At 45.8% G+C, this 243,793-nt stretch overlaps 3 protein-coding genes and 1 non-coding gene across 8 annotated transcripts; 2 read left to right on the forward strand and 2 right to left on the reverse strand.

The window, feature by feature from the left end:
* The first annotated feature begins 75,776 nt into the window (after positions 1-75,776).
* On the forward strand, positions 75,777-80,901 carry CIRBP (cold inducible RNA binding protein). Of its 4 annotated transcripts, none has more exons than XM_014061944.2 (8): positions 75,777-75,931; positions 76,889-76,998; positions 77,176-77,282; positions 77,558-77,696; positions 77,783-77,867; positions 77,964-78,031; positions 78,468-80,592; positions 80,775-80,901. In XM_014061944.2, exons 2-7 carry the CDS (start codon positions 76,896-76,898, stop codon positions 78,482-78,484), a joined length of 519 nt encoding a protein of 172 aa, XP_013917419.1. In that variant the 5' UTR covers positions 75,777-75,931; positions 76,889-76,895; the 3' UTR covers positions 78,485-80,592; positions 80,775-80,901. The 4 variants fall into 4 exon arrangements, with proteins under 4 accessions (XP_013917419.1, XP_013917420.1, XP_087559416.1 ...); XM_014061945.2 differs by having other exon boundaries at positions 80,506-80,592; XM_087703290.1 differs by having other exon boundaries at positions 77,967-78,031.
* A 16,140-nt stretch (positions 80,902-97,041) lies between these two features.
* On the forward strand, positions 97,042-123,694 carry CBARP (CACN subunit beta associated regulatory protein). Its single transcript, XM_014063345.2, has 9 exons — positions 97,042-97,469; positions 101,433-101,578; positions 103,916-103,977; positions 105,585-105,750; positions 107,271-107,448; positions 108,818-108,958; positions 111,328-111,529; positions 115,291-115,471; positions 121,624-123,694. Exons 1-9 carry the CDS (start codon positions 97,419-97,421, stop codon positions 122,747-122,749), a joined length of 2,253 nt encoding a protein of 750 aa, XP_013918820.2. The 5' UTR covers positions 97,042-97,418; the 3' UTR covers positions 122,750-123,694.
* Positions 123,695-131,800: 8,106 nt separating this feature from the next.
* Positions 131,801-243,365, reverse strand: STK11 (serine/threonine kinase 11). Of its 2 annotated transcripts, XM_087703293.1 has the most exons (12): positions 243,245-243,365; positions 242,285-242,357; positions 240,687-241,841; positions 193,182-193,265; positions 189,753-189,842; positions 188,103-188,235; positions 185,033-185,169; positions 183,538-183,665; positions 168,709-168,766; positions 162,084-162,283; positions 134,355-134,583; positions 131,801-132,858 (listed from the first exon to the last, which is right to left on the reverse strand). In XM_087703293.1, the coding sequence occupies exons 3-11, from the start codon at positions 240,974-240,976 to the stop codon at positions 134,378-134,380; spliced, it is 1,326 nt and encodes a 441-aa protein (XP_087559419.1). In that variant the 5' UTR covers positions 240,977-241,841; positions 242,285-242,357; positions 243,245-243,365; the 3' UTR covers positions 131,801-132,858; positions 134,355-134,377. The 2 variants fall into 2 exon arrangements, with proteins under 2 accessions (XP_087559419.1, XP_087559420.1); XM_087703294.1 differs by lacking the exon at positions 242,285-242,357 and having other exon boundaries at positions 243,245-243,350.
* LOC148049846 (U6 spliceosomal RNA) lies at positions 230,842-230,948 on the reverse strand. The gene has a single exon (XR_015695295.1). It is a non-coding gene; the product is annotated as a U6 spliceosomal RNA (small nuclear RNA).
* Positions 243,366-243,793: the final 428 nt, after the last annotated feature.

Consider the following 243,793-nt stretch of genomic DNA (forward strand, 5'->3'; position numbering starts at 1 on the left):
TTAGCTAGTTGGGTCAGGCACTTTCCGCATCTCATTCCAAGAACGTTTGGGTGTGTCCTTCCCATGCCGGTGGCTGAGCAGAAACCGAATTGTAGGTGGGGAGCCAATAGGAATGACCTCACCCTCGGCTCACACTCTGCATGTGCTCAGCAGCCCCCTTGACTCCCCCACCCCACCAAGAACAAGATGGGCGGTGGAGTCCTTGTCAGAATAGCCTTTGCATCCTTATTGGGAGCCGTGCAATCAGCTGCAGTTGCAACGCCTTAGGATTCCGAAGTTGGAAGCGACTGCGATCCACGTTGGGCACAGTACAGGTAGTCCTCGACTTGCGACCAGAATTGAGCCCAAAATTTCAGTCGCTAAGCAAGACTTTTGTTAAGGGAATTTTGACCCATTTTACCACCTTTCTTGCCACTGTTGTTAAATGAATTAACTGCCCAGCGTGCTGCAACCATCATAAATACATAGCCAAGGGCCTGGATTCTGATCACCTGTCTGTGGAAATGCTGCAATGGTCATTAAGTGCGAGGACTGATCATCAAGCGTATCCAGTTTGCCCCCTCGACTTTGTCAGAAGCTGGCTGAGAAAGGCTTCTCATCACACGACCATGGGGATGTCGCAACAGTTGTAGGTGCGAGGATTGGTTATAAATCACTTTTTTCAGTACAGGTAGTACTCAACATACGACAAGAGCCCCAAATTTCTACTGCTAAGCAAGACAGTTCTCAAGTGAGTTTTGCCCCATTTTACGATCTTTCTTGCCAGATTTGTTAAGTGAATCATTGTGGTTGTTAAAAGTTAGCTGACATGGCTGTTAAGTGTCGTTTCACTTGAGTTTGCTTGTAGGAAGGTTCCCTGAGACATTGCAACCGTCATAATATGAGTCAGATGCCAAGGGTGTGAATTTTGATCACTGACCCTGGGGATGCTGACAGTGTGACTCATTTTTTTCGGTGCCGTTGTAACTTTGAACGGTCACTAAATGAACTGTTGTAAGTCGAGAACTACCTATATTTCAGAGCTTCAACTCGTCTGTCTGGGACTCACACTTCCCAAGGTGGCGCAGTGGTTAAATGCAGCACTGCAGGCTACTGCTAGATCAGCAGTTCAGCGGTTCAAATCTCACCGGCTCAGGGTTGACTCAGCCTTCCATCCTTCCGAGGTGGGTAAAATGAGGACCCAGATTGTTGGGGGCGATATGCTGACTCTCTGTAAACCGCTTAGAGAGGGCTGAAAGCCCTATGAAGCGGTATATAAGTCTACTGCTATTGCTATTGCTATTTTTCTCAGAGGAAGGGAGCCTAAACTGAGCCTCTTGTCAGATCAGGCCAAAGGGCCTTCTCCATGCATAACTTCCCACGGTTTACCAAGGTAGACTGCCTCCAACCAAGGAGGTCCGCTGAATGATTCTAGTGCCCAAGGAATGCAGCCAGACACAATCAGAAGTCCACTATGAATTCCCTGCGGCCAACTGACCAGCCCGCCTCAGGTTCTTCCTCCATATGGACAATAGGTTGTCCTCAACTTACAAAAGTTCATTTAGTGACATTCAGACTCAAGGTTGACTCAGCTTTCCATCTTTTTGAGGTAAAATGAGGACCCAGATTGTTGCGGGCAAGACAGAGGCTGACTCTGTAAACCACTTAGAGAGGGCTGTAAAGCACTGTGAAGCGGTATATAAGTCTAAGTGCCATTACTATGGCTATTCAGTTACCACCATACTGAAAAAAAGTGATTTATGACCATTTTTCACATGTATGACCATTGCAGCATTCCCTAAGGAATTCCCCAGTCATGATCAAGATTTGGATGCTTGGCAACTGACTTGTATTTATGACAGTCGCAGTGTCCCAGGAATCCCGTGATCCCCCTTTTGCGACCTTCTGACGAGCAAGGGAAAGCCAGATTCACTTAACAACCGCCTTCCTAACCTAAGGATGGCAGTGATTCGCTTTAACAACCGTGTCACACCAAGTCGTAAAATGGGGAGAACAGGAAAACGTCGGGCTCCCTTGTGACGTAAGTCAAGGACTATCCCTGGTGGCATTTTCAGCCCCGCTCGGAACCGGCTGAAGCCAGCCACGCAGAGACTCCCCGGCGGCCAGAGGGAGGCTTTGGCACAACTCTGTGCATGCTCAGAGGCCCGCACACACACACACCCCCGGGCTGGCCCCGCGTTCTCTTCCCTCTGCCTGCCTCCCCTGCTCCCCCGCCCGTCACCCCGGTTGAGCAACGCGGCGGGGCCGGGAGAGGCGCTCCTCAGCAGGGCGCCTGGTGGTTCGGGCGGCGTCGAACGGGGTGAGTCAGCGGGCCCCGCGGGGAGCCGGGCAGAAGCGGCCAGGGGGCGAGGAGCCAGGCCCGGTTCCCAGCAGGCGCTCCCGCCCTTCCCCTCCGCCCCCGGCGACCCACGCGGCCCAGCCCAGCCGCCCTCCTCCTCCTCCTCCCCCCCCTCCCCCGGCGCATCACAAGGCAGTGGGGCGCTCGCGGGCACACGCCGGTTGGGACCCTCCAAAGTTCAAGCGGCGGGGGGGGCGGGACAGGGTGAATCCATCGCAAGGGGGGGGGATTACTTCTGTCTCAGCGTCCTTGACAGCCCCTCCCCTCCCTCCGGGCGTTGATTCCAGGTGGGTCTTCTTGGAGAGGGACGGCCAACACGCCCAATTAACCGTGGTCTGATTTAAGCCAAGGCTTGGTTGCTTGCACAAGGCAGTGGTAACTTCTCTAGAACAAATGGGCTAGTTTGCACGAATCTGTTTCCTCCCCTCTTTTCTTCCCTTTGTTTTTTTCCCTTTCTTCCTTGTTCCTCCTCTTTTATCTCCCCTTCCTCTTCCTTTTTTCCTCCCTCTGTCCCATCTCTTTCTCAGCCTCCCTTATCTTCTTTTTCTTTCCTTTATCCCCCATTATTTTGTCCTCCTTTCTCCCCTTCCTCCTTCCTCTTTCTCTTCTTCTCTATTCTCTCCCTCTTTTTTCTCCTTCCCCCTCCTCTTCCGCTCTGTCCTTCCTCTCTTTCTCTTCCTTTCCTTCCCTTCTCTTTTGTCCTCCTTCCTCTTCCTTCTTTCCCTTCCCTTTGTAGGAAGTTAGCAGCCAGCCCTCTCCTAGAAAAATAAAATATCCTAGGAAATATTGGAAAGGCAGAATAGTATATTTCCCTGGATGTGAAAAGAGGGGAACATGTTTTAAAGACAAAGTAACTCCCTGCCCATCCCCCTTTGTCAATGGACCATTAAGATGCCCAAGCCAGTCTATTCTACATAATAAAGAGTTTTCCCCCTTCAGCTCCAAGGTTATGGAATCAAGACAGGATAGTATTATATTTCCCTGGATGTGAAAGGGAGAAATATTTTAAAGAGAAACTTCCTGCAGCTTCCTGTCTCCCCCCACCACTTTTTTTTGTCAATGGTTCCTTTACATAATAAAGAGTTCTCCACTTCAGCTCCAGGGGGATGGGATTAAGGCATGATAATATTGGTCCTTTACCCAACTTGTCACATGGCATCTGAGAACTCAACCAAATCTGGATTCAAAACGCAGCCTAGAGAGTAGCCCTTGCATGGGCCCATGGGAGTCTAACAACCAATCAGAATACATTTCTTACACAGGAACAGGAAACGGAGAGATGGGGCCCGAAAAAGAGTATTAAAAACTCAGCAAGCCCCTCCTCTCGCTTTCTTCTTCTTCAAGCCAACACCTGGAAGCATGTGATCACCTTTTCCCCCAGGACCTGATTCTGTCCACCATTAAACCATCTTTCTAAGCAGCCTCCATGTTTACAGTGTCTTTTTCCCCACTTGGAACTGAACCCAGGAGGACATTTCTTCCAACATCTTCATCCCCCTCCTTTGCCTTTCTTCCTGTCTTCCTGTTCCCTCCCTCTTTCCCTTCCCTCCTTTTCCTCCCCTTTATCCCCTCTGTTTTCCTTTCCCCTTCCCTCTTTCCCTTCCCCTACATTCCCTGATTCTTTTGCCCTTCCTTCCTTCCTCTCTTTCTCTTCCTTGTTTCCCTTCCTTTTCTTTCTCGTCACCTTCATCATTTGCCCCCTCCCTTCCTGTTCCCTCCTTCTTTCCCTTCCCTCCTTTTCCTCCCTTTTATCCCCTTTTTTCCCTTTTCCTTCCTGTTTTCCTTCTTTCCCTTCCCTGATTCTTTTTCCCTTTCTTCCTCCTTTCCTTTGTCCCCTTTTGCTTTTCCCTTCTCCCTCCCCCCCTTCCTCCCTGCCATCTATTCAGCACAGGAAAAGGGGAGGGGAAAGGGATGGGAGGGTGTGGGTAACAATCCTATTGATTGCTGGCCCAGCACCTTTTCCCTGGGCGGGTGGAAAGTGAGCCGGTGCCCCCAGGCATGGAGTCTCTTCTAGGCTGTTGGTCTCCTGCTGGTAATCATAGCTGTGGGAAGCCATTAAGAGCCAGGGTGGTTAATGGGGGAGGGCTGGGCTGGGGGAGGGGAGACCCAAATTCTAGTCCCAATCCACCAAATAAATTCATTGGCTGAATTTGGACCTCTCTCTTAGCCCAATAGCCAATCAGGTGTTGAGAGGAAAGTGCTGGACTAAATAATGGAGAGACCCAGATTCTAATCCCACTCAGTGTCAGCTTCTGCTTTGCTGTTGCTTCAGCTGCCATGAAACGGGGAGGGAGGGAATGGTATTTTGGGTGGGGTTACTCGTTGTGCTGGAGGAATGTTCTGGAGGTCTTTGGATGGACAGACTACGCATGCGTGGGTGTTTCTCGCCTGGACTAACGGCATCGACATTCCATCTTCGTGATGCCTTTTGAAGTTATCTCACACCTGACACTTGAAGGACTTATGATTGGACTAGGCCTATGATGCCAGGGGGTGTGGAATGGGCTATTCTATATATCAACTGCTTTCGCGCCTAATTAACCAGACTTCGCTATGCAACTGCTCTAACCATTTTTAATTAGTAAAAGTACATTTGATTTTCCACAAATGGAGTCTCATGGTTTTCTTTCCTAATTATTAAATGGAGAGGTGCTGACACTCAGATTGGGGGGGGGGAACACCTGATTGGCTGATTTTGGGCCAGCCCCTCCCCTTATCCCAAAAGTCAAGGCAATTGGTTCTTGTACAGATGGGACTAGGAAGTGGAAGATCTGGGTTCAAGTTCTTGTTCACCCGTAGAAGCTTCGTTGTGGCCCCGTTACCCCAATTGTGGGATTAATGCGAAGTCCTAGTAGTTCTTCTCTTTCTGTTCAAACGACCTCGCTGCCTTGTTGAGGAAAAAAAAATCAAATAATCAAAAATCAAATACAGGTAATTGTAGACTTCTACGACTTTTCTTGCCACAGTTAATGTGAATCACTGCACTTGTTAAATTAGCAAAACTGTTGTTGAGTGAATCTGGCTTCCTCATTGACTTTGCTTAGCAGAAAGTCACAAAATAGCAATAGCAATAGCAGTTAGACTTATATACCGCTTCATAGGGCTTTCAGCCCTCTCTAAACGGTTTACAGAGTCAGCATATTGCCCCCAACAGCCTGGGTGCTCATTTTACCCACCTCGGAAGGATGGAAGGCTGAGTCAACCTTGAGCCTGGTGAGATTTGAACCGCCGAACTGCAAAAGGGGATCGATGCATGCCAGTGTCTGAATTTTGATCATGTGACCCACTGGGAAGCTGCAACGGGTCGTAAGTGTGAAAAATAGTTCTGTTACTTTTTTCCCAGTGGTTATAACCTTGAACGGTCACTAAACAAAGGGTCGTAAGTCAAGGACTACTTGTAAATGTGTAGAAGAACCACTAACATGATGGGAAATCCTTCATTTCCTTTTTCCGTTCATTTGGACACTCTTGAAAAATTGGCTGGCCATCAATTTCGCCTCCTTGAAGAAAAGTTGAAGATGTTCAGGAAGGAAGATCAATAAGTACAGTAGTCCTCAACTTACAACAGTTCATTTAGTGACTCTTCAAAGTTACCAAACGGCACTGAGAATAAAGTGACTTATGACCATTTTTCACCCTTATGACCGTTGCAACATCCCCACAGTCACATGATTTACTTTTGTATCAGGGGTGAAATCTAGCAGATACTGACTGGTTCTGGAGAACCGGTAGCAGAAATTTTGAGTAGTTTGGAGAACCAGTAGCAGAAATTTTGAGTAGTTTGGAGAACCAGTAGCGGAAATTTTGAGTAGTTCGGAGAACCAGTAGTGGAAATTTTGAGTAGTGCGGAGAACTGGTAAATGCCACCTCTGGCTGGCCTCAGAGTAGGGTGGGAATGGAGATTTTGCAGTATCCTTCCCCTGGAGTGGAGAATTCCCTTGGAATTCAAATTTTGAATTTCACCACTGGTTTGGATGCTTCACAGCTGACTCACATTTATGACGGTTGCAATGTCATGTGATCCCCTGTAATGACCTCTGGCAAGCAAAGTCAATGGGGAAGCCAGATCCACTTAAACCTCTGTGTGCCTAATTTAACAACTGCAGTGATTCACTTAACAACGGTGGCAAGAAAAGCCGCAGAATGGGGCAAAATGTCACAAATGTCTCACTTAGCAACATGAATCCTGGGCTCAACTGTGGTCGCAAGTCGAGGACTGCCTGTAATGGCAGCTCCCAAACTGGGCTGTGTCCATTAATTCCATGTCCATCTGCACATCTAAACAGGAACATGCGAAAGTTATACAGATCTACGCCCTTGGGGTTCACTCCAGGCGTTCCAAAAACTTCAAACAAGGCTTATTTGCATGGTTTTTAACTTTGCATGATTTTGCATGATTAAATCTGGTTCTTAATCCATGGGAAAAAGAACAAAACTATGCGGGCCACAGTTCTCAGATCTCTACAATTGTTTACACCGAGTGATACACCCGCACGAAAAATCCTTCCTACAAGTCACATTTAAGGAAGGGGGGGGGTTCGTTTTGAGGTCCGGAAGCCAGCATTTGGGAAAGGCAGAAAAAAGCCATCAAATGCAAGGGATTTTCTAACTTGAAATATGTCAGTTTTAGGGCTGAAGTTCAAAATGGAAAAGTGAACCTGACATGCTGTCCTTTTTTTAAAAAAGCAATTATGGAGGGGCTTCAGAGGGTAGTCTGGGTTTGCTCACATTTTGTCTGGAACAGTGATTTTCAAACTTGACCGCTTTCTGGCTGAGGAATTCTGGGAGTTGAAGTCCACCACCCCTCTTAAAAGTTGCCAAGATTGAAAAATACCGATCTAGAGAGTTGCTCCATGGAAAGAGAAAATAACGAGGACATGAAAAATAATCTTTAATGACTCTGTTCACACCACATGCTTAGTTAGCTTGGTTTCTAAACAAATTCATTTTCTGGGATTGCAAATCACACTAAGGGCAAGCAGAACAAATAGCCAAATTAAATTTCACCCAGGGTAACAGTTGTTGGGCAAATAGAGTTCTAATGTGTAACTGATCTTGCGTAACACTATTGGGTGGACACACTGCATGGCCATTCGTAATCTAAGGCTTTTCGGGAACTATTATACATCCCCATAATATTTCCCCTTAAGCAAAGGGAAGTATTAAAATCTAAGTATGCACTTAGATTTAAATTACCCAGTCTAGAGTAATTTTAAAGCCTAATCAGAAATATTTTATTACTTTTATTTCCTTTTTCAGACGTCGTAGAGATTGTGATGGAGTTCAGTACAGGTTGTCCACGACTTTCAAGAGTTCATTTAGTGACTATTTGAAGTTAGAACGGTGCTAAAAAAGAGAGACTTATGACAGTTTTTCATACGGAAGGCTACTGTAGCACCTCTGTGATTCAAATTCAGACGCTTGGCAACTGATTCATATTTGTGACGGTTGCAGTGTCCTGTTGTCATGGGACCCCCTTTTACGACTGTCTGACAAACAAAAGCAAGGGGAAGCCAGATTCACTTAACACTGGGTTTCTTAACTAGTGACTCACTTAACAACAGTGGCAAGAAAGCTCTAAAACGAGAACAAGATTCATTTGACAAGTGTCTCGCTTAGCAATAGAAATTTGGGACGCAATAGTGGTCGTACGTCGGGGATGATCTGTATATCAGTCATGTCATTGTTTCTTTTAAACATAGTCCTTGACTCATGACCATGATTGAGCCGAAAATTTCTGTCGCTAAGCGAAATATTTGTTAAGTGAGTTTCGCCCCACTTTGAGATTTTTTTGCCACAATTGTTAAGCGAATTGTGCAGTCATTAAGGCTTCCCCCATTGACTTTGCTTGTCAGAAGTCAGCGGAGTTGCTTACAAATGGTGATCACATCAGTGGTGGGTTGCAGGCGGTACGCCCCGGTACGGGCCTCCCGGAGCCTGCCTGGAGCGCCGGCTACCGTTCCAGTACGGTGCTCCGGAGGTCCCAATCACCTGCCCAAGCTCCTTGCTTGTCCTTTAAAGCCTTCGGCGCTTCCGTGCACGGTGTATACAGCGACGAATAGCTGGAGCGTTGCGGAGGCTTGCGGAAGCATCACTGGCAGCTACAACGCATGTGCGCACCACACGTGTCAATGTGGGCGACGCCGGGCCCGTTCCAACTCTACCAGTTGGAATGGGATCCGGAACCCACCACTGGATCACATGATCCCAGGACAGTGGAAGTGTCATAAATGCATGCCAGTTGCCAAGCGCCTGGATTTTGATCATTTGACCACGGGGAAAAGTGTGAAAAACGATCATACGCCACTTTTTTCAGTGCTGTTTTAACTTCAAACAGTCACTAAATGAATGGTTGTAAGTTGAGGACTACCTGTATTGTTAGAGCAGGGGTGTCAAACTCGATTTCATTGAGGGCCACATCAGGGTTGTGTTTGACCTCTGGAGGGACAAGGAGGGGCATGGCCAGCTCAATGTCACTCATCGAGGCTCGGTTTTGGGCCGTGATGGCCTCCTGCAGCCCTCTGCCAGCGGAAACAGAGTTCAGGAGGGCCGTCTGCAGCCTCCACAAGCTCCGTTTTCATCAGCAGATCGCTGCAAGAGGCCATTGCGGCCCAAAACAGAGCCAAGGAGGGCCACGCGCGACCCTCCCGAGCTCCCTTTCCACTAGCAGAGACACCGTGGGCCAGTCCTTCGCTGTTTCTAGCGGGCCAGATCTAAGCACCCTGCGGGTTGGATCCAACCCCTGGGCCTTGAGTTTGACACCCCTGTGTTAGAGGCAGGCTGCCGAAAGCCCAAACTTTCTAGACCAGGGGCCCCTAACCCTTTGGGCCGTTACTTTTAGGGCCCTACATGGTATCGGACCTGGGTACTTGAGAGACCGCCTCCTGCCAATTACCTCCCTTCAACCAATTAGATCCCACAGATTAGGCCTCCTCCGGATACCATCAGCCAGCCAATGTCGACTGGCGACTCCCCGGGGGATGGCCTTTTCTGTGGCTGCTCCGGCCCTTTGGAACGATCTCCCCGTGGAGATTCGGACCCTCGCCACCCTTCAGGCTTTTCGCAAAGCCGTTAAGACCTGGCTGTTCCAGCAGGCCTGGGGCTGATGAGTTCCCAGCCCCACTCGAATTGCTGATTGTTGTGTAGTTTTAATTTGTCTTTGTATTCTGTCTTGTTTCGTTCGTTTCTGTATTGCCCCTTCCCCATATGTTTGTTTGCGTCCCTCCTGGGAATAGGGCGGCATACAAGTCTAATAAATGGAATGGAATGGAATGGGCTCCAGTTCACATGGAGATAAATTTTTCCACGGACCGGAGGGGGCATTGTTCCGCATTCTGTCTGCATCCCACCGATGTGGCTTCGCTTGCTTGCGTGGCCCGGTTTCTGACATGCTACGGCCCCGGTGCCGATGGCGGTCATCAAACTGGGGGTTGGGGGGGGTCATTTTAGATAAGGTACTAATCAACTGAATACATTAAATGCGAGAGGACATTAGTTCCAGGTGACTTCTATCCACTTTCTCTCTCTTAGGCCAGAATGCAAGATTGAGGGGCTGGACTAGGAATGGGGAGACCCAGGCTAGTCTGCCCCCCCCCCGCTCCCTGGAAGTTAACCCAGTGTTTCTCAAGCTGAGGAACTTTTGAGTGGATTTCAACTCCTAGAATTTCCCAGCCAGCAGGAGAGGGTTCCTCCCCATTCAAACTTGTACAGTTTCCTGATACTGAGACAGAAACTAGATAGTCTCACTTGGGCAGCCCATTGTTGGAAGATACGACAGATATAATGAGGCAGATGACCTCACCCAGAAGTTTCATGTAGATGTTAAAAGGGAGGGAAGCGAGAGTGGGACCTTGTAGCATCCCATAAATGAGGGGCTTAGGGAATAATCTCTTCCCCACCCTTTTAACACCAACTGAAACCTGTTGTGGCCCGCCAGCAGATCTGGGAGCAGACTCAGACAGTGAGGAGGTTGGGGAGGAACACGGGCCGGTCCTGGAGTCTGGGGAAGGCACTGATGAGGGCTCTGTGTCGGAGGCAGAGAGGAAGCCAGGGCCATCCTGACAGTTATCAGCTGCCTTCGGAGTCGGATATCAGTGGGGCAGAAGAACAGCTGGAGCCTGTTGCTTATGTGTGCATGCGCAGAGCTGCCAAGAGAAGGGAACAGTTAAGGAACAAGGGCCAACTTGGGAGTAAAACCACAGGTGTACGGTGAATGGCCCCTCCCATAGTGAATAAAGAGGAGCGAAAGGGGAGGGGAGTTTGCAGGAGACAATTAGTTCATTTAATTCGGGTGAAGATCTGTTCCTGACTTCTTGCCAAGTATTGCCTGCTACAGAGTGGCGTTTGGAAGATATCGGCCTGGCAGCTCTCCAAGCCTGATAAAGGTCTCTAGTTGTGAAATCTCGTGAAGGACTGTTGGCCGGGACTTTGCTGGAGCGGAATTCACTTTAAACTAAATAAAAGGGGTTTTATCGGGGCGAGGAGTCGGCTTTGTGCTTTTGAGAAGCCTAAGTCAGAACAGAGCCATCCTGGAGAACCACCCTAAAACAGTGTCCCTAATCTACAAAGCCAACTCAGAAGGAAACCATGGTTGACGATGCCAAAAGCCACAAGGACATCAAGAAACACGAGTATGGATGTACCACCAGCAGCCTGGCTCCATCAAAGCACAACCAAGGCTCTCCCAATCCTAGAAGCCAGCTAGGAACCCAACTAAAGCTAGTCTAGAATGGTGGTCCGTATGCTTCAGAGTTCTCATCAGCTGCAGACTAACCATCTTCTCAACTGAGTTTGAGTTTGAGTTTGAGTTTATTGGGATTTATAGGCCGCCCTTTTCCCTGAGGGGACTCAGGGCGGCTTACAACCACAAGGGAGGGGGGTGCAGTGTCAAAAAAACAAAACAAAATGTGAACAAAGAAAAATAGTAAAAACACAACTTTCGTTCAGCAATCAAACACTCGGGCGGGTGAATTGGAAACCTATCCCCAGGCCTGCTGGGAGAGCCAGATCTTGAGGGCTGCGCGGAAGGTCTGGATGGTGGTGAGGGTACGGATCTCAACGGGGAGATCGTTCCACAGGGTCGGAGCTGCAACAGAAAAGGCTCTCCTCCGTGTGGTCGCCAGTCGGCATTGACTGGCAGATGGGATTCGGAGGAGGCCCAGTCTGTGCGATCTAATTGGTCGTAGGGAGGTGATCGGCAGAAGGCGGTCTCTCAAGTACCCAACTAATCAGTCATTGTCAAAACATTTGGATCCAATCATTCGTTGGTTCCCAAAATAGCCCCTTGAGTACACGGCTGTCTCTGGACCCGAGTATGGGTGAGCTCACTGGCCGTTTTCATTGACCCGGGAAGGAAGGACAGGTAGTCCTTGAGTTACAACTACAATGGAGCCCACACATTTTTTGTTGCCAAATGAGACATTTGTTAAATGAACTTTGCCCCCATTTTATGACCTCTCTTGACAGAGTTGCTAATTGAACCACTGCAGTTGTTAGGTTAGTGTTGTGACTCAGCAGAAGTTTGCTGTGAGTTGAGTCAGGATGCAGGAATAACAATGCAGCTGGGGCTCGTTAGTGTCGTCTTCTGGAGATAAAAGGACTGATGGTGCCACACCCTGGTTGCAGAAGTCAACGTTGTTCATTTATGGAGAATTTAGTTCCGTTCCTGTTTGAGTTTGTGAGACACTTGGATAAGTGATTTGCTTCTTGAAAACCTGGTGCTGTAAGAGTTTTGTTTCTGCATTCTGCTGCGTAACCCTTGTTGCCAGAGACTTTATCTATGTTTATTTGGGGCTTGCAGCCAGCGTGAGCCGAGACTGATAAAGGCTTTCTTTTGGCAAGCTTTGTGTGACTTTAATTTTGGAACAGGCTAAGTAGGGGCCAGAACAGGTTAGTAACACGGTCGTTAAGTGAATGCGTCTTCCCCGTTGTCTTTGCTTGTCAGAAGGCTGCCAGAAGGGATCACATGACACACACACCCCTGGGGACACTGCCGCTGTCATAAATGTGAAACAGTCTGGGGTCACTTTTTTCAGTGGCGTTGTAACTCCGAATGGTCACTAAACAAACAGTTGTAAGTCGAGGACTACCTGCAAACAGACCCTATCCACTTCCTCTGGAGTCACCAGTTCAAATTCAGTTCAGATTGCACCTCGAGGCCATGCCTAAGCATTTTTATCTATTCCCCTGAGTCTTGAGTTCAGGTTCCAGCAAATCTTAAGTGACTTCATCCATCGAGATAGCCTGAATCATTGTTCCAGCAGCCCAAGGGATGTCCCAAGTTGCCCTGCTACCCAACAATGCCCCATTTATCCTAAACAAAGCTATTGGACAGTTATCAGCAGGTCAGGGGCAGGATTCAGCCGGTTCAGCCCGATTCAGGCGAACCGGTAGCCCCAACGATCAGCTGGGGAACGAACTACCTTGCTCCAACGAACAGGTGTGCCTGCCTGCGCTCTTTACCTACCTATATCCTCTCAGCTGATTCGCGCGGCGGAGCGAATTGCCGCGCCGCTGCTGTGTTATTTTCCAGAAGTAACGTGGAAGGTAAGTTTTGTTAAAACTATGCATGCGCGCAAAACACGCGATCACCGAAACCGGTTGTTAAACCGGCAGGATCCCACCACTGCAACAGATGGATAAGGGTGGAAAAACATGACCAGGTTAAATGGCTTGCGTAAACACAGCAAGGATATGACAATCTGTTTGGGCTGTTTGAGGTGGCAGAGAAAACCCGGGGTGTTTCCCTTTCCTTGAAGGTTCGTATGCTTACTAGAACATTAGGGAGGGTGGACAGGAAGTCAAGACACTAAACTGGAAGCGTTAGGACTTTTAGAACAAATGCTGAATCAGGGACCAACCTTGATTCATCTTCCTGATTAAGAAGCAGCCGATCTGATGTGTACAAGGTTGAGGTATGGGGAGGGCTACTTCCCCTGCTTTGAAACACTCCCCCCCCCCCCGTCCACATACCCTGAAAATACTTAAGTAACATCCTCCTTTTATTTCTGGCCCAGCTGCCTGGAAGTTATGACTGATGGGTTCGTTTCGAGTGGCGGTTCCTAACTGCGGAAATCATGTGCGGCTGAGGTGGGGAGGAGCCGAGCCAAGAGAAAATTGAGGGAGGACAACGCCAGGATGTGATCCGGCTGTGCAGAAGGTCAGGTCGGCTCCACGGTTCATTAATGTCTCGGAGCTCGTCATTGTCCCCCGTGGAAAAAAAATAAATGTGCCCGCACTTAAGGTCAGGTGGTTGTAAAACATTCTGTGCCCAAATCCTGCACTTGCCCGCAGACTGATGAAACCGATGAAATCAAGCCGCTTAAAGATGTGTCACGTTTTGGACACCAAGTTCCCTGACGTTTGCGTTTTCTGCAGGAGGCGCCTCTGGGAATGAGTTAGTCACCCTTCCCATAGGGGGCCTCCCCCCCCACCCCAAGTCTTGCAGGGAAAGTCACAGGATGGTGGTTTGAGTTCTGCTGATTAAAAAACCTCTCTGCTTCCTCTGGACACACCCAAGATCCACGTATGGTATTTCCAGTCAGAGTGGACGGTGGGGGCTAGATTGGGTAAGCGAAAAAAGGTTTAGGAACAAACTTGTGACTTTCTGTACGTACGGAATTTACCTAAGAACTGAGCAACCATGGTTTCCCAAAATGAACCCTTATTGGTTTGGGGCGTGAGCCGGCTTCTTGAGTGGTTTTTTTTGGTTGCATTTCTACTCGAATGGATGTAATCTTGGCTGGTGCTCCTATGTGTCAATCCTTGGGGTAAAAGAATCTAATGTCAACGTTCCAAGTATCATGTAGAATTAAATCAGAGTCCAAGGCAAAAGGATCCTTAAAGTTCCAATTTAATAAAGCAGACAGCACATCTGTGTAAATCCCAATTCTGGAAATTACCTCAGAATCCCATCCAGTTAAAAGTTCATGATCTTGTCCCTACAACCCACAATCCATCACATGGTCCAATCTTCTTCTTCCACGCTGGCGTCTCCACCCAGCTGCTTCCGGTCAGGTGTAAAAGTGTGGAGACAAAATATGACCTTGGTCTTCTAGAAAAGAATGACCACAATACATTCCACAATCCTACTCCTGTCTATTCCCCCCTCCCATCAACTATACTAAAGAAACAGCATAATGAAATAAGAGAAAGTGTGAACAGTGGACTAAGCTTCACCAATCATCCATCGAGTATGCTTATGTTCATTATTGTCCTTTACTTTATTGTCATTGCAGATCGTACAGCGAAATTAAATGCCATCTTCAGTGTACGTTACAACTGTAAAAATAAAAACACAAACACACATCCTTCACGTGCTATATAATCGAAATTGAAAACCCGATATTGCATTCATATTGCACTATACCATAGCATTCCAATATAGTTACTGTCCTGGGATAGAAGCTGTTTTTCAGCATGTTTCTCCTTACTTTTACTGTACCGTCTGCCAGATGGTAATAGTTAAAAAAAAAGGATGCCCAGGATGAGATGGATCTTTAAGAATGTTCTGAAGTTTCTTAAGGCGGCGGGAGCAAAATTGCAGAATTCCCATGGTCATGTGATCAAAATTCGGGTGCTTGAGTACTAGCATGTATTTGGAGGCTCCATTATCGCCATTTGTGACTTCTCTGTCAGTTTCCACCAAGCAAAGTCAATGGGGAAATCTGGATTCACTTAATGACCATGTGATTCACTTATTATCTCCAGTGATACAGCAATTAATCAGTGGAACAGAAGTTGCCTCCAGAAGTTGTGAATGCGCCAACCCTGGAAGTCTTTAAGAAGATGTTGGATAGCCATTTGTCTGAAACAGTATAGGATTTCCTGCCTAGGCGGGGGGTTGGACTAGAAGACCTCCAAGGTCCCTTCCAACTCTGCTATTGTATTTATTTGTATTTGATTCACTTAAAAACTGGGTGAAAAAGGTTGTTAATCTGGGAGTGACTCACCTAACAAAATTCTGGTGCCAGTTGTGGTCAAGGACTACCTGTATATTAAATAAAATACAGGTAGATCTCCACTTACAACAGTTCATTTAATAACCATTCAAAGTTACAACAGCACTGAAAAAAGTGACTTTTGAGAGTTTTTCACACTGACGGCCATTGCAGCATCCCTATTGGTCACGTGATCAAAATTCAGACGCTTGTCAGCTGACTCATATTTATGACGTCTGCAGTGTCCTGGGGTCATGTAATCCCCTTTTGTGACCTTCTGACGATGGGGAAGCCAGATTCACTTAACAACCGTTAACTGCAGTGATTTCACTTGACAAATACAGCAAGAAAGGTTGTAAAACGGGGCAAAGCTCACTTAACAACCATCTCAGTAACCAAAGTTTGGGCTCAGTTGAAGTCGTAAATTGAGGACTATCTGTATTGTGTAAAAGATTTTACATAACAGCCAAGCAGCTGGTCAGGCGTTACTTCAAGCACCCCAATTCAATCCCAGTCGGGAGTAACTTTATTAGTAACTTTAGTTTGATTTTGTTTTATTTCTTCCTTTTTCCTCCTCATTAACCATTGTTTCCCCCCCCCCCCCGCCCTGCCTTCCTCAGCACCTGCAGTCCAGCAAGCAAAGCATGCAAATTCTCTGCCAGAAAAATCATCTTGCTTAGCCCGAGCCTTGGCGGTGTGGCTGCTTTGCAAAGCAAACCCTGAAATCTGTTTGCAAAGTGCCAAGAATTTTGCAAATCAAGACACACTCAAGTCGGGCTTCCTTCTTTTCCCCCCTTCCAGGATGCTTTAAAAAATAATAAAAAAAAAACAAGTTCGCCCTCCGTTCCCCTCCGGCTCACCTCATGTTTGGCAGCCTTCCTGCCCCCTTGGCGCATGTGCCCACGTGAGCATGCTTACGGAAAAAAAAACGCAGCCTAAATGGATCATTTTTGGAATTTCCTCCCCCTTCCTTCTCCACCCCCCCCTCCGTTGGCTGATGTGTGTGTGCCGTTTTGTGTAACCGTTTCCAGGGAGACGAACTAGAGGCCACATCCCGGGTGGAATTCAAGGCCTGACGTAACGCGCCGCACTTCCAGCAGCTGCGGCTTTGGCCTGGTTTCCCGCTTTCTCGTTCTTGGTGCTTCCTCTTTGGGCTCATGAGTCATGGAGTGTCTCCAGGCCAGAAAAAAAATAATAAGAAGGGGGGAGGGAGGGAAAGGAAAGGCTCGGCTGCATCAGGTTTGGGCCAGCTGGACAGATGTATTTACACTAAAGGGGGTGGGGGGAGGCTTTGAAATATATATTTCTTTTTGCTTTGATGGACCTTCACCCTTTGGTCAACCCAAGAGGAAGTGGAGCTGCTAAGAGGGCACTTTCAGAGGGGAAGACATGCGCCTCCATGGCTATGGGCCACTCCAGATATACGGATATAAGCAACGATGATTAGGGGACTGGAAGCTAAAACATATAAATAATGGTTGCTGGAATTGAGTATGTCTAATGTAAATGAAAAGAAGGACTAGGGGAGACATGATAGCAGTCTTCCAATATTTACAATACAATACAATACAATACAATACAATACAATACAATACAATACAATACAATACAATACAATACAATACAATACAATACAATACAATACAATAGCAGAGTTGGAAGGGACCTTGGAGGTCTTCTAGTCCAACCCTCTGCCTAGGCAGGAAACCCTAGACCGTTTCAGACAAATGGCTATCCAACATCTTCTTAAAGACTTCCAGGGTTGGGGCATTCACAACTTCTGGAGGCAACTTCTGTTCCACCGATTAATTGTTCTAACTGTCAGGAAATTTCTCCTCAGTCCTAAGTTGCTTCTCTCCTTGATTAGTTTCCACCCATTGCTTCTTGTTCTACCCTCAGGTGCCTTGGAGAATAGTTTGATTCCCTCTTCTTTGTGGCAACCCCTGAGATATTGGAAGACTGCGATCATGTCTCCCCTAGTCCTTCTTTCTATTAAACTAGACATACCCAGTTCCTGCAACCGTTCTTCATATTTAAGGGGCTGCCACAGAGAAGAAGGGGGGGGGGTCATCCTGTTCTCCAGAGCACCTGAAGGCAGGATGAGAAGCAACGGATGGAAGTGAATCAAGGACAGAAGCAACCTGGAATTAAGGAGAAACTTCCTGAGAGGGAGAATAATTAACCAGTGGGACAACTTGCCTCCAGAAGTTGTAATGTAGATGCTCCAACACTGGAGGTTTTTAAAAAGAGACTGGACAGCCATTCGTTCGGGATGGCAGAGGGCAGCGGTGTCAAACTCAAGGTGCTTAAATCTGACCCGTGGGGCTGGCCTGGAAATAGCAATAGATGGGACCACAGTGCCTCTGGCAGCCAAAATGGGACATGGGGGAGAATTAGTGGCTGCCCCACGCCCTGTTTTCAGCCTGGATGGCCTCCTGCAGCACTCTGCTGGCCAAAACAGTGTGTCCCCGTCTCCCCATGGCCCATTCTCAGCCTGGACAGCCTCCTGCGGTACTTTGCCATGGTCCCCCTACACTCCATTTTTGCCGGCAGTGTGTTGCAGGAGGCCATCCAGGCTGCGGTGGGGGGTGCATGCCCTCCTGTGCCCCACTTTGGCTGGCAGGGTGCTGCAAGAGGCATCTGTCCTGCCCGCCCCCCCCCCCCCCCGGCCCACAAAGGAGTACAATGCTGATCCGGCCCTCGAAGAAATCCAGTTTGACACCTCTGGTATAGGGTCTCCTGCTTTGAACAGGGGGTGGACTAGAAGACCTCCAAGGTCCCCTCCAACTCCAAAAGTTATTCTTCAAAGCAAAAGTTGAATGTAAAGTTATCACGGAGAGAACTAAAACTAAGGAGGAATTTCCTGACAGTGAGAACAATGAATCAGGGGAACGTTTTTGCCTTCAGAAGTTGAGGGTGCTCCGACAATTGGAAGTTTTTAAGATGAGATTGTACGGCCATTTGTGCAAAACAGTGTAGGGTTTCCTGCTTGAGCAAGGGGTTGGACTAGAAGGCCTTCAATTCTATTTCTCTTTAGGTTTTTTTCAGCACTGTTGTAACTTGAAACTGTCACTAAATGAATAGTTGTAAGTCGAAGCCTGCTTGTATCCAGCGAAAAGTGGATTTTTTTGAGAACCAGAAGGGGCACGCTCCCAAAATAGCTGGTGTGATTGGCATCCTCAATCACAAAACACCCATTTATCTCTGCTTCGTCGAGCTTATCTTTGTGTCTTTGGAGGCTCGATCTGCCAACTTCGCAAAAGTCACCCTGGCTTGTCGCTTCCCCTGATTAGATTTCTTTAGAATCTGTCTGGATTTGACGTGACGCCCTTACAGAGAATTGAGCTTGAAATTTGTAGCAGGCCAGCTTCCTCTTTTTTTTTTTAATTCAAGGAATTAAAATGATCAAATTGGACAAGCCAAGTCCACTGGGATAGTGCTTCTCAACCTTGGGCAACTTTAAGATGTGCGGACTTCAACTCCCAGAATTCCCCAGTCAGCACAGTGCTGCTGCATTAAGTGAGACCTTGGAAGTGGAAAGTTAAGTGAGATATCAAGTAAGACTGTGTTTCTCAACCTTGGCAACTTGAAGATGTCTGGACTTCAACTCCCAGAATTCCCCAGCCAGCATTCGCTGGCTGGGGAATTCTGGGAGTTGAAGTCCAGACATCTTCAAGTTGCCAAGGTTGAGAAACACTGAAGTAAGATAAACCAAGTAAATATAAGGGGTTGGAACCAATCAGGACTGCTGCCAATCAGTCAGTCAACCAATCAGCACTTGCGAGAGCCTCGTGATGTCACTTTGCACATCAAGGTGACCCTCTTACGACTTTTTGACAGCTGAGGCCAGGCAGTGCCAGCTCAAAACCTGAGCAAAGTTTCCACCCCAGTCCTGCATAGCTGGAATGCAAACACAACTGACTTGCACAACTGACGCCATCGCTGACAGATGAGGCACCCTCCACCCGGCAGAAGCGGTAACCATTGGGGAAAAGCACCTCCCTTCCTTTGCAAAGATGCGTCCCTTGCCGGGTGGGAGGGGAAAAGGCTGCACAATCCAGGGCCGAGCACAAAGTTTTGCAAGCAGGGAACTCTAGTTTCAAACCCTGATAACCGTTGGGGGCCAGGATTCAGGCTAGCTCACGTCGATAACGCTCAAACTTGGTTAATGGAAACCAGAGTTTGTGTCATGCGCTGTGTCCATGCTGTACAATTATCGCGGCTTGGTGTTAACAGGCTAAGGCCATGGGTAGAACTACTATTAACCACAGTAGTTAACTCTGTCAGCTGCTGTGTATTTACTTGGGATGGTTTTATTGTTTTAAAACTAGCCAGGTTAGTCTAGTGGTAAAGGCACCTGGCTAGAAAACAGGAGACTGGGAGTTCTAGTCCTGCCATAAACATGGAAGCTGTCTTGGTGACTTTGGGCCAATCAGCAGAAGACAGTGTGTTCTAGTCCCTCCTTAGACATGAAAGCCAGCTGGGTGACTTTGGGCCAATCAGCCCCAGTGAAAGCCAGCTGGGTGACTTTGGGCCAATCACCAAGAGACAGTGAATTCTAGTCCTGCTTTAGGCATGAAAGCCAGTTGGATGACTTTGGACCAATCAGCAGAAGATGGTGTGTTCTACTCCCTCCTTAAACATGAAAGACAGCTGGGTGACTTTGGGCCAATCAGCCCCAGTGAAAGCCAGCTGGGTGACTTTGGGCCAATCACCAGGAGACAGTGAGTTCTAGTCCTGCCTTAGGCATGAAAGACAGCTGGGTGACTTTGGACCAATCAGCCCCAGTGAAAGTTAGTTGGATGACTTTGGACCAATCAACAGAAGACGGTGTGTTCTATTCCCTCCTTAGACATGAAAGCCAGCTGGGTGACTTTGGGCCAATCAGCCCCAGTGAAAGCCAGCTGGGTGACTTTGGGCCAATCACCAGGAGACAGTGAATTCTAGTCCTGCTTTAGGCATGAAAGCCAGTTGGATGACTTTGGACCAATCAGCAGAAGATGGTGTGTTCTAGTCCCTCCTTAGACATGAAAGCCAGCTGTGTGACTTAGGGCCAATCACCAGGAGACAGTGAATTCTAGTCCTGTCAGGCATGAAAGCCAGCTGGGTGACTTTGGGCCAATCACCAGGAGACAGTGAATTCTAGTCCTGCTTTAGGCATGAAAGCCAACTGGGTGACTTTGGACCAATCAACAGAAGACGGTGTGTTCTATTCCCTCCTTAGACATGAAAGATAGCTGGGTGACCTTGGGCCATCCTCCTCTCTCAGCCCAACTCACTTGGCAGGGTTGTTGTGAGGAAAGCAGGAGGAGGAGGAAGGTGTGTTGGATATGTTCACTATCTTGCGTTATTTCTAAGAACAATAAAGGCGGGATACAAATCAATTACCAGCACTAATGAGGTTACCTAATTTGGGTAATGAAACATCTGCAAGGAAAAAAAAACAATCTCAAAGAGCGCCAAGGACCCCACGGAACAATCAATAAAAATGATTTTTATGGACTTCCTGTGGGCGTGGCCTGTTGCCGAGGAGGGCTCCACCGAGCTCCTCAGAGATCTGGTCTGTATATCTAAATAAGATCATAGATAGCACCCCTTTTTGGCTAAGAAAGGGGCAGGGAGGATAGCTCCGTAGGTTAGGGTCTATTCGTAAGCCACAGCCTTTTTCTTTTTTTGGCTGTGGAAGAGATTAGATCCAGCCGAAGCGGAGCCTTTATCTCCGGCCAGTTCTTCTCAGCTGCCTTTTTTTTTTTTTGGCAGCCCCAGACAGGCTAGCCCCCCCCCCAGGACAAAACAAAGTTTTTTCCAAGCTAGAGTCGATACGGGAGGGTACCACCCCTGTGAGATTTATGCTTTTATTACTATCTTAAATACCAGCACCATTTGTCTTAAAGACTTCTTTGTTTAAATAGACTTTAAAATGGCGATTTCTCTCCGTGGATGATTACTGGATGTACTTAGCCGGGCTTATCTTCCTGCAGACCGCTCCTTAACAAAATAAACTCTTTTTCTTTGGAAATAGAGGGGAGCGAAGCACTGCTTACTTGTTTATCTATTATGGCACCCAGATCAAAGAAACGTCTTGCTACAAATGTGTCTAAAGAATTTAAACAATCTTTTTTGGAAACACAGCCTTTGTCTCCTACGCCCTCTACTGGAGAAGTTTTAACACAGGAATATCTCTTTAAAATATTTAATGCCCTTAAGCAAGAACTTAAGGAATTTGTATTGCAACTTTATGAGGATCTAAAATCTAAAGTTAATCAAATGAAGGCGAATACGTTTGCAGCCGTGTCTGCCCTGTCAGATTACTCTGCTGAAATAGAGGACAGATTGGAAAGTCTGGAGAAGGCTAATTTTGATTTGACTACCAATATTCAAATTTTACAAGAAAAAATTAGAAATAACGAAGAACAGCTTATGACGCTAAATTTTGATAGGAAGGCATTTTCAATAAGAGTCAGAGGATTCCGTGAAAAGGAGCAAGAGAATTTGAAACAGACATTTGCTGAAGCCTTCAGCCATGCGCTGGGAAGCCCGGGACTTAACTTTGATTGGCAGATTCGGAAAATCTATCGCCAGAACTCATTGATAGTGGAACAGCGACAGCTCCCGAGGGACATAATTATACATTTCTCTACAAAAGAATCTAGAAACGCGATTGTGCAAAAGTTTCATAATAACAGTCTCCGAGTTGATGACCAGGACGTGATTGTCTTCAAAGATATACCTTTCCAAATGTTGAGAGCAAGAAGGGACTACGCCTTTTTAACTAAAGAGCTTAGGAGTCAACAGATTCGATACAGATGGGAGGCCCCTGCCGGCATCACGGTTACATTTGAGAATCAAAGATTTCGTCTTAACTCTGTTTCGGAGGCTCAAGATTTCTATTGTAGGATTCTGAAGGCGGGACTTCCTGACGCGCTTGGAAGAGAGGAGAGACAAGCGGAAGGAGAAAGCAAACGGCTGGCCATGCGGCTGCAAGATGGAGGGGGTAGCCCCTCCTCCCTCGGAGAAGCAGAAGAACGCAGATCGAGAATTTAGATACTTCAAAAGACTTCCTAAAGTTGAGGACTGAATGGGGGTTTGAGACCTCTCTCCGGTAGAAAAAGTGGACTAATTTTTATCAGAAGGGAAAGCTGGGTGAAACTACTTTGAGCTAGATTTTAAAGTAACGTTAGCATAAATCTGATAGTGGTTAAAAGAATGCGGAATGATTTATGTTGTTTAAACTTTGTTAGATGGGACTATTTTAAAATAGAAGGTTAACTGACTCTTGCTGAAAGCATTATTTGAATATGATCCATGCTATTTAACTTTTATTTGAAGGGAAAGTTGGTTGTAATAGTTCTGAGTTATTTTTCAAATAAACGCTAGTATAAATTTGATAGTGGTAAATATTAGACAAGCAAGAGATGAGGGTAAAATGCATGTGGAATGAACTACGTTATTTGTGGTAAATATCAGACAAGCAAGGGATGAGGGCAAAATTTACGTTGTTTAAAGCTTATTAGAACAGGAAGCCGCTTGGGATTATCTTAAGATAACTGTAAAAAGAATGTGGAATGATTTATGTTGTTTAAACTTTGTTAGAAGCGACTACCTTAAAATAGAAGGTTAACTGAATCTTGCTGAAAGTATTATTGGAATATGTGGAATGATTCATGCTACAAATCGCTCTGAGTTATATTTTAAACAAATGGTAGTACTACGTTATTTGTGATAAATATTAGACAAGCAAGGGATGAGGGCAAAATTTACGTTGTTTAAAGCTTATTAGAACAGGAAGCCGCTTGGGATTATCTTAAGATAACTGTAAAAAGAATGTGGAATGATTTATGTTGTTTAAATTTTGTTAGAAGCGACTACCTTAAAATAGAAGGTTAACTGAATTTTGCTGAAAGTATTATTGGAATATGTGGAAGGATTCATGCTACAAATCGCTCTGAGTTATATTTTAAACAAATGGTAGTATAAATTTGATAGTGGTAAATATCAGACAAGTGGGGGATGAGGGTAAAATACATGTGGAATGAACTAAGTTATTTAAATTCTATTAGAAGGGGAAGTCGGTTGGAATTACAGAAATTGATTCCTGTGTAAAGTAATATCTGATCTACGCTGCTTAACTTTACTAAGAAGGGGAAATCGGGTTAGATTATTTTGAATTACTGTTTGAAAAAGGGGTAAAGAAAGATCATTTACGTTGTTTAAATTTTACTAGATGGGAAAGTTTGATTACTTGTCTGTAAAGTTATATTTGAATATATGGCATAAACTACGCTGCTTAAATCTTACTGGAAGGGATCATGAGGTTTAGGAAGGGAACGGGAGAGTCTACAGAAGGTCGGGGTAAATAGCAAAGAAGTAAGAGATGAGAATAAAATATAGATAGAATGATTTATACTATTTAAGCATAGATAAAGATGGGGGGCTGAGATCAACACAAAGAGTGGTTTCTTTTTTTCTTTTTTCTCTTTTCTCTTTTCTTTTTTTCCTTTTTTTTTTCTTTCTCTGCTTTTCTTTTTTTTTTTTTTTTTTTTGATATATTACTTTTATTTTTTAATCCATATGTATACAAGATATCTTAGATAGAAGGTAGTGCCAGGTGTGGACCCTGGGAAGTCGGGAGGATTAGGGATGGGGATTGTGGGGGGTGGGGTGGGGGGGTGTTAATATAGTTTTAATAAGAACAAGAATGTATTTATATACGGTGGTTCCTTTTTTTATTATTATTATTATTATTATTATTATTATTATTTTCCTTGGTTTACTTTACTTTTATCAGATCAAACAACACTCGAATAAAGGCATACACCAAGGAGGGAGGTAGAGGGAAGGAAGAGGGAGGAGTAAGGAAGGAGTAAGGGGAATGTAAGGAGTAAGGGGAATGTAAGGAGGGTGTCTGGGGAGTAAGGGGAGAAGGAAGGCTTGAGGGGAAAGGGAAGTAGGAGGGGAGTGTTAGAGGGAGAAAGGAAAGTTGGAGGGGGTAGATGGGGTGTATGGAGGACGCAAGGGTTAGGTGGGGTTGTGAATGATGAGTTGTGTTTCCTTTTTACTTGTTCGTTTTATTCCCTTTTTCTTTTTTTTTTCTTTTCTTATAGTAAATACCCTGTATATAAATGATTGCAAATGGAATGTGAAAATTGAATAAAATATATTTCCTAAAAAAAAAAAAATGATTTTTATGGTTTTTAATTGTTCTTTTTTTGGTGGGGAATTGTAAGCAGCCCAGAGTCATTGATTGAGATGGGCAGCTATACAGTAGGAGCTGAATGAATAAATCAATAAATATGCTGCAGGATATGTTGCCCTGTGATTTCAGGAGTCCATCAACTTGTGTGGGAATGAAATTCGTTGGCCTCCACTTGAAATCAAACTTTTCATTCAAGAATGAATGTACTTCGTAATTGAAGGCCTCTAGATTCCAGAAAGGTTGACTCACATCAATACATTCAATAAAGTTATTAGACTGGCTTTAAAAAAAAAAGAGAGAGAACTGCATTTCAACGGAATTAGCTTCCTTCGTAGTACAGTATGTATCTCTGAGATTAATTTAGCCATTTCGATATATTTTTCTGAGAAGATCTTGAGACCTTTCATCCAACTCAAAAGGATCTATAGCAGGGTGAAATTCAGCAGGTTCTGACGCATTCTGGAGAACCAGCAGCGGAAATTTCGAGAACTGGGAAATACCACCTCTGGCTAGCCCGAGTGGGGTAGGCATAGAGATTTTGCAGTATCCTTCCCCTGGAGTGGGGAGGGAATGGAGATTTTGCAGTATCCTTCCCCTGGAGTGGGGAGGGAATGGAGATTTTGCAGTATCCTTCCCCTAGAGTGGGGTGGGAATGGGGATTTTGCAGTATCTTTCCCCCAAGAGTGGGGTGGGAATGTGGATTTTGCAGTATCCTTCCCCTGGAGTGGGGAGGGAATGGAGATTTTGCAGTATCCTTCCCCTGGAGTGGGGTGGGAATGGGGATTTTGCAGTATCCTTCCTCTGCCATGCCCAAGCCATGCCCACAGACCCAGTAGTAAAAAAAATTGAATTTCACCACTGATCCATAGCACAATAAGGTTAAAATGTGGGTCTACTCTTTTTGATGTGGCAGGGGAACATGGGTCTACACTTCAGGAGATGGGCTTCTTAGGGCAGGGAAAACAACCCAATGAAAAGACTAAATTTCATATATTCACTGGAACAGCCTGCCCCAAATAGTTCAGAGGGCAGAGAAGAGCAACAAAGATGATTAGAGGGCCTGGAGGCCAAAACATATGAAGAACGGTTGTAGGAATTGGGCCTGGCCTAGAAGACCTCCAAAGCCCCTTCCAACTTTGTTATTCTGTTGTTCCTGAATGGGATTCTGATTTTCTTTAATAGCATTTCCCTTTTTTGGGAATAAGCCCAGGTGGGATCCCAGTCAGCAGAGAAACATCCTTGCTGGCTAGGCAGTTTGTTTGGAAACCTGTCGCGACCTGTCAAGTTTCTCTCCCTGTGGCTGCAAAATGCCGCTTGCTGTGTCTGGCCAACTTTTCCAAAGCTGTTGAATCTCTTCCTCCTCCCCAATTCCCTTCCTTGGCTGTTGCTCATTTGTTGATCGGTGATGATGAGGTGTGAGAATGTGTGTGTATGTGCGCATCCAGGGAAGGAAGAATAAAACCCAGATTGCATTTTTACATCTGCGAAACCAGTTGAGATCTGGAAGAACGACCAGAACTGGAGACACCGCTTGCCATGGAAATGTTTTTGAATCAGTTAGGGATGGGGGAAGAGTTTGGATCAGTTCTGATTCCTTAACTGGATCATAGTCAATGGTAAGAGAAAGGCAGACAGTGGCTTGGCTTCCAGAAGGTCATGTAGGCCACACGGCTTTTGCACAAACATGTCATTGGTGTCCCTTTGCACAATAATCTCTACATACTGCAAAGTTTGGACATCATATAGGTCTGCGATGGCGAATCCATGGCATGCGTGACAGAGGTTGCACTCAGAGCCTGTTCTCTGTGGGCCCGCGCTCCATCGCCAGCTGTTTTTCGGGTTTCCAGCACTCTGGTGCACACGAAGGCCAGCTGGGGGTGTGTATCGGGGGGGGGGGTTTCCTGCCAGTTCTAACCTCTTTTATAGAAGAGGTTCCACAAATCTACTGTGCCGTTTAGAACCAGTTCCAGTCCCCCCACCTCCCATCATCAAGATGAAGAGCGAGAGGAGGAATTCTGGGAATTGAAGTCCACAAGTCTTAAAGCTGTCAAGTTTGAACACCCCTGGTTTTTTTTCTCTAAAGGGTTAGGGGTGCGAGGGTCTTGTAACTTGACAGCTTTAAGACTTGCACACTTCAATGCCAGAGTTCCTGAGCCAACATTTTGGTTGCTAAGCAAGAGCGTTGTTAAGTGAGTTTCACCACATTTTACAAGTTGGCCACACCCACCCAGTCAGGTGGCTGGCAAGCCACTCCCACCCGGTCACATGGCTGGCAAACCACTCCCACAAAGCAGGCCACACCTACAGAAGAGGTTCTAAAAGATTTTGAAACCCACCAATGCCAGAAAACCGAAGACCAGCTGACCAACACACACATGCTCACCGGCCAGCTGGGCTTTTAGGTTTCCCACACACGTGTTCCAGTTTGGGCACTCGGTGCCAAAACGTTAGCTACCAGTGGTATAGCTCTTTCTGGATAACAGTTCATTTAATGACCATTCAAAGTTACAGCGGCAGTGAAAAAAGTGACATGCCTCTTTTTTCCTAATTATGGCCATTGCAGGATTTATATTTGGATACTTGACAACCAACTCGTGCTTATGACGGTTGCAGTGTCCCGGGGTCATGGGATCCCCTTTTTGTGACTTTTGTGGTAAGCAAAGTCAGTGGGGAAGCCGGATTCACTTAACAACCCTGTTATTAAGTCTGGTGATTCGCTTAATGACTGTGGCAAGAAAGGTCATCAAATGGGGCAAAATTCACTTAGCAAATGTTTGACTTAGCAAATGTTGGCTTCACTTGTAAGTAGCTTATTTAGAACAAAAGTTGTTTTTTATTTAATATTGTTTGCTGCTCAAAGACGCTCATTGAGTTGGCAAGCTATATTAATGGATTAATTAATTTAAAAAAAATTGGTTTGCACAAGATTAGCAGAAAGGTGGCTGCGTCCTTTGCAAACCAGGCAGGGAGGGGTAGCCTTGTGCAGGGCCCAACCTTATTCCTGTGCAGTAAACATGCCCCCTTGTTATTGTGGGTCTGTGTGTGTGTGTGTGTGTTGGAGATAACTGGTTTTTCAGGATGAGTCAGGGATGCTGGCAAACACCCCTATCAGGTGGCGGGGGGAGAAGGGGCTTGGCATCCAGGAGATGCACACACTGCCTATCATTTTTCTGCCTTTTTGTGACAAATTGCCACCTTGTGCTGTTCCAGGCAAGGCTTGGGGGGAGGGGGAAAGATCAGGATTGCGTTAACTGTAAATTCTAAGTAATGGGCAATTTGAGAATTGGCTCTAAAGACACCATGTAAGCCTTATCTTAAATCAGTACTTTTCAAACTTAGCAACTTTTAAGTTGAGTGGACTTTAATGCCCAGGATTCCCCAGCCAGCATTGCTGGCTGGGGAATCCTGGGCATTAAAGTCCACTCAAAAGTTGCTAAATTTAAAAAAAACACGACACTGCCTTAAATTAATGGTTTATGAGATCTGTGGTACCCAAGTTTCCTGCATCGACAGCAGACTTCTTGGCTGGACCACACCCTGACTGTGGATGATGGGGATTGCAACTTCCAGCACCTTCCTTTTCGGATAAGCTTAGCAGAAGCAAAGTGGATCACATGACCCCGGTTTGATTTGCTGCATGCAAATTGTGATCCTGTGACTACAAGGATGCTGAGATGGTCATAAGGCTGAGCACTGATCATGGCTGGCTTGTTTTCAGCATCACTGTCAACTTCAAATGGTCACTAAACAAATGGACGTTAAGTTGATGATTACTTGCATGTCATTGTGGTAAAAGTTGTACCTTGGGGAAATCTCTCATAAGATGCAAAGAGTGGTTTATGGAGGGGAGTGAAAGGAATTGGGATTATAAGGAATCGCTGCTAATGAAGGCCTTCCTTGCAGGGTTGTTGTGAGGTCCTCACAACCACCTAGAGCATAAGATTTTTCACAGAATAGTCCAGGGGTGGGTTCCTGCCAGTTCTAACCTCTTCTATAGAAGAGGTTCCACAAATCTACAGTGCCGTTTAGAACCGGTTCCATTTCCCTCCCCCCCCCGCCCATCCGCACATCATCAAGATGAAGAGCGAGAGGAGGAATTCTGGGAGTTGAAGTCCACAAGTCTTAAAGCTGTCAAGTTTGAACACCCCTGGGGTTTTTTTCCCTAAAGAGTTAGGGGTGTGAGGAGCTTGTAACTTGACAGCTTTAAGACTTGCGCACTTCAATGCCAGAGTTCCTGAGCCAACATTTTGGTTGCTAAGCAAGAGCGTTGTTAAATGAGTTCCACCACATTTTACAAGATGGCCACGCCCACTCAGTCAGATGGCTGGCAAGCCACTCCCACCCGGTCACATGGCTGGCAAGCCACTCCCACAAAGCAGGCCACACCTACAGAAGAGGTTCTAAAAAAATTTGAATCCCACCACTGGAATAGTCAAGGTGCTAGAGCCAACCATTCACTTAGTGACCATTCGAAGTTACAACAGCACTGGAAAAAGTGACTTACAACCATTTTTCACACTTACGGCCCTTGCGTCATCCTCATGATCATGTGATCAGAATCCAGACATTTGGCAACTGGCTCATATTTATGACGGTTGCCACCGTCCCGAGATCCCCTTTTGCGACTTTCTGAGAAGCAACATCAATGGAGAGGCCGGATTCGCTTAATAACCGTGCCACTAACTTAACTGCAGCGATTCACTTAACAACCGTGGCAAGGAAAGCTGTACAAGGGGGCGAAACGCACATAACTCACGCTTAGCAACCACAAGGCTGGGCTTGATTGTGGTCGTTAAGGCGAGGACTACCTGTCCTGGAGTCTCCCATGCAGTGGGAGATGACGTTTCTCATCGGCTGCCCTAGTTTTGGTCCTGCGGGTGGTGTATTATCTTGGCATCTGCCAAGAAAGCAGTTTCAAAAAGATTTCTATCCCGAATTTCGCTCCCTTTGGCCAGGAGGCAAGAAGAGAGGATGGGTTTCAGTTGCTGCCTCTTGCGTTAACAAGGCGGGGAGGGCCACCATACATTTAATTTTGCATAATTGAGCTTGTGGGAGGGGGGGGGAGGACGGGGGGGGCTGTTAGAGCCAGGCAAAAGGCATCTTCAGTAAACAGAGCAGAGCATGGAGCATAAACAGGAAGAGAGCTTGATTGCGATGCCAGCGTAGGGAGCATGAATTTGCGAAGAGGGGCCGTTTCGTGTCTGGCGTTTCGGGATTGCCTCTCCCCCCTCCTCCCCCCCAGTCGGGAGAATCCAGCTCAAAGGGAAGAGGGAGCTTCCCGGAATCGGATCAGCCGAGGTGGGGTAGGGTGGGGGGTTTCTCGCCCGGCGGCGCTCTTTTGTCTTGAGATCCCACTTCTTGCATCACCGGCCTCTCCCCCACCCGCCTCCAGGACCCCCACCCCCGCTCTCTACCGCTCCGGCCTCCTCCGTGTCAGCCACACAAAGGCCGGCCGAGCGGAGGAGCTGGATGGAGAGCAGACGCCGTGGGAGGCGCCGAGCCAGGCTGGCGCTGGGCTCTGGCAACCCTCTCCCAGGACCTCACACAAAGAGAGGGCGAGCGAGCAGGCACCGGGCGGGCGCGGCGGTGGCGCAACTCGGCTCCTGCTCTGCGCCGGGAAGCGCATCGAAAGGCTGCCCCCTACAGGCCAAGGGGCCACGTGGCAGGATTTCTTTCTTTCTTTCTTTCTTTCTTTCTTTCTTTCTTTCTTTCTTTCTTTCTTTCTTTCTTTCTTTCTTTCTTTCTACTTCCTCTATCTTTCTTTCCTTTCTTTCTCCCTTTCCTTTGTTTCTCTCGCTCCCTCCTCTTTCTTTCTTTCTTTCTTTCTCTCTCCCTTTTTCTTTCTTTCTTCCCTTTCTCGCTTTTTCTTTCATTTTCTCTCTCTCTTCCTCCCTTTCTTTCTTTCTCCCTCTCTCTCTTTCCCATGTGGCAGGATTTCTTTCTTTCTTTCTTTCTTTCCTTTGTTTCTCTCCCTCCCTCCTCTTTCCTTCTTTCTTTCTTTCTTCCTTTCTTTCTCTCTCCTTACCTTTTCTTTCTTTCCTTCCCCCCTCTCTCTTTTTCTCTTCCCCTCCCTTTTCTTTCTTCCTTTTCTTTCTCGCTTTTCTTTCATTTTCGCCCTCCCTTTCTTTCATTCTCTCTCTCTCTTTCACTTTTTTCTTTCTTTCCTTCCTTCTCTCTCTCTCTTTCTTTCCCTCTCTCCCCCTCCCTTTTCTTTCTTTCTTTCTCTTTCCTTTCTCCCTTCCCTTTCTTTCTCCTTCCCCACAAAAACCCTCCGTCTTTCCTCTTTCTTCTATCCTTTCTTCCTTTCTTCCCCTACAAGGTGACCTTTATTTCCTTCCTTCCCTCCCTCCTTCCTTCTCCACTAAATCCTTTCTCCTGCCTTTCTTCTATCCTTCCTTCCCCCTTTTCTCCCTTCCCTTCCCCCCTTTTTCCTTTCTATGCCACTCCATCATACGCTTTCCCACCTCTTCTAAATCCAAGGGCATGCAGAGAAATCTTTTCCCCACAAGCCCCCCACCAGCCTCCCTTCCAAACCAGATAGAAAAATTAACTCTTTCTTGGCCTGCCTCCCGAATTGCCCACATCCTTTTCTGGCTACTGTTCTTCCGCCTTTAACAGGTATCTCAGCTGGCAGGGAGATTTTGCCAGGGAACACACTCAGTTTCCCCTGACCTCATATTCAGTTGTCTGCGGGTCAAACTGCTCTTAAAGAGCACAAGGCAGAACACACTGTTTTTTTTGATCTGAGCGTGGAACACCCTTATAATGAATAGCTGTGCATCAGCCTAGAAGAATTTCCCCCTTTTTTTTTTCAGCCACCAAACTCAACTATGTTTCCTTTAGTGTTCTGGGAGCATTCTGGTCTAAAGCCAGAAATTAGTTTTACATATTGCAGAAGAAGGAGGGTTGGGGGGGAGGGAAGAATTATACACCAGAGGAAGCTAAGAGGAGGTTTTGTGCAGTTTGCAATTCAGCATATTGTGGGGATCCAGAACTTGTCTTGGCATGTGATGGGAACCAGGTCATAATGTGAAGTTTTTATGTGAATTCTTCCAACAGGGCCTGTGATGTGAGTAAATATGTCTGGGTCTAGGGTTAAAGATTGGGTGTTTTCCTAGCTGACTTTAGGGTTTAATGATAGATATTTTGCTCAGTCGGGTCCAGAGTTTAACATTTGGGTCTTCTACTAAGCCAGTTCTAAGATTTAATGTTGAGTAAAACCAGTCATAAGGGCATTGATGCTTGATCTGGGATTTCCACACAACCCCCAAAGAGAGATGAAAAGGAATTCCTTACAGGTGATTCTCAAATTATGACCACAGTTGGCACCGAAACTTCTATAGCTAAGCAATGCAGTTATTAAGTGAAGTGCACCCAATTATACAACCTATTTTGCTATGGTCATTAAGCGAATCCAGCTTCCCCCATGGACTTTGCTTGTCAGAAGTCTTCTGGGAAGATCCTAATTGGAGATCATTAGATCTATCCTATTTATGATTATGCAACTATCATTAAAAAAAATGCTGGTTGCCAAGCCCTTAAATTTTAATAACGTGACCATGAGATGCTGTGCCTGTCATAAGTGCAAGGACTGGTCAGAAGTCACCTTCTTTAGCTTCAACAGTGGTTAAACCAATGGTCGTAAATTGAGGGCTATCTGCATTGACGCATCTCTAAGAAAGGGAGCTGGGGAATCCTGGGTTCAGATCTCCCGTTATAGATTTACAAAGGAACTGCTCATCCTTCCAACTGAGGTTTCTTAGCTCAGGTAGTCCTCAACTTATAACCATAATTGGGGACAGACTTGCTAAAACAAGGCGATTGTTTAAGTGAGCTGCACTCAATTTTATGACCTCTTTTGACCTGGTTGCTAAGCAAATCATTGCAGTTGCTAAGTGGATCATGTGGCCATTAAACAAATCTAGACCCCCCCCCCTTTATTGACTTTGCTTATGGAAAGCAAGCTGGGAAGGATGCAAAAGGTCATCGTATGACCTCAGAAGCTGCAACTGTCATAAATACATGCCAGTTTCCAAGCACCTGGATTTTGATCACATGACCATGGAGGATACTGCAATGGTTGTAAGCAGGGGATTCAGCCGGTTCGCACCGGTTTGGCTGAACCGGATGCTAATTTGCATCTGGTTCGCCGAACTGGTTGTTGCAAGGACCGGCTGGCCCCACCCACCCACCCTCTCCCAGGAGTCACCTGTTCATCATGCCAGGTAAGTACAGGGTCGAGCAGAGGCTGTGGAAGGGTGAAAAAACAGGCCTAGCAGAAGCAGGGCCGCCGGAACCCGGGGGAGGCCATTTTTGCCCTCTTGGAGGCTCAGAGAAAGCCTGCGGAGCCTGGAGAAGGTGAAAAATTGGCCTACCAGAAATGGCCCCGTTTCCAGCTTCTGGAGGGCGTTCAGAGCCCGTAGGGAAGCTGTTTTCACCCTCCGGGAGGCTCAGAGAAAGCCTTTGGAGCCTGGGAAGAGTGATTCCTCCGAATAAATTATGCCCCGCATGGCCACGCCCACCCAGAAATTGGGCAGAGAACCGGTTGTTAAACTTTTTCAATCCCACCCCTGGTTGTAAGTTCAAGGATTGGTCCCGTCCCTTTTTTCCAGTGTCGTTATAACACCCAGTGGTCACTAAATGTGTGGCCGTAAGTTGAGAACTACCTATAGAATGACACGTGTTGGATGAACCTAAGAAAGCAGTGAGGCTCGGGTCCGAATTCCATGCCTGCAAAGGATCGGGAAGATGGAAGGGGAAAAAATCCCCTCTCTGCCAAGGACTTTGGCCCCTCTTGCCTCTTTCTCCAATTTGGTGCCTTCCAGATGTTTTCCATTATTCCCAGGCAGCGGCAATACAAGTGGAAAGTAATGAAAGTCATCAGCCACCACATCTGGAGCGAACAAGGTTGGGATACACACAGCGCCTGCAGAGGTGAGAATTAAAACTCGGCGCCGCCGTTCCCAATTCAACCGATTTTCAGAAACTGAATTTCAATAAACAAGTTATGTGTTTGTGTGGGGGGGGGGGAGTCTTGATTACCAAAAGTCTACTTTAGAAACAAAAGTTTAAATTCTTGAGATCATTTTGGATTCCACCCCCACCCGCATTGCATTCATTCAGTGTACAGGTAGTCCTCGACTTACGGTTACAATGGAGCCCAAAATTTCTGTTGTTAAGTGAGACATTTGTGAAGGGAGTTTTGCCCCATTTTACGACTTTCTTGCCACATTTGTTAAATGAATCACTGGAGTTGTTAAGTTAGTAACATGGTTGTTAAACAAATCTGGCGTCCCCATTGACTTTGCTCGTCAGAGGGAGGATCTACATGATCCCAGGACACTGCAACTATCGTAAATAGGAGTCGGGTACAAAACACATGAATATTGACTATGTGACATGGGGATTCTACAGTGGTCATAATGTGAAAAACAGTCATATAACAGTCATGGTATAGGGTTTCCTGTAGGGATGGGATTGAAAAATTTTAGCAACTGGTTCTCTGCCCAGTTGCTGGGTGGGCGTGGCCGAGTTGGCCTCCTGCACCACGGAGCGGGGTTTTTTTTGCCCTCCACAGGCTCTGGAGACTTTCCTCGAGCCTCCGGGACAGCGAAAACGGCCTCCCCTGGGCTCCGGAGGGCGGAAATGAGTCCATTGGTACTTCCGATAGGCCCGTTTTTCACCCTCCCAGATCTTTCACGTGGCCGTGCACTTACCTGGCATCCAAAACGGCCTGTGTGGAGACTCCTGGGAGGTAAGGGGTGGGCGGGGCCAGCCAATTTCAGTACTGGTTCAGTGAAACAGATTAAAATTAACATCCAGTTTGCCCGAACCGGTCTAAACTGTCTGAATCCTACCCCTGGTTTCCTGCCTAAGCTGAGTTGGATTAGAAAACCTCCAAGGTCCCTTCCAACCTATTCTATTCTATTCTATTCTATTCTATTCTCTCTTTATTCATCACTTTTTTCAGTGCCGTTGTAACTTTGAATGGTCACTAAATGAACTGTTGTAAGTTGAAGGATACCTGTACTCTGCAGCTAAATGGAGCGCCAAATGAAATATTCAAGGAACGACTTACAATCCCTGATATGTAATGTTTGCTCTGGGGAAATCTTAATTGGTAATAGTATTATTGCTTTCCAGGTTGACTCAGAGCTTTCGGATTTAATGAGCAAAAATCAGCTGTATTCTTGAAACAAAAAATCCCCTCTATATTATTTTCCTCCTCCAGTATAATAAAAGAAATGTTACATAATGGAGGCTGTAAATACATGTATTTGTAAAGGCATAATACCGAAGAGATAGTGCTCAAAGCATAAATATTTAATTCAATTTAAAAATAGTCATTTAGGGAGAATCTGAATGATTTTCATGTTCTGTGATAAAATTGTGTTTTACGCTTTGGTTGGGTGTTCTCAATTTTTCCCGCTTTAAAAATAAGCTAAGTTGAACATGATTGAAACAATTACGAAACAATTAAGTGCAAAATACAGGTGGTCCTCAAGTTATCAATACAGTTGAGCCCAAAATGTTGCTAAGTGAGTTTTGACCCATTTAATGACTTTTCCTGCCGCAGCTGTTAAGTGAATCATTGCATTTGTTACATTAAGTAACATGGTTGTTAAGTGAAACTGGACTCCCCATTGACTTTGTCAGAAGGTCGCAAAAGAAGGTGTGGCCTGCTTTCTGGTGGAACCTCTTCTAACCGGTTCGGTAGATTTGACGAACCGGTTCTACCGAATAGGTGCGAACTGGTAGGAACCCACCTCTGGTCCCCATCCAAACCCTCCCACTTAGAAAAGGGGGCAGGGTTTAAATAAGAGAAAGAGCAGTGACATTAGCCTCCTTCTATCCCAGGCCTGCTCCAAATTTTTCCCCCCATGGTTAACTTTAAGCCAGGGATAGCAATAGCAATAGCAATAGCAGTTAGACTTATATACCGCTTCATAGGGCTTTCAGCCCTCTCTAAGCGGTTTACAGAGTCAGCATATCGCCCCCAACAATCCGGGTCCTCATTTTACCCACCTCGGAAGGATGGAAGGCTGAGTCAACCCTGAGCCGGTGAGATTTGAACAGCCGAACTGCAGAACTGCAGTCAGCTGAAGTAGCCTGCAGTGCTGCATTTAACCACTGTGCCACCTCGGTTCGGGATCCCCAAGCCCAATGCTGGGCTGTAGCCCATTTGGAACTGGGCCGCAGAAGTGATGAGCGAGTGTGTGAAAGCAGTGCCCACACGCAAAACCCTCCCCTCTCCCCCTCCCCGTCTCTGCCAGTCCGCCATGCCAAAGGTTGCAGCCCGCTGTTTTAAGCAATGAGAAAATCCAGTTGAGGTCTTCTCACACTGATTCTGGTGTGTGTAACCTTTTGATTCAGGAATGCATTTGTTCTCCCTGTACAGGTGAGACGTAGAAAAGAAAAGGGAAACAGGTGCGCCAGCAAGATTTGATCTGGAGGACATGTAATCAGAATGTAAGATCACTGCAAGGAACAGATTTCATTTGTTTAACCGATGCACAAAGGGAACCTGGGGAGCGACACAATGAGCGAGGTTGCCCTCTGTCAGCTTGGCAAGGTTAGAGGTACGCTCTGATTAGTTTTACATTCTTTAGATTCCTGCCATTTAATTTACACTAAATTTATTTACCGACAGCTACTTGGGTAGCAACTCCGCTCTTCTCTGCTCTTGGCTGCTATCGGCGGACCGGGTAAAACAATAAGAACTGTAATATGAAATAATAAATACTTCCCAAAATGTCATTGGTGACATCATATGCCGCTTGGCACAACAGCCGATGCCCAAGAGGTGTTATCAAAGCTCAACTCGTTTTTCAGAAGGTTGTAAGAGAAGGGTGAGCCGAGGTGGCGTAGTGGTTAGAGTGCAGTACTGCAGGCCACTTCAGCTGATTGCTATCTGCAGTTCGGCGGTTCAAATCTCACCGGCTCAGGGTTGACTCAGCCTTCCATCCTTCCAAGGTGGGTAAAATGAGGACCCGGATTGTTGGGGGCAATATGCTGACTCTGTAAACCACTTAGAGAGGGCCGAAAGCCCTATGAAGCGGTATATAAGTCTAACTGCTATTGCTATTACTATTGAATTGAATTGAATTTGAATTGAATTTATTATATTTCTATGCCGCCCTTTTCCCAGAAGGGACTCAGGGCGGCCAGAAGGGACTCAGGCCCCAGGGTTAGCCCCCCCCCCCCCCCCGGCCAAATGCCAGCTTTCATGCCCAATTCTGCCAAACACCCCCCAAAATAGAGACTTCATCAGCTTATCCTTATCAGGGTGCCCGCCCGGGACAGGCAGACTCTACCTGGGTTAATCAGTCTCAATGCTACAAGTCAGGAGGGCAAAAAAACGGCTTGGGGGGAGGCTAGAGAGGCCAAACCCCCATGGCCACGCCCACCCAGCAACTGGGCAGAGAACTGGTTGCTAAAAATTTTCAATCCCACCCCTGAATCTTACCCATAAGCATATGGGAAAATACATTTTCCCATAGCTGAAGTTGCTGGGTGATTTTTAACGGCTGCCCCGTAGAAAGTGAATTAGATTAACCAGCACTAGCAATAGCGCTAAGACTGACCGACCACTCCATAGTGCTTTACAGCACTCACGAAGCGGTTTACAGAGTCAGCATCTTGCCCCCAACCTTTCGGGTAATCCAACTGAGAGGGGGGGGTCAGCGCCCTCCTGTTCCAGGGAAACGCCATACCTGGCACACCACCAGCCACAGCTAGGTGAAGGCCCATGCTTCCCACCTGCTCTTCCAGGAAGAGCTGGAAGTCCAAGAGAACCCCCAGTTTACATTTACCGATTCAGACGTTGAATGTATTGGCTGCCCATCTTGTAGTGCAGCAATCCACAACCTTTTGACAGGGTAGGAAGGGCGGGGTACCAGGGGGGTGGATTCTACCAATTTGGACTGGTTCGGGCAAATTGGCAGCTCCGACTATCAGCTGGGAGTGAACTGGTTCGCTCTGACTTCCAGCTAGGCCAGGGGTGGGTTCCCGCCAGTTCTAACCTCTTCTATAGAAGCAGTTCCACAAATCTACAGTGCCGTTTAGAACCGGTTCCAGCTCCCTCCACCCGCCCGTCCGCACATCATCAAGATGAAGAGTGAGAGGAGGAATTCTGGGAGTTGAAGTCCACAAGTCTTAAAGCTGTCAAGTTTGAACACCCCTGGGTTTTTTTTTTCTCTAAAGGGTTAGGGGTGCAACGGATCTTGTAACTTGGCAGCTTTAAGACTTGCACACTTCAATGCCAGAGTTCCTGAGCCAACATTTTGGTTGCTAAGCAAGAGCGTTGTTAAGTGAGTTTCACCACATTTTACGTTGACCACTCCCACTCGGTCACATGGCTGGCAAGCCACTCCCACCCAGTCACATGGCCAGCAAGCCACTCCTACCTAGTCATGTGACCGGCAAGCCACTCCCACAAAGCAGGCCACACCTACAGAAGAGGTTCTTAAAAATTTTGAAACCCACCACTGAGTTAGGCCCATCCACCCCTGCGCTATACTCACCTATATTCCCTTTTCTGAAGCCCAGCTGATAGGCGCGGGAAAGTGGATTGCCGCGCCTCAGCTGTTTTCCTCCCTAGCAATATTGCAGAAAGTCATTTCTCTGTAAACTGCATCCGTGCTCAGCAAAGCGCGGGCTCAGCGAACCGGTCGTTACACTGGTAGGATCCTAGTTCGTTGGGAGTGGTAAGGGACGCAAAAAGGAAGCTTCGCACACCCGTGCAAGTCAGCCGCCACACATGCAAGGTAACCTTCGCGCATGTGCACCTGCTCACCCCCGCCGCCTGTGCGGCCCAGTTCTGAACAGACCGCAGCCCAGTTAGTGGATGGGCCACAGCCCAGGGATGCCGAGGTGGCGCAGTGGTTAGGGTGCAGTACTGCATCCACTTCAGCTGACTGCTAGTTCTGCAGCTCGGCGGTTCAAATCTCACTGGCTCAGGGTTGACTCAGCCTTCCATCCTTCCGAGGTGGGTGAAATGAGGACCCAGACTGTGGGGGCGATATGCTGACTCTGTAAACCACTTAGAGAGGGCTGAAAGCCCTATGAAGCGGTATATAAGTCTAACTGCTATTGCTATTGCTATTGGGGGGCCCTGTTGTAGTGAATGACCCTAAGTGGCTTCCAACATTAAAATCCTACCACATAAATAACTTTTAAAAATGAAAAAAATAGAAGTCCAGATCAAGATAAAATATAGTTAAAAGACGGGGAGGGAAGGAAGAGAGGGGAGCAAGGGGGATCACTTCTTGATTTGAACACTTTCTTTTAGGGGGTGAAGGTTCCCCTCGCACATATGTGCTAGTCGTTCCTGACTCTAGGGGGCGGTGCTCATCTCCGTTTCAAAGCCGAAGAGCCAGCGCTGTCCGAAGACGTCTCCGTGGTCATGTGGCCGGCATGACTCAATGCCAAAGGCGCACGGAACTCTGTTCCCTTCCCACCAAAGGTGGTTCCTATTTTTCTACTTGCATTTTTACCTGCTTTCGAACTGCTAGGTTGGCAGAAGCTGGGACAAGTCACAGAAGCTCATCCCATTACGCGTCGCCAGGGATTCGAACCACCGAACTGCCGACCTTTTGCCGAATTGTCAAACTGCCGAACTGTCCCCCTTTTAGGGGGAGTACAACCCCATTCAGAGCCATCCTAGAAAATCACCCCCTCTGGCATCGGTTGAGGCTGGGGCTGTTCCTCCCCCAACCCCCAGGCTCTGATAGCTTCCAGAAAAAAGGCTAAGATTTCCACTCCATCTCCTGTTTGATTCAGGGTGAAAATGTCCAGTTCGGCATCATCAGTAAATTGATGCTACCTCATCCTGAACTGATGGATGACTCGCCCTGCAGCTTCAGAGAGATATTAAATAGAATGGGGGTGGGGGGGGGAGTTAAGCCCTATTTGCACCCTGTAATGGAGAACTTAAGGGTTCAGCCCACTCTTTGCAAATGAGATGGTAGAAGAACAGAAATGTTTGCAGACAGAGATCTGTGCAGGATCTTATTCCAGCTGTCAAACAGGAAAGCACGGGGACAGATGAAAGAGTTATTTCTCCATTCAGAGCTGCAGGAGGGGAAAAGAGAGGAGGGGAGGGGAAGGTACGGGAGGAGAGGGAGAAGGGAAGGGAAGGAGAAGACTATATCAACAATTAGAGAAGGTTGGGCAGCCCAGAATTTGCAAGATCAAACCACAGACCTATACTTAATAAGGAAAATGTCATTTTTTTTGTATTTTATTTTTGTATTTAAGTTTATTTATATGCCGCCCTTTTCCCTGGGGGGACTCAGGGCGGCTTACAACTTAAAAAGGGGGGGGGGAAACAAACTTTTAACATATAGAACAATACATCATTAAAACACAACATTCATACCATTCGGGCGGGCAATCTTTAGCCCCAGGCCTGATGGGATAGCCAGTTTTTAAGGGCTGTGTGGAAGGTCTGGAGGGTGATGAGGGTACGAATCTCCACGGGGAGATCGTTCCATAGGGTCGGAGCTGCCACCAAGAAGGCTCTCCTCCGTGTGGTTGCCAGTTGACATTGACCTGCGGATGGAACTCGGAGGAGGCCTAATCGGTGAGATCTAATTGGTCGAATGGAGGTGATTGGCAGTAGGCGGTCTCTCAAGTACCCAGATCCACTACCATGAAGGGCTTTATGGGTGACGAGTAGCACCTTGAAGCGTACCCGGAGATTGACAGGTAGCCAGTGCAGCTCGCGGAGGATAGGTGTTATGTGGGTGAAGCGAGGTGCACCCACAATCGCTCGCGCGATTAAATTATCAAACTACTGAACTAAGGAGCCTCAAAATAGGCCTGTCATAATCTTGAATGCTCAACCAAGAACCAGTCATAAGTCAAGGACTGCAAGTAAGTCAAGAGCTATAAGGACACGTAGTCCACATGACTTACAACCATAACGGAGTCCAAAATGTCCATTGCTAAGCAATTGAGTTTTGTTCCATTGTATGACCTTTCTTTCCACGGTCGCTAAGTGAATCACTGCAGCTGTCAACTTAGTAACACTGTTGTTAAGTGAATCTGGCCTCCCCATTGACTTTGCTTGACAGAAGTTCGCAAAAGGGGATCACATGACCCCGGGACACTGCAATCGTCATAACTATGAGTCAGCTGTCCAGCGTCTGAATTTTGATCACATGACCATGGGAATGCCGCAATGGTCTTTAAAATGGTCATAAGGCATTTTTCTTTCTCACGTTGTTGTAGTTTTGAATGGACACTAAATGAATGGTTTGTAAGTTGAGGGCTCCTTGCGCAGAAGACATTAGTTAGCCCAAAGTCAGGAAGAGTTGGAAGAGCTCATTGGGAAAGTAAAAATGGAAAATGAAAAAAAGAACATATATTTGATGTTGAAATAGGAAGAAGACAAAATGGACTAGCCGGGTGTTTGGTGAACTCAATGTTGATAGTAAAGTTTTGTTTTCTTGTGCTCAAGAACAGATGAAGATAAAAACAGGAAGATAAAATCCATGTGCTGGAGAATTCAAGGAGAAATTAATCTTTGGGGGGAAGCCAAGGACAGAACAGACAAGATAATGAAGAGGGAAGATATTTCTGTGACGCCAAGGATCAGAATAATTAAATATGGTGTTCCCGGGGATAATTTACGGCTTTGAAAGTTGAACATTTGAGAAAGGGGATAAATGCCATCAAATTGAGCATTTAAAAAGAGGATTATTAAGGGAAAGTACAGGTAGTCCTTGATTTGCAACGTTTCCTTTAGTGGCCATTCAAAGTTACAACGGCATTGAAAAAAGTGACTCAGGATGGCTTTGCACACTTACGACTGTTGCAGCATCCCCATGGTCACGGGTTCAAAATTCAGGCGCTTGACAAGTGGTGGCTCCTGTTTATGACGGTTGCAATGTCATGGGATCCCCTTTTGCAAACTCCTGATAAGCAAAGTTAACGGGGAAGCCAGATTCACTTTTCGACCGTGTTACTAATAACAACTGCACCGATTCAATTCACAATTGTAGCAACAAAGGTTGTAAAATGGGGCAAAACTCACTCAACAGCTGTATCGCTTAGCAGCAAAAAATTTGGGCTCAATTGTGGTCGTTAAGTCGAGGACTACCTATATCAGTGATGGGCAACCTTTTTGGCGTGGTGTGTCAAAAATCGGCAAAAAATCGAGCATAACTCGTGTTGTGTGTCACTTCGACAAAAACATAATTTTGCGCAATTTATAGTTTAAACTACAAAAATGTATAATTGCAATATATAATTGTATTTAATAAATCAAAAACAAATTATTTAACATACCTGCTTAGTAACTTCTTTGTTCATCAGTCGATTTTGTATGTTGCCCTTAATATTATTGAACTTGTTTGGGGTGCCAACCAGGGATGTGGAGTCGGCTGCTTCCAGCTCCACGTCCTCATCAACATGCCGCTCCAGCCCGCCCCTGCTATGAATATTCCTAGTGACGCGAGGGCGAAGAATATGAATATTCATAGCGAGGGCGGGCCGGAGCGGCATGTTGATGAGGACGTGGAGCTGGAAGCAGCAGACTCCACAGCCCTGCCATGAACTGAGATAAGTGTGGTGCGGTCGTAACCGACAGTCCCAGGAATAGACTCTCTGTGCCGGCCTGACTGGAGAGAGGCGCGCACTGTTCCCGCGCTCCTCTCCTGCGGGTCCTCCCTCGCCGCGCTGATGACGTGTGTGCGCACGGCACGCACACCTTACCAGCAGCCCCTGCGCTCAGAAAGGGGCGGCGGCGATACAGTAAGTGAGTGTGGGCGGGGGAGATCACATGTCCCGCCCCCCTGTTCCTCCAGCACAGATTCTTTCATCCTCGGCGGCCGTGCAGGAGCCGAGGATGAATCGCATGAAATCCTGTGCATGTCACCCCAAATGGCTACGCGTGTCAGCACTGACACGCGTGTCATAGGTTCGCCATCACTGACCTATATCATGCCCCGTGAAAAGACCTCCTCAATGAGTCCCGGATCAATTAATAACTCTCCCAACAATTCTATAACCCAGCGTTTCACCAACTTGAAGATGGGTGGACTTCAACGCCCAGAATTCCCCAGCCATCCAGAAAGAGTCACTCTCCTGAGGCCATGATCAGCAAGGTTAAGTTTAAGTTTTAATAGATTTGTATGCCGCCCAATCCCGAAGGACTCCGGGCGGCTTACATAAAAACAGTTTAAAAACAAATACTAAAAAAATTAAAAAATACAAAACAGCGGATTAAAAAAGACGCAACATACACTCGATGTTAATGGGGCTGAAGCTCAATCAGAGATCAGCAGCCGCAGGCCTGCCGGAACAGCCAGGTCTTAACAGACTTTCAGAAGGCCGAGAGAGTAGGGAGGGTCCGGATCTCAGGGGGATAGATCGTTCCATAGGGCCGGGGCAGCTACAGAGAAGGCTCTCCCCCGAGGAGCCGCCAGATGACAGGAAGCAGAAAATGTCAATTTAATAAAGTTGACAGATTAGGAAACCGATGCCATGTAGGTCAGGATTACTTTTATTGTAGGGCCTTAGCAACTAGAATCTTGCAACTCTGGATGTATTTGCAGGGATCCAAACTGAGTTGGAAACCGGGACCAGAGGTTTTGTCTTTCAAACTTTCGGACTCGTGCCGGAGCCCATCTCCGAGGGCAATGATGGCAAACCTTTTAGACACCGAGTGCCCAAACTGAAAGGTGCGCGTGGACATGCGCGGACATGCATGAATGCACAGCAGAGACCCGACGACCAGGTGGCCGGCGGAAGGCAGGGCATCCCAACATCAGCAGCGCAGCAACGAGATAAGATCTTTTTCTTTCGTCGTTTGCTACGGAGATCTAAAGGTGGGGCGACGGTGCATGTGGTCAGCAGAGAGGGCTCTGCATGCCACCTCTCGCACACATGCCATAGGTTCGCCATCACGGTTCTGGAGAGTATTCCCTGAAGATAGGCTCCAGCACGAGTCCGAAATATCAGAAGACTAAATCTCTGGTCCCAGTGCCCAATCCAGATCGGATCCTGCGGTTCCACCACAAATCCGCGAAGCCCTTCTGCGCGGAGACATAAGCGCGAAGACTAACTCGCGCCGTTCTAAGTGCTAAGGAAAAACGCGACCTTACCGCGATGACATAATCGCGGAGGGCAAAATCGCGCATTCCCAAGCACTCAGTACCCTAAACCTAACCCTAAACCTAACCCTAAACCTAACCCTAACCCTAACCCTAACCCTAAACCTAACCCTAAACCTAACCCTAAAACAAACCCCTAAACCTAATCCTAACGCTTACCTTAAATGAAGTCGGCTTTCTGCCGCAGCGCCGTTTTAAAGCGCCCTTCTGTTGCCGCGCTGTTGTCGCGGCGGTGATGACACGTGGTGATGACGTCACGGCTTTAGCGCCGCGATTTTATCGCCGCGATTTTGACGTTCGCGCTTATGTCGTGCCACGGGATCCTGCAACATTATCCCACAACACGTATATTCACCTTCATTCTTCTGGGTGTATTTCCTCGCTTTTTCTTCATGAGAAGCAGGGGGGGGGGGTTGTTTGAAGATGTTTTCTCAAGTTTCTCTGTTGGCTGGGACTCAGGGCCCTCTTATCTGATCCTCGGCTTGGGAACAGCTTTTCCTTCTGTACTTCAAGGTCGTTCTCTGTGCCCTTTTCCAAAACTCACATATGTTGGGACTGTGACCCAAGCAGATGTTGCTAGGCTGGCAAGATTGAAGGAAGGAGCAAGAGAAAAACAGATCCGACATAAGAAAAAGGTTCAAGGCGATGACAGTCGTTTTTGTCAACCGTGGCAACTTTAAGATGGGTGGACTTCAACTCCCGGAGGCTGGGGAACTGGGGAGTTGAAGTCCACCTATTTTAAAGTTGCCAAAGTTGAGAAACACTGGAATTTTTGGAAGCTCTTCTCCAGGCACTCACCAAGGTTGAACCTGACTTGATGGCACCACGCTAACTCAATGTGTCCAGCAACTTTTGAACTTTGAATTTGAAATGTACTTCATATTCTGAACACCAGGTGGCGCCTTCAACCAGTCTTTAAATCTCTTCTTTTTGCATTCAGCAAGGTTCAGATTGGCCTTCCAGTCTGAGGCTTTACGGTCGCAATCCTTCAGACGGCCACTAGATGGCAGCAAAGAGAAACCTAAAAAAAAACCAGACGCAGTAGCCCTCCTTGAAAATATTGGTTACAGTTAGTCCTCAAGTTGTGACAATTTGTTTAGTGACCGTTTGATAACCCGGAAAATAACCCGGAAAAACAACTTGCAACCCGTCCTCACACACTTAATGACTGTCACGACATCCCCCGAGGTCACGTGATCAAAATTTGGGCGCTTGGCAACTGGCGTGTACCGTACTTATAGTTGCAGCATCTGGGGGTCACGTGATCACCATTCATGCCCTGCCCAACCGGCTTCCAACAAGCAGTCGACGGGGGAAGTCCGATTCAGTTAGTGACCACATGATTCATTTCACGACTGCAGTGATTCACTTAACAACCAGGGTGAAAAAAGGTGACAAAATCAGGTGCGACTCATTTAACGACCATTTGGCTTAACAGTGGAAATTCTGGTCTTAAGCTTTGGAAAATGTATGCTTTGTGTTGGTCCAAAGGAAATGTTTGTAAATCGTCCGTCCGTCCGTCTGTCCGTCTGTCTGACAATGGACATTAAGTTATGTATTTATGCAACTCTGAGGATGACCTTGAAACTAAATGTTGCTGAAGATCAAAGTTGGCATATTTCCCAGGGATCAGCAGGAATTTGGGAAGGAGGGGAACAGAGGGAAACCCAACCTCTTCTCAGGATTGTGCCTCAATCATCATCATCTCCATTTTAACAACCATATAATCCCTTGGGCGAGTGAATGGAGATGAGTGTTTACTGGCCCGTTGCCCTTCCTATCACCAAGGCGGAGTTATATTCAGCGGATATATTCTCAATATGCCCAGCAGGAGAAATATCTGCCTCTCCCTGGGATCGAACTCACAGCCTTCTGATTGTGAGGCAAGAGCTCCACCTCTACACCACTCCATTGTCCCTCAATATGGGTCAGAATTAATGAGTGCTGCCTAATACTAACCTGTAGTAGCTATTACTAGAGGTTAATATTAATTCTAGACTTACAACAGTCCTTGCCTACAACAGTTCATTTAGTGACCTGTTCGGCCCCCTCCTCCGACCGGTGAGTCATGCCAACACAAGCTTACTGTTAGCCACGCTTTATTCACAGTAATTACTCACAGACAAGACGTTGGCAGCAACCCAGACTCCCACAGATAAGAGATACACACAAGAGCTTCTCCAGCCTAGTATAACGGTTGTGTCCTGCAAAACGTCTCCTCCCAAAGTCTCTTCTTATATACTCTCTTGGGAGGAGCCAAATCACAACCACCTGGGCCTGATTATCTCCTATGAGTCTGTCTCTGTAATTGCTGCCTTCGCTTCTCCGCCCTTCTCTGCCGGGTATCAGGGATCAATTCCCTTTGCTCCTCCCCACTGCTCCAGTGCCTGACGTCAGGGACAAACTCCCTTTGATTTTCACCGCTGCTCCATGCCTCAGGTGCCTCCTGGTGGCCGACCAGCCTCTCTGGTCCCAGCTCGGAGTCTGAACCCTGCCCAGGGTCCTCCACATCTTCCAGAGCCGACTCATAGGGTCCCTCGCTATCGGAGTCTGTCGGCAGCTCCAACGGCTCCTGCTGGGCCACCATAGTGACCGTTACAACGGCTCTGAAAAAAGTGACTTAGGGCTGATTTTCACACTTACGACTGTTGCAGCATCCTCAAAATTTGGATGTTTGGCAACTGGCTCCTGTTTACGACGGTTGCAGTGTTCCGGGGTCCTGTGATCACCTTTTGCCACCCTCTGATAAGCCGAAGTCAATGGGGAAGATTCACTTAACAACCATGCTACTAACTCAACAACTGCAATGATTCACTTCACAATTGTGGCAAGAAAGGTCGTAAAATGGGACAAAACTCACTTAACAAAATGCCTTACTGAGCAACATAAATTTGGGGCTCAATTGTGGTCGTAAGTCGAGGACCACCTGTACTTCAATGTCTTTGTGTGGGTGGGTCATGAGATAATCAACTTTCTCATCTCTTTTAGAATAGGATGTACCGTAGAATACAGAATAACCAAGTTGGAAAGGGGCCTTTGAGATTTTCTAGTCCAACCCCCTGCACTGTCAGGAAATTTCTCCCTAGTTCCAGCTTGCTTCTCTCCTTGATTAGTTTCCACCCATTGCTTCTTGTTCTACCCTCAGGTGCCTTGGAGAATACAAAAAGGGGAAGCAGGCCAGTTGCCTTTTGAAAAGCACCTTTGGGACAATCCTGACCTGGATCTCTCCATAAACATTTAGTCTATCCACAAATCTTTCAGTCTACACACACACATGACTCACTTAACAACTGTTGAGATTCACTTAACAACCCTGGCTAAAAAAGGATCATAAATCCAGGCACGACTCCCTTAACAATCACCTTGTTGTATCAACAAAAATTCTGGCCACAAATGTGGTCGTAAATCAAGGACCACTTACACTTGTTAGTCCAGCAAGCCACCTATCCAGAGATATCTGTGTCACCTTAAGGATAGATAGTTCTTTAAGGAGATTGATGGATGGATCTTTTCCTCAACCGTAGGTGGTGTTTGGCGGACGGGAAAATGAAAAGGATCCGTCAGTCAGCTTCGCTTACTTGGTCCACATTAAGATGGTAAGAGGTTGCCAGGCTTGTTACGAGGTCAGAATAACGGATCAACGGATGGAGGCCATGCAATTCATGGATTTCTTTGAGCACTGCCATCTGGAAAAGCCTTTTCTGTGGATTGCAAAGCCAACCTTTTTAGCAATCTGTTAAGTTCTTGTCCCAAAGATACTTTTTTCCAAAAGGCAACTGGGTACTTGAGAGACCGCCTACTGCCAATTACCTCCACGCGACCTATTAGATCTCATCGATTAGGCCTCCTCCGAGTTCCATCTGCCGGTCAATGCCGACTGGCAACTACGCGGAGGAGAGCCTTCTCGGTGGTAGCTCCGGTGGTAGCTCCGACCCTATGGAACGATCTCCCCGTGGAGATTCGTACCCTCACCACCCTCCAGACCTTCCGCATAGCCCTCAGAATCTGGCTATCCCGTCAGGCCTGGGGCTAAGACTGTAACCCGCCCAAATGGTATGAATGTTGTGTTTTTTAATTATGTATTGTCTTATATGTTAAAAAGTTTGTCTCCCCCTCCCTCTTGGATTGTGAGCCGCCCTGAGTCCCCCCAGGGAAAAGGGTGGCATATAAATAAACTTCTATCTATCTATCTATCTATCTATCTATCTATCTATCTATCTATCTATCTATCTATCTATCTATCTATCTAACTGGACTTTCTTTCTTTTTCCTTGAAGACGTTTCACTTCTCATCCAAGAAGCTTCTTCAGTTCTGACGGAATGGTGGAGGATGGAAGGGTTTATATTCCTCGCAGTCCTCTGGTTGTTGGTTCTCTTTCTGAGAGTCACTGAAGCCACTTGGGAGGTGTAGGAAGTTAGCACCCAGCCCTCTCCTAGAAAAATGAAATATCCTAGGAAATATTAAAAAAGGCAGATTATTATATTTCCCCGGATGAGAAATGGAGAAACATGTTGTTTTTTTAGCCAGGAAACAGACTCACCCTTAATAGCCCCCACCCTCCTCAATAGCCCACAGCAGATGTCCCCACTTAAGAGAGAAAGAGATAGCTAGGTCTATTCATAGGCAAATGTCCTCACCCCAAATCCAACAGAGGTAGGATTAGCCCTCTTCCCATCTCACCACATGGCCCCCTGGGAAGATTACATCACCCTGCAAGGCTCAACCAAGCCCGGGACTCAGGACAGCCTACAGAGTTGCCCCTGCATGGCCCCATGGGAGTCTGACAACCAATCAGAGTACAAGCTCAAATTCAAAAGCCCAGAGAGGATATAAAACTCTCAAGCATCCCTTCCCTTTTTTCCTTCACCCAACATCTTCAGGGCATGTGATCCTGTCCACCATGAAAACCATCTTCCCAAACAGCCGCCACCTTTCCAGTGTCTTTCTCCCCACTTGGAACTGAATCCAGATGGGCATTTCTTCTAACAAGAGATTCATCGGCGCCCTCAGGGTCACCTGAATAATGCAGATGGGGGTTGGAACTGCTGAAAGGGCTGCGTGGTAAACAGGGGAGGGGTGGTGTCGTATCCCTCCCCCTCTGTAGAGAGAGGGATGTTCAATTTCGTGACCTGTCAAAACCGCGGAGGACAAAATCGCGCTCGACGAAAGCGCGCATGTGACGTCATCACAGCGCGACGAAAAAAATTAAAAATTGAAATAAAATTAAAATTAAAGCAAGCCGATTCACATAAAGGTAAGGGTTAGGGTTAGGGTTAGGTTAAGGGTTAGGTTAAGGGTTAGGGTTAGGTTTAGAGCGTTAGGGTTACGTTTAGCGTTAGGTTAAGGGTTAGCGTTAGGTTTAGCGTTACGTTAACGGTTAGGTTTAGGGTTAGATTTAGGGTTAGGTTAAGGGTTAGGTTTAGGGTTAGGTTTGGGGGGGTTAGGGTAAGGTTTTCGCTTTATTTTTACATTTTTCGATCACAGCGCGATGTTTTCGTCGCGCTGTGATGACGTCAAATGCGCGCTTTCGTCGAGCGCGATTTTCTCCTCCGCGGTTTTGTGGTGGAACCGTTCAATTTCTTTCAAAGGCATGGTGTCTTTCACCCTTCTTTCAAGCTTCCCTAAAAGAAAGTCCAAGTGGCCTTTTGATAAAAGGATCTTTGGGGGCAACCACGTCCTGGATGACTGAGAATCTCCATAGACCTCTTGAGGTCTTGGTTTTAAATATTCAGAAACTTGGAAAGCGAATTAATTCGGTAACCAAGGGTGTTAGGCAGAACGTAATAAGATCTTCCCTTGCAAACGTGCAGAAAATGTATGCAGACCCAAGTCTCTCTCTCTCTTTCTCTCTCTTTCTCTCTCTTTCTCTCTCTCTCTCTCTCTCTTTCTCCCTCTTTCTCTCTCTTTCTCTCTCTCTCTCTCTCTCTCTTTCTCTGTGCAGAAACCCTCAAGGAAACAAAGATATTCGCCAGCCCTGCTCACTGCAGTTGCCATGGCAACACTGAAGGCAGATTTGGTTATTATCATTCCAGAGACCGCAAGCTGAGCTGCGCTGATGAATGTAGCTGGACCAGCTAAAAGCAGAGTTTAATCGGCAGATCCCTCTTTGGGGGCGATCTATATTTTAACTGAGGCTGTAATAAGAGTAGCCGGTGGATTTAAACCCCACAGATTTATCCTTCCTGAGATGGGGCGTTATTTGGTACTGCATTGGGTTGCATTCTTTAAACCAATATTTCTCAGCTTCAGCCATTGAACGAGGTGTGGACTTCAACTCCCAGAATTCCCCCAGCTGGCAAGCTGGGGAATGCTGGGACTTGAAGTCCATATGTCTTAAAGTGGTTGAGGTTACTTTAAACCACTTCTCTGGACTTTGTCTTAGAATTCATCACAGCAAAATTTGCACTTAATTTTGATTCTTTACTATTTTTAGGGTTCAAAAGTTTTATTTCTTTTAAAACAAACATTGCATCATTCCTCAATCAGTAAGACATCGAAGTACAATTTTTTGTATGTCAAAATAGTTCTAGTTTACCACCAAATTCTTGTCTAGCCTAATGTATACCCCTCCCTCCCTCCACCCTCCCCCCAACCCCCCTCCTCTCCCCCCCCCCGACTTCCCAGAACCCGTACCCGGTATGGATTTTTAACTAACACAGTCTAAAATCTATTGAGAAAAAAGAAATAAAGAAATTAATGACATTCTACATTGACCTTCGCTTCTTCTTGCTGAACTAACTTTAAACAATTTAAATCATTTCTGATCTTAAGCATAGGCTAACTGGAATTTCTTGGTCCCGTATTTATTTTGTATATAGTCAATCCATTTTTTCCAGTCTCGTTTATATCTCTCATTTGAGTGATCTTTAAGATATGCCGATATTTTAGCCATCTTGGCTAAGTTTGTAACTTTCAATGTCCATTCTCTGGTTTCGATTCTTTACTATTAATGTCAGGATAGGGGCCATTCTTAAAAGACGCATTCTGTCTTATTTTTCAGTGGTACTTAAAATTACCATTTCTTACTTTCTTCTTTCTGAAGCTGCCCGAAACTCCATGGGAAAGGATTTTTATATTAAAAGAAAACCTTTATTCTTACTTTGCATCAGTTTTACTTAATCTAGGTACTTTCCAGATATGTGAACTTCCAGGCCTAAAATTGCCAGTTAGTCTGGCTATTGCTAAGAATTCTGGGGTTTGAAGTCCATTCCGTTGAAGAACGCACAAGTGAGGATTATATCCACACATCTTGCAATGCCATTTTTATGGTGTCTGCCAATGAATTGTAGACAGTGTGTCCATTCCAGATATACAAATATAATCAACCATGATGACTAGGGGATTGGAAGCTAAAACATATAATGCTGGAATTGAGTATGTTTAATGTTTAATGAAAAGAAGGACTAGGGGAGACATGATAGCAGTCTTCCAATATCTCAGGGGCAGCCACAAAGAAGAGTTGTGAGACAAACTATTCTCCAAAGGACCTTGTTGAAAGAAATGTCCTTTTGGGTTCAGTTCCAAGTGGGGAAGAAGACACTGGAGACATGGAGGCTGCTTGGAAAGATGGTTTATTGTTGGACAGGGCCACATGGCATGAGCCCTGAACAGAAAAGGTGATCACATGTTTCAATGTTGATGGAGAAGAAGAGAGAAGGGCTGAGGAAGGGGCTTGCTAGGCTTTTTATAACCTGTTTAGTCCCACCTCTCTGTTTCCTGTTCCTGTGTAAGAAATGTATTCTGACTGGTTGTCAGACTCCCATGGTGCCATGCAGGGGGCTACTCTCTAGGCTGTGATGAGTTCTCAGTTGCCTTGTGGTCAGTTGAGTAATATCCCTTCCCCCTACAGCTGCAGTGAGGAGAAGTCTTTATTATGTAAAGTGAGCTAGCCTGGCCATCTTAATGGCCCATTAGCTGGGGATGGGCAGAAAGCTATAGGCAACTATTCTCTCTTTTGAAACATGTTTCTTTTCACATCCAGAGAAATATTCTGCCTTTTCAATATTTCCTGGGATATTTCATTTTTCTGGGAGAGGGCTGGATGATAACTTCCCACAACCTAAAGGCAGGATAAGAAGCAATGGGTGGAAACTAATCAAGGGGAGAAGCAACATAGAACTAAGGAGGAATTTCCTGGCAGTTAGGACAATTAATCAGCAGAACAGCTTGCCTCCAAAAATTGTGGGTGCTCCATCACTGGAGGTTTTTAAGAAGAGATTGTTAAAATGGAGATGGTGATGATTGAGGCACAATCCTGAGAAAAGATCGGGTTTCACTCTGTCCCCCCCTCCCCAAATTCCTGCTGATCCTAGGCTCCCTGGGAAATGTGCCAACTTTAAAGATCTTCAGCAACATTTAGCTTCAAGGTCATCCTCAAAAGTCTCCTGCTTGAGCAGAGGGTTGGACTAGAAGACCTCCAAGGTCACTTCCAACTCTGCTATTCTGTTATTCTGCTATTCTGTTAAATCTCACATTCATTAGCACTGCTTCGGCTGCTGATTTCCTGTGCTTGACAATTATTAAGTGAATCCAGCTTCCCTCATTGACTTTGCTTGTCGGAAGCCAGCTTGGAAAGTCACAAATGGCGATCACCTTTTCCCAGGATACTGCAACAGTCATAAGTACATGCCAGTTGCCAAGCATCTGAATTTTAATCATGGCCATAGGGATGCTGCAACCGTGGTGTGAGGTTGGGCTGTAAGTCATTTTTTTTCCATTGCTATTGAAACTTCGGACAGTCACTAAAAGAATGGTTGTAAATTGAGGACTACCTGTATATTACAAACCAGATATTCAATACCCTTCCATGCCCCTTTTTTTCCCTTTTAACTGATTTCCATCAGACTAGCACATTCTTATGCACTATGCTTCGTTTCAATGAATAGCAATAGCAATAGCAGTTAGACTTATATACCGCTTCATAGGGCTTTCAGCCCTCTCTAAGCGGTTTACAGAGTCAACATATCACCCCCACAGTCTGGGTCTTCATTTCACCCACCTTGGAAGGATGGAAGGCTGAGTCAACCTTGAGCCGGTGAGATTAGAACCGCTGAACTGCAGATAACAGTCAGCTGAAGTGGCCTGCAGTACTGCACCCTAACCACTGCGCCACCTCGGCTCTGGGCAGACTGAGGTTATCTGTACCACAGGTAGTCCTTGTCTTATGACCATAATTGAGCTCAAAATTTCTTGTAGCTAAGTGAAACATTTATTAAGTCAATTTTGCTCCATTTTACAACTTTTCCTGCCACAGTTGTTAAGTGAATTGGTGCATTTTTTTTAAAGTTAGTAACACGGTCCTTAAGTGAAGCTGGCTTCCCCATTGACTTTGCTTTCAGAAGGTCGCAAAAGGGGATCACATGAGCTGGGGACACTGCGACCATCATCAATACGAACCAGTTGCCAAGCATCTGGATTTTAATCACATGATCTTGGGTTGCTATAACAGTCATGTGTGTGAAAAACAATCCCAGCTAGGTCACATTTTTTCAACTGTAAATTTGAACGGATTAAACAAACTGTTGTAAGTCGAGAACCACCTGCATTAGGTAAACTGAAGGTCTGCCCCTGTTGTGACAGCAGTCTTCTGTGAGTCTTTTCGGGATGCAAGTTTAACAATGCAGCTGGGGCTCGTTAGTGGGTCTTCGGGTGACGGATGGTGCCACGCCCTGGTTGCAGGAGTCAACCTTCTTCGTTTGTTCAACATTTATTGATCATTTATTTGAGAGCACTTGGAGAAGTGATTTGCTTTCTGTAACCCTGATTCAAGGAGGCACTTGGAGAAGTGCATTGCTTTGTAAGAGTTTTTGTTTGGTATTCTGTTATCTTGTCAGAGACTTTATGTATGTTTATTTTTGGGCTCGCAGCAAGTTTGAGCCGAGAACTGATAAAAAGGAACTGAGTTCCTTTTAAGTTTGTCTGCCTGTCATCTGTTAACGAGCGGAGAAGGGGGGACAGAACAGTCCCAGATATCCCAAAGGCGCTTTTTCCAAAAAGCAATTGAAAATGTTTCATTTATCATTCAAGAAGCTTCTTCGTTTCTTGGATGAAAAGCGAAACGTTTTCCAGGGGACAAAAATCAAGAAAGTCCAGTTGCCTTTTGAAAAGCCCCTTTGGGACAAGCATGACCTGGGTAAGTGGAGAATCTGCGTAAATATTTGTCCCGGGCAGCTTATTTGGTGTGTGGGTGTGTGTGTGATAAATGACAGCCAGTATCCATATTGTACTTTATTTTTCCTGTGCTGGAAAACTAGGGCAGGAGTGATGGTGGACGGATTGCTCTATTTCAGGAGCGAAAATAGTTGGAGAATTAATCTTGCTCATCGAGTTATCCTTCAGTGGTTTTGCACGCAATTTCCACATGGCTGCCCTAGTTTGGAAAGGCTGCTATATTCTACAGAATAAGCACACCTTTTCTGTCTTTCCCCAGACAAAGCCAGACCTCAGCATTCCTAAGTTTGGCTCAACCTATTTTAAAAAGCCTTATATGGTCAACAAGATAAAGCGAGCAGCTGACCTCAGCTGGAAGCGGGGGAGTGTTTTCCCCTGGGTTCAGTTTTTAAAAACTTTTGTCTTTTTTTCCCCCTTTCTGAGCTGACGTTTAAGTTTCCCCAAGCAATCGTGCAAAAGAGGGCCAGCTTTTCTGAGGGAGGCTGGCACTGCAAGGGAAGAGATCTCCGGATCTCCTAATGCTGGCAGTTCAAGGTGGCTGGGCAGCCCCTCTTGGGCAGGACGAGGGAGGTGGGGGAATGTATGAATGGCAGTGACCATCCAGACCAGCATTTTCCAAATTTGGCAACTTTATAAAATGTGCGCGGACTTCAACTTCTCTAGCATGCAGGCTGGAGAATTCTGGGAGCATCTTAAAAGTTGCCAAGTTTGAAAATCACAGATTTAAGTTATCCATTCGATTCTGCATATGGGGAAGGGACAGCCAGGGGTAAAGCCTTGCCTACGAACCTCAACAGGGTATCACCCCATTTCCACCGGGGCTCTGGAAAAAGACTTCCTGTTGGAGGTACAGAAAAATGCAGGAATCATCTGATTTTTTTCTTCTCCTTTCCCTTCCATCCTCTTCCTCCTCCCTCCCTCTCTCTCCCTCCCATTCCTTTTTGTGTGCTCTTCCCTTCTTCGTCTACATTTTTCTTCTCTTCCTCGACCTTTCCCTCCTATACTTCTCCTCTCCCCTTTCTTCCTAATTTCTCCTCCTCCTCCTCCTCCTTTCCCTCCCATTCTTCTTGTCTTCTTCCTTCTCTCCTTTTCCTCCTCCTTTCTCTCCCTCCCCTCCTTCTCTTCCTCAACTCTTTCTCTCCCCTCCTCCTCCTGCTCCTGCTCCTCCTCCACCTACTTCCCAGCCACTCCTTGGTCCTTGCCTTCAATATCCTTGTTTGCTTGACTTCGCCTTCCTTCCACTGTGGCTGACATATCATATCCAGCTTCTGCTCTCTGTTTCTACCTTCCTGCCTCTTATTCCTGGATTATTTCCTGGCTGCCCTTTGCATCTGGTTCTCTTCCTCTTCCAAGATCCTCATGCTGGAGCTCACCCAGGTTTGTTGAGGTCTAAACTCACCAGTTAGATGAGGAAGGCGAGATTTCTGCTTCCTAAATCTACCTCATTACCCAACCTTTTCTGTCCAGCTTCGGCACAACTTCCAAATTCTTGCCTTTTAGCCTTGCTAACTTTTAGCTTTTTAATTTTTTTTTCCACCTTTAACTTGTACAAGTTAATCTTGGTGTTTTGTTTTGTTTTTTGAACTATGCTCTTTTAGTCTTCAGGTTGCTGAGGTTGAGAAATGGTACCCAAATCCTTCTTAACAGGAGATGGGGCCATTACTAGTGTTGAAAGAAATGTCCTTCTGGGTTCAGCTCCAAGTGGGGAAGAAAACACTGGAGACATGGAGGCTGCTTGGAAAGATGCTTTATTGTTGGACAGGGCCACATGGCTTGAGCCCTGAACAGAAAAGGGGATCACATGCTTCAATGTTGGTGGAGAAGAAGAGAAGGGCTGAAGGAGGTGCTTGCTAGGCTTTTTATACCCTGTTTAGTCCCACCTCTCTGTTTCCTGTTCCTGTGTAAGAAATGTATTCTGATTGGTTGTCAGACTCCCATGGGGCCGTGCAGGGGTACTCTCTAGGTTGTGATGAGTTCTCAGATGCCATGTGGAGAGTTGAGCAACGTTCGAATATCCCTTCCCCCTGCAGCTGCAGTGGAGAAGTCTTTATTATGTAAAGTGGGCTAGCCTGGCTTTCTCAATGGCCTATTGACAAAATGGAGATGGGCAGGAAGCTACAGGCAACTATTCTGTCTTTTAAAGCATGTTTCTTTTCACATCCAGAGAAATATTCTGCCTTTTCAATATTTCCTAGGATATTTCATTTTTCTGGGAGAGGACTGGATGATAACTTCCCACACTAGGAATGGAGTTAATTTTGATGGCTGGCCAGAAGAATTTAGCCATCTGTCCAGACTTGTCAGGATTCCAAATAGCTTCCAAAATTAAATCAGAGTCCGAGGCAAAGGATTCCTCAAAGTTCCAATTTATTAAGAGAGCCATGTTGGCACATCTGGGAAAACCCGAATCTGAAAGCTTCCCGGTTTTCTCACCCAGTTGAAAGTTCAAGATCTTTCCCCCACACCCACAAGTCCATCACATAGTCCAATCTTCCACTGCCACGTGGGCAGCTTCCACCCACCCAGTTCCGGCCAGGTGCAGAGACAAAAGATGACCTTGGCTTTCTAGAAAGAATTTCGTTATGGCTACATATCACCCAATTCTGTATGAACCCGCCTCCCATTTTCCCACAATAGAAAATGCATAGTAGAATAATAGAAAGTGTGGCAGGCCTGAAGTCCAAAAAAGAAAAGTTGGCTTGCAGGCCTGACAACTTGCTTTGCTCAGGAATATTCAGAAGGACTCTACTCTCAGCTGAGAGTTGGGTTTTTCTGGTAGAAAATCTAGCCACCTAGAATTGTTTTATCAGGGAAATGGGCAGCACATAAATTTAATAAATATATTGTATTTTCCCCCACAACTCTCTAGTAGGGTGTATCGAATTTTTCATCTTTCAATTTCCAAACATTAGGGGTACTAAAAAGTTGGGACATGCATTGGGATTTGTAAAAATATTTTGATTAATATAATTTAGATGTGCTTGGTAAGTAACTATACATATATAACTTTTAAAGCATTTTGTTTGCTTCGTTACCAGGCAAAAACTTGCTGAATGCTCAGAAGACGATTAGCCTATTTAGTAATACAGATAGCTCTCAACTTATGACCCTAACTGAGCCTGAAATGATTGGTTGTAAGTCAAGGCATCACAGGACTGGGCCCATTTTTCAACATTTCTTGTGACATTAAACAGATGCAGCTTTTATGAAGCAAACATAATGGTCATAAAGCAAATGCTGGGGTTGTTAAGCAAATCCATTTTTTCCCAATGGGCATTTTTTGCCAGAAACCGGAAGTAAACACCAGAAACCAGGAAAAATAAAAGTGGCCAATTGTGGTACAGCTGTAAAGGTGACAGAATTGCCAAGCACTCAAACTGTGATCATATGTCCGGGATGGGGGTGGGTGGGGAGGGAGGGTATAGTCATTATAAGTTTAAAAACAGGTCAAAAGCAGATATAGGGAGGGAGGTTTGTTGTAACTTCAATCAATCAATAAATGATCAAGTCATTTATGGTAATGTCGAGGGCTAAATGTAAAGTATTTTTAATTATATGTACCTTAGCGGTTTTTTAGACATAAAACTATTGCACACTTAATAAACTAGATATAGTGTAAACATAACTGTACCTCGATACACCCACGTTACACCTATCCTCCGCGAGCTGCACTGGCTTCCAATCAGTCTCCGGATACGCTTCAAGGTGCTAATTATTACTTATAAAGCCCTTCATGGTATTGGACCTGGGTACTTAAGAGACCGCCTGCTGCCAATTACCTCCCAAAGACCCATTAGATCACACAGATTAGGCCTCCTCCGGGTTCTGTCTACTAGCCAATGCCACCTGGCTACTACCCGGGGGAGGGCCTTCTCTGTGGCAGCTCCGGCCCTTTGGAACGAACTCCCCGCGGAGATTCGGACCCTCACCTCTCTCCCGGCTTTCCGAAAAGCCGTTAAGACCTGGCTGTGTCGGCAGGCCTGGGGTTGATGAGCTCCCTTCCCCTCTCGACAGGTGTGGTTGTTGGTCATTTTAAACGTCTATTTTGTATTTGCATGTTCCCCTTCCCGTTGGAGTTGTTCGCCGCCCTGAGTCCCTTTCAGGGAATAGGGCGGCGTGTAAATAAAATAAAACTTCAAACTTCAATGTGGAACCAAACAAATTGTGTGACTCACTTTATTGGGATATTTGTTTTATTGTGGTGATGCCGGTAACTACACACCCTGATCTCCATGAGCTTTCCCTGCGCCAAATTAGAAATAGTAAGTCTCTTGGGTCAGAAAGCCCAATAATCAGATATTGACAGCTGTTAAGCAAGGAAACAATCCAAGCTAAAGAAGCTTGGGGAAGATTTAGGCTGAGGATCTCAAAACATTGGGCCTCTGTCAGTCTGATAAAAATAGAAAGTAGAGTATTAATGCTCCCAGACAGAATCTGCAAGATTTCAGGTTGCACAGAATGCTTTCTTGGAGATAAGATGAAACAGTTCATTTAGTGACCGTTCGAAGATACAACCGCACTGAAAAAAAGTGACAGGAACATTTTTTACCGTTGCCACCATCCTGGAATCCCCGTCATCATGTGATCAAGATTCAGATGCTTGGCAATTGGTTCATATTTATGACCTTTGCTGTGTCTCAAAGTTCAGGGATCCCCTTTTGTGCCTTTGTGACAAGCAAAATTAACGAGGAAGCCAGATTCACTTAACGACCAGGTTGCTAACTTATCAACTGCAGTGATACACTTAACAACTGTGGCAAGAAATGTCGTAAAAAGGGGCAAATATCACTTAGCAAATTCTCACTTAACAACTGAATTTCGGGGCTCAATTGTGGTCGTAAGTCAAGGACTACCTGTATATACACCTTTTAATGTCACCTACTTTAGATTTAGCATGTTGTGTTGCATGAACACAGCCAATTTGCAAACCAGGAGTTTAGGACTTGGTTTGGGTTACCTTAACCAGTTGTGATTTACCTACAGCTTATCCTCAGAACAATGTCAGTGTGGTCTCCTCCCATGTTTGAATCAGGAGGAAAGTATACCAAGGAGAAAGCCTACAGGTTGTTCTTGATTCACAACCACTATTGGGGCCAGAATTTCTGTCGCTAAGCAAGGCGGTTGTTAATAGCAATAGCAATAGCAGTTACACTTATATACCGCTTCATAGGGCTTTCAGTCCTCTCTAAGCGGTTTACAGAGTCAGCATATTGCCCCCAACAACAATCCGGGTCCTCATTTTACCCACTTCAGAAGGATGGAAGGCTGAGTCAACCCTGAGCCGGTGAGATTTGAACAGCTGAACTGCTGAACTGCAGTCAGCTGAAGTAGCCTGCAGTGCTGCATTTAACCACTGCGCCACCTCGGCTCTGTTAAGTAAGTCATGCCTGATTTTATGACCTTTTTTGCCATGGTTGTTTAGTGAACCCCTTCAGTTGTAACCACTTAACAACATGGTTGTTAAGTGAATCCATTTTCCGCCATAGACTTTGTCACAAATAAGTGATCACATGATCCCAGGAATGCCGCAACTATCATAAATAGATGCTGGTTACCAAATGATTGAATTTTGATTACATCACCAAGGGAATGCTGTGACAATCATAAGTGCAAGGACCAGTTGTAAGTCACTGAACATGACCTCAAACTATGACCAAGTTCTCAGCTTTTGACCAACTGTGGTCATACGTTGAGGGCTACCTGTTAGTTGAAGCTATCTCAGCAGGTCTGATAAAAGGCAAGTCATGAGGATAATGCAGAAAATAAAAGTTAAATACTAGCGAGGAAAAACTCTCCATTGGCACAGGGACTACAAATTTACATAAACCCTGACTTATATCAATCTGATGTGAAAATGGGGGCCACCTTTTTCATGCATGCCCACAAGGCAGTGGCTATTTTCCCACATTCGTAAAAAATTTATTTACCTAAAGGCTCTTCAGAAGATTATCTGCATCTGCAGAATTTAGTAGAATGTTATTATTGTTGCATGGTTTGCAGTTGGAAGCAAGGCCACTGTATTGTTGAAGGAGAAAGTGGAATAATAAGGGTTTTTTTTTCCTCCCTCGGTACATGTCAAAGCTGCTAGTGGGATTGGGGGCGGATTGTTGAGAGATGTAGCATTTCTTCCCACTGCAAGGTTTAGTATAGTATCTTTTCTTTTGTCCTCCTTGCATAGTTCAAATTTTGCTACCAAGATCTCAAGACTTTCTTGTAACGTTCCCGTGGTTCGCCCATGAGGCCAATGTTGAGAAAAGACAGGAGACAACCTTTCTCGGGATGGAGCGACGACCCAGATTGGGGGTCTGAGAGCCCCTTTTATTGAGATAGGACAAAGGCAGGAGGAGCAAATAGCATGTGCTTAAAAACAGCCTGCAACAGTACAATTTCTAATCTACTGCTCGGTCTATATATGGTCAAATCCTGGACGTCAATGGTAGGGCACATCTCAGGATGTTATGTTATGCACTATCAGGATGTTATGGCGTTCTAGGAGTTTGTTTTCTCCTGTGTGATTCAGCGTGACTCTGCAAGCCCTAGTATGAACTGGGCCATGGGGGACACACACCTACACCAGGAACTATATTACAACATCTCCTACTTTTTTATTTTCTTTTTGTCAAAAAACTCTTCTTCTTCATCTACCAGAGTTGTCAAACAGTGCTTTTCGTTGCTGCATATCAAGGCTTGTTAAAGCCATGTTGATACTCCTTTTCTGCCCCATGCCCTCCACTGTGGACTGGATTATACTTCGGATGATAGCAGTTAGACTTAGACTTATATACCGCTTCATAGGGCTTCCAGCCCTCTCTAAGCGGTTTACAGAGTCAGCATATTGCCCCCAACAACAATCCGGGTCCTCATTTTACCCACCTCGGAAGGATGGAAGGCTGAGTCAACCCTGAGCCGGTGAGATTTGAACAGCCGAACTGCAGAACTGCAATCAGCTGAAGTAGCCTGCAGTGCTGCACTCTAACCACTGCGCCACCTCGGCTCTGTGACAGGGATAAAACAAGGTAGTAGTAGGAGGCCTAAGAAGATGCTGCCTGCCATAAAGGCGGCTTGCTTCCAGTTCCGGAAGATGCCCCCCAAGAACCCTGCATCATCCATAATCCTTGTCCACGTTTGTACGGGCACGTGTACTAATTTCCTCAAGTCAGCAGTGAGATCTGCTACCACATTGCCAGTTTCATCAATCTGCAGGCAGCAATTTGTCAGGTTAAACTTCCCACATACCCCTCCCTCTTTTGCAAGTAGATAGTCCAAAGCTATGCGGTCTAATCAGGGGTGGGTTTCTCGCCCCGTTCCAACCGGTTCGGTTGGAATGAGGCCGGCGGTGTCCTCGCGCACGCATGCGGCGTCCTCGCGCATGCACGCGGCACACGCATGCGTACTAGCGTCTGCGCGATGCTCCAGCTGCTCCTGGAGGATCGCGCAGGCGCTGTATGCATTCTGCGCATGCGTGGAAGCGCAGAATTCGTAAAAACCGGGTAAGGAGCGGGCGCGGGTGTACGGGCGCGGGCGGGCACGGGGGGTGGGGGGGCTTCGCCGTTCCCGGAAGTTACTTACTTCCGGGTTCGGCGACCAACTGGATCACAGGGACCGGTGCGAACCGGTTGAAACCCACCCCTGGGTCTAATTCTAAAAATTTGATCTTAGAGCAGAGTTCCCCACTTTCCCCCCCCCAACTCTAAGACATGTAGACTTCAACTCCCAGAATTCCCTGCAAAGGAAGGTTAGGAAACCTGCTTTAGAGTAACTATGCGATAAAGGCAAAAAACAATTTATATAAGGTCTTTGCAGATCTTGTTTGCTTGTAGCAAACTATGATACTCATTAAAACTTACAGATCACCAGTTTGTGAAATTAGAAGTTACCTACTATTAACGTAAAAATATTATTTTCCCTCACTTTTGCTTGACACGGGTGAATTACTTCACTTGAGAATTTAATTTTGCATAAACCTGTCTTAGTTCTTTATATATAGATAAAGGAAACTGAACAGAAATTAGTTTGGGTCTCACTGAATTCTTTGGGGTGACTTGATAGCACTTAGATTTATATACCGCTTTACAGTGCTTTTACAATCCTCTCTAAGCGGTATACAAAGTCAGCCTCTTGCCCCCAACAATCTGGGTCCTCATTTTACCCACCTCAGAAGGATGGAAGGCTGAGTCAACCTTGAGCCTGGTGAGGTTCGATCTGCCAAATTGCAGGCAGCTGGCAGTCAGCAGAAGTAGCCTGCAGTACTGCACTCTAACCACTGCGCCACCATTAGCTGTGTTCTAGTACTTGAGGGGCTGTCACAGAGAAAAGGGGAGGGGGACTTATTCTTCAAAACATCTGAGGGCAGGACATGGAGTGGCAAGTAGAAAATCACCAAAGAATGATCCAACCAAGAATTGAGAAAATTCCTGACAGAACAATTAACCAGAGAAATGGTTTGCCTTCGGAAGCTGTGGGTGCTCCAACACTGGAAATTTTTAAGAAGAGATTTGTCCAGAATGAAATGAGGTTTCCTGTTTGAGTAGGTGGTTGGAGTAAAATAGCAATAGCACTTAGACGTATATACCGCTCCATAGTGCTTTTACAGCCCTCTCTAAGCGGTTTACAGAGTCAGCCTGTTGCCCCTCAACAATCTGGGTCCTCATTTTACCCATGCCTGAAGGATAGAAGGCCGAGTCCACTTTGCGCCGGTAAGATTTGAACTGCCGAACTGCAGCTAGCACTCAGCTGAAGTAGCCTGCAGTACTGCACTCTAACCACTCGGCTCTTAAAAGATCTCCAGTGTTTCTTCCAACCATTATTCTATGTTCTTATGATTAGAATTATAAGCTTAGGTATGAAATAATTTAATATTTTTATTTGTTCAATGTATTCGTTGCATTTACAGCCTATATATTTTTTATTTCTCAAGGAGTCCAAAATGGTGTCTTTCTGTGTGTGTGTGTGTGTGTATGTGCGCACAGACACACACTGTATCTTTCTCCTTATTTTATCCCCATGAACTTGTGGGACAGGTTAGGCTGAGAAATGATCAAAGGCTGAGCATTGCGCTCATGGCTAAGTGAGGATTAACCCATATTTCTTAATTAAGATCAGTGTTTTTAAGAATGAACAATTGTAGAATAATTGCAGGTAGTCCTCAACTTACAACCGTTCATTTATCAACTATTCAAAGTTACAACATTGAAAAAGTGGGGAAAAAAGTCCTCACTCTTATGACTGTCACAGCATTCCCATGATCAGAATTTGGAGGCTTGGCAATTGACATGTATTTGCAAAAATTGCTGCATCTTAGGGTTATGTAATTGTCATTTGTGGCCTTCCCAGGCAGAGTCTGACAAGCAAATTAATAGGAGAAACTGGGTTCGCTTAATGACCGTATGATTCACCTAACTGCAATGACTCGCTTAACAACCTTGGCAAAAAAGCTCATAGAATCTGGTGCAAACTCACTTTACAACTGCTTTGCGTAGCAGCAGAAATTCTGGTTCCTATTGTGGTCATAAGTTGAGGACTATAGATATGAACTTGACCCTAGGAAGGTCAGGATAAATTTTAAACAAAGTTGAATGGGATGGAAGGAATATGTTAAATAAAAAAGGGAGTGACCCTTATGCAGGAAGCAATTTGAAGGAAGTTGAGGATTTGTTCAGTCATGTAGTGCAGGGATTGCCCAACCCCCGGACTGCGGTTGGGCCATAGCCCGTTTGGAACTGGGCTGTGGGAGTGGTGGGTGAGCACAAGTGTGCATGCGAATGCAAAGCTGCATTTGTGAAAGAGACACACATGCGCACACAAAACCATACCCCATTTCCACGCGCGCACACACACACACACACACACACACACACTGCTGCTGCCCAGTGGTGGGTTTCAAAAAAATTTCGAACCTACTCTGTGGGGTTCCACCACAAAACCGCGGTAGACTAAAGCGCGCTCGACGAAAGCGTGTACGTGACGTCATCACAGCGCGACGAAAACAGCAGGCTGTGAGCGGTAAACTTAAAATTAACGTGTAAATCTAAACCTAACCCCCCCAAACCTAACCCTAAACCTAACCCTAAGCCTAACCCTTAACCTAACGCTAAACCTAACGCTAACCCTTAACCTAACCCTAACCCTAACCCTAACGCTTAACGTAACCCTAAACCTAACCCTAACCCTAACCCTTACCTTTATGTGAATCGGCTTGCTGTAAAAGCGCTTTTTAAAGCGCCCTTTTTCTTTCTTGTCGCGCTGCTGCTGATGTCATGTATGCGCTTTAATCGGGCGCGCTTTAGTGGACTGTGGTTTTGACGTGCCATGACTCTGTGGGTGTGGCCTCCTTTGTGGGAGTGGCTTGCCAGCCATGTGACCTAGTGGGAGTGGTTTTCCGGCCATGTGTTTTCTTTCTCTCTGTCTCTCTCTCTCTGTGTCTCTTTCCTTCCTTTTGTCTCTCTGTCCCTTTTCCTTTTTTTCTTTCATCTCTCTCTCACTTTTTCTTTCTTTTTCCTTTTTTTCTTTCTTCCTTTCTTTCTCTTCCTCTTTCTCTCTCTGTGTGAGTCTGTCTGTGTGTGTGTGTGTGGGTGGGTGGGTTTCAAAAAATTTTGGAACCTCTTCTGTAGGTGTGGCCTGCTTTCTGGTGGAAGCTCTTCTAACCGGTTCAGTAGATTTGACGAACCGGTTCTACCGAACTGGTGCGAACTGGTAGGAACCCACCTCTGCTGCTGTCCCTCCGCTGGTCCATCAAGCCAGAAAGGTTGGGGACTGCTGGTGTAGAGAGAATGAGCAAGGATGGAACTGCAAAACAAATTTGTGAAAGAACAACGAGCAACTCTCAAGGAGAGGCAGAAGACCAAGAAGGGCTGCTGAAGGAGAGGCTGAAAAACAACATCCTGTTGGGGAAGAACTGAGGATCTTTTAAAGTAGTAATAATGGTGTTTGTGAAACTGCTAGATTAAGGCCTCTGGGATGTCTAGTTGCTGATGTTGCCATGGAGGATAAAAAAATATCCAAAGCTGCAGAATTATAGCGGGAATATGGCACATGAACAAATCTTGGCACAAAGAAAGATGAAATGAATCAATGACATTGCTAACATCTTAGCCGTCAGCAAATTGAAATGGATTGGAATTGGATATCAATCATTGGAATCGGAATAGAGCTGGAAGGGACCTTGGAGGTCTTCTAGTCTAGCTCCCTGCTCAAACAGGAGAGCCTATACCAGGGGTGTCAAACTCAAATTCATTGAGGGCTGGATCAGCATTGTGGTTCTCCTCGGGGGAGGGGGTCTGGAGCGGGCGTGGCCAGGGTGGTTGCAGCCCAGGGGTTGTGGGCATCTTTACATTGCTCGCATAGGGGGTTCCTGTGGGTGTTGAACGGGGTTTGGGAGAGAATCCAGGAGTCTCCAGCAGGTGGGGCGATGGGCGGGAGGCTTGTCCCATGGGATGAGGTGAGACAAGGCAAGGGGTGGGACAGCTGCTGCCAGAAACCATCGGCCACTGCGTGCCTGCCGCCCTTTGTGTGCGGGGGGGGGGATGGTTTCTGGCAGCGGCCACCCCACCCCCTGCCTCGCCTCATCCCGCTTCCATAACAGTCTTTGGATCCACTGGGTGCCCCACTTCTAGATTCAAATCTACTGCCCCCATAACCTCTGTCTTCAGAACCTGGAAGAGTAATCGACATCCCCAAAAGGGGTAATAAATAATTAAAATATAACCTTTGATTGTGATTATCTGCATTTTAAAAAAAACTTTTGTCGTGCAAACAGTGTGGCCTCTACAAGTGCAAGAGAACAAACTATGCTTGGGGAAAAAAACTGATGCCGTCTCCTCTTGTTAGCGTTTTACTCTGAATTTAAGACATCTTATCGTGGCTTCCTCTCTGCCGAGATCATGTGTTCAAATTTTTTTTTCCTCCCCTCCCACCCCCATCATAGTGTTATTCCAAGGTTCTGCCTGATGGGCTAGTAATGCAAAATCTGTTTGCTAGCCCCGATTAAATGAATACAAATGGGCTGAGCATGATGTGCAGTCCTAGAGTTTAAACCACCGAAATGATAGCAAAGGCTGTGGTTAGACGAATAAAACAGAGCTTGTTTTTACTGCTCCAATACAATACTTTTTTTTGTGGGGGGGGGGGGAATAAGCTGTGGCGTGTAAAAGAGAGGGCAGCAGGAGGAAGCAGAAGTCTGTAAAAATTAGCATCTAACCATGCCTGGACAGCAGTCCTAATTAAAACATCCCCCCCACCCCACAAAAAAAAATCAGCAGAAAATATGCTGCAAAAGAATAGCATTCACCCTTCAGGGCCCCCGCGTTTCCATACTAGAACCAGGTGCTGGCGCCAGGCCTCTGCTTCTTCCCTCCTCCTTCATATGCCAGCTGGCTGGGTGGTCATGTGGGAAGCCCTAATCCTTGGAGTCCTGGAATCCAGCCTCACCCAGATTTCCTGTAGCTGTTCTGTAATCAGGAAGAGGCGGCCAGATGGATTTGCTCAATCGGAGGGAGAAGGCAGCCCGAGGCATCTTTTTGTCCCTTTGAAACCACAATTGACTGTCCTGTTTCCTGTCCCTGGTCCGCTTATCTTCCTCTCTCCTCCTTTTTGCACACTGGTAATTATGTCTATACATTAATTTATGCAGAGCAGGGAAGAGAGGGGGGACCTTTGAAGGCTACCCCCTCTCTTTCTCCCATTAGCCGATTTTTACCCCAGCTTTCATACTAGAATGGAGAAGGAAGAGAAAAACATTCCAGTCCCTTAACTTCAAATGGACAGTGGGTGGCTTTTTTTATGGAAGTAGTTCAGAAGCAGGCTGGATCACATAAGGCAGGGGTCACCAACCTTTCGGACCTCAGGGATCACTAAATTCATAATTTTAAATCCCGTGGACCACTAATATATATTTTTTAATAGATAAACAGCATGTAGTGCAATATAAAAATGCAAATAATTTTTCTGCGGGCCACCAAAAATTTTTCACGGGCCACCAGTGGTCCATGGACCACCGTTTGGTGATCGCTGACATTAGGGTTACCCAAATAATGCAGATCCCTATCTTTCTTTTAAATTTGCCTTTTGTTAAGAAATACAAAGACAATGTTTACCTTTGGAAGCAAAACTGCAGCAGCCTTGGCTCTCCAAACGCTGCTGAAGGACCATTTCCGGGATGCCTGGAACTGGCCTTGCTGGCTGGACTCTCTAGCCATTGTATCCTATTTATCTGGGGGGAAAAAAGGATTTATTTTTTCTCAAAGAACAGACACTATAATCCAGAGGATTGTTTAAGATTCCCAGAAAACTGGCTGGGTTGAACTTTTAAAAAGGCCAAACTTTTTGTAGTTTTCAGTGTCATATGGGATGTAACTGCAAACAGAATCACTGGACCATTTTAGCACAAATGGAGGGTTTAAAATATTGTAGGAAGAGAGTCTGAAAGCCTCTCGATCTAGAAAAATCTGTATTACAAATGAAGAATGTATCAGTATCCAATACTGTTTTGTTGCTGTTGTTTTTAAATGTTTTTAAACCCACTAACCACCCAGAATTGTTACAATGAGATAGATGGATATATAAATTGAACAAATAAAATGACCACAATTGAGTCCCAAATTTATGCTGAGCGAGAAATTTGTTAAGTGAGTTTTGCCCCTTTGTATGATTTTTCTTGCCACATTTGTTAAGTGAATCACTGCAGTTGTTATGTTAGTAACACAATTGTTAAATGAATCTGGCTTCCTCTTTGACTTTGCTTGTCGGAAGGTCCCAAAAGTGGGGTCACATGATCCCGGGACATTGCAAACCATCATAAATATGAACCATTTGTCAAGCTTCCAAATATAAATCACAGGACCACGGGGATGCTGCAATGGTCATAAGTGTGAAAAATGGTCTCAAGTCACTTCTTTTAGTGTCATTGTAGCAGTAGCAATAGCAGCTAGACGTATATACTGCTTCACAGTGGTTTTACATCCCTCTTCAAATGGTTTACGCAGCCAGCACATTGCCTCCAACAATCTGGGTCCTCATTTTACCCAGGATGGAAGGCTGAGTCAACCTTGAGCCTAGTGAGATTCGAACTGCCAAACTGAAGGCAAATAGCAGTCAGCAGAAGTAGCCTGCAGGACTGCACTCCAACCACTGCGCCAATGTAACTTTGCACAGTCACTAAATGAACTATTGTAAGTCGAGGACTACCTGTTTTATAGGGTTATTTGGACTGCTGGTGTTCCAGTTTCCTGGAGGTTCAGGTGAATATTATAGACAAAAGCACACTTCTAGGCTTATACTTCTAAACCCCAGGCATATTTAATGCTACTGGATTCTTACAAATGCTCATATAACTGTTAATTTGTGGTTCCACCACAAAACCGCGCTCGACTAAAGCGCGCTCGACGAAACCGCGTAGCTGACGTCATCACAGGGCGACAACAGCGCGGAGACAGAAGCATGCTGTAAACGCTAAACCTAAAATTAACCCCTAAACCTAACCCCCCTAAACCTAATCCTAAACCTAACCCTAAACCTAACCCTTAACCTAACCCTAACCCTAACCCTAACCCTTAACCTAACCCTAAACCTAACCCTAACCCTTAACCTAACCCTAAACCTAACCCTAACCCTTAACCTAACCCTAAACCTAACCCTAAACCTAACCCTAAACCTAACCCTAAACCTAACCCTTACCTTAACTTGAATCGGCTTGCTTTCAAAGCGCTATTTAAAGCGCCCTTCTTTCTCCGCGCTCGCTGTTGTCGCCCTGTTGATGACGTCAGCGACGCGGTTTAATCGGGCGCACTTTAGTCGAGCGCGGTTTTGTCGTGCCACGTTAATTTGTTAGATATTAAACAGTAGGATTCTTAAAAAGCAGAGATGAGGCTACTTACAATATAGTAGTTTTTCTACTCATTTGCCCGTGCATCTTGGAAATTTTAGCCTAGATTTTTATTGGACTCGTATAATCTGTGTAATCTAGCCTAGAAAAAGAGCTTCTAGAGCAGTGTTTCTCAACCTTGGTGACTTTAAGTTCTGTGGACTTCAATTCCCAGAATTCTGGCTGGGGAATTCTGGGAGTTGAAGTCCACAGGACTTAAAGTCACCAAGGTTGAGAAACACAGTTCTAGAGTAATCTTCCTGACCCTTTAAGATATGTCAACTATCAACTTCAGGGTGACAAAGTGATTCTTGGTGCACCCCTTAACTCAATGAGCTGTTCTAAAGAAATGTTTTGGACCACCAGATGCCTCATGACACAAACAACATGGATCAGTAGACATTGATTAGATGTGAGAAAAGACACCCTTAAAATATATATAGCATTCTCTCCTTTGGCATCACAATTCATTTAATTCACCTAAAAGGGAAAAAGAGGAGAAATGAATATTAGGTCTATTTGCTGCTTTGATTTATTTAAAAAGAGTAATAATGCTGGGATAAAAACCTAATATATTGAACCAGACTGGCAGCATTCAAGGACTTCAGAATATTGTCCGAAGGGACAGTCTTTGTGCATTGAAGGAAATGGCTTTTGCCAAAAATAAAATCACGTCTTTCACCTTTCACGGGAGAGAAAGGAATGACTTCATATGGATGATGTCCTCATCCACATTAAATATAATATCTCGTGTACACAAATGATACTCTGAGACACCTGAAGCTATAATGGCTTGAACTGAGTAACAGACTATTAGTTGGAAGGGAACCTTTAAAGGTTTTCTAATCCAATCCCTTACTCAAGGAGGAGATGCTATGCCATTTCAGACAAATGGTTGTCCCATCTCTTCTTGAAAACCTCCAGCCATTCCACTGATTGTTCTCACTGTCAGGAATTTTTTTAAATTTAGTTCTAGATTGCATCTCTCTTTAATGATCTTGTTACCTTCCTCCTTCAGGTGCTTTGGGGAATGGATTGTCTGCCTCTTCTTTGTGTCAGCCCCTCAAATATTGAAAGACTGATTTATCATGTCACCCCTAGTCCTTCTCTTTGTTAGGCATGCCTAGTTCCTTCAACCATTCGTCGTAAAATTTAGTTTTCACACTCCTAATAATCTCCGTTGCTTTTCTCAACCTCTTTTTTTACATTGTGGTGACCAGAACTGGACACAGTATTCTAAGTGTGGTCTTACTAAAGTAGTATATATAGCGGTACTAATAATTAACATCTTGATACTGTTGGAAGAAATGTCCTTCTGGGTTCGACTCCCAAGTGGGGAAAAAGACACCGGAGACATGGAGGCTGCTTGGAAAGATGGTTTTAATGGTGGACAGGATCACATGGCTTGAGTCCTGAACAGAAAAGGTGATCACATGCTTCAATGTTGGTGTGTTGCAGCAGATTGAGGTTTGTAATCTACTTACGAAAGACCAGGACTTGATACCACGAAGGTGAGAGAAACAGGTTTATTGGATGCATCGAGTTCAGCGTGTTCACACACCAACATCTGAACTGGCCTGGCTACGCCCAGGGCAGTGATTTTATACCTTTAATCAAACTTCGTCAATCAGAGGGCGTTTAAAGAGGCGTATTCATACAAAACGTAAAAACCCCTGTTCAGAACAGGGAAGTACATCTTGGAAAAATACAAAAGCAGATATTCATACCCACAGTTTTGTGCAACTTCTCTGTTCTATCTCTCCCCCACGTCTGGCTTCCTGTGCCCCTCCTTTACAGAGTCTTGCCACACTGTTCAGCCCTATTTGTAATATGAGGAAGTTAAAAGTCAACTTTGGGACTCCAGGGCACTGGAGTAAAAGGCCAAACTAAAATGAATCTATAAGGTCCATTCTATTAAGACCACCTAACCTGGCCAGCCACTGGCCATATTCTGCTTAGTGTCCACAAACAACTGAAAAGGCTGTCAAGTCAGAAAACTAGGAGCCTTCAATGCTTCAATTCCAAAAAGCTGTTCTGTTCCTCTTCCTCCCACCTCAAGGGCTCCTTTTCCGGTCCCCTTGGTAGCTTCATAGAGTGGCTTTGCTAACAATGCGAAATTGAGAATCCAAATGCGACAAAATTCTGCTGCCCCCAAAAAGCTCCTTAATTCCTTCCTATTTCGTGGGGCCGGCAATTGGCAAATGGCTTCCTTCCTCTCATGGCCCAAAGTTCTTTGCTGCAGTGGCATGACAGGTTTCCTCCATCTGGCCTGTGACTAACAAGTCAGCTACATCTTGCAAAACCACATCAGGTGGGGCAATGTCTAAAAGTTTCAAAACCATGGCTAATGCAGCTCCAAATAAGGTGGGGGAGTTTTTTCAAAGCCTTGATGCAAGCGTGTCCAAGCATATTGCTGCTTTCTGCCTGTGATGGGCATTTGAAGGCAAACGAATGCTGACTTTTTTTTTTGATTGATGGGGATTGCAAAGAAAACATCCTTTTCAATCCTTTTCAATGACTGAAAACCATTTCCCTCTGCATGCCATTGAAGGCCCTCCTGTAAGATTCAGGTCTCCTGGGGCAGCTTGGTGGGGGGGATCCCTTGGCATCCTAGGGCGGTCAGCTTCCCTTTCATCAGGGGATGGAGCCCAGTCCCAGTTGAGGCACTCCCCTCCCCAGTGGCCATTTCGTAACAGATGGCACATTGCTTCCGTCCCAAGGGTGGGGTCCTCTTCCCCTCCCTAATTGCTGCCGCGAGCACTTCTGCTTTTTTTCTGCATCTTTTGATTTTTTTTTCTTCTTTTCCTCCAACAAGTCCCTATTGACGAGAGTTTTTCTAGCTACTTCCATAAGCTCATTGAGGGGCTTCCCCAGTGCCCCTTCCAGCTTCTACAGCTTGTGTCGGATGACTGAGAAATAAAGGCCATAGCTAGCATCCGAGCATTTTCAGGAAGGTTAGTGGTTACCATAAATAAAAACCTCGGGGCTTTCGGCAGAGTTTAGACATTTTAGTGGCTGGCTTTCCTCCCAGCCGGACAGCCCTTACAATTAACTGTTGATGATTACGTAGCAGAGTCAACTGGTGGGGGTCATAGGGGCTCCATCTCGGGTCCCTTGAAGGGAAGCGTTGCTCAATAAAGTCAGCCAGATTGGTGTGAGCAGGGACATCAGGTTTTAGAATGTCAGACACTGCAATTCTAATCTTCTCCCTCTCTTCAGACTGCTCTATCTCCTCTTCCTTCTTCTCCCAAAATTCTGGTGAGCTCAGAGGGTCCCCATCCCCTGTCCCTCTGACAGGACTTTCTTCGCAACTTGGGAGTCCTCCTGGACCCACAGCTGACTTTCGACCATCATTTGTCAGCTGTGACCAGGGGGGCATTTGCCCAGGTTCGCCTGGTGCGCCAGTTGCGGCCCTACCTGAATCGGGAGGCCCTCACAACAGTCACTCGAGCCCTTGTGATCTCTAGGCTGGAATACTGTAATGTGCTCTACATGGGGCTGCCCTTGAAGAGCATCCGGCGACTGCAGCTAGTCCAGAATGCGGCCGCGCGAGTGATCGTGGGCGCACCGCGGTTCGCCCACATAACACCTATCCTCCGCGAGCTGCGCTGGCTACCTGTTGATCTCCGGGTGCGCGTCAGGGTGCTACTTACCATCCATAAAGCCCTCCATGGTAGTGGATCTGAATACTTGAGAGACCGCCTTCTGCCGATTACCTCCCTCCGTCCCATCAGATCGCACAGATTGGGCCTCCTCCGAATTCCATCCGCCAGTCAATGCCGACTGGCGACTACGCGGAGGAGAGCCTTCTCAGTAGCAGCTCCGACCCTTTGGAACGATCTCCCCGTGGAGATTCGCACCCTCACCACCGTCCAGACCTTCCGCACAGCCCTTAAGACCTGGCTAGCCCGTCAGGCCTGGGGATAAGATTTTAATCCGCCCCGCCCGAATGTTGAATGAATGTTGTGTTTTACTGTTTTGTTTTATTTTATTCACATTTGTGTTTTCTCTTGCACTCCCTCCTACGAGTTGTAAGCAGCCCTGAGTCCCCTCAGGGAAAAGGGCGGCCTATAAATGCCAAATAAAACTCTAAAAAAAAACTCTAAAAAAACTCTTCTGACATCATAGAGGTCACACCGTCCAGCCCTCACTCTATCCACTCCACAGATGCTCGGCTTGTTGATGCCCTCAAGTCTCTTGAGCTACTAGGTGTAGCCCCCCCTTTGGCATGGTCGTGGTGAGGGTCGTGGTGATCCTCTTCCTGTTCTGGCAAGTCTTCTGGGGCACTAGCTAGGATTGGTGGTCTCTGCTTGGGACATTTGGGGTGTGCAACCCGAACAGCCATTAAGAATACACTGTTGGTCTTTTGCATTTGTTTTTTAGCCAAGCAAATTGTACTACACGTCAATATACGGATCCTGTTTGATCAGGATCAAACACTAACCTATGGACATTCAAAGCTATGTTGGGATCAAAAATTGCCTTTGTTGGGCCTCCCAAAACCAAAAGTGGGCCATTCAGATTCACAAAACTTTTTAAGCTCATGCCTGCTTCACTCAATGCCATAGTCCTGAGTCACATCTCCTTCTTTAAAACGATTTAACATACATTGTAAGGGGTCAAGGGAACACTGCTGCCCGCCCCCCCCCCAACTCCTCCCAGGGTACCAGACAACAAGGATTTAGCAATCACCCCACACAGGCTTCTGACCCAGGATACCGGATGGACACGGCTATCGTAGGGAAATGCAGTAGCCCCCCCCCCCCTCAATCACACACACACACATACACTAGACCAGTGTTTCTCAACCTTGGCCACTTGAAGATGTCCGGACTTCAACTCCCAGAATTCCCCAGCCAGCATTCTGGGAGTTGAAGTCCGGACATCTTCAAGTGGCCAAGGTTGAGAAACACTGCACTAGACAATCCTCCCCAAAACCTTTCACCTAGTGAGGGAGATCAGGCCTCACCTCCGGCTCAACAAGGAGTCCGGGTCTAAATAGGGTTCCCACAGTACTTGCCTCATGTACTTGGCTTCCCTCCTGCGATGCTGGCCAGCCTTTTAGATGCCTGGTCTCTGGTCCTTCTCTGGGGGTTCTTGGAATCGCCAAACGCTGCTGCCAGAGCCCTCTGTCGCTGGGAAGTCCCTCGGATCAAACGGGTCCCGTTGGCACCAGGGAGGTTCCCCTTGACAAGATGAGCTCTGACACCGGGGTGGACGCTCCAGAGGGTCCCAAAGACCCCTCAACTCCTGGCTGGCTCGCAGGGGTGGGTTTCTCGCCCCGTTCCAACCGGTTCGGTTGGAACGAGGCCGGCTGCGTCCTCGCGCACGCACGCGGCGTCCTTGCGCACACACGTGGTGTCCTCACGTGCACGCGCATGCGTACTAGCATCTGCGCGATGCTCCAGCTGCTCCTGGAGGATCGCGCAGGCGCTGTATGCGTTCTGCGCATGCGTGGAAGCGCAGAATTCGTAAAAACCGGGTAAGGAGCGGGCGCGGGTGTGCGGGCGCGCGGGGGCGCGGGGGGGGGGGCTTTGCCGTTCCCGGAAGTTACTTACTTCCGGGTTCGGCGACCAACCGGATCGCAGGGACCGGTGCGAACCGGTCGAAACCCACCCCTGCTGGCTCGCCAAAAATGTTGCAGCAGATTGAGGTTTGTAATCTACTTACGAAAGACCAGGACTTGATACCACGAAGGTGAGAGAAACAGGTTTATTGGATGCATCGAGTTCAGCGTGTTCACACACCAACATCTGAACTGGCCTGGCTACGCCCAGGGCAGTGATTTTATACCTTTAATCATGCTGTATCAGTGGAGAAAAAGAGAAGGAAAAAGGAAAGCTGAGTCCCTGGTTTTATGCCCTCTCTGGCCTTTGATCTTGATCTTGTATTGATTGGTTGTCAGACTCCCATGGGCCCATGCAGGGGCAACTCTCTAAGCTGCGTTTTGAATCCAGGTTTGGTTGAGTTCTCAGATGCCATGTGGGGAGTTGGGTAAGGGCCAATATTATTATGCCTTAATCCCATCACCCTGGAGCTGAAGTGGAGAACTCTTTATTATGTAAAGTGGACTAGCTCAGGCTTTAATGGCTCATTGACAAAGGGGGATGGGCAGGAAGCTGCAGGAAGCTATTCTGTCTTTTAAAACGTGTTTCTTCCTTTTCACATCCAGAGAATTATTCTGCCTTTTCAATATTTCCTAGGATATTTCATTTTTCCGGGAGAGGGCTGGGTGATAACTTCCTACAGTGGTGACCAGAACTGGACACAGTATTTCAAGTGTGGTCTTATACTAAAGTAGTCTATATAGTGGTACTAATAATTCTGATCTTGATACTATTCCTGTGAATGCAGGCTAGGTTTGCATTGGTATTTTTGGCAGCTGCAACAGGTAGCAAGCCATCATTGTAGGCCAGTTAACACAGCTACAGGATTAGTGGGCAGCTAGGTGGAATATTAAGTCAAAATGAGCCATGTGGGTTTGTTTCACCCGAGTGCCTTGAATTCGGCTATTGGATTTGGGTTGCAGATCCGGCCGCCACCAACACAGTTATAAATTGCTTTCGAGGGAGGGCTGAAGGGATTGTCCTCCCTCCCCCACAATAAAATGCATTCGGGACGCTTTATCATTTTATAACGGCTATTTTTTTATTGTTTAGTCTAGGTTAGGGAAGTCTTTTCACACTATGGATTGGGGTCTCAAGGGCTGGGGCCCTCCTCCAAGATGGCGCTCGACTCCCGCCTTTGCCCACCCCAGTCGAAGCACTCCTCTTTGTCTGCTGCGGCAAAGCGGCGCCGCATTGCTGACAAGGGCGGGAAAGTAGGTCGTTGGTGCCACGCCCACTTTTCCCCTGGAGACCATCTACTGCAGCTGTTGAGGGAGAGGATGTTAACCAATCAGCTTGCGAGAGGAGAATTGGGGCGGCTTGTTGCCCTTACCAACCAATCGTTTTAGTCTTCGTTCACCCAATCACGTCTTTCTTTTTGTGACTCATGGGTCCACGAGACAGCGAACAGACGAGGGGGCTTTTTTTTTTGCAGTGACTTTCACTACCCCACCTCCTCTTTTTTTCATTATGAATATTTAATGACAAACTAACCAATGGGAAGCGTTGCTTCTGATTACCTCATGCCTGCGGAACGTGCCAAGTGATGAGTTGGGCCTGTTTTACAAAGGGAGTTTATCTGCATATTCATGAAGTAGGCGGTCCTCACAGAAGGTATATAAGGAGAAGCGCGCGCAAACTGCCCCGTAGTTCGCGCTGGGACTTCGAGGGTTATACTTTGGTTTGTGCCGCCGCTAAACTACATTGGTAAGGGGGTCGCGCGTGGTGGTCGTGAAGGAAAAGCGTACGAGAAAAATAATGACGTAATAGACGCAAAATGAAGAGGGAAATCGGAAAATAATTTTGAATTAATATAATTGGGGCAGGTGGCGGATATGGTAAAATATAGCTAAGGTTATTATTTTAGTGCGAATTTTTTTTTTTAGCTGCTAGTGAGTTGGATGGTGGTCTGCAGAAAAGACAAAATGGTTTCCAACCGGCTTTTCGGGCAAACCTCAAAATGGCTCCTGAAAAGAGGACTGATGGATAACGGAAGCGCATGCGCGAAACGGCGGACTGGGGAAAGTAGATTTTACCTGCGCATGCGCGCCCTCTGCTGGAGTAACTGGTGCTTGGAGCGCATGCGCGGAAAGAGTACCGTTATTTTTGACGTTAGATTGATGGGATACATAATTAAGAAACCAGACTATGACGCATGACTAAATGTTACCCCTTACTGCAGCTTTTACGTGGAGTATTTCAATATATTAACGTGTATCCTGTATCGATTGCCAATTTTATTTATAGCCAAATGGCTTCATTTTCCCAAGTTTTAATGTTCTTTGGCACGATAGTGCATTGCAACTCTTAAAAACTCGGTCTTCCGAGTACTTCAAGTAAACTTAAAAAGTACTCATAGTTATACAGAACTTTAAAGTGTCAAAACAAGGAAAAGAAAGTTGGGGGGGGAAAATTACATGGTGTAGCTTAACGTTCATTTTTCACACAACATTTTCAGTATTTGCTTACCCAAGATTTAAACACAAGTTTGCTGAAAGTAGTGGGAATTACGTCATTTTTGTCTGAATGGCTAGAACTCTACTTGAATCTTTGATCCAACGGAAAATGGAACAGTGTTTATTGGGCTTGGATTTCAAAACAATGTGCTTTTGATATGTCGGTCCCTCCGTGAATACTAAAATTGAGTCTTGATTTCTTTTGCAGAAAAGAAATGGCATCTGATGAGGGAAAATTATTTGTTGGTGGACTCAGTTTTGACACCAATGAACAATCACTTGAGCAAGTTTTTTCTAAATATGGACAGATATCTGAAGGTAAAAAAACAGGCCCTAATGTCCTCTTTATTTATACTGTTGGAAGTTTATAGCAGATGGTTTCTCTTTTGGAAATCCAAGAGTTTCCCATCCAGAAACTTTGTTCTTATGGTAGCATTTGTCACAGGGAAATTTTATGGGAATAAAATTAAACATTTTATCTTCTCTTCCCTATAGTTGTTGTTGTAAAAGACAGAGAAACACAAAGATCCAGAGGGTTTGGCTTTGTAACTTTTGAAAACATTGATGATGCAAAAGATGCAATGATGGCCATGAATGGGAAGGTGAGGAATTCTTACTTTCACTTTTCCCTCAAGCAAGGGAGATAACATGCTGTATGTTGAATAGATCCATACGCTTTGTGATTGGTTAATGTTTCATATTTCCTATTGATTAAAACCCCCTTTTTAAATTACTACATGGGTAATTTCTGTAAACACAGCAAGATTGATTCATAAGTCATTTGATACCAAAACTGGTGTTAGTAAAAACTAATGTTCACCTGTATAAAAGACTCTTGTGAACCACCCTGTTGATTTGAAGTTTCATTGTTTTGTAGTCTGTTGATGGCCGCCAGATCAGAGTTGATCAAGCAGGCAAGTCCTCTGAAAACAGGTCTCGTGGATATAGAGGGGGATCAGCTGGAGGCAGAGGCTTTTTCCGTGGAGGCAGAGGTAGAGGCCGTGGATTTTCCAGAGGTGAGGTTCTATTTTCCAGTAATTTGTAGCGTCTGGTTTAGAGTTCGTTGAATTTATTTCAATGTTTGCATTGCTCTCTCTTCCAGGTTCTGGAGACAGAGGTTATGGGGGCAGCAGATTTGAATCTAGAAGTGGTGGATACAGTGGATCCAGAGACTATTATGGAAGCAGGTATGTACCTGACAAGTGAGATGCAATGTAATCTGGATGTCCTGTGTACTTTGTAGTTACTGATATGCTTAGTGAACCTGTTGCCTTCTTCCTTAGCAGAAGTCAAGGAAGCTATGGAGACAGGCCTTCAGGAGGGTCCTATAGAGACAGTTATGACAGTTACGGTAAGTCTTAAATCATGAGGGAAGGCGGATGTGCTGACATGGGAATGTATGGAGCCACTCTTGATCTTGCAGTGACAACCTTGGAAATACTTTAAGGTTTGCTTGGAGCTTTTGCTGGCAGCCTTTCTCTGCCCATGACAGGCACCACTCCTTTGGCAGGCCCTAAGCACTTGTGCCATGGAAAAGCAAAAAATTCTCATTTAATGCATGTGTAGCTCTAGTTGGATCCAAAGGCAAAGCATCCATAACTAGTTTTCTGAAGCTGAAAAGAACACCCAGAAAATCCTCAAGGCCAGAAGGAAAAGAATACAAAATGGGTGGGACGAGATAGCAAGCTAGGGTTTGAAGTGCTTGGCAAACAAGTAGGGGAGGAAAAATTGCTGGAACTTGTCTGTGCTTCAGTGCCTTTACAACTCTGCCTGCTTCTTGTCCTCAGCTACACACAACGAATAAAAAACCTTCCTGGCTCAAGATCGTCCTTCCATTGGCTGTATTTATAAAGATTTTTGGAGCTTCGCTGAAATCGTTCTTGTGTAGTCATCTCCTTTGTATTCTCACTTTTGTAGTAAACTCGCAATTCTGATCTTGTCAATAACACAGCCTTGACAGCTTCTAATATGTAATGGTCTGTTCAGACTCAAAGAAAGCGCTGGGTTTTTCTCGAGTGTTTTAATTTTTTAAAGCACTTAAGATTTTAGTTCATTTGTGAGAAAAGGCGTGTATGTGTTTTAGGGTTTTTTTGTGTTTTTTTTTAAAAAAAGAAAAGACCGGAAGGTTTGGAGCCCCATATCTGTTTTTCTTTTGAGCAAGAAAGGACCTTAAATTGTTCAGTAGAAGCTGAGCAAGCTGTGAACTCTTTTTTTGTTTAGTGCATCGTTTTTTGTTAAAAAAAATTAATCAACCTTTAGTGTAGCAAGGTACTGTAGCCTGGGTATGAATTTTAAAAGGCAACCCACCTTGATATATCTAAAGAAATAATTTTGCTTGTATGTTCAACCTGCATTAAGAGACTTTAACTTGTATGCCATAAAGTTTAACCCAGAGAGAGACTGCAGATTTTACTACCCAAAGGGTTCATTGGAAAAAATGTTTGTTTTTATTGTCCTTTTTTTACTGAAAGAAAGTATGCCTAATTCAATTGTTGTAACTTTGAAGTGGTGAAAAAGGATTTCTTGTACAGTTTTCTTTGGCTTCACGAAGCCTATTAAAAGTCCATCTGAAAAAAAATCTGCTCTTGAAATGTTACATCTTGCTGCACAACACCAGTCTGGATGAACGTTGAAACTGTACAGTTAGACAGGAATGAAAGTAGTAAGTGGAAGGCTTATAACAGGGAGAAAATCAGACCCCACATTTCTTGTGAACAAAAATGTAAACAATGCTAATGCTGTACTTGATTAGGCCTAATGACATCAATTGGGCAGTTTGAGGATGATTGGAAAAGTACTGGAAGGACCTCACAAATTTTGCCCTTAAACAGTCACTTTAGCGTTGGCTGGAATTGTTCCAACCTTTGAAAGAAGAAATTAGACTTCACTCATTGCTATTTTAATATGATGTTAGCAGAGTTAAGTTAAATTAAGTCTGGTAGCTCTATACTAATTAAAACAAAAACTAGCTTAACTGAAAACCAGCCAAACATTTAGCTAGCCCATAATGGAGTCTTGTTAACTGGGTCAGCTGCCACTAGTCAGTGTTCCAAGGCCAATAATTGTGACCTAATTTAGCTAGCTTTGTCGTTGCCTTTTAAGTTCTAAGAATTTTCTGCTAGCATATGGAAAACTGCAGTGCCTTGGCGAAAAAGAAGTGTTGTGCCTCCAACAGAGAGAACCTCTGAGACGAAAGCTGCTCTCTTGGCTAGTTCATATGTGGGGATAGTCCTGTAATTCGAGGTAACTCTTTTCCTCATGTCCGCATCCTTCCTCCTGTTGAGAGCTCATATATATATATATATATAAGTAATTTATTTTTGGAAAGTCTTAACCTATGTGAACCACATTTTTTTCTGCCAACCTTGTTCAGCTAAAGCATTTTTAAATTTTTTTAAAATTCTTCCTTACGATGAGTCTTTGGCTTTTATGGCATAACTTTGCTGTGGGTCAGAAGGGGGCATACGCGCAGCCATCTCTTTGCCAGTAGGGTTAGTTGAAAGATGGGGAGCTGATTTCTGCTCATCTCTGGAGATTCTTAAGATTAAGTCACGTAACCTTAATGTTCTTTGCCATCTTGTTTGCATTTTAACTTTTTCCCCATAGCCCACACTTCTTAAGCAGCCATTATCAACCGTGACTAACTGCTTTTTGAGGGATCAGGTGCCATTGGCCGGTCCGAGGGAAGCATCTGGGTTCTTGCGTTACCTTTGTGGAAACCCTTTGTAGAAAACGCTGCTTGTCTTGTTAAAGGGTGGGCAGGGTAGAAATTGTAGCATTTGCTCCGTGGATACAATTTTTTGTAACACAAGTTTGTCTTGGCAGGTTGATGGAAGAAACACTTGAGCCGGAAATGGATGTTTCAACGCTGAGGACCAAAGTCTTAACCGAAACCGTCAGCTTTGCACACAGGTATTGGTCTTCTTGTGCAAGGTTTCTCTGGCTCCTTGGTTGCTATGGCAGAAAAACTACAGAAGTGGTTGCTTTTAGCTGCCTTTAAAGGAAAACCCTCTTTAATTTCGATTCCAAAGCAAAATTCATTGAATCTAACAATGTAGAATCAGATTTTAACACTGTTTTGCTCAATCTTTCAGCTGCATGTTTCTTGGAAGCGGATCGAGAAGGATCATGGCAATTCTGAAGGAAAACAGGATTGTGAATTAGAATGCTCTGATCCAAGAGGACGTGTACAGAACTTAATAAAAAAGGGCTAAAAACTTGGGTGGTGTGAATGTTTATAATTGTCATACTGGTGGCCCACAGGCAGGATATGGGCCATACCCACCCCTCTTCCACAAAGGCAAACATCACGAATACAGCCCATGATGCAGTCGGGTTGGATATCCCTGCCTTTTTGCATGAAAGCCAGCTGGGTAATTCCCTCAGCCCAATCCACCTCACCTACCTAGGGTGGTTGTGAGAGAAATGGGAACATGTTTGCCATTTTGAATTATTTATAAAGGTGGGGGTTTTAAATTATATATTTGGTTCTAAGTAGAAATTGAACATATGCTTCCTATCCATTGATGGGGAGGGTGCAAATGAGTTCCACAAGTGCCCTCTTGCTTAAAGTTGACAATATCTCCCAAATGAAACTTGGCACAATGCCATTAGATAGCCAGTTTTACAATAATAAACATCTTTTCCGTCTAGTTTTAACATTAACTAATGTATTGAAAGATGTTCTTATTAATACAAAACTTAGTTTAGTCCTTGATTTAGTTTATAACTTACCTAGTACATTAAATTGGAGTTACTTCTCATTGCTTATTTCTGCAGAAGAGTTAAGCATTCCCCAATTTATGGAGCTTTGGTTTTTAAAAAAACCATGTTTAAGTCACTTCCTCTACATTTAAGATTGCAGAAAGCTATCCCTCATTTTGTTTGTGGGAACGACAATTCTGCTCAGCAAAGGCTACATGGGCTTTGAAGAACTATAGATTTCCCTTCCTCAAACATGTTAAAACAATTGTGGCAGTGTATGAAATCCGCTATCTGCTCACCCTTAATGGAATTGCACATATTTTTTGTTGGAGATGAGCAATCCATGAGGACCCTGTGAAATGAGCTGCAGAACTAAGTGTCCAACACACAGGCAAACAAGGGGGGTAAAACCTCCATTTGCCAGCAGATCAAAGCGAGTAAAATGGCTTTTATGAGGTCAAGCTTTGTGTCTGGCTGTACCTTGCATACAAAATGTAACCATGTATTTTTACAAGGCTGTTAAACCTCATTGGTGCTTAAAAGAATTATATAAGTAGGTTTGGAATTGCAGATAATGTAAACTATTCTACTGATAAAGAACAAGGTTCTCAAATAGATTTAAGCCTGCTTGGAGATAGGCCTGGATGAGCAGTTTCTAAAAGAGATGATAATTGCCTGAAAATTTGCTGGTACCTTTAGATGACTAGTTGTAGAAAGGCAGTCCCTGGATGGAGCTTTACGTCTTGCTTTTAAACATGAAATTCCCTGCGTGTATGGAAAACCTCCCCATTCTGCAGAATCCTTTTTTTACATAAATATCTTGATTTCATTGTACAGATGTTGGGAGGATTATTGGGGCTGGTGAAATATCTAGAAGGTGTAGAGCTTAGAAAAGCCAAATCTACCATAAACATGCATTACCCTATATATTTTTAGCCTGCCGATTATTTAGCCCACCTAAATCTGACAAAAAACATTTGCTATTTTTTTCTGCAAGTTTTTTAATTCCTTGAAAAACGAGCTTTTTTGTGTAGCTCATCCATGGAAGGTTTTCCTATTTTGTACATATGTCCAGAGATGACTGACCAATAAAGGGCATTCAAGGGGATGAAGCCCTAAAACTGGGTTCAGTTAGCTTCTCCAACCCTAACTTGGTTCTTGGATGCCATTCTCCTGTATGGTTCCTGCCATCAATATTGTGAGTTCCTCCAATAGATTGTAGTGTCCCTGCTTATTTCAGTCACATTTAAGAACGTGACACATTTTCACCAAGTAACCAACTGTACAGTTGCAAATGGTCACAAACATCTATGAGGAGAGCAATAGTTTTCTTGCCACCTGTTTTCTCCCCTTTTCTGGATAGGTGGTTTAGAGTTGGAACATCCTACTGTGTCAATTCTAATTTTCCAATAGCACTTTGGAGTCCAGAAGCATCTTTATTAATCAGTGTTTATCAAGCTTTGAGATGGTCTTCAACTCCCAGAATTCCCCAGTCAGTATGGCTGATGGGAATTCTGGGAATTGAAGTCCATGCCTCTTGGAGTTGCCAAGTTTGAGAGTCAACGGCTGTGGAGCAGCATGTTGCTTTTACACTAAAGGAATCAAAAAGTACTAAGGGGGAAGGAGGGTCCATGGATCTTTTGCAAGCTGCGATCACCTTACTGGACAAAATCCTGTTTTCCGTATGGCCATAAGAGCAAGACACCCAGTTAGGAGAGGCTGCATGTGAGTTGCAGAGATGGATTAATCCACTGGATCTCCACCTATCACAGCTACATCTAAGAAAGAATTCACTGTTTTTATCAGGTTGGCACAAAAACTCATTTTCTCCCTTTTTTCTTAGACCAAAGGCTAGATACGGGTAATCATTGAGTTATGATTAATGGGTCTTGTCCATCATGGTCATGAACTGAGTCACCCACGTAACTGACTCAATTTTCTAAATGTTTGTGGCAGTTAAAGCAAATCGTTGGGGATTAAGTGAAGCCATGGTTTGCTGTGGGGGTAGTTTTGCCAAAAATGCATTTACAGCTGGGTTTTGGCAAAGCCACACCCACAGCAAACCCTGCCTTAAATGCCTGTTTTCAGCAAAAAAAGTCATAAAATGTGGGATGCTGCAAAGGGCCGTAAATTTGTCCCAATTCTAAGCACCAGAGGTGCAGTTGTGTGACCCTGGCAGGGGCTCACTCAGAACTTCAATTCTGGGTCATAAGTATCCCTAGGATGGTGTTGCAACTTCAAATGATTGCTAAGTGTCTGGTCGTAAACAGAGGACTAACTAATCAGAATACAGCTAGTCCTGGACTTAATAGTTGGTTTGGTGACCATTCAAAGTTACAGCAGCACTGAAAAAAGTGACTTGTGACTGTTTTTCACACTTAACAACCATTGCTGTTACCCCCATGATCAACATTCAGCCTCCAAGCAAACCTTAAGAATTCAGACGTTTGGCAGCTGGTTCCTATTTATGACGGTTGCAGTGTCCTGAGGTCATGTGACCCCAGGACACTGCAAGATTCACTTAACAACTGTGTTGCTTACTTAAGAAGTGCAGTGATTCACTTAACAACTGCGGCAAGAAAGAAATGGGGCAAAACTCCACTTAAATGTCTCAAGCACAGAAATGTTGGGTTCAATTGTGGTTGTAAGTGGAGGACTGTGTCTTCCTTCTCCCCTCCCTCCCCAGTGCCAAACACAACAATGGCAGTGAGATACTTATCCTTCCCAGCAGAGGGCGCTGTATAGCAAGAGATACATTTTCTGTTCAGAAAAACCAGATGCTTAGAATCCTTTAGAATAGAATGAGCTGGAAGGGACCTTGGAGGTCTGCTAGTCCATCCCCCTGCTCAAGCAAGAGAACCTATACCACTTTAGATAAGGGACTGACTCCAGACTCTTCTTAAAATCCTCCAGTGATGGAGCGCCCACAATTTCTGGAGGGAAGCTGTTCCACTGGTTAATTGTCCTCACTGTTGAGAAGTTTCTCCTTAATTCCAGATTGCTTCTCTCCTTGATCAGTTTCCAACCATTATTTCTTGTCCTGCCCTCCGGTGCTTTGGAAAATAATTTGACCCCTTCTTCTTTGTGGCATCCCTTCAAATACTGGAAGACTGCTATCATGTCATCCCTAATTCTCCTCTCCTCTAAACTAGCCAGACCCAAATCCTGCAGCTGTTTTTCATGCGTTCTAGTCTCCAGGCCCTTCGATCATCTTAGTTGCTGCTCCTCTGAACTTTCTACATGATTTTTGTAATGTGATGACCAAACATTGGAATCCAAATGAATGAGAAAACTTAAATTCTCCACTCAGGTGCGAGAGATGAGATGCAAATCCTTCCCACACCAGGCAAAGGGACAGGGTGGCTTGTGCCTTGCTTGAAGACGGTTTACCGGTTGCAGTTAGCCAAGCTCACCTTCAGCGGATCGTTTTCCAACTTTCCGTTAAACCAACCATCGCCAAGTGCGAAAGACACCATTTTCAGGAGGGATTTTTAAACGGCCATCCTCTCTTCTCTGGATCGGAACTGAAGGCCTTTACAATTACACTGAGCTCGTGGCCTTTGCGTTGCTTTGTCTCCCAGCTTTGGTTGCTCTTCGAATTTTGGAACCCACAATCACTATTTTTCCTGCTAAGCCCAGGGGTCCACAACCTTAAACACACAAAAGAGCCACTTGGACCTGTTTCCCCCAGGAAAGAAAACACCAGGCACCAATAATGAAACAATCGGGTGCAGCAGGCAGGCCATGGAGGTGGTAACAGCTACGAACCCGAAGTGATGGGAGGCGAGGGCTGCCTTGAGTGCAAATGTGGCACACAAAGGCAAGTAGAGGGGCGCCTTGCTCCCACTCTGGAATATGGAGCGAGTCTACATTCCCCGCCGTCACAGGCCAGGCGAGGCGGGACAGGGCGGGCCAGTCAGAGGTGGGATCAGCCGACAGGGAGCCGCAGCAGAGAGCTGAAGGAGCCGCATGCGGCTCCGGAGCTGCAGGTTGCCGACTCCTGTGTTAGGCTCAGGGTTTCCCAACTCGAAAATGGGTGGACTTCAACTCTCAGAATTCCCCAGCCAGCTGGCTGGGGAATTCTGGGAGTTGAAGTCCACCCATCTTCAAGCCGCCAAGACTGAGAAACCCTGCCGTAGGATCTATTCTAAGCACGGAATCGCCCTTCCAGCGACGTGTGTTTTGCTGAGAGAATCCGTTCCACGGCCTTCCTTTGGGACCGCTGCCTCTTCTATTTCTGCCCATTGAAAACACCCGGCGTATTTTCCATGCTGCCTCCCTCCCCGGGATTCAAATGGTGCCGTGGAGGCGGCAAATGGAAATTCTGACAATCGGCGGAGGGTTTTCTAAGCCCCGCGGAATCTCTCTCCCAGGTCTGAGGGAAAGTCTTTCCTTTATTCCAGGCCAATGTCTGGATTATTCGGCTCCCTGCAAGTGTCAATTCCAGAGGATGTCATTTCAGAAGGGATTGGATTTATCAGCGTTGATTAAATTTGTGTCTTGGTGGCTAAGATGCTGAGCTTGTCGATCAGAAAGATCCGCAGGTCAGCGGTTCGAATCCCTAGCGTCGCGTAACGGAGTGAGCTCCCGTTACCTGTCCCAGCTTCTGCCAACCTAGTAATTTGAAAGCACGTAAAAATGCAAGTAGAAAAATGGGGACCACCTTTGGTGGGAAGGTAACAGCGTTCCGTGCGCCTTCGGCGTTTAATCATGCCGGCCACATGACCACGGAGACGTCTTCGGACAAGCGCTGGCTCTTCGGCTTTGAAACGGAGATGAGCACCGCCTTCTAGAGTCAGGAATGACTATCACTTATGTGCGAGGGGAACCTTTATCTTTTTCCTCCTCCTCTCCTCCTCCTCCTCCTCCTCCTCCTCCTCCTCCTCCTCCTCGAGGTGGCGCAGTGGTTAAATGCAGCACTGCAGGCTACTTCAGCTGACTGCAGTTCTGCAGTTTGGCTGTTCAAATCTCACCAGCTCAAGGTTGACTCAGCCTTCCATCCTTCCGAGGTGGGTAAAATGAGGACCCGGATTGTTGTTGGGGGCAATATGCTGACTGTGTAAACCGCTTAGAGAGGGCTGAAAGCCCTATGAAGCGGTATATAAGTCTAACTGCTATTGCTATTGCCATTGCTCCTCCTCCTCCTCCTCCTTCCTCCTCCTCCTCCTCCTCCTCCTCCTCCTCCTCCTCCTCCTCCTCCTCCTCCTCCTCCTCCTCCTCCTCCTCCTCCTCCGGAGCCATTCATTCAGCAGATTTGGCCAGCACCTCAAAAACAGCAGAAATTTGCTTGCTCTTTTATTACAGGTAGTCCTCAACTTGACAAAGTTTCAGTCGCTAAACAACAACATTTGTTAAAGGAGTTCTACCCCTATTTGACGACCCGTGTTCTTAAGCGGATCACTGTGGTTTTTAACTTAGCAACACAGTTGTTCAATGAATCCCAGCTTCCTCGTTTGACTTAAAAGGGGGGATTGCAGGACCAAAGGACACCGGAACCATCATAAATATGTGTCGGTTGCTCAGTGTTTGAATTTTGATCACGTCACCATGGGATTGCCGCAACAGTCCTAAGTGTGAAAAACATTCATCAGTCATTTTTCAGTGACATCGCAACTTTGAATTGTCACTAAAGGAACTGCTGTAAGCTGAGGACTACCTATTCATTTGTGTATCTATTTATCATTTGTTTATCATTTATTTATTCATTTATGTATTGAATTTATCTGCCACCCATCTTGTTTCCTTCGCACTTATTAAATTTATATGCCATCCGTCTCGTTTCAAACTGATTCAGGATGGCTTTCAGTATTAAGCTGCGTGGATAAATGCTTTCATAGATTCTTCCCCCCCCCCCAAAAAAGATGCACATTTAGAAAAAATAATAATGGGGAGGGGTGTTGCCTGCCTACAATGGCAAGATACCAATCAACCCTATGGAGAAAGAAGAAAAATCTGGCATGTTTGGGCAATTCTCAAGGAATGCAGAAGCCCAAAATGTTTTAAACTTTTGCAAAGAGCAAAGTGGGGGGGGGGGGAATCAAAACTCAGACTGGAACTCCTGGCTACATGAAGATTAAGCAAATAAAAATAAAATGAGAAGGAGGTACGGATTGGTAAATTTAAACTTCAGCAGATCCTGCAACAAGCAGAGGGTTGAACTAGATGACCTCTAAGGTGCCCTTCCACTCCTGTTTCTGAACCAGAGCAAGAGATGTGTGTCTGGAAGCATTCCATCTCCTTTTTTCAGTCAACGATAATGTATGCGAGAAGGATACTGGCCTACCTTCCAGGACTGTTTTTACGGCATTCAAGAGAGAATTCTAATTGACCCACAATAGCTTATATTTATTACTAGCTGATAACCCGGCACTGCCCGGGTATTTATTTAAACCAACCCTCCTTCCATGAATGTCGCTGCAATTTCTAATGTTGGATTTCCCCCCTTACCAGAGGGAGCCACCTTGTGGAGTACTGTGAAGCCATTACCACGGCAATTCCACAGCGCTGTACAGTAGAATCCATTTTAAGGCACAACAGGCTGTATCTTAACAGAACACACACCCCCGAGGGGTGTTAGGGGTGTCTTTTACCCCCACAGTATTTGTTTCCAGAGAGTAAATCATCCGTGTACCAAGTTTGGTTGAAATTGCTTGAGGCGTTCCAGAGTTATGCTAAAACACACACACACACACACACACACACACACACACACACACACACATTTTTATATATGTAATAAGAAATATAAGATTCTACTTCTGTTATTTTTACAAATAACTCAAGGCGGCAAACATATCCAACACATCTTCCTCCTCCTATTTTCTCCATAACAACAACAATAACAACAACTTGTGAGGTGGACTAGACTGAGAGAGATTGACTGGTTCTTTTAAGATGATGATGATGATGATGATGATGATGATGATGATGATGATGATGATGATGATGATGATGATGATCCACTGACAACCCAAATTGCCAACTTTGCAATAACAAAGTAGAAACTTTCACATTTAATATGTGAATGCAGCAAAATTGCACAATCTGATTACAAAGCTAGACATGACCGAGGTGCTTAATTAATCCACTGGTCATTTTGTAAAAGTATGATTTATCCATATCCAGAAAGTCATGGGAACATAAAGTGGAAAAAGTTATTGAAAATGAGAAGGTGAAGATCTTGTGGGACTTTCGAATACAAACGGATCATTTGGAGCACAACACGCCAGATATCGTGGTTGTAGAGGGCCGAAGTGTACAGTTTATTGATATAGCTGTTCCAGGAGATGCCAGAGTCAAAGAAAAAGAACTAGAAAAAAATCACGAAATATCGCGACCTGGCCATCGAAACTACACGGCTATGGATGAAGCATGTAACAGTGATACTCATTGTCATCGGGGCGCTTGGCACCATGTCCAGGAATTTTACAAGATACATCCACAAATTGCAGCTTCCTGCAATAACACCAGTGGAACTGCAAAAAAACTGCACTACTCGGAACATCTTATATTTTAAGAAGGTCCTTGGTTGATACCTAGGATGCTGGCAGCAAACCATATCAACCATTAGCACCAGTCACTGGTATTTGTGATGCATTTTTGAATGTTCAGTTGGCTGAGTTTCATGTTTAACGAATAAAGTATATAATAATAATAATGGCAGCCTTTTTTGTCACTGTACATCATGTATACAACGAAATTGGTTTAGTCTTTACTGGTGCAATCCAGAACAGAAAATACAAGATAATTTGTTTGATATCCACATTTGTCTGGTTTAAAGCTTCTCTAGCACCCAACCTTGACCTTGTAGCAAAAATGAATCGAATGGAGTTAGCATTAGGATGGGAGGCCACCAGGAAATGCAGAAATGTATAATAAAAGGCTTGGAAGTTTTTTGTTTTTTTTTAAGAACATAATTTGGGAAGAAAGGAGTAGCAACCATTTTCTCTTTTCTCTGGGAAAGTTCACACCTGCAATAACAAAACTACTCATTTGCCTATCGACAGTGCTTAGAACTTGCCACAAACGCACAGCAACAGCCGCAAAATAATGACAGCTCCATGAAACGCTTGCTTAAGCTGATCCAATCTTTTCAGTTGGAGATCCAATCAGGAAATAAATGAGGAATTTCCTAACAGTAAGAACTATTAAGCAGTGGAAGAGCTGGAGTTGTGGGGGGGCTCCATCACTGGAGGTTTAAAAAAAAAAAGGTTTGGACCACAATTTAGAATAGAATAACAGAGTTGGAAGGGACTGTTGGAAGAAATGTCCTTCTGGGTTCGTCTCCAAGTGGGGAAAAAAGACACTGGAGACATGGAGGCTGCTTGGAAAGATGGTTTATTGTTGGACAGGACCACATGGCTTGAGCCCTGAACAGAAAAGGGGGATCACATGCTTCAATGTTGGTGGAGAAGAAGTGAAGGGCTGAGGGAGGGGCTGGCTAGGCTTTTTATAACCTGTTCAGTCCCACCTCTCTGTTTCCTGTTCCTGTGTAAGAAATGTATTCTGATTGGTTGTCAGACTCCCATAGGGCCATGCAGGGGCAACTCTCTCTGCTGCGTTTTGAATCCAGGTTTGGTTGAGTTCTCAGATGCCATGTGGTCAGTTGAGTAAAGGGCCAATATTATCATGCCTTAATCCCATCCCCTGGAGCTGAAGTGGAGAACTCTTTATTATGTAAAGGGACTAGCTTGGCCTTCTTAATGGCCCATTGACAAAGTGGGGATGGGCAGGAAGCTACAGGCAGCTATTCTGTCTTTTAAAACATGTTTCTTTCTTTTCACATCCAGAGAAATATTCTGCCTTTTCAATATTTCCTAGGATATTTCATTTTTTCTGGGAGAGGGCTGGGTGATAACTTCCTACAGGACCTTGGAGGTCTTCTAGTCCAATCCCCTGTTTAGGCAGGAAACCCTATACCATTTCAGATAAATGGGTCCAAGATTTGAGGACTCCAGCCTTAGGCAAGGGGTTGGACTAGAAGATCTCCAAGGTCCCTTCTGATCAGTGGTGGGATTCAAAATAATTTACTACTGGTTCTGAGGCGTGGCATGGCTTGGTGGGTCTGGCAGGGGAAGGATACTGTAAAATTTCCATTTCCTCCCAATTAGTTGGGACTCAGGAGGCAGAGAATAGATGGCCATTCAGAGGTGGTATTTACCAGTTCTCCGAACTACTCAAAATTTCCGCTACCGGTTCTCCAGAACCGGTCAGAACCTGCTGAATAACACCTCTCCTTCTGATCCTCTGAGTGTAGTAACTATTACCCTTTCTAATCAAAGGGTAATCTGTGTTTACCATCCCAATTGTCAGTTTAGTTAAGACCAACCTTGCTGGGGGGTACTGCAAAACAGGCCCCGGCCAGTTGGTGGCGCCCAAGAGAGACTCAAACCCTCCCCTGCCCTCAGGCAGCGGAGCCCATCTTTGCAAATTGAGGCTCATTAAAGAAATAATAACAGCCCCCATGATGCACTTCGGAGCCCTTGCCAGCAGCCTCGGTTCTTTCTACCCGTCGCTCTAAAGCAGTGTTTCTCAACCTTGGCAACTTGAAGATGTCCGGACTTCAACTCCCAGAATTCCCCAGCCGCTCTAAAGCAGTGTTTCTCAACCTTGGCAACTTGAAGATGTCCGGACTTCAACTCCCAGAATTCCCCAGCCAGCATTCGCTGGCTGGGGAATTCTGGGAGTTGAAGTCCGGACATCTTCAAGTTGCCAAGGTTGAGAAACACTGCTCTAAAGGAGCCCACTTTTTGCATCCAATCGTATCGATTGCAAAAAAATAACAAAAAAGAAGAAGAAGAAGAGAGGAGTCGATCTGGCTAATAATGCTGTGTCGGGATCCAGTTCGCCCTGTTTGCCTAGGAAAGCGAGGATCGGGATCGGGATCTCCCTGCCTGGCAGCAGCCCTTCCCGGAAATCTGGAGATGCAACACAAATCACAACAACACTTGGCCATTTTCAAAAAATTCGCTTTTACATAACTCCCCCCCCCACCCCGCTCTCTCTCCCCTCATTTAAATGCCCACGGGGAAGGGGGGGGGAAAGCTTTGCCCAATCAGAAACGGCTCTCCTCGCCTTTGAATGGCGCCCCCGCCCCCGCGCCGCTCCCTCTCCCTCCCTTCCCCCTCCTCCCCGCGCCTCTAGCTGTTGTATGAAATCGTGGTCACGTGACCCCCCCTCCCTCCGCGTTCTGAAGTGGGTGGGTCCCTGTTCATTCATAAATCCTCGGCCCCTCTTCAATCAAAATTAAGGTGTTCGAGAGAGACGGAAAGGGGAACTTCCTTCCCCGAGACATTAAAAAACAACAACATACACACACAACTTGCAACCTCCGCCGCTTCGCTTTTTTTTGGGATCGCACAAGGGATCCGCCAATTCGAATTAGGTGAGTCATTATTATTATTTTTTTCCCCTTTTCCTTCCCTTTCCTGTATCTTGTCTTTCTTTTTCTTTTAAAGGGTGGTGGTGGTAGTGTCCTAACACGATTCTTCTTCCAAACACGATCATACCTCCCTTCCTTTCGATCTAGTTGCTTTTCTCTGGTCTCCTTTTGGCGAAGGGGGGGGCGGCGAGAGGGAGGGGGGGGAGAAGATCTGTCATTTTCCTTCCTTTAAAAAAAAAGGGGGGGGAGAAACCCAGGATTTCTTGCAAATAAAGAAATCCACCCCAAATGGATCGGGAGGCGGGATGACGGGGGGGGGGAGAGTGGGAATTAGGGGGAAAGGGGGATTTTCCTCCCGCGCCTTGGATTTCATTTATTTATGTATTTATTTTTTAAAAAGCTGCTTTTCTTGCATTTCCTTTGCTTATTTGTTTGGTTGAGGGGGGGGGGGAAATGAGTGGAGAAAAAAATAGATCTGAGAGCTTGAATTGGTGCGGCTGGAATTGGGGCTGCGGGATGGGGAGGGCAATGTATGTGTGTATAATTGGGAAGAGGCGGGGGTAGGGGGGATGAAGGAGATTTCCTTCTCTCCGCTGCTCTTCTCTCCCGTCTCCTTCGGTCGGATGGGAGTGGGAGTGGGTGGGTGGGTGGGGGCGTACGATCCCCTCTTATTTTTTTAATCTATCCCTTTCCTACCTTGCGATCTCCGATCCCCCTTCCCTCCCCCGTCCCCCTTCCTCTTCCTTCCCCACGCCGCCCTGAGATCCAGTTAGGAGAGCCCGTGTGGCTAAATTAAATCTCGGGTCCCTCTTTTTCGAAGGGGAGGAGGGGGGGCGATGGCCATGAAACCGAGGAATAATACGAATAATCTAAAGGACTAGGAGGTTAACCTGTTCCAGCCGATGCCTGTTGGCGGGGGTGGAAAGGAGAGAGAGAAGGGAGGGCGGTGGGGGGGGGGCGTTTGCTGAGCCTGGGATCCCTACAGCGGATTCCCTTCCCATCGCCAATGTTAAAAAACACCGGTCCGGGGAAAGCTTTAGCAGCTGCGGACTTCGGATCAGGCTGGGGCTGGGTTGGTCTTATTTTGGCTGGATTGGGGGGGGGGGGGGAAAGAAACAGCGAATTGATCCTCGTATGAAATGAAATTAATTCGCCGATCGGGCTCCGGATCTCAACACACAGCCGAAATCGGGTTTTTTTCTATATTCCCTCCCTCCTTCCCTGGGATGGGGTGGAAGTTGCAGCTGTTGTGGGCGGCAGCTGTCCTGGGGCTGGGATCGGAGGCGTGTTTGCTCGGTAGGAAGCCTGGCACGGTGGGACCGGGTAGCCTAGGTAGAGGGAGGCAAAAGGGAAACTTTGAGTTTAAAGTGGGGGGTTAATATTGGGGTTGGCTCCCCCTCCAGCCCCCGCAGGATCGGTCAAAGCCCCGCTGGGGAGATTCCCCTCCCTCCCCCCGCGCCCCCTCCCCAGGTTCCCCCATTCCTCCTGAGATCTTGTAATTGCTGTAACCGAGCACTTAACAGCTGCAAATAAAAGATCCTGGTAGCAATTCCCCTTTTGTTGCTGGTAAAAATCGTACACACACAATTCCCCTTTTGTTGCTGGTAAAAATCGTACACACACACACACACATATTTTGACTGCTCTTTTTGTGCATCCAGTGTGAAGTGAGCAGGAATGAAGGCTGACACACACACACACACACACACACACACACACACACACACACACACAGATTAATAACCCCGTTTTGCAGCCCCAGACTCTTAAAAACTTATCCATCCTTCCCCCTTTTCATCCATCCATCCCTCTTCATTCTTTACATTTCTCTACACATTTCTCTATTCATCGTATTAAGTCTATCTCTTTTTTTAAATTATTATTCTGCTGGTCTTCCTGGGCAGCCTTGACACCCTCTTCCCCCCCCAAAAAAGAGGCAAGTTAGACATTTAAATTTTCATCCGGCATGACTAAGCTGTGCTTTATCCAATTCTCTCCTCTTGAGCCTCTGTGGGCAAGGGCAGTCTACCTGCCAGCATCAGGAGTCCTGGGAAAGGAGCAATAGGGGGATTTACAAGCTATATTCCTGTAGACTTTCTAAAGCGATTTAGCGATGATGGCATAATAAGATGTGACAAGGCTTGCGTGATGCCATATAATGAACTTGGCTGCATTGAGTCATTTAAAAAAAACCCACCTTACTTTTTTTAAAGGGGGCGTTCTATTTAGAAACCGTCTCCCTGCTTCCCCTGAGCAGATTCTGCTTTAAAGCAGTGGTCCCCAGCCAGTGGTGTGCGTGGGGGACCACTGGTGGTCTGTGAGAAAATTTTGGTGGTCCGCAGAAAAACGATTTGCATTTTTTATTTTGTTATTTGCACTATTTATCTTTTGCTTTTTTAAAAAAAATCATATTAGTGGTCCACAGGATTTAAAATTATGAATTTAGTGGCCCCTGAGGTCCAAAAGGTTGGAGACCCCTGCTTTAAAGGACCCTCTTCTCCCCACACCCTCATCCCCCCCCCACTCTTGCATCCAGGAGAGCTAGCTGTCCTTTTAACTACTTGGGTTCCCACAATCTCTGTAAACCCTCTTTACCGTGTTTAGACCCCAAGGATAAACACTTTCAAGCTGTTGCACACGGTTCTGCTTCATGGAGTTGTGCTGAATCCAGACCTCTGCCTCTCCAAGGGACTTGTGGGAACGGAGCAACAGAGACTCAGCTATTGCTGCCATAGCCACCTCTCTGCTGCCATTTTTTTTTTACCTTCCCTGGAGAGAGACCGAATCCCCTCCGTGGGAAACAGAGGTGTTAGAATCCCGTGTTTCTCCCCCATGGGTGAAGACCAGAGTCTCCTGCTCTTCCCTCCGATGTCACCATGGAGATGAAATTCTTCCATCATCATGATCATCCTCACGGGAAGGAGGTCTTCTGCTCGTCACCTTCCCCCTGTGGACAAGGCTGGGGTGGTGAGGAGAGGAATTCCTACTCTACTGGCCCTTGCAAATCCCGTTAAAAAAAATGCTCTGATTCCCATGGCAGGAAGTCCTGGGTATTTTGGAATAGACAAGAGGAGGGGTGTGTGCAAAGCAGATAAATTTAATCAATAAAATAAAGCTACCCCTGTGTGCAGTTGCCTTGCATAGAATCCCTGAATGAGGAGGGACCTCTGAGGTCATCCAGTCTAGCCCCATCCTCGGCATAGGAAAGCATTCCCCAGCCGTCAAAATCTTCATGTATTTGAACCATGAATATTTTTGCAGGCTACTTGGGTTAATTCCCCCAGAGAGAAGACTGTAATCACAAGGGGACGGATCGGATTGATTAAATAAGTTTCCCCTTGCTATCTAAGCTCAATCATGCTTTGCAGTTTAACCCGGCTTAGTTCGTATTGGATTCGTAGGGATGGTACCAGTGGTGGGGTTCCTACTGGTTCGAACTGGTTCGGCTGAACCGTTAGTGGAATGGCGGTCTGGGTCACTGGAACCGGCAAAACCTTCTTAGCAAACCCGTAATAAATCAGTTAGGAACCCACCACTGGATGGTACTATGGATTGATAACTCATAACAATTCTGCACATGGATGCATCAGGAGGCAAGGTAAAGTCCTTCTTTAAAAAAGAAAACCCATACATTTGCACATCTAAACCAGCACAGCGCACTACAGCCAAGCAACAGCGGTGTATTGTCACTTTGTTCTCTTCCTAAATTAGATTTCCAGGCTGCAGGAGCTGGACTGGTGGATGAATTTTACCCAAAGGAACTTTTTTCAAACCAAAATACAAAGGTGTAAAGGTATTCACTACGTCCGTGATGGCAAGCGTATGGCATGGGTGCCAGAGGTGGCATGCCCAGCCCTCTCTGTGGGCATGCGCGCCATCGCCAGCTGCTCTTCTGGTTTCCGGCGTGCCCATACACAGTGGCCAGCTGGTCTTCACAGGAGCTGAAAAATGGCCTGAAAACAGCCCGAAACACTGCCAGAACCAGCCAAAAAAAACAGGCATGCGCACGCCGGCCAGCTTGGTCTTCGGGTTTCCGGTGCCCCGGCGAGCACATGTGCACACATGCATGCGCATTTTGCCAAAAAAGTTCACCATCACTTCACTACGACTAGAACCCTTTGTAGTCTAGGCGGCTAAAGAAATTAAAGGGCGGATAGTAGCTTCCTTACCAAAAGAAGCTCGGAAGCATTTTCTCGAACAAAGCCAGGGAAATCTTGCAGGCGTGGGGTGGGGAAAAAGATATATTTGCTATTGCTGTTTCCAATGGACCGGATTAAATTATAATCCCTCTGGAAGCCTTTTGCGCTTAAGCCTCTTTTCAGATGTCGATAACCGTTGCTAGCACCTTCCCTCAAGGCCAGATGTGTTGGACTGCATTTCCCATCATGCCTAGTGGGCAGAGAAGATGGGAGCAAGGCTCCATTAATGGAGAAGATGCTCCAGCCACCCACCATAGAGAGAAGATGTAGACTGGGAGCAGAGAAAAAAGGAAGGGAAGCTTAGGATTCCACCATCTGTTTCGGGCAGTGCCTTGCCTTGGTTTAATTGTTTAATTTCATTTTCTCCCTTCTCCCGCGGGTGGCCAGAGCCTGGCTGGTCCATCCCTTGTCATTGCAGCTTGGCCGAGCCCAGCCTGTTCCCTCTCTACGGCATCTCTGCTGTAGGAGCTACACCACCACTGCAGCCCCGTTTCCCTCCCTCTCTCTCTTCCTCTCTGCTGGTGGGCTCCTGTGAGTCACCCCCACGTGTGGGCTTTTGGAAGGCCACTGAGCGGGTGGCGTTTTGGGTTGCATTTTTAAAGGCGATGATGATGATGATGAGGAGGAGGATGAGTTCATTCCCATCCTGCGGGGGCCGCTGGCCGAGTGGGCGGCAGGGGTTGAGCTTAAGCGGGTTCCTCAGCCCCGCTGTATATCCGAAGGCCGAAGAAGGGAGAGGCGAGGGAAGGGCTCTTCAGCTCCTAGGTAGCTGGGAGCAGAACAGCAGAATCGGAAAGTACAAGGGAGGAAAAAAAAATCCCACCCCAAAACCTTGAGAAAACGGATGCTCTCCTCACCTCAAGATCTGTTTTGGTCCCAGATCTTCCCTTCTCCTCATCTCCTTCTCCTCCTTATCTCCCTGTTCTCCATCTTCCTTTTAAAAACCAACCAACCAGAACAAAACCTTCTCCTGCCTTCTCCCCATCATCACCAACAGCCCCTTTCTCTCTCTCCTTCCCCAGCCGAATCGGGTTCTGCCAAGGAAAAAAGAAATCCAGCCACAAAGAGAAGGAAGGAGAGAACGAGAGAGGCTGGTCCATCTCCTCCGCCAGCACCGGAAGACGAGGGACGCGAAGATGCTGTGAGCTTCAGCCAGCCATGGTGCCTCTCTTCCCCCCCAAACATGTGAGCGGCAAGAAAGAACGAAAGGAGAAGCAGGGATAAAAAGCTGCGGGAGAGAGAGAGAGAGAGAGAGAGGGAACGGGGAAAAAGGAAAAAGGACTGCAGTCTGGTCGTTGTTCCTCTCCTCCTCCTCTTCAGCCCCTTTTTGATAGATGTGTAATACATCTGCTGTCCACTCTTCTTCATTTTCCTGAGTCTATTTTTTTAAAAAGCCAACTAGTTTTGATTTACATGCCCAGCTTGGAAGAGACCGTCTACTCTGGCCACAGACAATGAGCGATGCGTTTACTTCATGGGCAAATACCACAACTGAAGGCGTGACGGTGAGTGTGCAGAGACCAGGCCTGGGTGGGGAATGGATCCCTTTGAAGGGGGGGGGGGGCGCCTGCTCTCTCCTGCTCTTCCAACGTTGCCCCCCCTCCCCTTTGGCTTCTGTTCTGTTTGAAGGCCAACTCGGGAGATGCGAGGCCCCCGTAGAAGGCAGAACGTGTTGGTTTGAATGCATGCTCATGTAGGTTGGAGGCCTTATACCACACACTTGTTGAACTCCTCGCCCTCCCCGTGGTGACAGATGCAGGGAATTGCTTTCATTCAAACAAGATCACTCTGAGCATGCACCAAGTGTTTCCCCCCCCCCCTCACTGCCACTCTTCTCCAATTTCACTTTGTTCTTGGCCGTCCTGGAGGAGGTTGATGGGCGTTGAAAATTTCGGGAAGGGGTGCCAGGTGGCCTGGCTTTGTATGACGTTTGGGGTTCAGGGGGAGCGCTGGGGGATTATGGTATCTGTGATCCGGTATCTTTGGGCAGGCCAGATTGGGGAAGATTTTGTTGCCTAAATGTGGAAGACCCTGAGGGGGGAAGAGCTCTGTGGTCCCAGAGTTGGCTTAAGTACCAATAGATGAGAATATTTGTAGGACTGTGGCGTCCTTGTCGCGCTCTGAGCATGGAGCTATAGCCGCCTAGCCGGTGGTGGGATCCTGCCGGTTTAACAACCGGTTCGGAGATCGAAGGCTTCTCTCTGCGCGCGGGTGCAGTTTTAACGAAACTTACCTCCCACGTTACTTCTGGGGAGCAACACAGCTGAGGCGGGGCAATGCGCTCTGCCACGCAAAAAAAGCTGAGAGGATATAGGTAAGCAAAGCCTGAACCAGTCCGAACTGGCTGAATCCCACCCCTGCTTCCAGCACTGATGATGTTACCTAGATGGGTCACGAAACATCTACAAGAAAACAACCAAGTTCAGAGAGCACCAGGGACCCCACCGTCCTCCTCCGCCTCCTCCCTTCTGCAAATCTCACTCCCTTCTAGCACTGATGATGTTACCTAGTTGGGTCATGAGCCGTGTACAAGAAAACAGCCAGGTATCGGAGAACACCAAGGACCACCCCAGTAGTTGCCTTAAGTGATGATTCCGGATTCAGCAGATATGGGGGGGGGGCAAGGAAGGGGGATACAGGGCTTAGAGTCAGCTGTCCGAGGGGAAGGCTGAAAAAACTTGTTCGGCTGTTTAGGAGGGGACACAGCTTCCTGCCTCCCGCCCACATACACAGACGTCCAAATTGTACGCAGAAAAGTTTGCTGGAGATGGACCCTCTCCTCTCAGTGGGGGAAACCTAAAGAGTCGGGACCCTCACTTTGCTCCCTGAAAATCCTGGCCCCACTTCTGAAAATCTCCCTCTTTCAAAAAAAGGATCAGCGTTAGAGGGGCCTGGAGACGCACCCTGCTGCTTTGCCAGAATCAAGGAAGCCCCGGAGGGTCTTAGGATTCTGAATGCTTAGCCAACATGGCAGCTGACAAGTGGCCAGGCCAGAGAGAGACTAACCTGGTTACAAGGCAGCTGCCTACGGACTCAGCCGTCAGCTGTTTCCCCTCCCACAGAGGCCTCTCCTTTCCCAACAGAGAAAAAAAAAACCCCTCTCTTTTATCTCTTGGCAACTGCCACGCTCAACTTATCTAATGGAACAGAATCTTCTTTCTTCAGCCTTGGGATACTTATAGCAATAGCAGTAGACTTATATACCGCTTCATAGGCCTTTCAGGCCTCTCTAAGCGGTTTACAGAGAGTCAGCATATTGCCCCCAACAATCTGGGTCCTCATTTTACCCACCTCGGAAGGATGGAAGGCTGAGTCAACCCTGAGCCGGTGAGATTTGAACCGCTGACCTGCTGATCTAGCAGTAGCCTGCAGTGCTGCATTTAACCACTGCGCCACCTCGGCTCTTGGGAGGTGTTTACCGAGTGCTTACAGGGGAGTCCTCCACTGATGACCACAATGGACCCCAGAATTCATTAAGTGAGCTTGCCCCCCCTTTTACGAAGGTTCTCGCCTCCTTTAAGGGAATCCCTTCCGTTCTTAAATACAGTTGTGGAGTGAATCTGATTTCCCCCATTGACTTTGCTCGCCGGGAGATCCCAAAAGAAGGGGGAAATCGCATGATTCCAGACCACTGCAACCGTCATAAATGCGAGTCGGTTGCATTGGAATTTGGATTCTGTGACCCTGGGGATGCTGCAATGGTTTTTTTCAGTGCCGTTGTAAAACCTTGGTCACTCGATGAGCTGTCGTAAGTGGAGGACTGCCTGTATTGCTTAAGTTTTTGCCAGACTTAGGTCTTGATCTGGTAAAACCTGAAAGTTGTGTGAGCATTTAAGATGCTGCGGGCATTTGGGTTTCTGCTAAAGTTTCTTCCTAATGTTGGAGCTTGCCCATCTTCTCTCTCTGGGAAGTTGTTTCAGAAGAGAGACCGGACCCGAGTGCGAATTGGAGAGCTCAGGTTTAGTGTCTTACATAGTTCAGTATTCCTATACTTGCTGAGGACTAGTGGATTGCCAAGCTTAAACGGTTGATGCTCCCAAGGGGGAATATTTTATCTTAGCCTTTGATAGTTGAGCAGTTGACTCGGCTTCTGCTGGGGATTTTGGAAACCTGGCTAGCAGAATCACAAGCTGGGCATTGGAGCCTTGGGAAGAGTGAGGTCCAAATATTTCCCTTTCCAATATTTCTGGATTAGAAAAGGCTCGCCTCTTTGGATTTTGGCAGAAGAGTCCAAAATGAAAGAGGGAAAATGTCAAATGTTTGGAAACAATGCTTGTTCAGATGGAGATTGAACAAAGGGAGATTATTCTGTTTTGAACAAAACAGATTCTGTTTTGAAGTGTTTTTTCAACTTTAGCAATGTTTTAGACTTCAATTCCCAGAATTCCCCCAGCCAGCCATGCTGGGTGAGTCACTATTTCTTAAGTTAGTAACACAGTTCTTAAGTGAATCGCTTGAAGGTGTGTGGACTTCAACTCCCAGAATTCCTCAGCCAGGATATGAACTCCACAGATCCTTAAAACATCCTGGCTGGGGAATTCTGGGAATTGAAGTCCAGACATCGTAAAAGTTTCCAAAGTTGAAAAAAAAAAAGCTATCCTAGACTAACCGTTTGGGGGGGAAAGAGTTACACAAATAGCCCAATTTGCAACCATTCCTTTAATGACCAAAGTTATAGCAGAACTGAAGAAAGTGCTGTACACATGCTCAGTCCTTAAACTGGTAGAATTGCACCACTGAGAACAACACTTGGCAACTGACTCGTATTTATGACGGTCACAATGTCCCGGGATCATGTGATCCCCTTTTGCGACCTCTGACAAGGGAAGTCAATGGGGAAGCCGGATTCACTAAACGGCCAAGTCATTAATCTAATAACTGCAATGATTCAGTTAACAAACGTGGCAAGATAAGTTGTCAAATGGGACAAAACTCACTTAACAAAAGTAAATTCTGGGCTCAGTGGTCATAAGTCGAGGACTATCTGTAGAGCAGTGTTTCTCAAACTTGACAGTTTGAAGCTGTGTGGACTTCAATTCCCAGAATTCCCCAGCCAGGATGTTTTAAGGATATATGGAGTTCATATCCTGCCTGAGGAATTTTGGGAGTTGAAGTCCACACACCTTCAAGCGATTCACTTAACAACCATGTTACTAACTTAAGAAGTGCAGTGACTCACTTAACAATGGCAAGAATGGCCACCAAACGGGACCAAGCTCACTTCGCAAACGTTTCGCTGAGCAACAGAAATATTGGGCTCAATTGTGGTCGTACATCGAGGACGTCTGTATGTTGCAGAACCTTACAAAACTTTTACAAGCCTTCCTGTCGCTTCAAAATACAATCCGCTTCGGACAAACAGTATGATTTTTGCAAAGAGAAGTTAAAAAGCAACAATAATGGATTTATTTCTCCTTCTCTTTTTCTTCCATCGTCGTCCCCTTCCCCTCCCTCCCATTATCTCCCAGACGGTGCCTGGCGAAGTGAGCCCCCAGGACGGTTATGTGTTACTTCTTGTGCTTCTTTCTATCTTCATCGGGGGCACCTTGGTGGTGCTGTTTGGCGTCCTGATCGTCTGCCGGCGCTGCTGCGGAACAGACCGAAGGCACACCAGGTAGGGATGGGAATGGATGGCTGGGGGGTCCGGTGGCAGGGGGAGGGGAAGGTCTCTTTGGGGTAGGATATAGATGGTGTTTTAAATGACTGGCTGGGAGGGGCCTTCTCTATGTATGGCCTGTCCTGATGTATTGGGAGCAACTCAGCAAGAATCTGCAGCTATGCTGGCTAACAATTTTGGGAATTGCAACCACACTGAGCCAGAAGAGACAGGGTGAAAAAAATCTGCCCTAAAACTATTAAAATTTCCTTCCTTCTTTTCCTTCCTTCCTTCCTTCCTTTCTCTATCTTCATTCATTCATTCTTTCTTCATCACTTCCAGGCAGCATCTGGATATTGTCCCTCCCTCTCAGCTCAAGAGCCAATCAGATGCTTTAGAGCCCCAGGTTCTACTCTCCCCCCCTCAGCCATGGATGCTCATTGGCTGATCAGTCCCTCTCTCTCAACCCAAGAGCCAATCATGTATAACAGGAAAGAGGCTGGACTAGGAGAGTTCCTGGGTCTCCCTCACAGCTGCGAAAGCTCATTGGCTGACTTTGGACCAGTCCCTCCTTCTCAACCCAAGAGCCATTCAAGTGTAGCCTAGTTCTCTGACATTTTGTTTTCCCCACAACCCTGTGAAGTGGGTTGGGCTAAGAGAGAGAAATTGGCCTGAAGTCACCCTAACCAACCTCTATGCTTAAGGGAGGATTAGAACTCAGATCTCCCGGTTTCTAGTCCAGAGGCTTCATAATTACACCAAACTGGCTCTCATGACAAACAAACATTATTTCCAAGTTTCTGATTGGAGAAGGTCTGGATTAAGAGTGGGGAGACTTGGGTTCAAAGCATCCCTCCTTTTCAGTCCAACAGCCATTCACATCTGGTGGAGAAGGGGTGGCACTAGGAGGGAGGAGACTGGGGTCCTACTCCCCACTGCAGTTCATTGGCTGACTTTAAGCTGGTCCCACCCTCTCTGCTCAGGAGCCAATCAGGTCTAGTGGGGAAGGGGCTGGACAAGGGTGGGGGGAGACCCAGGTTCTAGCCCCTCTTCAGCCATAGTAATTTGAGGGAGACTCTGGACCAGTCCCTCCCTCTCAGGTTAAAGGAGAAAAATGAAAAGGGGTAGTGCTAAATACAGGCAGTCCTTGACTTATGACGGCTCACTTAGTGACTGTTCAAAGTTACAGCAGATCCTAAAAAAATCAGTTTACAACCTGGGTTTGAACTTCTGACAACCACGGTGGTCACATGACTGCAATTTACAACATGTCTTCCAGAAACCAGTGTTCAATTCTAATTTCTGGCCAAAAAAAAACCCATAGTGAACAATGGATTCACTTAACGCCAAGGTTGTTTGCTCAGCAACGACAGGTAGTTCTCAACTTACAACAGTTGGTTTAGTGATGATTCAAAGTTACAACGGCACTGGAAAAAAAGGTGATTTATGATCCTGTTTCATGCTTACGACCATTGCAGTGTTCCCCCCCCCATGGTCATGTGATCAAAATTTGGATGCTCGGCAACTGACTCGTATTTATGACGGTTGCAGTGTCCCGGGGTCACATGCTCCCCTTTTGTGACCTTCAGACCAGCAAAGTCAATGGGGAAGCCAGATCCACTTCACAGCTGTGTCAGGAACTTAACACAAGCAGCGATTCACTTAACAACTGTGGCAAGAAAGGTTGTAAAATGGGACAATCTCACTTAACAAAAGTCTCACTTAGCCAAAGAAATTTGGGGCTCAATTGTGGACTATATTTGGAGACTTACTGTATTTTTCGGAGTATAAGATGCACCTTTTTCCTTCAAAAAAGAAGGTGAAAATCTAGGTGCATCTTATACAACGAATACAGCATTTTTGGCCCACCAAAACCCTGTCCCCTTTGCAAAAATGGACATGCAGAAGGCTTGGGATACTTGCAAAGTGCACCTGGGGGCTGGGGAGGGCAAAACCGAGCGAAAAGCAGGCCTTTTTTTGCTCGTTTTTGCCCCCCCCCAGCCCCCAGGAACACTCTATAAGCCTCCCAAAGCCTCTGCATGCCTTGTTTTTGCGAAAAACGGCCCTTTTTTTGCTCATTTTTGCCCCCCCCACCCCGACCCCAGGAGCATTCTACAAGCCTCCCAAAGCGCCTGCATGCCCCCCCCCTTTTTTTTTTGCAAAAAATGGGGCATGCAGAGGGTTTGGGAGGCCTGCAGAGTGCAAAAACTATTTTTTTTTCTTCAAATTTACCACTTCAAAATCATGGTGCGTCTTATACTCCGAAAAATACGGTACCTTGAGATGTTTAAATCCAGGATGGATGTCTGCCTGTGTTTATCATATCTACATATATCACCTTTTTCCTATTTTCAGAGCCAGCGATGATCCAGAAAAAACGAACACAACCTATCTGGATGACTCACAGCCGGCACAAGGTGAGGGCATGGAGACCCACCCTCTCTGCCCATGCAGGGAATTGAATCCCAGTTGGTGGAAGCCGTTTTCATTTCAACACCTCCCACAAAGGGGAGTTATGAAGTTTGAATCGAATGTTCTCCGTGTCCCACTGCGTGTGAGCCAGCCACAACCCCTCAAATCCGGTTGTATCGGATGCGTTCTTAGTTTTTAAAACCGAGGAAACTGTTTTCCGGTAGTCCTCGAATTACAACCGTAATGGAGCCGGCCCTTCGCAGTCATAAGTTGTGAGGTTCATAAAATCAACTGGGCCTGATTTTATGGCCTTTTGTTTTTTTTTGCAACAGCCATAAAGCGAATCACGTGGTTGTTAAACGAACCCAGGATTCGATATGGATACAGTTTTGCCAAAAAATGGAAGTGAATACGGATTATCAGCAAAGCGGTTGTAAAAGGTGGTCACCAGGGGTGGGATTAGCCGGTGAGATTTTACATTTCGGTTCGCGGAACCGGTAGTTGCAGGGAATGGATGACCCCGTCCACCCTGCCCCTCCCCTCCAAGGAGTCTCCACGCGGCCTGTTCATCATGCCAGGTAAGTGCATGGCCCGCGCGGAGGCTCTGGGAGGGCGAAAAATGGGCCTTATGGAAGGTCCGGAAGTCTGTAAATGGGCCTGTTTCCAGCCTCCAGAGAGACTCCAGAGGCCGGAGGAAGCCGTTTTTGCCCTTCCGGAAAGTCGAGAAAAGCCTCTGGAGCCTGCGGAGGGCAAAAAACAGGCCTCCGGGAAGTCCAGAAATGGGCCTGTTTCCGGCCTCTGCAGCCTGGGGCAGGTGAAAATGCCCCCCCCTTCCCGCCATGGTGCAGGAGGCCGAATAGGCCACGCCCACCATTGCCACGCCCACCCAGCAACCGGTCAGAGAACCTGTTGCTAACATTTTTGAATCCCACCCCTGGTCACATGACCCCCGTATGACACTGCAAACAGCCATATGTGCAGTCTGGTTGCCAAGCGACCGAAATTTGGTCATGTGACTTGAAGAAGGGCTCCAATCATTGGAGCCCTTCTAGTCACATGGCCAAATGCTGGATCTGCCTTATGAGTAGTCCCAGATAGGTCAGTTGTAACTTCAAATGGTTACTAAGCAACCAGGCATAAGTCAAGAACTACCTACATACAGGTAGTCCTCGACTTACAACCATTCCTTTAGTGACAGCTCAAAGTAACAATGGCGCTTTAAAAAGTGGCTGTGTTCCACACTTACAACTGTTCCGGCATCCTCATGATTATGTGATCAGTATTCGGAGGCTTGACAACTGATTCATATTTATGACGGTCGCAGTGCCCCGGGGTCATGTGATTCCCTTTGTGACCTTCCTTATGTCAATAGGGAAACGAGATTCACTTAACAACTGGGTTACTAACTTAACAACTGCAATGATTCACTTAACGGTGGCAAAACGGTCGTAAAATGGGGCGAAATTCATTTCACTGTCTCACTTAGCAATGGAAACTTTGGGCTCCATTGTGGTTGTAAGTCGAGGACTACCGGTATTTCTCCTTAGGGACAGAAGCAGGCTGCCACCGCCGCATATTCACCCCTCCCCTCTCTGTGTTCCCCGCCTCTTAGACATCATCATCAAAGTGGATGACCCAGAATGCGCGTCCAGTTCCAGCTATCGAGATGCAGAGAGCGAGCGATTCCTATCTTCTGGCAGCGCCACAGGACGACGGGTGTCTTTTAACGAAGCTGCCCTTTTTGAGCAGAGCAAGAAAGCGCAGGAGAAGGGAAGGAGGTGAGGCTTCGGGCTTGATCAGGAACCAGGAGCCTGCGCTGGGAATTGGGGATTCCACATCTGGAGGGCGGGAGGGGCAGCTGGAGTGGTGCATCTGAGTAACAGAATAACGGGAGAGTTGGAAGGGACCTTGGAGGTCTTCTAGTTCAATCCCCTACTCAACCACGCCCACAGAACTGGTAGTATTATTATTTTTTTATCCCACTGTCATATGGGATGTCATAGCATCCAAAAGTAAATCAGAATCTGAGGCAAAGGATTCCTCAAGTTCCAATTGATTAAGAGAGCCATGTTGGCACATCTGGGAAAACCCGAATCTGAAGGCTTCCCGGTTTTCCCCACCCAGTTGAAAGTCCAAGATCTTGTACCCACACCCACAAGTCCATCACATGGTCCAATCTCCCACTGCCACGCCGGCAGCTTCCACCCATCCAGTTCCAGACAGGTGCAGAGGTGCAGAGACAAAGGATGACCTTGGCTTTCTAGAAATAATTTTGTTATGGCTACATGTCACCCAACTACATATCTTCCTGATCTACATCTGATTGGTTTTTGAACTGAGAGTGAGAGATTGGCCAAAGCCAGCCAATGAACCGCTGTCTAAGGAGGGACTTAGAACTAGTCTCTCCCCAATCCTGGTCCAGCACCTTCCCAATGATACCTGATTGGCTCTTGGAGTGAGACAGTGGGATTGGCCCAAAAGCCAGCCATTGGGCTTCTGTGTCAAAAGAGAGACTAGGATTGTAGTTGCAACACATTGAAAGTGTGACTTATAACCATTTTTCACACTTACGACCAATGCCATGGCATTGGCAGTCTCTTGGCAACTGGCATGTGTTTAGGGCCATTGCCCTGTCCCAAGGTCATGTGATCACCTTTCACAATCTTCCCAGATAGCTTCCAATGGGGAAAGCCAGATTCGCTTAATGACCCCTTGATTCGCTTAACAACTGCAGCAATTCGCTTAACGACTCTGGCAATGAAGGTCATAGAATGGAGCAAAATTCACTTAACTTCTGTGTTTCTTAGCAATGGAAACTTAGGGCTCAATCGTGGTCGTAGGTCAAGGACTACCTATGCTCAAAATATGGGATGTGTTACGATGACTTCAATGTGGACGCGGTGGCTCAATGGCTAAGGTGCTGAGCTTGTCGATCAGAAAGGTCGGCAGTTCGGTGGTTCGAATCTCTAGCGCCGCGTAACGGAATGAGCTCCCGTTACTTGTCCCAGCTTCTGCCAATCTAGCAGTTCGCAAGCATGTAAAAAATGCAAGTAGAAAAACAGGAACCACCTTTGGTGGGAAGGCAACAGCGTTCTGTGCGCCTTCAGCGTTGAGTCATGCTGGCCACATGAACACGGAGACATCTTCGGACAGTGCTGGCTCTTCAGCTTTGAAACGGAGATGAGCACTGACCCCTAGAGCCGGGAACGACTAACACATATGTATGAGGGGAACCTTTACCTTAAGATGACATTGGACTTTTTGCTTCATTGTGGGTTTTTTCTGCTTTTCCTGTTAGGTACACTCTGACAGAGGGCGATTTCCATCATTTGAAGAACGCCCGTCTCAGCCATCTGCCCCTGCCACCCTCGGCTGCCCTTAAAATCGTCACCATCCACGAGTGTGAAGCCAATGAGAACAGTGTCATGATGCCTCCCCGCCTCCCACCTGTCAAGCCGAGCCTTGCCATCTTTCAAGTGAGCCTCTCATCCCTCCAGGGTATGGGGGTGGAATTGAATCGGGCTGGGGGGTGGGGGGGGGGGGAAATCAGTAGTAGGGAGTCTTTCCAAGGGCTTTTAAGGCATTCTCTTTCTCAATCTTGGCCACTAGAACAGTGTTTTTCAACCTTGGCGACTTTAAGTCCTGTGGACTTCAACTCCCAGAATCCTCCAGCCAGCACAGCTGGCTGGGGAATTCTGGGAGTTGAAGTCCACAGGACTTAAAGTCGCCAAGGTTGAAAAACACTGCACTAGAAGATGTGTGTGGACTTCAACTCCCAGAATTCTCCTGGCTGGAGGATTCTGGGAGTTGAAGTCCGCACATCTTCCTGTGACCAAGGCTGAGAAACCTTGTTTTCTTCTGGTGTTTTTTAAAAAATACACAAATTCTTTTTCCAGAGTTTGAATAAATCAACAAATGAAGCAGATCAATGCTAGATGGGTAGAGAGACAAAGAGGTTAAGCAGATAGAGAGGTGATGCAGATAATGAGAGAGAGACAGAGAGGGATATAGACAGAATTATACATACACACCAGGGGAAGTAGGTGACAATAGGTCCTTTAGGGATCTTTATAAATTATTATTATTATTTATTAAATTTATATCCTGCCCGTTTCACTACCCAAAGTCAGTCTGTAATAAATTGTTATAGATAGAAGATGTGTATATTCTAATTTAGTAGCAAATTGAAACTTTTGCCTAACCGAAATGAAGACTCACTCAGTCACACACACACACATCTATCTATCTATCTATCTATCTATCTATCTATCTATCTATCTATCTATCTATCTATCTATCTATCTATCATCTATCTATCTATTGTCCTTGACTTATGGCAATGAAGCCCAAAATTTGTGTTGCTAAGTGAGACATTTTGCCCAATTTTATTACCTTTCTTGCCACAGTTTTGAAGAGAATCACTGCCGTCGTTAAGTTAGTAACACGGTTGTTAAGTGAATCTGGCTTCCCCATTGGCTTTGCTTGTTGGAAGGTCGCAAAATAGGATCACATGACCCTCTCCCCCGGGACACTCCGAATTTTGATCATGTGATTATGGGGTCGCTGCAATGATTGTCAATGTGAAACTCACATTTTTCAGTGCTGTTGTAAGTTCAAACGGTCACTAAAGGGATTGTTGTAAGTCGAGGACTTCCTGTATATGTAATTGCATCCAATAGGAGCTTTAGGTAAGAAAATACTTAATATAAGTTTATTGTGTTTCCAAGGGAGAGTTAGTATACAGACACTTTGCCCAACAAATGGCCCAAAAGCTGGATTGATAGTTACTGGCTTGTGCTTGGCTATCTTCTGCCTCCTCATCCTCCTCTTTGTCCTTCTCAACAGCCAACTGGAAGCCCCCTGCCAAAGACGGCGCTGACCAGCCATGGGGGTCTGTGTTCGAGTTCAACACTCCCAGGAGACACTTTTAACTCCAGTGTTGAAGCCGCTTCCTCTGTTTCCTCCGACTCGGGCGAGGGAGTTGCGGTAGGTTCACTCAATACAGTGCAAAAGGAGGGCTGTATGAATTGCATATACACATAGTAGATTAACATCACTTCTTTTAATGAAAAAAGTGACTTATATGACCATTTACGGGATCCCCATGGTGATGTGATCAGAATTCAGGTGCTTGGTAACTGCTCCATATTTATGACGGTTACAGTGGTCCGGGGTCACATGGTCCCCTTTTGTGACCTTCTGACAAGCACAGTCAATGGGGAAACCAGATTCATTTAACAACTGTGTTACTAAGTGAACTACAGCAGGGAGTCACTTAACAACTGTGGCAAGAACATTCATAACACAGAGAAAAACTCGCTTAATAAATTTCTCAGCAACGTAAAATTGGGGCTCCGTTCAGGGGTGGGCATTACTGTCGGTTCGGGGTGCGTGCAATTTCCAGCTCCGCGCGGATGTGAAGTTGCCCATAAATAGGTCTGTGCATGCTCAGAAGATTCAAAAAGAAAACATGCTGCGCCAACCGTGGAACCGGTTTGGAGGCATGGCAGGCCTGGGTCACTGTAGGTTCTGGCGATCCAGGCTGGCAAACCACTACCGGTTTGGCCCGAACCGATAGGAACCACCACTGCAGAGGTGGGTTCCTACCAGTTCGCACCAGTTCGGTAGAACCGGTTCGTCAAATTTACCAAACCGGTTAGAAGAGGTTCCACCAGTGGACCCGGAAAGCAGGCCACACCTACAGAAGAGGTTCCAAAAATTTTTGAAACCCACCACACTCTCTCTCTCTCACACACACACACACACAGACTCACACAGAGAGAGAAAGAGAAAGGAAGAAATAAAGAAAAAAGAAAAAAGAAAGAAAAAGTGAGAGATGAAAGAAAAAAGGAAAAAGGGACAGAGAGACAAAAGGAAGGAAAGAGAGAGAGAGAGAGAGAGAGAGAGAGAGAGAGAGAGAGAGAAAGAAAGAAAGAAAGAAAGAAAGAAAGAAAGAAAGAAAGAAAGAAAGAAAGAAAACAAACACATGGCCGGCAAGCCACTCCCACAAAGGAGGCCACACCCACAGAGTAGGTTATAAAATTTTTTGAAACCCACCACTGCACCACTGGCTCCATTATGTGTATAAGTCAACTCCTTGACTTACAACAATTCGTTTAGTGACTTATGAAGTTACAACGGCACTGAAAGAAAAGTGACTTTGGGCCGTTTTGCACACAACCTGCAGTCACATGATCAAAATTCAGATTTTGCTTGGCAACTGGCCTGCATTTATGACACTTGCAGTGTCCCGGAGGTTGCGTGATCCCTTTTTGCGGCCTTCTGACCAGCAAAGACAACGGAGTAGCCAGATTCACTTAACAACTGTGTTACTCACTTAACGACTGTCACGATTCTCTTAACAACCGTGACAAGAAAGGTGGCGAAATGCACTGGTCAACTGGCATGTTTCTAGGACGGGATACCCGGGGTTCTGTAATTGCCATCGGTAACCTTCCCAGATGGGAAGTCACTCACGCCCTCGTGACCTCAAGACTGGACTACTGCAATGCGCTCTACATGGGGCAGCCCTTGAAGAGTATTCGGAGACTTCAACTCGTCCAGAACTCAGCCGCGAGAGCGATTGTGGGTGCACCTCAGTACACCCACGTTACACCTATCCTCCGCGAGCTGCACTGGTTACCGATCAGTCTCCGGATACGCTTCAAGGTGCTAGTCGTAACTTATAAAGCCCTTCATGGTATTGGATCTGGGTACTTGAGAGACCGCCTGCTGCCAATTACCTCCCACAGACCCATTAGATCTCACAGGGTTGGCCTCCTCCAGGTGCCATCTACCAGCCAATGCCACCTGGCTATTACCCGGGGGGAGGGCCTTCTCTGTGGCAGCTCCGGCCCTCTGGAATGAGCTCCCCGCAGGGATTCGGACCCTCACCTCTCTCCAGGCCTTCCGAAAAGCCGTCAAAACCTGGCTTTGCCGGCAGGCCTGGGGGTGATGAGTTCCCTCCCCTCTCGACATGTATGGTTGTGCGACTGTTGCCTACTTTTATTATTTGTATTTTGTCTTTTATGTTCCCCTTTTTTCCCCCCTTTGAATTGTTCGCCGCCCTGAGTCCTCCCGGAGAAGGGCGGCATACAAATAATAAAATACATACAATACATACATATATGGTTTCTGACAAGCAAAGTCAGTGGGCGAAGCCACATTCGCTTAGCGTCTGTTGTGATTTCCTTCACAACCGGGGTCGTAAAATTGTGCGCAACTCTCTTTAGCGGCCGCCTTAGTTAGCAACAAAATTTTTGGTCCTGATCGTGGTTGTAAGTTGAGGTTTACCTATATTGGCATGGAGACGGCCCTGGGCACGACTAACCCTTTCCTCTTCTCCATTCGCACAGTCTGGCAGTGCAGCCAAGGCCGCCAAGGGAGCCGCCACAGCTCCTCCCCAGGAGCCCACCTCAGCACCTCCCCAGGGCACCGTCCTTCATTTCCTGACCCGCCTGCGCCGTCACGCTAGCCTGGAAGGAGCGAGTCCCTATTTCCGAATCAAGAAGTGGAAACTGGAAACAAACCAGCGGGCATCCAGTCTGGATACGAGAGGTGGGTATTGTTCTGATTGAGGCTTCCCCAGGAGCACGAAGCCGAGTCCTCGTCCCGATAAATTATTTATTATTATTATTTGTATTATTATTTATTTGTCTTGTATGCCACCCACTCCTAGAGGACTCCGGGCGGCTCACAAAAGACAAGGGAAAGGGGGGAACGAGACAAAGACAACATATTAAAAACAAAACCAACATTCACAATTTCCGTGGAGCTAGATGCTTCTCAGCCCCCCCCCCCCCCAGCCTGCTGGAACAGCCAGGACTTGGTGGCTTTGCGGAAGGCCGGGAGGGTAGTAAGGGTCCGGATCTCAACAGGGAGCTCGTTCCAGAGGGCCGGAGCTGCAACAGAGAAGGCCCTCCCCTTTTATTTAATTTACAATGAATTCCTCTCCAGCAAAGTCTTTCCTCTCCCACCGTCTTTCAAGATAGTCCACAATTACCGACCTTGATCAGGCTTGGAGAGTGGCCAGGCTGATATCTTTCAGACACCGCAATACTTGGCATTGCTGGCTGGGGAATTCTGGGAGTTGAAGTCCACCCATCTTCAAGTTGCCAACCTTGAGAAACAGTACTCTAAAAACAGTACTCTCCAACCCCTGAACAATGGACTGGCAGCAGACTACTTGAGAGACCGCCTACTGCCAATCACCTCCACTAGACCGATAAGATCGCATAGATTAGGCCTCCTCCGAATTCCATCAGCCAGCCAGTGTAGACTGGCAACTACTCGGAGGAGAGCCTTCTCGGTGGCTGCTCCGACCCTCTGGAACGAACTCCCCGTGGAGATCCGGACCCTCACCACCCTCCAGACCTTCCGCGCCGCACTTAAAATCTGGCTATCCCGGCTGGCTGGGGTTAAAGATTCTAACCCCTACTCGAATTGTATGACTGTTGAGTTCTTAAATGATGTAATGTTTTTATGTTGTAAATTGTTTGTCCTTCCCCCACCCCTTTTGAACTGTGAGCCGCCCTGAGTCCCCCCAGGGAAAAGGGCGGCATACAAATAAAGTGAACTGAACTGAACTGAACTATGCCCTGCCAGGAACCAGGCTGTGCAAATGAGTGAAGCCCCATCTGTGTCCGTACGAGAGCCAGGTAGTGGGCGAAACAGAAAAAAAACACTGGTTTGTAGCATCCAAAGGTTTGGAGGCCATTCACCTAGACCAGGGGTGTCAAACTCAAGGCTTGGGGACCGGATCCAGGCTGCGGGGTGCTGGGACCGTTCTGGAAACAGCGAAGGATGGCCCATGGTGCCTCTGCGAGTGAAAATGAAGCTTGGCCCTCCCGAGCTCCATTTTCATTGAGAGGATTGCAGGAGGCCGTCGCAGCCTAAAACAGAGCTCGGGAGCCCGTTTTTGTGGGCAAATCACTTGGGCTACCACCGGTGCCCCAGACACGAGTAATGCCGAGCTGGCCACACCCACACTGTCATGCCCACGAAGGTCCCCTGAGGTCAAACACAACCCTGATGCAGCCCTCAATGAAATCGAGTGCCAGGGTTCCAAGGGATGCCCTAATTAAATCAGGAGCCTGGAGCCAAGCTTCAAAAGAGATCCAATTGTTTATTAGGAGCAACATGTTGGCACGTATCAAGTGAAGCCAGCTCTGATCCCATGTAATTTATGGCCCAAGTATGACCCTGTTTCCCCCCCTCCCCGCCAACATGTGTCATAAATCACATTCTCCAATGGAGCACTTTTACCCATTGTAGAGATCACGCCCCTCTGGCTGTGCAGGTAACCTGGGAGACAACCTTGAGAAAGATATGCGTGGAATGTGCTTCTGGTTGTGGCTGCCATGCTGCTCCGTCAGTTCCCCTCCCCCCTCTTGCCTATGGCAACTCGAGAGCAGGCCAAGGATACTTTGAGAGTTGACATCGTGTTTGAGATCCCTGACCTAGGCAGTCCCCTTGGAGGATCTGTCCCTACTGGGTCCTTCATGTTTTCCAGTAAGGGCTCCAGAAGGTCCTTCTCTTTCCTTCCACCTTTCCCAGCAAGATGGACTTCTCCAGAGCTCCATATCAACCCTCACCTTATCGCAAGGCTTCAGAGTAGAGAAACACTTCCTTAAAAAACAGAGAAAGATTCCACCTCTTCTCAATTGTGTGATACTGTATGGTATTTCCCATTTATTCCCCCCGCCCACTGCAAAATAATAATAACAGCTAGTCCTCGACCTACAATCACAGTTGAACCCAAAATTGGTCGTGAAGTGAGGTTTGACCCCCGTTTTACGACTTTTCTTGCCACAGTCGTCAAGGGGACCCCTGCCGTTCCGAAGTTAGTAACGTGGTCGTTAAGTGAATCTGGCTTCCCCCCGTCGACTTTGTTTGTCAGAAGGTCGCAAAAGGGGATTACGTGACGACCCCGGGACTCTGCGACGGTCATAAATACAGGCTGTAAATTTTTCTCAGCGTCCAAATTTTGATCACGTAACCATGGGGTGCTGCAACGGTCACGGTTAAGTTTTAAAAAATGGTCAAAAGTCACTTTTTTCATGACCGATGTAACTTTCAGTGGTCACTAAACGAATGGCTGTAAGTCGAGGACTACCTGTAAAGCTGTCCAAAAGAGTGCTGGTCCCCGAATTGAAACATGGAACAGGAGCACCTTCTACCTTGTCCTGCAGGGACAAATGGATATTTCAGTGCTTGAACTGAAGGAATAACAACTCTGAGGGGTCCTTGGTGGTCTCTGAGCTTGGTTGTTTTCTTGCAGACGTTGCCTGACCCAACTAGGTAACGCCATCAGTGCTAGAAGGGAGTGGGATTTGAAGAGTGGAGGAGAAGGAAGAGAAGGATTGTGAGATGCTTGGTGCTCTCCGCGCTTGGTTGTTTTCTTACAGATGTTTCCTGACCCAACTAGATATCATCAGCACTAGAATGGAGTGGGGTTTCCTCTTACCAGCACTGATGATGTTACCCAGCTGGGTCAGGAAACGTCTGCATAAATACATCCATGGTCAGAGAGCAACAAGCACGCAGTGGTGGGTTCCGGATCCCGGTGCAACTGGTATGGTGCCACGGGGCCCAGCGTCCCCCACATGCAAGCGTGCATATATCCTTACCTCTGCAACGGCTCCGCGATGCTCCAGCTGCTCGGCGGAGCGTCGCACAGGCACCGTACGCTCCGTGCAGGTGTGCAGAAACGCCGAAGAGCTCAAATATAGGTAAGGAGGCACCAGTACACCCATACCGGGGCGTACCGCTTACAACCCACCACTGCAAGCACCCCTCATTTCAACCACGAGCTACAAATATTCTCCTTCTATATACTGTATATAAAAATGGCTCTGTGGATGTCTGTGTGCGCGTGCGTGTGTGTGTTCCAGCATAACTCTGGAATGCCTCGAGCAATTTCAGCCAAACGTGTTACACAGTTACTACTGTGGGGGTGTACGTTCTGTTAAGATACAGCCTGTTGTGCTGTAAAATGGCTTCTACTGTATAGTGCAGTGGAATTGCTATGGTAACGGCTTCACGGTACTCCACAAGGGGGCTCCCTCTGGTAAGGGGGAAAATCCATCATTAGAAATTACGTTTGGTCTAGACATTTCCCCCCACTCTAAATAAAAACCCGGGCAACACCAGGTTATCGGCTAGTTATCAATACAAACTTCATGTCTGTGTATAGGAGTTCTCGTAAGGAAGGGGACGGATTTGTTCACTTCTTTTTTCCAAAAATACCGAAACAAGTTTCGGAAAAGTATGACTCCCACCTCCGCTTCAGCACCCGTCTCTTCCTTCCCTCCGTTCAGGGTCCCCCAAGCGTCACCAGTTCCAGCGACAACGAGCCGCCAGTGAAAGCATGGACCAGGATCGTGATGCTCACCAGACGGACATTATCCAGTACATTGCCCGGACGGACGACGTGGTTTTCCGGCCCGTGGCTGGACCGTTCTTGCCTGCGCCGGCCAGTCCAACATTATCTCTCGGCAGGTATTTTTCAGTAGATAAGTGGGAAGGGGGTGGAGTGGACTGGAATGTATGGAGGGCCCAGAGAATAAGAGGCCGGCTGAGAAAAATTCGGCAGCTTTGGAGTGGAAAAACAAAATCAGAATACAAATTGCAGGAAGTCCTCAACTTGTGACCACAATTGGGACCAGAATTTCTGTTGCTAAGTGAGGTGTACAAAAGTAATACAGGTAGTCCTCAATTTACGACCACAATTGAGCCCAAAATTTATGTTATTAAGTGAGACATTTGCTAATTTTGCCCCATTTTACAACTTTTCTTGCCACATTTGTTAAGTGAATCACTGCAGTTGTTAAATTAATAACACAGTTGTTAAGTGAATCTGGCTTCTCCATCGACTTTGCTTGTCAGAAGGTCGCAGAAGGGGATCACATGATTCCTGGACATTGCAACAGTCATAAATGTGAGTTCAGTTGTCAACATTCAAATGTAAATCGTCATGACCATGAGGATGCAAAAAGGGTTGTAAGTGTGAAAAAAACGGTCCTAAGTCACTTTTTTTAGTAATGTAACTTTGAACGGTCACTAAATGAACTAGTCGTAAGTCGAGGACTACCTGTAATAAGTAAAGTAAAATAGAGTGACAATTGTTAAGGGAGTTGTGCAGCCATTTTTGCACAGTTAAGTGAATCACTGCAGTTGTTAAATGAATCACCTGGTCACTAAGCGAATCTGGCCTTCCTTATTGAGTTTGCTTGTTGGAAACCGGCTGGGAAGTTTGCAAATGGTGAACACATGACCCCAGGGGTGGGCTTCAAAAATTGCAGCAATGGGTTCACTGCCCCATTGCTGAATGGGCGTGGCCTAGTTGGCCTGCTGAACTGGAGGGTTTTGGGTTTTTTTGCCCTCCCCAGGCTCTGGAGGCTTTCCTTGAGCCACTGGGAGGGCAAAAACTGCTTCCCCCAGCCTCCGGAGGCCGGAAACAGGCCCGTTTCCATAGGCCTGTTTTCCCTGCTCCCCAAGCCTCCACGCAGTCCCTGCACTTACCTGGCCTGGGCAGCGTGGAGGGTTCCACCACAAAACCGCGCTCGACTAAACCGCGCCCGACTAAACCGCGTTGCTGACGTCATCAACAGGGCGACAACAGCACAGAGACAGAAGCACGCTGTAAACCCTAAACCTAAAATTAACCCCTAAACCTAAACCTAACCCCTCTAAACCTAATCCTAAACCTAACCCTAACCCTTAACCTAACCCTAAACCTAACCTTAAACCTAACCCTAAACCTAACCCTAACCCTTAACCTAACCCTAAAGCTAACCCTAAAGCTAACCCTAAAGCTAACCCTTACCTTAAGTTGAATCGGCTTGCTTTCAAAGCGCTATTTAAAGCGCCCTTCTTTCTCCGTGCTGGCTGTTGTTGCCCTGTTGATGACGTCAGCGACGCGGTTTAATCGGGCGCGGTTTAGTCGAGCACGGTTTTGACGGGTCACGGCGTGGAGACTCCTGGGAGGGGAAGGCTTCCCTGAAGGCTCCGGAGGACGAAAAATAGTCCTATGAGCCAACCGGAACTCCGTTCTCCAATTTCTGGTTCTGGGAGGGCCGGTTTTTCCCGCTTTCAGGGAAGCCTCCGGAGGGCAAAATACGGCCTCAAAAGAAGGCCGAAGTCAGCTGGCCAGCACACGCATGCCTTGCGTGCCCTGACAAATGGCTCCGCATGCCATATGTTCACCATCACGGCTATAGGCATTTATAGTTATTGACTTACCTCCTTGCAGCCAACAGCAAACAGCCTGATTAGCAGAAGAAGAAAAAATCTGCTTCTGCCTCCCAGCAATTTGCCTTGTGGAGCAAACAGCATGTTTCACTTTCAGTTTAAGAGTGCCTCCCGATCATCAGCTGTTTCAGGCTGCAGGGATCTCTATAGCCTAATGCAGCCTCCACAAGCCCCATTTTCCCTCTTTGCCGCAACACTGGGAGGCAGAGGCCAAAGGGTGGATGGGTGGGGCTACATTCAGTGTATAAGACGCACCCAAATTTTCACCCTCTTTGGGGGCGGGGGGAAAGGTGCGTCTTATATTCTGAAAAATAAATAAACAAATAAATAAATGAAACTAGTTGCCAAGCACCTGATCACATGACTGTGGGGAATGATGGTCCTAAAAGCAAGGACTGGTTGTAAGTCACTTTTTTCAGTGCCGTCGTAACTTGGAAGAGTCGCTCGCTACATGAGTAGCCATAAGCTTGAGGACTGTCTGGAGCTCTTTTTGGTGAAGGGGATAATGCGCTTGTGGCATTCAACCCTGGGAATATTCCAATTAATCGGTAAAAGCTGAAGGAGGGGTTGGAGTCCTTGGTTATTGGGGTGTTGAGAGGATCAAACATCAGGGCCCTCACAAAATGGCTGCCTACCAGCTCCGGCCGGTGAGTTTGTAAGTGCTGACGGCCGGAATTTTTCCTTCCCTCTGCATCTTGAGTTTGCTGAGGTCTTTCTTTTAAAGATCAAACAATATTTCAGCCCTTTGTCGTCCTAAATAATAGATGGACTTAAATGGGAAGCTATTTTAAATGAGACTCTGTTCGGCAGCAGTTCTCTTAAAACCTTCGCCAAACGATTTTGATTTCCCGTCATTGTTACCTAATTTTGAATTATTATTATTATTTATTTTTTTTAAGAACTGAAAATGCTGGGATCGGATTGACTACGTACCGCAGAGTTTCTTTCCCCGAGCTGGCTTGCTAGAGCTGGGGAGCTAGGATTTGAATGCGAAGATTGTTCTGTTTATTGGATAAAAACCTGAATAATGGATGAACGTAGTGACCAGATGCTTTACCTCTTCCTTGCTAATGTACTCTTTTAAAAAAAAAAAAAAAAACAACCACCACCAACCACGTAATTTAAAAATAGATTTGGAGGCAATTATCTGCTTCCCGCCCCGCTTCTTCACTTAAAAGGGGGTTGGGGGCTGAATCAGTCTGTCTCGGGATGACAGCTGGATCTCCAGAAGAAGATGAGAAAGGGAGAAGAGGCCACCTGCTTATTGTCCAGTTTTCTGATCGTCCAGCGATGCAATGAAGCAATAGCAACAGCACTTAGGCCAAGGGTGTCAAAACTCAGGGCCTGGGGAACGGATCCGGCCCGTGGGTTGCTTACATCTGGGTCTACGGGGCCGCCCTATAAACGACAAAGGACCGGCCCACGGTGCCTCTGCCAGTGAAAATGGAGCTCGTGAGGGCTGCGGGTGCCTCCCCCCCCCACCTCCGTTTTCGCTAGCAAAGGGTTGCAGGAAGCCGTCGCAGCCGAAAACGGAGCTCGGGAGCCTGTTTTCGCTGAGAGCGCTTGAGACCCTACCGGTGCCCCCAACACGAGTGCCATCGAGCTGGCCACACCCACCCTGGCCACAGCCCCGACCCACCCAGGGCCAAACACAACCCTGAGACGGCCCTCGATGAAAACGAGTTTGACACCCCTGACTTAGACTCATATACCACTTCACAGTGCTATCTAAAGCCCTCTCTAAGCAGTTGACAGAGTCAGCCTCTTGCCCCTCAACAATCCGGGTCCTCATTTTACCCACCTCGGAAGGACGGAAGGCTGAGTCAACGTTGAGCCTGGTGAGGTTCGATCTGCCAAAGTGCAGGCAGCTTTCAGTCAGCAGAAGTAGCTTCCCTGAAGCCTGCTAGGCCAAAAACGGGGTCGGGGTGGGGGGGATGCTGCGAAAGGAAGGAAGGAAGGAAGGAAGGAAGAAAGAAAGAAAGAAAGAAAGGAAGGAAGGAAGGAAGGAAGGAAGAAAGGAAGGAAGGAAGGAGGGGAAGGAGGGAGGGGAAGGAGGGAGGGAGGGAGAGAAAAAGGAGAGGGCGGAAGGACCACAAACCTGGCACTAGATACAGCTTCAGAGGATACCTGGAAAATGCACAGCAAACCAGGGCTGGAATGGACCTGGAGGTCATCTAGTCCAACCCTGATCCAGCAGGACATTGTTAAAGTGAATTTCTGTCTTTTGACCCTCAGCCATATAACTACTTAGTCATGCCCACCCAGTCACATGACACCCCTCCCACCAAGCCACGCCCATGGAACCGGTAGGAAAAAATGGTAGATTTCACTCCTGCTCTAACCCCTGGGCCACTTTGAGTTTGGTCTCTTCCATGGCATCTATGCAGCTACATCAACCATCTCACTTTCAGGAGGTACCAGTACCCCTCAACTTGCAACCATTCAAAGTTACAACGGGACTGAAACCTCTCCTTGCAAATATACCAATGTACCGTCTCCATAGTTGTGAGGTCGAAATTCAGGCATAAGTGTACAATGATTGCAGCATCCTTGGGGGTCATGTGATCACCATTTGTGACCTTCCCGGCTGGCTCCAGGCAAGCCAAGTCAATGAAGGAAGCCAGATTTGCTTAATGGCTGTGATTCACTTAACAACCCAAGTGATTTGCTTAATTTCCTCTTTACTTCCTCTTTGACCACTTTGGGGGCCAAGGGAGGTTTGCTTAACAAACAATGGCCAAAAATGGCCTAAAAATGAGCACGACTCACTTAACAACCGTTGCTTAGCAAATGAAAATTCTGGTGCCAATTGTGGTGGTCAATCGAGTCTTACTTGTATCAGGAAACTACCAGCCAGCCATATCAGTAGCCATGGAAAGGTTTTATCGTTCCTTTGGTTTGTATATAGTCCGCTGCTTGAGCAGGGGGTTGGACTAGAAGACCTCCAAGATCCCTTTCAGCTCTGTTATGATTGGTTGATCCAATTCCCTTGGATTAGCGCCTAACTTGGCTTCCAAGTTCATGACTATCAGTACCATAAACAAATATTTGTCATGCATGAGTGATAAGGAAGATTGACAGGGGTGGGCGGGGTTTCAGTAGCACTGCTGTGACCACTATCTTGCCTTTTTTTAACCTCGGTGGATTATCACTGGTCCTGGAGGTCTCGCCTTGAAGAGTGAGCATAGGCCTTGACCTGAAAAAAGGTGTCAGCGTTCCAACTATCATCCGAAATTAAATCAGAGTCCAAGGCAAAGTATTGCTCAAAAGTTCCAATTTACTAAGAGAGCCATGTTGGCACATCTGGGAAAACCCAAATCTGAAAGCTTTCCGGTTTTCCCTACTTAGTTGAAAGTTCAAGATCTTGCCCCCACACCCACAAGTCCATCACATGGTCCAATCTCCCACTGCCACGCTAGCAGTTCCACCCAACCAATTCCGGACAAAGGATGACCTTGGCTTTCTAGAAAGAATTTTGTTATGGCTACATAGTATGCGACTCCTTACAACCCCCCCTCCCATTTTCCCACAATAGAAAATGCATAGCAGAATAATAGAAAGTGTGGCAGGCGCTAGATCCAAAAGAAAAGATGGCTGCAGGCCTGACAGATGTGCAAAATCTGAGAACGGATGTGAGCATAGATTCCTAAGAGCAGAAATCCACTAGATTTGGTTGGTCGTTTCATGGATTGTTTCATGGGAAAATGTTCTGGGCTCAGCACAATTTTCAAGGAATTCTTAGAAGTCTCAGCAATGGGTGGCCATTGGCTTAAATGATGCGCCAAGAATCATTTTGCGCACTCTCCTTCAATGTTTCTCAACCTCAACAACTTTAAGATGCGTGGACTTCAATCCTCAGATTTCTGGGAGTTGAAGTCCACGCTAAGGTTGAGAAACACTGTGTCAGAACTGCCATCTTATCCTTGAGCTTTGCATTTTCTATCCATTAGTCTGCCATGAACTATGGGGGGAGAGAGCTGGAGGGGAGGGGAGGAGAGAAGGCAAACATTGTAATTTCCAGAGACACCATCTCAAGGTCAAAGCCCTGTAAATGGAATCTAATGTCTCACCAACCAGTCCACCGTTGAAGAGACTGTCCCCAAAACAGTTTATTCAAATGCAGTTGGACAAAAAAGGGACAAGTGGAGGGGAGGAACTAGATGGGGAAAAGTTAACCAGGAAATTCTGGCACGCGAACATCAATTCTGGCTTTGCTATATTGTATTCCACTTGGTTTTTAGTAAAGTAAGGTATACCTTTCAACATGGAGTCGAGGGTTTTTCTTGCCTAAAGGACCAAGTTGGGGCAGGTCTGACACTGGTTATTATTCCGTTGTCTGTGTGCAAAAAAAGAAATACTGTGTCATTGTTAAAGGCAAGTGTTTTTTTTTCCTGCTACAGGTTAGAGTCTTCCGAACCACCCAGCCCCACCCCACCCGAGCCATTGGAACAGCAGCCCACCCCCCTTTATCACGACATCTGGAGCCTACGAGCATCGCTAGAAAAGTGTGTTTCATCAGAGAAGGGCAACGATCAGGACTCAGCACCTAGTGATGGTGGGGACAGCGTTTCCTCGAGTGGTGGGCTACCAAGTTTTTCCTCCTCCTTGGCCGATGAAGCTGAAGCTGGAGAGGACAGGTCCTTGGCGAAACCCAAGCAGGATAGCGTTGAGTTGGAAGCCGGGACCCGTAAACTCTTGCAGATGGATAGCGGCTACGCCTCCATTGAAGCCCCCAGCGGCCGAGTAGGAGAAGACCAGACAGCCTCGGAGAAACGTTTCTGCTTCACCAGCGCTGGACGCAAGGCCACCATCTTTGAGAGCTTTGAGGGACAGGCACCAGAAGCGGAGGAGGAAGAGGAAGAGGAGGAGGAAGAGGAAGAGGAGGAAGCAGCTGGTGCCGTCGGAGGTCTCCTCCCTTCCAGTCCATTGCTCTGGGCACCGTATGGGCAGATGTTCCCCGCACGAGAATCCTTCCCTCGCCGGGACTACAGCATTGATGAAAAAACAGACGCGCTCTTCAACGCCTTTGTCCGCCACGACCCCCAATTCGACGAATCCCCCCTGCGGGCCAAACACCGCTCCCGGACCCATTTGAGGAAGCAATGGCAGCGTACCAAGCAGTACAGCGACCCAGGCGTCCGTTACCCCACAGCTCTGGAGAGGCACCGGACCCCCCTGCGTCGGGGCGACAGCGTCAACTACCCCCTGGAAGGCCGCTACCACAGCACCCTGCCACGTATTGCCAGCTCTGGGGACGAGGAGGTGGCCTCACCCGCCACAGAAACGGGGGAGAAGATCCAGGTGATTGAGGAAGAACCACCGGAGGAGGCCAAAACGGGACCTGACCCATACACCCGGGACTGCCTCGGAGGTGGTCAGTGTCCAGGGCTGGGCACGGAACTCCTGGACAAGATCGCGGGGGGGCTGGAGGATATGTTTTTCACACCCTTGAAAAAACCACGAGAGAGTCTAGAGTGTGTGGTGATGGTGGCCGCCCGGGCTTCCCCTGAGCACAGCCCTGAATAGTGGCAAGGGGAAGCACCGGGATGACCCTTTATCTGTCTTGCCCCGGGGCTGGGAGGGAGGTGCCATGCAGGGCCTGCCAGCCAGCCGGGATGCAGGGTGCTCCAGGGGCCCGGGAGCGCGGAGCAGATCGAGGAACGCCCTCCTGCTCTGTCAGCCTTCCGCTGGGTACCAGGAAGCCCCACCCGGAGGTCCCCTTGAGGGTTGTGAAGGTCCAGGGCTGAAGACTTGGCCAGCGGAGATCCCTGTCTCTCCGGCCAGAAGACAGAGCCCACCAAGGACCTGGGGAAGCTGGGGCTGGAGCCATCCATGCCTTTCCAGCAGGGGCCCGGAAGGGAGGGGTAGGGGGGAGCACATCCCAAGAGGGGAGACCTTCCCTTTTTCCGGGAGGGTGTCCAAAGAGAGCAGGGTGTCCGCTGGAGAGCCGAAGGGCCTTCTCTTCCTTCTGGTTAGATCCAGGGGTGGGCACAGGGGAGAGCTCAACCGAATCTCTCCCCCCATTTCGAAGCAGGTTTGCCAAAGTCGGCGTTATCTCTTGCACAGCCAGGAAGTTTTTTAGGTTTTCAGGGGCTCGTTCTCGAGAATAATAATAAATAAATAAAAAATAATAATAAGAGAAAACAGCCCCCAAATCTACCGGAGGCCTGACATACCTCACACTCTACGAGCTGGTTGTAGCAGATAATTTCAGCTCCTTCCACCTTTCCACGTGCACACCTCTCTCTCTTTCTCTCTCTCTCTCTCTCTCTGGTTTTTTACAAGCAATAACCTGTCCTCCTCCCCCCCCCACCGCTGGCAAGGGGGTCCTTGTGGAGGGAGGGGCTGGCTTCGCCTTCCAGGCGGGACAAGACCCCCTATCTCAGCCCACGGACGGACAGACGGATGTTTCTCCACCTTTTTTGCATGGTGTGATGTGTGGAAGAGTTTACATTTTCTCGAGTGGAGGAATCGGCCACTTCCTGGATGGGGTGGGGGTGGCGGGGGGGGGATGTGGGCGGGGGGGGGGGGCTGGTAGGGGGCCTCAGTGAAACAAAGCACGCTGCTTGAAGGGCGAATAGCACAATTCTCTTGTTTCTCTCTTTTTCTCTCTCTCCATTCCCTCCCACTCACCTTTCTAGCATTTTTTGAAGGCTCGTTTTTCACACTTTTCCAGCTGTTCCTTGGGGGGGGGGGTTTCTCCCCCCCCCCGACCTGTGGTTCCATTTCCCGCCCCTAATCCCCCCCCACCTTTTCCATGGCTCACTCTGCATCTTCCAACCATCCTGTTTTGGTCCACCTCGCAGGGCTATCGCTTGCTTTGGGGGAGGGGGTGTTTCTCGCTGCTTTGATACAAAAAAGGATCGGGGGGGGGCTTGTCGCATTTTGGGGCGATGGGAAGAAGCCGAGAGATCGAACCCAGTTTCTGGTTCTTCTGGACTGGTTTGAAAAAAAAAAAAGCCTCTGTTTTAGCAATCGGTCGACCCCTTTCTTGCGCTGGTGGTGAATGTTATTGTTGCTTTTTGGTGGTGGTGGGATTATTACTAGCATTTCCCCCAGTTCTTTCTAACCTTATTCCTTATTCTACAAGTTCCCCTTCTCTATCTATATGCAAAAGAGGTGTTGCTTTCGATTATTGTTATTATTTATTTCAGTGTGCATGTGGTTCCCCCCCCCCCACCCAGGGCAGATATTCCTTTCGTGGCAATCCTTTAAACGAGGGCTGGGGAAACCTTTCCTGTATTTATTTATTTATTTATTTATTGGCCTGGCTTTTTAATTTAACCCTGACGGAGTAGTGAGGGGTGGGGGGGAAAAGAAAGGGGCGGGGATTGGGGGGGTCATCTCTCCCTCCCCCCATTTTCTTTTCGACCCCACTCTCCTTCCAAGCATCCTTTTTTCCCTGTGGCAATCCGTAAAAAAGAAAAAGAAAATCCACTTTAAATCTTTTTTTAAAATATATATATATATATATATATATATATATATATATATATATATATATATATATATATATATATATATATATATATATATATATATATATATATATATATATATATATATATATATATATATATATATATATATATATATATATATATATATATTCTTTTTTCTGCCACCTTGAATGCCACTCCTTTTTCTCTGTCTTTAGGCTTCAGATCTTTGCAAAGGTATTTTTTCTTTGCATGTCAGGTTAAAAGCATGTCAGGTTATAAAAAAGGGAACGATGCGTTCCGCTTCTCCAGTTTGGAATCGTGCGGGTCCAAAGCTGTTTTTGGTGTGTGTGTGTGTGTGTGTGTGTGTGTGTGCGCACGCGCACGTAATTGATTTTGTAGATGAGTGCCACAATTGAGGGAATGTGAGGGGCTGAGCATGGAGCAGTTGGGTGTGTTGGCACGCCGACGTACAATTTCCTTATGTTTCGAATCTGCCTCGGCTGTTACCCTCCTTTTGCCAGGGGCTCGGCTATGGTAAGCACAAAGCCCCCACCCCCACCCCAACTGCCCCGTGGTGGTACACGCGTGACCCGCAAACCACAAACCTCTTTCGAAAATGGACTTGATTAAAAAAAACATGTGCCAAGAAGTGGTCTCAGAGCACAAATCCTGTTTGTCTGGGAGGGCCTGCGGGGTGGGGGTGGGGGGCTTGTCCGAGATCTTACGGAGAGTTTAGCCAAGGGAAGACGGTGCCCACAGCGTCTCGGGCTCATTCTGCCCATCAAAACAGGCCTCCTGGCTCCTCTTTGCGTCCGTTTCGGTGCTTCGAAGATGCCACAGGCTGAAAGGGCAGGAGCTCATCTCCTTTGGAAGGATTCATTTGATTCTAGGCAGCTATTTTGTTTTAGGTCCAAAAATGGCACTTTGGGGGCACTCACGTAGCCCCTGTTTTCTACCCCCAACAAAGAACTGATTCTCTTTGGGAGGGGGCTCTGAAAGCCTATTTTGGAAATTAATCCAAGGCCGCGCACATATTTCTTTCCTTCCTGTATTTCCGCCAAGCTATTGGCGGAAGCAATTATAGGTACCGTATTTTTCAGAGTATAAGACACACCTTTTTCCCTCAAAAAAGAGGCTGAAAATCTGGGTGTGTCTTATACACTGAATACAGCAATTTTGGCCTCCAGAAACCCCTCCCCCTTTGCAAAAATGGCCATGCATAGCCTTTAGGAGGCTTCCAGAGTGCTCCTGGGGGGTGGGGAGGGCAAAAATGAGTGAAAATGGGCCGTTTTTTGCTCATTTTTGCTCCCCCAGCCCTCAGGAGCACTCTATAAGCCTCCTAAAAGCTACGCATACCCTTTTTCTTGACCAAAAAACGGGCCACTTTTGGGAGGTCTGCAGAACTTTTAAAAAACTTTTTTTAAAATTTGCCTCTTCAAAATCTTGGTGCGTCTTATACTCCAAAAAATACGGTGGTCCTTGATGTATGACCATACAGGTAATCCTTGATTTACAACCATTCGTTTAGTGAATATTCGATTACAACAGCACTGAAAAAAGCGACTTATGACTATTTTACACACTTTTGACCATTGCAGTATCCCTTGGGCAACTTGATCAAAATTTTGACGCTTGCATTTTATGACTGTCTCCGTGTCTCGGTCGCACGCGATCCCCTTTTACAACCTTCTGACAAGCAAATCAACGGGGAAGCCAAACATTACAACTGTGTTACTAACACAGTTACAATACAATACAATAGCAGAGTTGGAAGGGACCTTGGAGGTCTTCTAATCCAACCCCCTGCTTAGGCAGGAAACCCTATATTGTTACAGTTGCAGTGGTCTGCGGCAAGAAATGTCGTAAAATGGGGCAAAACTCACTTAACAACTGCTTTGCTTAGCAATGACAATTTGGGGCTTGAAATGATTGCTTGTAATGGTTCCTGTTCACTGTCAGGTGGCTTTGCTCAAAACGGAAAGTAACTTCCAGTGAGTGGAGGTCCGACATTTGGAACAGGCTTGTAACTCCTTTTTTCCAGGCCAGTCATACTATTGAATGGTCACTAAGTGGCCGGCCATAAGTTGAGGATTACCTGTACTTCGAAACCATAGAAATGGGGGGCTTTTCTTAGAACTCTTGGGTGTGATCAGAAAATTTAAGATGGCAGCCACAGAAGTAGAGTGGAAATTCTGCCTGCTTTTGTATGGGTGAATTTTTAGGAACACATCCTATGGGGACAGACCACCATGGGTGGAAAAATGCATGTTTCCAACAACATGGAAGACCAGAAAATTTACCATCCGGTGCCCTCTTTTCAAGGGGGCTGGGAATTCTGGGTCTGGCAGTCCCAGACTAGGGAGGAAGTGCCTGTCAGGATTAGGAATGCAATTGCTTTTTTCTTTTCTTTTTAAAAATGGATTCATCTTGCCTCTATGGGAGCGGCTCCCATTCATTGGGGTTTGCTATCACATAGATCCACCATTATGGGCCTCACCTGTGCGGGCTGGATTTGAAGTCATGTTCCCACTTATTTGCAGCCCCCTCCAAATAATGGCACTTTGAAGTGGTAGGTGGCTCAGTGGCTAAGACATTGAGCTTGTCGATCAGAAAGGTTGGCAGACCGGCGGTTCAAATCCCTAGTCCAGGTCTCCTGCGCGAGCAGGGGGTTGGAGTAGATGACCTCCAAGGTCCCTTCCAACTCTGTTACTGTTTACTAATGTTTACTAATGTTTTCCAACCTCTGCCACTTGACAATGGGTTGAACTTGAACTCCCAGAATCCTGAAGTCCACCCATCTTCAAGCCACTAAGGTTGAGGAACATGGTTTTCAAAGATGGATCACCTAAAGCTCTCCCCGTCCCCTGCAGATCATTTCATGTAGACCTTCCATCTCTGGGTTTTTGTAGTTCCTGAGCAAACCAAGCAGACCATTTTGCAAAACTTGCAAGCGGGACCTGGGACTCTCCCTCCCTCAAAAGCTGGACATCCTCGTTTGTTGGGCTCTAACAGGGAGGCAGGTGAATATATATCTAGAATAGAGCTGGAAGGAACCTTGGAGGTCTTCTAGTACAGCCCACTGCCCAAGCAGGAGAACCAGGTCAAGCTTCCCTAGGAAGGAAACATGGCTGGCCAGGGAAATAAGAATGAAAAACACCTGTGGTGTCTGGAGGAAGCAGGATTGGGCCTGTTTTCTGAACAAGCTCAACTCCCATCCCCTGCATGGGTAAAAATTGAGATTAAAGCACCTTGAACAATGGCTGCCCAGCCCACTAACACAGCCATAGTCGTCTTGGCATATTCGGGTCTTTTCCCATGTAAGACTGAGAGTATCTTGGCGACGTTTCGACGAGGTCCCACTCGCCATCTTCAGGCTGGTGCTTTTGGCTTCGTGCTTGTGCGAGCAAAGCGTGATCAGAGCTGCCGTTTTTCTAGAAAATATATATATATATATTTTCTAGAAAAACGGCAGCTCTGATATATATATATATATATATATTTCCCAACCTTGTTTGCCTCAAGACCTGTGGGACTTCAACTCCCAGCATTCCTCAGCCAGCCTGCTGCTGCAGCAATGAGTGCAGGCTGGCTGAGGAATTCTGGGAGTTGAAGTCCGCACCTCTTCAAGCGGGCGTGGTTGGCCTACCTACCAGCTATCCTTCAAGGATTTGAAGAGGGCTATTTCCTGGTTTTGTTTAAGCTTTTGCTCGTCTAGGCTGCACGTTTCCTGCAGTGAATAAGAGTTTTGTGAGGATTGGGAGGCCCATTAAAACCATATCAAGCCATTAAAAGGGGCGGGGCCTGCAAAGTGTGGTTAAAAATCCTCAAGATGGCAGCTATGACAGTGCCATCAATGCTCCATATATTTGTCTGTGCTGCGCATATAAAAATCACTTTGATCGGACCATAACGGCCATCTTGACTTTTTTGACCCCACCCAGGACTTTCCTAAATAACTTCCCGTTATTGTTTTGTCATTTGGAATTTATAGACTTCTGCTAATGTAGCCCAAGTCTGTCATTCCTTTCCTGGCATCCATATCATCCATTTTCTCCTACTCCATGGTCAACTAGTACCCCAAAATCTCCCCCCACACACATTCCATGACTTAGCTGGGGCATCACCCCGGTCTCTCTGTTCACTGGATTTTTGCTTCCAAAGTGATAAAACTCTGCATTTGTGTTAACATTCAATTGTTACTTTCAGCCCATTTCAATAAAAAACCCTCTGAATCCTTTTGAATTTTATTGCCGTCTTCTACTCTCTTAGGCGGGATCCCACTCGATTTGGCCTCCTTGGTCAATTGGAACTAGCAGTTTCAAGTCGTGAGAGACACGGCAGATGACTTTACTCATCTTTTCAGCCAACTTTCTGGGTTTTAAAAGGTGCCGGAATGAGAAGATGGTGGAGAGGATTCAAACTTCTGTTAAGCTTCACGGTGACCCAAATGTCTCTGAACGTTTCATGCAGCTCTAATATATATAGTAGCTGATAATCCGGCACTGCCAGAGTATTTATTTTTAGGGAGAAAATGTCTGGACCAAACGTAATTTCTGATGTTGGATTTTTCCCCCTTACCAGAGGGAGCCCCCTTGTACTGTGAAGCCGTTACCATGGCAACTTCTACAATAGAAGTCATTTTACAGCAGTACAGTAGAAGCCATTTTAAGGCACAACAAGCCGTATCTTAACGGAACACCCCACTGAGGGGTGTTAGGTGTGTCTTGTTTCCAGAGAGTTCATCTGTGTACCAAGTTTACCCAAGGCATTCCAGTCATGCTGAACACACAGAGAGCACCATTTTTATGTATATAAAACGTATATTGACCAAGCTAACCTGGGTGTTCAAAAGACAGACGCTGGGTTTATTTATATACCATGCTTAACTAAGGTTTGTTCAAGAGTTGGAACTGAGCTTGAGGTAAACTGTATGAAACAAGAAAGAATGGATGGAAGCAGGTCAGAGGGATAGTCAATGAACTAAGGAGAAACTTCCTGACAATCAGTGGCTAGCCTTCAGAAGTTGTGGGTGCTCCATCGCTGAAGGTCAAGAAAAAAATTGGACTATTTGTCCAGGATGGTCTCCATATTGAGCAAGGGGGTGAACTAGAAGACCACTGAGGTCCCTTCTACCCTTATGATTCTGAGCCTATGGATGGAAGCTGCACGAGTTTACACCAAATGCGATTGGAGAGTTTGTGGTTCAGTGTTGTACTGACAGCACCACACAATTTTCCTTAAGATATGGACTTGCACAACATAAATCTTGCTACTAAAGGTAAGGTAAAGGTTCCCCCGCACGTGTGCTAGTCGTTTCTGGCTCTAGGGGACCATGCTCATCTCCGTTTCAAAGCGGAAGAGCCAGTGCTGTCCGAAGATGTCTCCATGGTCATGTGGCCAGCATGACTAAATGCTGAAGGCACACGGAGCGTTGTTACCTTCCCACCAAAGTGGTTCCTATTTTTCTACTTGTATTTTTACGTGCTTTCAAACTGCTAGGTTGGCAGAAGCTGGGACAAGGAACGGGAGCTCACTCCATTACGTGGTGCTAGGGATTTGAACCGCTGAACAGCCGACTTTCTGATTGACAAGCTCAGCGTCTTAGCTACTGAGCCACCGTGTCCCTATCTTGCTACTACTGTATAGTAAGTCCCTAGCACAAGGATGCATGGCTTCCTAGGAGGAAAACCAGGATTTCAAAAATAGCAAACCTTCACTCAACTAATGTGATGGTTTGCTGCGAGACATCAGTGGGTACTTTAGGACATTACTGAGTTGAGGTTCACCATCCTTATGATTTGGGAACACCAATTCTGTATATATACTGAGTTCAAGTATTCCTTAAGAGTTTGCTCCAAATATTCTACCCAAATAACGGAGATTGCAAAATTATGAGGAAGACAAGCCCCCGCTTCCAAATTTCATCTGGAAAATGCTCTATGGTGTTTTAGGAGATGCGTCTTCAGATTGCCCTGTAGATCTTGGTCCTTTGCAATGCTCAAGGACAGGAGAAGACCTATGAGATGGAATTTGTAGGGAAGCAGTTACTTCTGACTTCCTTCCATTTAATAACTACTCAAAGTTATTAGCAGCCTGCTAAGACGCAGCCTCTATTTTCTACAGCAATGTTTCTCAACTGTGGCAAGTTGAAGATCTGTGGACTTCAACTCCCAGAATTCCCCAGCCAGCATGTTGTAAGAGGTGTGGAATTAAAACTCCCAGAACTCCCTGGCCAGAGGCTTTCAGATGTGTAGACTTCAGCTCCCTATCGGTCTCCGAACACGCTTCAAGGTGCTGGTTATCACCTTTAAAGCCCTACATGGCTTAGGACCCGGATACCTACGTCTTCTGCCATATACCTCCCAGCGTCCGATAAGATCACACAGGTTGGACCTTCTCTGGGTGCCGTCGACTAGACAATGTCGTCTGGTGGCCCCTCTGGGGAGGGCCTTCTCTGTAGCTGCCCCAGCCCTATGGAACGATCTACCCCCCGAGATCCGGACCCTGCCCACTCTCTCGGCCTTCCGAAAGTCTACTAAGACCTGGCTATTCCGGCAGGCCTGGGGCTGTTGACCTCATGACTGAAGTCCAGCCCCACTAAGACTGAGTGCATGATGTGTTTTTTAACCTGCTTTTATTTTATTCTTTCTTTTTTGTATTCTTTTTTTAGCTTTGGGAGTCCTTCGGGATTGGGCGGCATATAAATTCATTAAATTTACAATTTACAACTCTCAGAATTCCCCAGCCAGCATGTTTTAAGACGTGTGGAATTAAAACTCCCAGAACTCCCTGGCCAGAGGCTTTCAGATAGACTTCAACTCCCAGAATTCCCCAGCCAGCATGTTTTAAGACGTGTGGAAGATGTGTGGACTTCAACTCCCAGAATTCCCCAGCCAGTATGACTGACTGGGGAATTCTGGGAGTTGAAGTCCACGCACCTTAAAATGGCTACAGTTGGGAAACATTGCTTTAACTGGTTTTGCGAAAGGTTGAGTTAGATGAATTTGGGGGATTTCTTCCAACTCTAGAATTATTCATTCACAATTCCAGGTAAAATGCTCCTTTCTCAAACCCGCACTTTCTTCCTCAGTGACAGAAAAGGCTCCCCATAAAGCCGACACCGTAGAATCCACACCTCCATTGAATCTTTATTTTCTTTTTTTTTTAAAAAAGGAAAAAAAAAAAAACCAGAAAAGCACACTTTTCCCTTTGCTCCAGCCCTTATAAACAGCATGCAGATTTTTTTTTTGTATGTGTGTATGTGTGTGTGTGTGTGCGTGCGTTTTGTTTCATTCAGAACGGAATGGGGGAGACTGTTCCCCCCATGTTTTCATTTTAAAATACTCATTTGGGTTTCTTGTCCCTTCATCCCCGCCCTTTCAAATGCGTCATAACGGATAAAGAAGTCTTTAAGAGATATTGCGAAGGAAAAATAAAGGAAGGGATGGGGGACCAAAAAGCGAAAAATATCTCATATGTATATATATATATCTATATATATATATATATACACACACAGTCTCACACACACACACACACACACATTATATATATATATATATTTATATATATAATATAACAGTAGTCTACTACATAAAGTGCGTGTTGATGGCTTGCAAATTTTCCAAACACACCTGGGAAGGTAGAAAAAGAGTTTGCATGAAGGACATCATCATTCTTTAAAGGCCATTCACTGCCTCTTTCCCCCGCATCCCTGCTCCCCAATGCAATCCCCAGAAAGAGTCCGGGTATATCTGGGCCACACACAGCATCGCAGTCAAAGGGGAAGTCTGGATCCCATCTGACAAACTAGAGTTTAAGCCTCTTGGGGGGGGGGGGGGGAGTCGCGTTGAAGGAGGTCACAGGTGGGTGCAAGTCACCGTCCAATATTTCCCCCCCCTTGGGTTTGAGACTCATTAAAAAGACCAGACAAACGGAAAAAAGGAAGAAAAAAGAACAATAAATCTCCCTCTTCTTTCTTTCTTTCTTTCTTTCTTTCTTTCTTTCTTTCTTCTTCTTCTTCTTCTTCTTCTTCTTCTTCTTCTTCTTCTTCTTCTTCTTCTTCTTCTTCTTCTTCTTCTTCTTCTTCTTCTTCTTCTTCTTCTTTGTTTGATTGCAAGCTTGTTCTACAAGTGATCTGCTACAGGTGGATGGGTAGAATGGAGGAGATCCGGCTTTAGGGCAGCCGACAATCTGCAAGAAGAAGAAGAAGAAAGAAAGAAAGAAAGAAGAAAGAAAGAAAGAAAGAAAGAAAGAAAGAAAGAAAGAAAGAAAAAAAAAAGAAAGAAAGAACAAATTCAAGTTTAGAAGAACATTTATTTTTATATCTATGGAGATTCCCAGTCAGCCGGGTCACAGTTGTGCACAAAGGTGCTTTTTTCAAGAGGCAACTGGACTTCCTTTGTTTTTTTCTTGAAGGGGTTTCACTTCTCATCCGAGAAGCTTCTTCCGCTCTGACTGGATAGTGGGGAGCGGAAGGGTTTAAACGCCTTGCTGGTCATTTGCACCCTTTGAGAGAGTTGCTGAGGCCATCGGGAGGTTTATCTGTGTCCTCCCAAAGGATGCAAATGGCCAGCTGTCTGCAAAAAAATATAAATCCTCCCATTTCCCACCATTCGGTCAGAGCTGAAGAAGCCTCTTGGATGAGGGCCTCTTCCGAGACGATTTTCACACCAATTTTCTTTCTGAGGGCTCAGCTGCCTCTTATTGGTTGTCTAATCTGCCAATCTTGTCTCCCAAGGTCATTCACTCATACCATTTTTTAATCTATTTATTGAACCTGCATGCTGCCCCTCTTGCCATAGGTGGCTCTCGCTACAGACAGTCCTCGACTTACAACCGTCCGTTGAGTGACCGTTCAAAGTTACAACGGCACTGAAAAAGGACCGTTTTTTTCACACTTAGGACCGTTGCAGAATCCTCCTGGTCACATGATCACAATCCAGATGCTTGGCAACTGGGTCATATTTATCACAGTTGCAGTGTCCCTCTGTGTGTGTGAGAGAGAGAGAGAGGGAGGGAGAGAGAGAGGGAGGGATGGAGAGAGAGGGAGGGGGGTGGAGAGAGAGGGAGAGGAAGGGGGAGAGAGAGAGGGAGGAGGGGTGGAGAGAGAGGGAGGAGGGGTGGAGAGAGAGGAAGAGAGAAGAAGGGAGAGAGAGGAAGGGATGGAGAGAGAGGGAGGAGGGGTGGAGAGAGAGAGAGGGAGAGAGAGGAAGGGAGAGGAAGGGATGGAGAGAGAGGGAGGAGGGGGAGGGATGGAAAGAGAGAGAGAGGGAGAGACAGAGAGAGGGAGGGCTGGAGAGAGGGAGGAAGGGAGATAGAGAGGGAGGGAGAGAGAGGGAGGGATGGAGGGAGAGGGATGGAGGGAGAGGGATGGAGAGAGGGAGAGGGAGGGAGGGAGAGAGAGAGAGAGAGAGAGATATGATCCCCTTTTGCGATCTTCCGACAGGCAAAGTCAACAGGGAAGCCGGATTTACTTTAACAACCGTGTTACTAACTTAACAGTGGCAGGGTTTCACTTAACAATGGTGGCAAGAAAGGTCATACAATGGGGTAAAAACTCACTTAGTTTTCACTTAGGAACGGACATGTCGGAATCCACTGTGACCGTAAGTCGGGGACCAATCCTTAGAGACCCTTTCCCACCCGGTCACAATCTGCCTCCCGAACGGGACTGGGGTTATACCAACCGTGGTGGGCGGTCCAGCCGGGGTCACTGCTGCTTGCAGGTCGAGAGTTTGCGGATCTTGCTGCTGGCGGAAGAGGCCTTGCGGGAAGGGTTGGAGGAGGCGCTGGCCCGCCGCTCGGCTTTCGTCTTGCTGACCAGCTGCCCGGACTCCGTCCCATTCATGCAGACCGGTTTGGGCAGCCCCCGGGTGCAGCTCTGTCCGTTCTGCCTCGCCTCGTTAGGCACCTGCCCTGCAAAGGCCCAAGGAAGAACTTTCGTGTCAATGCAGTTCAAGCTCTGGCCCCTGAGCATGCGCAGAGGGCCTTACACCTTCCTCTCGAGTTGCCCTCTGCTTGGAACTATTACGAGAGATAGGGAAGCGAAGGGCCGCTTTCTAAACCCAAACCCGGGCCCAATTCATTCTCAAAACACGACATGAGTGGAGAAACGGCATTATTTTAATGAGTGGAGCAGGACGCACGCAACATTTATAACGTATCTAGAACAGAACAAAATGAAATAATTATGCAGGAGAGTTGTGTTTCCTAAGAACGTGCATCATAATTGTGTATAATAATTTTAGAGGGAAGTGGGGTGGGGGTGGGGGACAATGGGTAAATTACAGGTACTTCACTAAATGACTGGTTGCTAGGCAACTGTTCGAAGACACCATTAACTGTTGTAAATGCTGGCTGGTTGCTAAGCGCCCGAAATGCAGTCACCTGATCGCGGGGAAGGCATCAGGACCAACTCATAATATAAGTGACGGCTTTGTTCTATCTTTGAATGGCCATTTAGTGAGAGCGTCAGGTTTCCTAAAAATGCCCTAATTGATTCATGAGTATCGAGACAAGTTTCAATACAAAACCAGTCATTTATTAGGAGCACCGTAGGCAAGGCCTTTTCGCAGTCAGATCTAAGGTTTATTTAAGTTATAGCTGAACTTTACCCCTATTCCTTCCCTCCCCTCAGTCTGTGTCACAAATCACATTCCCCAATGAGGTGCACCCCTCCCAAGCCTGCTGCAGTAATCTGAGATCCAACTTTAGCCGAAAGTATGCATGGAAAGCATCCCCCCCCTTCTCTCACTATGGCAACGTTAGGAGTTGACAGATAGGTCATAAGTCGAGGACTACCCGTACAGGTAGTCCTCAACTTACCACAGTTACTTTAGTGACCAAAGTTGTAACAGCCCTGGAAACTATGTTTTTCACAATTACGACCATTGCAAGCATCCCCATGGTGACATGCTCAAAATCCAGGCACTTGGCAGCCGATTTGTATTTATGACGGTCGCAGGGTCCGGTGATCCCGTTTTGCGACCTTCTGACACGCAAAGTCAACGAGGAAGCCAGATTCGCTTAACAATCAACCGTGGTGAATCACTTAACAACCGTGGCAAGAAAGGTCGGAAGATGGGGCGAAACTTACAACAAATGTTTCACTTAACAACATAAATTTTGGGCTCCGTTGTGGTCGTAAGTTGAGGACCACCTTTACTGCTGTTTCTTCTGAAAAAAAGCATTAAAAATAGGCTGCCAACTTACCCAGTTGGAGCCACCATCTGTTCAAGACATTATACTGTGAACTAAGTTTAGATATGTCTTTATCCATCCCTTTTTATAACGCTATAGTTTATGTCATTATTTTCCATGTTCTTATTTATCTTTAGATCATATACTCACTGTTTTTCTGTGATACGCATGCACACACACACACACACACAGAAGCATGCAACAGTTCTATTATTGGATGTTTTAAAGATGGGGCCTTACGGCGGTAATAAACAATTGGAGTCTATTTCATCTGAAATAGGCCAACTTACCTTGGCATACGCGCACCCCACAGGGGAGAGGAGAAACACACTCATGGGTGCACTTAATACCCGTAGCCCTCGACTTACAATCGTAATGGAGGCTGCCCATCAGGATCCTGAGTGACGAAGTCACATGACCAACCGGATTTTACGAGGGTTTTTTGTGGCAGTCGTTATTCAACGGCTATCGTTGTTAAGCAAACAATACAATACAATGCAATAGCAGAGTTGGAAGGGACCTTGGAGGTCTTCTAGTCCAAACTCTGCCTAGGCAGGAAACCCTATACCGTTTCAGACAAATGATTGTCCAATCTCTTCTTAAAAATTTCCAGTGTTGGGGCATTCTCAACTTCTGGAGGCAACTTCTGTTCCACGGATTAATTGTTCTAACTGTCAGGAAATTTCTCCTCAATTCTAAGTTCCTTCTCTCCTTGATTAGTTTCCACCCATTGCTTCTTGTCCTGCCCTCAGGTGCCTTGGAGAATAGCTTGACTCCTTCTTCTTTATGGCAGCCCCTGAGATATTGGAAGACTGCTACCATGTCTCCCCTGGTCCTTCTTTTCATCAAACTAGACATACCCAGTTCCTGCAACTGTTCTTCATGTGTTTTAGCCTCCAGTCCCCTAATCCTCTTTGTTGCTCTTCTCTGCCCATAGTAGTTCCCCCTCAGCTCAGAGCACCTGAGCTGGGCACTGCGTTACCCCTGCCCCCACCTCCTCTGCCGTTCTTTTGAGGAGCCATGAGGCCGCGGGAGCCAGTAGGAAGGCAGCGGAGGGGGCGGGAGCAGGAAAAAAAGGCCCCACGGCTTCTCAAAGGCCCCACGGCTTCTCAAAGGCCCCACGGCTTCTCAAAAGCATGGCAGAGGAGGAGGCGGCGGCAGGGGTAACGCAGTGCCCAGCTCAGGTGCTCTGAGCTGAGGGGGAACTACTATGGGCGGGGACGCCAGCAGGAGCTTTGGCGGCTTCACCTTAGCCGCAGCACCGGGCAGCAAATGTGGTGGTGCTGTTGGAGGAGGAGGAGACGGCAGGAGTTATTCTAGTGGCGGCAGGGGCTCGTCGGCATCTTCAGCTGTAGACCTGCCCCAGGTGAAATAAACTGAAGATGGAGCAGATGACGTCACTGCAACATGACTGGAGGAGGAATTCTGGGAGTTGAAGTCCACAAGTCTTAAAAGCTGTCAGATTTGAAGACCCCTGGTTTTTTTTTTCTAAAGGGTTAGGGGTGCAAGGATCTTGTAACTTGACAGCTTTAAGACATGCACAATTCAATGCCAGAGTTTCTGAGCCAACATTTTGGTTGCTAAGCAGGAGCGTTGTTAAATGATACTGATATTATATAACACTTTTAATTAAGTGGGTACCTTGAATAAACATAACTTTGAGTTTCAAATAATACTGATTTCGTTGTTGTCTTGGGTGACATCTGTGAAAAAAATTCAGGTGCTCAGGCATGAAAATGTGCCGCTCAAACACTATACTCTTCTGCTCACACTGTAAAAAAATTAGAGGGAACATTGCCGGGTGCCTGAGATTCGGTTGTGTGACTGTGATGTGGGTGTGGGTGTTGGTCAGAACTTCAAATCTAGGTCACGCGTCGCCCCCACGTGGGTCTGTTGTGACTTTGAACGCAGCGTCTTCAGTGTCTTTTTTGGCTGCTCGTCGCGTCTTCTCTTCCTTTCCCCCGTTCCCAGCATCAGTGCATTTTCCAGAGAGTTTAGTCTTCACATCCCGAGTGCAAAGTAGGAGAATTTGTCCCCGGTCATTTGTGCCTTAGAGTGAGAATCCTGGCTTGATTTGTTTGTGGAGTCATTAGTTTGCTTGCTTGACTGTCCAGAGGTCAGAGATTCTCAAGAGTCTTTCTCCAGCATCAACATTCAAACTTTTTTTTTTCCTATATTGTTTTCTTCTGAGTTCAACTTTTGCTTTAAGTTAGATTTTTCATGGCACGACAAAACCGCGAAGCCCTTATCCGCGGAGACATAAGCGTGTCGCTAAAGCCGCGACGTCATCACCGCGCGGCATCACTGCGGCGACAACAGCGCGGCAACAGAAGGGCATTTTAAAACGGCGCCGCGGCAGAAAGCCGATTTCAATTAAGGTAAGGGTTAGGATTAGGTTTAGGGGTTTGTTTTAGGGTTTGGTTTAGGGTACTGAGTGCTTGGAAATGCGCAGATTTGCCCTCCGCGATTATGTCATCGCGGTAGGGTTGCGTTTTTCCTTAGCGCTTTGAACGGCGCGAATTAGTCTTCGCGCTTATGTCTCCGCGGATAAGGGCTTCGCGGATTTGTGGTGGAACCCGATTTTTCCCTATAAATATCCCAACTTTATTTTATACAACTCTAGAGGGCATAGGTGTTTCTGCCTACTTTCCTCCACAACACTCCCAGGCTTAGGAAATGGGTTGGGCTAATTTGCCATGGCCAACTCGGTGCACGACAACTTTATGCAGGACAAGAGTCACTGTCAGCCTGTGTTTTGCTGCTTGCTTTTTGGCTGCCATTGAAACGGGGTGGGGTGGGGGCATGGTAGTTGGGTGAGGGAAGTATTCTATGCAGGAGAGACTGTAATAAGGGAGCTGTTCTCACCGTCTACTGCGCATGTGGCAGAGACAGGGGTTGCCGCCAAGGCCAACTGTCCGGCATACCAACCTGATGATGATTTTTGAAGATGTCTCCCACATGACACCTGTTGGGTGTTTGGATTGGACTATGGGATGGGGTTACCAAGGGGAGGGGATTGGGTCACATATTGATATCTATGATTACGCGCACTTTTGCCTCAGATCTTGCTTTGCCTAGCTACTATCTACTCATAACCAGTAAAAGTACTCTTAATTCTGCAAAATGGAGTTGAGTGGTTTCTTTCTTGGTTACTGAGCGAAGCAGCCCCTGACAGTCACACTCATCTTCTATCTAGCGATCTATAAATGGCTGCGTGTATGTGTGCGTGTGTTCCAGCATAACTCTGGAACGCCTCGAGCAATTTCAACCAAACTTGGTACACAGATAACTTACCCTCTGGGAAAAAAATATCGTGGCAGGTAAGACACCCCTAAAGCCCCTCGGAGGGTGTTCTGTTAAATCACAGCCTGTTGTGCCTTAAAATGGCTTCTACTGTACTGCCCTAAAATGGCTTCCACTGTACAGCGCAGTGGAGTTGCCATGGTAACGGCTCTACAGTACTCCACAAGGGGGCTCCCTCTGGGAAGGGGGAAAATCCATCGTTAGAAATTACATTTCCCCCCTATAAATAAATACTCAGGCAGCGGAAGGTTATTGGCTCGTATCAAATAAATAGTGAAATAGAATCATTAAATAAAAGCTGCCATAGAAGGGGAAGACTGAAATGTGAATGGCAAAATTTAAAATAATTATTATTTGTTTTAAATAATTCAACTGAATTGTTAAATTGTCCTGCAATGAATTGCCTCACAGTGAGTTGGCTATGCGGAGTTGTCCTGCAGCAAGTTGGGCACGGCCAGATGACCACAGAGAGGTGGTTGTCCCATTTTGCAAATAGCAATAGCAGTTAGACTTATATACCGCTTCATAGGGCTTTCAGCCCTCTCTAAGCGGTTTTACAGAGTCAGCATATCGCCCCCAACAACAATCCGGGTCCTCATTTTACCCACCTCGGAAGGATGGAAGGCTGAGTCAACCCTGAGCCGGTGAGATTTGAACAGCCGAACTGCAGAACTGCAGTCAGCTGAATTTAACCATTGCGCCACCTTGGCAAAGAGAGAGGGACTGGTCCAAAGTCTCCAGGCCAACTTCCATGCCTGAGAGAGACCAACCACCCGTGATGTTTTGATGTCTAGCCCAGCATCTTCTCCATTACACTAAACAGGGGAAGAAGATGAAGGGACGTTTCCCCTTGGTTTCCTCGGAGGAAGCCACCCCTCCACCAACACCGACAGGACAAGTGATTGCATATGCACAAGGAGCGGACCTCACACTCACTGGCACCGATGACATTACCTCGTCAGGTAATGAAACGTCTGCAAGCAAGCAATCGGGTTCAGAGTGCATCAAGGACTCCGAAGCTGAACCCTGATATGGGATACTGGATGGAAACTAATCAAGGAGAGAAGCAACCTAGAACTAAGGAGAAAATTCACTGACAGTGAGAACAATTAACCAGTGGAACCACTTGCCTCCAGAAGTTGTGGATGCTCCAATAACGGAGGTTTTTAAGAAGAGATTGGAGAACCATTTGTCTGAAGTGGTATAGGGTTTCCTGCCTAAGCAGGGGGTTGGACTAGAAGACCTCCAAGGTCCCATTCCATTCCATTTCTTATTATTCTCTATTCTATTCTATTCTATTCCATTCCATTCTTTTAGACCTGAATCTATCAGTTCCCATCAGTATCTACATCTCGTTGCCACATTTTTGGGACAATCTGGAAAAAGGTTCAGAAAAGAGCCTTGATGAAGCAGATCAAAGGACTGGAAGCAAGATTGAAGGAGCTGGAATTGTTGGGAACCTGAAAGATCTCATGCTACGACTTTATAATGCCTTGGTAAGGCCACACTTGGAATATTGCATTCAGTTTTCATCGCCACAATATAAAAAAAAAGATGTTGAGACTCTGGAAAGAGTGCAGAGAAGAGCAACAAAGATAAAGTTTGGAGGCTAAATATATATTAAAAACTGTTGCAAGAATTGGGTATGTCTAGCTTGATGAAAAGAAGGACCGGAGCTGACACAATAGCAGTCTTCCAATACCTAAGGGGCTGACATAGGAAAGAGGGGGGGTCATCCTATTTTCCAAAACACCAAAAGGAAAGCAAAAAAAAAGCAATGGAAGGAAACTATTCAAGGAGAGAAGCAACTTAGAACTAAAGATAATTTTTCTAACATTGAGAACAACCACTGGAATGGCTTGCCTCCAGAAGTTGTGACTGCCCCAACACTGGGGATTTTCAAGAAGAGACTGGACAGCCATTTGTCTGAAATGGTATAGGGTCTCCTGCCTGAGCAGAGGGTTAGACTAGAAGACCTCCAAGATCCCTTCAACTCTGTTACACTGTTAAAACGTGTCACCTAAGACAAGATTTAGAGCTCTCCTCTATCATTCCAAAGGGCAGGGCATGGATCATGGATTCACATTATAGGAAGTTTAACTCTAATCCAACGTTGGAGAAAACTTCCTAATAGCAAGAAGAATTTGAACATAAAACCAACTATCTGGAGATAAGATGGATGCTCTTTCACTCCATGGATTGAAACAGGTTATCTACCCTATTTCACCGAAAACAAGACCTCCCCGGATAATAAGCCCAATCGGGCTTTTGAGCGCATGCCCTAAAATAAGCCCTCCCCAAAAATATTGCAACACAACAGCAGCCATGAGTTAACCACGCTCACTGCCTCCTGCACCTCAAAAATAATAAGTCCTCCCCGAAAATAAGGCCAAGTGCTTATTTCGGGGTCAAAAGAAAATAAGAAAGACCCTGTCTTATTTTGGGGGAAAAACGGTAAGATAGCCATCCCTCTGGGATGAAACCAAGAAGGTAGTGGATTTGGAGGTCTCTTCCAGTTCTCTGAGTCTATTTCAAAAAAGGCAGTTGCTGATAAAAAGATCAAAGTTTCCTCTGTCCAGTCGTGTCCGTCTCTGGGCATCTCCATTTCCTAGCCAAGGCAGCGATACATTGCCCAAAGATGCTTCTGTGGTCCTAAGGACGGCATGATTAAATGCCAAGGCACAGAGAACGCTATTATCTTCCCACCAAAGTGGTACCTGTTTATCTACTTGCATTTGCATGGTTTCTAACTGCTAGGTGGACAGGATCTGGGGCAAGAACGGGCACTCATCCCGTCCCAGGGTACTTGGGTCTCAAACTGTGAGCTTTTCGGTTGACAAGCCCAGTGTCTTAACCGCTAGATCAAGGGTGTCAAACTCAATTTCATTGAGGGCCGCATCAGGGCTGTGGTTGATCTCAGCGGGGGGAGAGTGCAATTGGGTGGGCGTGGCCAACTTCATGCTACTCATTGGGCACGGCTGACTGGATGGGCATGGACAGCTTGATGCCACTCCCAAAACTGCAGGAATATTTCCTCTTCTGTTCTGGCCTAGGCTTTAAAAGATCATGAAGCAGACTCCTCACCCGATAAAAACCTCTTTTATTTAGGTTAAAGGGAATTTCTCTCCAGCAACAGTCTTTCAAGAGATTTCACAACTACAGAGCTTCATCAGGCTTGGAGAGCTGCCAGGCCGATATCTTCCAAACGCCACTCGGTAGCAGACAATACTTGGCAAGATGTCAGGAACAGATCTTCACCCGAATGAAATGAACTAATTGTCTCCTGCAAACTCCACTCCCCTTTCGCTCCTCTTTATTCCCTATGGGAGGGGCCATTCACCGTCCACCTGTGCCTTTACTCCCGGGTCGGCCCTTGTTCCTCAATTGTTCCCTTCTCCTGGCAGCTCTGTGGATGTGCACATTGGGAACAGGCTCCAGCTGTTCTTCTGCCCCACTGATCTCCGAAGGCAGCTGATAATTACCGGATGTCCCTGGCGCCCTCTCTGCCTCCGCCGCAGAGCCCTCATCAGAGACTTCCCCAGACTTCAGGACTGGCCTATGTTCCTCTCCAACCTCTTCACTGTCTGAGTCTTCTGCCAGCTCCACTGGCTGCTGGGGGGCCATAACATCTTCGCATTGGGTAGACCGAGTCGAAGCGATGTGGGACAGTCCCTTACATTTTCCAGGATGGTCCCATGGACGTATCAGACCACATTGCAGGCTGGATCTGTCCCACAGGCCTTGTGTTTGACACCCCTGCGCTAGATCCTAGCCCTGCTTAATTTGGCCTGCTCTCTGTAACCAACACTGTGCTGCCACTTGTACAAATCTCTCTCATTTAATACTGTTGTGCTTCTGAGAGAGATTAGCTGTGCCAGTAAAAGCAAAACAGAATCTCCCGCCTTCTGAAAACATATGTCTGGACTGGAAACTTGGGGATGCTCAGTTGGCTGTCTGGCTTTAAAAAAATCCCCATCCAGCTCCAAATTCCACACTCTTGGAGGGAAAATATGGGAAGAACAGCGAGGGAAACTAGAGAGAGAGAAAGACAATAATGATATTAATGTATAAGAGTGGAATGAATTGAATACTTTGGTATAATTGTAAGTAGTGAGCATTTTAGATTAGAAAGATCTTTGTATATTAAACGGATCAATGATGATGTAATGAACAATATATATATATATATATGTTATATTTGTGCTGATAAATAAATAAAGAGAGACTAGTATAGATCTATTTCAAGCTATTTACTCTCATCAGCTAGCCATACCCTTACTGGGAATCGAACCTGCGCTGTATTGCCTCTTAGGCAGATGTATTAACCACTGAGCTACAGAGCTTGACTCCTTATCAGCCAAGCCAGGGTGAAAGGTATATATTTAAAGTCATAACCCCTGGTATGCCCAAATATGGGAGGAAGATCACTACTTCCATTCTCTGTCCTTCGGCTCGTCACAAGAGACCATCCAGACAGAAACCCAATATTTTTTTTAAAAAGGCAACAGTAAAAAATATTGGGTTTCTGTCTGGATGGTCTCTTGTGACGAGCCAAAGGACAGAGAATGGAAATAGTGATCTTCCTCCCATATTTGGGCATACCAGGGGTTGTGACTTTAAATATATACTTTTCACCCTGGCTTGGCTGATGAGTCAGTGGTTAACACATCTGCCTAAGAGGCAATACAGCACAGGTTCGATTCCCAGTAAGGGTATGGCTAGCTGATGAGAGCTAAATAGCTTGAAATAGATCTATACTAGTCTCCCTTTATTTATTTATCAGCACAAATATAACAAATGTAACAAAAAGGCAACAGTAAAAAATATTGGGTTTCTGTCTGAGAACTCTGGATGATTGGTGATATTATGGTCAATTGAAAATATGAATGTATATTATAAATTAATGGGAATTCTTTGTTCTAATCTTCACTTTTTCTCCTTAGAGAAAGGTGACACTATAATACTTTAAAGACTCATTGTTATTTGATAGATAATTATGAATTTAAAGAAACAAGGATTGTTACAAATGAAAGAATATTAATGGTAATCTGAACGTATAATGCTCAATGACAGCGAAACATTCAGCTATGTTTAATGTAAACCAGTGACGTTAATCCTAAACTTAAGAATTGATGCACAAAAACTTGTAACCAAACGACATGCTTGATGAAATGGAGGAAAGTTGTTCTTTTTTCTTCTCTTGCTTTGTTTTGTATGTGTTGTTTTGTTTAAAAAGAATAAAAATATATTTAAAAAAAGAAAAAAAAGAAAAGGTGAGGAGAATCAGCAGCAGAGAAAATGATGGGTTGAAGGAGAAAAATGGCAAAGAAGCACTCCTAATATTGGAGGGATTTCTTCCAAGGAGTTTCAGCCTTTGCTTGATGGAAGGTATCCATTGAAGCTCCTTTCACCTTTGTTAAAAGGTGCCTGGAAGTTACATTAACGCAGGGCTGTCCAACCCTGGCAAATTGAAGACTTGGAGACTTCAACTCGCAGAATTCTGGGAGTTGAAGTCCCAAATCTTAAATTTGCCAAGGTTGAATAGAATAGAATAACAGAGTTGGAAGGGACCTTGGAGGTCTTCTAGTCCAACCCCCTGCTTAGGCAGGAAACCCTACACCACTTCAGACAAAATGGCTATCCAACATCTTCTTAAAAACTTCCAGTGTTGGGGCATTCACAACTTCTGGAGGCAACTTCTGTTCCACTGGTTAATTGTTCTAACTTGTCAGGAAATTATTCCTTAGTTCTAGGTTGCTTCTCTCCTTGATTAGTTTCCACCCATTGCTTCTTGTCCTGCCCTCAGGTGCTTTGGAGAAAATATTGACTCCCTCTTCTTTGTGGCAGCCCCTGAGATATTGAACACACCTGCACTCACCTGTCTAGGAGTCTGAAGGTATCAAGAAGAGTTCAAAGAATGTAGGGTTTAAGAGTTTAGTTGGGGGACTAATCAATTAAAAAAATAATAAGGAACACTTCCAAAGAGGGTTTTTTTTTTCCAGTTAGAGGACCAGGGGTGAAATTTAGCAGGTTCTGAACAGTTCTGGAAAACCGGTAGTGGAAATTTTGAATAATTTGGAGAACCGGATAATGCCACCTCTCCCCAGAGTGGGGAGGGAATGGGAATTTTGCAGTATCGTTCCCCTGCCACGCCCACCAAGGCACGCCCACCAAATTTCACCATTGTAGAGGACCATGGATAATCAGGGTGATGACAGTGACAGACAGATGGACAAGAACAGTAAATGTCAGTTGCTCCACCATCCACCACCTCCAACAGCTGATGCAAGTTGAAAAACTCTACCAAAAAGTTCGTGAGTTAGGGGGAAAAACAACAAAAGAAATAATTACATTTCTCAGTTTGGACCATAAGGAAGGCTGAGCGCCAAAGAATGGAGGCCTTTGAACTCTGGTGCTGGAGAAGACTCCTGCTCTGAGTCCCTTGGACTGCAAGGCCATCCAACCGGTCAGTCCTAGAGGAGATTAAACCCTGACTGCTCTTTAGAAGGTCCTAAATCCTGAAGAGGAAACTCAAATACTTTGGCCACTTAATGAGAAGGAAGGACTCCCTGGAGAAGAGCCTCATGCTGGGGAAGATGGAGGGCAAAAGAAGAAGAAGGGGACAGCAGAGAATGAGGTGGCTGGATGGAGTCACTGAAGCAGTCGGTGTGAGTTTGAATGGACTCCAGAGGATGGTAGAGGACAGGAAGGCCTGGAGGAACGTTGTCCATGGGGTCGTGATGGGTCGGACACAACTTTGCAACTAACAACAACAATTACCTAACTGACATCTGCTGTTGGTTTTCAGCAGCATCTTTGCTAGGGTTTGACAGAAAAACTGAGAAAATGGGCTTTTGATTAACAGGTTCAATGAAAACAAAGGCAGGTTTGCAATTTTCTGCTCGGTTTCTTAAAAGCTACTGACAGAAGAATTTTTGTAGTCCAGGGTTGAACTGTGTGTGTGTGTGGGGGTCCTTGGTGTTCTCTTTATTTGGTTGCTTTCTTGCAGACGTTTCGTTACCCAACTAGGTAACATCATCACTGCTGGTGCTGGTAAGTAGCACTGATGATGTTACCTAGTTGGGTAACGAGACGTCTGCAACAAAACAGCCAAGCTCAGAGAGCACCAAGAGATCCGTAATTCTGTGATGGCAAACCTATGGCATATCGTGACCCGACAAATGCGCGAACGACAAAACTGTGGCGCTAAAACCGCGATGTCATCAACGCGCCGACAACAGCGCGCCAACAACAGTGCGCCGACAGAAGTGCGATTTAAGTTAAGGTAAGGGTTAGGTTTAGGGTTAGGTTTAGGGTTACAGCGCGCTTCTGTCAGCGCGCTTCTGTCGGCGCACTTCAGCGCTCATTCGTCGGCGCGCTTTAGAACTCGCGGTTTTGTCACCGTGGTTTAGTCAGACGCGCTTTTGTCGTTCGCGCATTTGTGGTGGAACCATGGCATATGTGCCAGAGGTGGCACGCAGAGCCTTCTCTGTCAGCATGCGCGCTGTCGACAGCTGCTCTTCTGGTTTCTGGCCCGTACGTATGCGCCAGCCAGCTAGTCTTTGCGGGTGCCAGAGCGCCTGAAAACCGACCAAAAAATTGCCTGACAACAGCCCAAAAAATTGCCTGAAAAACGGTGTGGAAAACAGCCAAAAAAACAGGCATCTGCACATCGGCCAGCTGATCTTTAGCACACACACATGCACGCACGCGCATTCCCGTTTTCGCACTCGGTGCCGAAAACGGTTCCCCATCACTGCCGCAGTTCTTAAAAACCCACGAGGCAACTTCCAACGGACACGTTTTTTGACGTTATAGGTTATAATCTTGGATAGGTTTCCTTTTGTCTTTTTCCCCCCCCCAGCCGGCAGACAGTTATAAAGAGATTTTTGTAGATTTTTGTCATAAAAGCTGGATGGTTTGTGTGTGTTTTTTTTTTTTGCTTTCCATTCTGTTATTTTTTTTTAAAGCCTCTGATTCACTCAGGATGGGTCCTTGTGACAGTGGCTGTGAGCTGGGCATGACGATGATGTCTTAACTCGCGGCTTAAGAGGTGGGAGTTTTGCTTGCGTCCTCCAGCAAAAATTAGACATCATCACATCATGTCCTTCCCTTTGGGCTGCGAGTGCTGAGTCACTGGGCTTGAAAAGACCCAGCGCACGTCGTCCTGTGGTATTTTCTCTCTGCATGAAAATTACCTTGGCAGCATCAGCTCGGATAACGGGAGGAAAGTACTGAGGGGGAGGGAGGGGAGAAGGGGGAGGCCGAGCAAGGATCAAACAGGATTTCTGCATCATCGTCCTGGGTTCGTGCAGGATCTCTTCGGGGGGGGGGGTGTTGCTGAGCTAAGCAACTGTCTTCCAAAGAGGCTCGCTGGTGACACCTGAAAAGCTTTCCGGAGGCCAGCAAACGGTGGTTCGTTTGATGACACAGGGCTAATCACGCTGGAAAATAAATCTCGGCTTTTTCTTTGTAATGCACGCTCACCCACTCACAAAAAAATCAGAACGGTGTGTTTTTTGAACCACAGGAGCACCGCAGGCAGTTGGGCAAGATCCTGCTGGCTTCCCACGCTGCCCAGAAGCGTCCCCTTTCCAGGGTCATTGGAAGGACGTTGCTGGATACTTTTTTTTTTTTTTTTAAAAAGGGAGATTCACCAATGCCTGCAGATCTGGGTCCAAAGATTTGGGAAAGCTGCGGATGGCTGCTGATGGGACGACACACAAACATAATGGGATTATGTATAGCTCACCTATATTATTGTTACAAATAATAAAGGTGGGGGACATATCCAACACACCTTTGTCTCGTGTTTTCCTCACAACCACCATGTGAGATGAGTTGGGTTGAGAGGGATTGGGAGGAGGAGGAGGAGGAGGAAGAGGAGGAGAGAGGGAGGAGGAGAGGGAGAAAGAGGAGAAGAAGAAGAGGAGGAGAAGAAGGAAAGGGGAGGAGAAGAAGGGGAGGAGAGAGGAAGGAGGAGGGAGGAGGAAGAGGAGGAGAGGGGAAGGAGGAGAAAGAATAAGAGGAAAAAACGAAGAAGAGAAGGAAAGGGGGAGAAGAAGGAGGAGGAGAGGAGGAGAAGAAGAATAAGAGGGGAGGATGAGGAAAGGAAGAGGAGGAAAGGGGAGGAGAGAGGAAGGAGGAGGGGGAAGAGGAGGAGAGGGGAAGGAGAAGAATAAGAGGAGAAAAGGAAGAAGAGGAAAAGGAAAGGGGGAGAAGAAGAAGGAGGAGAAGAAGAATAAGAGGGGAGGAGGAGGAAAGGAAGAGGAGGAAAGGGAAGGAGAAGAAGGGGAGGAGAGAGGAAGGAGGAGCGGGGAGGAAGAGAAGGGAAGGAGGAGAAGAATAAGAGGGGAAAAGGAAGAAGAGGAAAAGGAAAGGGGGGAGAAGAAGGAGGAGGAGAGGAAGAATAAGAGGGGAGGAGGAGGAAGGGAAGAGGAGGAAAGGGGAGGAGAGAGGAAGGAGGAGGGGGGAGGAAGAGGAGAAAGAATAAGAGGAGAAAAGGAAGAAGAGGAAAAGGAAAGGGGGGGAGAAGAAGGAGGAGGAGAGGAGGAGAAGAAGAATAAGAGGGGAGGAGGAGGAAAGGAAGAGGAGGAAAGGGGAGGAGAAGAAGGGGAGGAGAGAGAAAGGGGGAAGAGGAGGAGAGGGGAAGGAGAAGAAGAAGAAGAGGAGAAAAGGAAGAGGAGAAGGAAAGCGGGGGAGAAGAAGGAGGAGAAGAATAAGAGGGGAGGAGGAAGAAAGGAAGAGGAGGAAAGGGGAGGAGAAGAAGGGGAGGAGAGAGAAAGGGGGAAGAGGAGGAGAGGGGAAGGAGGAGAAGAATAAGAGGAGAAAAGGAAGAAGAGGAGAAGGAAAAGGGGGAGAAGGAGGAGGAGGAGAAGAAGAAGTGGGGAGGAGGAGGAAAGGAAGAGGAGGAAAAGGGAGGAGAGAGGAAAGAGGAGGGGGGAGGAAGAGGAGGAGGAGAAGAATAAGAGAAAAGGAAGAAGAGGAGAAAGAAAGGGGGAAGGAGGAGGAGAAGAAGAATAAGAGGGGAGGAGGAGAAGGAAGGAAGGAAGGAAAGAAAGAAAAGCAGATTGGGCAAAGATAAGATCTAAATTGGACCTGGCTTTGATTATTTTCCATGTCTCAGCCCTGCCTTCTTCAACCATCTTCCCTTTCTGCTACCTTAACATTTCCAGCACAATCTCATTTGGAAGGAGGGGTGGGCTACCCAAAGCTTTGAGGGGTGGGGGGGCTCTGTCCTGTACCCTCCTAGGAGAAGCGGAGAGGGAGCGGCCCTGGAGGAAGACCACCCTGGACCGAGCCAACCCTTCCCACCCAGGATTGGGGGCCAGAGCTTTAACGCCCATCCTGAAGAAGCATCAAGCCGGACCGTCTGCAGCCTCCAACCGAGCAACCTAATTTTTAAAATCACCATTTTCAGGGTGAAAAGGACGAGATGCCAAAGAGGAGCCTCTCTCTCTCCCTCCTGAAGGGCTCCTTCTTCCTCTCATCAATGGGAGGCTTAAAAAACGCCTCCCCCACAGCATCCAGAGTCCACCTCCGCTGGTGACTCAACGCTCCTCTCCCCCCTCCCTTGTTCTCCTCCTTACGCAGCCGAGGCCGCCTGCTGTATGCGCACTCTTGCAGAGAAAGCGATTGTGAACTGGGTAGAGGGGTGGGTGGGTGGACGGGCGAGGGGGTGGCTGAAGGGAAAATCTCTTCCTTTTAAGAGCTCATGACGCTTTTCTATGGGGAGATTTTGGGGAGGGGGGAAGAGAAAGCTCAGCTCCCCTTCGCTCCATCAAGCCCACCTACGAATCGTGCCGCAGGTAGCGCCTCTTCCATTTCCTGCCTCAGCGTGCTCCACTTAAAACATCGGCACGTGCCCAGCTTTCACGATGATAGAAAAACGTGAGGGTCCCGGTGACCATCTTTGGGTGGTGGGGGGAACCCCGACTGGATGCCAGCGTCGTGCAGGTCCATTCAATTTCTGTCACACATTAAGAGCTCGGGATAAACCTGCCCACTCTTTACTCCACGGGTGTCAAACTCAAGGCCCGTGGGCCGGATGCGGTCCACGGCGTGCTTAGATTTGGCCTGAGTGCCCCTCCCCCGGAAACAGTGAAGGACCGGCCCGGGGTGCCTCTGCTAGTGAAAACAGGCTCCTGAGTTCCGTTTTTGGCTGTGACGGCCTCCTGCAACCCTCCGGGCTGCAGGAGGCTGTCGCAGCCCAAAACGGAGCCCGGGAGCCCATTTTCACTGGCCTGATCACTCGGCCACCCTAGGTGCCAAAACGAGTGACGTTGAGCTGGCCACCCCGGTTCCACCACAAAACCGCGTTTGACGAAACTGCGTAGCTGACGTCATCAACAGGGCGACAACAGCGCGGAGACAGAAGCACGCTGTAAACGCTAAACCTAAAATTAACCCCTAAACCTAAACCCCCTAAACCTAATCCTAATCCTAAACCTAACCCTAAACCTAACCCTAAACCTAACCCTTAACCTAACCCTAAACCTAATCCTAACCCTTAACCTAACCCTAACCCTAAACTTAACCCTAACCCTAACCCTTAACCTAACCCTAACCCTAATCCTAACCGTAAACCTAACCCTAACCCTAACCCTTAACCTAACCCTTAACCTAATCCTAAAGCTAACCCTAAATCTAACCCTTAACCTAACCCTAAACCTAATCCTAACCCTTAACCTAACCCTAAACCTAACCCTAACCCTTAACCTAACCCTTAACCTAACCCTAACCCTTAACCTAATCCTAACCCTTAACCTAACCCTAACCCTAACCCTTAACCTAACCCTAAACCTAACCCTAAACCTAACCCTTACCTTAAGTTGAATCGGCTTGCTTTCAAAGCGCTATTTAAAGCGCCCTTTTTTCTCCGCGCTCGCTGTTGTCGCCCTGTTGATGACGTCAGCGACGCGGTTTAATCGGACGCGGCTTAGTTGAGCGCGGTTTTGTCGTGCCACGGGCCACCCCCACCCCCGAGGTCAAACACAACCATGATGAAGCCCTCAATGAAATCAAGTTTGACAACCCCCGGTTTACTCCAACGCGTTCTTCTTTCTCACGGGAGGTTCTGCAAATTGAATAGCACTACTAGCAGTAGCACTTCAGGCTTATATGCTCCTGCTTCACAGTGCTTTGTTACAGCCTTCTCTTAACCCGTTTACAAGTGGCAGCATCTGGCCCCCAACAATCGGGGTCCTCATTTTACCGACCTCGGATGGATGGAAGGGCTGAGTTAAGCTTGAGCCGGTCAGGATCGAACTGCTGGCTGTGGGCAGAGCCAGCCTGCAATACTGCATTGTAACCACTGCACTGCCAGGGCTCTTTTAATCATCTGCGAGTGGGTGATGGGCATCCCAACGGTCAACTGGCAGGCGCACCTGGCACCATTCATGGGTTAAAATGGCTGCCTTTACAGACAAGCAGAGATAGCAATAGCACTTAGACTTATATACCGCTTCATTGTGCTTTTTACAGCCCTCTCTAAGCGGTTTACAGAGTCAGCCTCTTGCCCCCAACAATCTGGGTCCTCGTTTTACCCACCTCGGAAGGATGGAAGGCTGAGTCAACCTTGAGCCTGGTGACAATCAAACTGCCAAATTGCAGGCAGCCGGCAGCCAGTAGAAGCCGCCTGCAGTACTGCATTCTAACCCGCGGTTCATCCCTTGAACCTTGCAGCCAATGGGGCATCTCGACACCGCCTAACTGGATGAGAAGTTAGGAGGATGAGGCAGCTTAGCCAGAATGGGATATAAGTACATATATACTAATAGAATTGGGTAGATCTAATTCAGTGTTTCTCAACCTTGGCAACTTGAAGATGTCCGGACTTCAACTCCAAGAATTCCCAGCGAATGCTGGCTGGGGAATTCTGGGAGTTGAAGTCCGGACATCTTCAAGTTGCCAAGGTTGAGAAACACTGGTCTAGTTTAATGAAAAGAAGGACTAGGCTGGGGGGTGGCAAGATAGCAGTGTTTTAATATTTGAGTGACTGCCAAAAGAAGAGGGGGTCAACCTTTTCTCCAAAGCACCTGCAGGCAGGATAAGAGGCAAGGGGGTGGAAACTTAATCAAGGACAGATCCAAAGTAGAACTTAAGAGAAATTTCCAGACATTAAGCACAATAAATCAGTGCAAGGTTTTAAAGAAGGGATTGGACAGCCTTTGTTTCAAATGGTATAGGGCAGTGTTTCTCAACCTTGGCGACTTTAAGTCCTGTGGACTTCAACTCCCAGAATCCCCTGTGCTGGCTGGGGGATTCTGGGAGTTGAAGTCCACAGGACTTAAAGTCGCCAAGGTTGAGAAACACTGGTATAGGGGCTCCTGCTTAAGCAGCGGGTTGGACTGGAAGACCTCCAAGGTCCCTTTGAACTCTTGTTATTGTGACCTGTTATTCTGATCAAAATTCGTACACCTGGCAACTGGTTCACATTTGTGACAGCTGCAGTGTCCAGGGGTCATCCGATCACCTATTGCAACTTTTTGACAAGCAAAATCAAGAGGGAAGGCCGATTCACTTTAACAACCGTGTTGCACGCTTCACAACCGCAGCGATTCACTTAACAACTATGGCAAGGAAGGTCACGAAATGGGGCAAAACTCGCTTCACTGCCTTGCTTTGCAGTGGAAATTTTGGGCTCAATTGTGGTTAAAAGTACCTGTATAAAGACGCTTTTTAAAAATTAAAAGAGGCTTGCTCCTGGGGAGGAAAGCTATGGCAAATCTAGGCAGCCTACTAAAAAGCAGAGACATCCCCCTGCCAACAAAAGTGCCTATAGTCAAGGCTCTGGTTTCCCCAGTTGCAATGGATGGCTGTGAAGGTTGGACCATAAGGAAGGCTGAGCGCCAAAGAATGGAGGCCTTTGAACTCTGGTGCTGGAGAAGACTCCTGCTCTGAGTCCCTTGGACTGCAAGGCCATCCAACCGGTCAGTCCTAGAGGAGATTAAACCCTGACTGCTCTTTAGAAGGCCAGATCCTGAAGAGGAAACGCAAAGACTTTGGCCACCTAATGAGAAGGAAGGACTCCCTGGAGAAGAGCCTCATGCTGGGAAAGATGGAGGGCAAAAGAAGAAAGGGATGATGGAGAATGAAGTGGCTGGATGGAGTCACTGAAGCAGCAGGCATGAACTTAAAGGGACTCCAGAAGATCGTAGAGGACAGGAAGGCCTGGAGGAACGTTGTCCATAGGGTCGCAATGGGTCAGACATGACTTTGCAACTAACAACATAAAAAAAGAACAAATCCCACACCTTACTAACACTGATGATGTTACCTAGTTGGGTAATGAAACATCTGCAAGCAAACAACCAAGCTCAGAGAGCACCAAGGACCCCACCGGCATGGATGCTTAGCAATGTTACCAAACTGAAGAGGACTCTTTCACTCTTTAAGAAGAGAATTTCTCTCTTACGCACCACCGGGCTCAGCTTCGCTTGGCAGAACCGGGGGGGATTCTGATGCAAGTTCAAATTTTAATTCTTTGCCCTTCTGGGCCTCATTAATTCTGAATTAATCCTCACGAGTGCCTATGATTAATCTTCCCTCCTGCAAATGTCATTTTTGTATGCTCCAGCTCTACTGCAGTGAAAAGGGTTTTCCATGCAGAACTACAGGTGGTAGATGCCAGGCAGGGCCTTAAGAGGACGAGGAGACAAATGACTCTCACCTTTACAATTTATATGGCTGCAAGAAGCTAGAAATGACAGCTGCTACACAACCTTCTCCAGCTAAAAGGAAGCAAGGCAAGGCACCAGGTGGCGCAGTGGTTAAATGCAGCACTGCAGGCTACTGCTAGATCAGCAGGTCAGCGGTTCAAATCTCACCGGCTCAGGGTTGACTCAGCCTTCCATCCTTCCGAGGTGGGTAAAATGAGGACCCAGATTGTTGGGGGCAATATGCTGACTCTCTGTAAACCGCTTAGAGAGGCCTGAAAGGCCTATGAAGCGGTATATAAGTCTACTGCTATTGCTATTGCTATTCTTCCACGTTCAATCTCATCACGATAACACAGTAGCTGGTCTCCCTTGTGCAAACACCACTGAAGCTTTAGCTAGCAGCAGCTTTGGTGTAACACCTGATTTATAGTATTTCTTTACCTCTGCAACAATCATAGCCATTTGTAGCATACAGGTAAGGGAAGACAAACTCCTTCAGGTTTAGACTGTTTTACTAAAAACTATCTAGTAAGGGGACACAGTGGCTCAATGGCCAAGACGCTGAGCTTGTCAATCAGAAAGATCGGCAGTTCGAATCCCTGGCTCGGCGTAACGGAGTGAGCTCCCAGCTTCTTCTGCAAACCTAGCAGTCCGAAAGCAAGTAGAAAAATAGGGACCTTTGGTGGGAAGGTAACAGCGTTCCGTGCGCCTTTGGCGTTTAGTCACGCCGGCCATATGACCATGGAGACGTCTTCGGACAGCGCTGGCTCTTTGGCTTAGAAAGGGAGATGAGCACCGCCCCCTAGAGTTGGGAACGACTAGCACCTATGTGCGAGGGGAACCTTTACTTTAAGGTTGCTCAAATTTGATAATGTTAAGATGTGTGGACTTCAACTCCCAGAGTTCCCCAGCCAGCTTGAGCTGAACTCCACACATCTTAAAAAGTTATAAAATTGTAGGATTGAACCTCATCAGTTCTGTCATTTATAGGCTCTGTGTGTGTGTGTGTCTTTCTCTCTGTCTATCTCTGTCCCTCTCTCTGTCCCTCTCTCTCTCTCTGTTCCCCCCCTGTGTGTGTGTCTCTCTCTTTCTCACTGTGTCTCTCTCTGTCCCTCTCTCTCTCTGTGTGTCTGTGTCTCTCTCTGTGTGTCTCCCTGTTATAAAACACTTAGCCCAATGGAATTGGGCAGAGGATGAGCGGTGCCTGGTTTCCTCCAGACATAATGTGTAGAATTGAGGCCAAAACAATTCAATTCTTGGTTTCATCAGACCAGAGACTCTTGTTCCTCACAGTCTGAGAGTCCTTCAGGTGCTTTTCTGCAAACTCCAAGCGGGCTTTCATGTGTTTTGCACTGAGGAGAGGCTTCCGTCTAGCCACTCTGCCACAAAGCCCAGATCAGTGGAGGGCTGCAGGGATGGTTGTTCTTCTGGAACTCTGTCCCATCTCCGCACAGGATCTCTGGAGATGAATCAGACTGACCATCAGGTTCTTGGTCACCTCTCTTACCAAGCCCTTCTCCCCCAATTGCTCAGTTGGACCGGGCGACCAGTTCTTGGAAGAGTCCTGGTTGCACCGAACTTCTTCCATTTGAGAATTATGGAGCCTCCTGTGTTCTTAGCGACCTTCGGTGCGGCAGGAGTTCTATTGTAGCCTTCCCCAGACCTTTAAAAAGTGTGTTTTTAAGTCCTTTGTTACTCAAACTAAGCTTCCGCATAGGGAACAAGGTTACTGTCATCGAACATAAAATCCCACCTCTGCTATCTCTGGGAAGAGTTTGCGGGTTGAACTGATCTGTACTCAACTGAAAAAGCTTATAAAATGAAAGGCAGGTTTTTAAAAAAATAAAAATAAAAATTACGAAAAGAGAAAAGACTTTATTTTGCTCTTCGAAACAAAGCTGACTTCACCAGGTCAGGAAAGGTCGTAAAAAGAACAGCTTTTCTCAAAAACCCTTAACAAAAAACAAACAAAAACAGGGACACACAATAGATAAGAGATGTGTGGTTGTGTAGGTGGGATGGATGGGAGAACTTTTTAAGAGCTTTGCGTTACCCAGGAGAGAGACGGTTTGGAAGAGGCATTCGAGCAGCAAGAGAGGCTTGCAAAAACCATCTCCCTGTAATTGCCCATCAAGCCCACTGACTGACAGATCTCAACCAGGCTTTGAACAGAGGCTTTCTGCCTAAGCAGCAGATAATAGCAGCAATTAATGCTGCCTGCAATCGTTTGTTGGGCCAGCAAAGGGAACCGCACTCGCTTCCCTGCGACGGGCAGGCTGAGTGAGGTAGAGACGGTGCTGCTGCGGCCTTTGTACGATTCAGAGGTGAGTGGGGGAAACAGGTCTGAAATACAGCCCTTTGTGTCTCCCATAAGTGTCTCCCATAAGATTTAGAGCCCATAAGATTTCTATAAGTGTCTCCCATAAGATTTAGAGCAATGTTTCTCAACCTTGGCAACTTTCTGATAGGTGGACTTCAACTCCCAGAATTCCCCAGCCAGCGTTGCTGGCTGGGGAATTCTGGGAGTTGAAGTCCACCTATCAGAAAGTTGCCAAGGTTGAGAAATACTAAGTTAGAATGCAACCCTCAATTCTGAGAGATCCAGGGGGCATCAAGTTAGGGGAAAGGGTGTTGTGATGCCACCTTGGGCAGATAAGGCAATCAAACTATCTTGCCTCTTCCTTGCTTAACGCTTCACATCTTCTGATGCCCAGTTAAGAAGGGACCTTGGGGGTTGCTCCTGGTGAAACCTGGCCAGCTAAGCAACCCCACGAGGCCCTCGACCCCAAACTCAGCTTCCTCTAACCGAGCTAGCCAAATGGAGGATCGTTGGGAAGGGTACAGCCTCGATGGAAAAGAGGTGGCGTAGGGAGGGAGAAAGAGGAGGGCGGCCCAAGGCCACCTCATTCCCGTGCTAAGGGAAACCTACTCGACGAAGGGAGCTGCTTGGCAACCCTTTCAAACAGGAGGTTTTGAAGGACCTCTTCAGAAAACTGAACAACAAGAATAACAAAACCAAACAAAAAAAACACCCTATGTACATTCTGCATTTTCTCCCCCCCTGGCTACCCATTTCTGAGTTTCGGGGGGTTACTTCACAGCCGTTTTCCTGGTCTTTGGCTTCCCACTAGATTGAAACAGGGTTGAGGATTGGCCTTCTCTTTTGTCAATCATACCGAGGGGTTTGATTGGTATCGTGCCTTACCTGTGCTGGAAAAAAAGACAGGGGTTGCCGGGCCAAGTCAATGCACAGGTTAAGATGGAAACGGGGATCAAAGGATGACCAGGTAGATGCGGGTGAGGTATAACTGGCATTCAGGAAAGGCTTGGAGGCCACAACGGGTGAGGGAGACTTCTTTTCAAAGAGGATAAAGGCCCAGTGCCCAAAGCATCCCCCTCAAAGAAGGGAGACGGATCCCTCGCTATGCCACCGAAGGCCATGGTACGGATACCCCATCACAAGAAAAGAGCCCGAGGTAGGTTTGGCCGTCCCCCTCTCCCCCCCAGGTCCCCAACAGTTCTAGTTAGAAAAGAAACAAGCCATCCTGGGTTTATCCTGTTCTTCCTGCTCTCTCGGACAATCTAAGCTAAGCTTTTCACTCCTTCCTTCCTCCGTGCCGGGCAGCTGGTCGCAGTCTCCGAACAGGAATGCAAGCAATCCTTCCTGATCTGTGCTGTCCTCCTCCTGCTCCTCTCTAAGCCCTGCCTCGCATTCACCTGGGAAAAAGGCAACAGGGGAGCCATCAGCAGGGAAGGAAAAGGAGACAAGAGGCAGAGCAGACTCAACACTCCTGCTTAAGGCAGGGCTCGCTGGGGGCCCCACGTGGGGCGCCCCCCGTTGGTTTTGTATCCCACCTTTGTTTTTTCACAAATAACTGACATATCCAACCACACTTTCCTCCTATTTCCCCCACAACAACTCTGTGAGGAGAGATGGGTCGATTGGTCCAGTCACCCAGCTGGCTTTCTTGCTGAAAGTAGGGCTAGAACTCACCATAGCAATAGCAATAGCAGTTAGACTTATATACCGCTTCATAGGGCTTTCAGCCCTCTCTAAGCGGTTTACAGAGTCAGCATATTGCCCCCAACAACACTCCGGGTCCTCATTTTACCCACCTCGGAAGGATGGAAGGCTGAGTCAACCTTGAGCCGGTGAGATTTGAACCGCTGAACTGCAGATAACAGTCAGCTGAAGTGGCCTGCAGTACTGCACCCTAACCACTGCGCCACCATCTCCTGGTGATTGTCCCACCCAGCCAGTTTTCATGTCTAAAACGGGATTAGGATTTACCATCACCCGATGATTGGCCCGAAGTCACCCAGCGAACTTTCATATTTAGTGTGTGACTAGAACTCATCGTCTCCCTGTGACTGGCTCAAAGTCACCTAGCCAGCTTTCATGCCTAAAGTAGGGCTAGAATTCACCATCTCCTGGTGATTTGGCTCATCCAGCCAGTTTTCATGCCGAAAGCGGGATTAGGACTCACCACCACCCGGTGATTGGCCCAAAGTCTCCCAGCCAGCTTTCATATATAGGGTGAGACTAGAACTCATCATCTCCCGGTGATTGGCCCAAAGTCGCCCAGCGGCTTTCATGCCTAAGGAGGAACTAAAAGCTTCCTGTCTCCTGGTGATTGGCCCAAAGTCACCCAAGCTGGTTTTTATCTCCAAGGCAGGACTAGAACTCACTATCCCTCCCTTTGTAGCCTGATGCCTTAACCACCAGGCCAAATTGGCATTCCTTTCTGGGTGTGTTCATATATTATCTGGGGTGTGTGTGTGTGTGTAATGAAAGGCAGGAAGGGGCCTGCATGGAAATCCAAGGGAAGGAGATGGTCTTCAGGGCTTTTGACAGAGGGGGAACTGTTTTTAAAAGCAGATTTGTATTGCCCACTCTTGTTGTGAGCAGGGTCAAACAATGTGTCAAGAGTAAGAAGGTAAGAGTGAAAAAGATGAAGGTGAGTGCTTGCAGGTCAATGTTCTGCTTAGCCCTTCATCCGTCCTGTGGTAGTTAAAAGTGTGTTCTTCAAATAATGTTTACCATCTCAGATATTTCCTCTAATGTAACTAAAGGTCTCATTTTCCTTCTACCATATATATTCAGTTAACATTAGCATTGTTTTCCCCCAGAGAATATACTTCTATTCATTGTTAACCTTGCATTTCATACCTTCAAACAGAGATCTTATTCCTTCATTGTTCAACAAGGCATCGCTGCCTATATATACCAGTTTTCATTTGTTCCCCTACTAGAATTGCCTTATCAGCAGCGAAATATCATTATAATAAATTCTATAATAAATTCTGGGAGTTGAAGTCCATGCATCTTCAAGCTGTGAAGGTTGAAAAACACTGGCTCAAAGCATAATCTTTCAAATTATGGCCAGTTTTCTAATATAGCATGACTTGATCGCCATGATTCTATAATTGGGATTATAATTGTGTGAAGACTTTTTTTGCAGCTGCTTCACACTGCTGGCTCATGATCTTTGCTAACGCTCACACAGATCTTTGAACCCGTGACTTTAATGGAGTTAAGCATGGTGAACCTCCCGTTGTCTCCTTTAATATTAGTAACATCCAAAAGCAGAATCAAGGCGGCGTTCTGCTTAGCCCTTCATCCGTCCCCGTGGGGGCTAAAAGTGTGTTAAGGCCAATCAAGGGCAATGGCTGGCTGGGGAATTCTGGGAATTGAAGTCCATGCATCTGAAAGTTGCCAAGGTTGGGAAACTTTGATATAATAGGTGACATTTTTTCAGGTCCAATATGGTATTATGTCATCCAAAAGGTAAGTGCATTATTTTGTCCCGTTTTTTTTTTTAAATGAAGACCTGGATTGTTATGAGTATTTTATGTTAAGGTACAGAACACACATTAGGCACTTTATACCATTTAAGCCACACAACACTGGTGTCAAAACGCATTATGCTCAAAGTCAAGTAAGATCTTCTCTTCCTACTTGCATTAAATACTAAACGATTAAAACTACTATACTGCTAATTTTATGTTTAAGAGTTCTTCCCCTTCCCTTCCGAGCATTTTCTTCCCAACTCCCCACCCCCATCCCCACCCTGGCCACTTTTCTCTCTCTCTCCCCCCCCCCCCAACAAATAAGAGCTTGGCTGCCATTAGCAATTGTGGCCAGCAACAGAAGCAATTTACAGTGGGATGGAAACGTAACCTTAATGGGAGAATGGAAAAACCTTCTGAATGCAGCAGGAACCCAGCTATTTTAAGAGCCGGCCTCAAAAATAAACTTCAGAAGAGGTGGAGGCAGGAGGCGCTTCCAAAATCCGTGGGAGGAAAATAACAAAGAAATAAAACAAGACAGGGATCTTTGCAGCCTCTGTAACCTCACCTCCTCCAAATGGGCGGATATGGCAAATTGGAGAATTCCCCCTGCCTCTTGTAGGCCTGGAACCGTGCATCAGGCACCTCTGAATAATGAAACCAGGGTGGAAGGAAGCCTCGTCCAAATCCAACCGGCTCGGATCAGTTCGCCTGAACCGGTAGTGGGAATTGCAGGTGGCCTCGCCCACTCGCCCCGGCTCTACGGCATCCCATTTAGGCCCTTTTTTCGCCAAAAACGCACACACCACGCGCTCACATGTGCGAACCGGTAGGGAAGGTAAGTCAATCCCAGAATCCAGCAATAATGAGGTCTGTCGCCCCAAAGCTGCCTAAGTTAAAGTGCTTTCAACCAAGGGAGGTCGGCTTCTCCTCCGTCTGTGCTTCCAGTCCGCCTTTTCCTAACGCTCAACCAAATCTATCTTCCTGTTGACTCAGGCATAGCAGACAGTCCCTCCTTCTGTGGAGAAAGGCTTCTGCATAAACAGACCCCAAGTTCAAGGCAAAAAAGCTCCATCCATAGAGCGTTCAACCCCCCATGTCTCGGGCAACGAAGGAGCCGGTTAAAACCCTGATCTGGAACCACTTTCGGTTCGTTCAAAGTTCCCAAGCAACGCAGCCCTCAGCGTCTATGCCAAGGGGACAGAGATATAAAAGGAGCTCATTCTTTAGCCCTCTGCAATTTTGTTTTTTTTTAGTGGGGGGAGGGGGGGGGCTTTCCTTTTGTTGCCATCCTGTGGGAAGAGGGGAAAAGGACACGCAGAGGAGGCCCGATCCAGAAGTGGCTTCCTCTTGATTCCTTCTGGCTGCCCCACCTCCCTTACATCCTAAATGTACCGCTGGGTTCCCCAAACGCCACCATGACTATCTCTGCAGCTGTAAGCAACCCCTCCTGGCTGATTTTAGAGAAAGCCACAGGTAGTCCTCGGCTTACAACCATTCGGTTGTAGGCACGGTTCAAAATTGCAACGGCATTGAAAAATGTGACTTACGACCGTTTTTCATAGTTACCACCTTTGCAACAGCCCCATGATCACGTGATCAGAATTCAGAGGCTGGGCAACTGGTTCGTACTTATGACCGTTGCTGTGACCTGGGGTCATGTGTTCCCCTTTTGCGACCTTCTGACCAGCAAAGTCAAGCGGGGAAACCGCGTTCACAATCCAGTTAGCAACTTATCAACCGCAGTGATCCACTGAACAACTGTGGCAAGAGAAGTCATAAAGTGGAGCAAAACTCACTTAACAATGTCTCACTTAACAACAGAAATTCTGTGCTCACTTGTGGTCGTAAGTTGAGGACTACCTGCATAAGGACAGCTTGACTTAGGAGAACTGGGACCAGAATTTCCATTGCTAAGCAAAGCGGTGAAGTGAGCCAGACCCCTCTTACAACCTCTTTTGGCCATGGTCCTTAAGCGAGTCATTCCAGTTCTTAAGTGAGTCATGTGGTCGTTAGCTCAATCCGGCTTCCCACAATGACTTTGCTTGTCGGAAGTCAGCAGGGGAGGTCCTGACTGGCCATCACACAACCCAGGATGTCATGTGCAGCCGTTGTAAACAGCACCCGAATATGTCAACCATGCGGATGCTTTCACAGTCCTAACTGCGAGGACTGTTCATAAGTCACTGTTTTCAGTGACCTGGTAACTTTGAACGGTCGCTAAATGAATGGTTGTAAGTCAAGGACTACCTGTACTTAAGACAGAGACAGATCTACCGCCTCCTTTTTAAAACAGAGTCTGAGCCGGCTGATACAGCTGCACGCAAAGCCTCAGGGTGGGAGAGGGAGAATCCCAAGAAGAACCCATTAGCCCCGCCCCAAAGGCTGCAAACTCCGCTCCATTTAGGCTCCTCCTCCCGCCCACCGTCCCTGCTCTCTTCCAGCCCCAGCCGCCTTCCTTACCTGGCATGGTGAAGTCCTGAGTATAAATGATCTCGTCATCTAGGTAGTCGTCTCTTAAGTCGTCGTCGTCCTCCTCGTTGTAACCATGGAGGTCTTCCAAGTAAGGCACCACCGTCATGCTCCTCCACCGATCCTTCGTCTCCGGGCTGGGCGGGATGGCGATGGGAGGCTCACACTGAGGGTGCTTTTTCCGAAACCAGCTGAAGGAAACCAAGGTTTTAGTGCTTTGGGACCAGGGACTTTTCACTGGTTTTCTGCAGGCTCAGTGTGTTTCTTAAGCTTGGCCACTTTACAGTGGGTAGACTTCAACTCCCAGAATTCCCCAGCCGACTGACTTGTGCAAACAGTTCAACAGCCCCTTATTTTCTCCAAACATTCACAATGGCCTCGCTGGACTATTGTGAAAACCTGCCCGAGCTCTGGTTTTGGTTAATGGCAAAAAGAAAGGCACGTTCCCCCCCCCCCACTTTATTCTCAGAGACGGGTCAATAAAGCTCCACTGAGAAGTTGAGGTTGACACACACCGGTTTTCAAGCTGTGGCGTCTCCTCAAGGTAACTGAATAAGCAGCCTTCGCTGTCCACAACAATACAACATCGCACCTCTTGGTGGAACAGATAATGCAGAGGGAAATCAAGGCCACCCTATGCTCAGTGGCATGAAAAGAAAAAGGAAAGTGATACCTGGGTCTTATTATTGTCTGTGATGGACATGTGTAGAAGCCCAAAAATATTGGACAAAAATACATACATGGTTGGAAAAGATGATAAAACAGCACATTGATCGAAAACCAGAAATATTTCTGTTGGGGATTGGACCTGAAATTTGTAGTAAAGGAATACCGTATTTTTCGGAGTATAAGATGCACCTCCCCCCCCCAAAAAAACAGGTTAAAAATCTGACTGCATCTTATATACTGAATGCAGCATTTTTAGCTGTAAACCCCGCCTCTTTTGCAAAAATGGCCGTGCATAGCCTTTAGGCTTCCAGAGTGCTCCTGAGGGCTGGGGAGGGCAGAAACGAGTGAAAAATGGGTCGTTTTTTGCTCGTTTTCACCCTCCTCAGCCTCTAAGAACACTCTATAAGGCTCCTAAAAGCTATGCGTGCCATTTTTTTGACAAAAAACATGCCCGTTTTTGCGAAAAATGGGCTATTTTTTGCTCATTTTTGCCCCTTCCCCCAGCTCCCAGGAGCATTCTACAAGCCTACTAAAGGGTATGCATGTCCTTTATTTATTTATTTTTACAAAAAACAGGCCAGTTTTGGCAAAAAACGGGCTGTTTTGGGGAGGTCTGCAGAGTGCAAAAACTTTTTTTTGTAATTTGCCTCTTCAAAAGTTGGTGCGTCTTATACTCTGAAAAATATGGTACATATCTAGTTATTCATGTATTAACTGCAACTAGAATAGTATTTGCCCAACACTGGAAAAGAGAAGAGATACCTACTGATGACAAGGGGATTAGGAACATATTAGAATGTACAGGAATGAACAGATTAACGTTGGCAATTAAGGAGAAAGAACAAACTGAATATTATATGATATGGGAATTATTTTATCAATGGTTGGAGAAAAAATGGAAGTTGGAAATAAAAGGAGATTAAAGAAGAGTAGAAAATATGTTGATAGAGATATAAACAATATGATAATTGTTAGTATTATGATGATGAGGACTATTATGTTTAATGTAATTATTATATTTTTATTAGAAGATATGTTAAGAGTAAAAAACGAACAGGTTCATTATACTCAACTGTTTAATATACTATAATTCTAAGATTACAAAATTAATATCAGTGTAAATGATGTTGTAAATTTTGATGGTTATTGCACAGAGATATTTGTACCCAGATGACACACTGTTTAAGGAAAGATGGAATGTTTATATTTAAAAAATAAAATGAAAGCTTTTTATTAAAAAAAGAAATAAGGAAAGAAAAAGAAAAACCATTCAAGGCCTCACCCATCATGATGGAGCCAGACAGCTACAGGTATGACTTACGATCACAATGGCGCTCAAAATTTCTTTCGCTAAGCGAGACAGTTGTTAAGTGAGTTTTGCCCCATGTTACGACCTTTCTTGCCACAGCTGTTCAGGAAATCACTGCAGTGATTTAAGTTAGTAACATGGTTCTTAAGTGAATCTGGCTTCTCCAGCAGGTCCCAAAAGGGGATCACGGGACTCCAGGACATTGCAACTGTCATAAATGTGAGTCAGCTGTCAAGCAGCCGAATATAAATCATGTGCTCATCAATGGTTCTAAGGGCGAAAAATGGTCCTAAACCACTTCAAACGGTCGGTAAACGAACTGTTGTAAGTCAAGGACTACTACCTGCACTTAAACCTGTATCGTTCAAGGAAGGTCTGGCTATGCAGACATCAGCCAAGATGAGAAAGAACCGGAATTCTTCATTATTATCATCGCCTCCTATGAGGTCAGTGTGCCCCCAGCTGGAGGGAAGGGTCAGTTACAGAAGCGCCCAGGCCTGGGTCAGGGAATGAAGGATTACTTAGGAATAATCCTTGCGGAAGATCTCCCCTTAAGCCTCCGATTCATTTGATGTAATTTGTTGAACTTTTGGCTTTTGGCTCCCTTTCAAACCTTGCCAATCTTTAGCTGGGATTTCTTCAAAATAAGAAGAGAGGACCGAAAGAAATAAGACGAATATACCGTCATCCAAAGCTTTGCACCTTAAAGCAGGCTTTAATTTTGAGAGCGAGAGCGAGAGAGACAGACAGAGAGAAGAGAGAGACAGAGAGAAGAGTCAAAGAGAGAGGAGTCAGAGAGAGAGAGAGACACACACACATACAGAGACAGAGAGAGACAGAGAGACAGAGATATTTCTCTGGGCTTTCTCCTCTATAAGATTCACTATCAGTGAAAGCCGGGGAGCCATGTTATATTGAATAAAGCCAATTGGCCATGAATGGGGACCACTTTGACGGCAGGTTCTTTATCAAGACAGCTGTGGTTGCATAGAGCTGAGGTGGCGCAGTGGTTAGGGTGCAGTACTGTAGGCCACTTCAGCTGACTGTTATCTGCAGTTCAGCGGTTCTAATCTCACCGGCTCAAGGTTGACTCAGCCTTCCATCCTTCCGAGGTGGGTGAAATGAGGACCCGGATTGTTGGGAGCAATATGCTGACTCTGTAAACCACTTAGAGAGGGCTGAAAGCCCTATGAAGTGGTATATAAGTCTAACTGCTATTGCTATAGTATGTGGCAACATAAAAGAAGAATCTCTGGCTTGCTTGTAATTGGCTTTTGGACACTTCCTTGAAGAGCAAAAGCACAGGAAGCCACAGAATGGCCTGAGTTCACGCAGCGCAGTAGGCCTGGCAACAGGCTCATATTTATGACGGTTGCTGTGTCCTGCCTACTGCAGGGGGGTCAGCTATGGTTGTAAATCAAAGACTACCTGTACTGTGTGAATCCAACCACGTAGGATTCATTCAGCCTTCCATTGTAGGATGTCCACAACTTACACCCACAATCAGGACCAGAATTCCGGTTGCCAATCAAGGCGGTCGTTAAGGGACTTTGTCTGATATTTTGATCTTTTTTTTTTGGCCATGGTTGTTAAGCCAATCACTGAATCATGTGGTCGTTGAGTGAATCTGGCTTTCCTCCCCACTGATTTGGCTTGTAAGAAGCCAGCTGGGAAGGTCGCAAAAGGCAATCACATGACCCTGGGAGGCGGCAATACCTGCTGATTGCCACGCACCTGGATTTTGATCATGTGACTGTGGAGATGCTGCAGCGGTTATTAGTGCATGGACCAGTTGCAAGTCCCTTTTCTCAGGGCCTGTGACTTCCAATAGTCGCTAAACAAATGGTTGTAAATAGAGGACTACTGTACTTATATGAGGCAAATAGTTATTACATCTATGATGTTAACAAAGCAAATGGGCTCATCTAAATTTTAAGGGATGTGGTGGCTCAGTGGCTAAGATGATGAGCTTGTTGATCAGAAAGGTCAGCGGTTTGAATGAGCGGCTGTGTAACCGAGTGAGCTCCCGTTACTTGTCCCAGCTTCTGCCAACCTAGCAGTTCGAAAGCACGTAAAAATGCAAGTAGAAAAAATAGGAACCACCTTTGGTGGGAAGGTAACAGCATTCTGTGTACCTTTGGCACTTAGTCATGTCGACCACATGACCATGGGGACGTCTTCGGACAGCGCTGGCTCTTCGGCTTTGAAACAGAGATAAGCACCGCTCCCTAGAGTTGGGAAACGACTAGCACATATGTACGAGGGGAACTTTTACCTTTAAGTCTCAGCTCTCTGCATTTGAAAACCAGCCATTGTGTCCTGGTTCATTCATACCGTAATAGGTTTGTGCAGCGATTCAGGTTTGCATATAGTCGCACTAGTCGGCAACTCCTTAAAGAAGCTGTGGTTTTTTCCCCTGGGATTGTGTGTGGTGCCCATGAGAATGGCTGTTGACTAATCCCGGAAGACAAACTTGGTTTAAGGAGGGGTGCGCAGATGCTACAAGCATGTCTCTGTCCACACCCCCTTTGGATCGGAAGCACTGCAGAGAGCTAAGTTATAAAGCAGACTTTACAAACCACAATCGTTAGGCGTAGCTGCTAAGCCCAAGTTAAACTTCCTTGCTTCCTGCAATGTGGATACCTGGCCGATTTCCACCTGGGCCAACTCTACCTACACTGGCAGGCAGCAGCTCCAAGAATTATTTCTATCGTCTTCTAAGTGAGGTTTAACAGAAATCTGAAATTCATACCTTCTGCGGTCAAAACAAGCACCACTAGGGTGCTACGATACCTCCCTTACGAAGCACTTCAATTTCAAAAAAGCCAATTTGTTAAAAAACAACACTGATTTTTAAACCGATCGATTTCTGTCTTTTAGAAAAAAGAGTTATTAACAGTCACTCTCAACTAATTATACACAGCCCAGTCAAAAGGCTAAGATGAGCTGGGCGATAAGAGTCCAAACCCAAGAATTGGTTGCTCTATTTTAAATGCTGGTCTTCTGGTTCTACATATTGAAAGAGTTAAAAATAGGTTTGGATAAAAGTGGAAACCTGCAGAGTGATATTGATTTTGATACTCTAGGCAAAACATTTGCCTATGGATCTTTGCTAGGGAAGACAAGATGATGAGAGGGAGGGAAACAGAGAACTAATTGTAATTCGGGTCAAATAAGCACAGACAAACAATAAAGATTCCTTTTTCTCCTCTATGTTTAGAAGAAGCAGCTTAAACCACATATTTGGTTTTTTTTTTTCCAGAAACACCCCAAATTATCTGCATTCACAACCTTGGAAGTCTTCCTGAGACTAAGTAGAGGACAGATTCAGAAAATCCACTGAATTGGGACCACACAGTTTAATTGGAGCTTCATAAATGATGACAATAAGCATCAGTTTACATAACACCCATAGTTCTTCTTATTATAAACATGGCAGCTCGCATGTATTTATAAAGGTTTCAGGGTTCCGGGGTCACATGATCACCTTTTGTGACCTGACAAGCAAAGTCATTGTGGGAAGCCAGATTTACCTAATAACCATGTTACTAACTTAACAACTGCAGTGATTGACTTACAACTATGGCAAGGAGGGGAAATAAAACGGGGGCAAAATTCACTTTTAAAAACTGTCTTGCTTAGCAAGAGAAAATTTGGGCTCAATTGTGATCCTAAGTCGAGGACTACCTATATCTGCTTTAGGACAGATGCAGTGATTCATTTAACATCTGAGGCAAAAAAGATCACAAAATAGGGCAAAACTCACTTAGCAACAGAGTTTTTGGGTTCAATTATAGTCCTAAGTCAAGGACTACCTGTACAACTTTCCCTTCCTCGTAAACAGGAGCTGTTTATCAATGTAGCTGCATATACCGTATTTTTCGGAATATAAGATGCACCAAGGTTTTGAAGAGGCAAATTAAAAAAAAAGTTTTTGCACTCTGCAAACCTCCCCAAAACAGCCCGTTTTTCATGAAAACGGGCCTGTATTTTTTAAAAAGGGCATGAAGAGCCCTTAGGAGGTTTGTAGAGTGTTCTTGGGGGGGGGGGGGGCAAAAACAAGCAAAAAACGAGCCCGTTTTTTGTAAAAAAAAAAAAAAAAAGGACATTAGGAAGCTTATAGAGTGCTCCTGGGGGCGGCAAAATTGAACATTGATAAACAGCTCCTGCTTACGAGGAAGGGAAAGTCTCTTTTTTGCTCATTTCTCCCTCCCCAGCCCCTAGGAGGTCTCTGAAAGCCTCCTACAAGCTATGAACAGCCATTTTGGTGAAGGGACGGGGTTTCGGGAAGCAAGAAACCCTGTATTCAGTGTATAAGACGCACCCAGATTTTCAGTCTCTTTTTTGAGGGAAAAAGGTACATAGATATATACTCAGAAAAATACAGTACTTATCGATCAAGAGTGAAAGACCAACCCCTTAGAGGCTTTCCGAAGAAGCAAAATGCAAGGGGACATCAATTTTAAAAATAACCATTTACTAACCATCAGCTGCTTTTGTTTTAATGGAGTGGCAAGGGAAGAGTTGCTTGCATTTTGTTCCCTTCCCCAAAGTGGCAAATGAACACAGGAATGACACACAACATCAAGCAGAAGAATTGGGGGGGGGGGGGGGAGAGAAACATAAATGAGCACTCACTTGTGGTGCCTTATCTGCTGTATTGAAAACCTCTTGGCTGGGTCGTATTCAAGCATTCCTGGAAAGGAAGAAAAACAGGGTGGGGACTAGATCAGTTGGGAACTGAGGCACAAACAACTGCTTAAAAGGGGGCTCAAAGTCCTCCCCCTCCCTCTAAGTAACATGAAAGAGTAGCTGACCAGACATCCAGCCCTTGCTTATCAATGAAGACCAAGTGGAGCAACTGGCCAGTTTTAAGTTTCTGGATGTTATCATAAAAGAGGACCTGACCTGGGGCAACTCACATTGCAACACTGGTCAAAAGGGCCCAGCAGAGAATATACGACCTGGACTTCTCGGGAAACAACAACCGAATGAAAAAATGGCTGGTGACCTTCTAACGCTGCACCATAGAGAGTATTTTAACTTACTGCGCCACAGTATGGTTTGCCAATTGCACAGTGGCAGATAAGGCAGCGCTCCAGAGGGTCAACGTCATTGCCCAGAGAGTTGCCCTCTCCCCTCTTTGGAAGAACTTTATAGCTCCCGCTGTCTTAAGAAAGTTCAAAACATTCTTAAAGATCCATCTTATCCTGGGCACCCTTTTTTGAACTATTACCATCTGGAAGATGGTACAGAATAATAAAAACAATGACAAATAGGCTGAAAACAGCTTTGAACCCAGAGCAGTAACTATATTGAATTCTACTGTATTGTTGTTGTTAGTTGCAAAGTCGTGTCCGACCCATCGCAACCCCATGGACAATGTTCCTCCAGGCCTTCCTGTCCTCTACCATCCCCCGGAGTCCATTTAAGCTCACGCCTACTGCTTCAGCGATTCCATCCAGCCACCTCATTCTCTGTCGTCCCCTTCTTCTTTTTGCCCTCCATCTTCCCCAGCATTAGGCTCTTCTCTAGGGAGTCTTCCTTCTCATTAGGTGGCCAAAGTCTTTGAGTTTCCTCTTCAAGGCCTTCCAAAGAGCAGTCAGGGTTGATCTCCTCTAGGACTGACCGGTTGGATGGCCTGCAGTCCAAGGGACTCACAGGCAGGAGTCTACTGTAATAATGCAATATTAATGCAATATCTGGGGTTTTCAATTCAATTGTATAGAATGCGAAGGATATGTTTGTGTTCTATTTTTATAATTATAATGTACACTGAAGATGGCATCTAATTTAATTGTACGAGGTGCAATGACAATAAACTAAACTAAACTGAGTCTGGAATTCTGGGAGATGTAGTTGGAACATATCTGATGGGTACCATTATTGGGGAGGGCGGCTCAATATACAAGAGGAATGAGCTTAAAATGTTTCCAAGACCATTTCCAAACTTTTTTGGGGGGAAAAGAAGAGAGCCAGGCATATGACATATGCTTAGCTGTTCCCACCCCAAAACACAACTCTTTTCTTTAAAAACACCTGCTGGACCCAACCAGTCTTCCCAGGGCTGTTTCTCCAATAAGTGGTATTTGGTGGTATATTGCTTCTGAATATGGGGGTTCTACTTGGATCAGGAATCACCTACAGACTAGGGGTGACATGACAGCAGTCTTCCAATATTTGAAGGGCTGCACAAAGAAGAGAAGGTCAACTTATTTTCCAAAGCACTTGAGGGCAGGACAAAAGCAATGGGTTGGAAACTAATCAAGGAGAGAAAGCAACTTAGAACTAAAATTTCCTGACAGTTAGAACAATTAATCAGTAGAACAGCTTGCCTCCAGAAGTTGTGGGTGCTCCATCACTGGAGGCTTTTAAGAGACTGGACAGCCATTTGTCTGGAACGGTATAGGTTTCCTGCCTGAACAGCTGGTTGGACTAGAAGATCTCCAAGGGCCTTCCAACTCTGTTAATCTGTTATTCTGAGTCCACTTAATCCCTTGACCAAGCCATTTGAGCTAATGACTATCACTCAGCCATTAAACTGCTTACCGTGTTTTTTGAATATAAGACACACCTTTTTTCCTCAAAAAAGAGGCTGAAATCTGGGTGCGTCTTATACACCGAATACATCATTTTTTGCCTCCTGAAATCCTCTCCCTTCACCAAAATGGCCGTGCATAGACTCTAGGAAGCTTTCAGAGAGCTCCTGGAGGCTGGGGAGGGCAGAAGTGAGCAAAAATGGGCCGTTCCCCCCCCCAGCACTCTATAAGCCTCCACAAGGCTATGCATGCAATTTTTTAAACAAAAAATGGGCCATTTTTTGCTTGTTTTTGCCCCCCCCCTCCCCGGGAGCACTCTGCAAGCCTCCCCCCCCCCCAGCTATTCAAGCCTTTAAAAAAAACAACAGGCCAGTTTTCATGAAAAACAGGCCATTTTTGTGAGGTTGCAGAGTGAAACCCACCCCCCCTTTTTGGAAAGCTTTTTAACTGATTGATGAGAATTACATTGATCAAGTGCTGGGCCAGCAGAAACAAAGTCTTAGATGCTGCAGACTGTAAGCCATTTCTTTCTTCAGCCCATGGATAAATACACCTGGAAACATCTACCTACCTACGTATTTTCTCTCTCCCCCCCCACTCTCCCTACCCTACCCCTCTCTCCCCCTATCTACTGTATTTCTCTCTCTCTCTCTTTCTATTTCTCTCTCTCTCTATCCCTCACTACCATACCTACCTACCTACCTACCTACCTACCTACCTACCTACCTACCTACCTACCTACCTACTACTGTATTTCTCTCTCTTTCTCTCTCTCTATCTCCTCTCTTTCTCTCTATCCCTTTATCTACCTATATACTTTTTTTTAAATTTGCCTCTTCAAAACCTTGGTGCGTCTTATACTCTGAAAATATGGTATATTGGTTCTTGACCACCCTGACAATAAAATCTCTCTTCTGAGTTTTAAAAATTCTGGAGGTATGCAGAGAGGGGATGAAGCCAGCTGGGGTATTCGGCAGGCAAGATATAAAAAGAAAAAAAATCTGACAAACCAAGACCTGGGTTAATTAAAATACCGCTGCTTTAAACTTGCCTTGCAGAACCAAGAACAAGAAAATTTGCTTTTCACTCCAGCAGGCCCAAAGTGGTTCAGAGGGCCAGCTAGTAAATACCTGCTCATTCCATTAGCTCCCTTCTTCTTTTTTTTGGTTTCCTGCAGCACAACTGCTTGCAAAAGAGGCTTGACTGCGGGCGGTGATGGGGACAAAATAAACGAGTGGCTTAAGTGCTGCGGGAGGTTGCCATTGGCTCTGAGCTGTCACAAGCTTTCTGTCCAGGAAGTCATGCATTCTGCTCAGTAAATAAGGGCAAATAGGTTTTTGAGTCTGGTAATATACTGTGTGCTCCCACCAACTCCCTAAATGAGGGACAGCTGCCTGGGGAAGGTTGAGAGTAGAAGTCTATATGTATCTGAATAGACAGAAGCTAAGCTTCTTTGGGGAAAGATTTCTGATTGCTTTTTAAAGGAGAGGTTTAAAGGATTGCTGAGGCCCTAGAAAGAGTCCAGAGAAGAACAGCAGCAGCAGCAGCAGCAGCAGCAGCAATAATAATAATAATAAATAATAATAATAATAATAATAATAATAATAATAATAATAATAATATGGTCTGGATTGATTACAAAAAGGCATTTGACTCACTGCCACATAGTTGGATCATAAAATGCTTAGAAACAACTGGCATTAGCAAAAATATTACATCCTTTACTGAAAAGGCGATGAAACAATGGAGAACTGAGTTGGCAGTAGGGAATGAGATCTACGGAATGGTTAATATCAAGCGAATTTTCCAGGGTGATTCACTTTCACCTCTTCTCTTCATCATCGCAATGATCCCACTATCAGTAATCTTAAAAAAATGAAATTAGGCTACCAAACAGCCAAAAAAGCTGAAAAAATTTCGCATTTACTATATATGGATGATTTGAAACTCTATGGAAAGTCAGAAATAGAAATCCAATCATTGACAAACACAGTCCGAGTATTCAGCACCGATATTTCAATGCAGTTTGGCATGGAAAAATGCACCACTGTATCCATAAAAAGGGGCAAAATCACTGCATGTGAGGGAATTGAAATGCCCAATGGCCAATTAATTAAATGCAAAGAAAATGAAGCCTACAAATACTTAGGCATTCTGCAGTTGGATAACATCAAGCATGGAGAAGTAAAAACTATTGTCAGGCAAGAGTACACCAACAGAGTTAGGAAAATTTTAAAATCTAAATGAATGGTGGAAATACAATCAAGGCCATAAATACCTGGGCAATACCAGTTATTAGATACACAGCTGGTATAGTTAACTGGACACAAGCTGATTTGAACCTTTTGGACTGAAAAAACCAGAAACTAATGACAATGCACTACAGTTTACATCCACGTGGTGATACTGATAGATTATATCTGCCCCGAAAATCAGGTGGCAGAGAGGATTATTACAAGTGGAGGCAAACAGTTGAAGAAGAAAAACATGCACTGGCTGATTATTTAAAAGAAAGTCAGAACATCTATTAATCGAAGTAAAGAACAAAAATCTACTGAAGGCCCAACAGACAAAACAAGAATACAGAAAAGATGTGATAAAATCAAGAATGGAGAGTTGGCAGAACAAAGCACTGCATGGCCAATTTCTGGAAAAAATAAAAGATAAAGTGGACAGTGAACAAACTTGGTTATGGTAACAACAGGTACATTAAAGAAAGAAACAGAGTCACTAATCCTGGCTGCGCAAGAACAAGCTAGCCCACAAATGCCATTAAGGCCAAAATCGAAAAATCCTCTGATGATGCCAAATGCAGACTTTGCAAAGAAGCTGATGAAACTGTTGATCACATACTCAGCTGCTGTAAAAAAATCGCGCAGACTGATTATAAATTGCGGCACAATTCAGTAGCACAAATGATCCATTGGAATTTGTGCAAAATTTATAATATAAAACAGCAACAAACTGGTGGGAACACCAGCCTGAAAAGTCACCGAAAATCAGATGGTCAAGATCTTGTGGGATTTCCGTATACAAACCGACAAAATACTGGCGCATAATACACCAGACATCACACTGGTTGAGAAAAATAAGGTCACAATCATAGACATCGCAATACCAGGTGATAGCAGGGTCGCCGAGAAGGAACATGAAAAAATCGCAAGATACCAGGACTTAAAAATCGAAATTCAACGACTATGGCACAAACCAGCAGTGGTAATTCCAGTGGTAATTGGCACACTGGGTGCTATTCCAAAAGCACTGGAATTACATTTAAAACAGTTAAAAATTGACAAAATCACCATCAGTCAAATGCAAAAAGCCGCACTGCTTGGATCTGCACGCATATTACGAAAATACGTTACGACGTCCTAGGCCCCTGGGTGGGGCCCGACTAGTAACCAATGCCAAATCTGGCGAAACAACTGGCCGCTGTGATACAATTGTATAATAATAATAATAATAATGGGTCTGGAGGCTAAATCATACACTGAATGGCTAAGGTAGGGGTCTGTAACCTTAAACACTCTTAGAGCCATTTGGACCAGTTTCCCACAGAAAAGAAAGCACAGGGAGCCACAAAACCTGAGTGGGCATGGCCAATTCGACACCACTCCCTCCCACCCAGTCACATGACCACCCTAGCCACGCCTACCAGTCAGTCATTAGGGCAGAGAACCGATTGTTAAAAAACACCTGGAACCACAAAACCCTTTTAAGATATCTCTCTCCCCTCTCTCTACCTGTATATATGTGTGTGTGTGTGTGTGTGTGTGTGTGTGTGTGTCCCCTTCTATCTCCCTCCCTCCCTCTCTCCCTCTCTCTGTCTCTTTCTGGCTGGCTGTGGTTGCGAGAGGAGAAGAAAGGGGGGGAGAAGGGTCACCCCAAGGGAAGCCTCCAATGCAGCTCACACTCGTTCCTCAGCCAGCCCAGATTTCCAAAAAGTTGCCAAGAAGAAAGAAAAGGAGTAGCGAAGAGCCCCAAGGAGAGCTCACCGGGTTGGCCCAGCCTCGGCTTTCCGAATGAGGAGTGACTGGGAGGGGAGGGGTGGGGCCAGCCAGTGGTGGGATAACCCAACAGGGAGCCACAGCAGAAGGCCCAAAGAGCTGTATGCGGCTCCAGAGCTACAGGCTGCAAACACCTGGGCTAAGGGAACTAGGCGTGTTTAGCCTAATGAAGAGAAGGCATTGGGGGGGGGGGGATGATAGCTGTTGTCAGGCCTGCAGTCATATTCCTTTTAGGATCTATGGCCTGCCACACTTTCTATTATTTTTTTCTATGCTGTTTCATTAGTGGGGAATAGGGAGGGGGGAATAGTAAGGAGCAGAATGTGTTGTTGTCATAATAAAACATTCCTTTCCAGAAGCTCAAGGTCATCTTTTGTCTCTGCACCTGACCGGAACTAGATGGGTGGAAATGCCAGCGTGGCAGAGTAACATTGGACCATGTGATGGACTTGTGGGTGTGGGGGCAAGGTTTTGAACTTTCAACTGGGTGGAAACCCAAGGAAGCTTTCAGATTCGGGTTTCCACAGTTTGTACCAACATGTCTCTCTTATTAAATTGGAACTTTGATGAAAGCTATGCCTTGGACTCTGATTTAATTCTGGATGATATTTGGAATGCTGATAACTGTCTTCTAGTACAGAAAAGAAAAAGATTGACCTATTCTCCAAGCATCAGAAGGCAGGGTGAGAAGTAACGGGTGGAAGATGATCAAAGGGATATCCAACGTCAAATTAAGGAGAAATTTTCTGACAAAGGAGAACAATGAACGAGTGGGAAAGTTTGCCTCCTGGAGTGGTGGGTGCTTCATTGCTGGACAACCATTTGTCCAGGGTGAAATGACAACATCTGTCCTGGGCAGAGGGTTGGAGTAGAAGACTTCCAAGGTCCCTTCCAGCCCTGTGACTCTATGAGAGAAGTTTGCATGGCTGCCTGCTGTTACTGATCTCTCAATGCACACAAGCAGCTGCTGCACTATGATCAGTGAGCCGGGTTCAGCCAATCCACTTTTTCCAATACATCAGCTCTACTTGATCTGTTCCTAAATCTTCAGCAGCAAAGGGTCCTTTCGTCAGTTGATTCTATAGCCGAAGATGTCAGGATATGAACCTGAATTCAAAAGAAAAACTCTCATCTAGAAATACAGGATCCTACCTGATACCTATTTACCTGCTTAGTTCGCCACTTAGCCTAGTATTCTTTTCTATATTTAAATATTTCCCAACATATCTAAAATCTGAGGCACACCTCTTCATTTAAAAGCTATTAGTGCTTACTTTGCTACTCTCCCCAGACAGCTTCTGGCCTCTCTCCTCTTTACTGGCTATGCATAAATGCCTTTAAATAGTAACCGGGGGAAGCACAAATGTTTTAGACTGGAAATGCTTTTAAAAAAAAGATGTGCCATCGTTGCAAGTGGTCACCAGGACTTCCATCAAGAATCAGCATCTGATTCTCTCCAGGGCAATTAAAGCTTTTTAGAAAATATTAGATTTGATCTCTGGCTAGCCAACTGGCCAAATATTTACCACGTAGGGAAGGAACTATAGCTGGCTCTTGCTGGTGGCGTCAGAAGCTTCCCATACATCTATTTGACTGGGGAGAGGACTTTGATCTCCAGCTTTATTCCCACTTGACACACCTTTCATTATTGCAGTTTGTGCTACCCAAGGGGCTGGGGGGGGGGGGAGCAATGAGTCTTCCCGAAACCCAGCCGCAGATGGCTGGATGGTTTGGTTCAGTTCCCTTTGCTCCAGGCCAGGCAAGGGAGAGTCATGGTCTGAAAAAAAAATGTATGGGGGGGGGGAGGAGGAGAGAAAAGGAGGGAGGAGCAGGATGGGGAAAAAAGGAAGAGGAGGAGGAGGGGAAGGAGAGAAAAAGAGAGGGAAGAGGGAGAGAAAAGGAAGAAGGGGAGAAGGAGGATAGGAAAAGGAGGGGAAGGGAGGAGAGGAGGAAGGAAAAGGAGGAGGGAAGGAAGAAGAGGAGGAGATGGGGAGGAGGAAGAAGAAAAAAGGAGGGTAGGAGGAGGGAGAAAAGGAGGGGGAGTGGAGGAGGGGGAGTGGAGGAGGAGGAAAGGAAAAGGAGGAGGAGCCCTCTGTCTTTAGCAATTGGAAACTTCCAGGAAGCAGCTTGCCAATCCAGGCATGCACAATGTTAAAGATCCCCTAGGAAAAATAAGTGAAGGCTTCTCTTTCTGTGGGTCACCTCCTCCTCCTCCCTTTGGAAGAAAACAAAGAATTAATCTGCCACTAGGAAGAAAGAAAGCTTTCTGCCCAGCCCCTTCCTCTCACTGGCAACTCAGCTTCTTAGCTGGGACCACAGCTGAGGGCCAGAAGGCCTGTCCCTCAAGAGGCCCCGGGTCGCTTGCTCTTAGGGCTTGTTCATAGGCCACCTTCCAGTAGGCAGGTCACAACAAGCACCTGGAGGAAGATTCATCGCTGGCTGGGGACTTCCGGGAGTTGAAGTCCACCCATCTTAAAGTTCACAAGGTTGAGAAATGCTATGGCAGCTGGATGATGGATCTCAGTGGCAAGAAGGAAGTGGACCCTGCCAGGTCATCCTACCCAAGACCCTGAACCCCAACGTGGACTCAACTTTGCCTAAAAGAGAGCGAAACCTCTTCAAAAAACAAACAAACAAGAAAATCCAGTTGCCTCATGGAAAAAATACCTTTGGGGCAGCCAAGAAATGAATATACAAGTAGTCCTCAACTTACAACAGATCATTTAGTGACTGTTCGAAGTGATGAAGGCATTGATAAAATGCCCATTGCAAGCATCCCCACGAGCGCACGATCAAAATTCAGATGCTTGGCAACTGGCTCATATTTACGACGGTTGCTGTGTCATGTGATCACCTCCTGTGACCTTCTGACAAGCAACGTCAATGGGGAAGCCAAGTTCACTTCGCAAGCGCGATAATGATTGGACAACTGCACTGATTCACTTAACAAGAGTAGCACGAAAGGCCGTAAAACGGGCCAAAACTTACTTAGCAACTGCCTCCCTTAGCGACAGAAATTGTCAGTTTGAATTGTGGTCATTAAGTCAAGGACTCAAATTATCCAAGCTTGGACACACGATAAGAAGACCCAGCTCTCTAGAGCAGAGGTCTTCAAACTTGGCAACTTTAAGACTTGTGGACTTCAACTCCCAGAATTCTCCAGCCAGCTATGTTCCAGCCAGCTGGGAGTTGAAATCCACAAGTCTTAAAGTTGCCAAGTTTGGGGACCTCTGCTCTAGAGGAAGCTCTGATGCTAGGAAATAGGACAAACAGCAGCAAGGTGGATGGACTCGGGAGCAATGGATCTACCGGGGGAAGATCTGAAGGACCAGGCTGGAGACACAGGAGGTGAAGGCTCCCTTGAGAGTCCAGGATGATGCTCGGAAAGATGGAAGAGAAGAGAAGGGCATGACCAGTAACATAATGGATAGGTTTAACTACAGTAGTGAAGGGTTCATCCTCAGGAGAAATGAAGGGGTAGCTTGGGGCCAGCTTATCCTGGGTATGTGTGGAAATCTATCAATATGGCTGCTGAGTGTTGACCCTGTCTTGATAGCACATGATCCCTCATTCAGAAGTGGAGTAATAAGGACAAACATCACAAGGGATCCCTTGATTTAGAATTACAAAAGGATCTCTGTCTCTCTCTCTCTCCCATCAGTCTCTGTCTGTCTGTCTGTCTGTCTGTCTGTCTCTCTTTCTCTTTCTCTCTCTCTCTCTCACAGACACACACTAGATGATCTGTGAGCTTCTTGGCTGAAATGAAAGGCTATTCAACACACTTAATATAAAGCTTAACATTTAACTACCGTATTTTTCAGACTATAAGACACACCTAAATTTACAGGAGGAAAACAAGAAAAAAATAGTTTTTGGCCTCTGCGCATCGCATTTTCGCCCTCCCAGGCGCCCAGAAACACTCTGCAGTGCTCCGCGTAGCCTGTTTTTGCCAAAAACGTGTCGGTTTTTAGCCTGCAGAGTGCTTCTGAGGGCCGGTGGGGGGGGGGGGCAAAAACATGATGCACGGAGGGTTCGGGCAGCCCAAAACACCCGTATTTAATCTATAAGACACACCTAAATTTTCACCCACTTTTTTGGGGGGGGGGAAGGCGCGTCTTAATATTCTGAAAAATATGGTAACTCAGAGATTTGGATGGCGTGCCCAGTCTAAGAAGGACTGTGGAGGCTCAGTCGCGGCCGTCAGTCATGCTTACGGGGAAAGCGTAAAAGAATGAATGCAGCGTTTCTGGTCCTGCAGAAAAGCTCGCAGCTGAGCTTTGCCTTTTTCACAAAAATGGCGAACCTGCCTAGCCCGGAGAGAGATGGGAACTGGTGATGTTGACAGCCTCACCCAAAGCTCAAGGCAAAGTCTCCTACTCAAAACAGGGCCAGACAGGCCTTCCTGTTTAAGCCGGTTTTTTAATCAGAGGGCGTGTTGGGGAAGAAGCAATGGTGGATGGGGCTCTTGCAGTCTCTGCTTTCATTCTATGGGGAACTGGGGGTAGGGCTTGGGGGGGGGGAGGATATGTTTGCATTTTAAGGCGCTATTCACCACCCGGAGTCAAAATAAACCCAGTCTCAGTCTCCGGCACAGCCTCATATAACAATCTCAGTATATAAGAAGGTCACATCAAGGGAGGGAGGAGGGAAAAAAACCACAGGAAATATATGCAGAATCCAAAATAGCCATAACATAACTGGGATGGGGTGGTGGTGGTGGTGGTGGAGGAAAGAGATGTATTGGGGTCATCAGAGAGGGAAGGAGGGAGAGGAAATAAACTGGCTTCTATTAAGATCCCTTGTAAGTCAGGAAGCGTTTCAATTAGCCCATCGTGCAGCGCCATCTACAGCTGTTTTTAGGGAGTGCAGCGTCTTGACAAGAGGCCCGGCCTTGGCGTTCAGAAGGACAAGAGCTATTGTCTACCACTAACGTCAGTCCTCGATTTACGAACGCCACTGAACCCAGAATTATGGCTGTAAGTTGTAGCAGGTGTTAAGTGGGGAGACGTGACCTGTGCCCAGTTTTACAGCCTTTCTTGAAGTGGTTAAGTGAACACAGAAGCCATTACACAAACACAGCAGTTGTTAAGTGGACGTCGCCATCGTTAAGACAAACCATTTGTATTCGATGGGCGGTTTTTGTTTTTGCCAGCTTCTGGTAAAAAATAAAATAAAAATATATATTTTTTAAAAAGCATAAATCATGGTCCCATGACTTGGGTGTGTGTGTGTGTGTGTGTGTGCGACAAATGGCCATAAATGCAGGCTGGTTGCCAAGTGGCCAAAATGTGGCCATGTGACCGGGGGAGAAATGGGAAGTCCAAAACCAGTTCATTAAGTACAGGTAGTCCTCGACCTATGAGCACAATTGAGCCCAGGATTTATGTTGCTAAGTGAGAAATTGGTTAAGTCTCAATTTTGACCCATTTCTCAACTTTTCTTGCCATCTTCGTTAAGTGAATCGCTGCAGTGGTTAAGTTAGTCACATATACCGTATTTTTCAGAGTATAAGATGCACCAAGATTTTGAAGAGGCAAATTAAAAAAAAATGTTTTTGCACCCTGCAGACCTCCCAAAAACAGCCCGTTTTTCGTGAAAACGGGCCCAATTTTTGTTAAAAAGGGGGGGGGAGCATGCATAGCCTTTAGGAGGCTTGTAGAGTGCTCCTGGGGGCTGGGGAGGCAAAATTAAGCAAAAAACGGCCCATTTTCTTCTCATTTCTGCCCTCCCCGGCCCCCAGGAACAGTCTGAAAGCCTCCTAAAGGATATACACGGCCAATTTGGTGAAGGGGGCGGGGTTTCGGGAGGCCAAAAATGCTGCATTCAGTGTATAAGATGCACCCAGATTTTCAGCCTCTTTTTTGAGGGGAAAAAGGTACGTCTTATACTCTGAAAAATACGGTAGTTGTTACGTGAATCTGGCTTCCCCACTGACTTTGCTTGTTGGAAGGTCGCAAAAGGGGATCACCTGACCTCAGGATACTGCAACCGTCATAAATATGAAAACCTGCCATCCTGGGCCCAATGTTTGGGAAGCCAGGCTCTGCCTGTCACAAGCCAGACAAAGGGTGAGTGATGGAGGAGTAACACCTCCTTAAAAAACCTTGGTCCAGCTGGCCTGGCTGGTAGCATCTCATCAGGGCCCCTTTCCAGGGTTACAGGAGAAGACGGTCAACGGTTTTGAATGCCCCAACGCAGATAAAGCGGCAGAACCATCTTCTAGGAGGAGGGAAATTCTGATTACAAACCTCCACTGCCTTGTGGTTATATCCACTCCTGAAGCCACTCCTAAGGCTTCAGGAGTCAACCTCGAGGCAAAATCATGGAAGTAGTTCGTGACTGTGTACAACCACGTTCTGTTAACTCCTGTGACTCAGCTGGAACCAACCATATCGGCTCTGCTGTTCCATTGGACTATTTCAGAGATGTGGAGAGCGGGGTGGTGGTGGTGGAATCTGCTGCTTGGGTAACAGCCTATCCTCCATATTAATCTACTCAGGCCTCGTGCTCTGGAGAGGACACTCCAGCTTTACCTCTTTCCAGAGCACGAAGACCATAGTCTTTTGAGACTGAAGGATTCCAATGCATAAATATGAATCCGTTGTCAAGCATCCAAATGTAAATCACATGAGCATGGGCAGGCTGCAACGGTCATAAGTGTGAAAAACGGTCATAAGTCACTTTTTTCAGTACCGTTGTAACTCCAAATGGCCACTAAATGAATTGTTGTAAGTCGAGGACTACCTGTAGCTTTGGGGAGATCTGTCGCAAAGTCTAATGCCGTGATGGCACCACAGGTGGCACACAAAGTCCTCTCTGCGGGCACGCCAGCTGTCGCCAGTCTAGCTCAACCACGCACACACGCGTACTTCCCACCAGCAAGCTGGTCTTCGGGTCCCTGCTGCGCATGCGCAAGGCGCATGCAGGGGATGCACATACACAGAAGCTCACATTGCATTTTGTGGCTTCGGGCAGTGCCCCCGTGCCCCGCATTGGCTTCCAGGTTGGTGCAGGAGGCCTTTTGCGTCCCGTTTTGGGCCTAGGGTTCCTGGAAGCCTGGGTGCGAAGGGGGGCTCATGCACGGGGGGGGGGGGGCTCATGCACGGGGGGGGGGCTCATGCACCGGGGGGGGGGCTTATGCACGGGGGGGGCAGAGGAGCACAGGGGGTCACACGTGTATTAAGTGTGCAGGCACGCTGTTGCACCTGCACACTTTCATCACACGATGACAAAAAAGTTCACCATCACTTGTCTAATGGGTGCCAAGTGACCGGTTCTAAATTAAGGGCTACCTGTATATTATGTTTGCTCTGCAAATCCCTCTTTTTCCATCAGACAAATAGGCCTCTATTGCAATGAGGAGTAAAGAGCCGAGGTGGTGCAGTGGTTAGAGTGCAGTACTGCAGCCACTTCAGCTGACTGTTAGCTGCAGTTCAGCGGTTCAAATCTCACCGGCTCAGGGTTGACTCAGCCTTCCATCCTTCCGAGGTGGGTGAAATGAGGACCCAGACTGTGGGGGCGATATGCTGACTCTGTAAACCGCTTAGAGAGGGCTGAAAGCCCTATGAAGCGGTATATAAGTCTAACTGCTATTGCTATTGCTAAATGCTAGCTTTTGGCAAAAGTGTCATGAATTGTAGTCACATGACCAGCGGAGGTGCAAATGACCATAAATGGGGGCGGTTGCAGAGTGCTCAAAATGTGATCACACGGTGGGGTGGGAGAAGCTCCTGAAATTTTGGCAAGCAAGTGGCAAGTAGCTTTGGGAGGTCGTTGTAACTTCAAATGATCAGTAAGCAACCTGCTGTAAATCAAGGACTACCTTATCTGTCCCTGACAAAGGGAAACCTTTGGCCTCGGTTCTTGAAGGCTGAAGAGAACCACATTCTGCCCTGCTAGCCAAAACTAAAGGACTGTCTGTCTGTCTGTCTGACCATGATGCTAACATTTCTACATCGTTTATCTCTTCTTCCTCAGCCTCCTTGCAAACTGATTTGATTTGATTTGATTTATTGCATCTCTATGCCGCCCTATTCCCGGAGGGACTCAGGGTGGCTCACAAACCAAAATGGGGGGGGGGGATACAAACAAGAGGAAAACAACAGACAAACAACTACAACAATTTAAAAACAGTCAATAACCACACCATTTGAGCGGGGACGGGAACTCGTCAGCCCCAGGCCTGTCGGAACAGCCTGAGAGATGGAATACTTGGCCAATTGACTTTTATAGCCTAGACGCAAACACTGGAATAAATCTGCTAACAGAGTAACAATAACTTTTGATCAGGCAGGAGCCTGTAAGAGAGAAAGTAGCAATTAATAGCCGGTACTTCCTTCCCTACCAAACTTTTATTCCCCCCCCACCATGGCCCCATAGTATATTTATTATGCAACTCATCTGCTGCAATACTATAAGTCTCCAGACACCTTAAAAACTACTTAAAAGGATTAAGCACCAAAAAAACAAAATGAAGAGGTAAAATACAAAAGTTTATTAACCTAAATATATTAAGAAAGTTGATTAAAAGCCTAAACGCCTTAATAAAGTTTACTAACAGCCTATTGTGACATTTGGATATATTCAGAATTTAATTATTTTCAATGATCTTTTACTAGCAAGGGGGAACAGAAGGGAATCACTGAACTAATAGGAAGGCAACAGCTACTACCCCTGATGCTGCTGGTATCCCAGTCTGGCCTTAAGCAGGATCTCCCAAGGTCATTCAAAATACCACCGGCTTTACTCATTGAGGCTGATGGGTGGAGTAGCTGAAACTCACACTGTGACTAAGTTGGGAATGATCGGATGAACTGGCCTCTCTGTACCAATGCCCTTTGGACACAGAAAGCGAGAATAGGGACTTATAGATTATGAGGGCAGTTTCTCCATAAAAATATATGATTTTATGAAGCACTTACCTCTAAGCAAATCCGAAAGCGGAGGGCCACAATCCTCAGGGATTACGTAGTCTCCTTTTCCAATGTTTTCAAATAATTTATAAATATTATCTCCCTCAAAGGGATAAAGGCCTGTTGTAATATTGTACCTGCAAGGGAGGGGTGGAGGGGAGGAGGCAGGGAGAGCAGAGAGGGGAAAGAAGAAATGATTAGATACATTTAAGAATTCTTCTCTGTCCCAAATACGCTTTTTCAAAGGCAACTGGACTTAAAAAAAACATTTAGTTTTTGTTGTTCTTGTCTGCATCACAAACTGAAGCACAAATAGTTCCCATAGTCTGCAATTTTTTTTGGAAACCCATTCATATTCCTACCCCATTCAAACAGGTATTCATCCCAAAATACATAGCTAAACGTCTACAGAGGTTTGAGGCCTGAACCGGAAGGAAAAAAATGCTTTAAAAATCTAAAAAAAATAGCTAAGAGTGAAAAAAAAAGTTGGCCATGCCCACCCAGTAACATGACACGCACCCCCAAGCCATGCCCACAGAACCGGGGTGGTGGTGGGAGAAATTAGATTTCACCACTGCCCCCTCGGTACCACCATTTTCGACAGCTGGCCAGGGGTTGAATGACTCTTCCTGTATTTATTTCTGTAAGACAAAAGGTGAGTGGGAGGCAGACCATAAAAGATGGAAAAGGAGGGTCAATCTACATGTCCTTAGCATAGGTAAAGGTAAATGTTCATATACTTATGACTGTTGCAGCCTCCCAGGGTCATGTGATCTTCTTTTGCAACATTTTGATAAGGAAAGTCAGTGAGGAAGCTGGATTCACTTAACAATCAGCTTAACAACTTATCAACTGCAGCGATTCACTTAACAACTATGGCAAGAAATGTGGTAAGGTAAAAGTAAAGGTTCCCCTCGCACATATGTGCTAGTTGTTCCCGACTCTAGGGGGCGGTGCTCATCTGCGTTTCAAAGCCGGAGAGTCAGCACTGTCCGAAGACAGTGGTCATGTGGCTGGCATGACTAAACACCGAAGGCGCACAGAACGCTGTTACCTCCCATCAAAGGTGGCTCCTATTTTTCTACTTGCATTTTTTATGTGCTTTTGAACTGCTAGGTTGGCAGAAGCTGAGATAAGTAATGGGAGCTCACTCCGTTACACAGCACTAGGGATTCGAACCGCTGAACTGCCGATCTTTCTGATCGACAAACTCAGTGTCTTAGCCACTGAGCCACGCATCCTTGTCCTTAGCATACTGATAAGTATTAGAAGGGAGAACAAAGTTCCACATAAACCTGAAATGAATCTGCAGATCTCTTCAGAACAGTTGAAGATAAATGGAGCATCGTTCTAGAACACAGGGGATATTCGCAAAGGGACTGGCCCTTTAAATTGTTACCCCCCCGGTTAGCAGCTCAAGGAGTCCCGTGGCCGACACCTTCACAACTGCCACAGTCATTCTGCTGCTGGCACTGAGTCCTGCTTGGCATTCCCATTTACTTACAGTGTGACACCGGCTGACCATATGTCCACTTTGAAGCCAGAAAAGGTATCAAGGCCGTTGGCAATTTCTGGAGGCTGAAAAGCTGGTGACCCTTGGCTGGTTCGGCACACGTCATCCTCAGCAAATGGGTGCAAGGCCTGTGAGCAAGCAGGTAACAAAGAGGCATTGCTTTGAGGGTGAAGGCATGTAGGTCTTCAGCAGCAACTGAAAAATTGGGGGCAGTTGTGGGTTGCTTTTTTAAAAAAATGATTATTTCAGCAGCAGTCATAACGTTGCTCAACTGGGCAATATCAAACTTTCCCCTTTTTAAAAAAAAGAAATATTAAAGGGGAGATTAGCATTTTAAGGGCCTAACCGAAGAATAAAACCCATTTTATTTGTCACTGAAAACCAGTGGGAAATCCACACAGCGAGTGTTCTGCAATTGACTATTGTGGTTCAGTTGTCTTATTTAGAGCACGTTTGTGTCTGACCTTGGCAACTTTTAAGGTGGGTGGACTTTAATTCCCAGAATTCCTCAGCCAGCCATTCTGGGTGGGGAATTCTGGGAGTTGAAGTCCACAGGTCTTAAAGTTGCTAAAGTCGGAGACCCTTGATCTAGGGCAGGGGTGTCAATGACACGGGCCACGCTCACCCCAGCTCTGTGAAGAGGGAAAACATCTCGATAGGTCACAATACAGCAACGTGGCGCAGTGAGTTTCACACCCTTGATTCTAGGGGGTTCTGAGGGCCCCTTGCAGCCCCAGTAACTATCCCACTCTCCACGGTGTAGACTGGGAGTAAAACTGAATTTCTGCCTTACTCAGTAAAAAAAATGCTTCAGAGAAAAAAATAAGATGTAAATAGCAATAGCAATAGCAGTTAGATTTATATACCGCTTCATAGGGCTTTCAGCCCTCTCTAAGCGGTTTACAGAGTCAGCATATTGCCCCCAACAACAATCCGGGTCCTCATTTCACCCACCTCGGAAGGATGGAAGGCTGAGTCAACCTTGAGCCGGTGAGATTTGAACCGCTGAACTGCAGATAACAGTCAGCTGAAGTGGCCTGCAGTACTGCACCCTAACCACTGAGCCACCTCGGCTCTAAATACTTGAAAGCAATCACCACCCAACATCACCCTGACCTTAGAAAAGAGACTTGCCTCGGTTTGGCCAAATTTCTTGGGTTCTGGCTTTCAAAACAAACTGTTTGATGACTGAAGACAGCGGTCAATTGCAAAGCTTCAGGAGTTTAAGAATGGACATTGTCAACTTTGCCCTGTAATTTTTATACTTTTCAGATATACTGCAATTCCCCCAACTTGCACCTCTCGGGCTGGCTGGGGAATTCTGGGAGTTGAAGTCCACTCATCTTAAAGTTGTTAAGGTTGAGAAACCCTACTGTACACATTCAGAGAAATAAATGCACAGTATAAAAGATGCCTTATCCAAGGGCCAAGCAATCTGAGCCAGCCAACAGCAGGGCAAAGGCCCACAGCTGAGGGTTATCTTAAGATTTCCAAAGCAATTATTCTAGCCAAATACTCACTTTAACCAAAAGACAAAAAAAAAGCCCCTGAATTTTAAGATTATTTCCCGTCTCCTACATACATCAGAGGGAAAAATAGCAATATAGCATATAGCATGGGTCCCCAACCCCCACTATCGGACCGTCGGCTGTTCAAAACCGGGCTGCCCGAAGCAGTGGCCGAGCGTATGTGCATTTCCCCTTGCATGACCAGTGGATGAGCGAATGCACGGATGCTCCATTTGCACGAGTGGTGGGTACGCCTGCATGCCACTTGTGCGAATGGAGTTGCTTGCAAGTGAACACTTGCCTGCCGCTTGTGCAGAACCATCCCCTCCCTCCCCCTGCGCTGGTCCATAGAGCTGGAAAGCTTGGGGAACTTTGGCATATAGCAAACAGCAATGGAGCATAAGCAAATAGCTCCACTGTATTTTACAGCACTCTCTGAGCAGTTCAGAGTCGTCATATTACCAACAATAATCTGGGTCGTTTTACTGACCTCAGAAGGATGGAAGGCTGAGTTAATCTTGAGCCGATCAGAATCAAACTCCTGGCGGTGGGCAGAGTTACCCTGCAGTACTGCACTTTAACCACTGACCTCCCATTTTAAATATTGGTGGTAAACTAATGTTTTCAGTGGATGCTGCAGTCAAGCTGCAGCTAGCATGCGGTAAAACCGGCATGAAATCCAATGATCCTTCCAGTTAGAACTGTGCTGTCCAAAAGAGCCACAATGCGATGCTTCCAGGAAACCCACATGTGTTCTACACGGGTGCTGCATGGTTAGAATGCAATACCCGCAGGCTAAGTTAGTGCTCACTCGAAGAGCTCAATTCTGCCGGCTCAGGTTTGTCTCAGCCTTCCATTCAGTAAAATGAGGACCTCAATTGTTGGGTGGGATTCAAAAATTTTAGCAACCGGTTTTCTGCCCAGTTGCTGGGTGGGCATGGCCAGCGTGGGCGTAGCTTACTTGCTTACTTAGGGGAGAGGGAATTTTCACCCTCCCCGGGCTTTTCTCAAGCCTCCAGGAGGGTGAAAACGGCCTCCCTCGGAAACAGGAGGCCCTCCTGAGGCTGGAAACAAGCTCATTTCCAGACTTCTGGAAGGCCCATTTTTCACCCTCCCAGAGTCTCCGTGCGGGCCCTGCACTTACTTACCTGGCATCCAAAATGGGCTGCGTGGAGACTCCTGGGAGGGGAGGGGTTGGCAGGGCCAGCCAGTCCTTGCAACTACCAGTTTGGCAAACCAGATGTAAAATTAGCATCCGGTTTGCTTGAACCGGTCTGAACCGGCTGAATCCCACCCCTGGAATTAGGCTTTAAACCACTTAGAGGGGGCTTTAAAGTACTGTGAAGCGGTATATAAGTCTGAGTGCTATTGCTATTATCTGTTCCTGCTATGGCTCCCTAGTAACGAGGCGTTCTGATTGTAGAGGAAGCATTTTAACTTGGATGACCAATAGCCAAAGATAGTTTTGTCCACCACAAATTTGCCCAATCCCGCCTTAAAGCCATCTGATAGCTATAGCAATTCACATCTGGCATGGACATTCAAAAGCATACCTCTGCCACACCTAAATCTGATATCTTTAAAGTCCCATTGGTTGTTAGCAGAAGATTTCCCGGTTTGATATCTTTGTGTACGATGCCCTGGCTGTGCAGATATTCCAAGCCATCTATAAGCTGGCAAAAGTACCTGTGGAGAGGCAGGGGGAAAAGGAGGTGGGGAAAAATGAGTTTCTGGAGAGCAAGCAGAGTGCAATATCTACGTTGTTAAGCAGTTTGGGTTTATTAGCTGTGATTCAGAGTCTGATTCTGACCAGGAATCTTACAATGTTTGTGCCATATCAGGAACTTTGAAAGAGAACAGTTACTAAGAATTTATAGAATGATGCTTGCATTATGTCATGAGCTGTCAGTTTGGTATAGTGGTTAAAGTGTCAGGCTAGGAGGTGGGAGACCATGAGTTCAATCCTGCCTTAGCAGTGAGCTAGGTAACTTCGGCCCAATCACCAGGAGACAATGAGTTCTAGTTCCACTTTAGGCATGAAAGCCGGCTAGGTGACTTTAAGCCAATCACCAGAAAATGGTGAATTCTAGTCCCACCTTAGGCATGAAAGCCAACTGGGTGACTTTGGGGCAATCACCAGGAGACAATGAGTTCTAGTCCCGTTTTAGGCATGAAAGCTGGCTAGGTGACTTTGGGCCAATCACCAGGAGACGGTAAATTCTAGTCTGATTCTGACCAGGAATCTTACAATGTTTGTGCCATATCAGGAACCTTGAAACAGAAGAGTTACTAAGAATTTATAGAATGATGCTTGCATTATGTCATGAGCTGTCAGTTTAGTATAGTGGTTAAGGCCTCAGGTTAGAAGGAGACCAAGGTCTAGGCATGAAATCCAGCTAGGTGACTTCTGGCCGATCACCAGGAGATGATAAATTCTAGTCCTGCCTTAGGCATGAAAGTCAACGGGGTGACTTTGGACCAGTCGCTCACTCTCTTTCTGCCCAAACTACCTCACAGGGTTGTTGTTGTGGGATAAACGGGATGAGGATGTTATGTTAAGATACGTTCACCTTCATTCATTCATTCAAACACATACCGTGTTTCCCTGAAAATAAGACAGGGTCTTATGTTCTTTTGACCCCCGAAATAAGTACTTGGCCTTACTTTTGGGGAGGTCTTATTATTTTTGAGGTGCATGAGGTGGCGAGCGTGGTCACCTCATGTGTTGCAATATTTCCAGGGAGGGCTTATTTTCAGGGGAGGGCTTATTTTAGTGCATGTGCTCAAAAGCCCAATTGGGCTTATTTTCCGGGGAGATCTTATTTTCAGGGAAACAGGATAGATACATACATACATACATACATACATACATACATACAATTAACAGCAGGATACAAATAAAACAATAAAATAGTCTCAAAGCATCTGATCAACCACTTCACTGGAGTCAAGATGGCCTGGAAACTAAACTGGCTTAGATCCAGCCACTGCTTGAACCCAAGACTGCGTGGGAAGCATGTGGATTTTTCCTTCACTTCAACAAGAGGAGGAAAAAAACCTTGAACTGCAAATAATAGTTAAGTTTCCCTTCTCGTGATGATCAGAGATGAGCATGAACCACCAGTCCAGTTTCCCTATTTCCACAGTGAGGCTTCCTCAGCGAATGGGAGTGATGGGAACTGGGAAGCACGCATGCTACTTACCCGTGCGCTTGAAAGACTGGAAACTTTTTGTCAGGAACGCTGTCCAACATCTCTTGCATGCCACAGACACAATACTCCATCACCATATACGTGAGAAACAGTTAAGGAAGTTCCTGGGATGGGACTTAAAAGAGAGAAACCTGCCTTCCACTGGCTGACAGTATTTCAGCATCTAAGGCCACTCAAGTCTACGCTAAACCGTTCTCAGCTCAAGAGGCAGGAGAACCATCTGTCCCAACACCTCCTCTGCGGATCCATTTTTAACTGGAGTCGTTGTGATTGACACAAGGGACTTTCTGAATGCAAAGGAAGAACTCGACGTTGTAAATGGATTATGGACGCTCTCCAAATAGCCCAGGCCAACGGAAAGAAACTATGTTTATGTTTATTTAATTTGTATGCCGCCCCACTCCCGAGGGACTTGGGGCGGCTAACAACCAAAAGGGGGGAGGGGATACAAATAAGACAAAAGACAGACAAAGTAAAAACAACAGCACTCACAACTACAGTAATCTTGAACATATGTAAAGATTGTTTGTGTGTGTGTGGGGGGGGGGGTTAGAGAAGAAGCATGTATGGGAATTCTAATCCAAATACATGGAAGGTGGCTGATTAGAGGAAACCAAGATAAACAGTGCTAATTCTTCTAACATTATGGAGGTAGTCCTCGACTTACAACCATTCATTTAGTGACCATTCAAAGCTACAACGGCATTGAAAAAAGAGATTCAAAGCTACAACGCCATTGAAAAAAAGAGATTCATGACAATTTCCCACATTTATTTAACTGTTGCAGCATCCTCATGGTCACGTGATCAAAATTTGGATGTTTGGCAACTGGTTCGTATTTATGACGGGTGTAATCACTTTTTGACCTTCGGCAAAGTCACAGATTCACTTAACAACCGTGTTAGTAACTGAACAACTGCAGTGATTCACTTAACCGCTGTGGGAAGGAAGGTTGTAAAACGGGGCAAAACCCACTTAACAACTTAGCAAGAGAAACTATGACCTCAGTTGTGGCCGTAAATTGAGGACTGCCTTTAATTATAATTTGTTCTTGGCTATAAAAGGTGGTAAAGGAACAGACTTTAAATTTCTTTATCTATTTTTTACAGACAAAGCAATTAAAGTCTCGGGTGGGGCCAGGGGTGGGAAGGAATGTCATGCTATCAGCAAATTAGAGGTTATACCCTCTCCTCATTTAGCGATTGGTTGCACGAACGGTTGTAGGTACTGGATATGTCTGGTTTAATGAAAAGAAGGACTAGGGGAGACATGATAGCAGTCTTCCAATATTTGAGGGGTTATGACAGAGAAGAGGGGGTCAATTTATTCTCCAAGGCACCCGAGGGCAGGACAAGAAGCAATGGGTGGAAACTAATCAGGGAGAGAAGCAACCTGGAACTGAGGAGAAAATTCCTGACAGTTAGAATAATTAATCCGTGGAACAACTTGCCTCCAGAAGTTGTGGATGCTCCAACACTGGAAGTTTTAAAGAAGATGTTGGATAACCAATTGTTTGAAGTGGTGTAGGGTTTCCTGCCTAAGGAGGGGAACTAGAAGACCTCCAAGATCCCTTCCAACTCTGCTATTCTATTCTATGTTTGATCAGATCATGTCCTGTCCCAATGATTTGATGGCCAAGTGAAACGGCTGCTAAGTGAAGACACAATACAAAGATGGAGATGCCGCCAAGATAAACTGAGCTGCACTGGCTGCCTGTTGATCTCCGGGTACACTTCAAGGCGCTCGTCGTCACTTATAAAGCCCTTCATGGTATTGGACCTGGGTATTTGAGAGACCGCCTACTGCCAATTACCTCCCAAAGACCCATTAGATCCCACAGACTAGGCCTCCTCCGAATTCCATCAGCCGGACAGTGTCGACTGGCGACCACCCGGAGGAGAGCCTTCTCTGTGGCTGCTCCGACCCTCTGGAACGAACTCCCCGTGGAGATTTGTACCCTCACCACCCTCCAGGCCTTCCGCATAGCCCTTAAAACCTGGCTGTTCCGACAGGCCTGGGGCTAAAGACTCGTTGCCCCACTTCGAATGGTATGATTGTTGTGCTTTTAACTATGTATGGTTTTATGTTTTGTTGCTCTGTTTGTATTTCCCCCCCCCCCCCTTTTGAGTTGTGAGCCGCCCTGAGTCCCTTCAGGGAAAAGGGCAGCATACAAATAAATTAAACGAAACGAAATGAAACCAAACTGGTCCCTATCTCTTAATTTCCTACAGTACCTTGCACCTGACCTGTTATTTTCCTTTCATTTGACCCCTCACAGGATAGAGAGGTTGCTTAAACAAGCTGCCTCTCCCTGGGACGATTTTCTTCACAGCACAAGGCCTCCCCAAAGCGGAATGGAACAACTCGCCATGGCCAGCTTGCCACCAATTCGCCATGTCCAACTTCCAATGCTCAACTTGCAGCGGGACAACTCAACGTCGGCAACTTGTCATGGAGCCCCTTGCTGCGGGGACAATTCAACAATTCAATGTCATGATTTAAAATAATTTTAAAAATATTTTCATTTTTGCCACTCCCTCTTCATTTTGTCCCTCCTTTGGCATTCTTTCTTTAAGGATTCTGTTCCACTCTTTCTTCGATATTAGTGCAACTCTTGTCCCGTGGCGAATTGTCCTACGTTAAGTTGCCCCCGGCGAGTTGTCCCGCACGGAGTTAGTCCGCACGGAGTTCGAATTGTCCACAGCAACTTAGCTGCGACAAGTTGGCTGCAGTGAGTTGGCGATGGCCAGTTGGCTGTGGGGAATGGCTGTTGATCCACGCCAACCACAAGTTTAGAAACTCAGTTTCATGATTTTAATTAGTCAATTTGAACCCTCCTACGATGACCAGATCTCTCTTCTTTTTTTTTCACATTGAAGGGTTTTGCTGTCAGGCACACAAAATTTGGTTGCAAATGTGAGGACAGGTACGAAAATGAAATTTTTTAAATTACAGTTTATTACAGTCATCTTGGCCACATTTGCAGCTTTTTGTAGCCTCCTGCAGTCCTGTGACCGCATTTAGCTCTAGTTTCTCTGAAAACCAGAAGTTGCTTCCGCTGTGGAGCTGAAGTCCACGCAAAGATGCCGAGGTTGGGAAACGTGGCCTTAGAAGAGCTCTACTGTGGTTTTTAGATTTGGAGATGGTCCATCATCTGCTTTGCATGCAGAAGGTTGGGATCTGGCTCTGGACATTTGCCAGTAAGAGGATCTTAGATAGTAGAGGCGGGGAGAATTCCTGCCATCACTCATAAACAACACTGGATGACGGACGCCTGTCAGTATAGAAGGCATCTCACTGTGGAAAGATGAAACATCATTAGAAACCAGAGAGGGACATGTGGAAATAAGGAAGACAAAAAACCAGGAAATCCAGATCTTCGTAGGGAAAATTCAGTACGGGAGCCCAAAGGAAGGATATATTTTTTGCTTCTCTTCATTGTATAACACGTCAACTAGCTGGATCACATTTTTGTGCCGCAACCGCCGTAGGAGTTGTATTTCCCTGGAAGGGGGGAAAAAAGAGAGGAAAATGTATTGGCGAAGAGACGAGCCCAGTGGCAAAAATACAGTAAAGTTCCTCTCTAGGAATGAAATTATGTTATGTTGAATTGCTTATTGCACAGAGAAACATATATAGGTAGTCTTTGACTTACAACCATTCATTTAGTGACTGTCCAAAGTCACTAAACGAATGGTTTTAAGTCAAGGAATATATGTATGTGCATATGTATATACTATATATAACTCGTTTACGAGCCCCACCCACCACCCAGGCCGTTATAACACAAAACAATAATGGACACACAGCCAGCACCAATCTACCAATCATGATACAATCACACAACCAATCATTCCACTTACTGAAACAACGCCAGCACTCCACACACACACCAAGATTTATAGAAAGACAGCAGCTCCGACCACGCTTTAAGCCCAAAACCCAGCCTGAAGATGGCGAGTGAGACCTCGCTGAAACGTTGCCAAGGCTTTGTTGCTGTAAGCGGGTTGGTTGGCTGTGTTGTTACATCTTTATTTATTTATTAGACTTATATACCGCTTCATAGGGCTTTCAGCCCTCTCTAAGCGGTTTACAGATTTTTTAGCAAATTGAGTCAGCAAATTGCCCCCACAGTCTGGGTCCTCATTTCACCCACCTCGGAAGGATGGAAGGCTGAGTCAACCTTGAGCTGGTGAGATTTGAACCACTGAACTGCAGATAACAGTCAGCTGAAGTGGCCTGCAGTACTGCACCCTAACCACTGCGCCACCTCGGCTCCTTCAATCTTGATTAGTTGATGGAGTTGATGTATGCAGATTAGTCGGCTGTTTCGTAACATCCTGTATGGCTGAGGTACTAGCTGTGTGCCCATTAGTCTTTTGTGTTGTAACGATATATACATGTACATACATATGTATTTTTATGTCACAACCCTTGGTATGCCCAAATATGGGAGGAAGCATACTGCTTCCTTTCTCTGTCTATCGGCTCATCCCAAGAGACCTGTATGCACATATGTACATATACATATACATACATATACATATATACACATACATACATACATACATATACATATATATATATATTAGTCGGATGTATGCAGATTAGTATATTTACTAATTTTGGCATATATATATGTATGGCTTATATATATATATATAAGCAAAGTACCACTCACTCATCACAAAATCTCCAGAACTGTAAAGCCTACAAACTTGAAATTTGGCACGTATGTTCCTCTTGGCTTCTAGGTGCTCGCTACGATAGGATTTTTTGAAATGACCATCAGATCATCAGTATTTCTTATAGTGTGTGTGTGTGTGTGTGTGTGTGTGTGTGTGTGTGTGTTTGTATGTGTATACACGCATCGATGCTAAGGAGTTAAGACGTTCTACTCCCCCTCTCCACCTGAAAGAAACTCTGTTCCAACTGCCAGTTGCCTTAGATGGGTGTGGCCAGCGCGTGACTGTGGGCTGGCCCGACCACATGGTTTCATAGCGAAGCACGAGTATCTATCTAGTGTGTGTATGTATGTATGTATGTATGTATGTATGTATGTATATATGTATGTATGTATGTATGTATGTATGTGCATATGTTTCTTTGTAGAATAAGCATTGAAAAAAGTGACTTACGACGGTCCTTGCACTGACTATTGCAGCATCCCCATAGTCACGTGATCAAAACTGCACAGAAGTCTGTACAAATCTGTACTAGAGAAACATATTCAGGTAGCCCTCAGTTTACAACCATTCACTTAATGATCACTTAAAATTAGAACATAACTGGAAAAAAAGTGACTTATTACTGGTTCTCACGTTTACGACTGTTTTCAGCATCCTTGTGGCCATACTTTGCCTCCCTGGTCATGGAAAACCTGGGTCTCTTTCCAGGCAATTCCACCAGAGTTAATGCTGCAGGACTGCCAATGCGAATGACTGCAGCCAGTTGCATTTCTTTGAACACCAGCATAATGTTGATCCTTCAGATAATCATACAGGTAGCCCTCGACTTACAACCATCCATTTAGTGACCATTCAAAGTTATAGTGGCACTGAAAAAAAATGCTTACGGTCTGTTTTTCACACTTACAAACCATTGCCCATGGTCACATGATAAAAATTCAGATGTTGTATTTCTAAGCATCCCGAAGTCATGTGATGGCCATTGATGACCTTCCCAGTCAGCTTCTGACGAGCGAAGTCAATGGACTGGATTCATTTAATGACCACACAACTCATTAGTAGTTCACTTTACAATTGTGCAAAAAAAAAAAAAAAAACGGTTGTAAAATTAGATGTGCCAGACTTAATAACCACCTTGATTAGCCACAGAAATTCTGGCCTCAGTTGTGGCCATAAGTCGAGGACTACTTGCAGTTTGCCATGGTTTTGCTGTTGGAACACCAACGTGCCGTCTGCCTATCAAATACTGATCTCAAAGACCATGCAGCCAGAAAAACAGGCCCATTTCCGAACTTCTGGAACATCTGGCAGGCCCCTTTTTCGCCCTTCCAGAGCCTCCACGCAGGCCCTGCACTTACCTGGCATCCAAAACAGGCCATGTGGAAACTCCTGAGAGGGGATGGGAGGGGTGGGCGGGGCCAGCCAGTTCCTTGCAACTACCGGTTCGGCGAACCAAATGTAAAATTAGCATCCCGTCCGAACCGGTTGAATCCCACCTCTGCCGCACTCCCTACCCTCCGAATACCTCCCCCAGAACGACCAGTTTCTACACACTTTTCTTTCATACTTTCATGCTTTTCCGTCAATTTTATAGACAGAAACAAACAAACAAACAAAAAAAGATGGAAGGAAGAATGGAAAAATGTGGGATGATCATCAGAACGTTCCCACAGCATAATCCATTAGGGGGAAGAATGCCGCAGAAAAGGAACCTCACTTTAAAGCACCCATAATTATTTGCTGTCTGACTGCAGTCACAGGTTCCAAGGACATTGTGTGCAGATGATAGCTCTGCTTTTAATACCATTATAGAGTCATTATCTAAGGCAGAGGAAAGGATCTAATCTCTTAGCCCCGAAGCCATCTGCTTATGGACAACTCCACCAACAGGAATGTCAGCAGCCAGAGGTGCTTTTTCCAAAAGGCAAGTGGACTTTCTTGGTTTTTGTTTTTTTAAAATACGTTTCACTTCAAACAGTTCAAACTGAAGAAGCTTCTTGGATGAGAAGCAAAACATTATAAAAAAAGTTTTCAAAATGAAACGTTTTAAAAAACAAGGAAGTTCGCTTGCCTTTTGGGACAATCATGAGCTGGATGATTGAAACTCTCCATAGACATCAGCAACCATATTTAATCCAGATATGAGCAAAAGTCTTTGCTGAACCTGGATTTAAGAAATCTAGATTTTCACACAGTATTTAATCCAACAGGAAGTTTGCTGAGTGACTTTGTCATGTGTATCTAATCTCACTTAATAAGCAGAAAATGTTTTTACAGTGCAGGAAGCAGAGGGCTGTGTATGAACTTCTAAGAAGAAAGACAATATAAAAAAAAACATCAAATGAAATATTTATTCTCTTTTGTTGTTACTCTCATAACATAGTTTAGAAGCAGCGAACTACATACAATTGGCTAATTCTATTTTAGCTGGTTGATTATTCATTCTCTTTTCTGTCTCTGTCACTTCAATCCTCCGGTTGGCCCTGGCTGAGTCCCCAAATTCTAATCCAGCAGAGTTGGGAGACAATCACACGTTCAAATATCTGAATGGACAGATTAGCATGGCTGAAGAAACGCTTTCAGATTTGAGCCCCATGGCTTATCCATGGAGTTCATGGAACAGGCTTTGGCAAACTGCACTGTTTCAGCTGAGCTGATCCTTACTTGGGTGTTATGGAGGTAACACAACCTCATTCACAAAATGACAGAGTTGAAAAAGGCTCTTTAGGTCACAGAGGAAAGTTGGACCATAAGGAAGGCGGAGAGCCAAAGAATGGAGGCCTTTGAACTCTGGTGCTGGAGAAGACTCCTGCGAGTCCCTTGGACTGCAAGGCCATCCAACCCGTCAATCCTAGAGGAGATCAACCCTGACTGCTCTTTAGAAGGCCAGATCCTGAAGAGGAAACTCAAATATTTTGGCCACTTAATGAGAAGGAAGGACTCCCTGGAGAAGAGCCTCATGCTGGGAAAGATGGAGGGCAAAAGAAGAAAAAGGGGACGACAGAGAAGGAGGGGGCTAGATGGAGTCACTGAAGCAGTCAGCGTGAGCTTAAATGGACCCCAGAGGATGGTAGAGGACAGGAAGGCCTGGAGGAATGTTGTCCATGGGGTCGCGATGGGTCGAACACAACTTTGCAACTAACAACAACAAGGTCACAGAGACTAACCTCCTCCTCTGTGCAGGAATCCTAGACTGTCTAGCTTTTGCTAGAACCAATCAAATGAAGGAGACATCTTGATTGTTAAGTTTCGCTGCTGAACTGCTCTTACTGTAGGAACTTTTTTTAAAACAGAAATCTCCCTTCTAGCAGCTTAAATCTATTATTTCGCCCCCCCCCCCAATTCTGTAACAATGGAGGTCTTCACTTACTTCTATATGACTATATGACCTGGCGTAAAATTCATCCAGCCTTGGGGATTTAAATTCATTTCTTGATCCCATTTCTATTGCTCCCAACCTTCCCTTTTGTCTTGATTATCTTGTTAGCATTTCAGCATTTTCACTGAGAAGCTGCTATTCTTTTCATTATGGTTATGATTTCAAACATATCTAACAGCCTTTTTTGTTGCTGTTGGCATTCCCTGCCACCTCAGTACATTCCAAACTTGCTGTGACAGCCTGCATTCAGCCGTGGCTTCTGCTGACTGTCCATGCAGACTCCCAAATAAATGGTTTGGGTTAGGTAACTGATAAAAGCAGCTGAGATTAGGAATTATTTGAGGTTTTTTTTTTTTAAAGCAAAAGCTTCATCGATGGTGGAGCTAAGAGACTGGCATTGTGGTAGATCTTAACATCGCCGGAAAGCAAGTCTGGTCTGAAGTGGTGACATTTTGATGGATGAGGTACAATGGCTTTCAAAACCTAAGGCGGATCTAGATAATGGTGGCTATTGAAAAACTGCTACAGTATTTAGTGAAGGGTAATGGTGACTGATGGACCTAAACCGAATTATTTTTTATTTACTTTAAAAGATGTGCATGGCTGCCCATCTTGAAACAACTCTGGGAAGCTCGCAGCAATAAAACTCTAAAGAAGAATTAGTTGTATATTGCTGAAGCTTTAGTGTAGGTTCAAAACAGACCTGGAAAAATTTGCTAAAGGGAGATATTTGGAGGGAGACCCAGAGGGAGGTTCACTAAAAACCAGATGAGCTGTGGGTCAAGACATTATTTTTTTTTTTTTAATTTAGTGTATGGCATACCATCATGGACTATATCTATCTATCTTTCTTTCTTTCTTTCTTTCTTTCTTTCTTTCTTTCTTTCTTTCTTTCTATCTATCTATCATCTATCTATCTATCAATCATCTAGATTAGTAGAACACAATAAAATATAAATGTTGAAAAAGATCTGTGATTAAATACTAATGTCTAGGCCTGTGAAGGTGAACCTATGGCACGTATGCCAGAGCTGGCATGCAGAGGCCTCTCTCTGGGCACACACGCTGTCACCAACTGCTCTTCTGGTTTCCAGTGCACATGGTTTCCAGCTGGTCCTCATGGCGCCAGAGCACCAGAAAATGGCTTGAAAACGACCTGAAAAATGGCCAAAAAGGCCAAAAAACCCCAGGCCATTTTCAGACTGTTTTTGGCCTGAAAAAATATAACTGGACCAGTGTATGCCCTCAGCCTTTACCTGGCGACGATGTGATCTACAGTTTGATGTGGGACCCTGCAATCACACTGAGGGGAGGATACTATGCCCCATTTATAGACAAAGTCCTGGTAGACACCATATGAGGTGCAAGTCCAATTCAGGATTGTTCATTGCTGAGGTGAGAGGATTCTGGCTTTTCTCTGTGACAGACACTCAAACAGAGAAGGGCTACTGTCCTGTCACCCCTAGTCCTTCCCTTCATTAGACTTGACATAGTCAGCTCCCTCAGTTGATGATTGCAAGGTTTAACTCCAGACCTCTGGTCATCTTTGTTGCTCTTCTCTGCAATCTTCCGATGGTCTCAGCACCCTTTTTGTATTGTGTGGCCAAACTGGATGCGGTCTTTCCAAGGGTGGCCTTACCAGTGCAGTATAAAGCGGAACGCACACTTCACATGATCTTGATGTTATCCCTCTGTGAAGGCCACCTAGCACTACCTCTGGGAGTTGTGGGTGCCCCATCACTGGAGGTTTTCAAGAAGAGATTGAATGGTCATTTGTCCGGAATGGTATAAGGCAAGGGTGCCAAACTCAAGTCCCACCAATTGGATCCAGCCTGTGATGGGGTCGGAAACAGCCCATGGGGCCGTCCAGGTCTACCCAGTGCAAAGAGGAAACATGCCAGCAGTTTGGGGAATGGTATCAATCTGGTCACGCCCACCCAGTTGGCCACACCCACCCAGTTGGCCAAGCTATGCCCCCCCCCTCCCCGAGATCAACCACAGCTCTGATGCGGCCCTCAATTAAATTGATTTCGACACCCCCTAGTATAAGGTCCCCTGCTTGTTCCTTTCCAACACGGTTATTCTAAGTCCGTGATGGTGAATCTATGGCACGGGTGCAAGAGGTGGCACACAGAGCCCTCTCTGCTGGCACATGCGCCGTTTCCCCAGGTCGGATCTCCGTGGCATTTCTTTTGTGAGCTTCTGTTTCCCTGCAAATAAATGAAATAGAAGCTCACGAAAGAAAAAAGACCTTAGCACTTGTCGCACTGACAGTGTTGGGACACCCCGCCTCCTGCCGGCCAGCTGGTTTTCGAGTCTCTGCTGTGTCCGCACACACATCCGCACAGGCGTATGTCAGTGCATGCACATGTCTGTGCGTGCGCACATACCTTTCAGTTTGGCCATGCATGCTCATGCAGTTTGAACTCGGTTCACCATCACTGTTCTAAGTTCTATGTTGGTGGTTCTCAACCTGTGGTCCGTGAAGCCCAGGACAGGGGCTCTGTGAAGGCTTGAAGAAATCTTATGATTTAAATCTTGAGTTAAGTCTTGGTGGTTGTTGGCCATGGTCTGTGGCCAAAAAAGGTATTTAAATGGGGTCCGTGGTGAAGAAAAGGTTAAGAACCACTGTTCTATTTAATGCAGAAGATTCTTTGGTAATTTGAAGATGCCAAACGATAAAGCATGCCATCAGCAAGATCAGAGGGGGGGCACCAGTATATCTCTGACTTTTTTCTAAAATAGGAAGTACATAATCTCTCTCTCTCTCCCTCCCTCTCTTTCTATATATATACATACACACACACACAGCCATTTATATGTGTGTATATGTATGTATGTATGTGTGTGTGTATATATATTCACATACATAGATACATACACACACACACATTTAATTGGCTGTGTGTGTGTGTGTGTTTGTGTGTATGCATGTTCCAGCATAACTCTGGAACACCTTGAGTAGTTTCAACCAAACTTAGTGCACAGATTACTTACTGTATTTTGCGGAGTGTAAGACGCACCAAGATTTTGAAGAGACAATTTTTTTAAAAAAAAATGTTTTGCACTCTGCAGACCTCCCAAAAACAGCCCGTTTTTTGTAAAAAAAAAAAGGGCATGCAGTCTTTAGGAAGCTTGTAGAGTGCTTTGGGGGGGATGAGCAAAAAGCGACCAGTTTTTTGTCCAAAAAAAAACCAAAAACGGGCATGCATAGCCTTTAAGAGGCTTATAGAGTGCTTCTGGGGGCTGGGGGAGGGCAAAAAATGGCCTGTTTTTTGCTCACTTCTGCCCTCCCCAGCCCCCAGGAGCACTCTGGAAGCCTCCTAAAGGCTATGCATGGCCATTTTTGCAAAGGCGGTGGTGTGTCAGGAGGCCAAAAATGCTGTATTCAGTGTATAAGATGCACCCAGATTTTCAGCCTCTTTTTTTGAGGGGAAAAGGTGCGTCTTATACTCCGAAAAATACAGTACCCTCTGGAAATAAATACTGTGGGGGTAAGACACCCCTAACAACCATCAGGGGGAGGTTGTTCTGTGAAGATACAGTCTGTAGTGCTGGGTTATCAGCTAGTGCTTGATATTTAGAAACAGAACAGTGCATGTAAGCATTAAAGCAACATTACAGGTACCACGTATGCAGTATATATAGTTACAGAAACCTCACTCTACGATATTCAATAAGGGGGAAAAATAAATAAAACTGGCGAGGCAGTTTAAAAAAAGCTGAGCTGTTGCCTTCTCAGTATGCAAGGGGGGAGGGGGAGGCACCAATAAGCAATCTGCAGAGCTAGCCTGGAGAAAATTTAACTAGGTGATGGCATTGGCTTTGATGTGCTTTCTTAGTAAAAGGAAAGGGGGAGGAATCCAAAATAGGTGTTTTTGCACTGTTTTTCATCAAATTCCAGAGATTCACGAGAAGCTGCAGTCATACTTGTCTTTTTAATGACAACTGGAGAAATCTGGGCTATCTTGTGTACTCTTCCTTTGTGACCTGTCCGTAATTCAGCCTCCAATATGTGTTAACTTCAGAGTTCGATTAAACCAGCGTTTCCAAATTGTAGCAACTTTAAGATAGGTGGACTTCAGCTCCCAAAATCCCCCAGTCAGCCTGGCTGGGGGATTCTGGGAGCTGAAGTCCACTTATCTTAAAGTTGGCAGGGTTGGGAAACACTGTACTAAATCTATTGGCTTCTCCAACATATACCATATTTTTTCGGACTATAAGTGCACCAAGATTTCGAAGAGATAAGAAAAAAATTTTTTTTGTCCACCCAGGTCTCCAATGTACTGTATTTTGGAGTATAAGACGCACCTTCCCCCACAAAGAGGAGGGAAATGTTGGTGCATCTTATACACTGAATATAGCCATTTTTTGGCCTCCCTAAGCCCCCCCCCCCCGCATCTCATTTTTGCAAAAAATGGGCCTTTTTTTTACAAAAACAGGGGCATTTTTGCCTTCCCCCAGCCCTTGGGCACTTTCAAGAAGAGATTGGATTGCCATTTGTCAGAAATGGTGTATGGTCTCCTGCTTGAGCAGGGGGGATGGATTAGATGTTAATCTGAAATCTGGCTGTTTACCCACCAGAAACACAAAGCCATGTTTTTTATAAACGTGCTCCAGAACATATCAGAATATTTCTTTTCTGGAACAGCATAAAACCTATGCCTCTTTGAATACACCTCTCCAAAATCTCTGTTGCAAACCAGGGGAAGATTTGACAGATGGCTAAACTGCCCACTCAAGATGACCCGCACTGAAGGTGTTACCTAGTTGGGCAACAAAATATCTGCAGGCGAAGAGCCACGTTCGGAGATCACCAAGGACTCCATCTGCCATTGAAGCCCAATGCCATTCTACTTTTCTGCTGCCTTAATGGGTTGCAGAAAATGCTGAAGAGGAAGACCCTAAAGTCTTTTGCTTCTGGTTGTTAATTTCATGCACATTTGTCTTCCTTCTTTACAAATTATTACTTCTGCTGTCGGTTTCTGTTATCAGACCTTACTGATATTTTCCTTTATTTGAATGGCTAAGCGAAACTGAAGCAAACTGATGTGCTGCGCTGACGTCTTCTTCAAAGACCACTATGAACCTGAGTTTGCCGCAGAATGTTTTTCGGGCAGGAAGATAAAACATGAAACAAGCATTACAAGTCACAATAGCAAAATTCTTATCCATTCATTTTCACTTTTGCTTCCTAGCTTACTACCAGTAGAAAGGGTTTTTTTTTAAAAAAAAATCTTGTTCTCTTCCTAGGCCTGTGATGGCAAACCTATGGCACATGTGCCACAGGTGCCACACAGAGCCATTTGTTAGGGCACGCGAGGTGTTGCCCTGTCAGCTCCAGCGCGCGCTGGCTTCAGCCTTCATTTTCAGCTTTTTTCTGTCCTCTGGAGGCTTCCCTGGAGCCTCCGGAAGGCAAAAAACAGCCCTACGGGCAACCCAGAAGTTCAGGAACAGACTTCTGAGTTGCCAGTAGAGCCGTTTTTCTCCCTGAAGTCTCCGGAGGGCCTTGGAAGGGGGGGGGGGGCAGCGGAGGCCATTTTTGCGCTCCCCAGGCTCCTAGAAAGCCTCTGGAACCTGGGGAGGGTGAAAAACGGGTCCATCACGCACCAAAAGCAGAGGGAGGGCGGGGGGTCGCACACATAGAATTATGTGTGTGGGCACGCCTGCGCACGACCCTCCTGCGCTTCCCCCACTTTTGGCACGCAATGGCAAAAAGGTTACCCATCGCTGTCCTAGGCTGGCTCACTATCCAAGGACCAACTCTTGATTTAGAGGACAACTTGTTAGAGGCTCTTTTTAAAATCCCCCTAACAAAGTCCTGTGTAACTGTCCTTGTTTCAGTTCCTTCATTTCCAGCCAGTTCCTTCGGCTGGAAAGAGAGGCTACATCAATTACCGGGGTTTCTATTCTGCACAATTGTGGCAACTTGCCTTAAAAAACAAAGGGGCAATTGGCGACTTGGGAATAGTAGGCAGCCTTCTCAGCACAACACAGATACACACACACACACACACACACACACACACACACACACACACACAAAACATACCAAAGTGAGCAGGACAACAGTCTCCAGAAGTTGTAGGTGCTGTAATACTGGAGGTTCTTAAGAAGAGATCGGACAACCATTTGTTTAAAATGGCATGGGCCTTCCTGCTTGAGCAGGGGGTTGGACTAGAAAACCTCCAAGGTCCCTTCCAGCTCTGTTGTTGAGGAAATGGTTGTTTTGAGGCTCATATTTCAAATGTTGTTTTTTTTTCCCTTTCAGAGTGAATCTCTAATGACAGGACATTATTAACTGCTTCCCTGCAGGCCTCAGGAAAAACAAATATATTAAATTTGGGGCATTGGTTGGGGAAAAAAATCCTCCCCATCTTAAATGGACTGACTTGCTCTGCAGGTGCTGGTGACCTATTTTGTGCCTCCCTCGTCGCTGTAATATACTTTCATTATATAGCAGAAAGTTTGAAGATTTGAGAGAAAAGGACCGCTCACAGTGCACCATTTTTGAGAAAGTCTTTCTGTTAGGTTCCATTTTTTTTTTTTTTTTTGTAAAACTGGTTGGTTAGGTTAGGGCTATCACATTTAAACTGCTAGCTTGTAAGGGCTAGTCTTCCATACCCAGCCTATTCTGTGTGTGTGTGTGTCTGCCTGTCTGTCATCTACATTTCTTTTTTTTTTAACCATCTGCTTCCCTCTTAGAATAACAGAGTTGGAAGGGACCTTGGAGGTCTTCTAGGCCAACCCCTTACTTAAGTTCTTAAGTTCTGTGCACCTTTCTAGTTAGGAACTTCAAGAGGGCAAGAAATGTAGGATCTAATGTAGTTCTGAAACACATCAAGTACAGAAATGAAGAGATCTTTGTATTTGGCATGGCAAATCGATTCTCTAGAGCAGTGTTTCTCAACCTTGACAACATGAAGTCCTGTGGACTTCAACTCCCAGAATCCCCCAGCCAGCATAGCTGGCTGGGGAATTCTGAGAGTTGAAGTCCACAGGACTTCAAGTTGCCAAGGTTGAGAAACACTGCTCTAGATCAATAAGTACTATGATTTTCTCACATTCATCCATTTCCATTAATCATACTTATGTAATTGTGCTATTATTATACATATTTGAATTAGAGGCTGGGCCTTCATTGTTTAGTGGTTCAATATTTTTGTGCGCCATTCTAATAACAGTCATGCTATTATTTAAACTTACATAATGATACCATCTTTCAACATCTACACTTTACATCTGGTTATTACTTTGAGTATATTATATAAAAATATTTGGGCTGAATAGGAAAGATGTAGATAGAGACAAAGACCCAAGGGAGGAGTTTGGGAGGCCAGTCAAAAAACAAGTAAGAATTGAAATGCTAAAGTGGGCCAGAGATGATGGTTAGAAAGGGAATGCTGCTTAATATAAGATTGGCTTTATTGAGAGCTAGAATAGAGGTAGAAACCAGATCAAAGGGCTCCTGAGTCCATTTCAAAGTGCCGGTTATGGTACAACACCAGGATACATCATGGAAAGCCTTGTCAGAATAGAATCCACCTGGCTCAGTTACCCAGAGAAGGCCTGAAGATCATCTCTCCCGGAGGTATATGATGAGGCCAGTTCGAAAGCTTTCCAATAGTGTCCCACTTTTAGTATAGACTCACAGAGGAACCAATGGCTCCAACCATTCTTGCATTTGGTAAGCAAGTGAAGTCTATATTACTCCAATAAACGTTTGCCGCTTAGCTGTGCACTCTTTTTATGTGCGGGCATAAACCCAACCTAGAACCAAAGAGAAATTTCCTGACAGTTAGTACAATCAATTGGGGGAACTCCATCCCTGGAGGTTTTTAAGAAGACATTGGACAGCCGTTTGTCTGAAATGGCATACGGCAGGGGTGTCAAACTCGATTTCATTGAGGGCCGCATCAGGCTTGTGTTTGACCTTGGGGGGGGGGGAATGTAGCCTGGGTGGGTGTGGCCATCTTGACGTCACTCGTGTCGGGGGCGCCTGTTGTGGCCTGAGCGCTCTGCCAGTGAAAACGGGCTCCCAAGCTCCGTTTTCAGCTGTGACGGCCAGGTGTGGCCCTCCCGAGCTCCATTTTCACTGGCGTAGGCACTGTGAGCTGGTCCACTGTTTCCAAGGGGGCCCCGCGGGCCAGATCTAAACACCCCGTGGGCTGGATCTGGCTCGCGGGCCTTGAGTTTGACCCCCGGCATAGGGTCTGCTGTTTGAGCAGGGGAGGGGGATGGACAAGAAGACCTCTCGGATCCCTTCTAACTTTGCCATTCTGTTTTTTGTTTAAAGCACGATGCCTTTAATAGTATTGTTCCTTTTGCTGGTCCCTACTCATGATCCTTTTAGATTGGGGCAGGTATAAATGTTGAGGGGGGAAAACCCTGAATGAATACGAGGAATCACACACAATTTGTCCAACGTTCCTGCTTTCCACAGACAGCCGTTTCTTGATTGAAAATCTTGCCAGAACTCCTACGGCTCATGATGCTGGTACTTGGCAATACTTCCTGCCTTTTCTTTCTTTCTTTTTCTTTTCTTTCTTCTTTCTTTCTTTCTTTCTTTCTTTCTTTCTTTCTTTCTTTCTTTCTTTCTTCTTTCCTTTCTTTCCCTCCCTCCCTCCCTCCCTCTCTGACACACACAGCACCTCTCCCCCTTATTGTTCCACAAATTCAAAACAGGAAGAAAAGCTCAAGGCTTGTATTAGCCAGGGAAACTGAACAGTTAATGAGAGGACTTCATTGGAACAGGAAAAAAAGAAACAGACTGAAGGCAAACTTGTTGTTGCACATACCCAAAGAACGCCGCACAACACCAGGGACACAAAATTCCTCCCGATGGCTTGCTCTCTTTCTAGGACAGATCCTCCCACCGCCTCTAAACCCTTGCTTTGCCTCCCAGAACATGGAAAACCAGGCTCTCTTTCCAGGCAATTCCACCAGAATTAATGCCGCAGGACCGCTAATACAGGTAGTCCTCAACTTACGACCACAATTGAGCCCCACATTTATGTTCTTTAGGGAGGATTTGTTAAGTGAGCTTTGCCTCATTTTACAACATTTCAATGAGACGCAGTGGCTTGGTGGATAAGAAGCTGAGCTTGTCGATCAGAAAGGTCGGCAGTTCGAATCCCTAGCACCGCGTAATGGAGTGAGCTCCCGTTACTTGTCCCAGCTTCTGCCAATCTAGCAGTTCAAACACATGTAAAAATACAAGTAGAAAAATAGGGACCTTTGGTGGGAAGGTAACAGTGCTCCATGTGCCTGTGACGTTGAGTCATGCCGGCCACATGACCATGGGGACGTCTTTGGACAGTGCTGGCTCTTCGGCTTTGGAATGGAGATGAACACCGCCCCCTAGAGTCGGGAATGACTAGCACTTATGTGCGAGGGGAACCTTTACCTTACGACATTTCTTGCCACAGTTGTTAAGTGAATCACTGCAGCTGATAAGTTAGCAAGCTGTTTGTTAAGTGAATCTGGGTTCCTCACCAGCTTTCCTTGTCAAAAGGTTGCAAAAGGGATCACATGACCTCGGGAGGCTGTAACAGTCGTAAGTCATAAGTATGAACCAGCTGCCAAACATCTGAATTTTGATCACATGATCCTAGGGATGCTGCAAAGGTTGTGATTGTGAAAAATGCTGGTCACTTTTTTCACTGCTGTAACTGTTGTAAGTCGAGGATTACTTGTATAAATGACTGCAGCAGCCAATTATATTTGTACGAATGCTGTCATAACGATGATCCTTTAGATAATCATACAGGTAGCCCTCGACTTGCAACTATTCGTTTAGTGACTATTTGAACTTACAATGACACTGGAAAAAAAGTGACTTCTGACCGTTTTTCACACTTACAATGGTTGCACCTACCAAAATTTGGCAACTGGTTCGTATTTATGATGGCTGCAGTGCCCTGGGTCATCTAATCACCCTTTGTGACCATCTGACAAGCAAAGTCAATGGGGAAGCCAGATTCACTTAACAAGTGTGTCGGTAACTGAACAACCGCAGTGATTCCCTTAGCAATGGTGGCAAGGAAGGTTTGCAAAATGGGTCACAATTCACTTAACAGCTGTCTTGCTTAGGAAGAGAAATTTCATATTGACCTCAAACAAGAAAAAATTCTGTTGAGCATAATGCCGGAGGGTTGTGATAAAGGGACCATGTATCTAGCTTTGCATGTACTGGCAGCAGCAAGGGTAGTATTTGTAAAATATTGGAAAAGTGAGAACACCCCATCAGAAGACGATATAATTTAGAAAACCTTAGATTTGGACAGACTAACTTTAAAAAATAAAAGATAAAAAGGACACAGAATATTACCTGATGTGGAATAGATTTTATGAGTGGTTAGAGACAAGAGGTAGAAATAGCTTCCTCCCATAATTGGGGCTTACCAGGGTTTGTGACACTAATATATACCTTCCTCCCTGGCTTCAGCTGATAAGGAGGAGACCTGTGGCTTGATGGCTAAGACGTTTGCCTAAGATGCAATACCGCACAGGTTCGAATCCCAGTAAGGGTGTGGCTAGCTGATGAGAGCTAAATAGCTTGAAATAGATCTATACTAGTCTCCCTTTATTTATTTATCAGCACAAATAAAAACACAAATATAACAAAAGGCAACAGTAAAAATATTGGGTTTCTGTCGTGATGGACTCTTGTGACGAGCCGATTGACAGATGTTGGAAGCAGTTAGCTTCCTCCCATAATTGGGGCTTACCAGGGGTTGTGACACACACACACACACACACACACACACACACACACACACACACACATATATATATATATAAATTTACCTTGCTTCTGTAAGTGATATACCCTGACAATGCACTGTATTCAAAACATTTATGAACAAAATAATAAATTCTATTATTTTCATTTATTAATTTATTTATAAATTTTTATTCATTTATGAATAAAATAATAAAACTTGGAAGAAGAAAAAAGGAACAGAAATGTGAGGCGTCATTGTGTTCGTAAGTCAAGGTCTGTCTCTATTTGAAGGGCTGTCTTTTTCCCAGCTGTATCTGCCCAACTCATCAGAACAAGGACGCAGGAAGATGTTACATGTCCCCTCTTCTTCCATCTCTACTGTGTCAAAACTACAAGAATCCCAGAGATTTTCAAAAAGTTACAGTGCTGTCTTTGAAATGAATGGCTCCATTTAACCCAACACCACTGGAGGATGATTCTCAAAGGAAAAAGTGTAGGTGTAAGTACAGTTGAATGTGATGTTCTCACGAATGGTGTTAGTGAAGAACTAAATATGAATTGGGGGACAAATCCCAAGCACCCCCACCGACTTGCTCGGAGGAGACGAGAGAAAGGAAAAGATTGCCCAAAAGGAAGAGGAGGAGGAGGAGGAAGAAGAGCAGGAAAGCAGAGACATGAGAAGAGCCTGGATCAGCCCTCTGCTCTTTGGCCCCGTCTGGCCTCTGAGTTTCCCTAGTGTTACCAACCACATTGCAGCATCCTCTCCATTCCGTGGCACTTGCGGGAAGGGAGCGCGATCCGATATTTCTACCCCAGGAACAGGGAACCGTCTCTGCCCAGTCTGCCTGCATCTCTTCTGGCTGGCCGTTTTGCCGGTGGTACGCTTTGAGCTAATCCTAATTTCTAGAGGGAATATATTGATCGGTCACTCTGGAATAAATGCAGCTGGATGCCTTTAAAAAAAAACTGGGCCATGTTTTGAATGTATGTGATTCAACAGGCAAAATGTTCTGCTACGTGACTGAATGAACAAGAGAGAATGAGATAAGAGAGTTTATAAACCGCTATTGGGCTGTTTGGAAACCAAGCATGAATGGGAATGGTGACTGGTTAGTGAGGATCTGCATTAAAAAAATAAAAAAGAGTTGCCAGTTCCTAAAATGTGATTTCTGCATTAGTTATACGCACAAAAGGCAAATGAATATAGCAATAGCAATAGCACTTAGACTTATATACCGCTTCATAGGGCTTTCAGCCCTCTCTAAGCGGTTTACAGAGTCAGCATATTGCCCCCAACAACAATCCGGGTCCTCATTTTACCCACCTCGGAAGGATGGAAGGCTGAGTCAACCCTGAGCCGGTGAGATTTGAACAGCCGAACTGCAGAACTGCAGTCAGCTGAAGTAGCCTGCAGTGCTGCATTTAACCACTGCGCCACCTCGGCTCTACATATATTAGTGTACAATCATTAGTGATTAGGAATTTGTTCTAATACTGAGAATAATCATCCAAAGATGGTAGAAAGAGAAGAGGTTTTGAATGAGGAGGCCTCTCATTTGCTGGCAGTGGATTTTGGAAAAAAAAAAGGAAGAAAAGAATAAATGAAACTAAAAATAGAAAGACTGCAGGAAGAGAAAGCATGAAAGAGGATTAAGAGGATAAACCATTGTGCCAAAAAAAATGCCTGGAGGGTGGATTTAAGGAAAGAGGATGTAGGAATTATGCGGAAGAGTAAAAAAAAAGAAAAAAGTTCATACCTATACTGCAGAGAACCAAAAGAAGTGTTGCGAGGTTACTTTGAAAAAAAGGTGCTTAATGGGTCAATGAAACAAAAGGAGCTGAGAAGCAATAAGAAAAAATTTTCATGGCTGCTGCAAAAATTTAGGAGAAAAAGGCAGTTGCACAAAATATAGTCAAAGGGAGCAAGGAAGGTTGAAGAAAAGCAGAATGATTGGGAGGAACTCAGATACTGCTTTAAAAATGGGTAAAGAGGGGTTTAAGCAAGGAGCTTTCAGCAGAGTGAATGGGATTAAAAATAAACGTGATAAAATTATTCAGAGTGAAACTGAAGTGAGGGAAGGCAGGAAGGACTATTTCAGTGACCCCCTACAGCAAATGTAGTGATTAAAACTGGAATCGAAACAAATGCTCGAAATGTTAATATCCAAGGTTTTTTTTAAAAAAAACACACGAAAAGTCACAGATGCTGTGAAGATGTTAAAAATAGTAAGGTTAGAAGGTTAGAAAGTATAAGAAGAGAAATGTTAAAATATAGACTGTAGTGATTCCAGTGGGATAGAAATGTGTAAAATAAATAAATAAAAATATGGAGCGGCATGTTTAATGTGCCTGTAAAGACTGTTGATTTTAAGAATACCTTTATTGTTCTGATATACAAGGGTTGCCCAAAGTACAGGTAGTCCTCGACTTACAACATTTCGTTTAGTATCTGTTTGAAGTTACAACGACAATGAAAATAGTGACTTATTTTTATTTACACTTATGACCTTTGCAGCATTCCGACAATCATGTGATTTACAGTCGGATGCTTGAGAACTGTTTTTCACATTTACGACGGTTGCAGTGCCTTGGGATCAAGTGATCACCTTTTGGGACCTTCTGACAAGCAAACTCAATGGGGAAACCAGATTCACTTAACCGCCATGTTAACAATTTAACAACTACAGTGATTCACTTAAGAAATGTGGTAAGAAAAGTTTTAAAATGGGGCAAAACTCAAGTAGGGTCTCCTAATTGAACAGGGGCTTGGACTAGAAGTCCTCCATGATCCTTTCCAGCTCTGTTCTATTCTGTATAGTTGGATTCAATTATAACAGCAATGGATGTGCACACTGAGAGATCTAAAAGCCAAGTTGGGGACAGATAATCCTGGAGAAAATTTATCTATGTTGGGGGTCTCAAACACGCCCCTGGGGCCAAATCTTATAAACCCATTAATCAATCAAAGCAACATGGAACATCGTTGTTTTACTCTCTGCTTAGTGTTGTGCCATTCTTTACACGTGGCATTTATTATCATCCTTTACCATCCTTAAACATGTTTAGTAACCAGTTTTCGGTTCATTTCCAGATAAAGCATTCCGTGATACAACCCTTGTTCACTGTCTTAAAAGCTTTCTCCAAATCTAAAAATGTATAGTAAACTTTCTCGTGCTCATCAATTTCTTAGTGACCCTTTGACAAGTCAGAATCTGGTTTGCATTAAACTACATTGTGTTTGCCATTTTTTGTGTGTGAATTATTGCTAGTCAATTAATATTTTGCCATTTACTTTCCCCAGCAAACAAATGGCTGTGTAGTTTTCTCATTAACTTAGGTTACATTTCTCTTTGGGTGTCCAGTCTAGTCACCTTGTGATTGGTGTGATCAAGTCAGTCTTGACTCTTATCACATAGATCAGGGGTATCAAACTCGATCCCGTCACGAGCCAAATTTGGCTCCTGATAGGCCGTGTAGCTGGCCCGCACACCATCCCGGAGACAGCAAGACACTGGCCCCTACCGCCTTGGCCACGCCCACCCAAACAGCTGCAACAAGCCCGCAAGGACAAACAAAATCCCGATGTGGCCTGTGACAGGATCAAGTTTGATACCCCTGATCTATGGGATAAGAGTCAAGACTGATTTGATCACACCTAATCACAAGGTGACTAGACTGGACATCCAGTCACAGCCCCAAAGAGAAATGTAACCTGAGTTAATGAGAAAACTATTCAGCCATTAGTTTGATGGGAAAGTAAATGGCAGAATATTGATTGACTAGCAATAATTCACGCACACACACAATGGCAAACACAATGTAGTTTAATGCAAACCAGATTCTGACTTGTCAAAGGGTCACTAAGAAATTGATGAACACGAGAAAGTTTACTATACATTTTTAGATTTGGGGGAAAGCTTTTAAGACAGTGAACAAGGGTTGTATCGCGGAATGCTTTATCTGGAAATGAACTGAAAACTGGTTACTGAACATGTTTAAGGGTGGTAAAGGATAACCGTAAATGCCATGTGTAATGAATGGCACAACATCAAGCAGAGAGTAAAACAAAGATGCTCCGTGTTGCCTTGATTGATTAATGTGTTTATAAGTAATGCTTATGCTAATGTTAAAGGTGTGTCAGTTGGAGACATGACAGCACATGCAATTTTGTGCCTGGATAATGATATATTTTAGCTGAAAACTGCAAAGCTATGGCTATGGTTTTGAAACATAATATATCACACAATCAAGGCTGTTGTGTTTGACAGGCAAAATGGAGCCTATGACTGCACTATATATAAGTGGCGAAAAATGAAAGCAAATAACTGAATGGGTGCACCTTTGTAGAACATTTATCAAACGTGGGAAAAGAGGCAGAGAAATTGACAAGATATGCAAATGGAGATGGAAAGATAATGAGGTCTGTGGTGAGGCCTGCTTGTTGAGGAAAGCAAAAAAAGCTGGGTATACAGGTAGTTCTTGACTTATAGCAGTCCCTTTAGTGACAGTTCAAATTTAGGACGGCACTGAAAAAAGTGAGTTACGATCGTTTTTCACAAGACCGTCACAGCATCCCCTTGGTCACATGCTCAAAATCCAGCTGCTTGGCGGCTGACTCATATTTATGACGGTCGCAGTGTCCAGGAGTCATGTGATCCCCTTCTGCGACCTTCTGACAAGCAAAGTCGGTGGAGAAACCAGATTTACTTAACAATCGTGTCACTAAGTTAACCACTGCAGTGATTCACTTAACAATGGTGGCAAGAAAGGTCGTAAAATGGAGCAAAACTCACTCAACAAATTTCTCACTTAGCCACATAAATTCTGGGCTCAATTGTGGTTGTCAGTTGAGGACTATCTGTACTATACAAATAGACAACTGACAATTCAATTTAATTTTAAGTCTGGGGTATGACTGACCGTTTAAGTCCGTGATGGCGAACCTATGGCACGCGCGCCCCAGGTGGCACACGGAGCCATTGGCCAAGCTCAGCTCCACCATGCATGTGCAAGCGCCTCCTACAGGCCAGCTTATTTTTGTGTCTCTGCTGCACATGCGGGAGACGCGTGCACATGCGTGGGAGGGGGCCCCATGCACATACATGGGGGTCATGTACACATGCGCTGGGGATGGGGTGTGTGCAGGGTGGTGCAGCAGCCCCCTCTCACACCATTTTTGGTCCCAGGAGGCTTCAGGGAGAGCTGCAGGCCCAAAATGGGGCGCGGTGGGGGGGGTTGCGTGCATACATGGGGGCAGAGAGATCGTGTGCGCATGTGCAAGGAGCATTGCATTATGGGTGTGGGCACGTGTACATGTGCTGTCTCACACATGTGCATGATTTTGGCACACGTGGAGAAAAAGATCTCTGGTCTAAGTAATAGATTAAATTGGGGGTGTTTGCTTGGCCAGCTCTCTGATTCTGGTTGCCTACAAATGGCAGAATAATCACATTATTTTTACCCATGTGGATCTCCTGTCCCCTTTCTCACCTCTATCTGCTACCCTCTTCTCACTTGCTCACCACAAACACTGTGGTCAGCTTCATGCTCTGTGCTGTGGGGCGATGTGCGTCTTATGTGGTAGAAATACAGGAAATCGGAAGGAAAGGAGATGATTAAAATAAAACAACTCAGGGAAACCTATTTCTGTATAGATAGGACACCTCATTTTTGGCTAGATTACACCACGCTCAGATATTTTTCTATCACTGACGTTAATTCATTAACATGAGCAGCCTGTTTTTACAAGAAGTATCTGCTTGTAAAAATCTGCAAGGTTTTTTTTTATGCTGTATCTTTTTATTCAGCAACAACTGGACAGCAAGAAGGCAAACTACATTCTTTTTGGTTTTGTAGCTAAAGGTTGGCAGGATAATAAAAGTACGATCATCTATTATCAAGACAATGGCGTTCTTCGAACACAAGGCCAGCTGAAATTAGGGGTCTTAGCATACAAGTAGTCTCAATTTACAACCATTTGTTTAAGCTACCAGTTATACTAGTACTGAAAAATTCTGGTCCTTACACTTATGACCATCACACCATCAACCCACAGCTACAGTTTGGGTGTTGGCAATTGGCTTGCATTTTACAACTGGTTGCAATGTCCTATAGTCATGTGATCACCATTTGAGATCTGTTTTGTCGGTTTCTGGCAAAACCCACAGATTTGGAAGAATGGGTTTGTACTTACGATTGAAGCATTCGCTTAATAACCACAGCGTTCACTTAACAACCAATGTTAAAATGATCATAAAATCAAGTCCCATTTGACTTGGGAATGCAATGACTTACGACAACTTATGTAGCCTTAAGTCGAGGACTATCTGTAAAACCCTAACCAACATGCTGTCTTAGGCTGGATTGCTTTTCCATTCTGTCCATCATTTCCCTTACTTAAGCCACCAAAGAGATTCCTGTACGAATCAAGATTGGGTTCCAATTATTATTATATTTTTTTTTAAAAAAGCAACTCACAAGATTGTGTGGGACCTGTGAGCCGAGTAAGTTCATGGAAAGAAAGAAAAGGGCCCTGTGGCTTCATAGACATTACGCAATATTCCCCACAATGGAACTCAAAAGCAATTTTTGAGAAATCTGAGTCAACACTGTGGGAAGAAGGGTATATATTCTGTCTATTCAACAAGTAGCCCAAGCTATTTATGCTAAGCTGTGATTGAGGGTGGGGGGAACCAGAAACTGCAAGCAAAAGATGGCTTATGAAAAAGCTTTTCTAGGGAATTTGCCCAACATCCAATGGTTTCTAAAATGCAAAACCAGATATATTTTTTAATCCTAATCGTGCCAAAATTGCCAGTTCCCAATTTCAAAAGTAAAAGGGCAACATGAAGTTTCTGGAGTGTACAGATTTTCATGGCTGGGAGGAATAATCAATAATAGCTGTTCTGACCGAGGCTTCCCGAGAGCATGAAACAAACTCCTTGTCCCGACAAAAACCCCTTTTATTAATTTATTGTAAATTCTACTCATTCACATACAGCAAAGTCTTTTCAGGGAGGATTTACAGTCACAGACTTTATCTGGCTTGGAGAGCTGCCAGGTTGATATCTGCAAAACTTGACAAGGAGCCTCTGAGTCACAAACCAATTAAACAAACTAAATGTCTCCTGCAAACTCCACTCCCCTTTCGCTCCTCCTTTATTCCCTATGGGAGGGGCCATTCATCATCCACCTGTGACCTTACTTCCAAGTTGACCCCTGTTCTTTAGCTCCCTTCGTCTGGCAACTCTGTGCATGCGCACAGTGGGAACAGGCTCCAGCTGTTCTTCTGCCTCACTGATGTCTGACTCTGAAGGCAGCTGATAACTGTCAGATGGCCCTGGCCCCCTCTCTGCCTCCGACACAGAGCCCTCATCAGAGCCTTTCCCAGACTCCAGGACTGGCCCGTGTTCCTCTCCAACCTCCTCACTGTTGCTGGCGGGCCACAACAAATAATGTTTAGCATAATCCTAGAAATTTCTGGTTCTGCTAACAACCAGTCACCCCTGAAAGAACAGGATAAGGTAGCTGTTTTTTCTGACTAAACCAACTTTATTAAAAACTTTAAATTTTCATGAGCATCAGAGACATGTAAGTCAATGCAAAGAGTGAATCTGAGGCAGTGAGCTGCAGAGCTCACAAAACCTTTAGTAAAACAAATTAGGTGCTATCAGACTCTTAAATTTTTTTGCTACCCAACTCTCTTCCCACAATCCCTCAAGGAACAGGAATATAGGAAGAAGCGTTATTTTTTATTGATTATAAAATTTATTTGCCACCCATCTCAGGTCAAACAACTCTGGACTCTACATGGAAATCAAGTCATATCTAGTGGCGACTTCCTGGTTCCAAATCTCCCTGTTGGAGAATACATTATACCCTCCAACGTTAATTATAGCAATAGCACTTCGGCTTTTATACCTCTCCTTAGTGCTTTACAGCATTCTATAAGCGGTTTTACAGAGTTCGCATCTTGTCTGGGTCCTCATTTACCGGCCTCAGAAGGATGGAAGGCTGAGTCAACCTCCAGTCCTGACTCCAGACTGTGGGCGGGGTTATGTTTTCAAGTCTGCAGTGGTTTTTCTTCTCAAGCCCCCAACCATTACTAAGATAGGTTATACTGGTTAAAAATGGCAATCAACCATTCTCCCCTGCTTTTCCCTCCCTCCCACCCACCTCCCAGACACTCCATGCTTGAAAAATTGGAGTCTTTGCTTCAAGAAGGCCTAATGTGAAAGAAGAAGAAGAAAAAAACCTTTTTGGAAAGGAAAGAAGAAAGGAGCAAGCATTAATTAAAATACCTTGCTTGAAGGCTGACGGGTTGCTGAGCAGCTGTACTGGAATGCGGGGTGGGTGGAGGCAGGAAGGAAGGAGGGTTGAGATGGTGTGCAAAAAATGGTGGCGCCAATGAAGGAGAATATTTGTAGCTCAAGGTTGAACTATGCATTCCTTGGTGCTCCCTGAGCTTGGTGGTTTTCTTGCAGGCGTCTCGTTATCCAAACTAGGTAACATCATCAGTGTTAGCAAGGAGTGAGGTTTGCTCTCAATTTATATTTTAGGGGCTTGCCCTGTCAGTTTGGTGGGAGTGGTTTTGGTGGTTCTTTAACTAGGCCCATGAGGGCAAACCTATGCCACGCATGCCCAAAGTGGCACACGAAGCTATGTCGCCTGGCATGCATGGCCTTCCTGTTTGTCTTCCAGGTTTCTGGCATGCATGTGCGCGCGATGATCAGCTGTCCTGTGTGTGCGTGGCAGTGCCAAAAACCGGTGTGTGCATGCGTGGCAGCCAGCTGATTGTCAGGTGTATCTGCATGCCAGAACCCGGAAGTTCAGCTTTTCTGGAGTGCAATCCCTTCGCGCATGTGGCTGTGCCGAAAACTGGCCTGGGCATGCAGGCTGGCCAGCTGACCCAGAGGTTCGGCTTTTCCGAAGCGCGGTCCGAATGAGCGCACACGCATGCAACATTTCCGTGTGACCTTTTTTGCACTCGGTGCCGAAAAGGTTTGCCCTCACTGGGCTAGGCTATTAGATGATGGTATTGGCATGATGGAATAAGGAAAGACAGCCTGAAAATTCGAACTCTGCATGCTTTTTGGGGGGCGGAGGGGAGAGAGAAAAGCAATCATCTCCTCCTCATCTCCTCTTTAATTCAGCAGAAGGAAATCTCTTTTAAACAGCCATACGACGTTACAGGTAGTCCTCGACTTACGACCGTAATGGAGCCTGCGCATTACAGTCATAAGTCATGAAGATCATAAAGCAGGTCACCCATATTAAGGGAATAACTGCGGTCATTAGGCGAAGCCATTCATCACTATGAGGCATTTTTGCTAAACACCAGAAGTAAATGCTGGTTTTCCGCAAAAACGTCGTAAATTTGCAGCTCTGTGACCGCAGGACACTGCAAACAGCTGGAAATGCAGGACAGCTGCTGAGCACCCAAAATGCGGTCATGTGGCTGGAGTGGGGGGTGGAGGGGCAACATTTCAGAAGCAGATCGTAAGTAGCTTTTTTTTGGAGGGGGGTCCATTGTAACTTTGAACAGTCGCTAAGCAGTCCGTTGTAAGTTGATGACTACCCGTGCACACCATGTTACATAATGGGGGATTCTTCCCCCCCACATAAATTTTCTTCTTCATCCTGCAATATAAGTTAAACATGGGGAAATCCAAGTTCATGTTCCTACCAGAGCCAATCAACAAGGTGGGATCTTCATCTTCAACTACAAGGTGGGATCTGTTGAAGTTGGAAGATTAGAATTATGCATACTTATGTGTGTATTATTATCATTAATGTTTGATAAAAAAAATATTTGACTCAGTCGATGTACTGTCCACAAATGTCCATGTTTATACTGAAAAAAATCAAAAATTATTATGGGAAAAAAGGGTGGGATCTGTTTTGACCCAGGCTTCCTTAAAAAGCAAGAAGCAGAGTCTTGGTACTGGCAAAACCCCTTTTAATGACACAACTGTGAATTCCTTTCATTCACAGTCAGCAAGGCTTTGCAAGCAGTATTTCAGAGGAATATTTATCAATATGAACCTTATCTCGTCTGGAGACCTGCCAGATAAGTAGTTTCCAAACAGCAGGCAAGGCAAAACTTGGCAGAGTCTCATATAGACACAAATAGAACTTTCCACTCTTGAAACAACCAAATGAATTGTTTTCTGCAAAAGCCCACTCCCCGTTTGTTTCCTCTGGGAGGAGCCAATCACCTCCAAGGTGTGGCTTTACTCCCAAGTCAATGCTGCTTTCTTAGTTGTTCTTGTCTTCTGGCAGCTCTGCACATGCGCACACTGGGAACAGGCTCCAGCTGTTCCTCTGCCTCACTGCTGTCTAGCTCCCTCTCTGCCTCCAACGCAGAGCCCTTGTCTGAGCTTTCCTCAGCCCCCAGGACTGGCCCATGTTCCTCCCCAACCTCCTCACTCTCCGACTCTGCTGGACGCTGGCAGGCCACAACAGGATCATTGAGAGGATAAGATGGGCCAGGAAGAACCAAACCCCAGCCTCCTCAGAGAAAAGGCCACATAATAAAATAAAAATCAGTTGCTTGATGCAAGATTTCATCAGCAGGTAAACGAGGGTTGGTATTTTTACATGGTAGGGGAGAAACATTCTCAGATCTTCTTGCAACTACTCTCTCTACTCTCTACCCTCTTTAAGATTTCCTTTTGAGCTAATATTGTTGTAACATATTAATCAGCATTCAGCTAAGGAGGAAAATATGGGTATATGTGATAGTCCCTCCTTTTAATGCACTTCTCTTTTTAATGTTTTGTTTGTTGTTCTTTATATGTTGGCATTTTGTATTTTAACATTTTTTTATTAATATTAAAAAGTTTTTTAAAAAAAGGATTTACTTTTGCCACAAAGAAGAGGGGGCCAAACTATTCTTCAAAGCACCCGAATGTAGGAGAAACAGCAATGGGTGGAAACTAATCAAGGAGAGAAGCAAGTTAGAACTGAGGAGAAATTTCCTGACACTTAGAACAATTAACCAGTGGAACAGAAGTTGCCTCCAGAAGTTATGAATGCCCCAACCACTGGACGTTTTTAAGATGTTGGATAACCATTGTCTGAGGTGGTGTAGGGTTTCCTGCCTAATCAAGGGGTTGGACTAGAAGACCTCCAAGGTCCCTTCCGATTCTGTTATTCTGAGGGCCAATGAGGGCTCTGCCAGCCTTTCCTAAGGAAGGTCTTCTAGTCAAGAAACTGCCCTCTTTCTGGCCTGTTCTTGCCGACAGGTTCACACAAGGATGCCTTCTTCTGTTTACTGTCACCATGACGAAGCAGGATGTAATAATTTGGATCCCTGCCAACTGCAGCCAGATGGCCAAATCAGCAAGACGGGGGGGGGGAGGGGGGGGAGGAGAAAAGGGAAAATAAACCTTCCCTTATGCAAGGATCGGTGTCTCTGACCTAGACGGAAAGCTACACTCACCCTAGTTGACCTTGGTTGTTCTTACACAGATCCAGCTCTAGGGTGGAGGAAAAGGCCAGCTCTTCCCTTTGGGAAACATATTTATATCTCGATTTTGTTCCATTAAGCATCCATCAAAACAGGCAAACAAATCCTATTTAGCTTCGTAAGCTCTCAGACAACGCCTGGGGTTCTTGAAGCTTTATTAGGAATGACTTAGAAAATGTACGAGTTTCTCCATCAATTCCCTATCTGCTCAACTGATAAAAAGCAGAGAAAAACCACTCCAATGGAATATATATATATATATATATATATATATATATATATATATATATATATATATATATATATATATATATATATATATATATATATATATATATATACACATACATACATACATACATACATACATACATACATACATACATACATACATACACATTTTCGTAGATTTTCACAGGTGTAAGTATGCTGGTCTTGTATTCGAGTCTTTTCCCATGTAAGATTGAGATTGTCTTGACAACATTTCAGCGAGGTCTCACTCGCCATCTTTAGGCTGGGTTTTGGTCTTAAAGAGCCCCAAAGCCCAAAACTCAGCCTGAAGATGGCGAGTGAGACCTCGCTGAAATGTTGTCAAGACAATCTCAATCTTACATGGGAAAAGACCCGAACACAATAAGACCAGACGCACCCTTTTCCCTCAAAAAAGAGGCTGAAAATCTGGGTGTGTCTTATACACTGAATACAGCATTTTTGCCTCATGAAACCCCGCGCCCTTCACCAAAATGCATAGCCTCTAGGAAGCTTTCAGAGAGCTCCTGGGGACTGGGGAGGGCAGAAATGATTGAGAATTGTTCAATTTTAACCCCTCCAGCCCCCAAGGGGGACTCTATAAGCTTCCTAAAGGCTATCCACGCCCTTTTTTAAACAAAAAACGGGCCGTTTTTTTACTCGTTTTTGCCCCATCCCACCCCGAGCACTCTGCAAGCCCCCTAAAGGCTATTCATGCCTTTTGGGGGGGGGGGAATGGGCCCGTTTTCGCAAAAATGGGTCGTTTTTTGGAGGTTTGCAGAGTGCAAAAACTTTTTTTTCTAATTTGCTTCTTCAAAATCTTGCTGCGTCTTATACTCCGGTGCGTCTTATACTTCAAAAAATACGGTATCTTTTCGTTGTATCTCGTTTACAGATAACTATTTAGAAGAGGCTTCCTCTTTGGGACGGATTGCTTATTCAAAAACAGTGATGACCATCTGCAGCTTTTAAAAGCGTTTGTGTTACAAAATTGATTTTTTTAAAAGAAACACCAGTTAATTAACTGAAGGTGGGCTTAGTCCAATTTAGAAAAGTTGAAAGATGCTGAACTGCAAAGACTACTTGGCTGAAATGTTGGGGCTCTGATATACCCAAAAGTAAACGGTCTTCATACAGGAGTCCAAGGCTTACAACCATTCATTTAGTGACTGGAAAAAAGTGACCTATGATTGTTTTTCCTACTTACGACTGATACAGCATCCTCAAGGTCACATGATCCAAATTAAGACGCTTTGGCAGCTGGTGTGTATTTATGACGGTTGCAGTGTCCAGGGGGGTCATATGATCTTTCCCTTTGGCTAAAGTCTGACAAGCAAAGTCAATGGGGAAACGACTTTCACTTAACCACATCACTAACTTAACTACTGCAATGAGCCACTTAGCAACTGTGGCAAGATACATCGTAAAATGAGACAAAACTCACTTAACAACTGTTTTTACATAGCAAGGGAAATTTTGTACTCAATTGTGGTCGTAAGTCGAGGACTACCCTATCCAAATAAATCTTCACAAAGTGGCATTCACCAAATTTACATGCTTGTATTATTTGATGCTTTTAATTATGTCAACCTTTCGATATGAAATACGATGACCCCAGAGCGACGGTCTCCAACCTTTCCGGCTTTATGGATCGCTGGAGGGAAGGAGAAGGGATGGTTCCGCGGGAGTGGAAGCGCCCTCATTCGCTGCTTCCATGGCCTGCTTCTGAACGGCTCACAGCCCGGGAGTTCTGGGGACCTCTGACCTTTGAAGTCAGCTAAGTCAGTTTGGTTTAATACTTAAGATGAGGGACCATCCAGGAATCCGAGATGGAGAATTTGAAAAATATGCACCCCAAAGAAGGTAAAGAGCAAGCATCTTTTCACAATTCTGCCAAAAGCCCCTTCATGGATTAGTTCATAAAATTATCAGAAGCCAAGCTTTGCTTGAGGATCCTCCTCAAATAGCTTTTATGCTTTATACCAGCTGTCTCCAACCCATGGTCCATGGGCAGCTCTGGAAAGCTACTAATGTGGTCCCACAAGGTTGTATGAAATAAAGGAAATTATTTATGTGCATTAACTATTACATTTTATATATAAGCAGCCCAATTGGGTGCAGGCAGGGCAAAAGTGCTTTACTATACTGTGAATTCCCAAACTCTTCTAAGGGCAGGGATGTCAAACTCAAGGCCCGGGGGGCCAGTTGCAGCCCATGGGGTGCTTAGAGCTGGCCCACAGGACTGCCCAGGAAACAGTGAAGAACTGACCCGGGGTGCCTCTTCCAGCAAAACCCAAGCTTGGGATGGCCGCATGTGGCCCTCCTGTTATCCGTTTTCGCTGGCAGAGAGTTGCAGGAGGCCGTCACAGCCAAAAACGGAGCTCAGGAGCCCGTTTATGCTGGCACAGCACATGAGTGACATTGAGGTGGCCAGACACACCCTGGCCATACCCTTCCCAGCCCCCCAAAGTCAAGTGCAACCCTAATACGGCTCTCAATAAAATTGAGTTTGACACCCCTGTTCTAGGGTGATTTAAAAAGTACAAACTAGTGGTTTCTCAACCTTAGGAATTTTAAGAGGTGTGGACTTCAACTCCCAGAATTCTGGGAGTCAAAGTCCACACATTTTAAAGTTGCTAAGGTTGAAAAAAACCCAGGTATGTATGTATGTGTGTATGTGTGTGTGTGTATGTATGTGTATATATATATATATATATATATATATATATATATATATATATGTGTTTTTATTTGTGCTGATAAATAAATAAAGGAAGACTAGTATAGATCTATTTCAAGCTATTTAGCTCTCATCAGCTAGCCATACCCTTACTGGGATTCGAATGGCTAGCTGATGAGAGCTAAATAGCTTGAAATAGATCTATACTAGTCTTCCTTTATTTATTTATCAGCACAAATAAAAACACAAATATAACAAAGGCAACAGTAAAAATATTGGGTTTCTGTCTGGATGGACTCTTGTGACGAGCCTAATGACAGAGAATGGAAGTGTGACCTTCCTCCCACACTTGGGCATACCAGGGGTTGTGACTTTAAGTGTATATATATATATATATATATATATATATATATATATATATATATATATATATATATATATATATATATATATATATATATATATATATATATATATATATATATATATATATATATACATACATACACACACACATACACACACACATACACACACACATACACACACACATACATACATACATATAACTTTAAGAAATCAACTGTCAATCCAGGAGGGCAGAAATGAACAATAACCAGACATTTCTAGTTTGGAAGTGCTTCCTCACTCGCAATACAGAGGGGGGTTTCTGCGCTAAAGGGAATGCATGGAATTGGTCAGCTGAACAATTATCAAGGGAACATGCTTCATCGCTGGAAGTTTTCAAGAAACATTGGCCAACGATTTGTCCAAGATACTATGAGGAAGATCTCCAAGGTCTCTTCCAAACCTAGGATTCTATGATTTAAGGAAGTTAACAAGATCCAGGAATGGGAAGGCTCGCCTTTTTCCACCAGGCATTTCTCAATATCCAAAAAGCCAATTGCAGCAGGGAGACGCAGAAGCTCCTATGCCTACTGAAAGACAGCAAACATGGGATGTGTACACAAACCACCACATTTCATAAGTGCTAGGAATAAGCACATTCTCTTCCCCCCCGCCCCCACCAATTGACCTGTGAGCTTGTTTTAATTCTGAATTTGGCAAATTCCTACTGGAATACAGATGAGTAGGGGAAAGGGGGCGGGGGGAAAGGTGGAAGTTTTTTTTTTTTAAATTATTATTATTGGACTGAGTTGCAAAATCTGCTCCAAAAGAGTAAAGGTTCAAAATTCACAGACATGCAGGAAGTACAGGCGGCGCACTACTTACAACAGTTCATTTAGCAACCATTCAAGGTTACAACAGCACTGGAAAAAGTGACTTATGTTTTTCACACTTACAACAATTGCAGCCTCCCCATGGTCACATGATCCAAATTCAGATGCTTGTCAATTGGTTCATATTTATGACAGTTGCAATGTCCCGGGGTTATATGATCCCCTTTTGCGACCTTCTGACAAACAAAGTCAATGGGGAAGCCAGACTCACTTCACAACCATGTTACTAACTTTTAACACATGCAATAATTCACTTAACAACTCTGGCAAGAAACATCATAAAATGGGGCAAACTCACTCAACAAATGTTTCACTTAGCAACATACATTTTGGGCTCAACTGTGGTCGTAACTCGAGGACTACATGTAATTCAGAGAACAGAGAACGGCTGTTCAGTGAAGTGGAATGAGGCTGGAGTAAGATGGGAAACAACAGATGCCATGGTCTAAACTTAGCATCTCGGCAAGACACTTAAATTGGGCTCTTCCCAACACTTCTTCCTCCCCTCTCATGGAAACTATGCCTTCCACTTTAGCATAAATAAATATACTGAACTGATCTACTACCCCATTAATTTGCCAAAATGATCAGCTTCTTGGGGAGGCCCAAAAAGTCCAATGCAATATAATTTGCCGAGCAGAAGCAAAAAAATAGATATTCCCCCCATACTTTTTTTTTACCTTGTTTCCCTGAAAGTAAAACCTCCCCGGAGGCTTTTGAGTGCATGTGCTAAAATAAGCCTTCCCCTGAAAATAAGCCCTCCCTGAAAATATTGCAACACAGCAGCAGCCATGAGATGACCACGCTCACCACCTCCTACACCTCAAAAATAATAGGACCTCCCTGAAAATAAGGCCAAGCATTTATTGGGGGGGGGAGTCAAAAGAAAATAAGACCCTGTCTTAATTTTGGGGAAACCTGGTAAGTCAAGATTGTAACATACACACTTCATTTGTTTTGGCAAAACCTATGAAATTAAAGCCTGAACAGACAGCCTACAATTATTTAAGAAGAGGCCTGCACTCCCTGTATGTGATGACACTGTAATGAATGATGTGAAAAATGCTTTGACAGTGAACACGCTTGTTTCAAATGGTCTGTTTTGATCCAACTGGAAGAATTTCAAGACCTCAAATAGTTTCAAGACCTCTGTGACCTCCCCATCTTGGCCTGATGCACGAGATGACAACTGCCATCACTAACATGTTATGGATAGGGACTGCTTCTCTCTTCCCTGCCAGACACAAGTGAAAGCGACAGGTAGTTCCCAAAGGTGCTTTTTCAAGAGGCAACTGGACTTTCTGGTTTTCCTTTGAAGACGCTTCAGCTCTTCAGAGCTGAAGAAGCTTCTCGGAGGAGATGCGAAAAGTTTTCAAAGAAAAGGGCGTTGGTACTTGCCTGATACGCCTCTTCTCATAGTGGGGGAGGAGTATCCAGGATGGGTTGACCTTATCCTCTCGTTGATTGGACTGAGTCAGATAAGCTCTTGGTATACGCCCCTGGTCCACCAGGCTCCGCCCAGTTATCAGCGAAGAACTCTATCTGACCCGTTGTGCCATCCACTCTAGACCTTTGTTAAGGTTTTAAACTTTTTATTGAATTATGACTTGAACATATTAGTGCAACATCCATCATAGCACATGTTACATTACCATGACAGGGAGGGTCTAGATACTCCTCCCCAACTATGAGAAGAGGCTTAGCCCTTTCTCCATAGTGAGGAGTATCCAGGATGGGATGTCCCTAGGGAGGGTAACATACTGAGGGCCCATGCCCAAACTAAGCCTGGTGGGGTGTGTCCCCCGCCCTATGAACCGCCTGTAATACCCTGCAACCAAACGAAACCTCCGCCGAGGCAAAGGTATCCAACTTGTAGTTCCTCACGAAGGGTGAGGGGGAAGACCACGTGGCTGCCCTACATATCTCTGTCAATGAGGCCTGCGTAGATCCCTTAGAGCCCCCTCAAAGGAGGAGGATTGTATCAGCAGGTCATCTAAATAACATTGAATCCTGACCGGGACCTGTCTCAGACACGCTGCCAGGGCAGCTATTACTTTGGGCGGCAGACAGGCCGAAGGACAAAGCCCGGTATTGGAAGTGATGCCCTAGGTAGCAGAACCTGAGATACTTCCGGTGGTCCCTAATGATTGGAATGTGTAGGTAGGCCTCTGTGAGGTCTATGGAAGTGAGGAAGTCCCCCTGCCTAATCCCCTCCAAGATGGAGTGGAGGGAATGCATTTTGAACCTCCTATAACGGATGAAGCGGTTCAGATGTTTCAGGTCGAGAATTGCCCTCCAGCCCCCTGATGCCTTGGGGATTACGAAGAGGATAGAGTAATGACCCTGCCCCTGCTGGTCGAGAGGCACTGGCTGGATGGCTCGGATGTCCAGCAGGTGCTGTATGGCCTCCTTCATCAGTAACCTCCATGCCGGGTTATTTGAAACCGGGCAGATCCGGAAAAACTTTGGGGGGCTGGAAAGGAACCCCCGTGACAGGCCATGCCTAATGGTGTTCTGTACCCATTTATCAGATGAGGAGCGGTCCCAGCAATCAGCGAAGTACGCCAATCGCCCCCCAATGGCAGGTGAATTGGGTTTAGAATTAGTTTTTGCGGAAGGAGCGCCCCCCCACCGCCTCCTCCGCCCCCTCGAAAGGGCTGCTTCTGCTGCCTGCCCCTCTGCTCTCTATCTGGGTATCTCTGCCTGGCAGAAGAACCCCCCTGGTACTGCCTGGCACCTGAGTACCCCGCATCTGAGCTCCTGAAGGGATCCTGACCCCAGAAGGAGGACCCGAATTCTTGTCCCCAGGAGTAGGACTGTTGGGGTAAGGCGCCATCCTGAACTGTCCCTTCTTTGGGGCTGTGGGAAGCACCTTCCTCTTGTCCTTATTCTCGACCAGGTAGGAGTCCAGAGCTGGCCCAAAAAGGGCATCTCCTGTGAAAGGAGCAGATGCCAGACGCCACTTGTGGCGAACATCCGCCTGCCATTGTCTCAGCCACAGCAACCTACGAGATGCAATGGTTGAAACAATAGCCCTGAAGGCAAACCTGGCTGCGGACAAGGTGACATCCGCTGAAAATTGGATGGCCGCCACCAGTTTATTGATGTCGTGGTGCGCTCTGACCTTGGTAATGGGAATACGTTGCTGCAGTTCCTACAGCCAGAGTAGGGAAGACCTGTTGAAGGAGGAGGCGGTGGTGGCTGCCTTCACCGCCCAGGCTGCTGCTTGATGTCCCGTTTGGAGGGTGAGGTCCGCCTTCCTGTCTTCCAACTTCAGAGCCTCCTCTGGTTCCTCTGGCAGAGTAGGGGGGGTATGTAGTGCCAATACTGGAGCATCAATGGAGGGTTGAGATAGCACCCCGGCCATGTCCTGGTCCACATTGAAGAAGGTCTTGTCTGTGGATGTGGGCCCTGCTGTGGGGGCAGCCCATTGGCACTTGACCGACTCAAGAAAGGCCTTGGGAGTTGGCACTGTGTCGGTCTCAATGGCCTGCTCATCAAAGATGGTTTCTGCAGAAAACCCCTGGTGCTGAGGTGGTGCTTCTGCTGTTCTGTTTCCGAGCTTGGCGGAGTGACTTATACAATGAAGGCTGGAACAACCCGGTGAAGGCCGGCTTAGGAGGGGACATGCCTTCGTCTTTGGATAGTTTATCCTCCCTAAGTTCCCCTGCCTCGCAATCCAGGTTGCTGTCCTCTTGTGATGAGGCTGAGGAACTAGAGCTGTCTTCCCCCTGGGTTTCCAGCCCCTCTGGTATCCTAGGAGAGGATGCCACCTGAGGTTGCATTTGTGGCTGCTGAAATGCCGCTGTCATGCATTGCTGGAAGGCCTGCATCATTAGGTCCTGAAAATTGGGGATCCCTGTGGGAGGTTGCTGGCTGGAACCCATGCCCACCTGTGTGTGGGGGGGGGGGACTAGAGGTGGCAGCCCCATGGGCAGGCCTAATCCCAGGGAAGCCGTATGTAGGGGGAGGGGATTGCCACCCCTGAGGAAGACCCCAAAGACCTGATGTGTCAATAGGGATCCTTGCTTGCAATGTGGGTGCCTCCCTCTGTAGCCCTACCTGTTGCAGGGACTCCAGGGGCCTTTCCCTTCTGTCCCAGGCCTGGGATGGGCTTAAGGCCACTTGCCTTTTTGTAGAGCTGCTCCAGCTTCCTGTGCCTTCGCCTTTCATACTTAGAGGGTTTGGAAGGCTTGTGAACACCCTCTGCCTCTAGCTCCGCTCTGGGGGAAAGGTGCTTTTTCTTGTCTCTAGCCTTTGTTCCCTTCCGCTTCTGGGCAGCCTCTGGGGTGGTCACTAACCTTGGTTGATCCTCTGCCCCTCTGGTGGGGCTGCAGGCTGTTGCTGCAGGTACTTGGGTCCTGCTGGTCTCCTCGTTGCCGCTGGGCGCCGCCATCTTGGAACACGTGGCTCCTCCCGGCTTCAAGATGGCGCCCATGCCAGACAAAGGGCGCCTCTTTTAAAACTCCAGTTCTGGGGGCTTGTGCTCCGAGGAGCTGCCGCGTGCCTCTGCTGCTGGTTTTTCCTTCTTCTGCCTCTTTCTGGCACCGCTAGAGGCTTGGCTCTGCCCATGGACCCCCTCCAATGAGGTGGGCCATGTGGATAATGGCGCAGGCGCTCCGGCGCCCGGCAGAGTTCCCACGGTGAGGCTTACCTTCTGGGTGGGGATCCAGCGCCGCCCTTGCTTGCTGGTGGCCCGATTCGCGCCCCGTGGCGCTTGAGGAAGCTGCGGCTCGCCGCTCGACCCTGTGGGGAGTGGCGGAGCGCTCCGGCGCTGCTGTAGCCTCCGCGGCAGGGCTTGCCTTTGGAAGGCTTGTGCCCTTTGTTTTCTGCTTGCCTGGCAGGTTTCCTTTTCTGAGTGATACTTGTCTCACTCAGATGCCTGGGCAGCGTGCAGCCCCCAAGGGGGCTTTTGGCAGGCTTTCTTGCAGCTCAGGGAGCTGTCCAGCTCGCTTGCGGCTGCTGCTGTAAGGAGATGAATTAATCCAATTTTTTCTTTAAAATTCTTTCCAAATTATCAGAGATCCAGGATGGCAAACCGTCCAGTTGAGGGACTGAGTTGATAACTGGGCGGAGCCTGGTGGACTGGGGCGTATACCAAGAGCTTATCTGACTCAGTCCAATCAACGAGAGGATAAGGTCAACCCATCCTGGATACTCCTCCCCTCATTATGGAGAAAACTAGAAAGTCCAGTTGCCTCTTGAAAAAGCACCTTTAGGACAACCATGACTTGAATGACTGAGAATCTCCAGAGACATCAAGCTACAGATAGTGTTCAAGTTACATTCGTTTAGCGACTGTGGCTTACAATCGGTCCTCGCGCTTATGTGATCAAAATTTGGGCATTTGGCAACCTGCATGTACAGTAGTCCTCGGCTTACAATAGTTCATTTAGTGACCGTTTGAAGTTACAACGGCACTGAAAAAAATGCCGAATGACTGTTTTCACACTTTTGCTTTTCACAGAGCATAGTTGGCTGGGGAATTCTGGGATTTGATTTTATTGGCAGAGCACTCGGGCCACCACAGGCGCCCTTGACACGAGTGTCATCGAGCTGGCCACGCCCACCCTGGCCATGTCCACCCCAGCTTCCCGAGGTCAAACACAACCCTGATGAGGCCCTCAATTAAATCATGTTTGGCACCTCTGGACTAAGGATATCCAAGTCGAAGTATTCTCAATCATTCAGACTTACTGGATGACTCTGAACCAGTCGTTTTCTCTCACAACCCAGGTTGTTGCTATTGTTGTGAGGGAAATAAAAGAGGAAATGTTTCGAGTACTTTGAACTCCAGGTAGGAAAAAATAGATACAGCAGGTAAATACATAAAAATAACTGTATGTATGTATCAGTGATGTCATCAAGGGTGAAGCTCAACCCAAAGCCTAGTTTACTTTCCATACACATTTATAAAATATAAACTAATTAGTGGAAATCCTGCTGGAGATTATAAAGATTTAAAGAAAGCAATAATCATTGTCTTAAGCCTATTAAATCCTAAATGGCCTTGGATCATCACACCCTAGAGATCAACTTGTGGCTAGCTTGGCTTTCAAGGGCCTCAGGGAGTTCCATTATATGTTATTAGAAGAGCTGTAGTGGCACAGTGGTTAGAATGCAGTATTGCAGGCAAACTCTGCCCACTGCCAGGAGTTTGATTCTGACCAGCTCAAGGTTGAGTCAGCCTTCCATCCTTACAAGGGCGATAAAACGAGGACCCAGATTGCTGGGGGCAATTGTGCTGACTTTGTAAACTGCTTCGAGACCGCTATAATGCACTATGAAGTGGTATGTAAATCTAAGTGCTGTTGCTATTGGTGATTTTTCAGGATAGGTTATACACCCACTGAGTCATACTGAGACAGCAAAGGAACTGAGAACAGGTTTTCTGAGCATTTCTTCCCTTTATTTTTTTTTTATAGCAATAGCAGTAGACTTATATACCGCTTCATAGGCCTTTCAGGCCTCTCTAAGCGGTTTACAGAGAGTCAGCATATTGCCCCCAACAATCTGGGTCCTCATTTTACCCACCTCGGAAGGATGGAAGGCTGAGTCAACCCTGAGCCGGTGAGATTTGAACCGCTGACCTGCTGATCTAGCAGTAGCCTGCAGTGCTGCATTTAACCACTGCGCCACCTTGGCTCAAAAATATGGAACGCTTCACGAATTTGCATGTCATCCTTGCGCAGGGGCCATGCTAATCTTCTCTGTATCGTTCCAATTTTAGTATATGTGCTGCCGAAGCGAGCACACTGTAGGCCCAGCAATAATGTTTGTTCAAAATATTCTGAAAGCCACATTTAAGGGCCCAATGTTAAATCAACAAAGAATGAAGAAAAGCAGCAGCAATATCTTGATTTGGCCACTATCTGTTGTCCAGGTCTAGAGTAGTGCTGAGGTGGAGGAGGAAGATATAACCAAAGAAGATTAAGAAAGTGTTTATTGTAACTGGGCAAAAATCGCTAACGCCCAGTAATGAAGACACCTCTCATTAGAGTAGACTCACTAATCCCATATCACTTAAATCAGCACTTCTAGAAACCAAGTCTAGAAACCAAGCGACTGTGAGTTCTAGTTCTGCCTTAGGCATGAAAGCTGGATGGGTGACTTTAGCCAATCACCAGGGAACAGTGAGTTCTAATTCCGCCTTAGGCACAAAAAAATCAGGCTGGATGACTTTAGGGCCAGTTATTCTCTCTCAGCCCAACCCACTGCGCAGGGTTATTTTTGAAGGGAAAATAGGAGGAGGAAGGAATATTATGTATGTTCACTGGTAGTCCTCGACTTACAATAGTTTATGTAGTGACCGTTCAAATGTACAACGGCACGGAAAATCTACTGTAGACATCTACAATCTACTGTAGCATCTCCATGGTCATGTGATCAAATTTCAGACCCTTGGCAATTGATTCATATTTATGACTGGCGCAATGTTCCAAGGTCACGTGATTAACCTTTGTGACCTTCTGACAAGCAAAGTCAGTGAGGAAGCCAGATTCACTTAACAATCATGTTATTAACTTAACAACTGCCATGTTTCACTTAACAACTATAATAAAAAGGTCGTAAAATGGGGCAAAATTCATTTAACAAATATTTCACTTAGCAACAGAAATTTTAGGTTCAATTGTGGTCGTACGTTGATCTGTAATAAATGCAGGATAAAATAAAATAATGAATTCTCAAGCCATTTCTCTATACAACACAAAGCATTCTTTATGCCAGGAAATAGAAATTTCAGAAGAGAAATATAACATGAGGTACCAGATACATCCAACTAGTATTTCATTAAGTCTGTCCGTCTTTGTATCAGAAGCATCTATAAAGCTAACCAAAGGTAAAAATCCCATTAATAATTTATTTCTGTTACATGTATTTTATCCAGAAGCAGAATTCCACTTAGCAATACTTATACAAATTAAAGCCACATTCAAATGAAGAGGCAAAATTCAACAAATGTTTTAAATTCTGTAGCTATCCTCAGTTATAAAAAGAAAAGGAGTTCGAAACAATAACCTTCCCTTTGAGGAAACTGAGCTGAATGCTCTAAATAGATTCTTGATTTTGGAAGCAGAAAGACTCTCTCTCAATTAAAGAAGCAAGCCCCAAATGTAATCTTGTAGTTATTCTCCTTATAGGACCTAAACCCCATTAGTGTTCACCAAAAATAAACGCTGGTAAGTAAGAGAAAAAAATGCATCAGATTTAATTTGGCAAAACTTTGAAGTGAAATGGAAATGGAAAGGAAGGGGAATCCCAGAATGATGGGCAAATAAACACCTAGAACCATGTTTCTCCACCTTGACAAGTTGAAGATATGTGGGTATGTGGACTTCACAGCTTGCTGGGGAATTCTGGAAGTTGAAGTCCACATATCTTCAAGTTGCCAAAGTTGAGAAATGCTCAATATTCAGTACCAGCTCCTTAGTTACAGAGCTTCTCTCAGCTCTGTTCAAATTTAGAACTGCTTTTCTAGAACTATTTGATGACTACCCAAGAGTTCTCTGTAATCTTTTCCTTTATTTGCCATAAGGTTTATTTCCAAATGGAAACAGACTGTTCTGTTCAGGCCTGCATAAAAATAAAGCAACAAAGCCACACACCATCTCTCTCTCTCTCTCACACACACACACACAAAAGGCAGGAAAGATTAGCATATTCTACTGGACAACAATTTATCTCACATTTTTGAAAGCAGCAGAAAGTAGACACGATATCCAGCCAATGTGTAAATACGTTTGAAAACCACTGACTGGATGGAGAAGTGGTTTTATGTTATTATGTGATGCTCCTGGATAGTGGGAGAAATGGGCAAGCCCACACATGTGAAGCTCCACTTGCGCAAGCGGGGAGGTGCTCACGCATGACGCTCCAGTCACATGAATGGAGCTTCACGTGTGAATGCCAAGTGCCTGCTGCTCGCATGAGGGGAGCTTTGCATATGAACGCAAGCATCCTCCACTCGCGCATGAAGCTTCATTTAATTAGTGACTATTCAAAGTTACAACGGCACTGAAAAAATATGACCATTTTATCACACTTAACAACCATTGCAGCATCCCCATGGTCCTGTGATCAAAATCCAGACACTTGGCAACTAACTCATACCTATGAAGGTTGCAATGTCCCCGGATCGTGTGATCCCCTTTTGTGACCTTCTGACAAGGGAAGTCAATGGGGAAACCAGATTAGGTTAACAATGGTGCTACTAACTTCACAACTGTACTGATTCATTTCACAACTGTGGCAGGAAAGGTCATAAAATGGGGCAAAGTTCACTTAACAACTTTTTCACTTTGCAACAGAAAATTTGGGTTCAACTGTGGTTGTAAGTCAAGGACTACCTATATGAAAAAAAAACCAAGACGTTTTGCACATGCCTGCCCATTGCCAATTATGGTGGTTGCATATCTCTGAGTTATCCACGTTAAAGAAGATAACAGGTTAATAGCCTCACCTCTCCATCACACAAACACAGGAAACAGACAACATTCTTGGTATCTGTCTGTATACACATGTCTGAAGGTCATCGGCCTTTGCTCAGAGTAATCAACATGATACAGGCAGGAAGATTTCCCCCTCCACACTGAAGTGATAAGCAGCTCCCCAAATGACTTTAGTTAGTAACAGGAATTGCAGTTGGCTGATTTGTGCCCATTTTATTATTTTTTAATAGCTGGTCTCAGTCAGCCAGATGTTCAGAGTGGATTTGACATTTTTATCCACCTGTCAGTCCTTCCCAATGAACCGGGATAGGCAGATGTTGATCTGATAGTGTTTAGAGGTATTGTTGAAGGGTGTAGCTGTTCAAGACGCCTTTTGCAATCAACGGATGGTGATTGTGTTAATGTCAAGTGGGGTCTATGGCAATTCGCCATGACCAACAGGCCACAGCGCAACTCACTGCGGGACAAGTGTTACCCTAATATCAAAGAAAAGGTGGAATAGAATCATTAAAGAAAGGATGCAAAAAGAGGGACAGAATGAAAAGTGAATGGCAAAAATTAAAATAATTATTTTAAATAATTAGAATTGTTAAAACTGTCCTGCAGCGAGTTGGCCTGTGGCGAGTTGGCCATGGAGAGTTGGCTGAAGCAAGTTGTCCTTTTCGGGTTCAGGTGGTGCCCCAGTTGCTTTGGGATTGCTCTCAAGGCACACATTACTATTGGGACTATATTTGCTTTTTTTTTTTACTACAGTTCTATTTCTATCTGCAGAGCCTTCTATTTTGTTCTTTCTCTTCTATTCTGTTGTCTCCAGGTACTGCCCTGTCCACTATCCAGAACTTTTTTGTCTGTCTTATTGATAATTGTCAGGTCTGGGGGAGGGGGGAGGGGTTATGTGACAGGTGCCTGTCTTGAATTGTAAAGTCACAAAGCACTTTAACATTTTCATTTTCTATTATTATTTTTATGCGTCATCAAATTTATTTATTCCCCATATCGCAGTTCAAGGCAATTCTGTGCCTAGCTGTATTTCGCCCCCCCCCCTTCCAATTCAATCACGTCGAATTTTCAGAGACTATCCAGACAAGTCCCTGCAATTTTCTAGCAAGGCCCAAACTTCCAGTTTTATTTTAGCCTCCTGTTAACAGGAGCAAGCTCCAAAGTACAAGCACTTCCATTATGAAGAGCATCCTAGCAGATTGCTTGCCCAGTCTTAATTTAGGAAAACATGTCAGAAGGTTGGGGGGGGGGGGAGAGATTAAAAAATACTAGCATCCACTTTCTTGCTGGGGGACAACAGGAAAACTGTGCGACAGAGAAAAGGTTGCATTTACCCACAGTTAATTTGGGTAAGGAATAAAAGAGCCTGATCACACTCAAAAGCAGCATGTTTTGGGCAACCTGAACAGATTGGACTTCTCCAACCTGTGCTGGACAACTATGCCCAGATTTCCTCTAGCCATGCTGGCTGAGATTTCTAGGAATTTATCTTTACTTGGATAAGTTTTAAGCTGTTTTTAATCCATGCTTTTACTCATGTATTTCATATGTTTCTTTATGATGTTGTAAATCACTCAGAGTCACAAGTGAGATGGGTGGTGTAGAAATTTCAGAAATAAAATCCAGATCAATTCATCCAGGTGGTTGTCCTATAGGGTAGTACTGTTTTTCAACCTTGACAACTTGTGTGGCCTTCGTCTCCCAGAATTCCACAGCCAGCAAGATGTCTACACACCCACAAGCTGCCACAGCTGAGAAACACCATTATAGGGCAAAGTTACTCAAGTGCTACTTCTCTCTACTTGGAAGTTCATATTACAGATTATCGAGCTGGAAAGGAAGAAGATCTGGAAGATAAGGATGTATCATAAGGTCTTCTGCAATCTCCCCAATGAGCCAGCTAAGCAATGGCATGTCTTTTGCTTCTCTGCTAGAATTTTTGATTGAGAGAGCATGAATCTGTGGGATTTTGCTCCTTAACCCAAGATTATCACTCTTATCAAACCTCTGCAGAGCAAGCATAATGCACCCCAAGCGTGAAGCTTCTGTGTATGATGATCCTCACAAAATAGTTACAGCAGATGAGGAATTTTTTTTTTCATCAGGCAGGGAGAAGCAGCAGTAGCAGCAAGCTGCAGTCATAAAAACCCAGAGCTTGCAGCAGACCATCAGTCAACTTGCTGTCTTGCTTTGAACCAATTAAAGATCAGTTGAGGTTTATCAGACCATGTAAAGAGAGGCCCGTATCGTTCGCAAAGGGCACCTTGCTCAGACACATAAAGTCCTGGATAGATTAGTGTCTCTTCAAGATTGGCACAAACGAGCTTCCTTTGCTCAGGAATATGAGAAAATGCTAAGAGTTGCAAGCAAGTGTGATAGAAATAACAGCCTCCGTTTAATGATGGCAATTGGGGCTGAGAATCCCATCGCCAAATGACGCAGTCATAAAACGCAATGCCACAGCACCGGGCCAATTTGCAGCAGCAACAGTTCTGGCTGTTGCGATTGTGGTTGTTAAGCCCAACATCACTGTAATGGTAATTTGCAACCTCCTGCCAGCTTCCTCACTACCTTCGCTCCTTAGAAGTCAGCTATGTAAGACACCAAAGGCGGATTGTGGGTCTGTGGGATCCTATGACCACTGTTATTGCACGCTGATGATGTCAAGTGCCCAAATCATCCCGGGGACACTGCAATGGCCACAACTTTAAGGACTGGCTGCAAGTCTCCTCTTTCGACACTGTTGTAACTTTGAACGGTCGCTGAATAAACGATTTAACGGATGATTACCTGCAGTTGAATGTCATTTGTGGGCAGGGGGATAAATGCAGGAGAGAATTCATGAGCTATTAATATTTTACAAGACAAGTCAATTGGGGAAGCCTACGGAGACTCAGGCACCATATAGGTTTTATCATCACTGGCCATGCCTGTGGGGAGTCTTTCCAACAATCTCCAGTGTCCTCTTGTAAAGCCAAACTCTTGTAGCTTTCTTCCATCTCTCTCCAGTCCTGGTACTTTCTATTATTCCTCACTGCAGGCAAATCTCACAGTCCCCCTTTTCTATTAGAGAAGCCACTATACAGGTAGTCCTAGACCTACGACCAGAATTGAGCCCAAAATTTATGCTGCTAAGTAAGATAGTGGTTAAGTGAGTTTGGCTCCACTTTACGACCTTTCTTGCCAGTTATTAAGTGAATCACTGCAGTTAAGTTAGTGCCCCCATTTCCCTGAAAATAAGACCTAACAGGAAAATAGGTCCTAGCATGATTTTTCAGGATGCTCGTAATTTAAGCCCTACCCCCAAAATAAGCCCAGTTTAAGATTGACAGCCAGATGGGTGCATTTAGTTCCATATTTTCCCCCAAATAAGACCTAACCAGAAAATAAGCCCTAATGCATCTTTTGTAGCAAAAAATAATATAAGACCCAGTCTTATTTTGGGGGAAACACTATAATACGCTTCTGAAGTGAATCCAGCTTCCTTATTGACTTTGTTTGTCAGAAGGTCGCAAAAGGAGATAATATGATCCTGAGACACTGCAACTATGGTAGATTATGTGCAGTTGCCAAGCGTCTGAATTTTGATCTTGTGGCCATGGGGATGTTTCAAAGGACAGAAGTGTGGGAAATGGTCATAAGTCATTTTTAGGACATTGTAACTTCAAATGGTCACTAAGTGAACTGCTGAATGTTCAGAACTGTCTGTACTATCCGGCTATGTTGCTATCCATTAAAAATTGGGGAAATAGCTCTATGGTTATTCTGAATCTCAAAAACAGTGGCAGTTATGGTGGACAGAGCCTTCTTTACAACAAGCTCCTGGTTAAACTGACCCCTAACAGTACTGCACTATTTCCTAAGGATAGGAAGAACAGAACATGCCTCATTCCAGCTCTCTCCCCGCCCCGCCCCCCGCCCCCAAATAGGGTCAAGCTACAACTGGAGGCTACTAAATCAACACAGCTGCTCTCCAAACTCAAGTCCCAAAAGCCAACTTTTGCAGAGAGGGACTTGCAAAGAAGTTACATATATGTGTAACACAAAAGAACAGATAGACATGTATACTACTTACATTACCAAACTTAGCAAACTATGCTTTCAGAATACCTGACCAATCAGATATTGTAGCACAGCCATGGTGGCAAAATCTGTTAGCACCTTTTCCAATTCACAACTCCTGTGATTCCTTCAATTCAAACTCCTGAATTTTTTGGGCAATTCGAGTGAGCTATGTCACACAAAATGTTTCTGAAAATAGAATGTCAGAAACCTGTGTGTTTAACTTCTGGATGCCAATACAAGAACCTCGGAGAGAATCCAACCCATTGCTTGGAAACTATTGCTACAAAGAATAACTCAGCAATGTAAAGCATGCAGCTAAAGCAAGCACCGTAGTTTGAGTTTTTAGTCTGCCATGGAGAGCAATTCCTAGACAGGAGACCTTCATCCAGCTCAGGCCCCACTGCAGATTTCACCTATCTGGCGGAAGTAAACAATGTTCTTATCATCACAAGATTAGACAGTGCAATTTACATAGGCTGCCCTTGGAGAAAAATTCAGAAACTGCAATAAATGCAAATCACTACAGCATGCATGCTGGTGAGTAGTACTACCACAAAGATATCGTCTTTTGGGCACAGCACCAGCTTCCCATAGTTTTCCAGTGATGATTTAGTCTTAAAAAGCCTTTTATTGTTTGCTTTTAGGATTGTCTCCTCCAAACTGCCCTATCCAGAGCATTTCATTCAGGATAGGTCTATTCACCCATCTCCTGTGGATTTAAAAGGGCTGGTAGCCCTGTTCTGATCGAGGCTTCCCAAGAGCATGAAGCAAACTCCTTGTCCCGACAAAAACCCCTTTTATTAATTTACTGTGAATTCTGCTCATTCACCTCCAGCAAAGTCTTTCAAGGGAGGATTTACAGTCACAGACCTTATCTGACTTGGAGAGCAGACAGGCTGCAAAACCTGGCAAGGAGTCTTTGAGAGACACCAATTAAGCAAACTACCTGTCTCCTGCAAACTCCACTCCCCTTTCCCTCCCCCTTTTATTTCCTCTGGGAGGAGCCATTCATCATCCACCTGTGGCCCTACTCCCAAGTCATCTCCTGTTCTTTAGCTGTTCCTTTCATCTGGCAAGTCTGCGCATGTGCACACTGGGAACAGGCTCCAGCTGTTCTTCTGCCTCACTGATGTCTGACTCTGAAGGCAGCTGATAACTGGCATACGGCTCTGGCCCCCTCTCTGCCTCTGACACAGAGCCCTCATCAGAGCCTTCCCCAGACTCCAGGACTGGCCCATGCTCCTCCCCAACCTCCTCATTCTCTGAATCTGCTGCCAGCTCTGCTGGCAGGCTACAACAAGCCCTGAGATAGGGACTTTTTAGAGTAGCCACCACACTATAGAAGGACCTGTTCTGAGAGACCCAGCTGGCAAACTTTTGGAAGACCCTGTACAGGCAGTCCTCGACTTACAAAAGTTCATTTAGTGACCGTTCAAAGTTACAACAGCACTAAAAAAAAGTGACATGATCATTTTCACCCTACTGTTGCAGCATCCCCATAGTCATGTGATCAAAATGTGGGTGCTTGGCAACTGATTCATATTTATGACAGTTGCAGTCTCCCTGGGTCATGTGATCCCCTTTTGCAATCTTCTGACATGCAAAGTGAATGGGGAAGCCAGGTTCACTGGACAACTGCGTTACTAACTTAACCTGCGGTGGAAATTCACTTCAACTGTGGCAAGAAAGGTTGTAAAATGGGGCAAAATCCACTTAACAAATGTTTCACTTACCAACAGACATTTTGGGCTCAATTGTGGTCATAAATCAAGGATTATCTGTAAAACCAAAGTCTGCTGGGAAGTCTCTGGATTATAATTTCTTAGTACATAAGTTAAGACTGAGATTTATGCTATTAACCTTATGTTTGAATTGGATGTATTGTGTTTTTAGGTTCATTTGTACGATTTATAGTTACGAGTAAGTTCAACAAGCCCGTCATAAAACTAATAAATCAAGTGCAATAAAAAGCAATAATTTTAAAACAATGTAAAATTCCGCTGGTTTGATATGCTAAACAAATGCACGTTTTCAGTCCTCTCATTTCCTTGTGTTGTTTCTGGTTATCACTGGAAAAGCTAGAATTTGTTTATTCAGGATGTATCAAATAGATAGCATTGGAAAGTAAAACTGGAAAAAGTTGTGGGCAATCACTCTTCCAAGACTCCTGGTTCAGAAAAGTTAGCCTACATTTGTAATAATAAAATACTGCTTTTTTAAAAAAAAAGAGATAAACATGGCAACAGAAAAAAACATTTCTATTTTCAAATTTTAATTTGGAACATGGATAACCTCATATGTGAACTTTAGCAGCATTAGAGAACTGCATGCACTGCAACACAAGGGAGATGCAGCATATAGAGCCAGTATGGTGTAGTAGTTAAGATACTGGCCTAGAATCCAGGGCGCGGTGAGTTCTAGTCTCGCTTTAGGCATGAAAGCCAGCTGGGTAATCTTAGGCCAGTCACTTTCTCTCAGTCCTACCCACCTCAGGAGGGGGTTGTTGTTGTTGTGAAAACAGGAGGAGAAGGGGGGGGATTATATATATTTGCCACCTAGAGTTATTTATAAAAAATTAGGTGGAATAAATATCAAGAGTAAATAAATTAAATATTTAACTATATTTGGAATGCTATCAATAATGTCCTGGCATCCCTTTCTTAATCATAATATTTTCTAATTTTAGAGACTCAGAAGATGTCACTGATAGATGTTAATATTTAACATCACTCAGAAATCTTTCTGAACAAAAAATAATAATCTAAAAACAGCCACCACAAACTAAAAATTGCTTCCACCCTCCCCCTACCTTTAATAGCTATTTCATAGAACTCCCCATTGAAAATCTATATAATGTTCTCTGGCAGCAGCTTTTTCTCTCCTTCACATTTCACGTTTGCAGGTACCAATGTTACTTTGCAAATATAACGTTAAGAAATCCTCAGCAAGTTATTTGTGAAGTACATGCAAACACTTACTTTTTAACATTAGCTTCTCCATTGGGGATCCGTCGCAGCTTCTTCTTCTTAAGGATTTTGACAGCTCTCCTACAGAGAGTTTCAGAGTCCAGCATCTCTTTGACCTTGCCATAAGACCCTTCCCCAAGCAGGTCCCCCATCAGATATTTGCCTATGAGTTTGGCCCTTTTCCGCCGCGGCTGGTAGATCACTTCTGTAGAGTCAATTCGGTGGATGAACGTGTCCATGCCCACTGACATCAATTCACCTTCCACAAACATGCCCAACTGCTGAGACTCCTCTAGATCCATCTTGTTGTTTTTCCCTAAGCAAAAATGTGTTATAAATCCAGTTCCTGATGTATCCAATACTTTTTTTGTGTCCAAAATCTTTGAGTGGAAAAAAAAAAAGTTTCGGTGGAGGCAAGTAAGAATTTTCCAAACGACTGTACAGTTTTAACTTAAAATGAAAAATAAAAACCTATGAGAACTTTTCCATCAACTTAGAGGGATCCTACAGAGATCCAGCACCACATTCCAACTTACAGTGCCTCTTTTAAAAGAGAGTGGGGGAGGGGAGAGAGAAATCAATGCAGCTCAATTTACACTTAGCTTTAACTTTTTGATCTTATCCTGCTACTCCAAGTATCTGAAATCAGTTTGTCTTCCTTAGTTAAGTCCAAACTTTTTTTTCCCTTGAGACCTAAGTCATCTTCAAAAGACTGTCCACGTTTGAAATAAAAACAACAGACTTGCTATTTTTTAGGGGTGTGCCATTGCTGAGCAAGAAACGACAGCTCTTGTTTCCAAAGTGTGATGTGGAAAATCCGAGACGCAACTTCTGCTCTCGCCACCCAGGTACAACTTGCGTGAAGGATCCTTTCAGCCGTTGGGAAGCTGAAACCAAGTCTCTTTAGAGGAATTTTCAATACTGATTTTAACTGCTTCTTTTTCACCCTTGACAAAGGTTCGAGGCCTTCTGTATCTAGTAAGGGGCATCCTTCAACCACCTGGGGTCTACCTGACACATGATGTGTCCACCCCACTGTTTCAGATATCAAGGCAGGCAGGCAGTGCAAACCTTACTCAGTTTTCCCAGTACTACGGACCCACCATAAACGGGGCTGGATGCGATTAAGATATCTTCAACAACACTTCTTCAGATTAAGTAAGTTCCCTGGAAAAGGGAAAGAACTTTTAAGTTTTTTTTCTAATTTGGCAAAAATCTATACTTTAAACCATCAACTCAGAAATCCAACTTCAGTAAGCACACTTCAAATTATTTATTAATATCTAGTTCTGGCCTTTCTTGCTATTGGAAATAATAAGCTTCCCTCTGTCACACACACAAACTTTTTAAGCTAAATATTAAAAAATGCCCTCAATAGGCCCAAGTGTCAAGGAAGGCTATTCCTAGGTAACAATAAAAAGAAATCAGCTCCTACTCTTAACTAGATTATTCCCATAAATTCAGAAAGCAAGGCACATGTCAAATATGTGAGGAAAATATAAGTAAATTGACCCTATGTTCCTTTCTTGAATAAGGCTTTTTTCAGTGTCGCTACCACCCGCCAATCGGATCAATATTAATATTAAAAGATGCCCTTAAACAGGGCTTACCTTTCCCCAAGATTAAGGCGGCGAGACATCTCTTTTTGCCATAACCCAGCTTAGCAGGAAATATAACTGCCCTCTAAAAAAAAACACAATTCAATTAATGACTCTCTTTACAATTAGGTGGATGCCGTGGAAATCAGCAGCGCAAAAGTTCCTTACATCTAAAGTGCACACTTAGCTCTAAAGATCTCTTCCAAAGGAGAATGCCCGCTTTGTTTAAAAAATAAAATCTTGAGAAAATTTATAATACTTTTTTATCTGCCTGCAAGAGAGAGGGTCCACTGAAGGACTTCTAAAAACTAAACATGTAAAAGTAACAATTTGTGGAGGTTTTTCTCTCTCTCTCCAAATGATGGCTCATTGCTATCCATCCCATTCAGAAAGCAAGCAAGGAAGGAAGGGTATTTTTTTTTCTTAATACTTTTCTATTTCCAGGGAAACGTTTGTCTCATTCAAGAAAGGGTCATTATTAATAGGCATCTCCCACAAAAAAAGGGGGGATAAGTGCAAATTTCCTTCCTTCCCTGCACGTACCCAGTAGCTACAAGATATGAAATTTGGAGGGCAATTGAAAATATTTCTTTCCTAAGAAGGGTCTCTTTTCCCTCAAATTAAGGGGGCTCAACTCACAGACCACAACCCCCCCTCTTTTCCCTCTTAGGCTTCCACCTCTCCCCTCAGCACACACACATATACACACCGCCCACCTTTCCCAAATAAAACCCCCTCGACCTCCCTGTCACTCCCTCGCCTCACGAAGTCACGACAGGGACGGGCTTCTCCCCAATGCGGGGGGTGGTCTTCCCTAAGACTCCCCCCTCACTTCAAGAAAGGAAGGCCGCGACGTCTCACTCATCTGAGAGACAGGCAAGACAAGGCAGGCAGACCCGGGAAAAGGAAGCCGCTCCTGTCGTATGCTTCCCTCCAACCGAGCTTACGGAGGGAAAGGGGTCGCCTCCCCACCTAGGTGCAGCGTTGGGGGGCGCTGTTTGCTCCCCTTCCTCCCCCAACGTCCAACCAACGTCGCCCTCTCCTTGCCTTCCTGCCGCCGCAGCTAACACGCCGCCGCCATTTTGCTTACCTCCCCCCCCTTGCCCCCCGCGCCCTCATTGACGCTCAACTGGCTCCTCCCTCGCGCATGCGCGCGCGACATTTAAAAAAAAAAGGAGGAGCGGCGGCCGCCAGAAGGCGACGAGGTCCCCCCTCCTCCCTTCCCCGCTCGTTCTTTCCCCCTCCCTTGCCTTCGGCTTTTCGCTTCTCTGATTGGCTCGGAGGGTCCTCTGAGGCGGGTCCGGAGGAGAGGGCGGTGACTGGGAGCGGGCGGGGTTTGAGCGAGGGAGGCGGAGCGGAGGGGAATACCGGTCGGGAGGTGGGGTTGGAATGCAGCAATGGAGGGGTTGTCATGGCGACGGGGGAGGCCGCCGCGCCGGAGTTGCCTTCTCCAACCTTGTGCCCTCTGGATTAATCCTGTGGCCAGTAAGATTACCAATATGGGGGCTGGACGATCAATTT

This window comes from Thamnophis sirtalis, unplaced genomic scaffold (genome assembly GCF_051295495.1).
Source record: "Thamnophis sirtalis isolate CommonGarterSnake01/CBP01778 unplaced genomic scaffold, rThaSir2_p1.2 scaffold_1, whole genome shotgun sequence".
Lineage (NCBI taxonomy): Eukaryota > Metazoa > Chordata > Lepidosauria > Squamata > Natricidae > Thamnophis > Thamnophis sirtalis.

Excerpts from the sequence above, each read along its gene's own strand:
- CIRBP (XM_014061944.2), top strand. The coding sequence starts at position 76,896 with ATGGCATCTGATGAGGGAAAATTATTTGTTGGTGGACTCAGTTTTGAC. Across the intron at positions 77,697-77,782 it reads AGGCCGTGGATTTTCCAGAG|GTTCTGGAGACAGAGGTTAT; the intron begins GTGAGGTTCTAT and ends TCTCTCTTCCAG. Across the intron at positions 77,868-77,963 it reads AGAGACTATTATGGAAGCAG|CAGAAGTCAAGGAAGCTATG; the intron begins GTATGTACCTGA and ends CTTCTTCCTTAG.
- CBARP (XM_014063345.2), top strand. The coding sequence starts at position 97,419 with ATGAGCGATGCGTTTACTTCATGGGCAAATACCACAACTGAAGGCGTG. Across the intron at positions 107,449-108,817 it reads CGAGCCTTGCCATCTTTCAA|CCAACTGGAAGCCCCCTGCC; the intron begins GTGAGCCTCTCA and ends CCTTCTCAACAG. Across the intron at positions 115,472-121,623 it reads CCAACATTATCTCTCGGCAG|GTTAGAGTCTTCCGAACCAC; the intron begins GTATTTTTCAGT and ends TTCCTGCTACAG.
- STK11 (XM_087703293.1), bottom strand. The coding sequence starts at position 240,976 with ATGGATCTAGAGGAGTCTCAGCAGTTGGGCATGTTTGTGGAAGGTGAA. Across the intron at positions 185,170-188,102 it reads CAGATTTAGGTGTGGCAGAG|GCCTTGCACCCATTTGCTGA; the intron begins GTATGCTTTTGA and ends GCTTGCTCACAG. Across the intron at positions 183,666-185,032 it reads TGGTCAGCCGGTGTCACACT|GTACAATATTACAACAGGCC; the intron begins GTAAGTAAATGG and ends CCTCCCTTGCAG.